This window comes from Phyllobates terribilis, unplaced genomic scaffold (assembly GCF_046119375.1).
Source record: "Phyllobates terribilis strain yellow unplaced genomic scaffold, ASM4611937v1 Scaffold_5__5_contigs__length_657084704, whole genome shotgun sequence".
Lineage (NCBI taxonomy): Eukaryota > Metazoa > Chordata > Amphibia > Anura > Dendrobatidae > Phyllobates > Phyllobates terribilis.
This window is the reverse complement of record NW_027362765.1, coordinates 576,937,542-577,225,899: the sequence shown is the minus strand read 5'-3', so window position 1 is coordinate 577,225,899 and position 288,358 is coordinate 576,937,542. Positions and strand designations below refer to the sequence as shown.

The following is a 288,358-nucleotide window of genomic DNA, read 5'->3' as shown; positions in this document are numbered from 1 at the left end:
GGTGCGGACGGGCGAGTCGCCACCGCACGCCCGAATCCACCTGCGTGGAGGGGTCAGGCCAAAGGGGGAGACCGGTCCCCGAACTAGTGGAGGCAGGAAACGACCCTCAGCTAGAAACCGGAGGCTCTGACATTTTATGTGGCGCAGCCCCTCGCTACACCCGCTAGGAAGGCACCACATAGGGTCAGGGAAACTGGCGCCAAGTTTACCAAGAGGAGGCCCGAGGCAGCCGGACAGAAGTGTTGGTAAGAAAGGCCAGACAAAGGACACACAAAGGGGGTCCTGTGAAGTGCTCCAAAGTTATCTGGGAGTTGTCTGAGCCCCTCACCTGGTGAGCACAGTACGACGTGGGCAGCCGTTACCTGCAGACGTGGTCTGGATAATAAGAACTGTGAGTAAAGGCCCTGAACTGCATCACTGACTCCGTGTCGTTACTGCTGCTGCCCTGCACCATCACCCCCATCCTCCGCATACACTGCCCTGAGGCTATACTCCTCCCGTGGGGAGTTATGCTACGCTCTGCTGCACCCACAACACCAGCCTCAGTGGTCTGCCCTGTAGCGGCGGTTCACTCTGACCGCAATCCACGGGTGGCGTAGTCGGACATTTAAACATGAAAACCACATAAATAGTTCCGCCACTGGTTTGACCGCCCTGAGCCACGGAACTGGGTCGCCGCCACGAAGACTACAACCACCAGCATCCACCAAAAAGGGTCCGGCTCCGGGTGTCCCAAGGCCCAGGGGGTGCGTCAGAACATTTTCATCACCTTTCACAATCACCAATGGGACAAGGCAGTGATGTCCTCTGTCCCCTCTCTTATACATCCTAGTGACGGAGCACCTGCTCTCATCAATTCGCCATAACCCCAATATTAGGTGGATTGAGGTGGGAGGCACCGAGTACAAGTGCTCTCTATTTGCTGATGATGTCCTAGTATATATCACTCAATCACATATATCCATCCATGCTGTTATGGCTGAAATAGATCACTTTGTTACATGGTAAAATTTTAAAATCAATGCAGCGAAGTCTGAGGCCCTCGATGTCTCCCTCCCCAAATCCATATAGGATTCCATCCAGTCCAACTTTCCCTTTGCCTGGCCCTCACAGGGTATCAAATACTTAGGAATTCCTATTCATAGAGACCTCTCCCATCTATGTTATCTTAATTTTGGGCCCTTTATTGAACAACTCCATACAGACCACGGTTGGCAAGTTAGAACTGTAAGATTCACTACGTGAACCACTGGTGTTTTGTGGAAAAGCACATGTACACTGCGTTCCAAATTATTATACAAAAAGTGTTTAGGAGTGATAAGGGAAGAATTTGTTTGTTTGTCAGTTAAACTCATTGATGGTGATGTGTGTCAGGGCTCTTTATATCACTGTAAGCAATTGCAGACACCTGTGCTAATTAGTTTGGCAGGTGTGTCAAATGAAAGGCAAGACTACTTAAGAAGGCTCTCTCACATTATTAAGCAGCCTACATTTTCTGCCAAAATGGGAAAGAAAAAGGATGTGTCGGCTGCTGAGAAGCAACAAATTGTGGAGTGTTTAGGTCAAGGCATGACTACAATCAACATTGTGCGATGATCAGGATGAAGTGTCTTGGCAATCAAGAAGTATGTAGCTGATTCACAGTACACACGTGTGCGTGCTGATAAGGGCAAATTGAGGACTCTTTCCTACAGGCAATTACGTCAGGTTGAAAGAGCAGCGGCAAAAAAGCCTTGTCATAGCAGCAGACAAGTTTTTGAAGCTGCTTGTGCCTCCAACGTCCCCCGAACAACAAGATGCAGGGTCCTTCAGAGGTTTGCAGCTGTGCATGCGCCATCCTGTCGACCTCCTCTATCCACTTCACACAAGCAGAAACGGCTCCAGTGGGCCAAACATTACATGAAGACTGATTTCAAAACTGTTTTGTTCACGGATGAGTGCCATGCAGCGCTCGATGGTCCAGATGGATGGAGTGGAGGATGGCTGGTTGATGGACACCCCACGCAAACATGGCTACAGCGCCAACAAGGAGGAGGTGGAGTAATGTTTTGGGCTGGAATCATGGGGAGAGAGATTGTCGGCCCCTTTAGGATCCCTGAAGGCGCTAAAGATGAACTCCATAATGTATGTGGATTTTCTCAAACAGCACTTCCTGCCATGGTTCAAGAAGAAGAACCGTGTATTTCACAGCAAGATCATTTTTCTGCATGATAATGTACCATCTCATGCTGCACATAAAACATCTGCATCTCTGGCTGATATGGGCATAAAAGGGGACAAACTTATGGTGTGACCCCCATGCTCCCCTGACCTCTACCCCATTCAGAACCTTTGGAGCATCATTAAAAGGAGTGTCTGTGATGGCGGGAGGCAGTTCACATCTAAGCAACAGCTCTGGGAGGGTATTCTGTCCTCATGCAAAACAATTGAAGCAGAAACCATCCAAAACCTGACAAATTCAATGGACGAGAGAGTTCAGAAGCTCCTTTTGAACAAGGGGTCCTATGTGCAAATGTAACATCACCTAGAATAAAGTTTTGAGTTGAAAACTGTTTGATTTCAGTTTCTAACAACCTGCTAATGCTTATAATTTCAAAAATGACCATTTTTTTGGTCTTTATTAAAATGAAAAGGTTGATCGAAAAGTTTGGGGGATCTAAGAGTGTGGCAACCCAGTAGTCATGATTACTTCGAATTCTGACAATATGAGGGTCATGCTGCAAGTAGTGCAGCAAGAAGGCACTTATGTGCCTTGCGCATCTCGGAGCCCCAAAATTATTTTCCGGGCTAGATGCAGCTAAAAATTATTTTTAATTTTAAATCTGCTGAAGCTTTAGTATAGATGGCCTAATAGGATCAGTGCTGCACACTGCTACAAAGCCCAAATTATTTTCCAGTCAAGATACAGATAAACATGATTAGTAATTTGAAAGCTTAAAACGGTTGGTAGGGTGATTTTAACCAATCATCAAGCTTTTACTCTCCCCAGGATGACACAGGGGTAGAAAAGTAGTTTCGCATCCATGATTTGTTCATCTTTATGAACGTGAGTCTGTCTACATTATCAGTGGAGAGCCGCGTGCGCTTATCTGTCAGCACACCACCAGCAGCGCTGAACACACGTTCAGACAGAACGCTGGCTGCGGGGCATGACAAGATCTCCAAGGCGTAAGTGGCTAGTAGTGTTGAGCCACCCCCGTAGTGTTCGAGTTCGGTTCGGTTCGTCGAACACCCGTGTGTTCGCCGAACTGTTCGTCGAACTGTTCGTCGAACACCTTCGAACACCGTTAAAACCAATGGCAGGCAAACAAAAACACATAGAAACACATAGAAAACACCTTCAAAGGTGTCCAAAAGCTGACAAACTGCTCAGAAGACACAACTAACACATGGAAAAGTGACAAGTACATATAGTCATGCGAAAAGAAAAGAGGTGGAGGAGTAAAAGGAGGGGGAGACACAGATATAGGCATGTCATGCCCTTCTAAAATCCAAAAAGTGAGAAGCCGAGACGGCCAGTCCGCTCCTGCCCGTGCCACCTCCGTGTCGCCGGGTTTGTGCCAGAGCCGCGGTGAACCCTGACGGCCAGCCCCCCTCTCCCAATACTGGTGCCTGTCCGCTGGTGGGTCGAGAGAGCCCCCCTGTGGTGGAGGCAGCTCTAAGCTTTTTAATTTAAATTGTCCCTCTAATTTGAATGAATACACTTTAAATCCATTTACAAGGATCTATTGGAGGGCAAGTCTCATGCCAGCAGCCGCGTAATTCCAGCTCCAGTAGCGTCCACTAAAGCTGCTGCAGTTAAAAAGCTTTTATAAGGATCGAGCTCGGCTGTCCACCGCAAGGCATCTTAGTGCCAGTCCCAGCCCCTATGCCTTGGGGTGCCTCCTGATGCTCTTCACTAAGTATCCCGTGGTCCCGAAGCATTTCCTTTGAAAAAATTAAGTGTCCAAACTACAGGTGGTGTAGCTTGCTTAACAGCCGGGATAATCCGCTGACTAGCAGACACTGCTACTAGGCACAAAGTATTTCCTGGGCTAGATGCAGTTAAAAATTTGTAAGTAGATACTCTCGTTGGATGCTGAGAAAGCATTCCATAGAGTCTCCTGGCACGCCATATATGATTCTCTTAAAAAGCTTGGGGTAGGGGTCTAGGGGACCCTTTTATAGCCAAAATCACGGCCCTGTATCACAATACGTCACCTAGGCTGAAGATAAATGGAACTGTAGCACCGAGGGCTCGGTTGCTACAGACGTATTGCACCTCACCCAGAGGTGTGATATCTCACTCTCAGATAAGGATGGAGTGTGGATCAGGACCCGACACCTGCATGCATTACACCACATTGCCGTGGGGCAGGGCGACCAATATGCCCCTGAGATGGGCACGACAGTCCCTGTCCCTGGCTGGAGTGGGGGGAGGGAACACTGAGGAAGGGGAACCCTGCAGTGCAGGAGCAGGGAGGAAGCAGTTCCTGGGTGCATTGAGAAGGGAGTATAAAAGGTGGGCACCATCTTAGTTCAGTGCAGAGAAGTCTGAGCAGAAGTGGCAGGGAGCAGGGGCTCTGCATGAGCTCTGCTCCGGAGGCGGGCCTAGTAACAGAGGCCCAGGCCTGCAAGAGGGAGAAGGAAGGAAGAGGAGCGGAGAAGGCTCCAGGAACGAGGAATGAAGGGATCCCAGGGGTGCGGACGGGCGAGTCGCCACCGCACGCCCGAATCCACCTGCGTGGAGGGGTCAGGCCAAAGGGGGAGACCGGTCCCCGAACTAGTGGAGGCAGGAAACGACCCTCAGCTAGAAACCGGAGGCTCTGACATTTTATGTGGCGCAGCCCCTTGCTCCACCCGCTAGGAAGGCACCACATAGGGTCAGGGAAACTGGCGCCAAGTTTACCAAGAGGAGGCCCGAGGCAGCCGGACAGAAGTGTTGGTAAGAAAGGCCAGACAAAGGACACACAAAGGGGGTCCTGTGAAGCGCTCCAAAGTTATCTGAGAGTTGTCTGAGCCCCTCACCTGGTGAGCACAGTACGACGTGGGCAGCCGTTACCTGCAGACGTGGTCTGGATAATAAGAACTGTGAGTAAAGGCCCTGAACTGCATCACTGACTCCGTGTCGTTACTGCTGCTGCCCTGCACCATCACCCCCATCCTCCGCATACACTGCCCTGAGGCTATACTCCTCCCGTGGGGAGTTATGCTACGCTCTGCTGCACCCACAACACCAGCCTTAGCGGTCTGCCCTGTAGCGGCGGTTCACTCTGACCGCAATCCACGGGTGGCGTAGTCGGACATTTAAACATCAAAACCACATAAATAGTTCCGCCACTGGTTTGACCGCCCTGAGCCACGGAACCGGATCGCCGCCACGAAGACTACAACCACCAGCATCCACCAAAAAGTGTCCGGCTCCGGGTGTCCCAAGGCCCAGGGGGTGCGTCAGAACATTTTCATCACCTTTCACAATCACCAATGGGACAAGGCAGGGATGTCCTCTGTCCCCTCTCTTATACATCCTAGTGACGGAGCACCTGCTCTCATCAATTCGCCATAACCCCAATATTAGGTGGATTGAGGTGGGAGGCACCGAGTACAAGTGCTCTCTATTTGCTGATGATGTCCTAGTATATATCACTCAATCACATATATCCATCCCTGCTGTTATGGCTGAAATAGATCACTTTGTTACATGGTAAAATTTTAAAATCAATGCAGCGAAGTCTGAGGCCCTCGATGTCTCCCTCCCTAAATCCATATAGGATTCCATCCAGTCCAACTTTCCCTTTGCCTGGCCCTCACAGGGTATCAAATACTTAGGAATTTCTATTCATAGAGACCTCTCCCATCTATGTTATCTTAATTTTGGGCCCTTTATTGAACAATTCCATACAGACCACGGTTGGCAAGTTAGAACTGTAAGATTCACTACGTGAACCACTGGTGTTTTGTGGAAAAGCACATGTACACCGCGTTCCAAATTATTATGCAAAAAGTGTTTAGGAGTGATAAGGGAAGAATTTGTTTGTTTGTCAGTTAAACTCATTGATGGTGATGTGTGTCAGGGCTCTTTATATCACTGTAAGCAATTGCAGACACCTGTGCTAATTAGTTTGGCAGGTGTGTCCAATGAAAGGCAAGACTACTTAAGAAGGCTCTCTCACATTATTAAGCAGCCTACATTTTCTGCCAAAATGGGAAAGAAAAAGGATGTGTCGGCTGCTGAGAAGCAACAAATTGTGGAGTGTTTAGGTCAAGGCATGACTACAATCAACATTGTGCGATGATCAGGATGAAGTGTCTTGGCAATCAAGAAGTATGTAGCTGATTCACAATACACACGTGTGCGTGCTGATAAGGGCAAATTGAGGACTCTTTCCTACAGGCAATTACGTCAGGTTGAAACAGCAGCGGCAAAAAAGCCTTGTCATAGCAGCAGACAAGTTTTTGAAGCTGCTTGTGCCTCCAACGTCCCCCGAACAACAAGATGCAGGGTCCTTCAGAGGTTTGCAGCTGTGCATATGCCATCCTGTCGACCTCCTCTATCCACTTCACACAAGCAGAAACGGCTCCAGTGGGTCAAACATTACATGAAGACTGATTTCAAAACTGTTTTGTTCACGGATGAGTGCCGTGCAGCGCTCGATGGTCCAGATGAATGGAGTGGAGGATGGCTGGTTGATGGACACCCCACGCAAACACGGCTACAGCGCCAACAAGGAGGAGGTGGAGTAATGTTTTGGGCTGGAATCATGGGGAGAGAGATTGTCGGCCCCTTTAGGATCCCTGAAGGCGCTAAAGATGAACTCCATAATGTATGTGGATTTTCTCAAACAGCACTTCCTGCCATGGTTCAAGAAGAAGAACCGTGTATTTCACAGCAAGATCATTTTTCTGCATGATAATGCACCATCTCATGCTGCACATAAAACATCTGCATCTCTGGCTGATATGGGCATAAAAGGGGACAAATTATGGTGTGACCCCCATGCTCCCCTGACCTCTACCCCATTCAGAACCTTTGGAGCATCATTAAAAGGAGTGTCTATGATGGCGGGAGGCAGTTCACATCTAAGCAACAGCTCTGGGAGGGTATTCTGTCCTCATGCAAAACAATTGAAGCAGAAACCATCCAAAACCTGACAAATTCAATGGACGAGAGAGTTCAGAAGCTCCTTTCGAACAAGGGGTCCTATGTGAAAATGTAACATCACCTAGAATAAAGTTTTGAGTTGAAAACTGTTTGATTTCAGTTTCTAACAACCTGCTAATGCTTATAATTTCAAAAATGACCATTTTTTTGGTCTTTATTAAAATGAAAAGGTTGATCGAAAAGTTTGGGGGATCTAAGAGTGTGGCAACCCAGTAGTCATGATTACTTCGAATTCTGACAATATGAGGGTCATGCTGCAGGTAGTGCAGCAAGAAGGCACTTATGTGTCTTGCGCATCTCGGAGCCCCAAAATTATTTTCCGGGCTAGATGCAGCTAAAAATTATTTTTAATTTTAAATCTGGTGAAGCTTATTATAGATGGCCTAATAGGATCAGTGCTGCACACTGCTACAAAGCCCAAATTATTTTCCAGTCAAGATACAGATAAACATGATTAGTAATTTGAAAGCTTAAAACGGTTGGTAGGGTGATTTTAACCAATCATCAAGCTTTTACTCTCCCCAGGATGACACAGGGGTAGAAAAGTCGTTTCGGATCCATGATTTGTTCATCTTTATGAACGTGAGTCTGTCTACATTATCAGTGGAGAGCCGCGTGCGCTTATCTGTCAGCACACCACCAGCAGCGCTGAACACACGTTCAGACAGAACGCTGGCTGCGGGGCATGACAAGATCTCCAAGGCGTAAGTGGCTAGCTCCGGCCATTTATCCAGATTGGAAGCCCAAAAAGAGCAAGGGTCCAGTGACACAGTCGTGGCTTCAATGTTTACTTGGAGATACTCCTGTACCATCGTCTCTAGGCGTTGACTATGTGTCAGACTTCTTGTCTCCTGTGGCCTTGCAAAGGATGGGCTAAAAAAGTGGTGAAATGATTCCGCAAAATTGATGTTACCAGCAGATACTGTGGTTCTGTTACGGTTTGAGTGCTGAACACTTGACGGTCCCACGGTTGGCAAGTTGGAACTGTGAGATTCACTACGTGCACCACTGGTATTTTGTGGAAAAGCACATGTAAGATTCTGCAACAGTCTCTGCTGATACTCCTGCATGCGTGCATCCCTTTCTATGGCAGGAATAATTTCTGCAAATTTACTTTTGTACCGGGGATCTAACAGTGTGGCAACCCAGTAGTCAGGATTATTTCTAATTCTCACAATTCGAGGGTCATGTTGCAGGTAGTGCAGCAAGAAGGCACTCATGTGTGTTGCGCATCCAGGAGCACCAAGTCCCTGTTGTGTTGGTGGCGAGGTAACAATCATGCTTCCTTCCTCTGTCCTCTCCCCCCAACCTCGCACAACAGAAATGTGATCAAGGTCTCCCTCATCTGATGAGTCTTCCATCAGTTCGTCCTCCACTTCTTCCTGGGCTCCTGCACCTTCCTCACTAGTTTGGCTGCTACCATGCGCCCTGGTAAAACCATCTCCCCCACCCTCACATGCCTGCCGCCTTGGTGCTGCCGACCGTCTGGACCTTGCAGATGTTAGCCCTTCCGCATACAACTCCTCCTCCTCTACTTCCTCCACCTCCTCTTGTGCCACCACCTGACTCCGAATTCTGTTTAACATGTGCTCCAGCATGTAAATCACCGGAATAGTCATGCTGATAATGGCATCGTCAGCACTAAACATCTTCGTCGCCATTTCAAAACTGTGCAGAAGGGTGCATAGGTTCCTGATCTGAGACCACTCCTCCAGCGTGATTTGCCCCACCTCTGAATCTCGTTGGCCCAGGCTATACGTCAGAACGTATTGCACCAGGGCTTGTCGGTGCTGCCACAGTCGCTGCAACATGTGCAGAGTTGAATTCCACCGGGTAGGCACATCGCATTTTAGCCGGTGAAGTGGCAGGCCCAACGACTTCTGTAGAGATGTAAGTCGCTGAGCTGCGGGATGCGAACGGCGGAAGTGAGCACACAGCGACCGTGCCCTCTGCAGAAGGCCATCTAGTCTGGGATAGTGGGCTAAAAATTGCTGGACAACCAGGTTCAACACGTGAGCCATACAAGGCACGTGTGTGACATTGCCCCGGCGAAGGGCCGCACCCAGGTTTGCAGCATTGTCGCACACGGCCTTCCCTGGTTTCAGGTCCAGTGGAGACAACCATTCATGAAATTGGTTCTCCAGAGCTGACCACAACTCCTCAGCTGTGTGACTCACATTTCCCAGACATTTCAATGTAAAAACCGCCTGATGACGTTGAGCCCTACTGCCAGCATAGTAAGGAGGTGTGCAGGATCCCTTCTGCGCAGTTAGAAAGCTTGTGGCATGACCAGACAGGCTTTGGGTGCAGGTGGAAGACCGAGAGGAGGTTGAGGAGGCAGAAGCAGTGGAGGAACTTTGACATAAAGAGGATTGACGCACAACTCGTGGGGACGGCAAGACTTGGACAGCAGCCCCTTGTCCTGCTGTCACCATAGTTACCCAGTGCCCAGTCAGCGACATGTAACGCCCCTGTCCATGCCTACTCGTCCAAGTGTCTGTGGTGAAATGCACCCTGTCACACACAGAGTTTCTCAAAGAAGCGGTGATGTTGTGTGCGACATGCTGGTGGAGCGCAGGCACACCTTTCTTTGAGAAGTAGTGCCGACTGGGCATCTGGTACTGGGGCACTGCGACGGACATAAGGTCTCGAAAATCCTCTGTGTCCACCAGGCGGAAAGGCAGCATTTCTGTAGCCAAGAGCTTGCAGATGGTGAAATTCAACCTCTTAGCTTTCTCATGGCTAGGAGGAAATGGTCTTTTACTTGTCCACATCTGAGGGACCGAGGGCTGGCTATTGTGCTTAGACGGGGTTGATAAGGGTGTCCCCGGCAAACTGCCGGTCTGTGAGGAAGATGCAGGCGGACATGTTAGGTTGCCTTGATCCAAAGGTGGTGCTATCGATGTCGGACAGCGCTCAACACCAGCTGGTGTTACCACCTCCAAAGAAAATGATGACCTGCCAATCACGCTGGCTGTTGCGGGTAAAGAGGTGGCAGGTCTGCGCCCCAAAACAGGTGTGACTGCTGTCCCCCCAGTCACAGAGGATGAAGAGGCCGCGGATGCACAAGATATGGCAGACGGTGATTGGCCCGGCCGGCTAGGCCGCATTGTAGCACACTGAGCTTCCCACTGCAACTTATGCTTCATGTCCATGTGCCGGTTCATGCATGAAGTACTCAAACTATGTATTTTTTGGCCTCTACTTAGCTTTTGCTGACAAATGTTACAGATAACACGAGTTGGGTCATCTTTATCGATCTGAAAAAATGCCCAGGCTATGCAAGGCTTAGCACCCATGAGACCTGAAGAGCCACCACGACTTGTGGTGAGAGGCAGAGTTGTGTTTGAGGATGCAGTTGTTGACGTGCTTCCAGTACTACGTCTCTGTCCAGGAAGGCGCAACCTGACCTCGTCGTCACTAGCATCTTCCTCCACCTCCTCTGCTGAACTCATCTCTTGGCTGACTGTGGGTTGACAGTAAGTGGGATCTCCGACCTCATCATCATCACCCTGTGCGTTATCACACCCGTCGTCCTGTTCCTGCCCTGACAAAAAACTAAAGTTGTCGCTCCAATCAGGTATTTGAGTCTTATCATCGTCTTCCTCATTGTCTCCACCAACAGGAGTTACAGTTTGGGAATGAGGGTCTACATTATGGTAAGAACCTTCTGCGTCTGGTCCTGGATCCAACTCATAAAGATTCTGGGCATCAGTGCAGATCATTTCCTCGTCTGGATTCACAGAAGCGCTGGAGTCGACCTCTGATTCCCAGGCTATAGTATGAGTAAACAGCTCTGCAGACTCAACCATCTGTTCTACCTCATACTCAGACGGGCAGCTGGAGATTTGGGAGCTGTGAGGAAGCAAGTGCGATTTGGGTGACACCTTTGAGGACTGGAGTATTTGTGATGTTGAAGTTGATGTGGAGGAGAGCCCACTTAAAGGAGCACTTGATATCCGTTGAAGCACCTGCTGTTTTTGTGCCTCATCTGGAATTTGTAGCGATTGGCGTGGCCGTAAGAAAGGGATCTTATCACATTGTCCGCTAAAAGAAGTAGACATTTTAGTTTGGCTGGAAGATGGTCTTTCTTCTGCACCTACCCCACGGACACAACCTTTTTTCCCCTTCCCAACACGCCTATTCCCCTTTCCACCAGCAGCAGGCCTTTTTCCACTCATTTTGGTGGTTAACTAATTCACAACTCTGGAGTTGTTTGCACAAAAAAACAATGGATGGTAACCGAGCAGAGCTGAGTGGCCAAACTGTGGTATTAGGCCAAAACTATTGGCTGGGCTAGATGCAGAAAAAAAATATTTTTAATTTGCAACCTGATGGAGGTCAGTATAGATGGACTAATAGAACAAGTCCCACACGCTGCTAGAAGCCCAAATATTTTTTCAGAGATAAATGAAGAAAAAAATTATTTTTAATTTGCAACCTGATGGAGGTCAGTATAGATGGGCTAATAGACCAAGTCCCACACACTGCTAGAAGCCCAAATATTTTTTCAGAGCTAGATGCAGAAAAAAATTATTTTTAATTTGCAACCTGATGGAGGTCAGTATAGATGGACTAATAGACCAAGTCCCACACACTGCTAGAAGTCCAAATATTTTTTCAGAGCTAGATGCAGAAAAAAATTATTTTTAATTTGCAACCTGATGGAGGTCAGTATAGATGGACTAATAGAACAAGTCCCACACGCTGCTAGAAGCCCAAATATTTTTTCAGAGATAAATGAAGAAAAAAATTATTTTTAATTTGCAACCTGATGGAGGTCAGTATAGATGGACTAATAGAACAAGTCCCACACGCTGCTAGAAGCCCAAATATTTTTTCAGAGATAAATGAAGAAAAAAATTATTTTTAATTTGCAACCTGATGGAGGTCAGTATAGATGGACTAATAGACCAAGTCCCACACACTGCTAGAAGCCCAAATATTTTTTCAGAGCTAGATGCAGAAAAAAATTATTTTTAATTTGCAACCTGATGGAGGTCAGTATAGATGGACTAATAGACCAAGTACCACACACCGCTAGAAGCCCAAATATTTTTTCAGAGCTAGATGCAGAAATTTTTTTTATTCAATTTGCAACCTGATGGAGGTCAGTATAGATGGACTAATAGACCAAGTCCCACACACTGCTAGAAGCCCAAATATTTTTTCAGAGCTAGATGCAGAAATTTTTTTTATTCAATTTGCAACCTGATGGAGGTCAGTATAGATGGACTAATAGACCAAGTCCCACACACTGCTAGAAGCCCAAATATTTTTTCAGAGCTAGATGCAGAAAAAAATTATTTTTAATTTGCAACCTGATGGAGGTCAGTATAGATGGACTAATAGACCAAGTCCCACACGCTGCTAGAAGCCCAAATATTTTTTCAGAGATAAATGAAGAAAAAAATTATTTTTAATTTGCAACCTGATGGAGGTCAGTATAGATGGACTAATAGACCAAGTCCCACACACTGCTAGAAGCCCAAATATTTTTTCAGAGCTAGATGCAGAAAAAAATTATTTTTAATTTGCAACCTGATGGAGGTCAGTATAGATGGACTAATAGACCAAGTCCCACACACTGCTAGAAGCCCAAATATTTTTTCAGAGCTAGATGCAGAAAAAAATTATTTTTAATTTGCAACCTGATGGAGGTCAGTATAGATGGACTAATAGAACAAGTCCCACACGCTGCTAGAAGCCCAAATATTTTTTCAGAGATAAATGAAGAAAAAAATTATTTTTAATTTGCAACCTGATGGAGGTCAGTATAGATGGACTAATAGACCAAGTCCCACACACTGCTAGAAGCCCAAATATTTTTTCAGAGCTAGATGCAGAAAAAAATTATTTTTAATTTGCAACCTGATGGAGGTCAGTATAGATGGACTAATAGACCAAGTCCCACACACTGCTAGAAGCCCAAATATTTTTTCAGAGCTAAATGCAGAAAAAAATTGTTTTTAATTTGCAACCTGATGGAGGTCAGTATAGATGGACTAATAGACCAAGTCCCACACACCGCTAGAAGCCCAAATATTTTTTCAGAGCTAGATGCAGAAAAAAATTATATTCAGTTTGCAACCTGATGGAGGTCAGTATAGATGGACTAATAGAATGATGCTATGCCCAAAAGATTTTACTTCACTAGGTGCAGTAAAAAAATTGGTATTCTATACACAGGTGGTATATCTTGCAACACAGATAGGCTACTCCACTGACTAACACACTCTGCAATAGGCCAAAAAGGATTAGCTTTGCTAGATTCAGCCAAATGCTGTGAAAAAAACTTGCACAGCACTGGCACAGACCTGCCTGGCAAAAACTGATAGGAACTGATGTAACCTAGTCCTGAAAAGGACTCCAATTACAATTAGTCTTTACTCCCACAATCTATCTATTTAAGAGCACAGACCTGCCTGATAAAAGTCGTAGGAAATGCTGTAACCTAGTCCTTAAAAGGACTGCAATCACAACTATTCCCTACTCCCAAGCTATCTGTATATTTGTGCGAAAATTGGCTTGAAATTAACAAGGTATAGCGCACACAGCAACAGCGGTGCCGTCTAACACGCAGCTGCAGCAGTGAGAAAATGGTGGCGACGGGGAAAATGGCTTGGTCTTATAGGGCAAGGACATGTGACATACACTGCCAATCACACATGCCCTTGCTTGTGTGAAAAAAAGCACTTCGCTCCGTGTGTGCGCTGCTGATAGGCTGACAGATTGCACCTCCCCACTGCAAATGCGGGAAAGAGAAAAAAAAATGGAGATCTTCATTGTTCCTGCAGAGATCCATCCCCTGCCCCTCCCCCCGCCCCGCTGTACACTCAAACTGCGTATTAACATTAATTTTCATCATTACTGAGAAAAAATCCAGTTATGATTTTGGTGCACGAACAGTTATCGAACATAACCTCGAACAGCCGAATTTTTCTCAAATTGTTCGTGTTCGCCGACCGGCTCGAACACCGCCCAAAACAGCTCGAATTTGAGATTGGTGAACAGTTCGAGTAGAACAACGCTCATCTCTAGTGGCTAGCTCCGGCCATTTATCCAGATTGGAAGCCCAAAAAGAGCTAGGGTCCAGTGACACAGTCGTGGCTTCAATGTTTACTTGGAGATACTCCTGTACCATCGTCTCTAGGCGTTGACTATGTGTCAGACTTCTTGTCTCCTGTGGCCTTGCAAAGGATGGGCTAAAAAAGTGGTGAAATGATTCCGCAAAATTGATGTTACCAGCAGATACTGTGGTTCTGTTACGGTTTGAGTGCTGAACACTTGACGGTCCCACGGTTGGCAAGTTGGAACTGTGAGATTCACTACGTGCACCACTGGTATTTTGTGGAAAAGCACATGTAAGATTCTGCAACAGTCTCTGCTGATACTCCTGCATGCGTGCATCCCTTTCTATGGCAGGAATAATTTCTGCAAATTTACTTTTGTACCGGGGATCTAACAGTGTGGCAACCCAGTAGTCAGGATTATTTCTAATTCTCACAATTCGAGGGTCATGTTGCAGGTAGTGCAGCAAGAAGGCACTCATGTGTGTTGCGCATCCAGGAGCACCAAGTCCCTGTTGTGTTGGTGGCGAGGTAACAATCATGCTTCCTTCCTCTGTCCTTTCCCCCCAACCTCGCACAACAGAAATGTGATCAAGGTCTCCCTCATCTGATGAGTCTTCCATCAGTTCGTCCTCCACTTCTTCCTGGGCTCCTGCACCTTCCTCACTAGTTTGGCTGCTACCATGCGCCCTGGTAAAACCATCTCCCCCACCCTCACATGCCTGCCGCCTTGGTGCTGCCGACCATCTGGACCTTGCAGATGTTAGCCCTTCCGCATACAACTCCTCCTCCTCTACTTCCTCCACCTCCTCTTGTGCCACCACCTGACTCCGAATTCTGTTTAACATGTGCTCCAGCATGTAAATCACCGGAATAGTCATGCTGATAATGGCATCGTCAGCACTAAACATCTTCGTCGCCATTTCAAAACTGTGCAGAAGGGTGCATAGGTCCCTGATCTGAGACCACTCCTCCAGCGTGATTTGCCCCACCTCTGAATCTCGTTGGCCCAGGCTATACGTCAGAACGTATTGCACCAGGGCTTGTCGGTGCTTCCACAGTCGCTGCAACATGTGCAGAGTTGAATTCCACCGGGTAGGCACATCGCATTTTAGCCGGTGAAGTGGCAGGCCCAACGACTTCTGTAGAGATATAAGTCGCTGAGCTGCGGGATGCGAACGGCGGAAGTGAGCACACAGCGACCGTGCCCTCTGCAGAAGGCCATCTAGTCTGGGATAGTGGGCTAAAAATTGCTGGACAACCAGGTTCAACACGTGAGCCATACAAGGCACGTGTGTGACATTGCCCCGGCGAAGGGCCGCACCCAGGTTTGCAGCATTGTCGCACACGGCCTTCCCTGGTTTCAGGTCCAGTGGAGACAACCATTCATGAAATTGGTTCTCCAGAGCTGACCACAACTCCTCAGCTGTGTGACTCACATTTCCCAGACATTTCAATGTAAAAACCGCCTGATGACGTTGAGCCCTACTGCCAGCATAGTAAGGAGGTGTGCAGGATCCCTTCTGCGCAGTTAGAAAGCTTGTGGCATGACCAGACAGGCTTTGGGTGCAGGTGGAAGACCGAGAGGAGGTTGAGGAGGCAGAAGCAGTGGAGGAACTTTGACATAAAGAGGATTGACGCACAACTCGTGGGGACGGCAAGACTTGGACAGCAGCCCCTTGTCCTGCTGTCACCATAGTTACCCAGTGCCCAGTCAGCGACATGTAACGCCCCTGTCCATGCCTACTCGTCCAAGTGTCTGTGGTGAAATGCACCCTGTCACACACAGAGTTTCTCAAAGAAGCGGTGATGTTGTGTGCGACATGCTGGTGGAGCGCAGGCACACCTTTCTTTGAGAAGTAGTGCCGACTGGGCATCTGGTACTGGGGCACTGCGACGGACATAAGGTCTCGAAAATCCTCTGTGTCCACCAGGCGGAAAGGCAGCATTTCTGTAGCCAAGAGCTTGCAGATGGTGAAATTCAACCTCTTAGCTTTCTCATGGCTAGGAGGAAATGGTCTTTTACTTGTCCACATCTGAGGGACCAAGGGCTGGCTATTGTGCTTAGACGGGGTTGATAAGGGTGTCCCCGGCAAACTGCCGGTCTGTGAGGAAGATGCAGGCGGACATGTTAGGTTGCCTTGATCCAAAGGTGGTGCTATCGATGTCGGACAGCGCTCAACACCAGCTGGTGTTACCACCTCCAAAGAAAATGATGACCTGCCAATCACGCTGGCTGTTGCGGGTAAAGAGGTGGCAGGTCTGCGCCCCAAAACAGGTGTGACTGCTGTCCCCCCAGTCACAGAGGATGAAGAGGCCGCGGATGCACAAGATATGGCAGACGGTGATTGGCCCGGCCGGCTAGGCCGCATTGTAGCACACTGAGCTTCCCACTGCAACTTATGCTTCATGTCCATGTGCCGGTTCATGCATGAAGTACTCAAACTATGTATTTTTTGGCCTCTACTTAGCTTTTGCTGACAAATGTTACAGATAACACGAGTTGGGTCATCTTTATCGATCTGAAAAAATGCCCAGGCTATGCAAGGCTTAGCACCCATGCGACCTGAAGAGCCACCACGACTTGTGGTGAGAGGCAGAGTTGTGTTTGAGGATGCAGTTGTTGACGTGCTTCCAGTACTACGTCTCTGTCCAGGAAGGCGCAACCTGACCTCGTTGTCACTAGCATCTTCCTCCACCTCCTCTGCTGACCTCATCTCTTGGCTGACTGTGGGTTGACAGTAAGTGGGATCTCCGACCTCATCATCATCACCCTGTGCGTTATCACACCCATCGTCCTCAGAGCCAACCTGTTCCTGCCCTGACAAAAAACTAAAGTTGTCGCTCCAATCAGGTATTTGAGTCTTATCATCGTCTTCCTCATTGTCTCCACCAACAGGAGTTACAGTTTGGGAATGAGGGTCTACATTATGGTCAGAACCTTCTGCGTCTGGTCCTGGATCCGACTCATAAAGATTCTGGGCATCAGTGCAGATCATTTCCTCGTCTGGATTCACAGAAGCGCTGGAGTCGACCTCTGATTCCCAGGCTATAGTATGAGTAAACAGCTCTGCAGACTCAACCATCTGTTCTACCTCATACTCAGACGGGCAGCTGGAGATTTGGGAGCTGTGAGGAAGCAAGTGCGATTTGGGTGACACCTTTGAGGACTGGAGTATTTGTGATGTTGAAGTTGATGTGGAGGAGAGCCCACTTAAAGGAGCACTTGATATCCGTTGAAGCACCTGCTGTTTTTGTGCCTCATCTGGAATTTGTAGCGATTGGCGTGGCCGTAAGAAAGGGATCTTATCACATTGTCCGCTAAAAGAAGTAGACATTTTAGTTTGGCTGAAAGATGGTCTTTCTTCTGCAGATGTTACTGTTGCTTTAACACCTACCCCACGGACACAACCTTTTTTCCCCTTCCCAACACGCCTATTCCCCTTTCCACCAGCAGCAGGCCTTTTTCCACTCATTTTGGTGGTTAACTAATTCACAACTCTGGAGTTGTTTGCACAAAAAAACAATGGATGGTAACCGAGCAGAGCTGAGTGGCCAAACTGTGGTATTAGGCCAAAACTATTGGCTGGGTTAGATGCAGAAAAAAATTATTTTGAATTTGCAACCTGATGGAGGTCAGTATAGATGGACTAATACAAATAGTCCCACACACTGCTAGAAGCCCAAATATTTTTTCAGAGGTACTGTAGATGCAGATAAAAATTATTTTTAATTTGCAACCTGATGGAGGTCAGTATAGATGGACTAATAGACCAAGTCCCACACACTGCTAGAAGCCCAAATATTTTTTCAGAGCTAGATGCAGAAAAAAATTATTTTTAATTTGCAACCTTATGGAGGTCAGTATAGATGGACTAATAGACCAAGTCCCACACACCGCTAGAAGCCCAACTATTTTTTCAGAGCTAGATGCAGAAAAAAATTATATTCAATTTGCAACCTGCTGGAGGTCAGTATAGAAGGACTAATTGAACAAGTCCCACACACTGCTAGAAGCCCAAATATTTTTTCAGAGCTAAATGAAGAAAAAAATTATTTTTAATTTGCAACCTGATGGAGGTCAGTATAGATGGACTAATAGACCAAGTCCCACACACTGCTAGAAGCCCAAATATTTTTTCAGAGCTAGATGCAGAAAAAAATTATATTCAGTTTGCAACCTGATGGAGGTCAGTATAGATGGACTAATAGAATGATGCTATGCCCAAAAGATTTTACTTCACTAGGTGCAGTAAAAAAATTGGTATTCTATACACAGGTGTTATATCTTGCAACACAGATAGGCTACTCCACTGACTAACACACTCTGCAATAGGCCAAAAAGGATTAGCTTTGCTAGATTCAGCCAAATGCTGTGAAAAAAACTTGCACAGCACTGGCACAGACCTGCCTGGCAAAAACTGATAGGAACTCATGTAACCTAGTCCTGAAAAGGACTCCAATTACAATTAGTCTTTACTCCCACAACCTATGTATTTAAGAGCACAGACCTCCCTGATAAAAGTCGTAGGAAATGCTGTAACCTAGTCCTTAAAAGGACTGCAATCACAACTATTCCCTACTCCCAAGCTATCTGTATATTTGTGCGAAAATTGGCTTGAAATTAACAAGGTATAGCGCACACAGCAACAGCGGTGCCGTCTAACACGCAGCTGCAGCAGTGAGAAAATGGTGGCGACGGGGAAAATGGCTTGGTCTTATATGGCAAGGACATGTGACATACACTGCCAATGACACATGCCCTTGCTTGTGTGAAAAAAAGCACTTCGCTCCGTGTGTGCGCTGCTGATAGGCTGACAGATTGCACCTCCCCACTGCAAATGCGGGAAAGAGAAAAAAAAATGGAGATCTTCATTGTTCCTGCAGAGATCCATCCCCTGCCCCTCCCCCCACCCCGCTGTACACTCAAACTGCGTATTAACATTAATTTTCATCATTACTGAGAAAAAATCCAGTTATGATTTTGGTGCACGAACAGTTATCGAACATAACCTCGAACAGCCGAATTTTTCTCAAATTGTTCGTGTTCGCCGAACGGCTCGAACACCGCCCAAAACAGCTCGAATTTGAGATTGGCGAACAGTTCGAGTAAAACAACGCTCATCTCTACTCTTTATGTTCAAAGCTGCATACCGGTGGGACCAGATATTTACACTAGACCAGAATTGGTCGATAAGCCTTGATACAAGATCTGCCAAAGGTGAGCAGTTCACTTTTCTTCTTTTTCAATATATATATACACATCTAAACTTAGATCTGCGCATGTTTTTTGCTCCCCCCCCCCCCCAGACCTACAGCCTTGGGGTTGAACACATTCAACCTAGTGGTATAGCGCTTTCTAAAAACAAACCCTGATTTGCCTGAGCTACTTGTCAAAGGACACCGCGTGTGCTCCCATTTCTGCATGTCAGCTACAGGTGCTGCCAGACTGGTAGTGCTGCAGCAGTGCTTGCAACTGCCAAATCACTAACTGGTTAGTGACCTTCCCATGCGCTGGAACTCGACATTGCATATGTTGGCAGGGCTTTGTGAGCAGCAGAGGGCATTAGTTGAATCCCAGCTCCAATATGCCCATAAGTATTCCACTCAGCCTCTGCTAATGACAACCGGAGAGTGGCCATCTGTGCAATAGTCCAAAACTTTGAGGAATCAACCAAGATGGTGAGCGTCAATGACAACATAATTAGCGTGACCATTCCATTTCTGTGTCTACTCAAATGCTCGCTGCTCACAATGAAATATGAAGCTTTGCATGCGGACCAGGTGGCAATGGAGGAAGAAAGACAGAGTGATACTACCCAGCCCTGCCTCACCTCATCTCATCTCCTCAGCATGAATTGGGTGATAATGAGGAGGAGTAGGTGGAGGGGGAGGAACATAAGATGGTTACCTGCGCTACAAAGTGTACTACCAACACCATCTTCTCGTCTGTTAAGCATGGATGGCCTGAAGAGGAGGAGAGGGAGAAAGAGGAAGAGATGGAGAGTCGTTCTCTTGGTGGGGACAGTGAACTCTTGACTGTTGGGAGTCTAGCACACATTGCAGGCTTTATGTCCCGCTGACTTTCACGTGACCCTCACGTTATATGCATTTTGAGCACTACCTATTACTGGTTGTTTACCCTTCTCGACCCACGCTACAAGGAGAACTTTTCATCTCTCCTTCCTAAGGTGGAGAGGGCTAATAAAATGGCACAATACGAAAATGCCTTAGTAGAAGAATGACAACGCTGGCGGCAGAGGTCACAGTTCTTTGGACAACCAAGGAGTAGAAAGGAGGGAGACACGCAAGAGGTCCAACAGTGGCAGGGGAACACTATCAAAGGTCTGAGACAGTTTCATTAGACCCTCCCAGTGCCCAGGCCATGATTTGCGGAGTAATCTGACAAGTAGAGAAAAGTTCATGAAGATGGTGAAGAAGTACCGAGCCAACCGTACCAGGGTCCTTCGTGATTCCTCTGTGCCATACAACTATTGGGTGTCCAAGCTGGACACATAGCATAAACTGTCGTTTTACACCTTGGAGATACTGGCCTACCCTGCTGCTAGCGTTTTGTCAGAACTGAATTTTAGTGCCGCCGAGGGCATAATAACTGATAGGCGCATCTACCTGTCAACTGAAAATGTTAACAGGCTGCCTCTCATCAAAATGAATAAGGACTGGATTGGCCAAGACTTTGCAACCCCACCGGATGAGAGCAGTGGAACATAAAGTCAAATAATATGTTCCTTTTTTAAAGGGTGTATTATCATGCACCCATTCCCACCCAAACAAGGATATACATTTCTTGTTTTGTAATTTTTAATGTCCTCCTCCTCTACAGGGCCACAATCCAACTCTTGCTCCTAATTTTTCAAATGAGGGGCAAATGTTACCGCCCAGGGGCAAATGTTTTGCAGCCCTAGCACATAGTGCATTGGCTTTACCAGTGTAGGAGTCCCGCTCCTTCTAAATGATAAAAATAATTTTTCAGAGTCTCTCCTCTATATTTCTTACAGGGTTTATGTAAGGGTGCCCCTTTCTAATTTTTGTCAGACCTTGCACATACTGCATGGGCTTTACCACTAAAGGAGTCCCACTAATTACCAAAGTTACAACAATGTTTTCTGAGGCCCTCCTTTATGTCTTTTCCAGGGCGTACTGCAATCCCTCCTTTAAATATTTAGTAGGGCTTGCACTAAGTGCAGAGGCTTTAGCAGTGTAGGAGTCCCACTGTTTTTAAAATGCTCACTTCTAATTTTGGGATGTGAAGCTTAACCGCCGGATAGCGCCGCCATTTTGCTCTGACTAGCGTAGGGATAGGATTGAGTGAGGGGCAGTGTCAAGCTCTGTGGATGTCATTGTAAAACAGCCTCTGTGTGGGCATTGTGCATTAGGCCTTGTGGGTGAACTTTTAAAATTGCTTCTTTCAAAAGCAGTAATGGCTTTTTTCAAAATTTTTGATAATTTTGACTTCCGAAATCTTAGTGTTAGCAGCAACTTTACTTATTGTAATACATGTAAATTCTTTGCTTATTTTTCCGTTCGGGTAGTTGTTCTCATTAACTCTATGTGACTTTTTATTTGAACCTTTACATATGAATCTAGTAAGGGTGAGGTTAGTTTCCTGACTTAAGAAAATGTTCTTTTACAGGCAAGTCCTTCCACCTTCATTGTTTTGGATTGTTCCACAGTCCACAGCATGAGGCTTTCTTTCCATACATTTATTGCCCAATTCTGTCTCTTTATGTTCATGAAATTCCCAAAAGAATGCAATCCAGTTGACAATCTTTTTACAATTGTTAAAACATTTATTCTTCATCCCATCCAACTGACAATATTTTTAAACTTGTCCAAAAATGTATTCTTCATCCAATCCAATTGACAAACTTTTTAAAATTGTCCAAAAATGTATTCTTCATCCAATCCAATTGACAAACTTTTTAAAATTGTCCAAAAATGTATTCTTCATCCAATCCAATTGACAAACTTTTTAAAATTGTCCAAAAATGTATTCTTCATCCAATCCAATTGACAACCTTTTTAAAATTGTCAAAAAATATATTCTTCATCCAATCAAATTGACAAACTTTTTAAAATTGTCAAAAAATGTATTCTTTATCCAATCCAATTGACAATCTTTTTAACCCCTTCACGACCTATGACGTGTAGGCATGACTGAGCCCACATGTTTTCCGGCACATGACAGCTGATTTGATCCACCCGCGGATGTTAACTTGTTAAATGCCGCTGTCAATCTCTGGCAGTGGCAATTTAACACGAGCGCACTGGAAGCGCATCACAAACCCTGCCCATTGGTGCCCCTGTCACACATAGCAAGACTGATACCGCCCTGCTAAAAAGTAGAAAAAATGTTTTTAAAAATATTTAAAAGATTTAAAATATATAAAAGTTCAAATTACCCCCCTTTTGACCCATTCAAAATAAAACAATAAAAAAAAAAAAAAATGACACATATTTGATATTGCTGCGTTCAGAATCAATCAAAATATAAAAACAATTAATCCGATCAGTAAACGGCGTAATGAGAAAAAGCATCAAAACGCCAGAATTATGTTTTTTTTAGTTGCTGCTACATTGCAATAAAATGCAATAACAGGCAATCAAAACATCATATCTACCCCAAAATGGTATAAATAAAAATGTCAGCTCGGCACACATAACAAGCCCTCAACTAGCCCCAGATTCCGAAACCCAGATCCTGAAAAATGGAGATGCTACATTTCTCGGAAAATAGCTCCTTTTTTTTCATGCATTTTGGATTTTTTTTCAACACTTAAATAAAAAAAGAACCTAAACATGTTTGGTTTCTGCAAACGTGTACTGAGCTAGAGAATCACAGTTGCAGGTTAGTTTAAGCATTTAGTGAACATGGAAAAATAAAAAGAAAAACAATTGTGGAATTGCACTTTTTTACAATTTCACCGCACTTGAATTTTTTTTCCTGTTCTCCAGTACATGATATGGTAAAACCAATGGTTTTGTTTAAAAGTACAATTGTCCCACAGAAAACTAGCCCTTACACGGCCATATTGATGGAAAAATAAAAAGTTATGGCTCTGGGAAGAATTTAGGAGTGTATTTATGAGTTCTCCTCAGAGCATGGGTTTAGAAGTGTGAACAACCAGGAATCAGTGTTGTAAAAACTACATATAACATGTGGGTTATGGGAAATGCAGCAGTACATAAAGGTAGCCATGTCTGCCAGAGTGCCAGCAGTAACGACCGACTTCTCTGTCCCCACAAGGAGGAGGACTCTCCATCTCCTCTTCCCCCTCCCTTTCCTCCTCCTAACATTTCAGTATTATTGCAGGCCATAAATTATTAAAAGTTGAGCAAAAAGCCTCTGAGGCAGATAATTTATAATGGCAACACTGAGAATCGCTGATCTGCCAGAAAATTATTGTTAGAACCCTCCTGTTTGTTTTTTCCATCTTGTGTTTTGCAGTCACGTGACCATTTGCCTTTATATTCCACTTCTGCCCTTTTGGCTGTGCTGGACTTCAGTGTTTGACTGTTTCTCTAGCCAGGTGCTTCTTTGCCTTTCTCTGTCAGTTCGTTTGGTCCTTCTGGGACCTCTAGTACTTTTTGTCTGTCTTTTTGTGTTCTGCAACAACTTCTCATTTTAGGAGGTGTCCCATTTTTGTCCCAGTCCTTAGTTCTTTTAGGGACCCCTCCCCTTATAGGTCTTCGTTCAGACTAGCCGAGGACAAGGGCGGGTCTGTTCGCTAGGAACAGGCAGCCCGCTACATTGTAGGGATTCAGCTTAGTCTTACTGTAGGATCAGTGATCTCCGGGGGGCATACAATTTGTTACGAGTGAAGGAGGATGATGAATGGAAAACTGCTTTTTACACTCCAGTAGGTCATTTTGAGAATCTGGTGATGCCTTTTGGTCTTACCAATGCACCTGCATTTTTTTAGACCCTTATTAATGACATCATAAGACCTTTGATTGGTAAGAATGTGGTTGTGTATTTGGATGACATTTTGATTTATTTACCAGATCTAGAGTCCCATTGGCAGAGTGTACGTGAAGTTTTGCAGTTATTGAGTGATAATTCACTCTTTGCTAAGCTGGAGAAATGTGAGTTCGTTGTGAAGAAAATTAGTTTTTTGGGCTACATTGTCTCCAGCGAGGGCTTTGAGATGGACCCGGTGAAGGTTCAGGCTGTGCAGGAATGGCCTAGGCCTATTGGTTTGAAATCTATACAGAGATTTTTGGGTTTTGCCAATTATTACAGGAAATTCATTAAGAATTTTTCTGTAATTGTTAAGCCTCTGACTGATCTCACCAGGAAAGGTGCGAATACAGTCCAGTGGACTACTGAGACCATTGAAGCGTTTGAGTATCTCAAAGAGAGGTTCTGTTCTGCCCCTATCCTTATGCAGCCTGATGAGACCAAGCCTTTTTTGGTCGAGGTCGATGCTTCATCGGTGGGGGTCGGAGCAGTTTTGTCTCAGGAGAAAAAGGATGGAGTACATCCTTGTGCCTTCTTTTCGAAAAAATTTTCGAAAACCGAACTGAATTATGATGTTGGAAATCGGGAGTTGCTGGCTATTAAACTCGCGTTTGAACATTGGCGTCATTTTTTGGAAGGCGCTAGATTTCCTATTCAGGTTTTCACAGATCATAAGAATTTGATCTATCTGGATGCTGCCAAGCGCTTGAATGCCCGTCAAGCTAGGTGGGCACTTTTTTTTTCTCTGTTTCATTTTTCTGTTACCTATATCCCTGGTACTAAGAATGTTAAAGCCGGTGCTTTATCTTGCAGCTTCTCTCCTATGGTCGGTGCCGAGGAGGAGGAGAGCATTTTACTGAAAGGAGTTGGGGTGGCGGCATTGAACTCCGTTTTGGAGAATTGGATTCTGAAAGCTGAAGATGATGCTCCATCTACCACTCCCCATGGGAGGTTGTTCGTGCCTAGAGCCTTTAGGAGAGATTTGTTTGTGGAGTGTCATGAGTCTCGGTTGACAGGTCATCCAGGAATTTCTGAGACTAAGAGACTTATCAGTCGCAGTTTTTGGTGGCCTGGATTGGAGAAGGAAGTCATCAAGTGGGTGCGTCAATGTACTGTGTGTGCTAGGTCAAAGCCTTCATATACTCCTGCTGTGGGGTTGCTTTGCCCTCTGGAGGTTCCTAGTGCACCTTGGACGCATCTCACAATGAATTTTATTACTGATCTTCCTGTGTCCGAGGGTTTTACTGTCATCTGGGTGGTCGTGCACCGCTTTAGTAAGATGTGTCATTTGGTTCCATTCATTAAGTTGCCCTGCGCCAAGACACTCGCTAAGGCGTTTGTTAAGGAGATTGTCAAGCTCCATGGCATTCCCACGGATATTGTTTCTGATAGAGGACCTCAGTTTGTGGCTCGCTTTTGGCATGCTTTTTGTGACAGGTTGGGAGTCCATTTGTCATTTTCGTCTGGGTATCATCCTGAGTCTAACAGACAGACTGAAAGAAAGAACCAGGATATTGAACAGTTTTTGCATTGTTTTGTGGCAGACAATCAAGAGGTGTGGTCTGAGTTTCTGCCTCTCGCAGAATTTGCTCTTAACAATCATACATCTGTGACGCCTCTACTCGAAAGCCCTTTTCTTTACCCTGGGAGATGGGGGACTCGGAGTCGGGTCCTATGATGGAGAGATGGGGTGCAGCCGTGGCCTGGACCCGACCCGTGCTCAGGGCCGTCACATTAAAAGGATGGTGTGGGCTTATCCGGGTTGAGTGGCTGATTCCGACTACGCCACCTGTGGCACCTGGTGAAGGCCACCAGCACCGCTGCAGTCCGCTGAGGCATGGTGGTATGGCGACCATAGTTATTACTACTCCCCACAGGCGGAGCAAGGCCTCTGCGCAGAGAGACAGGATGACAGGGGTAGTAGTAGAGGAGTACGGGCGCCGCGTTGTGCGGTGTAACGCAGAATAAACAGTCCGGAGGCCATAGGGGTGAACTTCCAAGGCTTTACTCACATAAGAGATGGCAAAAGGAAGGCGACTCCCTGCTGCCCGCGGAGTCCTGCGGTCACCAGGGACGGGGGTCAGACTACCTCTGAGCAAGTCCAGCATTCGATCAGGACCCCGCACCAGAGTGTTGCTGAACTACAGACCGTATCCTTTCCTGTCTGTGTGTGTAGATACGCCGGGTCTCCCTCTGAACTCCTCTCAGAAAAAGGGCACGGGTGGCAGCTCCGCTCCTTCCGATACCCGGTGGGATCCTCAGGGCCTACCGGGCTTTCCCGACCAGGACATGGAGTAGAAAGGTCATGTGTCGGGGGCCGGTACCCCTCTTGCAGCCGGACTCCCTCTGAATATATCAGGTTGGCGAGGACAGGTGGCGTACACCGCTCCATCTGCATCCTCCCCTGGATCCATTTGCTATGGAGCCACACTCCTAAGCTCCGGGCCTTCTTGGTCCTGGCCCTCGCCTGGGTTGAGACATTCCTGGTCTACAACCTGCCCCTCGACCCAAGGCCGGGGTACGAGGGCTGTGTCCCCATCTGCTGCAGGTCCACACAGGATCCACGTTCAGGGCGGGAGATCACAGTGCTTGACCGCCCATAGACTTGACTAACAAAGACTAGGCTAAAAAGGACCAAGAACCAAGATGGCTTTTTATTAAATATGAAATTTACAGTGTCACTAATTTGTAAGTCCTCCACCCTCACCGACTAACTGGTTTCCCTAACTCTTGGTTCCCCAGTCTCCCTGTAACCAGGAGGGCAGCACCTAGTGCATTCTAGCCTCCTCAGGTGGAGAAATGTGGTGTTGGATGCAAAGGTTGGGTCCTGGCCATCACGCTGTTCTTACCTCAGAGGAGGAACCCTACACTCCATTAGAGAAGTGCAGCATCCCTGTGGCGGTCAAACCCTCAGGGGAGCCACACATCCTCCTCAGCTGGGTGTTCTTCTTTTTTTGTTGTACTGGGAGACATGCGTCTTTTGGTTTGTTCTCCAAATTGGGGATCGGCGGTGCCGGAGGAGGAGAATTTTTCCGGTGATTTGGAGAGAGTTTGGACTAATGTACCTTGCAACCTTCAAGAGGCTAACAAGAAGTCCAAGAAGTATTTTGACAGGAAACGTAAGGAGGTTTTGTTTACTGTGGGTGACATGGTTTGGTTGTCCTCAAAGAACCTGCGGTTGAGGATTCCCTGTAAAAAACTGGGTCCTAAGTTTGTGGGTCCATTTAAAGCTTCAGGTGTTGACCCGTCTGCTGTTAGGTTGGATGTCCCTTCTTCCTGGAAGACTAATCCTGTGTTTCATGTTTCCTTGTTGAAAAAGGCTGATGTATCAGATAGGGATGCCACTGTCTCAGTTCTTCCTGTGGTGGAAGACTGCGAATATGAAATTTCTCGTGTCTTGAATTCTAGATGGCATAGAGGGAGATTACAGTATCTTGTCTCCTGGAAGGGTTTCGGTTCCGAAGACAACTCCTGGGTAAGGACGGATGATGATATCTCTGCTCCTAGGCTTGTTAAAGCTTTCCACAAGAGGTTTCTGGATAGGCCTGGGCCTGGAGGATCCGGAGGATCCTCATAAAAGAGGGGGTACTGTTAGAACCCTCCTGTTTGTTTTTTCCATCTTGTGTTTTGCGGTCACGTGACCATCTGCCTTTATATTCCAGCTCCGCCCTTTTGGCTGTGCTGGACTTCAGTGTTTGACTGTTTCTCTAGCCAGGTGCTTCTGTGCCTTTCTCTGTCAGTTCGTTTGGTCCTTCTGGGACCTCTAGTACTTTTTTGTCTGTTTGTCTTTTTGTGTTCTGCAACAACTTCTCATTTTAGGAGGTGTCCCATTTTTGTCCCAGTCCTTAGTTCTTTTAGGGACCCCTCACCTTATGCTATAGGTCTTCGTTCAGACTAGCCAAGGACTAAGGCGGGTCTGTTCTCTAGGAACCGGCAGCCCGCTATGTCGTAGGGATTCAGCTTAGTTTTACTGTAGGAACAGTTTTCCCTTATCTTTCCTTAGTACATGTTGCAGATCATAACAATTATTCCTGCTGAAATTATAGCTTTTTGTTTTTTAAAAAAAGGCCCTTTCAAAACTGAGTGAGAGCCACCTGAGGGCCCTCCCAAGGTAATGGTAGAGGGCCGCCTGAGGGCCCTTCCAAATTAATGGTAGAGAGCCGCCTGATGGCCCTCCTAAAGTAATAGTAGAGGACTGCCTGAGGGCTCTCCCAAAAATGGAAAATTGCAAGGTCACGAAGGGGTTATAGAAGTGTTGGAACTGAAAAACTGCAATTTTGGAATTTGATTTTTTTCAACATTTAAAGTACCATTTAAATATATATTTTTTCATTTTTTAATTTTCCATTTCTGAGCCCAAACCATGCATCCCACAGTGAACTGTGACAAAAATGTTAAGGGGTTAAAGTAAGTTTATAAGTGCAAAATCAAGCACAAGGCACTCAATGCACTATAAGCGTGGGTGAGCAGTTAAGTTAGTGCACCTTCCTACCTAATGATTTTGCATCTATGTGCGCACTCCTCTAGCTCCGATAAAGCCAGAGATGTAAATCAATGAAGAGGGAGTGAAGGTATATGCAAAACAGGTAGGTGGATAGGTGTGCCAAGCTCCCATGCTTGATTTCAACAGTTATTTTGTGCTCAAAAGAGCCTCTCATCTACTTTGTGCTGCCCAAACCATGAGCATCATGAATCAAAGAGAACTGCTCTATTAAGGCTTGTTTACTCTGAAAAGCTGCTCAATAATGTATGTGGGATGCACCACTACACTTTTTTTAACTAGTATTTATTGAACACATTTGGTGGGCCGACTCCCATGATAAATTGACAGCTATGATTGAAAAATCATCCTCTAAGACCTTGCTTACACATTACTTCACATTGCTCAAAATATTAAGCTGTTAAAGAGAACCTGTCAGCATGATTTTGTAATGTAAAGAAAATATATGACTGTAAGGATGCTGTAATACTGATGACATTGATACCTTTGGTGAAGAAATCCATTTTGTTGCTCTTCTTTAATCACTATTTGAAGTTTTCTGCTAATTAGTTTTCCTGCACAGAGGCTGTAATGGACTACATATATGGTTTGGAATACCTTTCTTGTTTCATGCACCAAACCACTACTCATTTTAAAGTTTGCCTTTTGTGATGTGTGAAACGCAGCCCTTCACTTTACCCTATGTCATCATGGTAAAGTGAATTCATTTCAAACATTTGCTATTGAAAAGGTTGAAAGGTGTTGACTATATGGATCACCTCCTGAATAGAAAGGCAGTTTGATTTTTAGAATGAAAACTGCAGACCCGACTTGTCTAAACAAGAGATGATGAAATCTTTTGAAATATAAATTCACCAACTTAGATCAATCTTTACCAAAAATTTGATTTTAATTGCAAGTGGTCAAATTGCCTCTAAAGATTTATATAACACTCTGAGATCTTCTGGAACTGTATCCAATGCCTTTCTATCTCTTTAAGGCAAACAGAGCCTTAATAATGTCAGTGACCTCACCATATAAACAGATTGTAACCTGGTAGTAAATAATAGACTTAATAACACAGTGCACTGACAGACCTTTCATGTTTTTTTTTTAATTAAAAATGGTCTAGAAATTATCCCTCTCACTCATCATTTTTGATCAGGCAGATCGTTCTGTGCAGAACACTTACTCAAACTGATGGTGTCACTGTTGGAGGTAACATAATCTTGCTGTTACTGAGACAAGCCATACATTCCATAATGCCTTCAAATTCCTTCCCAATAATACAGTATGCTTGCTGGAGAAAAAACAGGCTATTTTTGACCTGTGTTTGGTAATATTACTGTTGGTGCCAGTGATGGTGTTGCTTTTGCTTCTGCTAATGTCACCCACATCCTTTGCTGTGTTAAGAAATGCTAGGTAGGTAGTACATATACAGAAATCAAAATGTGGCAGCAGGCCTCAGAATCGTTGTGGCCTACGTATACGGTTGTCAAATTGGACAAGCTATGGGCCACCAGGTCGCTCCCTCTCCTGTTGCACTGTCACTTTGGCAGTGGTTAGGGACCCACTGAGATGTTCACCATGACGTGGTAGTGAGCTTCATACAGTCTAATCACAACATTAAATTAAGAACCTTATGTTCAGTTTTGTAAATTTTGGCTTAGTGGCATTAGATCCATGTATGATTTTTGAATGTGTAGTCCATATCTTTTTTTTCTACAGTAAAGTCAAATTGGACCAATTTAAATAGGTGCAAAAAAACAGACATTTAGAATTAAATGTATACATTTTTTTTCTATTTTTCAAATAAAATTGGAAGAGACGTAGAGGGCCTCATGAAAAAATGTTCCCATTATTAGGAAGTGGGTCTCCCATAGTGTTGGCCTATGCAGTGAATGCAAGGGATGCCAAAAATTGGGAGGCATTCCAATGTCCCTTGCAATAGACGTAGAGGAGGGCCTCCTGAAATTTTTTTACCATTATTAGGAAGTGGGTCTCCCAAGACCCTTTAAAAAAATTATGTGGGTGTTGCATCATGGACCACAATCACCCTGGTGATATGGTGGTGGAGGATGAGGATGAGGAGAAGGAGGAGGACAAGAGCAAATAGCCAAAATCAGGAAGCGTATACCCATGTGTGGGTGTGAAAAAGTGCATGGGAATACACCTCCCAAAAAAAGACACTGGATTTGAGTTTATGTTATGCTGCTATCGTTCGGTGGTGTTGAGAAGTCTGGCCCAATCCAGCCCTTGTTCATTTTTATAAGAGTCAGCCTGTCAGCATTTTCAGTTGACAGGCGCATGCGCTTATCAGTTATAATTCCACCACCGGCACTAAAAGCCTGCTCTGATAAAACGCTAGCGGCAGGGCAGCCCAGGACCTCCAAGGCATAGAGAGCCAGTTCATTCCACGTATCCAGCTTGGATACCCAATAATTAAAAGGCACAGAAGAATCACGAAGGACGTTGGTACGGTCGGCAAGGTACTCCCTCAGCATCTTCCCAAACTTTGCACTCCTTGTGAGAGTACCCCATGCCTCAGGGCCTGTGCGATTGGAGGGGCTGAGAAAATGCTCCCAGAACTTTGACAGTGTTCCCCTGCCTCTGCTGGATTGGAGTTGTGTCTGTCTCACCTGTACTCCTTGGTTGTCCAATGAACTATGACCTCTGCCGCCAGCGTTTTCAGATGGGAATTTTTTTAATAGTTCTGCAACAAGGGCCTTCTGGTACTGCCCCAATTTTGTAGACTTGTCTGCCTCAGGAATAAGATATAAAAAGTTCTCCTTGTAGCGTTGGTCTAGAAGTGTCACCAACCAGTAATGACTGTCACCCAAAATTTTGAGAACGCGAGGGTCATGGGAAAGGCAGCGTAACATAAACTCAGCCATGCATGCCAGACTGCCAACAGGCAAGACTTCCGTGTCCTCACCAAGAGGATGAGTGACCATGCTCTCCTCCTCCTCTTCTCTGTCCTCAGGCCATACACGCTGAACAGGCGGTATGACAGCTGTGCAGGTAGTACCGTCTATAGCGCATTAAACTAGCTTCTGTTCTTCCTCCTCCTTCTCCTCTTCCTAATTGTCACCCAATCCACGTTGGGATGAGATGAGGCTGGGCTGTGTGTAATTACCCTGTATGGTTCCTTGCTCCATCTCATCGTGATCTGCCTGCAATGCATCCTCTTTCATTTTGAGCAGAGAGCATTTCAGAAGACAGAGAAGCGGGATGGTGACGCTAATTATGGCGTCATCGCCGCTCACCATCTTGGTGGAGTCCTCAAAGTTTTGGAGGATGGTACATATGTCTGACATCCATGTCCACTCCTGAGGTCTTATGTGTGGAGTCTGAACTGAATACCGATGGCCTTGTTGATGCTGGTAGTCAATAACTGCCCTCTTATGCTCACAAATCCTTCCCAACATCTGCAGTGTAGAGTTACAATGTGAGGGGACATCACACACCAGTCTGGGAGCCGGAATCTGCAAACGCTGCTGAAACACGGCAAGGGCGGCAGAAGCTCTAGGTGACTTTCTAAAATTGGCACACAGGCGGCGTACTTTAACAAGCAGATCCGGCAGCTCCAGGTAGGATTTGAGAAACTTCTGAACCACGAGGTTAAGCATATGGGCCAGGCATGGTACGTGTGTGAGCTCGCCTCACCTCAGAGCCGCCACCAGGTTCCGGACATTGTCACACACGTCCATGTCTGGCTGTAGGTTCAGCAGTGTGAGCCACAGATCTGCCTGCTCTTTCAGAGCTGACCACAACTCTTGAGCATTGTGCGGTTTGTCACCTAAGCATATTAGCTTCAACACAGCCTTTTGCCACTTTGCTGAGGCAGTGCTGAAGTGCTTCCAGCTTGTGACTGGTTGTTATTTCGGAGATGGAGGCTGAAGAGGAGTAGAAGACTGTGGAGGATGAGGTGCAGGAGCTGTAGACTGTGAGGGCAACCCTGATTGACTTATGGCCTGCAATCCTTGGTGTCGGGAGGACGTGTTCCATCCCATGTTCTGACTAGGTCCCGGCTTCCATTATGTTAACCCAGTATGCTGTCAGCGAGATGCACCATCCCTGCCCACAAGCACTTGTCCACGTGTCCGTGGTTAGGTGGACTTTCCCGGTAACTGCGTTGTTGAGGGCACGCCTAATGTTTTGGGACACGTGCTTGTGTGATGCGGGGACGGCATACCGGGAGAAATAGCAGAAGCTGGGACTGAGTACTGAGGAACGGCCATTTCCATCAGGTTGCGGAATGCTTCTGTCTCCACGAGCCTAAAAGGCAACATTTCGAGCGCAAACAGTTGCGAAATGTGGGAATTTAGTAGTGTGGCCTGTGGGGCGTTGGCTGCGTATTTGCACTTGCGTTCCAAGGACTGGGGTATGGACAACTGAACGCTGCACTGGGACAAGGACGTGAATGTGCTTCCCAGTGCCACCCGCAGACACTGGTCCTAGACCCTGGGGTTCGGCCCATAAAGTCGAGTGCTTTTCTGCCATGTGCCTGATCATGCTGGTGGTGCTCAGGCTGGTAGTTTTGCCACCCCTGCTGATGCTGGCCTGGCAGGTAGTGCAAATGGCCTTTTTGGGGTTATTGGCAGAGTCTTTAAAAAACAACTAGACTCGGGAAGACCTAACAGTTGTACTGGCTACCCCCCCCCCCCCATCTGGTCTTGCTACATGCTCAATGACTTCGAAACGAAGCTGGGCTACGGTGTGTTTGGCTTTAGTGAAGTGGTCTGGTAGTGGGAGCCAGTTCTTGCCACAGCAGATGGTTAAGTTGACGCGCCCCTGGGCCTGTGTCGCGCTGCGTTGCGCACGCGGGAGCTTACCCGGAGCCGGATCTGTTGAGGGTTGTAGTCTCGTGGCGGTGATCCGGTCCGTGCCCAGGGAGTCAGACTAAGTGGCGCTGTTTTAGCGGTAGATGTTGGACGACTACGCCACCCGTTGAGTGCAGCCAGGGAGCTGCTGCTGCAGGGCAGACCGCTGAGGCTGGTGATAGGATTGTGCAGCGTGATAGTATAACCCCCAACGGGAGGGGTATGGCCTCAGGGCAGCCGACGTGGATGATGGGGGTAGCAGGAACCACTCGGAGATGGTACTGTGTAGTTCAGGGTCTTTACTGGTGACAAAGATAGACCCTCCCGGAGTACTGGCTAGCGATTGGGGCCTGGTCAGTCCTTGAGCAGATGGGATCTCCCCTGGCCAGGCGGAGTTGTAGGCCTCCCAAACTAACGATACTCTTCTGGCTACCTTGCTAGAGGCGGGTATAAGTAGCCCACGTCCCTGAGTGTACCGTGTGGTGCTCACCCGTATGGCCGGTGACTCGGGGCCTTCGGGTTTCTGGGCCAGAGGACCTGCAATCCCCTGCCGGTCGGTTTCTGCTGCTGGATAGGAGTTAGTCCCCACAGCCTCGGACTCCGTGTCCGGTGATAACTTCTCAGTCAGGGCGAGCTCTGCAGCTGCCAGCCCCTGACTCCTTGTAACACTGCTCCCACAGAGCTCCTGTTGTTTCTTCCTATATTTGCTTCTTTTCTCTGCTTCTTCTCTACTCACTCACCCTGCCTCAGCCCTAGGTTTATATAGGGGAAGTTCTTCCCCTCCCAGGACTGGGCAGGAGGTGTGGCATGCATAGGATCCCTGACCAAGAGACCTCCCACCTGCTCTCAGACATAACATTGCTGTTACTGTGGAAAACCAGACCCCTGGGGTGCCACAGACTTATAGCTCGCTATGCGGTCCCTAATGTGTTGTGTGGTCTCGCCTACGTAAAGGAGACCACGGGGCATTTCACAATGTAGATAACAAAATTAGAGTCACATCTGAAGAATCCCCTGATGGGGTAGCTCTTTCCTGTCCTGGGATGTGTGATGGTGACGGACTTAATGATATTGAAGCATGCCGCACAGTTGAGGCATGGAAAGGTGCCATGGCGACGGGTGCTGAGTAGGCGTTGTGAGGCGGTTATGCATGAGGTCCCTATGTCTGCCCTAATAATCTTGTCCTTAATGTTAGGTGCTCTTTTTGTGCACATCAGTGCAGAATTGGAGAATGCAGGGATCTCTGGGTAGGCTTTACATAGTTACATAGTTTATAAGGCCGAAAAAAGACAAGCGTCCATCCAGTTCAGCCTATTTCTTGTGCACTGCAGCTATTCCGCAGCGTTGATCCAGAGGAAGGCAAAAAAAAAACATGCGGTATAGGCCAATTTACATCATTGAGGAAAAATTCACTTCCCGACTCCAATCTGGCAGTCAGATTAAATCCCTGGATTAATTAACTATCACTAAGCATAAGATGTAATTTTATTGTTCTCAAGAAAGGCGTCCAGGCCTCTCTTGAGCTCATTAAGTGAGTTGGACATCACCACTTCCTCTCCCAGAGAGTTCCAGAGTCTCACGGCTCTGACCGTAAAGAATCCTCTTCTGTGCTGGTGCAGGAACCTCCTTTCCTCCAGACACATTGTGTGCCCCCTCGTCTTTGTCACCATCCTTGGTATAAACAGGTCATGGGAGAGATCTCTGTACTGCCCCCTGATGTATTTATACATGTTTATGAGGCCTCCCCTAAGCCTTCTCTTTTCCAACGTAAATAGGCCTAATTTTGACAACCTCTCTGGGTACTCTAGTCCCTCCATTCCCTTTATTACCTTAGTCGCCCTCCTTTGTACCCTCTCTAGCTCCAATATGTCTTTCCTGAGCACCGGAGCCCAGAACTGTGCACAATATTCTAAGTGCGGCCTTACAAGCGCTTTATACAGAGGAAGAACAATGTTCTCATCATATGCCCCTATTCCTCTTCTGATGCATGCCATGACTCTATTTGCCTTCGCAGCTGCTGCCTGACACTGGGCACTCCAATTTAATTTGCTGTTAACCAAGATGCCCAGGTCCTTCTTCATGTCAGATTTCCCCAACGGTTTCCCATTTAATATGTATGGGTGACTGCTGTTTTTCTTTCCCATGTGCATGACCTTACATTTATCGGCATTGAACCCCATTTGCCATTTTTTGGCCCAACTCCCCAATTTATCTAAATCCTCCTGTAGCTGTGCCCTATCCTCATCTGTATTAACTACTTTACGAAGTTTAGTATCATCTGCACATATTGCTATTTTACTATGCAACCCTTCCACTAGATCATTAATAAATATATTAAATAATATAGGGCCCAAGACAGACCCTTGAGGCACCCCGCTAGTAACCCTGACACACCCTGAGCTTACTCCATTGATAACCACCCTCTGCTTTCTATCACTCAGCCAGCTATTTACCCACTTGCACACATTATCCCCCAGACCAAGCATTCTCATTTTATATACCAACCTTTTGTGCGGCACGGTATCAAACGCTTTGGAGAAGTCAAGGTATACAACATCCACTGACTCTCCCCGGTCCAGCTGTGAGCTCACCTCCTCGTAGAAGGCGATCAGGTTTGTTTGGCAGGAGCGATCCCTCATGAATCCATGTTGATATGGAGTTAGACAGTTATTATCATTAAGATATTCTACAATAGCATCTCTAAGAAATCCTTCAAACAATTTACCCACAACAGACGTTAAGCTTACTGGTCTATAGTTCCCAGGGTCACTTTTAGACCCCTTTTTGAATATTGGTACCACATTTGCTTGGCGCCTGTCTAGTGGGACAGTCCCTGTCCATAAAGAGTGCTTGAATATAAGATACAGCGGTCTGTCTATCACATTACTTAATTCTTTTAGTACCCGGGGGTGTATGCCATCTGGGCCTGGTGACTTGTCTATTTTGATATTATTTAGGCGTTTCTGAACTTCCTCCTGGTTTAGGTGGGTGATATTTAGCGGAGGGTTTACGTTATCACTCTGCATTTCCTCTGATAAATTGTTTTCTTTTGTGAAAACAGTGGAGAAGAAGCTATTGAGTAGGTTTGCTTTACCCTCACCGCCCTCTATGATTTTACCCAGGTTATTTTTCAATGGGACAACTCCATCAGTTTTAATCCTTTTACTGTTTATATAGTTAAAGAACAGTTTGGGATTCGTTTTACTTTCCTTGGCAATTTATCTCTCTGTCTCCTCTTTTGCTATTCTTATTTGTTTCTTACAGATTTTGTTTTTTTCCCTATAAGATATAAGCGCTTCCTCGCTGCCTTCTTGTTTAAGTTTACCGAAAGCCCTTTTTTTGCTTTTCATTGCCCTCTTGACTTCCTTATTTAGCCACATTGGCTTCCTCCTATTCCTAGCCCTTTTATTCCCATAAGGTATGTACCTTCTACAGTGACTATGTAGGACTGTTTTGAAAATCTCCCATTTTCTATCCGTGCTCCTATTACTGAAGATTCTATCCCAGTCTATAAGGTGAAGGGCATCTCTTAGCTGATCAAACTTTGCCCTCCTGAAGTTCAGTGTTTTTGTGACTCCCTTGCTGGGCACCCTACTGAAGCACATGTGGAATTGTATAATGTTGTGGTCACTATTTCCCAGGTGCCCCCCGACCTGCACTTCAGTTATTCTGTCTGGCCTGTTAGTTAATATTAAGTCTAAAAGGGCCGTCCCTCTAGTTGGTTCCTGCACAAGTTGTGACAAATAATTGTCTTTGATAATTGACAGAAACCTGTTTCCTTTCTGAGATCTACAGCTTTCGGTTTCCCAGTCTATATCGGGGTAGTTGAAGTCCCCCATAATAATCACCTCGTTATTTTTTTCTACTTCGTCTATTTGTCTCATTAATAGACTTTCCGTGGCTTCTGCTATATTTGGTGGTTTATAACAGATTCCTATGATAATTTTATTATTGTTTTTTGCCCCATGTATCTCCACCCATAAGGACTCGACCTCCTCATTTCCCTCCCATACATCCTCCCGTATTGTAGGCTTTAGACACGTCTTTACATATAGACAGACTCCACCCCCTTCCCAACTTCTTCGATCCCTTCTAAACAGACTGTAACCCTGTAAGTTAACTGCCCAGTCATAGCTTTCATCTAACCATGTCTCGGTTATTCCCACTATTTCATAGTTACCTGTAGATATTTCTGCTTCCAATTCATCCATCTTGTTTGTCAGGCTTCTGGCATTTGCTAGCACGCAGTTTACACGATTTTGTTTTGTTCCAATCTTCTCCCTGTGGATTGTTTTAGAAATTTTCTTACCTCCCTTCCAAGTATCTTGTCTTGGACCTTCTTTGTCGCACTTCATATCTTTCATTAGTATGTTCTCTGGTTTCATGTTCGTGTCCGGCATTTTTCTTCCCATCCCCTCTTCTTCTAGTTTAACGCCCTCCTGATGAGTGTTGCGAGTCTCCTGGCGAATGTGTGTTTCCCTGGTTTGTTGAGGTGTAGTCCGTCTCTGGCAAGGAGTCCGTCATAGAGGTAATTCACACCGTGGTCCAGGAATCCAAATCCTTGTTGTCTGCACCATCGTCTCAGCCAGTTGTTCACATCAAGGATCCTGTTCCATCTCCTGACGCCATGCCCGTCTACTGGAAGGATAGAAGAAAAAAATACCTGCGCATCCAGTTCTTTTACTTTCTTCCCCAATGCTTCAAAGTCCTTGCAGATTGTCGGTAGGTCCTTCCTTGCCGTGTCATTGGTGCCAACATGTATCAGAAGAAGTGGGTGGACATCCTTGGAACTGATGAGCTTCGGTATCCTATCGGTAACATCCTTGATCTTCGCACCTGGGAGGCAGCATACTTCTCTTGCGGTTATGTCCGATCTGCAGATAGCTGCTTCTGTTCCTCTCAGTAGTGAGTCTCCCACCACCACCACTCTTCTTCCCTTCTTGGCTGTCCTTTTTCTTGTCGCTTCTGGGTGTTTCTGGGTGCTCTTTTCTTTTTTGCTTGCTGGTAGTGCCTCATCCTTAGGTGTGCCATCTTCGTCCTCCACAAGTCCTTGGAATCTGTTTCTCAGTTGTGTGGTTGGTGGTGTATCCATGGTCTTCTTGCTTCTTTTGGTCACTTGCCTCCACTTGTCTGCCTCTGGAGGTTTTTTGATGGTGGCATGGACTTTAGGCATCAGCGGGTGGTATGTGTGAACAAATGGTACTGTATCCATTTTTAAAGTGGGAGGATGGGGTGGCCTTGGTTCTAGTGCTCATCTGGCCTCCTGTTGGAGGAGTCGTGCAGGGTAGTGTCGTTCCCCTAATTTAGCGGACATGTCCTGCAGGAGCTGGGGGAGAACAGTGGGGTTGGAGACGATGCGGGTGACTCTATGAAATTGGGATTGTGGGAGACTATTTTTAGTGGTCCTTGCGTGGCACCTAGAGTAGTGCAGTTGGCTGTTACAATCGGTAGGTTTGGAAAATAAGTCTTAAGCTTGTTGTTACCGTCATGGATGACCAAAGTGTCAACGAAGGTGATTTGGTTCGGGTCATGGTTGAGGGTGAATTGTAGCTCTGGTCTGATGGAGTTGAGGTATGTGAAAAAGGTGGTGAGTGTCTCAGGTGAGCCCTGCCAGATAAGGAAGATGTCATCGATGTAGCGATGATAGGTAGTACAGTGTAGTTTGAAAAGCTCATTGGAGTAGACGTATCCCTCCTCAAACTTATGCATATACGCATTGACACAAGCTGGGGCTACTTTTGAACCAATTGCAGTCCCCCGTTCCTGTATATAGAAATCGTCCCCGAATAGAAAGAAATTCTCGTGTAAGACTAGTGAAAGTAGTTCTAGACAGAATTGAACTGATGAAGGGGATAGATCAGATTGTGAGAGGAGGTGTGCAGTGGCGTCCAATCCCTGTTCATGGGTGATTGAGGTATATAGACTGTTGATGTCCATTGAAACCAGTAAACTGTTTGGTGTGAAGCATGGGATGTTCCTGATAACTTCCAAGAATGCACTCTCATCGAGTAAGAAGGCTCGTGTTTTCTTAACAAGCGGTGTTAGAATTTTTTCAAGATAGATTGCTAGTGGGGAAAGGATGGAGTCAGTTGAGGCTACAATGGGACGTCCCGGGGGATTGGTCAATGATTTGTGAATTTTGGGAAGTGTGTAGAACACAGGAGTTATTGGATGGGAGTTGGTTAGAAATGTGGCTGTCTTTGGATCAATTATTTTGAGGTCGAGGTATCTGGTGAGGATTTCTTGGATTTTGGAGCGGATGTTACTAGTAGGGTCATGGGTAATTCGTCTGTATGTCATTGTGTCAGCTAGCTGCTGGTTGATCTCTCCCATATAGGTTTTCTGGTCCATGATAACCGTAGCGCCCCCCTTGTCTGCTGGTTTGATCATTATGTGCTTGTTACTACTTAGGCTCTTAAGGGCACTTTTTTCCTCATGAGAGAGATTTGGTGGTTGGGGAAGAACCCTAGGTGTTGTTGGTGTAAAAGGCTTTTAATATCTCTTTCAATGAGAGCAATTGTTGTTTCTGCCACGTGATGAGTGTGTGGAGGGCTAAACGTACTCATATTGCGTAACCCTAGGGTAACTATGGAAAGCTTCGGGACAGTAACACTCCCTGGTGGAGGTGCTCTGAGCACTGAGCACTCTGAGCATATCCACAAGCCAGAGACGCAGGAGCGCCCGTTTGCATCACATCCCAGGTATTTATGAGAACAGGGGATAAGGCTCTATCATGGGGGCCTGCTGCATCCTGCTAGTGCATTGGTAATCTGAACTGGTGTTGGTAAGGCTTTATCTTTTTCTGTGATGTTTTTTACATAGTTAAATACCCTGCCTAACAGTCCATTTATTACATTACACACATAAACAGATCATTAGAAAAAGTTTTTCTTTAGTCCATTTATGGTATGTAAATGAGGCCTTAGAATAGTCGATGGAACGTTAGTTTCCCCAGACTAGTCGGCCCACTTAGTATGCTATCATGTACCTTGTATGTTATCATGTCCCGTCTTCAGAACGGTGCACTTCGCATGATCGAAAGTCTTCTGTACTTCCGATCATGCGCACTGCGCCTCTCTGAAGACGGGACGCGTACACCCGGCTTCATACGATCAATGCAGTGAGGGAAAGAAGGCGCGCGCATGCACAAGGTTTGTAAAGTGCTGGCGATGACGCTGGGGCTCGCTAGTCATGTTATTACGCCAACAGGGGTGTAATAATGTGCTAAGTGGGCCGACTAGCCTGGGGAAACTAACGCCCCATCGACTAGTCAAAGGCCTCATTTACATTATAAACAGAGTTTAGAAATACTTTTTCTAAATATCTGTTTCTGGTGATACAAGGGACCTGACAGGTTCCTTTAAAAAGAAATGCTAGGTAGTTACTAAAAAAACAGCATCTGCAGCAGGGTGCTGTATTTGTGTGTTGTGTAGATATATGTTTCATTGTAATTCTAATGCAGTAGAATAAATGAAAGTTACACCATATCACTCATCAATCACACATAATGTGCCACTGCTTATACTAGCACCTCCAGTATTTCTCTCTCTGCCCCTTTCAATTGAATCTCTGTAGTAATCACAGATTACTGCTTTCATCTTCTTCAGTGCTGCAGCTGTGCAACACAATACAGTCTGAGGCATCTGTCCAATATTTTAGGACTTTCTCTTTCTGTGAAGCTCTGACAAGCACTTACTATCCTAAATCACTCTAAAATGGTTGCCTCGGATTTTATATATGCTGTGATAGCTCCTCCTGATTGGTTCTGCTATACCATATAATTAGTCACTTTTCCCACCCAATAAATGTATAAATTAATTAAATACTGTACTCTTTCCCCCAATTCATTACAGGTCACTCTCCTGTGTCCTCAATGCCCCACCACTGAGCACCTCCAGCTCCCAACAATTCATTATATTTAAATGACCCTCTTCCCACAATTCATTATATCGAGTCCTTTCTACCAACCCCCACTCTCAATTCATTCTAATATAATTTACTCTCTTACACCCCTCACCCTCAATTCATTACACTTTCCTCTCTTCCACCCCCTTTTCATTTATTTTATTGAAAAAAAAAACAGTTTTCAATACTTACCTCTCCATACTATACCCTGCAGCTCCACTTTTTCCTGTGACCGGTGCGTACATGCTGGCACGATGATGTCATTGTGCTAGCACCAGCAGAGGCTCATCACTAGTGTTGAGCCACCCCCATAGTGTTCGGGTTCGGTTCGTTGAACACCGGGATGTTCGAGGAACTGTTCGTCGAACTGTTCGTCGAACACCTTAGAACACCATCGAACACCGTTAAAACCAATGGCAGGCAAACAAAAACACATAGAAACACATAGAAAACACCTTCAAAGGTGTCCAAAAGCTGACAAACTGCTCAGAAGACGCTCTCTTTAAAAAAGCCGGCCGGCAATTCAGCAGCGGCATACACCGGTTCCCGACAATTTAGAGAAGAAGGAATAGAGCATCACACATAGATTAGATAGATAGAAACATGTCAGTCACATATATATGAAGTACAGTGACAGTGTTTCTTACTGTACTTGTCATTTAGTGTAAAGGATTTATTTAAAAAAATAATAGTGTTTTCATGCACCGTCTCTTTAAAAAAGCCGGCCGGCAATTCAGCAGCGGTTCCCGACAATTTAAAACAGAAAGAATAGAGCTTCACACATAGATTCGATAGATAGAAACATGTCAGTCACATATATATGAAGTACAGTGACAGTGTTGGTGACTGTACTTGTCATTTAGTGTTAAAATAAAGGATTTATTTTAAAAAAATTGGCGTTGGGTTCCCCGTAATTTTAGTCTCTAGCAAAGGCTAGGCAGACAGCTGGGGGCTGATATTAATAGCCCAGGAAGGGTGCCATGAATATTGGCCCCCTCCCAGGCTAGAAACACCAGCCGTCAGCCGCCCCAGAAATGGCGCATCCATAGGATGCGCCAATTCTGGCACTTAGCCTTGCTCTTCCCACTGCCCTGTAGCGGTGGCAGTGGGGTAGTAGGGTTGGGGTTGATGTCAGCTTATAATGCCAGCTGACATCAAGCCCAGGTTAGTAATGGAGAGGCGTCTATAAGACACCCCCATTACTAACCCCATAGTCAAAGTTAAAAAAAACACAAACACCCAGAATAAAGTCCTTTAATTGAAATAAAGACACAATTCTTTATTGTTCTAAATTAAACCCTACTTACCGTATCGCCCATTCCAGCTGAAGCCAACGATCTCCTGCAATAAAAGAAAAATAATAAAGTAACATCATCCTTACCTTTCCATAGTTCCCACAACGGCTTCAGCTCTGCTACATCGAGATGACAGGCTGGACCGCAGCAGAAAGCTGCCATCCAGCCTGTCATCCCGCAGACACTGAGAAGCGCAGGCATGCTTGCGCTTCTCAGTGTCTCGCTGTGACGGCATCCAGATGAGCCGAGGTCATGTCCAATGAACTCGGCTCACCTCATGTACGTCACTGACAGCGTGGGAAAATTCTCCTGCACTCAGCGCTTCAGTGTGAGAATTCTCCCATGCTGTCAGTGACGTGCATGAGGTGAGCTCATGTCTAATGAACTCAGCTCACTTCATGCACGTCACTGACAGCGTGGGAAAATTCTCCTGCACTCAGCGCTTCAGCGTGAGAATTTTCCCACGCTGTCAGTGACGTGCAAGAGGTGAGTTCATGTCCAATGATCTCAGCTCACCTCATGCACGTCACTGACAGCGTGGGAGAATTCTCACGCTGAAGCGCTGAGTGCAGGAGAATTCTCCCACGCTGTGAGTGACGTGCATGAGGTGAGCCGAGTTCATTGGACATGAACTCTGCTCATCTGGATGCCGTCACAGCGAGACACTGAGGAGCGAAAGCATGCAAGCGCTTCTCAGTGTCTGCGGGATGACAGGCTGGATGGCAGCGTTCTGCTGCGGTCCAGCCTGTCATCTCAATGTAGCAGAGCTGAAGCTGCGTGGGAACCATGGAAAGGTAAGGATGATGTTGCTTTATTATTTTTCTTTTATTGCAGGAGATCGTTGGCTTCAGCTGGAATGGGCATGATGGTGAGTATGGTTTAATTTAGAACAATAAAGAATTGTGTGTTTATTTCAATTAAAGGACTTTATTCTGAGTGTTGTGTTTTTTTTTAAATACTTTACTAGAAATTCATGGCGGTCATGTCTAATGTTGGCGTGACCCCATGAATTTCGGGCTTAGGGCCAGCTGATAATACCAAGCTGGCCCTAACCCCTTTATTACCCAGTGAACCACCGCACCAGGGCCCTGGATGAGTTGGGTACAGCGCCAGAAGATGGCGCTTCTATGAACGCGCCATTTTCCGGGGTGGCTGCGGACTGCAATTTGCAGCGGGGGGGGGGGCAGAAAGCTTGGGCCTCCCTGCGCTGCAGATTCCAGCCCCCAGCTGCCTAGTTGTACCTGGCTGGACGCAAAAATAGGGCGAAGCCCCACGTATTTTTTTTTTAATTATTTCTTGAAATTCATGAAATAATTAAGAAAAAAAGGCCTTCCTTATATTTTTGTGTCCGGCCAGGTACAATTAGGCAGCTGGTGGTTGGGGGCTGCCCGTTCCTGCCTGCTGTACCTGGCAAGACACAAATATAGTGCGAAGCCCCACGTCAATTTTTTTAAATTATTTCAGGAAATTCATGAAATAATTAAAAAAAAATTGATGTGGGGCTTCGCACTATATTTGTGTCCAGCCAGATACAGCAAGCAGGAACGGGCTGCCCCCAACCACCAGCTGCCTATTTGTACCTGGCCGGACACAACAATATAGGGAAGCCCTTTTTTTAAAATTATTTCATGAAATAATTTAAAAAAAATTGACGTGGGGCTTTGCACTATATTTGTGTCCAGCCAGGTACAGCAGGCAGGAACTGGCAGCCCCCAACCACCAGCTGCCTATTTGTACCTGGCCGGACACAACAATATAGGGAAGGCCTTTTTTTTTTAAATTTTTCATGAAATAATTAAAAAAAAATTGACGTGGAGCTTCGCACTATATTTGTGTCCAGCCAGGTACAGAAGGCAGGCAAGGGCTGCCCCCAACCACCAGCTGCCTATTTGTACCTGGCCGGACACAACAATATAGGGAAGCCCTTTTTTTTTTAAATTATGTCATGAAATAATTAAAAAAAAATTGACGTGGGGTTTCGCACTATATTTGTGTCCAGCCAGGTACAGCAGGCAGGAACGGGCTGCCCCCAACCACCAGCTGCCTATTTGTACCTGGCCGGACACAACAATATAGGGAAGCCCTTTTTTTTAAATTATTTCATGAAATAATTTAAAAAAAATTGACGTGGGGCTTCGCACTATATTTGTGTCCAGCCAGGTACAGCAGGCAGGAACAGGCAGCCCCCAACCACCAGCTGACTATTTGTACCTGGCCGGACACAACAATATAGGGAAGGCCTTTCTTTCATAATTATTTCATGAATTTCATGAAAGAGCTGGAGCTGTCCTGGGAACCATGGAAAGGTAAGGATGATGTTGCTTTATTATTTTACTTTTATTGCAGGAGATCGTTGGCTTCAGCTGGAATGGGCGTGACGGTAAGTATGGTTTAATTTAGAACAATAAAGGATTGTGTGTTCATTTCAATTAAAGGACTTTATTCTGGGTGTTTGTGTTTTTTTTAACTTTGACTATGGGGTTAGTAATGGGGGTGTCTTATAGACGCCTCTTCATTACTAACCTGGGCTTGATGTCAGCTGGCATTATAAGCTGACATCAACCCCAACCCTATTACCCCACTGCCACCACTACAGGGCAGTGGGAAGAGCGAGGCTAAGTGCCAGAATTGGCGCATCCTATGGATGCCCCATTTCTGGGGCGGCTGACGGCTGGTGTTTCTAGCCTGGGAGGGGGCCAATATTCATGGCACCCTTCCTGGGCTATTATTATCAGCCCCCAGCTGTCTGCCTAGCCTTTGCTAGCTATTAAAATAGGGGGGACCCCACATCATTTTTTTGGGGGTCCCCCATTTTAATAGCTAGTAAAGGCTAGGTATTCAGCTGGGGGCTGATATTAGTAGCCTGGGAAGCTCCGTGGGTATTACCCCCTTCCCAGGCTTCAAACATCTGCCCCAGCCGTCTGCTTAACCTCCGCTAGAGCCTAAAATTATGGGGAACCCCACGCCAATTTTTTTCTTAATAAATCCTTTATTTTAACACTAAATGACAAGTACAGTAATCAACACTATCACTGTACTTATTATATATGTGACTGACATGTTTCTATCTTTCTAATCTATGTGTGATTCTCTATTCCTTCTATTCTAAATTGTCGGGTACCGCTGCTGAAATGCCGGCCGGCTTTTTTAAAGAGACTGTGCATGAAAACACTATTATTTTTTTTTAATAAATCCTTTACACTAAATGACAAGTACAGTAAGCAACACTGTCACTGTACTTCATATATATGTGACTGACATGTTTCTATCTATCTAATCTATGTGTGATTCTCTATTCTTTCTGTTCTAATTTGTCGGGTACCGGTGTATGCCGCTGCTGAATTGCCGGCTTTTCATGTTTCACTGTGAGCACTGTTCCCATCGATTTGGGCAACCACTGTAATGCCACAACCACCATGGCTGTGGCATTACAGTGAGGGGCAGACAATCCCAGCATGATTGGTGCTCTAAATAGCGCCAGACATGGAGGACACGCATTTGGTGCACGAACATAACCTCGAACAGCCGAATTTTTTGCAAATCGTTCGGGTTCGTCGAACAACTCGAACACCGCCCAAAACAGCTCGAATTTGAGATTGGCAAACAGTTCTAGTCGAACACCGCTCATCTCTACTCATCACCGAAAAGGCAACAGGAGTTCCCCTGGAGGATCACTACCATTCTGCATTTCCGGCAGCGGAGCTTCAGGGAAGCTCCCTGCCCGGAAATATGCGCCACCGATGTTGGTGCACACAACATTATAATGAAGGCAATCTGGCCACAGACCCCCTGAACCTTTGGACCCTGGGTAGTAGCCAAGATTGTCCTTATTATATTCCAGGTTTGCCTCTGAGGGGTTAAAGTGCTGAGATCAGAGCTAGCTGCAGCAGGAGGTCAGCTGTGTATTACAGCCAGCTCTTGCTAGGAATTGCACAAGCACAACTCCTCTGCCCAGACAATCTTTGAGAAGTAACTGTATGTCTGATTGTGGGAAATAAATTGTAGCCTGGACATATACTTAAGTTCATTTGTGAGAAGGAATTAATGCCTATGGATTTAGAATGGGATGTTATAAAAGTTTGTGGAGGTGTAATGTGCAGGTGTCCAGTGGCATCCCACTAATAGTTGCAGACCATGTGGCCACTATGGAGACCATGAGTCAGGGTTCAGCAGTGGCATTGGGCACTTGTATCTGCAATCTGGATACAGTGGAATGCAATCATAGAACAGGGAGCCATCAGCTCCCTGTTCCATCATTCTTCCTGTGTGTCTGAGTTTTGAGTCTCAGCGCAGTGGCTGTGATAAAGTCATTACAGCATGCTAACTCTGCAGAACCTCAAACTTCAGACCACACACTGTAGAGAATCATAAAAAGTGAAGAGCATTGGGGTCATCAACTGTATGTGGTGGAACTGTGGGGAATATCATAATGCATGTGAGCCGTGGGTCATTAAATTGTGCAAGGTGAGCATGCTGTTTGGGGTTCAGAATACTGAGTAGGGGGCTCTGAGAATCACCATAATGCATATGAGGACAGTAAGAGCCATCATACTGTTTGTAGGGCTGTGGAAAATATTATCGTGTTGAAGAGTTGTGAGGGTCATCATACTGTGTTGTTGGACTGTGCGGCCATCATGCTGTATATATTGCTGTGGGGGCCATCATGTTGTGTCTGGGCTGTGTGGGAGCCATCCTACTGTGTGTGGGGGCTGAGGAGGTAACGATACAGTGTGGGGGGGCTTTTGGGGCATCATATTGTGTCTCTCCGTAGCTTCATAATGTGTGTGGGGCAGCTGGGGACGTCAAACTGTGTGGGGAGCATTATGGTGGAATCATACTATCCAGGGGATACTGTGGGGTTATCATAATGTGCATGTGGAGAGTACAGTGGAGTACTTTACCTGTCATGATGGCTTGCATTTATAGATCGTGATTTTTCTGTATACAGCAATACTGTGGTATTGCGGTATATAGCACAAACGATTGGATGATCACAAGTTCAAGTTCCCTAAGAGGACTAACATATTCAATAGAAAGTTCATACAAATGCTTTTAAAAAAATATAAAAGTTTGAATCACCTTCTTTTTTTCCTCCATTAAAAATTAACATATAAAAAATGTAAAAAATACACATATTTGGTATCTCCACATCTGTAAAAGTCCTAACTATCAAAACAAAAAACGATTGGAATTTGACATAATGAGAAAAAAATGAAAACGCCAGAATTGCATTATTTTTCTGCCATGGAAAAAGTGAAAAAAAATGTAATAATAGACGATAAAAACATTGTATCTATCCCAAAATGGTATCAATAAAAATGTAATCTCAGGGCTCAGACAACAAGCCCTCACATAGCCCCATTGGCCAAAAGTTTAAAACGTTACGGCTCTCAGAAAATGGCAACACCATTTTTTATTTTATTTCCAATTTTTTTTTCACTACTTAAATAACAAAAAACTCTGCATGTTTGGTATTGCTGAAATTATGATGATCTATAGAATCATATTGGTGGGTTATTTTTACCATATATCGAACGCTATAGTAGAAAACCCCAAAAACTGTTGCAGAATTGCACTTTTTTTTACTATTTCATCGCAACTTTGATTTTTTTCCACTTTCCAGTACATCACTTTATAAAGGGGATGTTGTCACTTAATAGTACAACTTGTCCCACAAAAAGCAAGCCATCACGTGGCTATATCGACAGAAAAACATAAAAGTTATGGCTCTTGGAAGAAGGGGAGGAAAAAAACAAAGTTACTTCAAGGGAATCCACCCTTCAAGAACAGGAAACCTACACATAAAAAGGGCGGTACCTCTCTCTCGCATCAGTTGTTTACAGAGCACGAGAAGACCTCCAGGTTAATAACACAGTATACGACTTTATTATGATGCTTAATAGGAACACCCTTTGACTACGTATAGAACATAAAAGTAAGTGTGCACACCAACGCGTGAAAGGGAGGGAATGTACAGGTGCTGTCATGGGCTCTGAGAAATCCCGTTACCGGTAAGTAACTTCGTTTTTCTCCTTCCCCCATGACTGCACCACGGAGAGAATTGCAGAGAAGTGCATTTTTAGGGAGGGACCACTGCCTCCAAGACCCTTCTACCGAAAGTAAGGTCAGAGGAATAAGCTAGGTCCAGCTGATAGTGGTTAAATAGTGTAGAGGGGGAAGACCATGTGGCGGCTCTACATATTTGTTCTATCAATGTTCTATCAATGCGCCAGCTCTTTCTGCCCAGGAAGATGCTACTACTCTTGTCGATTGAGTCTTCAGACTCTTTGGGATAGTTTCCCCACTTGTGGAGTATGACAGGATGATGGCGTCTCTTATCCACCTTGCTAACCTACTTTTAGAGGCTTTCTGCCCCTTCTGTGACCCCTGAAAGCACACAAAGAGAGCCCTATCCTTCCTATGCTCCTGTGTGGCTGGTAGATACTGAATCAGGCACCTCCTAACGTCTAGAGTGTGCAGGTCCTTTTCACTTTTAGTCTTGGGATTTAGACAGAAGGATGGAAGGGAAATCTCCTGGGTTTTATGAAAGCATGACACTTTTGGAAGGTAACTTGGGTCTATCTTAAGTATAACCCTATCATCCACGATTTGTGTAAAGGTGGGCCCCACTGACAAAACTTGAATATCGCTAACCCTCCGTGCCGACGTAAGGGCAACCAAGAGTGATGTTTTCAGGGAAAGGATTCTCAAGGGTGCCTCTGCCAATGGTTCAAAAGGCGGTTTGGTTAGGGCCTTAAGAACCAAGTTTAAATCCCAGGGAGGAAGATTCTGAGAGGGGTCGGGCCTAGCTCTAGCCGCCGCCTTGATGAATCTGGCTATCCACCTATTTTTGGCCAAATCACAACTGTATAAGGCCCCTAACGCTGCAACTTGGACCTTCAAAGTACTTGTGGCTAGGCCCTGTTCCAACCCTTTCTGAAAAAATTCTAGAAATTCTAGACCTCGGAACTTTACCATCTAATCTAGAGCCAGAAAATGAGAAGAATTTCCTCCATGTTCTCCCATAAAGGTTGGTAGTTACGGCCTTCCTACTTAGTAGTAATGTGGAGATTAAGTTTGGAGAGAACCCCCTACTCCCAGGAGGTTCCTCTCAAATTCCATGCTGTCAAATGTAAATTCTTTACCTGAGGATGAAGGACCGGCCCCTGAGACAGAAGGTTCGAGAGCTCCAGAAACACCTAGGGGTCTGAGATGGACAACATCCTCAGCCAAGAAAACCATGGCCTTTTTGGCCAGAAAGGAGCTATCAGGATTACTCTTGCTTCATCCTCCCTGATTTTCCTCAGAACTGCTGGAATTAGAGCAATCAGGCCAGAGTGTGAGTCCACGGGATCATGAAAGCATCTACTGCCAGTGGGTTCCCCCTGGGGTCTAGAGAGCAAAACTCGGCTACTTTTCTGTTCCGGCTGTTGGCAAACAATTCTACGGTAGGACGCCTTCTGTCACCTGCATCAGAGGACGGGAGCGGGTACCTCCCTGGTGATTGAGATATGCCCCCACTACCCGGTTGTCCGAGAGCACCCTTACATGGTGACATCGCAGAGAGTCCAGAAATTCTGAGAGGGCAAACTTCACCGCCAAGAGCTCCTTCATGTTCGAGGATATGGATTTTAGGGACCCTGTCCAGCGACTCTGGGCTAGCTGGTCATTTAAGTGGGCGCCCCAACCCCTGGGGCTCGCATCTGTGGTCAGTATCTGAGTGACTGGAGTTACCCATGGGACACCACGGCTTAGATTGTCTGACTCTTCCCATCATTTTAAGGAAAGTATGGTTTTTAATGATAAGGTTAGCTGACTTTCTAAGAGCCCTCCTAGAGAATTTCCAGCCTCTAATATTTCCCACTGCTATACTCTTGAATGTATCTGGGTCCACTGGATGGCTGGGAAACAGGCAGTCATGGAACCCAGGCTTTCTGCAGGGTCATGCTTGGGTGATCCTCTATCCGAGACACCTGGCATATAAGTTTGTGGATTTTCCCTGCCAGGAGGCGGCACTCTTGCTTTATTGAATCCAATATAATGCCTAGATATTCCTGCACCTGACCTGGTTTGGTTCTGGACTTTTCCAGATTCAAAAGCCAGCCTAAGCTCCTTAAAGAATCCATGACTTTCTCTAGTTGGGTTCTTCAATGCTGGAATGAGCTGCCTATTATCAAAAAATCGACCAGATATGGGACTACCAGGATGTTCTGCTCTCTCAGGTGCGCCATCACCTCCACAATTATTTTAGTGAACACCCTCGGGGCAATGGCCAGGCCGAATGGGAAGGCCGTGTATTGATAATGCTTGACCACCCCCCCTATTAGGACCGCCACCCTGAGGAACCTCTGGAAACCTTTGTGGATGGGGACATGATAATAGGCATCCCTCAGGTCCAGAGCCGTCATGAAGCAATACTGAAACAGCATTTTCACTGATGACCTTATTGTCTCCATCTTGAAGGTCTGAACCTTGAACAGTTTGCTTAATTTTTTCAGATTGATGATAGTCCTGAAAGTCCCATCCGGTTTCTTCCTCAGAAACAGAGGAGAATAGAAACCCTCCCCCTTCTCCCTGGTAGGCATCTCCTGAAGGACTGCTTTTTCTATCAGAGTCTGAACTTCTTGCTCTAGTGCTAACTGTTCTTCGCATGAGGAACTTTTGGAATTTATCATTAAATTTGGATGAGGGACTGAAAGGAATTGGAATTTTAGGACTGATTTTATTAGGTCCAGGATCCATGGGCTGTTCGATATATTTTCCCAGGCCGGGAGAAACCCAGACAACCTTTCCCCCACCCGGGGCGAACCCTCATTGGGAGGGCTTTTTATTGTCTTTGGGGGGTCTATTGAACAAGAAACCTTTGGTTCTCCTCCTACTGTCTTCACATTTATCTTTGTCCCTTGGGGTTTTCCTATGGATAAAATTCCTGCTCCAAAAGGACTTCCTATAGGTGGTGTTAGAGAGGACAGGAAAGCGCTTTTTGTTATCTCCCACCTTATCTAGGATATCATCAAGGGTAGGCCCAAACAAAAATTTCCCCTCACAGGGGACGGAGCATAACTTTGATTTTGTTTGAAGGTCACCTGGCCAACACTTAAGCCAGAGGGCCCGCCGGGCGGTATTAGAGAAGCCCGCTGCCCTAGCCGCCAACTTGACAGAGTCAGTCGAAGCATCTACTAGGAAGGCGGCAGCCCCCTTCATCAAAGGTATGGAGTCTAAAACTGCTTCTCTAGGTGCTTTTTCTTTGAGCTGAGTCTCTAAATGATCCAGCCAGACTATTAACGATCTGGTGGTACAGGTGGCAGCTACCGCAGGTTTAAGACCCCCTCCCACGGCCTCCCATGAACCTTTAAGAAAGGCATCCACCTTTTTGTCCATAGGATCTTTTAGTACCCCCATGTCTTCGAACGGAAGGGAGAATTTTTTGGATGCCTTAGCGATTGCTACATCCAATTTTGGTGCCTTCTCCCAGAACGAGCAAACCGGGTCATCAAAGGGGTATTTCTTTTTCCGGGATAAAAGGCCTTTCCTCTCTGGTCTTTTACATTCTTTTTTAATTAAAGAATGAACCTCATCATTAAAAGGAAAATACCTTTTCTTTCTTCTCTAGACCCCCAAACATAATATCCTGGACAGACCTTTTGGGACGAGGATCTACCAGCCCCATGGTGGACCTAACAGCTTTGATAAGGCTATCCGTTTCTTCCATGGGAAAACAACTACGTCCCCTTTTCTCCCACGATGAGGATGAGGATGAGCCTGATGAATCCAAGTCCATACTGACCTCGTTTGGGCTACTAGAATCTGACTCCGGGGGCACGTTTTTAGATTTCCCCTGTTTCTTCCCATGAACGGTGTCCTCCACCTGAGTTTTAATTATGGATCTCAGTTCTGCGACAAATTTACTCGCAGATAGTTTTCTCTATGCAAGAGCCGCAGAGTTTTTTCGCCCAAGTAGGGGGTAAATTCTCTGCGCAAAGAGCACAGATTCTGTGCTTGGTTTTGCCTGTACTTTTTCTTCCCTAAGAGAGAAGAGAAAGAGAGGGGACTCCATTTATTAGTCGAACTTTCACCAAGATCACTTACCCAGTTGAATGAAGGAGGGGGTACCATGTTGTCAGGAAGAACCATATCCGTAGGGGGGTTCCCTCTCGAGGTGGATGCTGTGCTGGAGCCTTTACTGCACTGGGATGTTTTGCCCGAATGACTGCTCCCACTGTTCCCTTGCTGACGTGAAGCACCTTCCTTTTGTCTTGCTTGCCGCTGCTGCGGCGGTAGCGGAGACTCAGGTGACAGAAGCTGCAACTCTCCCAGCTCCTGCTCGCTCATGATGCCAGCTGATATGGGCAGCATCTTCTGATGCTAATTGCCCCTTTATAATGCATCCATTTCCTTTTTTTTTCCTCTGTTGTCCCCCCCCCCATATCCGGCCGCTCGCGCCTGTGCACTTCGGGGCTCCCAATAATACACTGCGGCGCAAACCGAAAGTCCCACCTATGCCACGAGGAGACGCTTCCTGCGCTGGGAGGAAGGAGGGAGCTGATTCCACCGGCTCCTCTTCAGACTGAATCGCCCCACTCACCCTAGAGGCCCACTGACCCCAGCAGTGGTGCTTCAGGATGCCGCACCAGCCGAGGCAGGGAACCCCCGCTGCCTGAGTCGGACTGGTCGGGCCTGGGACATTCGGATCTTCTTTCTTCAGGTACTGACTTTAGCTACCACGGATACTGTAGTTCCCCCGTCAAGGACAGGAAACCAACTGATGCGGGAGAGAGGCACCGCCCTTTTTATCTGTAGGTTTCCTGTCCTTTAAGGACGGATCCCCTCTCTCCATGGTGCAGTCATGGGGAAAAGAGAAAAAAGAAAGTGCAAAGACGAAATATTGCCTGCTTGGGAAGGAGTTAAAAATTGGAAGATATTCCTTCTGTGACCTTGCCTATGCGAGTTGACTGTAGGTTGCCCTTGTAGGTGTCCCAATACTTTTGTACACTTAGTACATATCTAATAAAATTTGTTAACATTTGGCTTTCAAATTTTTCCAGTTAGGAGCCAATAATTCCCAGGTATTCTGTTATTTTTGTCTGGATCTGAGCCTCATTACCAAGTTTTGCAAATACTCTAGTTTCACAATACAGCCAGCTGCCACATTACTTTTAAAGCAGTTGTTTGTCATTTCACACTTATGCAGCTATAAATCTCTCGGCCCAAAAGTAGGCAGTCTCATCAATGCGGAAACTTCGGCAATGACTCTCAGCTGTAGTGGCGTCCATATAGGTTGTCATCGTTTCAGCCTAAACCACAGCAGAGAAACACCAGAATATAGTAAAGCAAAAATAGGAAAATTCAGGGACTTCTAGTCCTATAGGATTTTTAGGACCCTGTTGGTAATTCACAATTCTGTACAGTAATTTTTTCTACAAACGCTAAACCGAGTTTCTTTACTTAAATAAAAAGAAAGAATTCCCTCAGCTCCTCGCAAGTTAATTGGTCTAATTAGATAGTAGGCAGGAGAAAAATAAGACGTGTCATCGGATTAGCATCCTGGCATCTGTTACCTCCCCTTGCATAGAGAGTCCTTACATTGTCCTGAATGGCACTAACCACTGCAGATCTTTAAAATAAAATTATAGGAATTCAAGGAAAGAAAGTGACAGTTCTGCCATTGGCGATGAAGTATGTCTGGCACTTTACAACATCTTCTATTCTCTGTCTGCTTCATGTTTGCCTAGCAGGTAAGTGAAATTACCTTATATCCAACATGTAATAGAAAAGCTGAGACGCTCACAGAACAGCGAGGCTAATCCCTCTTATGAACCCGGCACAGGGAGGGGATTTAGCCTGTTAGAACTCAAGGGCCTATTCTGTGAGTCACTTAATTTTTTTGGGGGGGGTTGTGTTATAGGGAATTGTTTCTGAAGTCAGTTTTTAATGCTGTCTTGCAGGCCAGTTATAGGAAATACTTTATGCTCTGTTTCGTCATTACTGATGTCTATACAACGTGCCAACATAGCCAAATAACAATTGTTTTTCAGATATTTTTGTGTGAATTTTCTTCAAGCCTTTTCGCTTAGTACTTGCTTAAATATATATTTTTTTTACAATGGCACAAGAGGGGTTAAATCATTTTCTTCTTCAATGGAATTACATAGACGAAGTGTTAAAAAGCAACGTGTTAATACATAATGGGTATTTAATTCTCTGCTCTGCAATGTGATGTCAGCTTTCAGGTCCAATGTATCTGCTAGACAGGCTCAAAAAGGCTATTACAGTTTTAAGTGACATCGAAATTATTACTTGAAAACAGGAAGATGTTTGTAATGCACAAGGGTTAGATGTAGTGCTGCCTTATCTGTTCGCTGTTCACATTATATACTGTATATATTTATATATTCACGCAGTATATGGGTCTAATTTATGGTAATTATAGACCCATTCAGACTATGGCAGCCGTATCAAGATTATGACCGAGCAGCCAATCCTTCATGGGCTACAAATATCATTTTCTGACCTATCTGTCTTTCTAGTGTCAAAAGTGTTTGCATTTTGTAAACTATACAAGTAGATAATGGACATTTCTGTGTTTCGCAGTGCAAACCAATTATGCCCCCTACTTTTTCGACAACGGACCTGGAAGCACCAATGGCAACATGGCTCTTTTGAGCCTGTCTGAGGACACGCCAATCGGTCAGTGCAGCATTTTACCTATTTTCTTGTTTTGTGTTCATCATCAGCTAAAGTGAATCCACATGACAATGTGTGAGGCTGTGATAGCGGAAGCTTGTCGACACTTACTGTACTCCAAATGTTCTTTAATGTGCCGAATGTGATTCATAAAACATATTGAGCCAACGGTTATATTTTCACTCTTTTTTCTAGCTGTTACTGTTGTCAGAAATGTTTGTCCCCTGTTATGTACTATATGATATGTGTGTGAAAAATGTTGATTTTGGGTTATGAAATGTAATTTTTTAAATGGCCTTTATAAGTATTGTTTTTTTTTTGGGGGGGGGGACTGTGGCTGCAAGAATAGGAAACAGGGGTTATGGGATCCTGGTTAAATACTGGTCCCATTTCAAGGACCTTCACCTATCAGAGATTTACTACATATCATGTGGATAAATGTTTAAGATAAGAATACATTTTTAATATTAAATCTTTCTAAAGAGATGAAATATAAAAATTAAAGGGGTGGCCTGGTCATCTAATATTGTTGACCTGTCCTATTAGCAGTTATTATCTTTGGTGGTGGCAAATAATACAGGGACCCCACCGATTTTATGTTGATGATTTATCTTTAGTATGGGCAAGCAATGTTCGATGCCCGGTAAATGTATTTAAGGCTAATTATTAGTCATGAGCGAGCGTGCTCGGCACTGCTCGTTACTCGATCAAGCATTAGGGGGCTCGGGTATGCTTGTTACTCGGTTGAATATCGGGGGTGCTCGAGCGCAATGCTTGAGTCCCTGTCCCATATGTTTCACGGATGTTAGACAACATGGGGGGATTTCCTGCCAGTTGGCTACTGGAATTACTGTAATTGGCCGGCTGCAGCGCTTCATTGGGTCTATCTAAGACCTGGGGACCTGATGTTTGGCCCACTGACCTCTGAAATCAGAGGATAAAATGAATATTCACTGCTTCCCCTGCCCATCTCTAGGCTTCAAGAGATGGGTGGGGAAGAGCAGTGAATATTCATTAAGCATTTACATCTGCTTAACTGGCAGATGAGTTATTTAAAAACAAATAAACACACACAAAAGTCTTATTTTGTGTGTGTTTATTTAATTTAAAAAAACTCTCCCTGACAATTCCCCTCATTTACCCATTTATTAGAAAGTAAAGGTCCCGAGCAGGTCTGATATGGTCCACTGCACCACGATCACTGCTTCGACATCCGCAGCATAAGCATCATTCACAGAACAAAGCTTGATATTCTGTAGCAGACGCTGCTGGCTCTCATGCTGAGGGTAGCACAAGAGCTGGCCGCTGTGACGAGCGGTGACATCAGGAAGGTCACCACCGGTCACAGACTACGGCAGACCGGCATTCTATTTTTGGGGGGAAATAAATTGGTGGAAGAGGGTGTCTGTTTTTTTTTGTCTTTTTTAGTTAATATTGGGGGTGTCTGACAGACATCTCACCATTACTAACCCCAGTGCTTGGTGCCAGACCCAGCTACTGACATCAACCCCTAATCCTATTACCCCAATTGCCACCGCACCAGGGCAATCGGGAAGAGCTGAGACAGAGCACCAGAAGTGGCGCATGTAATGTGATATGCCGATTCTGGGGCAGCTGAGGGCTGGTAATATCAGCCCGAAGCTGTCTGGTTTGCCTTAGCTGGCTATTAAAAATAGGGGGGACCCCACATCTATCTATCCTTCTATTTATCTCTTTAACTAATCATTTTTTACTATTTTTCAACTAGCCTTAAACAGTATTCATTATTCATCACAGTCGATGGGTCATACAGAGCACAGTCTGGCAGTCCGGCAGTCCGTTTGTTGCTGTAGTACGTCGGACTGCCGGACTGCACTCTGCGTGACATGGACCTTTCCCACGAGGGCTCACATTCTACAAGGGATGGATGAGGATACAGTAGGTGAGGGTAGAGCTTGTCATGCAGTGGTGTAGTGGTGCAAGGGCTACTGCAGGTTGTAGGCTTGTTGGAAGAGGTAGGTCTTCAGGTTCCTTTTGAAGGTTTCCTCGGTAGGCAAGAGTCTGATATGTTGGGGTAGAAAGTTCCAGTGGAGAATTCCTGTATGCGTTTGTGGGAAGAGGAGATAAGAGGGGAGTAGAGAAGGAGATCTTGTGAGGATTGGAGGTTGCGTGCAGGTAAGTACTAGGAAACTAGGTCGCAGATGTATGGAGGAGACAGGTTGCGGATGGCTTTGTATGTCATGGATAAGGTTTTGAACTGGAGTCTCTGGGCAATGGGGAGCCAGTGTAGGCATTGGCAGAGAGGAGAGGCCGGGGAATAGTGGGGGGACAGATGGATTAGTCGGGCAGCAGAGTTTAGGATAGATTGTAGGGGTGCTAGAGTGTTAGAAGGGAGGCCACAGAGCAGGAGGTTGCAGTAGTCAAGGATGGAGGTGTAAAGGGCTTATGTATGTAGTTTGAAGGAGAGCGCAGAGTCAAGGGTTATCCTGAGGCAGCAAGCTTGTGGGACAGGAGAGAGTGAGCAGCCATTGATTTTGATGTATAGGTCTGTTGGGGGGGGTTGAGTGAGATGGGGGACAGATGATGAATTCTGTTTTGTCTATGTTAAGTTTTAGAAATCAAGAAGAGAAAAAGGATGAAATAGCGGACAGACATTGTGGGATTCTGGTTAGTAAGGAAGTGATATCAGGTCCAGAGGGGTAGATCTGTGTGTCATCAGCATAGAGATGATACTGAAAGCCATTGGACTCTTTGAGCTGTCCCAGGCCAAAAGTGTAGATGGAGAAGAGCAGGGGTCCCAGAAATGAACCTTGGGGGACACTGTCAGATAGGGGCTAAGATGAGGTGGAGGTGAGTGAATGGGAGACACTGAATGTCCAGTCTGTTAAGTATGAAGAGATCCAAGATAAGGCCAAGTCTGTAATGCTAAGAGATGAGAAAATCTGTATTAAGAGGGAATGGTCAACTGTGTCAAAGGCAGAACACAGGTGCAGGAGGAGGATGACTTGGCTTTGGTGGTTAGTAGGCCATTGGTGACTTTAGTTAGGGCAGTTTCAGTTGAGTGATGCAGTTGGAAGCCATATTGTAGCAGGTCAAAGTGAGAACAGGAAGAGAGGTGAGAGGACAGTTTAAAATGGAAATGCTGTTCCAGTAGTTTTGAGGCATAGAGGAGAAGTGATATGGGGTGATGACTAGACACAGAGGATGGGTCAAAGGAAGGCTTTTTGAGGATGGGTCTGATCGAGGCATTTTTAAAGCATGATGGAAAGACTTCAGTTGTTAGTGATAGGTTGAAGATATGGGTTAGGGTTGGGATGAAAACTGTGGTGTGGTTTAGGATGAAGGGGGATGGGATCAGATCAAGTTCACAGGTGGTGAGATGTGATAAAGAGAGTAGAGAGGAAAGTTTATCTTTTGTAATGGCGGAGAAGCTGGTTTTGGAAGAAGAGGGCTAGGTAGCTATGAGAAGGGGCTGTGGGGACTGTAGGCCAAAGCTTTCTCTTTGGCAATCTGTTGTCAACCTTCTGCTTGAAGAGTGAGGCAAAGTCTTCAGCTGAGATGAGAGGAGAGGGAGGAGGTGCTGGAGGATGGAGGAGAAAAGTGTTGTATAGCTTTTTAGGGTTGTGAGACAGGGAGGATATGAGAAATGAGAAATATGTTTGTTCTGCAGCAGTGAGTGTGGATTTGAAATTGGTGAAATTGAGGGACTGTTTGTATGTGATGAAGTGCTCGTTGGAATGGGATCTTTTCCATCTTCGCTCAGAAACCCTTGAAGTCCGCCTCAGTTCTTTAGTCAGGCTGGTGTGCCAGGTTTGCCTGTTGATTGTGCGAGCTTTGGTATATGTGAGTGAGCGACCAATATGATGAGGCACAGGACATTTCTGCACATGCACGCACAAGGTCATGCCGAATATCATGAAGTCATGATGGCGAATTAGAATTTTACCTTATATGCTCATTTCTTCTTAACATCTTATTTGCATAATAATGAAAACGCTAATTTTCCTGTAAAGCAGATAGAAGGGTGACTTAGTGTTGAGCGAGTATGTTCTGTTAACCCTTTCGCCGAGTATGCTTGGGCCGAGCTCCGAGTATTTATAGCTGCTGATATGTTTGAATCGCTCCCGTGTGCATGATTTGCGACAGTTTGACAGTTTTAATACATGTGAGGAATGTCTATTTCTTACACATTCCTCACATGTAATAAAGCTGTCAAACAGTTGCAAATAATGCACACGGGAGCGATTCAACCATATCACAGAGCAGCTGTAAATACTCGGAGCTCGGCCAGAGCATACTCGGAACAGAACATACTCGCTCAACACTAGTGACAATCAATTCAGGTGAACTTACACATTAGGCTGAAAACAATAATGGTAGTTCTTTATCTGTTATTCATTCGCTTCTAATGTTTGGTATCAACATATTTAGTTTGCAGTTAATTTTGTAAAGGAGCAACTGATATATCAAATACAGGACCTGAAAGACAATGCATGTGTTTTGTCATTAGTATTCTAGGTGTTCTGTGCTCTGGGCATATCGCAGTAATTTTACAGTGTTTATGGATCTTACTGGAATGTTTTTAAGAAAGATTTAAGTTTATAAATGATTTCAGTATATGCAAAATAGATACATTTTATACAATATGAATATTATAGAAAATAATATGGATGCATAATAATGTGTATATACTTATTATATAAATACTGTTTGACATGGAATGGATTCATCATAAGGTATATATATACAGTACAGACCAAAAGTTTGGACACACCTTCTCATTTAAAGATTTTTCTGTATTTCCATGACTATGAAAATTGCACATTCACACTGAAGGCATCAAAACTATGAATTAACACATGTGGAATTATATAGTTAACAAAAAAGTGTGAAACAACTGAAAATATGTCTTATATTCTAGGTTCTTCAAAGTAGCCACCTTTTGTATGATGACTGCTTTGCACACTCTTGGCATTCTCTTGATGAGCTTCAAGAGGTAGTCACCGGAAATGGTTTTCACTTCACAGGTGTGCCCTGTCAGGTTTAATAAGTGGGATTTCTTGCCTTATAAATGGGATTGGGACCATCAGTTGTGTTGTACAGAAGTCTGGTGGATACACAGCTGATAGTCCTACTGAATAGACTGTTAGAATTTGTATTATGGCAAGAAAAAAGCAGCTAAGTAAAGAAAAACGAGTGGCCATCATTACTTTAAGAAATGAAGGTCAGTCAGTCTGAAAAATTGGGAAAACTTTGAAAGTGTCCCCAAGTGCAGTTGCAAAAGCCATCAAGCGCTACAAAGAAACTGGCTCACATGAGGACCGACCCAGGAAAGGAAGACCAAGAGTCACCTCTGCTTCTGAGGATAAGTTTATCCGAGTCACCAGCCTCAGAAATCACAGGTTAACAGCAGCTCAGATTAGAGACCAGGTCAATGCCACACAGAGTTCTAGCAGCAGACACATCTCTACAACAACTGTTAAGAGGAGACTTTGTGCTGCAGGCCTTCATGGTAAAATAGCTGCTAGGAAACCACTGCTAAGGACAGGCAACAAGCAGAAGAGACTTGTTTGGGCTAAAGAACACAAGGAATGGACATTAGACCAGTGGAAATCTGTGCTTTGGTCTGATGAGTCCAAATTTGAGATCTTTGATTCCAACCACCGTCTCTTTGTGCGACGCAGAAAAGGTGAACGGATGGACTCTACATGCCTGGTTCCCACCGTGAAGCATGGAGGAGGAGGTGTGATGGTGTGGGGGTGCTTTGCTGGTGACACTGTTGGGGATTTATTCAAAATTGAAGGCATACTGAACCAGCATGGCTACCACAGCATATTGCAGCGGCATGCGATTCCATCCGGTTTGCGTTTAGTTGGACCATCATTTATTTTTCAACAAGACTATGACTCCAAACACCTCCAGGCTGTGTAAGGGCTATTTGACCAAGAAAGAGAGTGATGGGGTGCTACGCCAGATGACCTGGCCTCCACAGTCACCAGACCTGAACCCAATCGAGATGATTTGGGGTGAGCTGGACCGCAGAGTGAAGGCAAAAGGGCCAACAAGTGCTAAGCATCTCTGGGAACTCCTTCAAGATTGTTGGAAGACAATTTCCGGTGACTACCTGTTGAAGCTCATCAAGAGAATGCCAAGAGTGTGCAAAGCAGTCATCAAAGCAAAAGGTGGCTACTTTGAAGAACCTAGAATATAAGACATATTTTCAGTTGTTTCACACTTTTTTGTTAAGTATATAATTCCACATATGTTAATTCATAGTTTTGATGCCTTCAGTGTGAATGTACAATTTTCAAAGTCATGAAAATACAGAAAAATCTTTAAATGAGAAGGTGTGTCCAAACTTTTGGTCTGTACTGTATATATAAATATATATCTATATACACTGTTTAAAAAAATAAAGGGAACACTTAAACAACAGAATATAACTCCAAGTAAGTCAAACTTCTGTGAAATCAAACTGTCCACTTAGGAAGCAACAATGATTGACAATCAATTTCACATGCTGTTGTGCAAATGGAATAGACAATAGATGGAAATTATTGGCAATTATCAAGACACCCTCAATAAAGGAGTGGTTCTGCAGGTGGGGACCACAGACCACATCACAGTACCAATGCTTCTTGGCTGATGTTTTGGTCACTTTTGAATGTTGGTTGTGCTTTCACACTCGTGGTAGCATGAGACGAACTCTACAACCCACAGAAGTTGCTCAGGTAGTGCAGCTCATCCAGGATGGCACATCAGTGCGAGCTGTGACAAGAAGGTTTGCTGTGTCTGTCAGCGTAATGTCCAGAGGCTGGAGGTGCTACCAGGAGACAGGCCAGTACACCAGGAGACGTGGAGGGGGCCGTAGGAAAGCAACAACCCAGCAGCAGGACCACTACCTCCGCCTTTGTGCAAGGAGGAACAGGAGGAGCACTGCCAGAGCCCTGCAAAATGACCTCCATGACCTTGTGTGTCTGCACAAACGTGTTAGAAACCGACTCCATGAGGGTGGTATGAGGGCCCGATGTCCACAGATGGGGGTTGTGCTCACAGCCCAACACTGTGCAGGACGCTTGGCATTTGCCACAGAACACCAGGATTGGCAAAGTTGCCACTCGCGCCCTGTGCTCTTCACAGATGAAAGCAGGTTTACAATGAGCACATGTGACAAACGTGACAGAGTCTGGAGACGCCATGGAGAGTGATCTGCTGCCTGCAACATCCTTCAGCATGACCGGTTTGGCAGTGGGTCAGCAATGATGTGGGGTGGCATTTCTTTGGAGGGCCGCACAGCCATCCATGTGCTCGCCAGAGGTAGCCTGACTGCCATTAGGTACCGAGATGAGATACTCAGACCCCTTGTGAGACCATATGCTGGTGTGGTTGGCCCTGGGTTCCTCCTAATGCAGGACAATGCCAGACCTCATGTGGCTGGAGTGTGTCAGCAGTTCCTGCAAGATGAAGGCATTGAAGCTATGGACTTGCCCGCCCGTTCCCCCAGACCTGAATCCGATTGAGCACATCTAGGACATCATGTCTCGCTCCATCCACCAACATCACGTTGCACCACAGACTGTCCAGGAGTTGGCGGATGCTTTAGTCCAGGTCTGGGAGGATATCCCACAGGAGACCATCCGCAACCTCATCAGGAGCATGCCCAGGCGTTGTAGGGAGGTCATACAGGCAGGTGGAGGCCACACACAATACTGAGCCTCATTTTGACTTATTTTAAGGACATTACATCAAAGTTGGATCAGCCTGTAGTGTGTTTTTCCACTTTAATTTTGGGGGTGACTCCAAATCCAGGCCTCCATTGGTTAATAAATTTGATTTCCATTGATGATTTTTGTGTGATTTTGTTGTCAGCACATTCAACTTTGTACAGAACAAAGTATTCAATGAGAATATTTCATTCATTCAGATCTAGAATGTGTTATTTGAGTGTTCCCTTTATTTTTTTGAGGAGTGTATATATATGTAACACCTCTTCAAATGGAATCTGTCAGCATGCATTTGTTATATAATCTAAGAACAGCATGATGTAGGGACAGCGACCCTGATTCCAGCAATATATCATTTAATGAACTGCTTGGTGCCGTCTTTCTAGAATCCTTATTTTCTCCGTTATAGATGAAGCAGTGCTCACAAAGCTGCTCTGTCTATAACCACGGCCATACCACTGACTGACAGCTTCCTGTGTACAGTGTGCATTGTCAACAAGCTGCTAATCAGTGGTGGGGGTGAGGTTACACAAATTAGTCAAATTGCCGTGCATAGGAGGCCCAGTCCTGCGATGATAATCTCCTGTTTATAAAACACTCACTGTATTGAAACTACAAATCACAGCCCAATAAGTGACACATCCCTGGAGTCAAGCTCTATGCCCTACATTATTCTGCTCTCAGATTACATAGAAAAAACTATGGTCAATCTGAAGGTAAATAGCATTAAAATACTGCCCGTCCGCCGCACTAAAAGTGCGGTTACCGTGAGAGAATTATCTCCTCTGAGAAAAAGGAATTGATTGACAGTACATATGCTGTACATCGTGAGCTATCAATCAAAGTGTTGTCAATCAAAGCCGCTGGTCACATTATAGTGATGTCCACCATATGAAAAGAAATAGTAAGGCACCAGTCACACTATGCAGCTTTCAATTGTCGAGCACTAATCGCTGCACTCTGCATATGAAAGAGTGTTAGCCTGGAAACCACGTAGACGGGGCACTAGCCGTGTGCATGCGAGCCAGGTGGTGCAAATTCCATATATAGTGAAACCTGAGCCATAAAAGCTATAGAAATGGACCCGTGGAAGCACAGGACTCGCGTGAAACGACCGTTGTCCTCTTACCCCCCGCACCCCAGAACCTGCACCACCACGCCGCATGTGTAATCCCGAATAAACAGGACTATTATCAAGCAGCACTGTTGGTGAGTGCATTATCTGTTCCATTTCTATAGCTGTTATGGCTCACATTATAGTGAGCAGTGCTATCAGCTCTGACTGTAGCCGCTCCGCGCCCCCATGACCAAAAGCCGTAGACTCCCGGGAGGAAGCAAGTGAATTTTCTCACCGGAACTGCATTTTTACTACGGCGGCTGAGAAGCATTGTATGGCCACGTGCACACATTGAGTATTTGGTGAGTTTTTTACCTCAGTATTTGTAAGCCAAAACCAGGAGTGGGTGAAAAATATAGAAGTGGTGACGTGTTTCTATTATACTTTTCCTCTGACTATTCTACTCCTGCTTTTGGCTTACAAATACTGAGGAAAAAACTCACCAAATACTTAACGTGTGCACGTGGCTTAATATTATTTACTTGCAGATTAACCCTATAGCTGCAGTTAAATAGCATTTTCCAAGGGGAAAACTGGCTGTGGTGGTAAGATAGAATAAACCCCCCAGTACAATAAACTATGTCTGAATGAACAATGGATTGAGCAGCCTGGTTGAGCTGCACAAATGATACAGCTCCAGGATCTTATCCTCTTCTCTCACACTGAGCTGCTGAGCTGTCAGTACTCCTTCTTTGGCTCAACTCTGTACTTTCCAAGGTAAAGCTGTCTGCAGTTTATAATGGAGAATAACTCACACTTACCTGCTATCTCCTGCCTGTGTCTCCTGCCTTCTCAGCCAATCAGTCTTTTCCTTTGCTATCCCTCCCCTTCCATGTTGCATAAAGGGGCGAAGGCCCCTGGGAATTGTAGACTAGGGTACTGCAGTAAAAAAGTAATAATCTCAGTTATTGTCAGCCTCTGGCTGGCATCAACTGCAGCATAATGCTCCTCCTTCAGGACTTGTAGATGTGCTATATGGACAACAGAATTGGGACACACCTTTTAATAAAGAGTTCAGCTTTTTAATTCAGTCCCATTGTTACAAATGTATAAAATTAAGCTCTTAGCTGTACTGTCTTAAGAACATTTTTGAAAGAATGGGTCATTCTTAAAAGCTCACCGAATTTGAGTGTGGTACTGCCACAAGATACTACCATTGTAATAAGTCAGTTCATTAAATGTCTTTCCTTCTAAATATTCTACACTCAACTGTGAGTGGTAGTATAAAAAGTGGAAGTGTTTAGGAACCACAGCATCTAATCCACAATGTGTCAGACCAGAGAAAGATGCAGAGCTGGTCACCAAGTGCTGAGGTGCATAGTATATAATGATCACCAATGCTCCGCTGACTCAGTGATAAGAGAAGATAAAACATTCCAACCCCCCTCTGGCATTAATCTCAGTACAAAAACGGTGCACTGGGAGCTTCATGGCATGGATTTCCATGACCGAGTAGCTGAATGCAAGCCTTGAATCACCAAGCACAACTCAAAGCATTGGATGGAGTGGTGTAAAGTACATCACCATGTGTTCTTTGGAGGGAAAAATCACTTCTCTATCTGGTGTCTTATAGACGAGTCTGAATTTGGCAAATGTCAGGAGAATGTTACCTGCATGTATGCATTGTGACTACTGTTTGGTGGAGAAGGGATAACGCGTTGAGTTTGTTTTTCAGGGGTTGGCCTTTGCCTATGAGTTCCAGTGAAGGGAAACCTTAATGCTTCAGTATAACAAGATGTTTTAGGCTCCCAACTTGTTTTCCAGCATTACTGTGTGTAACGGGTCTGGGAGGCGGAACCTCTGAGCTACTATACAAGGGGGCGGCCCTTGTAAGGGAGCGGGTGGCAGTCTCTGGATGAACGGACAGGGAGATACGGCAAGTGATCAGGGCAGTCTCTGGGTAAAGGGTAGGTACGACCTGTGATGGCAGAGCCTCCGGGTAGGCTAGCAGGCAGATGGTAGATGTGTGCTCCCAGGTGAGCAAGCGAGAGTCTCTGGAATAACAGGTGGTCACGGCACGTGACGGCGGAACCTCCGGGCTGGCAAGCAGGTAGGTAATGGAGAAGCGCTCCCAGGTGAGCGGGCAAGAGTCTCTGGAATAGCTGGTGGTCACCGCACGTGACAACGGGACCTCCGGGCTGGCAAGCAGGCAGGTAACGGAGATGCGCTCCCAGGTGAGCGGGCAAGAGTCTCTGAGATAGCTGGTGGTCACAGCACGTGACAACGGAGCCTCCGGGCTGGCAAGCAGGCAGATAACGGAGAAGCGCTCCCAGGTGAGCGGGCAAGCTGGTCCATAGACAGACTGACCGGAGTAGTAAGGCAGACCGTCGGACCTCAGGCAAGCAGGCAGGTAGCTGATATGCGCTCCCAGGTGAGCGGGCAGGCTGGTCCTTTAGACAGACTGACAGGAGTAGTAAGGCAGACCGTCGGACCTCAGACTGGCAGACAGGTAACAAGTATTCAGGCAGGAATCAGGCAGGTAACTGGCAGGTAACTGGCAGGAAACTGGCAGGAAACTGGCAGGAAACTGGCAACGGGACCTGAGGGCTGAAGCACAGGTGAGACACAGGTGCAAACAACATTGCTCGGGCACCTCCATTTTGGAGGAGGTGCCTTATATATGATGAAGTCCTCCGGCCATTGGCCGGGGACTCCTTAGGACGGCGCGCGCGGCCCCTTTAAGAGGAGGGGAGCGCGCGCGCGCGCGCCCTAAGCACAGGGGCCGGGAAGGAGCGCGCGCTGAGAGCAGAGCGGGAGGAGGACGCCGGGAAGGAGTGTGCGCTGACAGCAGAGCGGGGAGAGGACGCCGGGCACGGAGCAGAGCGGTGAGGGGAGCAGCGTCCCTGCCTAGCAGAGGGCAGGGACGCCAGCGCTACAGTACCCCCCCCTTTAGGCCCCCCCTTTTTTAGGCCAGACAGAAATTTAGCTAGGATGAGAGGGGCATGGATGTTCTCCCGGGGCTCCCACGTTCTCTCCTCAGGACCAAACCCCTTCCAATCTACCAGAAAAAAGGTCTTTCCTCTTACCCTTTTGGTGGCAAGAATGTTCTCTACCTCAAACTCGTCCTCAGCAGAAACCGGAGCAGGAGGCGTACCTGTAGACTTGGAAAAAGAGTTAAGCACCACAGGTTTGAGGAGAGACACATGGAAGGAGTTAGGGATCCGTAAGTTGGCCGGGAGTTTCAATTTATAGGCCACCGGGTTGATCTGACTGATGACCTCCAGTGGGCCGATGAACCGAGGCCCTAACTTATAGGAAGGGATCTTGAGCCGGACATATTTGGACGAGAGCCAGACTTTATCCCCAGGGCGGAATTGAGGAGGGTCCAGACGTTTTTTGTCAGCGTGTCTTTTCATACGCTCGGATGACAGAAGGAGTGCGGACCGGGTACTCTCCCATATGGAGGAAAATTTGTTAACAAGAGATTCCGCAGCCGGATTGTCCGCCGAGGTGGAGACGGGAAACGGGATCCGAGGATGCTGACCGTAGACTACAAAAAACGGGGATTTGGAGGAAGACTCGCTCTCGTGATTGTTGTACGAGAATTCGGCCCATGGCAGGAGATCCACCCAGTCAGAATGGTGGGCATTAACGAAGTGCCGAAGGTAACTGGTCAGGTTCTGATTGATCCGCTCCACTTGACCATTAGACTGTGGGTGGTAAGCGGAGGAGAAGTCCAGGGTGACGTCCAGCAATTTACAAGTGGCTCTCCAGAAACGGGAAGTGAACTGTACCCCACGATCCGACACGATGTGACGGGGCAGGCCATGAAGACGGAAGATGTGGCGGATAAAGTCTTTAGCCAGCTCGGGTGCAGACGGAAGACCTGGCAGTGGAATGAAGTGAGCCATCTTGGAGAAGCGGTCAGCGACCACCCAAATGACCGTACAACCGGCAGAGACGGGCAGATCAGTAATGAAGTCCATCGCTATATGCTGCCAGGGGGCAGCAGGTACTGGCAGAGGTAGGAGGCGGCCGGCCGGCAGGTGTCTCGGAACTTTGTTGCGGGCGCAGGACACACAGGCATAAACAAAGTCTATTACATCCTTGTGCAGGTTAGGCCACCAGTAGTGCCGGGTAATAAGCTGGAGGGTCTTTTTCTGACCGGCGTGGCCAGCTAGTTTAGACGAATGACCCCAGTGTAGGATCTTCTCCCGATCAGGTACTGGTACGAACGTCTTACCAGGAGGAAGACGATTTAGACTCACGGGAGCCACCTGCATTACTCTGGCGGGATCGATGATATGTTTCGGATCCTCCTCGAGATCAGACACCAGAAAGGACCGAGACAAGGCGTCCGCCTTGACGTTTTTGTCAGCCGGGCGAAAATGAAGGACAAAATCAAAACGAGCAAAAAACAAGGACCACCGGGCTTGGCGCGGGTTAAGTCTCTGGGCATGCTGGAGGTAAGCCAAGTTCTTGTGGTCAGTGTAAATTATTACCGGGTGAAGAGCCCCCTCGAGCAGGTAACGCCACTCCTCCAATGCCAGTTTGATGGCCAATAACTCTCGGTCTCCTATGGAATAGTTGCGCTCAGAGGAGGAGAAGAGTTTAGAGAAGAAGCCACAAGTTACCATCCTCCCGGAAGATGATTTTTGAGTAAGTACCGCTCCGGCTCCAGAGGAGGAGGCGTCAACTTCCAGGAAGAACTGCTTGTTGCCATCTGGGCGATGCAGCACCGGGGCGGAAGAGAAGGCCTGTTTAAGGGAAAGAAAGGCCTCCTCTGCTTCGGGTGGCCACTCTTTGGGATTAGTACCTTTACGGGTGAGCGCAGAAATTGGGGCCGTCCGGGAAGAGAAGTGTGGTATGAAGAGGCGGTAGTAGTTGGCGAAGCCCAGGAATCGCTGAATGGCCTTCAACCCCTCCGGTCGGGGCCATTTCTCAATGGCAGACAGTTTCTCAGGATCCATTTGTAGGCCGGTCTGAGAGATAATGTAGCCCAGAAACGGAAGCGAGGTCTGCTCAAAGAGGCACTTCTCAAATTTAGCGTAGAGATGGTTCTGCCTTAGCCTGAGCAGGACCTGACGAACGTCCCTCCGGTGAGTCTGGAGATCCGGAGAGAAGACCAAGATGTCGTCCAGGTACACCACTACGCAGGAGTAGAGAAGGTCCCGGAAGATGTCATTGACCAACTCTTGAAAGACGGCAGGAGCGTTACAGAGACCAAAGGGCATTACCAGGTATTCATAGTGGCCGTCCCGGGTGTTGAATGCCGTCTTCCATTCATCCCCCTGACGAATACTAACCAGGTTGTACGCCCCACGAAGGTCCAGTTTGGTGAAGATCCTAGCCCCCCTCAGACGATCAAATAATTCTGGAATGAGTGGAAGGGGGTACTTATTCTTCACCGTGATCAGGTTTAGGCCTCTATAGTCTATACAGGGACGGAGAGAGCCGTCCTTCTTTTTGACGAAAAAGAAGCCTGCTCCCGCCGGGGAGGTAGATTTCCGGATGAATCCTCTGGCCAGATTCTCCTCAATATATTCGGACATTGACCGGGTCTCAGCAGCGGATAAAGGATAGATACGCCCACGGGGAGGAGTAGTACCGGGTAGCAGATCGATGGGACAGTCGTATGGTCTATGTGGTGGTAATGTCTCTGCCTCCTTTTTATTAAAGACATCTGCATAAGACCAATAAGGAATCGGAAGTCCAGGTAGATTAGCTGGGGTAGGAGAGGGACGGACGGGATGGACGGGAACCAGGCAGGTTTTATGACAGTCTTGTCCCCAGCGAAGGACCTCTCCGGTTTGCCAGTCTAGCACGGGTGCATGTCTCTGGAGCCAGGGCAGACCTAGCAAGAGGGCATGAGAGAGTCCAGGCAGAACATGAAAGGAGATACTTTCAGAATGCAGCATTCCCACCTGCAGGGTAATGGATTCGGTGATGAGTTGAATGGGGCGAGGTAAGAGGCCCCCATCCACGGCAGCGACAGACAAGGGTACAGCCAGAGGTTTGGTGGGGATGCGGTATTTCTCAACCAGGGACTGTGAAATAAGGTTCCCGGCTGCTCCAGAGTCAAGTTGGGCTAGTTCGAAATAACGGTTCTCCCCGTAGATGATCGAAACTGACAACAGCAGGGATGGAGAGGATTTATTCTTGTCTAGGTGGACCTCTCTGAGCGAACCTAGACACAGGCGTTTCCCGACCTCTCCGGGCAGGCACGGATCCGGTGCTCCTTACTGCCACAGTAGAAGCAGCTCCCCTCGGCACGGCGTGAGTCCTGACGGGTTTTGACCATCTTGGTCTGGTCGACCTGCATAGGCTCAGGAGAGTGTACCTGGGGAGAGATGGAGGGAATGACGGGTTTCTGGAAAGTAGGAGCTAAACGTGGAATCCTTCTCTCACGGGTGACCTCTTTGGCACGCTCCTGGAACCGTAGGTCAATCCGGGTGGCAAGGGTTATTAGATCATCGAGAGAGGTAGGAATGTCCCGACCAGCAAGTTCATCTTTAATACGACCGGACAGACCCTCCCAGAAGACGGATACCAGAGCGTCGTTATCCCAGGCCAGCTCCGAGGCAAGGGTGCGGAACCGTATGGCATATTGGCCCACGGTGAGACCCTCCTGACGGAGGCGTAGCAGAGAGGATGCGGATGAGGTCTTCCGTCCGGGTTCGTCGAAGACTTTCCGGAAAGCCGAGAGAAAAGCAGGCAAGTTGGACACCAGGGGGTCTCCTCTCTCCCATAGAGGATTTAGCCAGGCCAGGGCCTCCCCGGTGAGATGGGACATGATAAAGGCAATTTTGGCCCGGTCGGAATTAAACTGATGGGACAAAAGTTCAAAGTGCAGGGTGCACTGATTTATGAAGCCCCGAGCCTGGACGGAGTCGCCTCCGAAGCGAGGAAGTGCAGACAGCCGGGGACCGGGATAGGTTACCATGGTATTAGTGGGTAGCGGAGCTGCCGGGTTGCGAGTCATGGTACTGGCAGTGGCTGCAGGTGGTGCAGTCAGAGTGTCCAGGCGAGTATTGACATTCCGCAGGTGACCCAGGATGGACTCCTGTTGGGACCTTTGACGGGACAGTTCATGACACAGGTCCGTGAGCGAGGGAGCTTGGGTGCCACCGGGTTCCATGGCCCGAGCAAACTGTAACGGGTCTGGGAGGCGGAACCTCTGAGCTACTATACAAGGGGGCGGCCCTTGTAAGGGAGCGGGTGGCAGTCTCTGGATGAACGGACAGGGAGATACGGCAAGTGATCAGGGCAGTCTCTGGGTAAAGGGTAGGTACGACCTGTGATGGCAGAGCCTCCGGGTAGGCTAGCAGGCAGATGGTAGATGTGTGCTCCCAGGTGAGCAAGCGAGAGTCTCTGGAATAACAGGTGGTCACGGCACGTGACGGCGGAACCTCCGGGCTGGCAAGCAGGTAGGTAACGGAGAAGCGCTCCCAGGTGAGCGGGCAAGAGTCTCTGGAATAGCTGGTGGTCACCGCACGTGACAACGGGACCTCCGGGCTGGCAAGCAGGCAGGTAACGGAGATGCGCTCCCAGGTGAGCGGGCAAGAGTCTCTGAGATAGCTGGTGGTCACAGCACGTGACAACGGAGCCTCCGGGCTGGCAAGCAGGCAGATAACGGAGAAGCGCTCCCAGGTGAGCGGGCAAGCTGGTCCATAGACAGACTGACCGGAGTAGTAAGGCAGACCGTCGGACCTCAGGCAAGCAGGCAGGTAGCTGATATGCGCTCCCAGGTGAGCGGGCAGGCTGGTCCTTTAGACAGACTGACAGGAGTAGTAAGGCAGACCGTCGGACCTCAGACTGGCAGACAGGTAACAAGTATTCAGGCAGGAATCAGGCAGGTAACTGGCAGGTAACTGGCAGGAAACTGGCAGGAAACTGGCAGGAAACTGGCAACGGGACCTGAGGGCTGAAGCACAGGTGAGACACAGGTGCAAACAACATTGCTCGGGCACCTCCATTTTGGAGGAGGTGCCTTATATATGATGAAGTCCTCCGGCCATTGGCCGGGGACTCCTTAGGACGGCGCGCGCGGCCCCTTTAAGAGGAGGGGAGCACGCGCGCGCGCGCCCTAAGCACAGGGGCCGGGAAGGAGCGCGCGCTGAGAGCAGAGCGGGAGGAGGACGCCGGGAAGGAGTGCGCGCTGACAGCAGAGCGGGGAGAGGACGCCGGGCACGGAGCAGAGCGGTGAGGGGAGCAGCGTCCCTGCCTAGCAGAGGGCAGGGACGCCAGCGCTACACTGTGCCCCAGTGCAGGAAGCCAAGTCCGTAAATGAATGGTTGGTCGAGTTTTTGGTGTTAAAGAATTTCACTGTTTTGCCGAAAGTCCCGACAGCATCCATATCAAACACCCTTGTGATGAACTAGAAAGCGGATTGCAAGCCCAACCCTCTCCTCCAACATAAGAGTCTGATCTCACAAATGCTCTTCTGGATGAATGGGCAAAAGTTGCTACAGACTCCAAAATTTTGTAGAAATCCTTCGCAGAAGAGCGGAAGTTGTTATGGCTGCAAAAGGGGGAACCAACTCCTTATTAATACGTGTGGATTTAGAATGGGAGGTTATAAAAATGCTGTGTGTGGAATGCATGGTTTCCCCAATACTTTTGTCCAGTGTTCTTATATAACTGCAGACTGTACATGGAACAGATACATCATAACATGTTTGGAAATTGTCAGCTCAGGTTATTTGCGTTGGCAGAATCTCATTCACACAATATGGTGTCATGGCCCTTAGGCAAATCTGTTCAATTATGCACTAGTACATCTTGCTGCCTTCGAGCTTAGAATGAAACTAAATGTGTTGATGCCACATGACTTAAACAGTTTATGCTGACAGATAGGTACATTTTTTAAGTAATCTTAAACCAATTTTGTAGATCAGATATTGAAATATTTGGTCTACAAAAACATATTGCATGTATAAGTGTCTGGGACCGAGAGATGGGAAGGAGAAAGCTGGGGAATGGAGGATAGGAGAAAGCAAAAGAGATGACCCTGAGACACGATGGAAGAAGAGCGGTGTATGGCATCCATGTGCCGCAGGAAAGACGCAGCTTAGTGAGTGCAGCTACTGTGCAGTGTATTGTAGCTGCAGGATGACCCCTGGGTTCTGTGAAGACTTGGCCTCAGCTGCTACTTGTATATGTGATCGTAAGCAACCACATGTAGCAAGTGTTACATACTGACCTCATCTGCTACCTATGTATGCTATATTGTTATATGTTATTCTAAAACTGTTCCTGAATCAGTGACTGGTAAAATACTGTAAGACTATGTGCCCACAATGCAGAAATGCTCCGGATTTTTCCTGAGCGTTTCTGCATCTCCCTGGCAGAAAAAACGCATGCGGATTTTACATGCGGATTGTAAATGCATTTTCCTGCCAGGGACATGCGGATGCGAAGCGTTCTTCACATGCATTTCTGCATGTGGGTTGTCAAGTGCTTTCCAAGTGATTTTAGCAAACGGCAAGGATTTATATAGTGTGACCGAAAGAAAGTTAAAAAATAAAAAATAAATATCATACTTACCTTCTGATGGCTCCCGGTGACTTTATTCGATGCGTCTCGGCTTGCCGGTACACTGAAGGACCTGCCGACGTCAGCAGTCGCGTGACCCATCACATGACTAAATGACGTCATGGCAGGTCCTTGAGTCCACCGCGAGCTGCTGGCAAGCCAAGACATAGACTTGGTACCCGGGTCCGGAGGAGAGTCTCCTCTCCTCCAGACCTGGGTACCATCCGCACACTGAAACACATGTAATCCGCAAGTACAGATGCAGTGATGTAGATTCCATGTGTTCCAATGCAACTCAAACGCGGCGAAAACGCCGCTCTACTGCAAAATAATTGGTAATGCTGCGTATTTTTCTGCTATGATAACCCGCATCAGAAATTTCCGCAGCATGTGCACAGCACATGCGGATTATCATTGGGGAACATGGCAGGCCTTCTACCAAGCGTTTTTTAAGCATTTTTAAGCATTTTTGCAGCGGAATTGTCGCTGTGGAAACGCTTAAAAAATGCATCGTGGGCACACAGCCTAATACAGATCATGAAGTGCTGTCAAAAAACTTTGGCACTTTTACAGGTGTTAAATGTAAGATGTTGAATGCTGAATTGATGTTTCTACTTTTTTCAGAGCTGAGTGAGTTTTAAAGGGACGGCACTTATTTGGACTAGAAACCACTCTAAAAAGTGGCTGTTGTTTATATTTATCTGTAAGGGCTCATGCAGATGTCGGGGCAAATTTATCCGATCTCGGACCACACTGCATGGACTGGCCACGGCTCTCCTGATCCGAACCTGATAGCCTCATACAAATACATGAAGCTGCCATGTTTCTATCAGAAGACCCGCGCATTAGTGGCCTGCGCTTGGACCGGTTTGCACGAAGTTTGCATGAGCCCTAACACTGTATTCTGCCAATAGCTGACTACTCTTGCTAGAAGAATCACCTATGAGTGTGACTGCTACTTATTTATTTGAGATCCCCAGTCTTGGGTAAGAAAGCTTACTTAGGGCTCTTTTACACGTGAGTGTTTCGAGTATGTGTGGTGTCTGTTTCCACACGTACTGGAGACATTGACACATGTAAACCCATTCAAATGAATGGGTCTGTGCACGTCAGTGTGTTTCCACGGACCGTGTGTCATCAGTTTGGCACGTACCGGCTCCTGGGAATCAGCTGTACAGTTAACACTGTTCCCAAGGGACAGGTGCTGAACGCTGCCCTCATCATTGTCCCCTGCTTGCGCTGAGATCAGCATGAGCAAGGGACAATATTGACAGTAGTATTCTGCTCCCACTGTGTCCTGGTGTAAAAATAAGAATAAAATAAAAAAAATCCTTATACTCACCTGTCCAAAGATGTCCCTCGCTGTAATCCACCTGACCGCTCATGCTGAGGAGCTGGGAAGAATGACTGTCTTTCTTGCTAAGGCTATGTTCACACATAGTGGGTTTTTTTCTGAACTCAACAAATGATCTCTTGCCAGTAAAAAAAAAAAGATGTGTTCAATATGCAGGCTTCCTGCTTTTTTGTTGCATTTTTGATGCGTTTTTTTGCAGTACATGTTTAATTAAATTAGTTTTATTCGCCAAAAACAAAGCTGAAAACGCTGCAAAAACGCAGCAAAACTGGTTTCTGCATTTTTTGCAGCATTTTTGCACTCTCACTGCTTTTTGTTAGTGAAAAAACACTGCAAAACTGCAGAAAGAATTGCCATTCTGCAGGTTTAAAAAACGCTACAGTTCTCAAATTCAGTCAGGAAAAGAAAACCAAGCATGTGCTTAAGATTTCTGAAATCTCATAGCTTTTGCTGGTACTGTAAGATGCTGCTTTTTTCTACAGAAATAAACAGCAAACAAAAAAACGCTGCATGTGAACATAGTCTTACTATATAAGCATTTAGGCCACGGCCCCACTATCAGTATTTGGTCAGTATTCGGTCATTATTTTTTCTCAGGAGTGGGAGCCAAAACCAGGAGTGGGTAATAAATGCATAATTGGTGACTTGTTTCTATTATACTTTTTCTCTGATTGTTCCTCACCTGGTTTTGGCTCCCACTACTGAGAAAATATACTGACCGAATACTGACCAAACACTGATAGTGGGGCCGTGGCCTTAAGATGCTAATTTTTTAACATTTTAGCTGTTTCTCAAAAACATGCCCATTGAGTCCTTTTTGAGGCTTGATTTTGTGAAAACATGACCCTTTTGTGGAACTGTCCTCATGAATGTCTTAGCAAAATTTGCATTGTTGGCAAGTTTGGAATATTCTCTTTGCAGCTAGAACTGATGATCTGCTCCAAATGGTCTAGATAGGTGGTAGGTGTAAATCAGGTCTGGATTTACCTACTAGCCCATGAGACCTGTAGCAATATTTGACCTTATGGTGAGGATGCCTGTGTAACACAGGTACTTTAGATGCAGTGACACAGAAACACAGAGCAGCAAGTACAGGGTTAATAAACAAGGGGGATTTACAGTAACAGGGTCAATATCCACACAGGGAGTAACAGGGGAAATATGGGGACAACAAGGGGAGTAGCAGGTAAAGACAATTCACAGTTTGGCTAGATTTAGCAGAGTCGACACGTTTGTAATCAGCAGTTTTACACTTAGCTAACTCTTGTTCCCAACAAGGCAGATGCCGGCTGATGCCGGTGTTGCTTTCTTCTGGCTTCCCCGCCTAAACAATTCTCCGTCTTCTGGCGGCAGCGGGCGGTCTCCGGTTTGACCCGCTGAGCCCCTAGTCCATAACACTGCACCTCACTTGCTCGGCTCCACGTCTTCTGGTGGCAGCGGGCGGTCTCCGGTTTGACACGAAGAGCCACTAGTCCATAACACTGCAACTTACTTGCTCGGCTCCACGGACCCTGTGTCTCTTCTCCCTCTAGTCGGGCTTGACTCCCACTGTCAACTGCCTGCTTTCCCGCACAAAACTCCTTTTTCTCCCTCTTCCTAGACACGCTTCCAGCTCCCCGGTCACCTGACCCCTGAGCTCTGGCTCTGGACATGCCCCCAGCTTCCCGGTCACCTGACTCCTGTGCTCACAGTCTGTCTTCCCCTTGTAACCAGAGGCACAGCCCCGGCAGTTCCGGATCCCTTGTTCTGAAACTACTTACACCCCGGTCTTCCCCCTTACACCTGTTAAAGAGAACATTTAAATCTGAATATACTGAATGGTTAATAAAGGCTTCTATAGATGAGGGAAGAGCTCCACAATGTTCTGATTTATTTTGTCAACAATCTTTAGAGTACCAAAGATGGCCTAACCCATAATCTTTTATACAGTGACTTAATGGAAACTATGCAGTTTCTGCAATCTGACAAAATATTCTTCTCAACATTAAAATTGCAACTCTGAGAAGGAAAAGTCATAGAATTATGGAAAACTCAGGATAGATAGACAGGTTACTGATCTGCAAATGGTAGAAAAGGAAACAAAATTTTAAAACATGTAGATTTATTCAGTATGTGCCCTACGTTCAGAAATCCCTGCACTTAAACACCATGGCATGTTATCAGTGAAGTTATTAATGGTTGTCTGATCTGAACAATGTTCTGCCACGCTAAATGCATTTGGGAAAATCATCAAGATCCGTTGCTGGCAGCTCCTTGTGAAATTTCCAAGCAATGACATCTCAGATGAGCTAATGGGAGACAAGTCTGGCGACGCTGCAGGCCTTGGTAACATGTTTAGGCCACACAAGACCGTTCATAGAAGCACAAGCAACATGCGGCCTGGAGTTGTTTTATTGCAAAACTGCTCCTGGGACACTCTAGAGAAATGGCCACACCACTCATTTCAAGATTGATCCATTCTGTGCCTATATCTGTGCAAGTTTTTCAATAGCTTCTGTATGTATTTGGAGATTTTTGTACATTGCAGTTTCATCACAGTTTTTGCCATAATTTGTGAGACCACCATGTGCATCAAATCCCTATAATTATATTTTTTCATTAAGTCACATTCCACAGTCCATGTTGATAGATGGCACCCTGAGCAGTTGTCTATTTTTCCTACCCCAGGTTCCATGCCAATGCTCAAAGTGGTTGTCTCTTAAAGTCCACACATCTATATACACTATTAGGGCATATCATAGAGTGGGTACCTCTACCAGGGACTTCTCTTTGTGAACTACAATGTCAGAATCAGTGCATTCATGCATTACATAGACTTCTAGTAAGTTACTGTCATGTAAAGCTACATACTTGTAAGTTGAAGAGAAACCAGATCCACAAAGATTAGTGGATTGTCACACCGGCTGTCTTTACGAGATAACTCATTACAAGGTAAGGCCTGCATGATAGGCCAAGTCTAAATGTGCCCATGTACATTAGTCTAAACCTGATGAGAATGGACGGTTTCGACCATAATGAAAGTTTGTTGAGTGAAATGAAACATCAAACTATTGTTTAAGCTGACTTTCTATGATAGAGCATTACTAGAAAGTTTGTCACCTGATATGATACAGTGTAACTGTTATGATCTGCAACAAGTACTAGGGAAAGAAAGGGGAAAGCTATCCCTACAGTAAGACTAAGCTGAATCCCTACGATGTAGTGGGCTGCGTGTTCCTTGCGAACAAACCCGCCATAGTCCTCGGCTAGTCTGAACAAAGATCTAAAGCATAAAGGGGAGGGGTCCCTAAAAGAACTAAGGACCGGAACAAAGATGGGACACCTCCTAAACAGAGAAGTTGTTGCAGAACACAAAAAGATAAACTGACAAAAAGGTACTAGAGGTCCCAGAAGGACCAAGCAAACTGACAGAGATAGGCACCGAAGCACCTGGCTAGCAAAACAGTCAAACAACACTGAAGTCCAGCACAGCCAAAACGGCGGAGCTGGAATATAAAGGCAGGTGGTCACGTGACCGCAAAACACAAGATGGAAAAAACAAACAGGAGGGTTCTGACAGTACCGCCTCTTTTATGAGGATCGTCCGGATCTTCCAGGCCCAGGCCTATCCGGAAACCTCTTGTGGAAAGCTTTAACAAGCCTTGGAGGAGAGACATCATCCGCCCTTACCCAGGAGTTATCTTCGGGACCGAAACCCTTCCAGGAGATGAGATACTGTAATCTTCATCTATGCCATCAAGAATTCAACGAGAAATGTAATATTCGCCGTCTTCCACCACAGGAGGAACTGTGACAGTGGCATCCCTATCAGATACATCAGCCTTTTTCAACAAGGAAACATGAAACGCAGGATTAATCTTCCAGGAAGTAGGGACATCCAACCTAACCGCAGACGGGTTAACAACCTGAAGCACTTTAAATGGACCCACAAACTTAGGACCCAGTTTTTTAGAGGGAATCCTCAAAAGCAAGTTCCTTGAGGACAACCAAACCATGTCACCCACAGTAAACAAAACCTCCTTGCGTTTCCTGTCAAAATACTTCTTGGACTTCTTGTTAGCCTCTTGAAGTTTGCAATGTACATTAGTCCAAACTCTCTCCAAATCACCGGAAAAATTCTCCTCCTCCGGCACCGCCGACCCCAATTTGGAGAACGAACCAAAAGACGGATGTCTCCCAGTACAACAAAAAAAAGGAGAACACCCAGCTGAGGAGGATGTATGATTGTTAAGAGCAAATTCTGCGAGAAACAGAAACTCAGACCACACCTCTTGATTGTCCGCCACAAAACAATGCAAAAACTGTTCAACATCCTGGTTCTTTCTTTCAGTCTGTCCATTAGACTCAGGATGATACCCAGACGAAAATGACAAATGGACTCCCAACCTGTCACAAAAAGCACGCCAAAAGCAAGCCACAAACTGAGGTCCTCTATCAGAAACAATATCCGTGGGAACGCCATGAAGCTTGACAATCTCCTTAACAAACGCCTTAGCGAGAGTAGGGCAACTTAATGAATGGAACCAAATGACATATCTTACTTAAACGGTCCACGACCACGCAGATGACAGTAAAACTCTCGGACACAGGCAGATCAGTAATAAAATCCATTGTGAGATGCGTCCAAGGCGCACTAGGAACCTCCAGAGGGCAAAGCAACCCAGCAGCAGGAGTATGTGAAGCCTTTGACCTAGCACACATAGTACATTGACGCACCCACTTGATGATTTCTTTCTGCCATCCAGGCCACCAAAAACTGCTACTGATAAGTCTCTTAGTCTCAGAAATTCCTGGATGACCTGCCAACCGAGACTCATGACACTCCACAAACAAATCTCTCCTAGAGGTTCAAGACACGAACAACCTCCCATGGGGAGTGTTAGATTGAGCATCATCTTGAGCTTTCAGAATCCCATTCTCCATAATGGAGTCCAATGCCGCCACCACAACTCCTTTCTGTAAAATGCTCTCCTCCTCCTCGGCACCAACCGTAGGAGAGAAGCTTTGACTTTAACATTCTTAGTACCAGGTATATAGGTAACAGAAAAATGAAGCCGAGAAAAAAAAAGTGCCCACCTAGCTTGACGGGCATTCAAGCGCTTGGCAGCATCTAGATAGATCAAATTCTTATGATCTGTGAAAACCTGAAAAGGAAATCTAGGCACTTCCAAAAAATGACGCCAATGTTCAAACGCGAGTTTAATAGCCAGCAACTCCCGATTTCCAACATCATAATTCAGTTCGGTTTCCGAAATTTTTTTCGAAAAGAAGGCTCAAGGATGTACTCCATCCCTGTTCTCCTGAGAAAAAACTGCTCCGACCCCCACCGATGAAGCATCGACCTCGACTAAAAAAGGCTTGGTCTCATCAGGCTGCATAAGGATAGGGGCAGAACTGAACCTCTCTTTGAGATACTTAAATGCTTCAATGGCTTCAATAGTCCACTGGACCGTATTCGCACCTTTCCTGGTGAGATCGGTTAGAGGCTTAACAATTACAGAAAAATTCTTAATCAATTTCCTGTAATAATTGGCAAAACCCAAAAATCTCTGTATAGATTTCAAACCAATAGGCCTAGGCCATTCCTGAACAGCCTGAACCTTCACCAAGTCCATCTCAAAGCCCTCGCTGGAGACAATGTAGCCGAAAAAACTAATTTTCTGCACAGCGAACTCACATTTCTCCAGCTTAGCAAAGAGTGAATTATCACTCAATAACTGCAAAACTTCACGTACACTCTGCCAATGGGACTCCAGATCTGGCGAATAAATCAAAATGTCATCTAAATGCACAACCACATTCTTACCAATTAAAGGTCTCAGGATGTCATTACCAAGGTTCTGAAAAAATGCAGGTGCATTGGTAAGACCAAAAGGCATCACCAGATTCTCAAAATGACCTACCGGAGTGTTAAAAGCAGTTTTCCAGTCATCACCCTCCTTCACTCGTAACAAATTGTATGCTCTCCGGAGATCAATCTTACAGAACCACTTGGCCCCCATTAACGGGTTAAGCAAGTCAGGAATTAATGGCAATGGGTAGGAATTGCGTACAGTAATCTTATTAATTTCACGAAAATACAGACATGGACGTAAACCCCCATCCTTTTTTTTAACAAAGAAAAATCCAACTGCCACATGCGGCTTAGAAGGTCTAATGTGACCAGCAGCCAGGCTAGTCTGTATGTACTCCTCCAAGGCTATTCTTTCAGGGATAGTCAGATTAAACAAGCGACTCTTGGGAAGAGTAGCTCCGGGAACAAACTCAATGGCGAAATCTTAATCCCTATGAGGAGGTAAAACTTGCGACTCCTCCTCCGAAAAAACCCTCCAAAAATCTTGAATAGGTACAGGTAATTCCCCTTTTTCCACAGCCGCAATGCGACCATTACAACATTTATCATAGCACTTCGGACTCCAAGACTTTATCATATTAGTAGACCAGTCCAGCAAAAGATTGTGCAGTTTTAACCAAGGCAATCCTAGGACGACCGGAGAGGGTAAATTATTTAATACAACCAAGTCCAAAATTTCTTGGTGAACTCCATTGATAGTGAGGGGAAATGCAGCAACCTTGTGAGTAATACATTTCAAGGGAGTGTTATCAATTGCAATCACAGAAATAGGTGATGACAAAGGTTTGGATTTCAATTTAAGTTTTTCTAAAAACCCTTTATCAATCACATTAAGTGTTGAACCACAATCCACAAATACCAGAAATTCAATCAAATTTTCCTGCAAAGTAGTACTCCCTGAAAGAAATACTCCTGCAGAGCGTAAACAAGCAATACGGGCGTACCTGATCTTTTTTTTCCTTTACTTAAACGAAGCTCACAATACTTAATCAAATGGTATTTACCACAATAAAGTCACAATCCCTTGGCGAACCTCCGGTCTCTTTCCTGAGAGGAGAACGACTTTGCGCCAACCTCCATCAGTTCTCCGCCGTCTGAGCAGATTTTCTGGGGACTAGGACCTGACATTACAGGAGTCTTTACCTCATTCTGCCTAGATCTCAGCTTCCTATCCACACGAACAGCTAATTGCATGGCATCCTGCAGAGTCTCAGGTGCGGGGAATGCAATTAGCAAATCCTTAACCCTTTCACTCAGACCAGCAAGAAATAGACATTTCAGAGCAGGATCATTCCATTTGACTTCGGAAGCCGACCTTCTAAAGTGTGTGCAATAATTTTCAACATCACTTGACCCCTGATTCAAACACCTGAGTTCTGCCTCAGCAGATGAGATTCAATCAGGATCATCATATAATAGACCCATAGCAGAAAAAAAATTCTTCAACAGACCTTAAGCTTGTATCATTAGATTGGAGAGAAAAAGCCCACCCCTGTGGTTCATTGCACAAAAGTGACATAATAAAACCAATGCGCTGTGATTCATTCCCAGAGGACCTTGGTCTCAAACGAAAATATAACAAACAAGCATTTTTAAAGGAAAAAAAATCTTGCTGTTTACCATAAAAACATCAGGCAGTCCTACCTTGGGTTCCACAAAATGCGCTCCAGAACAGCTACTCACGTGTTGCTGGAGCTCGGCCACCTCCAGAGACAATCCCTGCAAGCGTTGAGCCAAAACTTGGATGGAAGCCATACTGATCCCAGAATTTCTTTCCTTTAGTTTTTTTGGGCTGGACTTACTGTTATGATCTGCAACAAGTACTAAGGAAAGAAAGGGGAAAGCTATCCCTACAGTAAGACTAAGCTGAATCCCTACGATGTAGCGGGGCTGCCTGTTCCTTGCGAACAAACTGCCATAGTCCTCAGCTAGTCTGAACGAAGACCTAAAGCATAAAGGGGAGAGGTCCCTAAAGGAACTAAGGACTAGAACAAAAATGGGACACCTCCTAAGCAGAGAAGTTGTTGCAGAACACAAAAATATAAACTGACAAAAAGGTACTGGAGGTCCCAGAAGGACCAAGCGAACTGACAGAGATAGGCACCGAAGCACCTGGCTAGCAAAACAGTCAAACAACACTGAAGTCCAGCACAGCCAAAAGGGCAGAGCTGGAATATAAAGGCAGGTGGTCACGTGGCCGCAAAACACAAGATGGAAAAAACAAACCGGAGGGTTCTAACAGTAACATGTATTGCCAGTTTGAATGAATTGAAAAGCCATTATGAACTAAAATGTTAATCTGTACAATGATTATTCACCAAATTCATTTCGTGATTGTTCAATTGTCAATTTATGTCTCTCTAATTTGTATGGCCAGTGGCCTCCTTTACCCACCAGACAATCCGTTCCTACAGGCTCTACAGATATTAAGCAAATTGGATAAATTCCATCACTCAATCCAGCGCTTCTTTGAAATGATAACTTTTTTATTTCAAACTGATAGATATCCACATAAACTAATAAAAAACAGAGTTGAAAGCCTACGCGTTTCGGACTTTAATCGTGAGAACTGTTAAAGCTCCAAACACGTAGGTTTTCAACTCTGGCATTTTTCTGTGTATGTGGATATTTATCACTGTGAAATAAAGGAGTTACCATTTTAAAGAAGCGATGGATTATGTGATGGAATTTATCCAATGTCCTGCCGGTCTGCTGGTTTCTTGTGCTCTGTTTGATGAGAATGGACGGCTGTGAACTTTAAATTACTGCCGGGTAAACGCATGTCTCACCTTTTTTGTACCTTCTACAGATTTTAATTAGCTAAAGATGTAAATGTAACCTTATGTCAGTTGTTTGTCTGCTTATTTGGTGACACTACACTTTATTTTTTCTATGCAGGTACATACATCTACACACTGAATGGCACTGATCCTGAAGGCAACCCAGTTATATATGGTCTAACCTTTGAACCTGGATCAAAACGCTACTTTTCCATTGACCCTATCCGTGGAAACGTAACTGTGATTGAGGAACTAGACCGGGAGGTAAATTTCTGAGATTTACTGTATATATGAGTGGATCTTTTCAGTTCTAAAATTGCATAGATTTTAGCCACATTGAGTGTTAAATAGAAGTCAAATATATTTCCTATAGTTTTATTATCATGATTTCCTCTTGTAATTTACAGAAACAAGATGAGATTGAGGCAATTGTCAGCATATCAGATGGAATAAACAAGGTAAGAGTAATGTATTAACAAGACGTATAACAATTGGCGGGATTATGATCATGCGACTTACACCAAGTTTTCTTATTTACATGTATTTACGTATACGTTGCTTAGTGACTAGCCCAGGGGATGGGGATGACTCGGTTACCCGGGCTTTTAGCCTTAAGGAGGTCGCGGTGGTCTGCTCCCGGGCCCGTACTCTGGGGTCTCTCTTTAAAAAGGCGTTGATAGATATCAAGTTTATAAAAGTTCGTGACGCCACCTATGGTTTCTGATGATATTCACCAGCGCTGCGCAGTCCACTGAGGCCGGTGATAAGGCAGCTAGATGGTGTAGCTCCCCACAGGTGGAGCTGGGCCTCAGGGCAGGGTACGGACGGGGTATGCAGGACGGAGAGACTCTGCCGGGTCAGAGCAAGAACAGGGACGGACAAAATAGTCACTTCAGTACCTTTTACTGATGGAAATTCAGGCACTCCCCTCCCCAATGAGCAGGTTTTGGGCCTCCTGGTTCTTGCTGCTGCGTATAAGTTTCTGACCTGCCTGGAGCTAGGCCTAACTTTGTCTCTGTCCTGCGCTGGCTGACCTTGTGGTAGGGCCTTCTGTTGGATTACACGCTCCCGACCTACGGGCCTATGTGTCTCCTGGCTCTGGTATGTATCAGCACTTTAGCGATCCTGGGACTTGTAGTTCTCCAGGGATTCCTGTTTACCTTACTGGGTCATGGAGATCCCGGTAAGCTTCGGACCCGGTGTCCAGTAACTGCTTCTTCGGGGTGAGCTAGTTAAGCTCCTCTGCCCCCCTCTATGAACTAACTCTCTCTACTCGCCTTCGGCCTACTCGGACCCTCATTAGGCTACTCACACTAACGGCAGCTTGCCGCGCTTCACCGATCTTATGGCGCCGGCACACCTGAAGCTCACCTCACTGAGCTACACGGAGTCTTGATCTGGATAAGCTCCACTGCAGGCTAGCAATTGCAGGAGCTGGAACAGGCTTTTGTCCTCTGAGGTAACTCCTCTCAGGCTGTACTGGACTCACTGCTAAACCAGACTGAACTAGACTCTGACTTAGACTAACTGCTGCCTAGCTCCACCTTCCCTTTTTGATCTCCCTAACGGGCTCCCTCTGCTGGTCTGAGGTGGAAGGTGGAGATGTGTGAATGGTTATGGGGGCCTCTTGTGGAGGAATCCATCAATACACCCTTCTAGGATCTGTGATACCAAGCACAGCTGGGCGTCACACTTAGTTGTTCATAAATTTAGCATCTTTTGCCTGACAGATTCGCTATAAATTACAAAAGATGGTGGTGTAACGTAAAGCAGAAATCATACACTGAATAGATAATGAATGGGAAGTGCTACTTAATTAGCAGAAAAATCAATCACAAGTACAATCTTAATCTTCTTTATTCTAAGCTACTAAAATTGCATTTATTGCATCTTGCATTAAAAAACTGTTGTCTCCACTTGTTTGTATTCTTTTTAGTGACTGATACAAATGTCAGCTTGTTTATAAACACAAGTATACATTGAAATGTGCCCACTTGGATACAGTGGAATATACCAAAAGTGGATCGGTCACAAAGACTTCACAACACCAAATGCCTAGATTACTAAATAGATATCGACAACCTACAGAGGCTGGTGTACTTACTTTGAAAATTCATGTCAGAATAATTGTATATTCTTGTTGATTGTTCCACTGTAATGGCTATGGACATCTTTCACAAGATTCAAATGATTTTGCATATTGTATTTATACGTTGAGTTAAACATGTTGCACTAAATTTCACTCTGTAATCTTAATTCCTTCATCCATATTCACCCTGGTATGCAGAATTCAACTTGCTCCTAGTTTCATACTTACACGTATAAGCCTCATTCAGACGTCCCTCTTTCCCCTGTTGGAGGGTGTAGAATAAGCTTAGTGAACTCTTGTAGATGATGAGTATGGTTTCATTAATTATAATTATAATATATAATTATATTCAATTCAATGATACAATATATCCGCTCTCGGACATACTGATTATAGGTATAAACATTCCCACAAATATAACTAAGTGGATACAGTTCTTATTTCATACTAGTGTTGATAAACCAGCTGACAGTAAAACATGGAGGGAATAAATACACTTTTGTTACTATCTTACTTTTCTTATAGTAGCAATTTAGTTTTGATAGGCATATTGTTATATTTATTGCGACATTTTCTTAATTTACTTAGCCTTATTGATGTCAAAGCTGCAGCCCGTAATTGCTGCAGAGCTGCTGAGCTCAGTGATTGGTTGCAGCGGTGATGTGAGCTGTTGACATGACATCATCTCTGCAGCCAAAACACAGGGACTGGAGCAAGAGCGGAGAGCTGGAGGGGGGAGGGTGAGTACTATAGGTGTCCACTATTCTAAAAGTAAAAAAGCCTCATCTATCTTTGTGTTTTATTTTAACCCATATGCACTGATTAGCCTTAAAGAGGGTGTCCACTACTTTTACATTGATTCCCCATCCGTAGGATAGGATATCAATGTCTGATCAGCTGTCATCGGTGCTGGCAGCGGCGGTCACCAACCGGATGTGCTTACTTGCTGAGCTTGGCCGTCTAGTTGTAGTGGCCGCCGTAGGGTACTGCAGATCCGCCTCCCATTGAATTGAATAGGAAGAGGATGTGCACTACCCCGCGGCTGCCACTACAACTAGACGGCCAAGCTCCACAAGTAAGCACTTCGGGCCAGCGGCCGCCACCGGCACCAATAACGGGATGCCGGTAGGGATGCCGATTGTGGGACCTCGGCCAATCATACATTGATGCCCTATCCTATCCTACGGATGGGTCATCAATGTAAAAGTAGTAGACAACCTCTTTAATACTACTGACAAGTTATGTGAATGACATTGATTAGACTCCGTACAATCACACCTGTCATGGGGTGGGATATATTGAAAAGCTAGTGTTCTGTCAGTTCTTGTAGTTGATATTTAGAAACAGGACAAATGGGCAAGTGTAAGGATTTACTATGTACAATTTCAGGAGTGTTTAACCCCTTCACGATATATGACGTAGTCATATGAGGTAGTATGTATGTACTTTATAGCAGTATTTGGATTCTGGGTGGTGGTGTATTTCTACTATATAGTGGAATAGGGAATAATGGCATTTGAGCTCTGTTTGACAGTTTTCTTTAAGCTATTAATTAGAATCTATGGTGTTGAAATCCAGTAAAATTCTCATGCAGTGTTGCCTCCCCTCAGGCTTGATGTAGCGATTCACTCTTGCACCAAACTTTCACATGTAAGACAAAATATGAAGCACTGGAAAGGCTATAAAGCTTAAATGGGTTATCCAGGACATGGTTATTTTTCCTGTGGGGCTAAGAACTTGCAGGCAGGTAGTTGCTAACTACCTCCCTTTTCTACCAGTCGATGATTTATGCGATCGTAGAGCAGTCACACCAATTCTCCTTCTTCCGCTAACGTCACGTTGACAGAGCAGCATCTTCTCTACCACTCCGCTCGGTTGACAGTACGTCACTGATGAGGGGATGCCGATTGACAGCAGCCTAACTGCAGGGAGCCAGCCATCGATCAGCATGACACCAGCAGTGATGCCCAATTGACAGAGCAGAGTGGAAGAGAAGAAGCTGCTCTGATGACTTGAGGTGAAATTTAGCAGGAGAGTCACCACATGAGCCAGGAGAGATTATCACAGGGCAAAACTGGCAGGTAGTTTTCAACTACCTGCTTCTACGTTCTAAGCCCCATAGGAAAAAATAACTTAAAGCACCACTCCAGCTTTTTTTTTTATTGCTTTAAATGTAAGTCCCCTGCCCTCTGTCTGATACTCACCTTCTGCTGCCTTCATCCATTTTAAGCGTCGCTTCAGCCCGTCTCCTGCGAATAGTGACCTTCTCGCAGATCCAGTGTTTCATGGAGCTGCGTGGAGGTCACTTTTCAATACATGTCTATGAGAGCCTCGTTTTGGCCTCATTCTGGCTCTCATAGACTTACAGTGAGAGCTTGTGAACGAAGCTTCTGACTTCCAGCTGTCAGACCTGCACTCACAAGATGGCACCCGGGGACCGGAGCAGTGCTGAAAACCGGGGAAGACGCCAGAGGGTGAGTATATGAACAGGGCCAGGGGGCTTACACTTAAAGCGCCACTCCAGTGCTGAAAAATACAGAACGCTTGTGTGGTGCTTTAAGTCTTGCATAATTCTTTTAACTTTTATTCATTACATGATAAAAGACAACATCATGTTTCGGCCATGCAATGCTTTTCTGCAGCCAGAACAGCTCTATTTCTGCTTATGGATTCAGAAAGCCTTGCACATCCGAAATGTGATGTTGCCATTTATGATAGAATAGAAGAAAAAGATTAGTTTTATGGAATCTGTAGTGTTGTTCTGTATACCTTGTATAGCAATAGTTCTTATGCATTGTATGGTAATATTATTTTTAGCTTGCCATTTAATCACTGCAAAGAGGACATTTGGGTAATGTCCCCACATTAATACTGCAGGCTGATAACTATGAGCCATCTGCATTCTGTGATAGTTCCAATTATCTAAATTGTACATTATTTATGTGCTGTTTGGGCTAAAAGGAAAACACATCTTGGGATATGCTGACAATAAATAGGTCAAGTTACCCTAGTGACAGATCCACCTTAAACCTCTAGGATGTCTACAAAATATTAGTGATCAAAGCTACAAGTACCATAAAATGTAAAAACACTGAAATGATATTATGCTTTATTTTTCTGAACTCATTACAGGTATCTGAGAGAGTCCGAGTTCTGGTGACAGATGCCAATGATGAGAGCCCAGAGTTTCTCAACACACCTTGCATCGTGAATGTTCCTGAGGTAAATAAAGTTAAGCGCCTTTCAGAGATTTGGAGATGGAGTGGTAGAATTAGAATCATATAAATGGCTGCTTACACATGCAAAGTCAAGATTATTTTACATATTCCCGACATTCGACGCACATGTACAGAACATGTTGGGTGTGGGTGTTTGAAGCAGGCTCAGGAGTTGAGCCTGAAACATACCCTGCATAAGTGCAACACAGACGGAAGAGGGAAAGGAAGCCCAGACACTAGGGAAAAGGGGAAGTGAAGACCACCTTGTCTGGTATAGTTTCACCCTGTCTCACCTACCATCCCTATATTGGCTCTTCACGTGTGCCTCGCCTTGACTTGAGGGAGGAGATGAGCACTAGTCGATCTCCACTAAACTCTATAGACAACATGGGTAGACAAACAGGGGGGAATTGCTTAGCTTTAGACGACTCCAGAGAAATGTGCACACGGCCTCAAGCTCCAGAGAGGACGAATTACTGCTCTTGCTAAAGCCTCACAAGTAGTAATGAATATCGCTGGCACCTCCCTCTCAGACACACCAGGTATTTTGTACACGCAATGGAAAGGGAAAAGAAAAAAAAACAGCTCACCTCCATGAACCAGCTGGGTGTCTCCGGGATCCGTGATCAGCGCTGCTACTAGCGCTCAGTAGACAGGTAATAGGAAAGACGATGATCCAGTTCCACTGACTCCAATAGTAAAAACAAATGTCTTTTATTTAGAATTTTTTAAAAATATCCAAATGGCGATAATGTAACTCCAGCTGGTGGAAGAACAATACTAGAAGGGAAACACAGGGGCACCAAGGAGGGGTGCACTACCAGATGTGTTTAGAGCGAAGACCGCTCTTAAACTTGGTATGAATAAGAGTCAGACATAACGGGAGGAACCCTTCTTATGCTGGCACTAATCAAGAAAAGGTGCTGCAGGTGTGGAACAACCCAAGATTGCAAAGAAAAAATAAATAAATACATTTTTGTAAGAGTGGTGAATTAAAAAGCAACGGGAATTTTTAAAAACAAGAATGAGACACCAAGTCAGTAATATAACATGAACTCTTTTCTAGAATTTAAGCCTGAGAGAATTCTAGTATTCAGTACAAAAATCCAAAACACCTCCCTATTTCTGAGAGTATTTTGTCTGTCTCTGCCACGGATGTGGCGGGTAACATGTTCTATAGCATAAGCTAATAGGCCTTTAGTGCATTTATTATGACAATTGATAAAATGTCAAGGAAGCACCACACATACTACGATTAGATTGATGGGAAATATCATATAAATGTTTGCACAGGCATACTTTAAATCTCCTAGTAGTTGATCCGATATACAGGGTGGTCCAAAAGTAGGTGACAGAAACTTTTTTGCACAAATCTCTTTGGGTATTAATTTCTTGAAATGCATCTCTTATGCAATTTTTCAAATCACTGACACTTTTTGGTTTTCAACTATAAACTTTGTCCTTGAGTACTCCCCAAAAGAAAAAACCCATTGGGGTCAAGTCTGGTGAACGTGCCGGCCAATCAAGTGGGCCTCTTCGGCCAATCCATTTATTAGGAAATGTTTCATCAAGATACTTGCGGACTACTCTTGAATAATGTGGATGGGCTCCATCTTGTTGGAAATAAAGGTCATTTGAATTAGGCTGTTGCTGTAACTGGGGAACAACTTGATTCATTAGAATTTTGAGATACTTATCTCCTGTGACTGTTCCATCAAAAAATATTGGTCCTAATGTAGTAGTGGGGAAGGACGTAGCCTTCCTTTGGCACTGAAGTAGTTAAAGAAAGTGTTCCCGTAGTTAAACCTCTCTGGACTATTGGAAGGCCAAGCTAAGGGGTTAGCTTCAGTGCTCCAGTCAGTAGAGTATGGGAACTTAGTGCCCTGATCAAGCCTTGAGTGTTTATAGAGCTTGTTCCTGGCATAATTCCTTGTGGGCTGCAGTGCTTGTAATCAGCCACAAGATGCCACTGTTCTGGGTGCAGATGTCAGGTTGAGTCTGCCAGCAGTGTTACAGACAGTGATGGGGTTAATGTTGTGTGATGACAGCCCACAGAGGGTGGGCACATCAGGAAAATCTCGGTTTAGTTTCCAGAAGCAGAAAGTGATGAGTAGTAAGAGTTAGGACAGTGAACCATACGGGCAGCCTGACTATATGGTGGCTGCTAGGGTAGACGGGAGCTCCATACCCTCAGACAGTGGGATCATTAGTGCAAAAGTCTCCCTACGCAAGAGTCCTGTTGGCCGGCCGGAGAAACTCAACGGAGGTATTGAGGACCCAGGGCACTTCTAGTCTGCAGGTAGCAGAGGAAGATAAATAGGACTCCAGCTAAGACGTGGGGGAGATATCGGATCCGGAACACTGTTGTTATTGCAGAAGAGTCTCTTGGGCTACAGATTAGAGTCACAGAGATGCTTCACTTAAAGAGGGAACGAGGGCTGAAGATGTTGCCAGCGCCTGTGAGGGAGATAATAACCTGTCGGGCCTTATCCATTATATCTGCCTGTAAATATTGTACATATTCCTCTTCCCCAAGTAAAGTCCAAGTTCTGGTTAAGAACCTCGTGTCCTCTGAATTTATTGCTGCCCTGGTCCCAGAAGAGAAATGCCTGGAGACAGCCGCGATCGGATGGTTGGAAGTAAGTGGAGCACACCACATACACAGCCACACATCAGAGGGAGGACACGTATTGTCTGTAGGGTGCCAGAGCGAGCAGGGGCTGCAGCTCGCCCACGACTACCTCGCTGAGGCACTTTACACTAAAACACCAAAACTTGAAATACCACCCCAAACATTGACACCAGGCTCATTTAGTTGTTGCTCTAATGTTAAATGCATGTTCTCATTATACTAGTAAATACAATTATGTCTGTTAATATGGCCGGATAATTTGAAAGAAGCTTCATCACTCCACATAATCACTTTACACCATGTTTGATAAATCTCCCCCTTCATAACCTTATTACACTTTCTGTCCACCTACTTTTGGACTACCCTGTATTTTAGATTACAAATAGTGCACTCAATCATGCAAATAATATAATCAGTGTTACAATTCAGAAACCCTTTTATTGGATATACCTTGGAATTATTTTTATTTGTAAATGTTAATTTTTTTGATGAAACCAGACATGATTTGCAGTTCGTAAAACCGCACTTATGGTAGCCACTAGTTGATAGCCAGTTACCAGTCGTTTTGATGGGCTTTCCTCTGTATAAACTTGGAGAGATTTTGTTGCCTATTGTTGGTGCTCTACGTGGAACTACCCTAATTCCGTCCTTTAATTTTGCATCCGTGACTGAATCCTCTCTCAGAATATATATGTTGTGTGTTACTATATTAGATATTGCAGAAAAATGAGTGTTATAGGTGAGAACTAATGTTGGAATATTAGAGCTGGTGTTGTTGGGGTGGTTCCTTTTAGTAATGAGATTGCTTCTAGATTTACTATCTTCTATTTTTCTTGCTCTATCTAAGGTCCATTTTGGATAATTTCTACATGATAGTCTAGAATTAATGGTGGTACATTCTTTTGAGAAGGAAATGGAATCACTACAATTCCTCCTAGCTCTAGTAATTTCTCCTACTGGAATGGCTTTTAGGACATGGGGTGGGTGAAAACAGTGCGCATGCAAAATTGTATTCCCTGATGTGGGTTTCCTGAATGTTTTAGAAGTGATTAGTTCATTATTTTGGCCATTTAGTTCTAAGTCCAAAAAACTAATAGAGTTATGATTGATGGTGTATGTAAATCGTAAATTAAATTCATTATTATTCAAATACAATATAAATTCTGGAATGTCATCCATGTTGCCCCCCCCCAAACCATTAAAATATCATCAATAAATCTTGAGTAATAAATGAGGGATGTACAAAAGGGGTTATGGGCACTGTACACATAGCATTCCTCCCACCAAGCCATAAAAAGATTAGCAACCGAAGCGGAAAATTTAGCCCCCATAGAAACTCCACCAGTTTGGAGAAAAAATTTCCCATTGAACATAAAATAATTATGTGTTAATAGAAAAGATAAAACTGTTTTAATGAACGATTGAAGTTCATGGGAGTAAGAACTATATTTGAACATATGGTGATCTATGGCAAAGATTGCTATGTGGTGAGGAATGCTAGTGTACAGTGCCGTGACGTCACAGGTAAGCCATGACCATGAATGTGACCAGGTAACATTATCAAATAAATTAAGGATGTCGCATGAGTCCTCAAGATGACCTGGAATACGCATGACAAGTGGCTGTAAAGCAAAGTCCAAACATTGACCTAATCTTTCTCCCAGCGACCCAATTCCTGAAATAATTGGGCGCATGGGTGGTGGTCATTCATTCTTGTGAGTCTTGGGTAAGGCATGTAAGATGGGAATAGTTGGAGAATCCACAATGAGGAATTATGATTCTTTTTTAGTGAGAAAGCCCAAAGAAAAGCCCTCTTGTACTAATTTGATGAGTTTTTCCTGAAAAAATGCCGTTGGGTCATTGGAAAGAATGGTATATATATTGTGATCTTGCAACATGTTATTATTAGAAAGGACATAATCCTCACTATTCAAGACCCCCACTGATCCACCCTTGTCCGACATCTTGATCACGATGTCTGTTCTTTTGGAAAGATTATCTAAGGCAAATTTTTCAATTCTGGACAAATTGTACTTTCCTCTATGAATTTGCATGGGTTCCTGCTGTAATGTTTTCAAGTCACGTTCTATATTTTCTTGGAATCTGTCCATGGTGTCAGTACGTGTTTGTACTGGATAAAACTGTGAATTTTTGGTTCAGAATGAGGAGATGGAAGATAAATCCTGAATAGGAGTTTTCTCTGAGTTGAGATCTGTTAAGCATGAAAGTGCAAGTTGTTCTGAAAATCTTAAACCCCTGTACAGATTGGTATGTTTCTGAGGGAGCGTTTGGTTTTGTGAGTCATCTGAACTGAAATGTTTTTTAATGGTTAAGTCTCTCACAAAACGGTTAATATCTTTGATGATAGAAAAGATATCAAGTTTGCTGTTTGTGACAGCAAAATTTAACCCTTTAGAAAGCAGTCGATGTTCAGCAGTAGTGAGGGGAGTGGATGATAAATTATCCACATCTAGTGTTGAAATCTGCTCCTGTTCCGGAGTCGATGTTTGATTGATTCCACATTTTTTCCAGTGCTTGCGACCTACTCTTCTCCCCCGTTTTTTGAAACTCTCTGTTTTTTAAAGTAATAATATTGGGGTTTTACATTCACTAGATCTCCCTCAGAGGCATCAGTGGAGTTATCTGATTCAAATTCAGATGAGGAAAACGTGACTTGAGATCTAGGTGTGGAACCTGTCCTAAATCCACTGCGTTTTAAAATGGATTTAGGAAGTTTTTTAGGGCGTTCCCATCTGCCCCACTCATATACCTGATCTTTCTCATAATCTATTGTATCACGGCTGAATTTCTTTTGTTTAGTACAAATAATAGAATCTTCCAGATCTTGCACCTTTTTTTTAAGGTTTTTTTGAAAAATGTCAAAATCTTCAGTGGGCATTACTGTTTTAATTTTCTCCGTCAATTTAGTTATTTCACACTGTGTGTGTTTTAATTGTTCAGTCTCGTATTTTAAAATAAGTTCAATAAGTTGAAGGGAGCAAGTGGATAGAATAGCATTCCATTCAGTAACAAATTGTGAACAAGAAACGTTAGTGGGGATTTTTTTGATGCGTAGGCCATGTGGAATCATATTTTTTTCAATATAATTATTCAAAGTTGTTTGGTCCCACCATGTTTTGGCTTCATTCAAAGAGAGTTTTTCGATGTCCATAATTAGATTGTGCACATCTGTGGGTAAATCCGGTTTAGTAGGGTTAATAGTGAAGACTTTAACAGCACGCGCTCTGCGTGAATGTTCATATAAAGAATCCATGTCCAAAAAAAAAACACTCCTTTGGTGCGTTATGTATATTGTAATAAAAAACTTGTAAAAAAGCCACTGTGTTTCCCCAAAAAACTATAAGCAGTCCAATCTTAGGAGATATGGAGGAGCATGGTGGCAGAGTCACGAAATGGGAAGGGAAAAGATAAAAAAAACAATAATAAAAGACATTTGTTTTTACTATTGGAGTCTGTGGAGCTGGATCATCGTCTTTCCTATTTTGTACACCCAGGCCAGGGAGCTAATTAGCCAGAGGGAGGTAGCCGCTGGGTACCAGAGACAGCCAGCCTCTAAGACGATGTCTGTAATGCCAAACGTAAAGATCTCCTGCAACCAACTGCAGGGAGACTGTCTGTCACCTCTGATACACCTGTGACAGCATATGCCAATGATGATAAATAATCAGCATCTGCCTGTAACAACAGCAATCAGAACTGAGTGATCATGAGTGCTGATGGATTGCAATGGCAGCTGAAGGGCTCCATGGCTGCCATGTTGGTACTTCTGTGAAGCCCAGCCAAAGGCAGAGCTTCATAGGAGAATGTCATTTTAGCTATATACTGCAATAAAATTGTTTTGAAGTCTATAGAACAAGTGATCAAAAAATCTCAAATTTAAGTCAGCTAAAAGGACAAAAATAAAGTAAAAAAAGTAAAAAAAAAAGCCAAAATAATAATTTGCCCCACCTTTAAAAATAGTTATGAAAAAATATACATATTCAGCATCACCATGTCAAAGAAAGTCTGATCTATATATAAATATATATATCTATATATCAAATTATCCTACTTGTACAATAAAATCCGTAAAGCACCCACACAGCTCAAAAAACAGAAAAATATTATACGAGTCTCCTAAAATTGCAACATAAACCAATTTTTTTTTTTACTTAGAATAAAAAAAAAAGTCAAATTTTGTGTCACCGTAATTGAGCTAACCTGTGGAATCATATTACCAAGTAAATGTTACCACACAGTACTCAGTGAGGGCCATAAAATTAAAGAAAAGCTATTGCAGAATTGCATTTTTTCACAATTTTACTGCATTTGGATTGTTTTTGTTTTGTAGTACATTGTGTGCAATAAATGAAAGGTTTCATTCAAAGCTATAACTCTTCCCACAAAAAATCAAGCCCTCGTACAGCTAGGTCAATTGATATACATAAAATCTATGGCTCTTTGGAGGGGTGGCGGAAAAAAATAAAAGCACGAAAATAAAAATTCACTGCGGCGGGAAGAGGTTAATAAGCAGTTTGCACCAAAGTTATTATTATGATTCCATGGTATTTAAGAAGAGGCAATGAAGGGCGCACTAAAAATGGCTGGAATTAAAAGGAGCTTGAGAAATTAGGGCAATTAAATAGTATTGTTCCCATTGTGTTTTCTAGGACACTCCTTCTGGCAGCAGCATTTTCCAAGTAGAGGCAGTGGACAAAGACACAGGATCTGGTGGAAGTATTACGTATTTAGTACAGGTACATTACTTATTTTGTATAAAATATGTTTGCTGTACAATATTTCCTGCACAATATATTTGTTTGTATGCATTTTTTTTTTGTTAAGTAACTGTTGTAAAACACATGATTTACCTAAAAAAAAACAAAAAAAAAAATCTTAGACTAGTTTTGGATAGTTTCATTATTTACTGCAAATATTTGTAATTTAATGTTTTTGTGGTCAGTCGTCAATTTGTTCATTATAATATGCAGCAGAGCCAATATTACAATATGATTAGTTACTATCTGAAATATCCCAATGCCTAATTCATTGTAGCTTCATTTTAAAAACAAAAGGAAGATGGTTAAGATGTCACAGTGTGTGTATACATCTATATACACTGTTCAAAAAAAGGAACCCTAAAATACCACATCCTAGATATCACTGAATGAAATATTCCAGTTGCAAATCTTTATTCATTACATAGTGGAATCCGTTGAGAACAACAAAACATAAAAATGATCAAGGTAAATCAAAATTAATATCCCATGGAGGTCTGGATTTGGAATGATACTCAAAATCAAAGTGGAAAATCAAATTACAATTACAGGCTGATCCAACTTCAATGGAAATGCCTCAAAACAAGGAAATGATACTCAGTAGTGTTTGTGGCTTTCACGTGCCTGAATGACCTCCCTACAATGCCTGGGCATGCTCCTGATGAGGCGGCGGATGTTCTCCTGAGGGATCTTATCCCAGACCTGGATTAAAGCATCAGTCAACTCCAAGACAGTCTGTGATGCCACGTGTCATTGGTGGATGGACCGAGACTTGATGTTCCAGATGTTCTCAATTGGATTCAGGTCTGGGGAACAGGCGGGCCAGTCCATAGCTTCAATGCCTTCATCATGCAGGAACTGCTGACACACTTCAGCCACATGAGGTCTGGCATTGTCCTGCATCAGAAGGAACCCAAAGCCCACTTCCCCTGCATATGGTCTCATAATGGGTTTCAGGATCTCATCCGGGTACTTAATGGCAGTCAAGGTACCTCTGGCTTGCACATGGAAGAAAGTGCGACCCTCCAAAGAAATGCCTCCCAACATCATTACTGACCCACTGCAAAACCGATCATGCTGGAGGATGCAGCAGGCAGCAGAACGTTCTCCACGGCGTCTCCAGACTCTGTCATGTCTGTCACATGTGTGAACCTGCTCTCATCCGTGAAGAGCACAGGGCGCCAATGTCGAATCTGCCAATCTTGGTGTTCTCTGGCAAATGCCAATCGTCCTGCACGGTGTTGGGCTGTAAGCCCAACACCCACTTGTGGACGTCTGACCCTCATATCATCCTCATGGAGTCTGTTTCTGACAGATATTAGTGGCCAGCTGGAGGTCATTTTGCTGGGCTCTGGCACTGCTCCTCCTGTTCCTCCTTGCACAAAGGAGGCGGTAGCAGTCCTGCTGCTGGGCTGTTGCCCTCCTACGGCCCACTCCACGTCTCCTGGTGTACTGGCCTGTGTGCTGGTATCTTCTCCATGCTCTGGACACTGTGATGACAGACACAGCTACCTTTCTTGCCACAGATCGAATTGATGTGCCATCCTGGATGAGCTGCACTACCTAAGCAACTTTTGTGGGTTGTAGACACCGCCTCATGCTACTGTACCTCTAGGAGTGAAAGCAATGACCAAAACAATAGCCAAAAAGGATGAGAACAGAGAAATCATCTGTGGTCACCTCCTGCAGTACCACTCCTTTATAGGGGGTATCTTGTTAATTGCCTATCATTTCTACCTGTTGTCTTTACCATTTGCACAACAACAGGAGAAATTGATTCACAATCAGTGTTGCTTCATAACTGGACAGGTTTATTTCACAGAAGTGTGATTGACTTGCAGTTAAATTGTGTTGTTTTAGTGTTACCTTTATTTTTTTGAGCAGTGTATATAATGTGTGTGTGGAAAAAACGCTGCAAAGTAAGGATGTTTTCAGAAATAGAATTGTTGTTCCAGGCAGGGAGGTTGTTCCAAACATCTTGGAGAACTAACTACAGATCTTCTGTGGATGTAGGATTGCACAAATTCTTCTGCCTCATCATATAATCCCAGACAGACTGGATGATGTTGAGATCAGGGCTCATTGGGGGACAAATCACCACTTCCGGGAATTCTTGTTCTTCTTTACACTGCGGATAGTTCTTAATGACATTGAGATGTTTATAAAATTTTGTTTCCATTCTTTTATCATTTGCATATCATTACCATGTCCATCGATTCTATGATTTTCATAATTGCACTAGAAGGAACATTTTTTCTAAAATACTAAAATGACCTGAGGAAAAAATAAAAGAAGCACGGCAACTCCTAGTGCAATAACTTCTTGATGGATTTTGTAACACAATTTTAATATCAACCCACTGCAAAGCTGCTCTCATTGGCGGATTGTGTAGAAAGCAGTACAACAGTGGGATTCAGTAAGTGATGTAAGTAACAAGCTGTCGCAGCCATTCAGGTGTGTGTGTGATGTTGCGCAATATGACATGGTCAGCCTGCAAAGCTTGCAGTGCTAGGAGCCGCGCATGCACTGTGACGATCAGCTCCGGCCACACACAGTGAAGCTGGGACCTACACAGCTTCACTGCGTACGGTCGGGGAACCGATCGTCACAGCGCATGTGCGGCTCCCAGGGCTGCAAGCTTTGCTGGCTGACCATGTCATACTGCACAAGTGCCCCATACTTACTTCAGCGCGAGCCAGGAGCAGAATTCAAATGCGTCGCTGGCGCCAGCCCTGACTGAATGCGAGGATCACACCCCTATGACTAAATGAGCAGGTATGATATAAGTATATAAAGTGCTATATACTCATGATATTAGCACCAATTTTAATTAAAAAAGAGTGTTAGTGATGTACATTGCATCACTAACAACTCAATGAGGGCAGTTTACATAGTAGACAGGACACGACAGGTTCCCTTTAATTATTCTGTCTAAGTAAAGTTTAAAAGTCCTGCACTGAGCTTTCGGTTATGTAACCTGAAAATGTTACACGACCTGGAGGTCTAGGCAGGTTTTCAGACATTATGTAGGCTGGCAGCACAGAAAGCTAGTAACTCAGGAGAAAAGTTGTGTCAGGCAGCAAGTGTTATGCATGTGTGGTGGTAGTAACATATTGTGTTGGGGGGGACTTGGGGTATCATACTGTGTGTGGTGAAATGTACTGTGTAGACATCATACTTGGTGAGGGAGACTGTGGTGGAATTATACTTTTGGGCGGAGAATATATTGTGGAGGGCACCATACTATGTGTGTGGAGGAATGTACTGTGGGGACATCATACTGTATGGAAGGAAAGTACTGTAAGTAGAGAACCATACTTTGCAATAAAGAATGTACTGTGGGGCATCATACTGTGTGTCGGGGAATTAAATATCTGGAGGGCATGAAACTGTGTGGAGGAGTGAGGAATGGACTGTGGCAACATCATAATCTGTGTGGGGTGATGTTGGGTTATCATATTCCGAGTGTGCGAATGTACTGCTGGGAGGCATAATACTGTGTGAGGAGGAATATAATGTGAGGTAATCATACTGTCTGTGGATGAATGTAGTATGTGTAATGCAGCAGCTTGCTAGCATTACTGTAAATGGTCCAGGATGTGTTTTACCTGACCATGTACCTTCCCCTTTAACTGACTGGTCACATGACTGTGACATCACACAGGTCCTGTATGCACAGTAAAGGCCTGTACACATGACTGGGACAGCACACAGGACCTATACACACAGCTGACTGATTACATGACTGTGACATCAGCAAGGTCCTGTCAGTATGGGTGTATGTGTGCACAGGACATATAAACCCCGGTAATTGGAGACAGGTGTGTTCGGTGTGAGGCATGAGGCCTGTGCTGCTCCGTGTGTGTGGGACACCGTTTGTGAGAGGCCTAGTGAGGCCGAGTGAAGCCTGGCAGCCTGAAAGGCAAAGACTGGATCCTGTGTGGATGCTAGTGGCCTTGGAAGGCAGAGGCTTGAGTAAGAGTCCTGAAAGGCAGAGCCTGGATCCTGTGTGGATGTCAGTGGCCTTTGAGGGAACGACGGCTAGAGACCCCTACCTGAGAAGCCACAAAGCCACAGTGGTGGCAAGCCTAATGGACTGCAGCAACTAAACCCGGCAAAGGTAATACACTTTGTTACATGGACTGTGTTATGGTCATTGATAATTTATTACCTTGCCGTAGGCTGTAACCTGGAGCAAGTGGGCCTGTGTGCCACTTGTCTCAGGAATATTGTAGATATGTGCCATGGAGTTGGACCCGGTGAACTCCTGGCTTATGATGTAATAAACTGCAACATTGTGAGAAAAACGTAAAGACATTGCACGTGTGCATTGATTGACGCAGCGAAGCGAGTATCCCCCATTATGATGACTAGCGCTGCCTTACATATGGTTCGAGAATGCAGGCAATGGCAGCCCGGTTGCTAGCGGCAACGACACCCCAGTTGCTAGGGGCAACGGCACAGGACGACGAGTGTGGATAAAGCATCTTGCTGCAACTCAGCGGGGTTGCGAAGATTGGCGTCGCACTCAAACCTGGTTTGCTGTGGTTCGGCGGGGCTCACAAAATTAAAAGCATCTGGCTGCAACTTGGCGGGGTTGCGAAGATTATCGTCGCACTCAAACCTGGTTTGCGGTGGCTCGGCGGGGCCACGAATATTTTTCCGGGAGAGCGGTGAAGTTCTAGTGTGAACAGCGTACCGCGCTGGCTGTGAGCAAAGCAGCAGATCTGTCTGGAGCTATTGAGCGGTTGAAGGGCCGGTTGGGACCGAAGCAGGTATTTGGGAAACTTTTACTGGACATGGTGCAGGAACCGCAGGAGCTGTGGGCACCATATGGAATGGCGGCAGTGGACCATTCTATGGACTCTCCGGGGGCGCCAGTGTTGTCCCAGAGTGCCCGGGGAGGTGGTAAGAGATGTTGTGAACTGAGTGCTAAGACTACTGCTGATTTTTTGTGTAAAAATTACCCTACTGGTGTGGTTGTTAAAAAAGGGGCGGAGTCTAAAAAAGGGGCGGATTTTCACAAGAGTGTGGAGTGTAGAAAACTGAAAATTGTTACTGGTTGTGGCTTGGTACCTCCTAAAAATGACAATGTGACTGTTGATAACGGGGTATCTCCAGTAGAAGGGGGTGACGTCAAAGTGGGAGGTGACCTGTTAGTCCACAACACCATGGGGAGTGACACAGACCCCGTAGCTGACTGTGACACTATGAAAGTAAAAAGTGAGTTCAGTCAGGAGGGGCTAGACGAGGGGAGAGAGTCCCCCTCTCGTTGTCGATGGCGCAAGTGCCACAAAAAGGTTGTTCCTGTAGTCCTCGCTGAAAATGAAAATAAAGAGAATGTAGTACTGTGTGCCTTTGCTTCAAGTGTGGGTCCTCCTTTAGATGTAGAAGAGGAGGTGACGTTGCCAGTAGCAACCTCCGGTACGATACTGAGACTGACGGATCAGGATCTGACAGCCCTGAAAGAGAAGGTGGCCAGTCATGACCAAGAGCTGGAGCCTATCAGGCAACAGTGTCAGATTGACGTGCAGCAGATAAGGGAAAACCTGGGGAACGTGTCCGCAGACCAGCTGAACCTGGAGTCTGAGCAGCATAAAATATACCAGGTTATGAGGAACTGGCAGCGAGACGTGGAGGGAAGCAACGCGGAAATTAACCATTGGAAGGAAATGTTCTACGCAATTAAGGAGGACCGCCGCAAAATCAAGGAAGAGGTTTTGCAGTTGAAGATTGAGAAGGAGGCGCGGCAGGATGGTGTTTCTGGACGTGAACAAATCCTAGAACGACTGCGCAAATAGCTCAACCAGGAGCTGTGTGACTCCAAGAAGGAGTGTGGTGAACGCAGTAGGGAACTGCAACAGAGTAAGAGAGATTATGAGGATCTCCTCAAGGTGAAGGAAAAATTAGAGGAGGATAAGGCGGGTGCAGAGCAAGTGCGCCAAGTGGTTGAGACCACTCTGCAAGACACCCGTGAGGAGAATGATGGTCTCCGGGGAAAGACACTAGATCTGGAAGCTCAGGTGAAGGAGCTACAGATGTCCTGTGATACTCTCCAGAAGGCGGAGACGTACCTTAAGGAAACAGTCAGCAAGATGGAAGCTGAGCGAGAGAGGATGGAGGAGTCCATTGGAAAAGCCACAGACCAGGGCCAGGAGTTGACCGCTGGTGATGGGAGGTATGAAGCAGATACCTCCTCGAGTGATGCGGGCTCGGAGGGTTCGGTGGATGTCAGAGCCGAGATCAGGGAGCTCAAGGAATTGCTTCAGGCCCATTTGAAGCAAGAGAGGTCTGAGAGAACTCTACTGTTAAAAGAGCAGTTGAAGCAGGAAGAGCTTCAGAGACGGGCCGCTGAGAGGCGAGTGACGGAACTAGAGGAAGAGGTTTCCGGGCTCAAAAGTCGCATGACAAAGTATCACTCAGTGAACGAGGCCTCCTTGGAGAAGGAAAAGGGCAAACACCTTGCACTCACTCCCTTATACCATGAGAAGGTGGACCTGAGGAGAGCTAAGAGCATGATAACAGAAGATAAATATGAAGTGGAAGTGGTCAAGACGAAAATTCGTGAATTTGTAGCTGTGAGTCAGCTCAGGGTAAGCATACAGGGGGAAGAAGCTGAAAGTCAGTTGTCCCTGAACCCTGAGCTGGTTGATCGTCTGGAAACCACTGGTGAGACCGAAACGTGTTGGTACAAATGCCTCGTAGATGTACCCGAGGATTTGAGGGAAGAATGCACCCGTGAGTCCGTGCATGAAGAGTTTAAGAAGGCTGTGGGAGCCTGTAAGGTGTACTTGACCTCCGAAGCTAAACAGCTGGTGGTTCTGTCCATGACCGAAGTCACAGTGAAGAGGGTGGCGATCCTAAGTGATATGCATTGGCGATGTATTCGCACGAAGCGGTTTCTCCGGTTGAAGATGGAACAAGCTGTTAGACAACTGGAGCTGATGAGGAAAGCTCACAGTATGCGTGAAGAGGTCATCCGGGTGCCTCATGTTCTGGTGAGAAAGCTCATTGGGAGAAGCGGTCGAGCCATGCAGATGATGGTCAAGAAGTCTGGTGTGGTGAAAGTAAGCAGTCCACGTGATCGTCAAGACTGGATACCAGACGAAGACGGCATGGTATCATTCTCCGCTGTAGGAACAGAAGAAAGCCTATAATATATACGCATGCTGTTGGAGTACCGAGTGACCTACCTGCGAGAGGTAGAACAGTTGAATCTCGCTAGACTGTGAGTGGATAGACAGCATCATCTGAGTAACCGAAGATGGCAGCCATCTAGAAGTTACGAGACCAGACAGAGAAAGGACCCCCTAAATAACAGAACAGCTATAGCTGAAGTTAGGGACCTTTCAAGATGTCCTGAGAGTAGTGGGCGTGGGTTTAGAGGCAGTGAGACCTCCAGTAACTCAGGTTTGAGCAGCCCATACAAACGACCCAATAGAGGACGGGACATTACGGAGTTGAACCGGACCTTAGATACCAGGGCATGTAAGTCACACCACTGTATGACTGACCGCTGGGAGCGGGGAAGACCTGACAAGGTTACGACTGATCGCTGGGAGCGGGGGAGGTCTGACAAGGTTACGACCCGGAAAGGTGACCTGACGGAGTCAGTGACAATGACAAATGGTAGGTCCCTAAGGAATGGGCTAATGTCATTGACTAAGGTTCCAGGGGCTGAGTAGCACAATTGTAAAGTACATGTTCTCTGGGTGAGCTGCGGGTTATAATGTTATTGTGTATATTATGTGTTCAACCCCACAAGTTTGAACAGATGGGGGGGATATGTAATGCAGCAGCTTGCTAGCATTACTGTAAATGGTCCAGGATGTGTTTTACCTGACCATGTACCTTCCCCTTTAACTGACTGGTCACATGACTGTGACATCACACAGGTTCTGTATGCACAGTAAAGGTCTGTACACATGACTGGGACAGCACACAGGACCTATACACACAGCTGACTGATCACATGACTGTGACATCAGCAAGGTCCTGTCAGTATGGGTGTATGTGTGTACAGGATATAAAAAAAACCCCGGTAATTGGAGACAGGTGTGTTCGGTGTGAGGCGTGAGGCCTGTGCTCCGTGTGTGTGGGACACCGTTTGTGAGAGGCCTAGTGAGGCCGAGTGAAGCCTGGCAGCCTGAAAGGCAAAGACTGGATCCTGTGTGGATGCTAGTGGCCTTGGAAGGCAGAGGCTTGAGTAAGAGTCCTGAAAGGCAGAGCCTGGATCCTGTGTGGATGTCAGTGGCCTTTGAGGGAACGACGGCTAGAGACCCCCTACCTGGGAAGCCACAAAGCCACAGTGGTGGCAAGCCTAATGGACTGCAGCAACTAAACCCGGCAAAGGTAATACACTTTGTTACATGGACTGTGTTATGGTCATTGATAATTTATTACCTTGCCGTAGGCTGTAACCTGGAGCCAGTGGGCCTGTGTGCCACTTGTCTCATGAATATTGTAGATATGTGTGTTGGCGTGCCACGGAGTTGGACCCGGTGAACTGTGGCTTATGATGAAATAAACTGCAACATTGTGAGAAAAACGTAAAGACATTGCACGTGTGCATTGATTGACGCAGCGAAGCGAGTATCCCCCATTATGATGACTAGCGCTGCCTTACATATGTCAGCATTAGACTATGTGTGTAAGGGGGCCTGCAGAGGCATCATACTGTGTGTGGGGGGCACTGGTGGGGAACAATAGAAGCAGTATTGTACTGTGTGAGAACATCATTTGGTAGAGAGGAGCAAATCAATGTGCTGCAAATTGAAATCAAATCGAATTTCCTGACATTCTCTTGTTTTAGAAAATTCGAACAATTAACGATTTAACACTAGGACTACTGGACTCGTGACCCCGCCTAGAACTACTGAAAGGAGTCATTTTGACTCCTTGCCTGTTTTCGTTTATTTTTAGAGTTTCATTTGTGGTTATTTATTAATAATTATATTTTTTGTAATGTATTATTATTGTGAGATCCAACAGTAATGCTTTTGATTGTTTTTTTTCTGCTTTTCTTATTTTTCTACAGAAAATAACAATAATTATAATAGACGTTTTTCAAACATTTTTTTTTATTCAAGTGCACACATATAAACAACAACTGAAGAACAAAAAGCAGAGAAAATGTAGGTGGAGGAGCATAAAAATGAAAATATGGCGCAGAATTCACCTTCTAAACATTTGGTGTTTCGCATTTTAGGCATTGCCTTTGATTTATGGCAGTACATTGCCCACACAAAGACTTACCACAAGTCTTACAATTTCCGACAGATCTATTTTTCTTGCACTTTTCTTTGATCTGGCAAAATTTTGTTTGAACCATCACTTCTGAGCATGTAGAAACTTGGGACGTGGAACCCTTTTCCCTATCTGTGACATAAGGACCACTCAACTCTCTCACAAGCGTTTGCAAAAATGCCTTGCGTGACATTTTTTGGTGGGTAATCTCCTTGAATATTATCCATGCATTTATACCCGCAAAGTCTAAAGCATTTTCAAATGCATGAACAGGCCATCTCCTTGTGCATGTTTGTGTGGTATATTTTCGTGCCATCTGATCCACTACATCTACTCCATATTTTGTTTCATTGTAAAACTTTACCGTTTCTGGAGTTTTTTTAGCGGAATCAGACGCAACAACAACATCTGGATGGACGGAACTCAAAATGACAACATTTTTGTTGGGCTTTCCTTGATATACTGTAAGTGTAAAATTGTCTTCATTTCTAAACACTTTAGTGTTGTACAATTCCTCTTTCATGGATTTTATTTCTTTAGGCACTTCTCGTCTTATCTTGTTCAGTGTTCCCACGATGGTTGTTCCTTTGCTTTTTAGCTGTTTAGCTAATTTTACTGAAGTAAAATAATTATCGGTTGTAACATTGCGACCTTTTTTCAAAAACGGGTCCAATAACTTCATTACCACATGGTCAGCTAAACGGTCCTCAGCACGGCGTGTGTCATCTTTGCCTAGATAAGGGAAGCCATTTGCCAGATATTTGCTCCTCTTATCAACAGCTAGCCAATATTTGTGGCCATATTTATCTGGTTTGGAAGGCATGTACTGCGTGAATGGACACCTAGTTTTGCTTGGGAAAAGTTGCTCAACCACCGTTATGTATGGGCCAGGTTTGTAACACGCAATACAATTTTCAATAAACCTGTCCCACACAGTAGAAAATAGAGCAAACTTGTCCGTTTGCAGTCTCTCCGATCGAGTAGATTTCTCATCAAATCTGAGAAACCTCATAATTTCAACAAAGCGGTCCCTAGACATTGTCGCTTTGCAAAACGGTATTCCCCAGTCATTACACCAAATACTGCTAATCGAGTGACGGTTCATGCCAGATATTCCACGAGCATAGAATATCGCAATGAATGCATCTAGCTCCTCATCAGATAGAGTAAACTGTAAATTATTGTTCCTGCATGCTTCTGCAAGCGTACAGTTCTTTATATGTGTCAATATATATGAATCAAAAAATAAACACCATGCGCTCAAAGGACTATCGATAATGATATTTCTTCTGGCGTATCCTGTAGGGCCAGGTGCTTCTCGAAGAATATTTTGGCTGTCACGCCTACCAGGCAAGTGTTCTCCAATTTCAACAGGTTTCCATTGAATACCATCCGCTGAAACTAGTATTCCTTCAGATTCGCCTTCTCTGGTGTTTGTTGTTGCATTACCTTCGCCGCCATCGTTATCTGTTGTTCTTTCATTTCTGGGACGTTTTGCTGATTTTTTCTGTCCACGACCAGGAGGATGGTCATGAGGCAACATAACTGCATGAGCCCGATCCCCAGTTGATGTGCTTGGAATATCTGTAAAAAAGTTGATGAATATTTAGAATTTTTGTTTTGTAAGGGTCCGTGCACACTGGCTGGATTAGCGGCGGAATATCCGACCGGATATTCTCACCACAATCCGGCCCGTACCTGCCCGCTCAGGTACAGAGCGGAGTTTCATACCTGAAGCTCCGCTCCGAACCCCGGGCTGGAGCCGCTGTCTGGGACGGAGCCGTGCTCGCGCGTAAGCAAGCGCTGCTCTGTCCCTGACAGCGGCTCCAGCCCGGGGTTCGGAGCGGAGCTTCAGGCATGAGCGGGCAGGTACGGCCTGTATTGCTGCAAGAATATCCAGATGGCTATTCAGCCAGAATTCTGCTAGTGTGCACAGGCCCTAACTCATGGTGTGGAAGAACAAATAAATACACATATCTACTTACCTTCTGGATTTGTTCCTTCTGAGTCTTCAGATTCACTTGATATGTTCTGAGGAATGAAATCTTCATCACTGTCAGAATCAAATACATGTTCCTGCAATTCGGATTCCGATTCATCCTCCGGTATGGATTGCAAAGTAGCCAAAATATCCTGAGGCTTTATCAAACGTCTTCTCTCCATATTCCTCACAAATTCCATAATTCTATATAGTTCCCTGCTGAAAAATAGAAATGAAATGAAAACTATAAGAAATAATAACTGTTCTGCCACCTTCAAAAGTAGGTGGGCTGAATCAGTTGACAGACAGCTAAACTATTTCATAACAATTCATACCTGTATGAGTCTTCAGAGCTCGTATGTCTGCGTCTGTTCTCTTTGTCTCTTCAGCTGAACTGAAAGTAAAGTTACTATCCAGAATACTGTCTCTTGCTAGGACCTTAGAAAAACACCACCCTTCATTAGCATAAGATAAGAGCCTAGAGTAAACAAGCTATTTTGTTCAGCATTACACAGTAATACAAGCAGGTAAAACACAAGGAAAATGTGAAAAGTTGACATGTAAATTGAACTACATCTATATGAACATCAGGGTAAATAAGACAGAGTGAAAAAATTATGCACAAAACTTTATAGCAACATTTAGTGACAAAAGGACCTCAAAATATAGTAGGGAGTCAAAATTACTCCCTTCAGTAGTTCTTGGTAAATTTTGAAAAAAACGCGCAAATTTTTCACCAAAATTATTTATTCTCACAAAATCTTTTTTCACATCATATTTGAGGAAAAGTCACCGAGTTTCAAGCCGGAATTCTGAAAAATGTAGTCACAGAAGAGAAATAAAAAACGAAAGGAGTCAAAATGACTCCATCAGTAGTTCTAGTGTTAATTAATGAGACTTGCAAAAAAAATGCTTTGTTCCATTTCACACACCACTGAAGATTGCATCAGCCAACAAGTGAGCTCATGATGGCAGACAAGGCCGTACAGGTTCCCCCATAATGCTTTGCAGCTATCCCTTCACAAGGTTTTAGAAAGCCAATCAGGGGGAAATATCGCAGAGACTATAAAAGATAATGACAGGACACCCTATTTTAGAATTTATAGCACATTACACATAGGATAATAAATCTGATGATGGAGAACTACTGCAGTACTGAAACACATTGAAAATGGGAGTGGTAGTATTAGCTTGTGACTAATAATACAAGGATTCAAGTGATATGAAGGTGCTGGACCTGCATAATCAGGGTGACTGTGAATTGATTGAGTTGTGCTATACAGCAGTACAGCACCAAAAAGGGATTCTCTCAGTAGGGTCAACCCTCCTGTCATGCCTTGATTTCGGGACTCGATCCGTTGACCTCTTGCTGTGTGTTCTGTTTCCCTTTCTGCTGCGCCACAGCCAGATTGGTCCCTGTCCAACTGCGGATGGTTTTATTGTCTTGGCTTTCCTTTCTTTGCTTTTCTTCTATTCAGGTGTCCCAGACCCTCACTTCCCAATTTGGTTCTGTCCTATCACTTCTTGGGAGGGGCTATTTATACTCCCCTTGCACCTGCCATCTTTGCTGGCTATATTTCAAGACAGATGGTGCCTGGAGATCCAGCTCCTCAGCTAGGGATTATCTTAACTGGTTAATCTCTGTTGCTTTTCCTTCAATTTGTGTGTCTTCCTCACCTGTGCCCTTTTCTTTCTTTTACGTTTGGGGTCTGGGAGGTTTTCCACGTATTTTGGTTGTTGTGTGGGTTTTCTTATTTTCTTCTGTCTTTCCTGTGTATCTGTGTGAACATGTTCATAGGCCTGTGCCTTTTCCTCAGATTTTTGTGTCTTTCACTTTATAGTTACCATTGTTATAGTCTTGCACATTGTTTATAGAGAGGGCGCAGTTAAGGACATTCAGGGTAAGTCGACGTTAAGTGGGGGCGCCATTGCATACACTTAGGGTGCCAACCTTTGTGGTCAGGCAGGGACAAATCAGGGTCAGATTAGGGACTTTCCTTGTCTGAACAGGAACCTCTCAGGTTCAGGTCCTTGTCTCTCCTGGTTTGTACGTTACCATGTGAGTGTGCTTATACAGTCATAAAACCTCCTAAACCATCTTTATGGGCATGCAAATTGTAGGATCAAACCTCCTAGGCCATCTATTTGGGCATGCAGGTCATACAAAGCAATATAAAATGACATCTTGATATCTGCAATCCGATGTCTCATTCTACAAAAATCCACTTTCTGTTAAGGGCTAGGCGCTGGACACAGATCTACACAAGAATCTCCCTTCAGAGTTTATTTTAATTGAAAGAGAGCATTAACAGTTGTCACATGTAATTGCTTTGATTCTGCTCTACTGATGTCACAGTAGAACTAAGTGTGATTATCAGAAGCACAATACAGCAGAGCTGAACTTTGTCTGATTTCAAACACATCTGCAGTTGCAGCTCTCCTCTCACAGTGCTGTCAGCTCAGCTATACTGTTCTTCCCCAAGCTGGCTTTCTGTGAGATGGAAACTGAAGAAGTGGTAGCTGTAATCAGGCACTGCGCTACAGCAGAGCTGACGGCACTATGTGAGGATAGCTGCAGCTGTAGATGTGTTTGTAATGAGACAAAGTTTAACTCTGCTGTACTGTGTTAATTCTAATCACACTGAGTCCTACAGTGAGATCAGGAGAGCAGGCTGTCAGTCATTACAAGTATTACACTGGTAATGCCCCCTTTCATTAAAAATAAGCTCTGAAGGCAGAATCTCAGGGAGATCTATGTCCGGCCATAGATCTTAACAGCTCATTTACATGTTAAGAAAAAGGTTAACTTCTCTGGAATAAAACATCGAATCACAGATAATAAAATATAATTTTATTCAACTTCCTATGACTTACATGCACATGCAGATGATTTAGGAGGGTTAATCCTACCGACAGATTCCCATTAATAACACATTTTTTTTCCGTCACCCTCAACAAACAAGGAGGGCAATTTAGATAATACCAAATGAGGTTTAAGGTTTTGCAACTTTTTTATTTGTCCAACATAAAAAGTTTTTGTGTTACAACAGTACTACTGTTTGTTTATGCAAATTCTTTTCCACGGGTGTACCTGCCAAGTTCCAAGTAATGTAGCATTGTTTTACAGCTTTTTGCTGGTGTGGGGGAAAAATAATAATGTTTTTTTTTATTTTAATTTGAAAACATTATACAAACATTCTACTAGTTTTATATATTTCACTATGCCAATCTGGCAACTATACACTCCACACCTGTAGTTATTTGAGCAGGTGGAAATAACCTTCTTTAACCAAAAATCGGAAAATAAATTATTACACTAAATTGTAAAAGACATTTAATGGTGCAGGTCTGTTTTGGCACACCTGTTTAAGTTGTCATATTGGAGGTACATACACATCACGCCAAAATAAAAGGCAGGGTTTTATTAGGGTATGTGCACACGATGCAGAAATGAAGCAGAAAATTTCTGCATCATTTCTGCATCTCCCTGGCAGAAAAAACGCATGCAGATTGTGCATGCGTTTTTCCTGCAGAATACATGCGGATCCACATGCAGATTCACATGCGTTTCCGCATGCAGATTGACAAGCGCTTTCCAGGCGATTTTAGCATCACCTGGAAAGTGCTTGATAACTAGGTCACACTATATAAATCCATGCAAACAGCATGGATTTATACAGTGTGAACCGAGAGAGTGTATATACTTACCTCTGATGGCCCGCGCTGTCCTGCTCACTCCGTTCTCCCGGCTGCCGGCAACTTTGAATTGAAAGACCTGCCGACGTCAGCGTCACGTGACCCGTCACATGACTCTGACGTCACCGCAGGTCCTACAACTCACTGCAAGTGCCGGGAACCAAGCGGGAGCGCTGTGCGGGCCGACAGAAGGTAAGAATACATTTATTTTTTATTTTATTCTTCTTTTTACAGCTTTTTTAATGGTACCTGGGTGTGGATGAGACTCTCCTCTCCTCCACACCCGGGTACCATCCGCACATTAGAACGCACCAATTACGCAAGTACAAATGCTGTCTTGCGGAATTGGCGCGTTCTAATGCAAGTCAATGGCGGCGAAATCGCCGCGTTTCCGCAAAATTAATTGACATGCTGCGGATTTTTGACCGCAGCGTTAACGCTGCGGAAAAATCCGCATCATGGGCACAGCACATGCGGATTTCCATTGGGGAACATTGCTGCCCTTCTACCATGCGTTTTTCATGCGTTTCCGCGGCGTTTACGCAACTGCAAAAACGCCGCGGAAACGCATGAAATACGCATCGTGTGAACACAGCCTTACAGTAGCTCTTTTGGCCATCACCTGCACCATGCCTAGCATTTTTGGTTGATTCCATATTTTTCCAACCTTGGATAAGTGTGATAACACATTTTTGTTGACGCAAAATATAGACTTATTATACTTGTATCCAAAATGTACTGTACATTATGCGAAAAAGTGACACTGACAACGGATGTGGTTGCGTGAGAAAAAAATCATAATATGCTAAAAAACATGGAAGACTCTTGCAGCCACACCACCGTTACTGCTGGCAGCACCATCACTAGTAGAACCAAACCCAGGTCACACTAGGCAAAAGTATTAATGTAGAGAAATCAGAGAGCATAATGAAATATACAGCGGGTGAAATAAGTCCTGAACACGTCACCAATTTTCTAAGTAAATATATTTTTAAATGTGCTATTGACATGAAATTCTCATCAGATGTCTGTAACAACCCATCCAATCCACACAGGTTAAGATATTAAATCACAGATGTCTATAAATTAAGTTATGTGTAACAATGAGAAATGATACAGGGAAAAGGTATTGAGCAGGCTTACTTAAAGGGGTTGTCCACTACTTTATATGATGATCCCCCAATGTATTCCTACAGGGCCAATAAGTATTTCTCTAAATACCTCGTGGTGCCTTTTCTGCCTGTGAGCGGTGCTATCACTGGCCGCTCAACAGGCATCACATGACCCCCGGCTGCAGTCGGCTCTGACATCCGCTGACGTCACGATAAGTCCAGGCTGCAGCCGAGGGTCCTTCTTCCACGTTCCACCGGTGGCTGCTGGGTTGTGGGCGGGGTTACCCTGCGCGTCACACCCAGCATCCACCGCGCCCTCTCCTCATTCACTGGGAAAAGGCGCAGTGGATGTTGGGTGTGACGCATGGGGTAACCCTGCCCACAGCCCAGCGTTGACCGCGGGGAGCGCATCACTGATGTCACGCCTCACTTGACGTGACATCAGTGACGGGTCACGTGATGCCTCTGAGCAGCCAGCGATAGCGCCGCTCAGAGGCAGAAAAGGTACCGCAAGGTATTTACAAAAACACTTCTGGGCCCCGGGGGGATACATTGGGGGGTTTATATAAAGTAGTGGACAACTTCTTTAAATTGAATTAATACTTTGCACAAAAGCCTTTGTTGGTGATGACAGCTTCAAGAGTCTCATGCATTGCTGGGGTGTGATTTTGGCCCATTCTTCCACACACTTTTCCAATCCTGAAGGTTCTGCGGGCTCTTTCTGTGAACTCTGATTTTTATTTTCTTCCATAAATTTTCTATTAGTTTCAGGTTATGTGATTGGCTGGGCCATTCTAACAGCTTTATTTACTTTCTCTGAAACCAAATGAGCTTCCTTGGCTGTATGTTTGGGATCATTGTCTTGCTGAAATGTCTACCCTAATTTCATCTTCTGGCAGATGGCAGCAGATTTTTTTCAAGAATGTCTCGATACATTTGTCCATTCATCTTTACAATCATATGAAGTTTGCCAGTGCCATATGCTGAAAAACCCCACACCATGATGTTCCCGCCTCCAAACTTCAATATTGGTATGGTATTTTGGGAGATATATGTAGTGCCTTTTGGCCTCCCAACATGGTGTGTATTATGACATCCAAAAAGTTCAATTTTGGTCTCATCTGACCAGACTACAACCTCCCAGTATTTCACAGGCTTGTCCAAATGTTGTTGAGCAAACTTTAAATGCGCTTCAACATGCTTTTTGTTCAGCAATGGAGTCTTGTGTGGTGAGCGTGCATACAGGCCATGGAGGTTGAGTCATTACTTATTGTTTTCTTTGAAATAATTGTACCTGCTGATTCCAGGTTTTTGTGTAGCTCTCCACATGAGGACCTTGGCTCTTGGACAACTCTACTAATAAATCTTTTCACTCCTCTGTTTGAAATCTAGCAAGAAGAACCTGGTCATGGTCAGTTTATGGTGAAATGATGTTCTTTCCACTTCTGGATTATGGCCCCAACAGTGCTCACTGGAACCTTCAGTAGTTTAGAAGTTTTTGTGTAACCAATGCCATCAGTATGTTTTGCAACAATAAAGTTGCAAAGGTCTTCAGACACCTTACTGGTTTTACCCCACATGAGATGTTTCTTGTGTGGCACCTTGATAATGAGACACCTTTTTATAGGCCATCAGTTGAACCAGCTGATATTATTTTTCAATAAGTGGCATAATTACTTTCTAATTATTCATAGATTTCAGCTGGCGTCATGACTTTCCATGGATTTTTGCATCTCTCTTTCTTCATGTGTTAAATACTTTTTCCCTGTGTCATTTCTCATTAATTATTACACATAGCTTAATTTAAGGACATATATGGTTTGTTTTCTTTGCCTGTGTGGCTTAGATTGGTTATTACCGACATTTGGTGAGAATTGTATGTCAATAGCACCTTTAGAAATATATTTACTTAGAATATTGGTTACGTGTTCAATACTTATTTCACCCACTGTATATCATGTTACTCAAATCAGTTGCTGCAAGATAATTTAGCCTCTAACAGTGACACCATGAATTGAAGTCAGTGTTATGGTCAGCCCACATCCTGTCGAGTAAACAAACTTGTATGTCAATTAAACTCTCACATGGTAATATTACTGATGGTGCAGTTGCATATTACTTGTGGAGTCGGCTGCCTTTTGAGAAATTATGGTATGCACTCAACCTTGCTAGAAGATGCCCAGCCCCCATTATTCTCACAGAAAGGGGTGCTCTCATGTGCAGAAGAACATAAGCTGCTCTCTTGACTTGTCTTTGAGCTCCAATATGTACTGCACCATAGACACTTGGAGCAGCAAACATTGTCAGGCAAAGTTCATGTGTTTTAAGCCCCAATGGGTGAATCTCTTGAGCGGCAGCAATGCACCACTGTAGCCAGTTGGTGATGCCTCAGTGAGCTGGGTCTATTTTCACAACCAAGTGATGGTTATCTGTCTACTCCTACATCTCTGGATCCAACAGATTTGCCACCATCCTCAACAGCCAGAGGGAACAGCTCTGATTCCAGTCACTGCCCTCATTCCTTTTGCTCATGCAATGTAAAGCACATTTAAGCATTTTTTTTAGCTTGAAGGAATGGGGGACTAAAACCACAGAGTGAATAAATTGGTGCTCTTGAACAGGAGGCAAAACTAATGCTGGCTGGCTTCCCATCAACTGTAGTAGGGAATTGTCATGAGTGACAAAGCCTGAAATATTCTGGCTGCCTTACAGTTGAGCTAAATAAGTCATGATCCCTGCCTGCCACGCCTCCTGAATTTAATGGTGTAACACTTCTTTCAGAAATATACCCACTTGTGGAAGGTGGTAGCTATGGCTATTAAAGTTGTGGCTCATTTTTATCATTTCTACGTGGCAAAGCACACCTTCCTGTCTGCTTTGCAATCCAGTGAAATTCAACGGTGTATATGTTGGAGTATCTGTACTAGCAGAATAAAGAAGTGATGGATATATCATGCATCAGGCAGATTACAGAATGGATTACTTTGAGATTCACAATTGGCAGCTGATGAAGGATGCATATCGCCTATCAAAGAAGTTACAAAATTTGTCATTAGGGACATATATCGATTAACGATGTCATCTCCCAATATTTATTCTAGAAAAACACTACAGTGCAAGGGGGAATGGAGGAAGAACAGCAACTTGCACATGTTCATTTTTTCCCTGTGTCTATTGGGGACCATCAAGGTACATGTTACATGCTATAGGATGTGGATTAGGAGGTCAGAAGAGTAGGAGGAAGAGCAGCAGCAGGTTGATGTGGAAGGAGACATTGAGTTGGCAGGGGATAAGGTTAACATAGGGTAAATAATGAAGTTTAACTTGGCTTTAAAAACTAACTGTTGCAATGGGGGTTATGAAAATTAATCAACAGGACCCTTGGTATTGCTGGTGAGCATGAGAAGTTGCATGCTGGAATGCTTGTGGAATATCAGGCATATTGTTACCATCATGCAAATGCATGACTATGGGATAGACATGCTTTTAAACCTTCAGTATAAAAGCACAACAGGGGAATTTTTTCTGGCTTGTGAAAGGGAGTTTAAATTTGCTTATTTCCTAGATAAACTGTACTGTCAGGGGGTTACCGCAACAGAGAGGTTCCAGAGAACTGCAATGTTCGGGGCATAGTTCACACACGCTGGGCCGAAGCTCCTCTCCAGGTTATTAACTTACTGCTTTTTGCCAGCAGTGCGGGAGTTAATCTGGGTTGCTGGGTTTTCCTGAGATTCTGATCTCTCAGCTGATTTGGGTTAAGTACTCTTCCCTACTACATAGACTCAGCTCTGACTTCCTGGACTGTTAGTGATCAGTTCTTCTGCCTGACTTGAAGAGTGAAGGTGGAGCATTGTGTATAGTAGCTTGGAGGTTTACTTAGCTTTGGTGGTTGCTGTTTTGCTGCGTGTTTACCTGCTTTCTCTCCTTTTTGGTTTCCCCTCCTTAACTCCCCTGTGTTTCCACTGTAGCTGAGTGAGCATTTCATGTGATTGCTATTTCTGTTTACCCTGTCTGTATTTACCTGTCTTGTCTCAGTATCATTATTTTGTACTGTCTTCCTCCCTGGGGAGAGAGTGGGTCACTGTCAGGTAGAGATGAGCGGTGTTCGACTCGAACTGTTCGCCAATCTCAAATTCGAGCTGTTTTGGGCGGTGTTCGAGCCGTTCGGCGAACACGAACGATTTGAAAAAAATTCGGCTGTTCGAGGTTATGTTCGATAACTGTTCGTGCACCAAAATCATAACTGGATTTTTTCTCAGTAATGCTGAAAATTAATGTTAATTCGCAGCTTGAGTGTACAGCGGGCCGGGGGAGAGGCAGGGGATGGATCTCTGCAAGAATAATGAAGATCTCCATTTTTTTTTCTCTTTCCCGCATTTACAGTTGGGAGGTGCAATCTGTCAGCCTATCAGCAGCGCACACACGGAGCGAACTGCTTTTTTTCACACAAGCAAGGGTATGTGTCATTGGCTGTGTATGTCACATGTCCTTGCCCTATAAGACCAAGCCATTTTCCCCGTCGCCACCATTTTCTCACCACTGCAGCTGCGTGTTAGACGGCACCGCTGTTGCTGTGTGCGCTATACTTTGTTAATTTCAAGCCAATTTTTGCACAAATCTACAGATAGCTTGGGAGAAGGGAATAGTTGTGATTGCAGTCCTTTTAAGGACTAGGTTACAGCATTTCCTACGACTTTTATAAGGCAGATCTGTGCTCTTAAATAGATAGGTTGTGGGAGTAAAGACTAATTGTAATTGCAGTCCTTTTGAGGGCTAGGTTACATCAGTTCCTATCAGTTTTTGCCAGGCAGGTCTGTGTCAGTGCTGTGCAAGTTTTTTTCACAGCATTTGGCTAAATCTAGCAAAGCAAATCCTTTTTGGCCTCTTGCAGAGTGTGTTAGTCAGTGGAGTAGCCTATCTGTGTTGCAAGCTACACCACCTGTGTATAGAATACAATTTTTTTTACTGCACCTAGTGAAGTAAAACCTTTTGGGCATAGCATCATTCTATTAGTCCATCTATACTAGCCTCCACCAGGTTGCAAATTCAAAATAATTTTTATCTGCATCTAGCTCTGAAAAAATATTTCAGCTTGTAGCAGTGTGTGGAACTTGTTCTATTAGTCCATCTATACTAACCTCCACCAGGTTGCAAATTCAATATAATTTTTTTCTGCATCTAGCTCTGAAAAAATATTTTGGCTTGTAGCAGTGTGTGGGACTTGTTCTATTAGTCCATCTATACTAACCTCCACCAGGTTGCAAATTCAATATAATTTTTCTCTGCATCTAGCTCTGAAAAAATATTTCGGCTTGTAGCAGTGTGTGAGACTTGTTGTATTAGTCCATCTATACTAACCTCCACCAGGTTGCAAATTCAAGATAATTTTTTTCTGCATCTAGCTCTGAAAAAATATTTCGGCTTGTAGCAGTGTGTGGGACTTGTTCTATTAGTCCATCTATACTAACCTCCACCAGGTTGCAAATTCAATATAATTTTTCTCTGCATCTAGCTCTGAAAAAATATTTCAGCTTGTAGCAGTGTGTGGGACTTGTTCTATTAGTCCATCTATACTAACCTCCAACAGGTTGCAAATTCAAAATTATTTTTATCTGCATCTAGCTCTGAAAAAATATTTTGGCTTGTAGCAGTGTGTGGGACTTGGTCTATTAGTGCATCTATACTAACCTCCACCAGGTTGCAAATTTAATATAATTTTTTTTCTGCATCTAGCTCTGAAAAAATATTTCGGCTTGTAGCAGTGTGTGGGACTTGTTCTATTAGTCCATCTATGCTAACCTCCACCAGGTTGCAAATTCAATATAATTTTTATCTGCATCTAACCCAGCCAATACTTTTTTGCTAATACCACAGTTTGGCCACTCAGCTCTGCTTGGTTCCCATCCATTGTTTTTTGTGCAAACAACTCCAGAGTTGTGAATTAGTTAACCACCAAAATGAGTGGAAAAAGGCCTGCTGCTGGTGGAAAGGGGAATAGGCGTGTTGGGAAGGGAAAAAAAGGTTGTGTCCGTGGGGTAGGTGTTAAAGCAACAGTAACATCTGCAGAAGAAAGACCATCTTCCAGCCAAACTAAGATGTCTACTTCTTTTAGCGGACAATGTGATAAGATCCCTTTCTTACGGCCTCGCCAATCGCTACAAATTCCAGATGAGGCACCAAAACAGCAGGTGCTTCAACGGATATCAAGTGCTCCTTTAAGTGGGCTCTCCTCCACCTCAACTTCAACATCACAAATACTCCAGTCCTCAGAGGTGTCACCCCAATCGCACTTGCTTCCTCACAGCTCCCAAGTCTCCAGCTGCCCGTCTGAGTATGGGGTAGAACAGATGGTTGAGTCTGCAGAGCTGTTTACTCATACTATAGCCTGGGAATCAGAGGTCGTCTCCAGAGCTTCTGTGAATCCAGACGAGGAAATGATCTGCACTGATGCCCAGAATCTTTATGAGTCGGATCCAGGGCCAGACGCAGAAGGTTCTGACCATAATGTAGACCCTCGTTCCCAAACTGTAATTCCTGTTGGTGGAGACAATGAGGAAGACGATGATGAGACTCAAATACCTGATTGGAGCGACAACTTTAGTTTTTTGTCAGGGCAGGAAGAGGTTGGCTCTGAGGACGACGGGTGTGATAACACACAGGGTGATTATGGCGAGGTTGGAGATCCCACTTACTGTACACCCACAGTCAGCCAGTCGATCAGGTCAGCAGAGGAGGTTGAGGAGGATGCTAGTGATGACGAGGTCAGGTTGCGCCTTCCTGGACAGAGACATAGTACTGAAAGCACGTCAACAACTGCATCCTCAAACACAACTCTGCCTCTGACCACAAGTCGTGGTGGCTCTTCACGTCGCATGGGTGCTAAGCCTTGCATAGCCTGGGCATTTTTTCAGATCGATAAATATGACCCAACTCGTGTTATCTGTAACATTTGTCAGCAAAAGCTAAGTAGAGGCCAAAAAATACATAGTTTGAGTACTTCATGCATGAACCGGCACATGGATATGAAGCATCAGTTGCAGTGGGAAGCTCACTGTGCTACAATGCGGCCTAGCCGGCCGGGCCAACCACCGTCTGCCACATCTTGTGCATCCACGGCCTCTTCATCCTCTGTGACTGCGGGGACAGCAGTCACACCTGTTTTGGGACGCAGACCTGCCACCTCTTTACCCGCAACAGCCAGCGTGATTGGCAGGTCATCATTTTCTTTGGAGGTGGAAACACCAGCTGGTGTTGAGCGCAGTCCGACATCGATAGCACCACCTTTGGATCAAGGCAACCTAACATGTCCGCCTGCATCTTCCTCACAGACCGGCAGTTTGCCGGGGACACCCTTCTCAACCCCATCTAAGCACAACAGCCAGCCCTCGGTCCCTCAGATGTGGACAAGTAAAAGACCATTTCCTCCTAGCCATGAGAAAGCTAAGAGGTTGAATTTCACCATCTGCAAGCTCTTGGCTACAGAAATGCTGCCTTTCCGCCTGGTGGACACAGAGGATTTTCGAGACCTTATGTCCATCGCAGTGCCCCAGTACCAGATGCCCAGTGGGCACTACTTCTCAAAGAAAGGTGTGCCTGCGCTCCACCAGCATGTCGCACACAACATCATCGCTTCTTTGAGAAACTCTGTGTGTGACAGGGTGCATTTCACCACAGACACTTGGACAAGTAGGCATGGACAGGGGCGTTACATGTCGCTGACTGGGCACTGGGTAACTATGGTGACAGCAGGACAAGGGGCTGCTGTCCAAGTCTTGCCGTCCCCACGAGTTGTGCATCAATCCTCTTTATGTCAAAGTTCCTCCACTGCTTCTGCCTCCTCAACCTCCTCTCGGTCCTCCACCTGCACCCAAAGCCTGTCTGGTCATGCCACAAGCTTTCTAACTGCGCAGAAGGGATCCTGTACACCTCCTTACTATGCTGGCAGTAGGGCTCAACGTCATCAGGCGGTTTTTACTTTGAAATGTCTGGGAAATGTGAGTCACACAGCTGAGGAGTTGTGGTCAGCTCTGGAGAATCAGTTTCATGAATGGTTGTCTCCACTGGACCTGAAACCAGGGAAGGCCGTGTGCGACAATGCTGCAAACCTGGGTGCGGCCCTTCGCCGGGGCAATGTCACACACGTGCCTTGTATGGCTCACGTGTTGAACCTGGTTGTCCATCAATTTTTAGCCCACTATCCCGGACTAGATGGCCTTCTGCAGAGGGCACGTTCGCTGTGTGCTCACTTCCGCCGTTCGCATCCCGCAGCTCAGCGACTTACATCTCGACAGAAGTCGTTGGGCCTGCCACTGCACCAGCTAAAATGCGATGTGCCTACCCGGTGGAATTCAACTCTGCACATGTTGCAGCGACTGTGGCAGCACCTACAAGCCCTGGTGCAATACGTTCTGACGTATAGCCTGGGCCAACGAGATCCAGAGGTGGGGAAAATCACGCTGGAGGAGTGGTCTCAGATCAGGGACCTATGCACCCTTCTGCACAGTTTTGAAAGGCGACGAAGATGTTTAGTGCTGACGATGCCATTATCAGCATGACTATTCCGGTGATTTACATGCTGGAGCACATGTTAAACAGAATTCGGAGTCAGGTGGTGGCACAAGAGGAGGTGGAGGAAGTAGAGGAGGAGGAGTTGTATGCGGAAGGGCTAACATCTGCAAGGTCCAGACGGTCGGCAGCACCAAGGCGGCAGGCATGTGAGGGTGGGGGAGATGGTTTTACCAGGGCGCATGGTAGCAGCCAAACTAGTGAGGAAGGTGCAGGAGCCCAGGAAGAAGTGGAGGACGAACTGATGGAAGACTCATCAGATGAGGGAAACCTTGATCACATTTCTGTTGTGCGAGGTTGGGGGGAGAGGGCAGAGGAAGGAAGCATGATTGTTACCTCGCCACCAACACAACAGGGACTTGGTGCTCCTGGATGCGCAACACACATGAGTGCCTTCTTGCTGCACTACCTGCAACATGACCCTCGAATTGTGAGAATTAGAAATAATCCTGACTACTGGGTTGCCACACTCTTAGATCCCCCACACTCTTCGATCAACCTTTTCATTTTAATAAAGAACAAAAAAATGGTCATTTTTTAAATTATAAGCATTTGCAGGTTATTAGAAACTGAAATCAAACAGTTTTCAGCTCAAAATTTTATTTTAGGTGATGTTACATTTGCACATAGGACCCCTTGTTCGAATGGAGCTTCTGAAGTCTCTCGTCCATTGAATTTGTCAGGTTTTGGATGGTTTCTGCTTCAATTGTTTTGCATGAGGACAGAATACCCTCCCAGAGCTGTTGCTTAGATGTGAACTGCCTCCTGCCATCATAGACACTCCTTTTGATGATGCTCTAGAGGTTCTCAATGGGGTTGAGGTCAGGGGAGCATGGGGGTCACACCATAAGTTTGTCCCCTTTTATGCCCATATCAGCCAGAGATGCAGATGTGTTATGTGCAGCATGCATTATCATGCATGAAAATGATCTTGCTGCGGAATACACGGTTGTTCTTCTTGAACCATGGCAGGAAGTGCTGTTTGAGAAACTCCACATACATTATGGAGTTCATCTTTACCCCTTCAGGGATCCTAAAGGGGCCTACAATCCCTCTCTCCATGATTCCAGCCCAAAACATTACTCCACCTCCTCCTTGTTGGCGCTGTAGCCGTGTTTGCATGGGGTGTCCATCAACCAGCCATCCTCCAATCCATCCATCTGGACCATCGAGCGTCGCACGGCATTCTTCGGTGAACAAAACAGTTTTGAAGTCAGTCTTCATGTATTGTTTGGCTCACTGGAGCCGTTTCTGCTTGTGTACAGTGGATAGAGGAGGTCGACAGTATAGCTTACGCACAGCTACAAACCTCTGAAGGACCCTGCATCTTGTTGTTCGGGGGACGTTGGAGGCACCAGCAGCTTCAAAAACTTGTCTGCTGCTATGACAAGGCTTTTTTGCCGCTGCTCTTTTAACCTGACGTAATTGACTGTAGGAAAGAGTCCTCAATTTTCCCTTATCAGCACGCACACGTGTGTACTGTGAATCAGCTACATACTTCTTGATTCTGCAATGATCAGGATGAAGGGTCTTGGCAATGTTGATTGTAGTCATGCCTTGACCTAAACACTCCACAATTTGTTGCTTCTCAGCAGCCGACACATCCTTTTTCTTTCCCATTTTGGCAGAAAATGTAGGCTGCTTAATAATGTGGGACAGCCTTCTTAAGTAGTCTTGCCTTTCATTGGACACACCTGCCAAACTATTTAGCACAGGTGTCTGCAATTGCTTACAGTGATATAAAGAGCCCTGACACACATCACCATCAAAGAGTTTAACTGACAAAGAAAAAAAATCTTACCTTATCACTCCTAAACACTTTTTGCATAATAATTTGGAACACAGTGTACATGTGCTTTTCCACAAAACACCAGTGGTTCACGTAGTGAATCTTACAGTTCTAACTTGCCAACCGTGGTCTGTATGGAGTTGTTCAATAAAGGGCCCAAAATTAAGATAACATAGATGGGAGAGGTCTCTATGAATAGGAATTCCTAAGTATTTGATACCCTGTGAGGGCCAGGCAAAGGGAAAGTTGGACTGGATGGAATCCTGTATGGATTTGGGGAGGGAGACATCGAGGGCCTCAGACTTCGCTGCATTGATTTTAAAATTTGACCATGTAACAAAAATATCTATTTCAGCCATAACAGCAGGGATGGATATATGTGATTGAGTGATATATACTAGGACATCATCAGCAAATGCAGAGCACTTGTACTCGGTGCCTCCCACCTCAATCCACCTAATATTGGGGTTATGGCGAATTGATGACAGCAGGTGCTCCGTCACTAGGATGTATAAGAGAGGGGATAGAGGACATCCCTGCCTTGTCCCATTGGTGATTATGAAAGGTGATGAAAATGTTCCATTTATCTTCAGCCTAGGTGACGTATTGCGATACAGGGCCGTGATTTTGTCTATAAAAGGGTCCCCTAGACCCCTACCCCAAGGTTTTAATAGAATAATATATGGCATGCCAGGAGACTGGAATGCTTTCTTAGCATCCAACGAGAGTATCTAATTACAAATTTTTAACTGCATCTAGCCCAGGAAATACTTTGTGCCTAGTAGCAGTGTCTGCTAGTCAGCGGATTATCCCAGCTGTTAAGCAAGCAAGACCACCTGTAGTTTGGACACTTAATTTTTTCAAAGGAAATGGTTTGGGCCCCCGGGACACTCAGTGAAGAGCATCGGGGAGGCACCCCAAGGCACAGGGGCTGGGACTGGCGGTAGGACGCCTTGCGGTGGACCGCCAAGCTCGATTCTTATAAAAGCTTTGTAACTGCAGCAGCTTTAGTGGACGCTACTGGAGCTGGAATTACCGCGGCTGCTGGCATGAGACTTGCCCTTCAATAGATCCTTGTAAATGGATTTAAAGTGTACTCATTCAATTTAGAGAGACAATTTAAATTAAAAAGATTAGACCTGCCTCCCCCCTCCACGGGGGCTCGATCGACCCACCAGCGGACAGGCACCAGTATTGGGAGAGGGGGGCTGGCCGTCAGGGTCCACCGTGGCTCTGGCACAAACCCGGCGACTCGGGGGTCGCATGGGCAGGAACGGACTGGCCGTGTCGGCTTCGCACTTTTTTGGTTTTAGAAGGGCATGACATGCCTATATCTGTGTCTCCCCCTCCTTTTACTCCTCCACCTCTTTTCTTTTCGCATGACTATATGTACTTGTCACTTTTCCATGTGTTAGTTGTGTCTTCTGGGCAGTTTGTTAGCTTTTGGACACCTTTGAAGGTGTTTTCTATGTGTTTCTATGTGTTTTTGTTTGTCTGCCATTGGTTTTAACGGTGTTCGACGAACAGTACGACGAACAGTTCGGCGAACATACGGGTGTTCGACGAACCGAACCGAACTCGAACACTACGGGGGTGGTTCAACACTACTGTCAGGGCCTGCACAGGAGTTAAGGAGACGCTGGCGGCTCAGGCCTCCTGACCAACAGAGGCACCCCTGAGATAAGGGAAAGTCAGGCCCCCCCTAGTGTGGCAGCCAACACTCAGGCATTTCCCGGTTTCGTCGTTTACGGCGTGACAACTACTTGCTTAGTGAATCACTGAACAGACATCAGCTTATTACACAACTGACTGGTAGACCCATCTCTGCTGCCACAGACTATATTGTTCCACTGCCTGTACCAGCATTAGGACTGCAATATGTAGCCAAGCTGGCAGCGAGAGCTACAATATATTAGATATAATGAACCATATGTTTTGTCTGCCATTGTGCCAACCTGACATACTTCAGAGCAAGCAGACACACTGGCTGAACAACTAGGTTCAGTCTTACATAGACTTTGTCCTTTCTCAGGAAGATAGCTTGAGCCCAGATCCCATGGACTTTTTAGTCATCATATTGAAACTGTGGCAAGAAATGACCCAGTTTGCTATTTGCGTACTGACTTGTCCAGCCTCTATTGTACAGTCATGGCCAAAAGTATTGAGAATGAGACAAATAGTAATTTTTCCAAAGTTTACTGCTTCATTTTTTGTAATGGCAATTTGCATATACTCCTGAATGTCAAAGAGTGATCAGCTTAACAGCAATTACTGTACTTGCAAAGTCAATATTTGCCCAGAAAATGAACTTTAACCCCCAAAACACATTTCAACATCATTGCAGTCCTGCCTTAAAAGGAGCAGCTAACATCGTTTTAGTGATTGATCCATTAACACAGGTGTGGGTGTTGATGAGGACAAGGTTGGCGATCAGTCATGATTAAGTAAGAATGACATCACTGGACACTTTAAAAGGAGGCTGGTTGTTGGTATCATTGTTTCTCTTCAGTTAACCATGGTTATCTCTAAATAAACACGTGCAGCCATCATTGCACTGCACAAAAATGGCCTAACAGGGAAGAGTATCGCAGCTACAAAGATTGCACCTCAGTCAACAATCTATCGCATCATCAAGAACTTCAAGGAGAGAGCTTCCATTGTTGTCAAAAAGGCTCCAGGGCGCCCAAGAAAGACCAGCAAGCGCCAGGACCGTATCTTAAAACTGTTTCAGCTGCGGGATCGGACTACCAGCAGTGCCGAGCTTGCTCAGGAATGGCAGCAGGCTGGTGTGAGTGCTTCTGCACGCACTGTGAGAAGGAGACTCTTTGAGCAAGGGCTGGTTTCAAGGAGGGCAGCAAAGAAGCCACTTCTCTCCAGAAAAAACATCAGGGACCGACTGATATTCTGCAAAAGGTACAGGGAGTGGACTGCTGAGGACTGGGGCAAAGTCATTTTCTCTGATGAATCCCCTTTTCGATTGTTTGGGACATCTGGAAAACAGCTTATTCGGAGAAGAAGAGGTGAGCGCTACCACCAGTCTTGTCTCATGCCAACTGTAAAGCATCCTGAAACCATTCATGTGTGGGGTTGCTTCTCAGCCAAGGGAATCGGCTCACTCACAGTCTTGCCTAAAAACACAGCCATGAATAAAGAATGGTACCAGAATGTCCTCCAAGAGCAACTTCTCCCAACCGTCCAAGAGCAGTTTGGCGCCCAAAAATGCCTTTTCCAGCATGATGGAGCACCTTGCCATAAAGCAAAAGTGATAACAAAATGGCTCATGGAACAAAACATGGAGATTTTGGGTCCATGGCCTGGAAACTCCCCAGATCTTAATCCCATTGAGAACTTGTGGTCAATCATCAAGAGACGGGTGGACAAACAAAAACCAACAAATTCTGGCAAAATGCAAGCATTGATTATGCAAGAATGGACTGCTATCAGTCAGGATTTGGCCCAAAAGTTGATTGAGAGCATGCCAGGGAGAATTACAGAGGTCTTGAAGAAGAAGGGGCAACACTGCAAATATTGACTTGCTGCATTAACTCATTCTAACTGTCAATATAACCTATTGGTACTCATAATATGATTGCAATTATATTTCTGTATGTGATATAAACATCAGACAAACACTAATAAAAACCAGAGGCCAGCAGATCATGTGAAAATATAATTTTAGTGTCATTCTCGAAACTTTTGGCCATGACTGTACTGCTAGAGAGGGCATTCAGTTCAGCCAGTGCAATTACACACGCAAATGGGCCAAATTATCATCTGCAAAAGTTGAAAACCTTAAATTTGTAAAAATAAATCATGTATGAATTATTACTGACTTTCATTCATCTATGGCTGATGCCAATGATTAGCATGACTGTGACGGCACAGAATTTCTTCTTAATTATGCCAGATGTAAATTCTGTAGGCTCAGAATGATAGACTATTGGCTGAATTATTGAATATTCAATTTATACGGTATGTTTCTTTCTAAGGTTGGTTAAGACGCATGGACTTTTGTCATGATTCTGAATATTGACTCTTCTTGTAGAATGAGTTGATATTTGTTAATTGATGAATGGCTGTCATTTACATCAGCTCCTACAGTTTATTGTGCTGTTATCTTCGCAAGACAGGGACCAAGGGTCATTGAACAATGCTATTTGCTAATATGTTGATGATTACACATTCTACCAGGCCATGCAGTTTGTTGACTTGCATTGTTTGGGTATTTACAGTTTATCCATCAATGTTTGCAGGTCAACATTGGGGGATGAATTGTGGATGCCCAAGCAATGTGAGTTAATATCATTACCCTGTCTGTTGACCTGTGGATGACGGCTTGATAGACAGTTGTGAACTATATAAGGAGAATCTGTCTCTGTTCCAAAGGACTCCACAGGATGTGAGCTTAGGGGACCACGGCCACAGCTGGATGAACACAGATCTGCTCCATTGACCATCGCTGAACCCTCAGAGATGTTTTGAAGAACCAAGGTTGGGACAATGAGGTCACCTGGCCACATACCTCAATGGACTGTCAGTTTCCTAAGCTTGTCATTACCTCCTTTCTGTGGGTGCCTGCCTAAAGCAGGGTGCCACTTGTGGGGGTAGTTGACCCTGGAAGCCCTGGAGTTGCAGCTGCTCTAATCCCGTCGAGTCAGCGGAATGGTGAGACTCTGTAATTTGCACCATTTTATGTATTTGCTGGGACTGTTCTATATGTTATTGTTTATTTGGAGGTTCAATAAAGTATTGACACACTGTTTTACCCTCACCCTGTGTTGTCTGAGTAGTATTCTGCCCACTGGAGACCCCGTGTCTCCACATATCGGTGGTAGCAGTGGGATACTACTCAGCCTGGTGGATCTGGTGGAGCTGCAGGGACTGGTGTTTGTAGACAATGTTCAAGGGCTCCCCAACCAGTGAGGCATATAGAAAGACCCAGCAGACCATAGATGAGGAATACACAGCAGGTTTTGGATGCCACAATGTCCAACCCCGCCAGCTTGGCCTTGGGAGGAGGACCGGCGGGGATATACAGCGACAACAAGAAACGGCGACTATAGGAGCTGTGCCAGCTTTGACAGATCAAAAACCGTCCACCGACACTCGGTCGGATTTGATACAGGAATTGATCCTTTGGGATGCCCAGAATGTCATGGAGGACAATGAAAACTCTGCTAAAGGGGACCCAGAGGAATTAAACTGCTTTCCAAATCCAGGATCCAGTGGTAATCTGGAATCAAGTACCCAGTCACAAGCAGCCCGAATCCAGGAATTGTTGATCACATTGGGACCCGGAGCCTCAAATTCCAGTACCCCTACCGCCCACGCCAGACCCTACCTCCATGATGACCCACCAGCAAGGAAATCATCTCGATTACCGGGCACAGGATGCTATCCGGTCTCTTGTGCCTGAGGACTGCCTGGACTATTGAACTATTAAGGATACCCTGTTGGCCCTTTTTACCATCACCCCCAAGAGATATTGCACAGAGTTCCAGACTTTGTCTCTGCAGGGGACCTCCTATGTAGAATTTGTCAGTTAACTCTGATGGCACTGCAACTGCTGGCTCGATGGTTGGGCTGCCCACTCTGCTGATGCCCTCCGGGACGTGATTGTACTTGAGCAACTTATGGAGAAAATGGCCCCAGAAATACGAGAGTGGGTGGCCGACCGGAAGACTGAAACCCCAGAGCAAGCAGCCCGATTGGCCGACGAATTTACAGCCAATCAACCCCAATGGAGATCTAAAATGCCCACCAATCCCAGGAAACCCCTCAAACAAGGATTTGAGTGACCACCAGCCATTGAAGCAGGACTATCCCACTACCCAGCAGAAACCCCACCAGGATAAAGGTTTACAAACAGGACCCGTGATTTGCAAAACCCACGGTGGGCACCCTGGACACATGGTCAAAGATTGTCTACAGGGCCAGGGCCACATGACTGGAGCCAGTTTTCTGGCCCATCCGGCCAACATTGGCCAAAATGAGCCATCAGGGTCTGAAGGACGCTACCCCCAGGATACACCAGCAGTGGATGAAGTGATATACCCTGTCCACACTATATGGCAAATTGACCACCCTAAACCAGCTAACCTCCATCGCCACATTCAGCCGGACAAGGTCAGTAATGTCCAGACCCAGAGATTTCAGAACCCTGGGTCTCCCATCATCCTGGTCAGCCCAGATATTGTCCCCCCCAGAATGTAATTTACCAGGCCACCAAGTGGTCATCTCCCAGGCTGGGGGTCAGCGCTCGGGGAATGGGCGCATTTACGTGTGAAATTTACCAGCCAGTATACGGGAAAAGGAGCTAGAGAAGTTGTCCCATTGGTATGGGCGGATCCATACCATCAAACTGAAGAATCGCAGGGAAGGTGGTGCCACACCATTTGCCTTCATCAGCTTCCAGGATCTGCGGGATGAGGAGGACCCCGTGTTTGGACGCAATGGATTCGAGTTTGTTTCTCGTTGGTTACGTGTAGAGTTTCCCAGGTCAAACTGGAGACCAGGGTAAGGATATGAAGGTCCTTGCAAGAGGAACACACCCCCTTCCGGGCGAATTGAATACAGAGCTGCATCTCAGATCCCCCATCGAGAAGTTGGCAGGATCTGAAAGACCATATGAAAGGAGCTGGAAGTGTCTGCTATGCTGATGTACACAAGGATGGAATGGGGATTGTGGAGTTTATTCGCAAGGAAGATATGGAATATGCTTTGAGGAAACTGAATGATACCAAGTTTCATTCTCATGAAGGTGAAATCTCTTACATTCGTGTGTGTGCTGAAACAAATGGTGATGAACTGATATCTGTCTACCTGTCTATTCTCTGTCTTCTACACTGTTCTGATGACACCAGTGCTAACAGCCAACACTCAGCTGGGCATCTATTCCCTCCCCATCATGTCATCTATATTATTGTACTGCTGATGGGGCTACCATTCCTTGCCCCACACTGTTAGATATCTCCTCGCTTGCCCTGTCTTAATTTTCTACTGTACATCTTCTGCCACTGCCACTGCACAGTGACACGTCTCCTGGTTACCCACTGTGCCTCAAAGTGCTATATTGTACTGCTGTGTACTGATGTAGTAATTAGGGAATTTGCTCACTTAGCAAAATTATGTGACCATAACACAAAAACATTTGAGTTTGGCTGCTGCAGACTCTCAGGGTAATTAAGGCTGAATTAATAAAGAAGAAAAAATGGGGTTTATTCTGCACTGTCGGGAATACCAGTATTGAGACCTGAAACTGTCGGTGGGTGGAGCTAGGAAAGACTGTGGTTTGTCCTGAGTAAGAAGTTTGTCAACTTTAAAACGCGTTGACAGTAAAACCGCACTAAAATTTCTCTGAGTTGTCTGGCTCCATCCAACTCTGGTGTCTCTGGTCTCAATACTGGTATTCCTGCCAGCGCAGAATAAACCTCATTTCTTCTTTTTTATTAATTAGTCTTAGATGCCCTGACACATCTCTTGCATTTGTCCATTGTGTTGTATAGTTGTTAGTGTACACAAATATTAAACAGCTCTGAAAATAAGGATATTTTTTTGCACAGTTTGTTGACAAATCATTGCTTCTTCCCTTTTTAATTTTGAAAGTAACTAGCTTGTTACTTTTCTCAAACAAAAAGGGGGATTTTGAACAGCTTGATAAAGGGATAACTTTTTTCAATCCTAGTTGAGAAGCCATTACTGCTTCACTTTCAAAACAACACACCTATTTTTGCTCCCCAAATAAAAATTGTTAGATGGCTTTTAGAAAAGCTATTACCTTTTTAATTTAGCTAAGAAAAATGGCTCTTGATACTTTCCAAACATAGATAATTTTTTCACCCCACCTCCCCTATGAAAAAGCTGTGGCTTCTTCTGTTTGCATCACCTGTGTATAAACACCAGTAAGTCATCTGCCCCCAAAAAGGGATAGCTTTAGGCTATGTGCCCACGTTGCGGACCTGAAGCATATTTTTTACGCTTCTCCCTGGCGGGAAAATCGCATGCGGATATTACATGCGGTTTTCCCGCCAGGTAGAAGCGTTTGTGAGGCGTCTTTGCATGCATTTCCGCATGCGGGTTATCAAGCACTTCTCCAAGCATCACTTGGAAAAGTGCTTGACAACTTGTTCAGAATGGTAAAAAATAAAAAAATAAACTTTATACTCACCTTCTGATGCATTCTCTGCCCCGTCCGGAGTCTTGAGCGGCTCACGCTGTTGTGTGCAGGACCTGCGGTGACGTCATTGAGTCATGTGGTGGGTCACATGACTCAATGACGTGGCAGGTCCTTCAGACAACAGCGCGACGGAGGGAAAACATCAGAAGATAAGTATAAACTTTATTTTATTCTTTTTTTTACAGGTTCTTTGGTACCCAGGTCTGGATGAGAGTCTCCTCTCATCCAGACTTGGGTACCATCCGCACATTAATTCCGCTGCGCTTCCGCAAAATTAATGAACATGCTGCGGATTTTTGACCGCAGCATATACGCTGCGGAAAAATCCGCAGCATGGGCATTGACATTGCGGAATGCCATTGGGGACCATGGGGTGCGGATATACATGCGTTTTTCAAGCGTATACGCTGCGGAAATTCCGCAGCATATACGCTTGAAAAACGCTACGTGGGCACACAGCCTTAGACAGTTTTTTTCATCGGTCTGATTCTGCTGTGTATTATTAATTTGGCTGTTGGTTATGATTGGTTACCACCTATTTCCCATGGGCAGATATGTTGAGATCACTTGGAGATTACTAAGCCTGTGTTTGCATTAAAGAGCTCAAAAGGGGTTCTTTACTGTTCTAGTAACCTCAGAGTGTTAATCCAAAATCAAAAATGGAGCTACTGGAAATAGTAGGAAAAGTTGCAAATTCCTAGATCAAGATTGGCATAGATACATGTGCAGTACTTAGACACTTACTATAGATCTAATCTGAGTTCATACCCATGATATTGGCTCACTATTCATAAGCCATAAAACACAAAGTTCAATGTAAAAGGATCAAGGAAAGCACAGTTAATCATGGTCACTACATACATATATACCAGGTACACACCTCAGATGTGACCAGTAACCTGGATCTTCATACAATGTAGTATTTAGACATACTGTATGTGGTTAGTTATATAGTGCAAAACCAACAAAACTCAAGATGTGAAAGTGATTCACTAGCAATTCTCACAAACAAATTTTAATTAATATCTTAAATAAAATCAAACAGTGTCCATAGCTGACGACCTTGTGGCAAACGTTGATCTTTTTGGGCTATGGTGTGACCGCGATTGACTGTTCGGAACTTAGCTCATTTTACATTGAACTTTGTCTTTTTCTGGTCTATGAAGCATTGGTGAGTCAATATCATCCCGGGTTTGATCTCAGACTGTACCTAAAGTCCCAGTCACACTAAGCGAGATCGCTAGCGAGATCGCTGCTGAGTCACAAGTTTTGAGACGCAACAGCGACCTCAGTAGCGATCTTGCTACTTTTGACACTTAGCAGCGACCAGGCCCCTGCTGTGAGATCGCTGGTCGTGTCGGAATGGTCTGGACATTTCTTTGATCGTTGAGGCCCCGCTGGGTAGCATGCATCGGTGTGTTTGACACCTTAGCAACGACCTTGTTGACAACTCAGACACAGAAACACATAGGCGTGCATCGTTATACAGATCGTTACGGGTCGCCGCATCGTTGATGCGTCGTTGGGAAGATCTGACTGTTTGACATCTCACCAGCGACCACATAGCGACGCAGTATCGATCCATGACAGGTCGTATCGTTGTCGGGATCGATGTAGCGTCGCTTAGTGTGATGGGGCCTTAAGTGTTGAAGCGCTGAGTATTTATCTATGCTGTTCTAGAGGCTTTCCAGTATTTAAATTCATGTCAAATTTATTCACTGCATCAAATTTTTGGGGAGAAATCTGCAAAGTTGGTGAATTTGAAATTTCTAAAGAACAGCTTATCTCTACTAATGGGTTCCTCTAGGAATAATATTTCTTTGTTGACTGAATGAGGTTAGGCAAATGACTTGCTGCCACGAGCTGTGTCCCTTTTTCTTGTCTTTCAAAGTTGGGAGATAGGACAGTAGAATTCTTCTGAATAGAACATGCATGCAATTACCAATACATATTAAAAGTATTCAAATAATACAGTTGTCGAAGGGCCAAAAAATATATCCAGACACCTATATCTAGCAAAAAAGATTAAAATGAACAATGTCACCACATAATACCTATATAGTAATTTTATAACAGTAGGGGTTGTTTCCTTGCAGTAAATGAATATCCATAGCTTTAGGTTATTATAAAGAAACAAATTGTGCCATAGTCCCCTGTTCACCCACAAGTCTCTGCCACATTGGCTGCGACTCTGACTTAATGTCAGCGCTACAGCTAATCAGTGAGCTAAGTGGCTCTGCCAGTGTAGATGGAACGCTTCCTTGAGTGCCCCAAGCACATTGATTGGCTGCCGCGCTGTCAATGTGAGCTCTGCAGCCAATGCCAGACACCAGGGACATTCATTTACTGAAAAAGAACAACCCATTCAAATCCAGTAACTCAAATGTGACAATCTCTAATTGTAGACTATTACTTTTCCTTTACTTCTCTATATGTGCTATACCACTATGATGACTTCTTCTGGCCACAATTCCTATCTGCAGAATTTAATGCCCCCCTTAGCGCACATCATTCTAATAGTGCATGTTATCTACTAGGGTCTAATCTTTTTAATTAACCCCTCCCATGAACCTTTTTTCCCCTAAACCTGTGTATATTCAAACCTTTTCCATCTGGTTTGCAGCCGGAACATCCAAGTATAGTTCAGTTCCATAGGCACCTGCACCACCATAGGAATCTCGGATGCTTAATGGTTTTGCCAAAGATTCTGGCTCTGGTCTGTGTTCAACCTCACACAGCCAGGCACATAGACACAACCTCCAGCTCTGCTGCACATGAAACTAACACTGACACACCCAACCCTTACCTGCTGGTTTAAATGAGAATCTTGGCCATGGGCCACTTACAAAGCCTGGACTGGAGGGAAAGATCCGTCCCCCTACCTTCCTACAGATCTTTCCAAAAATAAAAGCCCATATCAGGTTTTCCTAAATCTGACTTGGTCAAATAACCCAGTCTACACTTACTTTTATTTTGTGCTGTAACCACAGCTGTGGCTGTGATTCCAACACTCTAGCAGGTTCAGTATTTTTCCAGATACATCCTGGGGTACACGTAATGATCCTCGTATATGGCTCCCATCACTGCCTCACAGTTGGGTTAGTGTGTTAAAATTCTCACCTGCAACCATCTTCTCCATTATCAAGCACTGTTCCACTCCTCTTCTCAGTGATTTCACCGCTCTTCAGACTCTCCAGGTCACTCTATTCTCTATGTGTGCGCCAGAAGACTCTTTTACAATGTAAGCCTATGGAGCCTCGTTCTGATGCTCCATAGGTTTATATTGTAAAGCCACTGCGCCACTGGGCCACACAGACCAGCATGCTCTGGACAGTCTGAAGAGTGTAACACACACACAATAGCACATACACATATACAAAGACTTAGGGAAAATGTCATGTGAGGGCCTCTTTATTGTCTTTTCCCCTTCTTGTCCCACACCATAATAGTGCACTATACAGTAGAAGAAGCTCCCTAGTGCTCCAATAGTAGTAGTTCTCACTATGTGCTCCCACACAGTGTTGAAGCGCACACTATACGCACCCTGCAGAGGAATGTTGCACACTGTGGACGCAGATGCAGTTGAAAGTGGTGGTAGCTCAGAAATCCATCGGTTGCTCCCCTTATACCATTGCTGGGCTTATTTTCCAGTAGCTCGGATAGAGAAATGTGATCTATCTTCATATTAGTCACTGGACCCACAGTATCAATTAAATTATATTAAGTCTCTTGTGATGTCCCAATAGGTTTCATTTTTTATCATGCAGAAATGTTGACAAGCAGCTTGTAGCAAGGAAGATTAAAAATGATAGTTACTGTAAGTGAAGCAGTGAGATATCTACAGTTATTTTCATCAGTAGTGTCCTACTCCTAAGCATTTATACTCTAAAAAAAGATCACTTATGACACTCATAACACCTTTATTTTCAGAACTCACATAGCGCCAAATTCACAGTGGATCGTCATAGCGGTGTTCTTCGTATCAAAGCCGGGGTGTCATTGGACTTTGAAAAAACAAGAACTCACTTTGTCACAGTCTTAGCCAAGGTAGGTCCTTTGTTTTATTAACCTAATTATGCTGGGTTTATATGGCATTTGGTGTATACACTGAAGGTATTCCCCAACAAATACAACTGTATAGCTATGCACAATGCAAATGGAATGCAAGTGGCTCTCTGTATAGAAAAGGACAATATACAATTCTCGTAACAAGCTTTTGGCCTTCATGGGGAAAATAGGGGTCTTTGGCTAAATATGATATATGCACCAGAAGCATTGCATGTGCATATGTACACTGGAAATACACTGTAAATTCAGTTCAAGAGACAAAAGGGCACAAAGACAGTATAGTCTGGCACATGGTGGGGGGTGTCAGCCATGGCATTTTCAGAACAAATTGGTGAATATAATAGTAGATGTGTTTGCACTTTTGAATGTGTAAACAAGTGTTTATTATAGTGTTCATTATAAGCAGTACCCCACTTTACTTGTTTCTCACTCCTTCCCAATCTTCTGCACCTACAACTAATTTTTCTATGATGTGTTGGTTTGAGAAAACTCACAGACAGGCTGCAGTTCTGTATGTTCCGTTAGTTTAGACCCATGCCCCTTGGGTGAGGCAATTAACCCCTTCACAAACGGCGATGGTAAAAAAACGTCGGAGCTTGCTGGGCTTTGTGCAGCGCTGATGTTTCTCTACGGTCGATGGTCTTGTAGCGCCAGGGTCCCCCAGTGTCCTGCAAGAGCTGGGATTCCGGTGCAGAGCGATAGATGTGACTGGCGACATCTCTGGCATCTGCTTGGCTCAGGTCCTGATGATGTTAACTCTATGTTATCTTCTAGATGCCACAATCAATAGCAATCACGGCATGTAGAAGTTTGTTAGAGAGAGTGGGCTCCTTCTCACCTCTTCGTCACCCCCGCGACATGATCATGGGGGAGCTGAGGGTTGTCAAGGAAGTCGTAGGTCAAATGATGACCTCCGGACTGCCAGCTACAGTGGCCTGTTAGACTCAACAGCAAGGTCTAACAGACATTCTGTCAGTGTAAAACTGACAAGTCTCATGCATTGCAATACATATGTATTGCAATGCATGAGACCAGCAATCAGAGAAATAAAAGTTGAAGTCCCATACAGGGGCTAAGTAAAATAGTGAAAATAAAAGTAAAACATTTTTTTAAAACTATAAAAATTTGAAAAAAAATATTAAACCAATATATATGTATATTTATGTAAAAACAAATATAAAAAAAATGTACACACACTTGGTATCGCCGTGTCTGAAATTACCTTATCTATAAAACTGTCACACTAGTTAACCCTTAATCATACCGCCAAGCAAAAAGTGGAATAAAATACGATCAAAAAGACAAATGTAAATAAAAATTGAACCGCTGAAAAGTCATCTTGTCCTGCAAAAAACATGCTACAATACAGCTCAGTCAGTAGAGAAATAAAAAGTTATAACTCTCAGAATATAGTGATGCAAAAACAATTGTTTTTTTTTTGCTGTAATCGTACTGACCCAAATAATAAAGCTGCCTTATCACTTTCACAGTGAAAGGCATAAAAAAACTCTCAAAAAATAAATTCTGAATTGTTTTGTTCATTCAGCCTCCCAAAAACCTGAATAGAAGCCAATCCAAAATTTTTTTGTGCCTGAAAATGTTACCAATAAAAATGTCAACTCATCCCGCAGAAAACAAGCCCTCACATGACTCTGTCGGCAGAAATATAGAAAAGTTATAGCTCTCAAAATTTGGCGATGCTAAAACTTTTTTTTTAATATAAAAAACATTTTTTAGTGTGTGATAGCAGCCAAACATAAAAAACTATATAAATCTGCTATCTCTGTAATCGTACCGACGTGAAGAATAAAGTCATCTAATCACTTATTCTGCATGAGGAATGATGTAAAAAAGAAATAAAACCAATTCTTGAACTTCTTTTGATGTGTTCATTCTGCCTCCCAAAGATCTCAGTAAGGCTCGGCTCACATTTTTCCTGTGCTGAGCACTTACACCGGGATTTCCATGTAAATCTCTGAAATAATTGGTTCAGATGGAAACCCCGACAGAAGATTCCCTGTAATGAGGCATATGAAGACACTGTGGATAGCGTTTGGCCTATGATCAGGCTGTGTTCGTTTTTTTTTAAGTGTGCATAAAAGCTCGGTCGACTGCAGTTTTGTGCATTTCTAAAAAGGCAAACACCACTCCCAGTGGGGTGAAATTTCCAAAATGGGGTCACTTAAGGGGGGATTATGCTCTTCTGATCCTTATGGGCTCTGTATATGGAGTCTGCAAACTATTCTACGAAAATGTGTTCTCCAAGACTCAAATAGCGCTCCTTCGCTCCCGAGTCTGACCATGTGGCTAAACAGTACTGTTCAGCCACATATGGGGTATTACCATGTTCAGCAGAAATTGTGTGACAAATTTTGTTGCCATTTTTACTCATATCCCTTTGTGAAAATGGGACTAAAGAAATTTTTTTGTGGTAAAAATATAATCATTTTTTTCTTCACTGCCCAATGGTATAAAGTTCTCTGACACACCCGTGGTGTCAATATGATCACTGCACCATTAAATGAATTTAATGAGAGATGTAGTTTATAAAATGTGTTCACTTAAGGGATGGTTCTGCTGTTTTGGCATCTCAGGGGCTCTTCCAGTGGCTCATGGCACCTGCAAACCATAACAGCCAAATCTGCACTACAGCATGGCGCTCCTTCCCTTCTGAGCTTTCCACTGTGCATGAAAAGTATTTCCCGATTACATGTAGGGTATTGGCAAACTCAGGAGAAATTGCACAACAAACTGTGATGTCCATTTTTTCCTATTAGCCCTTAGAAAAAATGAAAACTTAGGGCTAAAACAACATTTTAGTGGTAAAAATGTAATTATTAGTGATGAGCGAGCATACTCGCAAGTACTCAGTACTCGCTCGAGCATCTCAGTACTCGAGATGCTCGGAGCTCGCCGAATACTTGCAAGATGCTCGGGTTTATGCTCGGGTTCCCTTCCCTGCATGTTTGGTACTCTTTACAGAGCCAATGAACATACAGGGAATGCCTGCCACTCACTATAATGCCGCAGCCATGTTGGTTGTGGCACTACAGTGATTAGCTGGCCGCACAGCATCATCAGGTCTATATCAGACCTGGTGCCGCTGTGCTCGTCAGTATACTCCACAATCAGGCAGTGTAGGGAGAGGTGCTGCTGAGCTAGGGAGAGATTTGGTTGTTTATTAGGTAGTGTAGGTACACATATCCATCTCAACAAACAGCCTTCTGAGGACAAATCCATCTGCAGATATATCAGGCAGGCAGTGTATATAGGCAGTTCATATAGCACAAGAGGCTCCATCGCAGTTCTGTATGCTGCTGCTGCTGCTGTTAGATATTTCTAGACATAGGCCCTGGTCTCAGGGGCCAGGAATATATTTTTTTATCTTAATCCTCATTATTTGCTTAAAAAACAATCCAGATAACACCGTTTTTCTTCGCCATTTGCTTGTTGGCAGTGAAGAATACAGCCAGGTCCTTTCCATATTAGAGTGCTAAAAATCCAGCTATTTAAAACTGTGGTTTCTCCGTCACACGGATCACATATATATTTTCAGAAAATACTGCCATTTCTGGCCTCCATTAAAAAAAATAGTTACCTACAGACCAGGTGTTTAAAACTGTGGTTTCTCCGTCACACGGATCACATATAACTTCGCTCCAAATTCAGCTATTTGTAGTGAGCGTAGAAGATATTGACCTCCATTTAAAATGGGCAAGGGGCATGGCAAGGGATGGGGAACTAGACGTGATGGTGATGGTGCATGCAGAGGCCGAGGCTGTGGGCAAGCAAGCACCCACATCTTCTCGCCCGAACTTCCTGTCCAAATACCTAGGGGACCGCAGCACACCACTATTGAACCCGAAGCAGTGTCAAAAGGTTGTTGGTTGGATAGCGGATAATGCTTCCAGTCACTTTGCCACCACCACCACCCTGTCTTCCACACAGTCAAGTCTCAGTAGCCGTGAGCCTGGGCTCCATATTCCCCACCCTGATCCTCATTCCTCCCACCTTGCTGAGTGCCCAGAGACAACTGATCCCACACTTGGACACTCTAAGAGCTGTTCACTTTTCCATTTATAGGTTCGGGCCTCTCGCCTGATCCACTTGAAGCGATGCCCAAATATTTGAGCAGCCACAGTCACACGAAAGCGACAGTAGGAAAGTGTCACAAGAGGTCTACGATGATGAAACACAATTGCCAGAAAGTCAGGAGGAGGACCAGGGTGCGGAAGAGGAAGACGAGGTGGTGGATGAAATATTAACTGACCCAACCTGGCAGAAGGACATGCAGGGCGAGGACAGCAGCACATGGGGGGGGGAGCAGAGCACCCCAACAGGCAGGAAGAAGCAGTGTGGTTGCCTCAGACAGAAGGCAGGCAACCGTTCCCCGTAATACCAACACAAAGGAAGTTGCCAGTACAACTGTTAGGTCTTCCCGAGCCTGGTTGTTTTTCAAAGACTCTGCCGATAACCCCAAAGAGGCCTGTTATGCACACGCCCGGGCTGACTGTCGTGTGCGTGATTTAGTGATTCCACTGTGCCATGAACCGGAGAGTGCCTGGAGGGGCATAACTAAGTATCAACCCGATCCGACCAAGGTCGCACGACGGCTAACGACGCCGTGCACAAGGGAGGAACCGAGCAGAGGGACCAGGTGCTACTCCAGGCCAGACCTCGGACACGGCTGTTGACCCACACCGGGGAATACAGGAACAGGCAGGTTAGGCTGGCACACAGACAGGTGGGTATTGGCAGGCACGACTGGTATGCTGACAGGAGGTTACTGACAAGTACGGCTGGCGTGCAGACGGAGAGGTGCTAGCAGGTTGGAGCACAGGCTGGATAGGGTCCAGTACAGACTGGGATTCAGGAACAGAACTGCAGATGCGGTAGACAAGCAGAGCAGAGAGGAACCGCCGGAGCGGTGAGCAAGCAGAGCAGAGAGAAACCGCCGGAGCGGTGAGCAAGGCAGAGCAGGCAGGAACTGCCGGAGCGGTGAGCAAGGCAGAGCAGGCAGGAACCGCTGGAGCGGTGAGCAAGGCAGAGCAGGCAGGAACTGCCGGAGCAGTGAGCAAGGCGGAGCAGAGAGAAACCGCCAGAGCAGTGAGCAAGTCAGAGCAGAGAGGAAAGGGCTCTGTTCACACGGAACAGAGAGGAAGGGAAAGGCAGAACCAGATACACACAAGATACTTGCAATGAAGTAGCGAGTGAACTCTAAACTCACAAACGGAAGTACAGCGACAACGAGTAGGAGTTAGGTGCAGGTTCAGACTCTGCAGAAAAAGGGAAGGTACGGACATAGAGAAAAACAGTTAACAGACTAGGAGAGTGTTCAGACAGGAACTGAGTGTTCACACAGGAACTGACACTGCAGCGAGATACAGGAGCGGATCTGGGTATGCGGCCCCCAGAAGGCGGGACGAACAGGCTAGGAGCGTGTTCAGACTGGCCTGGAAATACAGCCTCCAGGAAGGCGGACAGACAACAGGCTAGGAGATAGTTCAGACAGGCCTGGGAATACAGCCCCCAGGTTGGCGGACAGGCAAGAACAGAACAGGACCTGGCACATTCAGAGTCAAGGAGCACACTGAATGTTAGAGTTGCTCAGGCACCAGCTTCCAGGTGGAGCTGGTTTAAATATCCAGTGACAGACAGCAATAGGCTGAGGACGCATTAGGGGAGTGCCCACAGCAGCTACACGAAACAGGAAGTAACCGGGCCGCCGCCCTAAGCAGTCAGAACAAAGACAAACAGACAGCATGAATAGAAGCCAGGCTAACAGACTGGACTGAAGATCAAGTTTGCGATCTTGCATAGTGAGAGATGGTGCACCATGCAAGCCCACCACCAGGTATGTTACAAGGCCATTTGCACCACCTGCCAGGCCAGCATCAGCATGGGTGGCAAAACTACCAGCCTGACCACCACCAGCATGATCAGGCACATGGCAATATAGCACCTGACTTTGTGGGCCAAACCCCAGGGTCCAGGAACAGTGTCTGCGGGTGGCACCACTGCTTCTTCCGCTGTTGTGCATGCAAGCCAATCCCCTGTCCATGGTGCATGCAAAGATGCCTCCTGACCTGCACCTGTCGTTGCACACACTCAAGTAGCAGCATCAGGAAGCACGTCCACATCCTTGTCCCAGTGCAGCATTCAGTTGTCCACACCCAAGTCCTTGGAACGCAAGCGCAAATACGCAGCCAACGCCACAGTGATCACACTACTAAATTTCCACATTTTGCAACTGCTTGTGCTCGAAATGTTGCCTTTTAGGCTCAAGGAGACGGAAGCATTCCGCAACCTGATGGCGGCGACCGTCCCTTGGTACTTGGGCCTCGGCCACCACTATTTCTCTCGGTGAGCAGTCCCAGCATTACACAAGCACGTGTCCCAAAACATTAGCCGCACCCTGAACAACGCAGTTACAGAGAAAGTCCACCTAACCATGGACACGTGGACAAGTGCTTGTGGGCAGGGATGATGCATATTTCTGATGGCATACAGGGTTAACATAGTGGAAACCGGGACTCAGTTGGACCTTGGGACAAAACACGTCCTCCCGACGCCAAGGATTATGCCCTGGGTCAATAAGGGTTGCCCCCACAGTCTACAGCTCCTGCACCTCATCCTCCTCAGCCTCCTCCTTCTCTTCAGCCTCAATCTCCGAAATGACCACATCAGTCAGAAGCTGGAAGCACTACAGCACTGCCTCGGCCAAGCGGTAACAGGCTGTGCTGAAGCTAATATGCTTAGGTGACAAACCCCACAATGATGAAGAGTTGTGGACAGCTCTGAAAGAGCAGGCAGATCTGTGGTTCACACCGCTGAACCTACAGCCAGGCATGGTCGTGTGTGACAATGGCCGGAACCTGGTGGTGGCTCTGAGGCGAGGCGAGCTCACACATGTACCATGCCTGGCCCATGAACTTAACCTTGTGGTTCAGGGGTTTTTCAAATCCTACCCACAGCTGCCGGATCTGCTTGTTAAAGTACGTCGCCTGTGTGCCCATTTTAGAAATTCACCTACAGCTTCTGCCGACATTGCCGTGTTTCAGCAGTGTTTGCAGGTTCTGGCTCACAGACTGGTGTGTGATGTTCCCACTCTTTGGAACTCTACACTGCAGATTTTGGGAAGGATTTGTGAACAGAAGAGGACAGTTGTTGATTACCAGCTTCAACAAGGCGATCGGTATTCAGTTCAGACTCCACACATAAGACCTCAGGAGTGGACATGGATGTCAGACATATGTACCATCCTCCAAAACTTTGGGGACTCCACCAAGATGGTGAGCGGCAATGATGCCAAATTAGCGTCACCATCCCGCTTCTCTGTCTTCGGAAACACTCTCTGCTCACAATCAAAGAGGACGCATTGCAGGCGGAGCACAATGAGATGGAGCAAGGAACCATACAGGGTGATTTCACACAGCCCAGCTTCATCTCATCCCAATGTGGATTGGGTGACAATGAGGAAGAGGAGGAGGAACAGGAGCTAGTTTCCTGCGCTATAGACGGTACTACGTACACAACTGTCATACCGTCTGTTCAGCGTGGATGGCCTGAGGATAGAGAAAACGAGGAGGAGGAGGAGAGCATGGTCAGTCGTCCTCTTGGTAAGGACATGGAAGTCTTGCCTGTTAGCAGTCTGGCACGCATGGCTGAGTTTATGTTACGTTGCCTTTCCCATGACCCTCGTCTTCTCAAAATTTTGGGTGACAGTCATTACTGGTTGGTGACACTTCTAGACTCCCGCTACAAGGAGAAATGTATATCTCTTATTCCTGAGGCGGACAGGTCTACAAAAATGGGGCAGTACCAGAGGCACTTGTTGCAGAACTATTTAAAAAATTCCCATCTGAAAACACTGGGGGCAGATGTCACAGTTCGTTGGACAACCAAGGACTACAGGCGAGAGAGACACAACTCCAATCCAGCAGAGGCAGGGGAACACTGTCAAAGTTCTTGGAGAGTTTTCTCAGCTCCTCCCATCGCGCTGGACCTGAGGCGCGGGGTACTCTCACAAGGAGTGCGAAGTTTGGGAAGATGCTGAGGGAGTACCTTGCCGACCGTACTAACATCCTCCGTGATTCCTCTGTCCCTTATAATTATTGGGTATCCAAGCTGGATATGTGGCATTAACTGGCTCTCTATGCCTTGGAGGTCCTGGCCTGCCCTGCGTTTTATCAGAGCTGGATTTTAGTGCCGCTGGTGGAATTATAACTGATAAGCGCATCCGCTTGTCAACTGAAAATGCTGACAGGCTGACTCTTATAAAAATGAACAAGGGCTGGATTGGGCCAGACTTCTCAACACCACTGAATGATAGCAGCGTAACATAAACTCAAATCCAGTGTCTTTTTTTGGGAGGTGTATTCCCATGCACCTTTTCACAGCCACACATGGGTATACGCTTCCTGATTTTGGCTATTTGCTCTTGTCCTCCTCCTTCTCCTCATCCTCATCCACCACCACCATATCACCAGGGTGACCGTGGTCCATGATGCAACACCCACATAATTTTTTTAAAGGGTGTTTATGATGCCGTAAAAATACATTTTTATACAGTATGTACATGTATACCCTGCAGGGGTAAATGTTTGTCAGCCCATACACTTAGTGCATGGGCATTGCAAGTATAGGAGACCCGTTCCTTTCTAATGGGAACATTTTTTTTATGACGCCCTCCTCCACGTCTCTTCCAAGGGGCATTGGAGTGCCTCACAGTTTTTGGCAGCCCTTTGATTCACTGCATAGGCCAACACTATGAGAGGCCCACTTTATAATAATGGGAACATTTTTTCATAAGGCCCTTTACGTCTCTTCCAAGTGGCATTGTGTGCCTCCCAATTTTTGTCAACCTTTGCATTCACTGCATAGGCAAACACAATTGGAGACCCACTTCCTAATAATGGGAACATTGTTTTTAGGAGGCCCTCTGACCTCCACGTCTCTTCCAAGGGGCATTGGAGTGCCTCCAAATTTTTGGTAACCCTTGCATTCAATGCATAGACAAATACAATGGAAGACCAACTTACTAATAATGGGAACATTTTTTTTCAGGAGGCCCTCCTCTGTGTCTCTTCCAAGGGGCATTGGAGTAGGTCCAAATATTTGGCAGTCCTTGCATTCACTGCATAGGCAAACAGTATGAGAGACCCACTTCCTAATAATGGGAACATTGTTTTCAGGAGGCCATCCTCTAAGTTTCCTCAAAGGGGTTATGGGGTGCGTCCAAATTTTCAAAGGGGTATTGGGGTGCATCCAAATTTTCAAAGGGGTATTGGGGTGCGTCTAAATTTTGGGCAGCCCTGCCACTCACTGCATATGCAATAACAGTATAGGAGACCCAATCTTTAGTAATGGGAACAAAAAAGCATAGCCGGCTGATGGCTCTCTAAGAATAGTGAGGGCGGACTGCTGAACCTTTAAGAATAGTAAAGGCCGCCTAATGGCCCTATAAAAATAGGCTTTGTGACTTTCAGAGTTCCTCCTTTATAAATGAAACAGGATGTGTCTGATGATGTGTCACACACCACATGGCCATATAAGGTTGTAAAATGTTAAAATGACATTTCCCGGTGAATATATTTGTCATGGTTGAAAGCAATGCAAAAGTGCAAAAAATTGATTTTATTTTTATTTTCACGACTCGACGTTATAAAATGCTGTGAATCACCTGTAGTTCAAGGTGTGCACCACACCTCGAGATAAATTCCTTGAGAGATGTAGTTTGCAAAATGGGGTCACTTGTGGGAATTTTCACTGTTTGGGCATATCAGGGGCTCTGTAAATGCAATATGCCGTTCACTATCTATTGCAGCTAATTTTATGTTCCAAAAGTCAAATGGTGCCCCTTCCCTTCCGAGTCCTGCCGTATGCCCAAACAGTACTTTTCCTCCATATATAGGCGTACTTAGAAGAAATTGATCAACAAATTAAGCAGCGAAAATGGAAAAACAGGTTTTGGTGAAAAAGGTTTCATGAAAGAACCGTGACTGTTATGCAGGACCGAACCAATAAGCTGAAATTAATTCTGCTCAATTTTAATATTAACATATTAATTTCAATTATTATTTAATATTAATTGTATCACTTAATATTGAGCAGAATTCACTATGCTGACCTCCCCCTATAAAGTGTATGAGCCCCCACATAGCCTCACTGTATACAGTATAAGCCCCATCACAGTTCCCCTATTTACAGCATGAGCCCCCACATAGCATCTCTATATACAATAGGAGCCCCCATATAGCCCCCAATATACAGTATTAACCCTCGCATAGCCCTATATACAATGTGAGCCCTCACATAGCCTCTATATACAATATGAGACTCCACATAGCCCCTATGTACATTATGAGCCCCATGTAGCCCATATATACATTCTGAGCCTTCACTTAGCCCCCTATATACAGTATTTGCCACTATATTCAGTATTAACTTCCACATAGCCCCCTACATACAATACGAGCCCCCCACATAGCCTCTTCATATACAATATAAGACCCCTACATAGCCCTTATATACAGTATGATCCCCCACATAGTCCCTATATAAAGACTGAGCCCCAACATAGCCTCTGTGTACACAATATAAGCCCTCACATAAGCTTCCTATTTACAGCCACACATCCTATACACATATGAAAAAAAAATAAAATCAACATGTACTCACTTCGCTCTTGTTCCCCCCGCGCTCTATTCTGGTCTGGTGCATTGCTATCCAAGCAGCAGAGCAATGTAGGGACGTCATCGTGTCTGCTGTTTAAGTCGATCACGCTGATTGGTGGAAGAAGGAGTCAGTGGCTTCTTCCTCCACCAAAGTATTAATTGCTGTGTGCATCCTGAGGATGTCGGGATGCAAGCGGACTGCGGATGGGCGGCGGGCGAGGGCATGGTCCAACCTGTGAGCCACTGTTTCCGACCTTTTGGAACAGCTAGAGGGCTGGATGTGGTCCGCAGGCCACATTGTGCCCAGGTCTTCCCCATCCCATGTAGCATGTAAATTAACTATGGGAGTTAAGTTAAACGATGGGCAGACATTTCACAGCAGGGAACAAGTAAAAGCAAATGGGCTGATTCATTAAAACTGACGTTATACACACCAATCTTAATGAATGGGTTCCCTGGAGTACAATGGAGCTAAAAAATTTAAGAGAATCTATCAGAAGGTTTTTGAGCGCAGTATAATGTAGGGGTAGACACTCTGATTCCAGTGATATGCCATTAACTGGTCTGCTTATAGTTTCAATAAAATCTGTGCTTTATCAGCAGGAGATTATCACTAGAGGTCTAGTTATCTAGTGCCATGTAGTCCTCCATATTCATGAGCTCTGTATAACCCCATATTCATCACTGATTGGCAGCTTTCTGCCTATGCACAGTGTACACAGAATGCTGCCAATCAGTGGTGTGGACGAGGTTGTACAGAGCTCAGAATTCAGAGAACTAGTAGACCTGCAGCAGATGAAACAGGGATTTCATCAAAACTGCAGCAAGCAGCCCAGTAAGTGACAAATCACTAGTATCAGAGTCTCCGTCCCGAGCTGCACTCGGATTACATAGAAAAAAATCTGTTGACAGATTCCCTGTGAAATTAGTACATTTCTGGAGTAAGTTATGCCAATAAAATAGTGTAACTTTTCAATAATTTGATGGGCTGACCTAGCTATGCATGTCCAGTACATGCTATTCCCTTATTGACGTAGCTGGCATGCAAATGCCAAATGCCGCAATATTTTTGTGCAATTTCCAAGTTGTTTAAAAATATTTTAACGTATTAAGATATTTTATTCCAGAACTCTACCATAAGCAACTTAATGAATTGGGCCCATAGAACAAAACATGTATGTACTGTAAAAAGACAGAATAAAATGACACATAGAGAATTATATCTGAAACACTTCATATTCAACTTCTTAAGGAAATGCTATGTGGATATTGAATGGTACTTATTGTTCTTCCCTTTGCATTCAAAGGTTTTTGATTTGGACCCAAATAGAAAGCATGTGGTGGGTTACACATCAGTGATGGGTTATACTTTAGTGATGGGCTATATTTCAGTGATGGGCTATATTTCAGTGATGGACTATACGGTCAGTGATGGGCTATACGGTCAGTGATGGATTATACTTCAGTGATGGGCTATACTTCAGCGATGGTTTATAGTTCAGCTATGGGCTATACTTTAGTGACGGGCTATACTTCATTGATGGGCTATACGGTCAGTGATGGGTTATGCTTCAGTGATGGGCTATACTTCAGTGATGGGCTATACGGTCAATGATGGGCTTTACTCAGTGATGGGCTATACGGTCAATGATGGGCTTTACTCAGTGATGGGCTATACGGTCAGTGATGGGCTATACTTCATTGATGAGCTATACTTCATTGATGAGCTATACTTCAGTGATGGGCTATACTTCAGTGATGGGCTATACTTCATTGATGAGCTATACTTCAGTGATGAGCTATACTTCAGTGATGGGTTATACTTCCGTGATGGGCTATATTTCAGTGATGGGCTTTACGGTGAGTGATGGGTTATACTTCAGTGATGGGTTATACTTCAGTGATGGGCTATATTTTAGTGATGGATTATACGTCAGAGATGGGATATACTTCAGTGATGGGTTATACTTCAGTGATGGGCTATACTTCAATGATGGGTTATAATTCAGTGATGGGTTATACTTCAGTGATGAGCTATATGGTCTGTGATGAGCTATACGGTCAGTGATGGATTATACTTCAGCGATAGTTTATAATTCAGCTATGGGCTATATTCAGTGATGGGCTATACTTCAGTGATGGGCTATACGGTCAGTGATGGGTTATACTTCTGTGATGGTTTATAATTCAGCTATGGGCTATATACTTCAGTGATGGGCTATACTTCAGTGATGTGCTATACTTCAGCGATGGGTTATACTTCAGTGGTGGGCTATACTTCAGTCATGGGTTATACTTCAGTGATGGGTTATGCTTCAGTGATGTGCTATCCGGTCAGTGATGGGCTATACGGTCAATGATGGGCTATACTTCAGTGACGGGCTATACGGTCAGTGATGGGCTGTACTTCAGTGATGGGCTATATGTCAGTGATGGGTTATAATTCAATGATGGGCTACACGTCCGTGATGAGCTATACAGTCAATGATGGGCTATACTTCAGTGATGGGCTATACGGTCAGTGATGGGATGTACTTCAGTGATGGGCTATACGTCAGTGATGGGTTATATTTCAGCAATGGCTTACTTCAGTAATGGGCTATACGGTCAGTGATGGACTATACGGTCAGTGATGGGTTATACTTCAATGATGGGCTATACTTCAGTGATGAGCTATACGGTCAATGATGGGTTAAACTTCAGTGATGGGTTATATGGTCAGTGATAGGCTGTACTTCAGTGATAGGCTATACGTCAATGATGGGCTATACGTCAGTGATGGGCTATACGTCAGTGATGGGCTATACTTCATTGATGGGCTATACGGTCAGTGATGGGTTATGCTTCAGTGATGGGCTATACTTCAGTGATGGGCTATACGGTCAATGATGGGCTTTACTCAGTGATGGGCTATACGGTCAATGATGGGCTTTACTCAGTGATGGGCTATACGGTCAGTGATGGGCTATACTTCATTGATGAGCTCTACTTCATTGATGAGCTATACTTCAGTGATGGGCTATACTTCAGTGATGGGCTATACTTCAGTGATGAGCTATACTTCAGTGATGAGCTATACTTCAGTGATGGGTTATACTTCCGTGATGGGCTATATTTCAGTGATGGGCTTTACGGTGAGTGATGGGTTATACTTCAGTGATGGGTTATACTTCAGTGATGGGCTATATTTTAGTGATGGATTATACGTCAGTGATGGGATATACTTCAGTGATGGGTTATATTTCAGTGATGGGCTATATGGTCAGTGAAGAGCTATACGGTCAGTGATGGGTTATACTTCAGCGATGGTTTATAATTCAGCTATGTGCTATACTTCAGTGATGGGCTATACTTCAGTGATGGGCTATACTTCAGTGATGGTCTATATGTCAGTGATGGGCTATATGTCAGTGATGGGCTATACTTGAGTGATGAGCTATACTTCAGTAATGGGCTATACTTCAGTGATGGGCTATACTTCAGTGATGTGTTATACTTCAATGATGGGCTATACGGTCAGTGATGCGTTATACTTCAATGATGGGCTATACTTCAGTGATGAGCTATACGGTCAATGTTGGGCTATACTTCAGTGATGGGCTATACGGTCAGTGATGGGCTATACTTCAGTTATGGGCTATACGTCAGTGAAGGGCTATACTTCAGTGATGGGCTATACGGTCAATGATGGGCTTTACTCAGTGATGGGCTATACGGTCAGTGATGGGCTATATTTCAGTGATGAGCTATACTTCAGTGATGGGTTATACTTCCGTGATGGGCTATATTTCAGTGATGGGCTTTCCGGTGAGTGATGGGTTATACTTCAGTGATGGGTTATACTTCAGTGATGGGCTATATTTTAATGATGGATTATACGTCAGAGATGGGATATACTTCAGTGATGGGTTATACTTCAGTGATGGGCTATACTTCAATGATGGGTTATAATTCAGTGATGGGTTATACTTCAGTGATGAGCTATATGGTCTGTGATGAGCTATACGGTCAGTGATGGGTTATACTTCAGCGATAGTTTATAATTCAGCTATGGGCTATATTCAGTGATGGGCTATAATTCAGTGATGGGCTATACGGTTAGTGATGGGTTATACTTCTGTGATGGTTTATAATTCAGCTATGGGCTATATACTTCAGTGATGGGCTATACTTCAGTGATGGGCTATACTTCAGTGATGTGCTATACTTCAGCGATGGGTTATACTTCAGTGGTGGGCTATACTTCAGTCATGGGTTATACTTCAGTGATGGGTTATGCTTCAGTGATGTGCTATCCGGTCAGTGATGGGCTATACGGTCAATGATGGGCTATACTTCAGTTACGGGCTATACGGTCAGTGATGGGCTGTACTTCAGTGATGGGCTATATGTCAGTGATGGGTTATACTTCAATTTTGGGCTACACGTCCGTGATGAGCTATACAGTCAATGATGGGCTATACTTCAGTGATGGGCTATATGGTCAGTGATGGGATGTACTTCAGTTATGGGCTATATGTCAGTGATGGGTTATATTTCAGCAATGGCTTACTTCAGTAATGTACTATACGGTCAGTGATGGACTATACGGTCAGTGATGGGTTATACTTCAATGATGGGCTATACTTCAGTGATGAGCTATACGGTCAATGATGGGTTAAACTTCAGTGATGGGTTATATGGTCAGTGATGGGCTGTACTTCAGTGATAGGCTATACGTCAATGATGGGCTATACGTCAGTGATGGGCTATACGTCAGTGATGGGCTATACTTCAGTGATGGGCTATACTTCAGTGATGTGCTATACTTCAGCGATGGGTTATACTTCAGTGGTGGGCTATACTTCAGTGATGGGCTATACTTCAGTGATGTGCTATACTTCAGCGATGGGTTATACTTCAGTGGTGGGCTATACTTCAGTCATGGGTTATACTTCAGTGATGGGTTATGCTTCAGTGATGTGCTATCCGGTCAGTGATGGGCTATATGGTCAATGATGGGCTATACTTCAGTGACGGGCTATACGGTCAGTGATGGGCTGTACTTCAGTGATGGGCTATATGTCAGTGATGGGTTATACTTCAATGATGGGCTACACGTCCGTGATGAGCTATACAGTCAATGATGGGCTATACTTCAGTGATGGGCTATACGGTCAGTGATGGGATGGATGTACTTCAGTGATGGGCTATACGTCAGTGATGGGTTATATTTCAGCAATGACTTACTTCAGTAATGGGCTACACGGTCAGTGATGGACTATACGGTCAGTGATGGGTTATACTTCAATGATGGGCTATACTTCAGTGATGAGCTATACGGTCAATGATGGGTTAAACTTCAGTGATGGGTTATATGGTCAGTGATGGGCTGTACTTCAGTGATAGGCTATACGTCAATGATGGGCTATACGTCAGTGATGGGCTATACGTCAGTGATGGGCTATACTTCAGTGATGGTCTATACTTCATTGATGGGCTATACGGTCAGTGATGGGCTTTACTCAGTGATGGGCTATACGGTCAATGATGGGCTTTACTCAGTGATGGGCTATACGGTTAGTGATGGGCTATACTTCATTGATGAGCTCTACTTCATTGATGAGCTATACTTCAGTGATGGGCTATACTTCAGTGATGGGCTATACTTCAGTGATGAGCTATACTTCAGTGATGAGCTATACTTCAGTGATGGGTTATACTTCCATGATGGGCTATATTTCAGTGATGGGCTTTACGGTGAGTGATGGGTTATACTTCAGTGATGGGTTATACTTCAGTGATGGGCTATATTTTAGTGATGGATTATACGTCAGTGATGGGATATACTTCAGTGATGGGTTATATTTCAGTGATGGGCTATATGGTCAGTGAAGAGCTATACGGTCAGTGATGGGTTATACTTCAGCGATGGTTTATAATTCAGCTATGTGCTATACTTCAGTGATGGGCTATACTTCAGTGATGGGCTATACTTCAGTGATGGTCTATATGTCAGTGATGGGCTATATGTCAGTGATGGGCTATACTTGAGTGATGAGCTATACTTCAGTAATGGGCTATACTTCAGTGATGGGCTATACTTCAGTGATGTGTTATACTTCAATGATGGGCTATACGGTCAGTGATGGGTTATACTTCAATGATGGCCTATACTTCAGTGATGAGCTATACGGTCAATGTTGGGCTATACTTCAGTGATGGGCTATACGGTCAGTGATGGGCTATACTTCAGTTATTGGCTATACGTCAGTGAAGGGCTATACTTCAGTGATGGGCTATACGGTCAATGATGGGCTTTACTCAGTGATGGGCTATACGGTCAGTGATGGGCTATACTTCATTGATGAGCTATACTTCATTGATGAGCTATACTTCAGTGATGGGCTATACTTCAGTGATGGGCTATACTTCAGTGATGAGCTATACTTCAGTGATGAGCTATACTTCAGTGGTGGGTTATACTTCCGTGATGGGCTATATTTCAGTGATGGGCTTTACGGTTAGTGATGGGTTATACTTCAGTGATGGGTTATACTTTAGTGATGGGCTATATTTTAGTGATGGATTATACGTCAGAGATGGGATATACTTCAGTGATGGGTTATACTTCAGTGATGGGCTATACTTCAATGATGGGTTATAATTCAGAGATGGGTTATACTTCAGTGATGAGCTATATGGTCTGTGATGAGCTATACGGTCAGTGATGGATTATACTTCAGCGATAGTTTATAATTCAGCTATGGGCTATATTCAGTGATGGGCTATACTTCAGTGATGGGCTATACGGTCAGTGATGGGTTATACTTCTGTGATGGTTTATAATTCAGCTATGGGCTATATACTTCAGTGATGGGCTATACTTCAGTGATGTGCTATACTTCAGCGATGGGTTATACTTCAGTGGTGGGCTATACTTCAGTCATGGTTTATACTTCAGTGATGGGTTATGCTTCAGTGATGTGCTATCCGGTCAGTGATGGGCTATACGGTCAATGATGGGCTATACTTCAGTGACGGGCTATACGGTCAGTGATGGGCTGTACTTCAATGATGGGCTATACGTCAGTGATGGGTTATATTTCAGCAATGACTTACTTCAGTAATGGGCTACACGGTCAGTGATGGACTATACGGTCAGTGATGGGTTATACTTCAATGATGGGCTATACTTCAGTGATGAGCTATACGGTCAATGATGGGTTAAACTTCAGTGATGGGTTATATGGTCAGTGATGGGCTGTACTTCAGTGATAGGCTATACGTCAATGATGGGCTATACGTCAGTGATGGGCTATACGTCAGTGATGGGCTATACTTCAGTGATGGGCTATACTTCATTGATGGGCTATACGGTCAGTGATGGGTTATGCTTCAGTGATGGGCTATACTTCAGTGATGGGCTATACGGTCAATGATGGGCTTTACTCAGTGATGGGCTATACGGACAATGATGGGCTTTACTCAGTGATGGGCTATACGGTCAGTGATGGGCTATACTTCATTGATGAGCTCTACTTCATTGATGAGCTATACTTCAGTGATGGGCTATACTTCATTGATGGGCTATACTTCAGTGATGAGCTATACTTCAGTGATGAGCTATACTTCAGTGATGGGTTATACTTCCATGATGGGCTATATTTCAGTGATGGGCTTTACGGTGAGTGATGGGTTATACTTCAGTGATGGGTCATACTTCAGTGATGGGCTATATTTTAGTGATGGATTATACGTCAGTGATGGGATATACTTCAGTGATGGGTTATATTTCAGTGATGGGCTATATGGTCAGTGAAGAGCTATACGGTCAGTGATGGGTTATACTTCAGCGATGGTTTATAATTCAGCTATGTGCTATACTTCAGTGATGGGCTATACTTCAGTGATGGGCTATACTTCAGTGATGGTCTATATGTCAGTGATGGGCTATATGTCAGTGATGGGCTATACTTGAGTGATGAGCTATACTTCAGTAATGGGCTATACTTCAGTGATGGGCTATACTTCAGTGATGTGTTATACTTCAATGATGGGCTATACGGTCAGTGATGGGTTATACTTCAATGATGGGCTATACTTCAGTGATGAGCTATACGGTCAATGTTGGGCTATACTTCAGTGATGGGCTATACGGTCAGTGATGGGCTATACTTCAGTTATTGGCTATACGTCAGTGAAGGGCTATACTTCAGTGATGGGCTATACGGTCAATTATGGGCTTTACTCAGTGATGGGCTATACGGTCAGTGATGGGCTATACTTCATTGATGAGCTATACTTCATTGATGAGCTATACTTCAGTGATGGGCTATACTTCAGTGATGGGCTATACTTCAGTGATGAGCTATACTTCAGTGATGAGCTATACTTCAGTGGTGGGTTATACTTCCGTGATGGGCTATATTTCAGTGATGGGCTTTACGGTGAGTGATGGGTTATACTTCAGTGATGGGTTATACTTTAGTGATGGGCTATATTTTAGTGATGGATTATACGTCAGAGATGGGATATACTTCAGTGATGGGATATACTTCAGTGATGGGTTATACTTAAGTGATGGGCTATACTTCAATGATGGGTTATAATTCAGTGATGGGTTATACTTCAGTGATGAGCTATATGGTCTGTGATGAGCTATACGGTCAGTGATGGGTTATACTTCAGCGATAGTTTATAATTCAGCTATGGGCTATATTCAGTGATGGGCTATACTTCAGTGATGGGCTATACGGTCAGTGATGGGTTATACTTCTGTGATGGTTTATAATTCAGCTATGGGCTATATACTTCAGTGATGGGCTATACTTCAGTGATGGGCTATACTTCAGTGATGTGCTATACTTCAGCGATGGGTTATACTTCAGTGGTGGGCTATACTTCAGTCATGGGTTATACTTCAGTGATGGGTTATGCTTCAGTGATGTGCTATCCGGTCAGTGATGGGCTATACGGTCAATGATGGGCTATACTTCAGTGACGGGCTATACGGTCAGTGATGGGCTGTACTTCAGTGATGGGCTATATGTCAGTGATGGTTTATACTTCAATGATGGGCTACACATCCGTGATGAGCTATACAGTCAATGATGGGCTATACTTCAGTGATGGGCTATACGGTCAGTGATGGGATGTACTTCAGTGATGGGCTATACGTCAGTGATGGGTTATATTTCAGCAATGGCTTACTTCAGTAATGGGCTATACGGTCAGTGATGGACTATACGGTCAGTGATGGGTTATACTTCAATGATGGGCTATACTTCAGTGATGAGCTATACGGTCAATGATGGGTTAAACTTCAGTGATGGGTTATATGGTCAGTGATGGGCTGTACTTCAGTGATAGGCTATACGTCAATGATGGGCTATACGTCAGTGATGGGCTATACGTCAGTGATGGGCTATACTTCAGTGATGGGCTATACTTCATTGATGGGCTATACGGTCAGTGATGGGTTATGCTTCAGTGATGGGCTATACTTCAGTGATGGGCTATACGGTCAGTGATGGGCTTTACTCAGTGATGGGCTATACGGTCAATGATGGGCTTTACTCAGTGATGGGCTATACGGTCAGTGATGGGCTATACTTCATTGATGAGCTCTACTTCATTGATGAGCTATACTTCAGTGATGGGCTATACTTCAGTGATGGGCTATACTTCAGTGATGAGCTATACTTCAGTGATGAGCTATACTTCAGTGATGGGTTATACTTCCCTGATGGGCTATATTTCAGTGATGGGCTTTACGGTGAGTGATGGGTTATACTTCAGTGATGGGTTATACTTCAGTGATGGGCTATATTTTAGTGATGGATTATACGTCAGTGATGGGATATACTTCAGTGATGGGTTATATTTCAGTGATGGGCTATATGGTCAGTGAAGAGCTATACGGTCAGTGATGGGTTATACTTCAGCGATGGTTTATAATTCAGCTATGTGCTATACTTCAGTGATGGGCTATACTTCAGTGATGGGCTATACTTCAGTGATGGTCTATATGTCAGTGATGGGCTATATGTCAGTGATGGACTATACTTGAGTGATGAGCTATACTTCAGTAATGGGCTATACTTCAGTGATGGGCTATACTTCAGTGATGTGTTATACTTCAATGATGGGCTATACGGTCAGTGATGGGTTATACTTCAATGATGGGCTATACTTCATTGATGAGCTATACGGTCAATGTTGGGCTATACTTCAGTGATGGGCTATACGGTCAGTGATGGGCTATACTTCAGTTATGGGCTATACGTCAGTGAAGGGCTATACTTCAGTGATGGGCTATACGTCAGGGATGTGTTAAACTTCACTGATTGGCTGTACTTCAGTGATGGGCTATACCTCAGTGATGGGCTATACGTCAGGGATGTGTTAAACTTCACTGATGGGCTGTACTTCAATGATGGGCTATACGTCAGTGATGGGCTATACTCCAGTGATGGGCTATACTCCAGTGATGGGTTATACTCCAGTGATGGGTTATACTCCAGTGATGGGCTATACTTCAGTGATGGGCTATATGTCAGTGATGGGCTATATGTCAGTGATGGACTATACTTCAGTGATGAGCTATACCTCAGTGATGGGTTATACATCAGTGATTGGCTATACTTCAGCGATAGGTTATGCTTCAGTGATGGGTTATGCTTCAGTTATGGGCTATACTACACTGATGGGCTATATTTCAGTGATGCGTTATACTTCAGTGATGGGTTATACTTCAGTGATGGGCTATACTTCAGTGATGGTTTATACTTCAGCTATGGCCTATACTTCAGTGATGTGCTATTCTTCAATGATGGGTTACACTTCAGTAGTGGGCTATACTTCAGTAATGGGCTATGCTTCAGTGATGGGTTATACTTAAGTGATGGGTTATGCTTCAGTGATGGGCTATATTTTAGTGATGGGTTATACGTCAGTGAAGGGCTCTACTTCAGTGATGGGCTATACTTCAGTGATGATTTATATGATTTATACTTCAGCTATGGGCTATACTTCAGTGTTGGGCTATACTTCAGCGATAGGTTATGCTTCAGTGATGGGTTATACTTCAGTTATGGGTTGTACTTCAGTGATGGGTTATACTTCATTGATGGGCTATATTTTAGTGTCGGGTTATACGTCAGTGATGGGCTATACTTCAGTGATGGGTTGTACTTCAGTGATGGGCTATACTTCAATGATGGGTTATAATTCAGTGATGGGTTATACTTCAGTGATGAGCTATATGGTCTGTGATGAGCTATACGGTCAGTGATGGGTTATACTTCAGCGATAGTTTATAATTCAGCTATGGGCTATATTCAGTGATGGGCTATACTTCAGTGATGGGCTATACGGTCAGTGATGGGTTATACTTCTGCGATGGTTTATAATTCAGCTATGGGCTATATAATTCAGTGATGGGCTATACTTCAATGATGGGCTATACTTCAGTGACGGGCTATACGGTCAGTGATGGGCTGTACTTCAGTGATGGGCTATATGTCAGTGATGGGTTATACTTCAATGATGGGCTACACTTCTGTGATGAGCTATACAGTCAATGATGGGCTATACTTCAGTGATGGGCTATACGGTCAGTGATGGGATGTACTTCAGTGATGGGCTATACGTCAGTGATGGGTTATATTTCAGCAATGGCTTATAGTTCAGCTATGGGCTATTCTTCAGTGATGGGCTATACTTCAGTGATGGGCTATACGGTCAGTGATGGACTATACGGTCAGTGATGGGCTATACTTCAATGATGGGCTATACTTCAGGGATGAGCTATACGGTCAATGATGGGTTAAACTTCAGTGATGGGTTATATGGTCAGTGATGGGCTGTACTTCAGTGATAGGCTATACGTCAATGATGGGCTATACGTCAGTGATGGGCTATACGTCAGTGATGGGCTATACTTCAGTGATGGGCTTTATGTCAGTGATGGGCTATACTTCAGTGATTAGCTATACTTCAGTGGTGGGCTATACTTCAGTGATGGGCTATACTTCAGCGATAGGTTATGCTTCAGTGATGTGTTATACTTCAATTATGGGCTATACTTCAGTGCTGGGCTATACTTCAGTGATGGGCTATACTTCAGTGATGGGCTATACTTCAGTGATGGGCTATACTTCAGTGATGGGCTATACTTCATTGATGGGCTATAGTTCAGTGATGGGTTATACTTCAGTGATGGGTTATACTTCAGTGATGGGCTATACGGTCAGTGATGGGCTATACGGTCAGTAACATAGTAACATAGTTTTTAAGGTTGAAGGAAGACTAAGTCCATCTAGTTCAACCCATAGCCTAACATGTTGATCCAGAGGAAGGCAAAAAAAAAACATGTGGCAAACACTAAGCTCCACATTGGAGAAAAAAATTCCTTCCCGACTCCATACGACAATCAGACTAGTTCCCTGGTGAATCACTCATTACAACATCATGCGGCAACATCATGCGGCAGAGAGTTTCATAGTCTCACTGCTCTTACAGTAAAGAATCCCCATCTGTGATTATGATTAAACCTTCTTTCCTCCATACGTAGAAGATGCCCCCTTGTCCCCGTCTCTGGCCTCAGAGTAAAAAGATCAGTAGAAAGGTCTTTGTACTGTCCCCTCATATACTTGTACATAGTAATAAGATCACCCCTAAGCCTTCGTTTTTCCACAGTAAATAACCCCAAGTATAATAACCTGTCTTGGTATTGCAGACCCCCCAGTTCTCTAATAACCTTGGTCGCTCTTCTCTGCACCCTCTCTAGTTCAGCTATGTCTTTCTTATACACCGGAGACCCGAACTGTACACAGTATTCTAAGTGTGGTCGCACTAGTGACTTGCAAGTGATGGGTTATACTTCAGCAATGGTTTATAGTTCAGCTATGGGCTATACTTCAGTGATGGGCTATACTTCAGTGATGGGCTATACTGTCAGTGATGGGTTATACTTCAATGAGGGGCTATACTTCAGTGATGAGCTATACTGTCAATGATAGGCTATACTTCAGTGATGGGCTATACGGTCAGTGATGGGTGGTACTTCAGTGATGGGCTATACATCAGTGATGGGCTGTACTTCAGTGATGGGCTGTACTTCAGTGATGGGCTATATGTCAGTGATGGGCTATACTTCAGTGATGGGTTATACATCAGTGATGGGCTATTCGTCAGTGATGGGCTATACGTCAGTGATGGGCCATGCTTCAGTGATGGGCCATACGTCAGTGATGGGCTATACGTCAGTGATGCGTTATACTTCAGTGATGCGTTATACTTCAGTGATGGGCTATACGGTCAGTGATGGGCTATACGTCAGTGATGGGCTGTACTTCAGTGATGGGCTGTACTTCAGTGATGGGCTATACGTCAGTGATGGGCTATATATCAGTGATGGGCTATATGTCAGTGGTGAGCTATGCTTCAGTGATGGGCCATACGTCAGTGATGGGCTATACGTCAGTGATGGGCTATACGTCAGTGATGCGTTATACTTCAGTGATGAGCTATACTGTCAATGATAGGCTATACTTCAGTGATGGGCTATACGGTCAGTGATGGGTGGTACTTCAGTGATGGGCTATACATCAGTGATGGGCTGTACTTCAGTGATGGGCTGTACTTCAGTGATGGGCTATATGTCAGTGATGGGCTATACTTCAGTGATGGGTTATACATCAGTGATGGGCTATTCGTCAGTGATGGGCTATACGTCAGTGATGGGCCATGCTTCAGTGATGGGCCATACGTCAGTGATGGGCTATACGTCAGTGATGCGTTATACTTCAGTGATGCGTTATACTTCAGTGATGGGCTATACGGTCAGTGATGGGCTATACGTCAGTGATGGGCTGTACTTCAGTGATGGGCTGTACTTCAGTGATGGGCTATACGTCAGTGATGGGCTATATATCAGTGATGGGCTATATGTCAGTGGTGAGCTATGCTTCAGTGATGGGCCATACGTCAGTGATGGGCTATACGTCAGTGATGGGCTATACTTCAGTGATGCGTTATACTTCAGTGATGGGCTATACGGTCAGAGATGGGCTGTACTTCACTGATGGGCTATATGTTAGTGATGGGCTATACTTCAGTGATGCGTTATACTTCAGTGATGGGCTATACGGTCAGAGATGGGCTGTACTTCACTGATGGGCTATATGTTAGTGATGGGCTATACTTCAGTGATGCATTATACTTCAGTGATGGCTATAATTCAGTGATGGGCTATACTTCAGTGATGGGCTATACTTCAGTGATGCGTTATACTTCAGTGATGGGCTATACTTCATTGATGGGCTACACTTCAGCAATAGGTTATGCTTCAGTGATGAGCTATACTACAGTGATGCGTTATACTTCAGTGATGGGTTGTACGTCAGTATTGGGTTATATGACAGTGACGCGTTATGCATCAGTGATGGGCTCTACTTCAGTGATGGGCTATACTTCATTGATGGGCTATACTTCAGTGATGCGTTATACTTCAGTGATGGGTTATACTTTAGTGATGGGCTATAGTTCAGTGATGGGCTATACTTCAGCAATGGGTTATGCTTCAGTGATGGGTTATACTTCAGTTATGGGCTTTACTTCAGTGATGGGCTATACTTTAGTGATCCGTTATACTTCAGTGATGGGATATACTTCAGAGATGGGTTATACGTCAGAATTGGGTTATACGACAGTGATGCATTATATTTCAGTGATGGGCTATACCACAGTGATGGGCTATACTCCAGTGATGGGCTATACTCCAGTGATGGGCTATACGGCAGTGATAGGCTATACGACAGTGATGGGTTATACTTTAGTGATGGGATATACTTCAGTGATGGGTTATACTTCAGTGATGGGCTATACGTCAGTGATGGACTATATGTCAGTGATGGACTATACGGCAGTGATGGGTTATACTTCAGTGATGGGCTATACTTCAGTGATGGGCTATACGGTCAGTGATGGGTTATACTTCAATGATGGGCTACACTTCAGTGATGAGCTATACAGTCAATGATGGGCTATACTTCAGTGATGGGCTATACGGTCAGTGATGGGCTGTACTTCAGTGATGGGCTATACGTCAGTGATGGGTTATATTTCAGCAATGGTTTATAGTTCAGCTATGGGCTATACTTCAGTGATGGGCTATACGGTCAGTGATGGACTATACGGTCAGTGATGGGTTGTACTTCAAGGATGGGCTATACTTCAGTGATGAGCTATATGGTCAATGATGGGCTATACGTCAGGGATGGGTTATACTTTAGTGATGGGCTGTACTTCAGTGATCGGCTATACCTCAAATATGGGCTATACGTCAGTGATGGGCTATACGTCAGTGATGGGCTATATGTCAGTGATGGACTATACTTTAGTGATGAGCTGTACTTCTGTTATGGGCTATACTTCAGTGATGGGTTATACATCAGTGATGGGCTATACTTCCGTGATAGGTTATGCTTCATTGATGGGTTATACTTCTGTTATGGGTAATACCTCAGTGATGGGATATACTTCAGTGATGGGCTATATGGTGAGTGATGGGCTATACGGTGAGTGATGGGCTATACATCCGTGATGGGCTATACTTCAGTGATGGGCTTTATTTCAGTGATGGGCTATAATTCAGTGATGAGCTATACTTCAGTGGTGGGCTATACTTCAGTGATGGGCTATACTTTAATGATGGGCTATACTTCAGCGATAGGTTATGCTTCAGTGATGTGTTATACTTCAATTATGGGCTATACTTCAGTGATGGGCTATACTTCAGTGATGGGCTATACTTCAGTGGTGGGCTATACGGTCAGTGATGGGCTATACGGTCAGTGATGGGCTGTACTTCAGTGATGGGCTGTACTTCAGTGATGGGCTATACATCAGTGATGGGCTATACGTCAGTGGTGGGCTATGCTTCAATGATGGGCCATACGTCAGTGATGGGCTATAAGTCAGTGATGGGCTATACTTCAATGATGTGTTATACTTCAGTGATGGGCTATACGGTCAGTGATGGGCTGTACTTCACTGATGGGCTATACGTTAGTGATGGGCTATACTTCAGTGATGCATTATACTTCAGTGATGGGCTATACTTCAGTGATGGGCTATACTTCAGTGATGGGCTATATTTCAGTGATGCGTTATACTTCAGTGATGGGCTATACTTCATTGATGGGCTATACTTCAGCAATAGGTTATGCTTCAGTGATGAGCTATACTACAGTGATGCGTTATACTTCAGTGATGGGTTATACGTCAGTATTGGGTTATATGACAGTGATGCGTTATACATCAGTGATGGGCTATACTTCAGTGATTGGCTATACTTCAGTGATGGGCTATACTTCATTGATGCGTTATTCTTCAGTGATGGGTTATACTTTAGTGATGGGCTATACTTCAGTGATGGGTTATTCTTTAGTGATGGGCTATACTTCAGTGATGGGCTATACTTCAGCAATGGGTTATGCTTCAGTGATGGGTTATACTTCAGTTATGGGCTTTACTTCAGTGATGGGCTATACTTCAGTTATCCGTTATACTTCAGTGATGGGATATGCTTCAGAGATGGGTTATACGTCAGTATTGATTATACGACAGTGATGCGTTATATTTCAGTGATGGGCTATACCACAGTGATGGGCTATACGCCAGTGATGGGCTATACGGCAGTGATGGGCTATACGCAGTGATGGGTTATACTTTAGTGATGGGATATACTTCAGTGATGGGATATACTTCAGTGATCGGCTTTACTTCAGTGATGGGTTATACTTCAGTGATGGGCTATACGTCAGTGATGGACTATATGTCAGTGATGGACTATACGGCAGTGATGGGCTATACTTCAGTGATATGCTATACTTAAGTGATGGGTTATACTTCAGTGATTGGCTATACTTCATTGATGGGCTATGCGGTCAGTGATGGGCTACACTGTCAGTGATGAGTTATACGACATTTATGGGTTATACTTTAGTGATGGGATATACTTCAGTGATGTGTTATACTTCAGTGATGGGCTATACGTCAGTGATGGGCTATATGTCAGTGGTTGGCTATACGTCACTGATGTGCTATACTTCAGTGATTGGCTATACTTCAGTGATGGGCTTTGCGGTCAGTGATGAGCTATACTGTCAGTGATGAGCTATGCTTCAGTGATGGGCTATACTTCAGTGATGGGTTATTCGTAAGTTATGGGTTATACTTCAGTTTAACCGGTTCAGGACCGCCCACTGTACATAAACGTCGGCGCTGCCCGGGCTCTGTGCAGCGCCGACGTTTAAAAACGGTGGGTGGTCCCGCAGCGCTCAGGACCCCCAGGGTCCTGCTAGCGCTGCGGTACCGGTTCAGAGCGATAGCTCTGACATGTGGCATCATGGGGACCTGAATGGATCAGGTCCCCATGATGTTAACCTGTTCCTATCTTCTAGATGCCGCGATCCATAGCGATCGCGGCATTTAAAAGATAGCAACAGCTGGTGGTCGGCGATCGGGACCCCCCACATACCTCAGGAGCGGCGGGGATCCCGGTGCTGTGACCTCTGACATCATTGAGACCTGATTGGCTCAGGTCTCGATGATTTCAGCGTCACACCAGCCAATCAGAGAGATCACCAGGGAAGTTTGTTTTAGCAACAAACTTTCCCGGGCGATCTGCCTGATAAATACACTGTTTCTCCTCCGATCTCAGTGAGAGAGCAGAGGAGAAACAGTGTGACAAGAGCTGTGTCAGCCTTGCCACTGTGAAAGTAAAAAAAATAAAATAAAAAAGAAAGTAAGAGTTAGGGTTAGTGAGTCTGTCAGATCAGTCAGTCCTGTCAGATCAGTCCTGTCAGATCTGTCAGTCAGTCAGTCCTGTCAGATCTATCAGTCAGTCCTGTCAGATCAGTCAGTCAGTCCTGTCAGATCAGTCAGTCAGTCCTGTCAGATCTATCAGTCAGTCCTGTCAGATCAGTCAGTCAGTCCTGTCAGATCAGTCAGTCAGTCCTGTCAGATCTATCAGTCAGTCAGTCCTGTCAGATCAGTCAGTCAGTCCTGTCAGATCAGTCAGTCCTGTCAGATCTGTCAGTCAGTCTGTCCTGTCAGATCTGTCAGTCAGTCAGTCCTGTCAGATCTGTCAGTCAGTCAGTCCTGTCAGTCAGTCAGTCCTGTCAGATCTGTCAGTCAGTCAGTCCTGTCAGTCAGTCCTGTCAGATCTGTCAGTCAGTCAGTCCTGTCAGTCAGTCCTGTCAGATCAGTCCAGTCAGTCAGTCCTGTCAGATCTGTCAGTCAGTCAGTCCTGTCAGATCTGTCAGTCAGTCAGTCCTGTCAGATCAGTCAGTCAGTCCTGTCAGATCAGTCAGTCCTGTCAGGTCAGTCAGTCCTGTCAGATCAGTCCCGTCCGTTCAGTCCGGTCCGTTCAGTCCAGTCAAAAAATCTAAAAATAAAATGGCCCATCAGACTTATACCGCAGAGGAGGTGTATGCCCTGCTGTGTTCTGACACTGATGACAGCGCAATCTCAGATGGCGATGTGGATTTTGAGGGCTTTAGTAGCGGCGACACTGAGAGCTCAGAAATGAGCAGTGATTCTGGTCCATCCTCAAGCCCAAGGACCAGTACAGCAATAGGGGCAAATAGCGCTACTGGAGAAACGTCTCCAAATCAGGGAACACTGCCCAGTACAAGCGCTGTCCCTGCTACTAGTGAATTGGCGCACGCCAGTGTACAAGGGGCTTTGCCACATGATCTAGCATTTCCCAGATGGGAGGCTTCGGATTCGGCTGCTCCATTCAGCCCTGATTTCAACGCCACTCCTGGTATAAATGTGGAGGTGGAAGATTTTGGACCAATTCATTTTTTTAATTTGTTTTTTACAGACAGCTTGCTAGAGCATATTGTCGTGCAAACAAATTTATATGCATCCCAATTCATAAGCCAGAATCCCCGATCTTACTATGCTAGGGCATATTTATGGACACCAACTAATGTCCCGGAAATAAAAAAATTTTTAGGACTTACATTTGCCATGGGGCTTGTTAAAAAACCGAGCATTCGATCCTACTGGTCCAACCACCCTGTTCAAGCCACCCCTATGTTTTCAGTCATTCTGCCTAGGACCCGTTATGAAATGCTCATGCGGTTTTGGCATTTTAAAGACAATAGTCAATGCCTGCCCAGAAATGCCCCAGAACATGACAGGTTATATAAAATTAGACCCATCATTGAAAATTTGTCAGAAAAATTCTTAAGCCTCTACACCCCAACACAAAATATTTCTATAGATGAGTCCCTTGTAAAATTCAAAGGAAGACTGCACCTCAAGCAATTTATCCCATCTAAAAGGGCAAGGTTTGGAATAAAGATCTATAAAATGTGCGAAAGTTCAACCGGATACACATCCGCTTTCCGCATATATGAGGGGAAAGACAGCCAACTAAACCCACCAGGATGCCCTACTTATCTGGGGACATCTGGAAAAATTGTTTGGGAGCTGATAAGTCCATTTTTTCAAAAAGGCTACAATCTATATGTGGACAATTATTACACCAGCATACCCCTATTTAAAAGTCTGGTTGAACACAACATCGGGGCTTGTGGGACCATCCGTAAAAACCGTCAGGGGTTTCCACAACCATTGGTCAACCAAAAGTTCCAAAAGGGGCAGTCAGGGGCTGTACGCAACGGAGAGCTGCTTGCCCTGAAATATAGGGATAAGAGGGATATTTTTGTCCTCAGCTCGATCCACACAGATGCCACAAGGGCCACTGTAGAACTAGGATCCACCACTCCGAAGCAAAAACCTGTGTCAGTCATTGACTACAACAAACACATGGGGGGTGTGGACCTTGCAGACCAGGTTCTACAGCCATACCAGGTATCAAGAAAGTCCTATACCTGGTATAAAAAGTTGGTTATCTATTTGTTTCAGGTGGCCACATACAATTCTTTTGTGTTGTACAAAAAAGCAGGAAATTCAGATCCTTTTCTTGATTATCAAGAAAAGGTCATTGAAAATCTTGTCTTTCAAAGTGTTAGCCCCGCTCATCCATTAGAATCTGAGGATGTGAAAAGACTCACTGAGCGACATTTTATTGCACTTATTCCAGCAACGGAAACAAGAAGGAACCCCCAGAAAAGATGTCGTGTATGTACTAAGAGAGGAATGAGGCCTGATACCCGCTACTATTGCCCACAATGCCCATCATTGCCAGCCTTATGCGTCACTGACTGCTTTAAAATCTACCACACAGAACCACGTTTTTAAACTGTAAAAATGTATCCCAATTTGTCATTCAAACATTTGGTTCATTTAGTGAATGACATATTCGAGTAGAGCTCACTTAATTTCCAGGGGGGGTTCTCCAGAATCTAAACCTTCCATTGCGTGCTTGTTTCTGGAAATCATCCATCGAGTTAAAATGGTCACTAAACCCATAGATGAATTCCCAGAGGGGTGTCATTTCCAAAATGGGGTCACTTCAGGGGCGATTCTTTAGCTCTGGTACTCTGAAAAGTGCCAGAACAGCATAATCCCCCCTGAAGTGACCCCATTATGGAAATGACACCTCTGTGGGAATTTATCTATGGGTTTAGTGACCATTTACCTACTTATTTTCCCACCACTAGATTAATTTATACAGAGGAGTAGATTGTAAAATTCGGTCACTTGTTGTGGGTTTCCTCTGTTTAGGCACCTCAGGGGCTCTCCAAATGCAACATGGCGTCCGCTATCCATTCCAGTCAAATTTCCATTCCAAAAGTCAAATGGCGCTCCTTACCTTCCGAGCCATGCCGTGCACCCAAACAGTGGCTTTGCACCACATATGGGGTATCAGCGTGCTCAGGAGAAATTGCACAACACATTTTGGGGTCCATTTTTTCTGGCTGCCCTTGTGAAAATTAAAAATTTGAGGCTAAAGTAGCAGTTTTGTGTTAAAAATGTGTTTTTTTATTTTCACCCTTCAACATTATAAAATTGTGTGAAGCCCCTGGGGGTTCAAGGTGCTCACCACACATCTAGATAAGTTCCTTGAGGGGTCTAGTTTCCAAAATGGGGTGACTTGTTGGGGGTTTCCTCTGTTTAGGCACCTCAGGGGCTCTCCAAATGCAACATGGCGTCCGCTATCGATTCCAGTCAAATTTCCATTCCAAAAGTCAAATGGCGCTCCTTACCTTCCGAGCCATGCCGTGCGCCCAAACAGTGGCTTTGCACCACATATGGGGTATCAGCGTGCTCAGGAGAAATTGCACAACACATTTTGGGGTCCATTTTTTCTGGCTGCCCTTGTGAAAATTAAAAATTTGAGGCTAAAGTAGCAGTTTTGTGATAAAAATGTGTTTTTTTATTTTCACCCTTCAACATTATAAAATTGTGTGAAGCCCCTGGGGGTTCAAGGTGCTCACCACACATCTAGATAAGTTCCTTGAGGGGTCTAGTTTCCAAAATGGGGTGACTTGTTGGGGGTTTCCTCTGTTTAGGCACCTCAGGGGCTCTCCAAATGCAACATGGCGTCCGCTATCGATTCCAGTCAAATTTCCATTCCAAAAGTCTAATGGCGCTCCTTACCTTCCGAGCCATGCCGTGCGCCCAAACAGTGGCTTTGCACCACATATGGGGTATCAGCGTGCTCAGGAGAAATTGCACAACACATTTTGGGGTCCATTTTTTCTGGCTGCCCTTGTGAAAATTAAAAATTTGAGGCTAAAGTAGCAGTTTTGTGATAAAAATGTGTTTTTTTATTTTCACCCTTCAACATTATAAAATTGTGTGAAGCCCCTGGGGGTTCAAGGTGCTCACCACACATCTAGATAAGTTCCTTGAGGGGTCTAGTTTCCAAAATGGGGTGACTTGTTGGGGGTTTCCTCTGTTTAGGCACCTCAGGGGCTCTCCAAATGCAACATGGCGTCCGCTATCGATTCCAGTCAAATTTCCATTCCAAAAGTCAAATGGCGCTCCTTACCTTCCGAGCCATGCCGTGCGCCCAAACAGTGGCTTTGCACCACATATGGGGTATCAGCGTGCTCAGGAGAAATTGCACAACACATTTTGGGGTCCATTTTTTCTGGCTGCCCTTGTGAAAATTAAAAATTTGAGGCTAAAGTAGCAGTTTTGTGAAAAAAAGTTAAATGTTCATTGTTTTCTTCCACATTCCAAAAATTCCTGTGAAGCACCTGAAGGGTTAATAAACTTCTTGAATGTGGTTTGAAGCACCTTGAGGGGTGCAGTTTTTAGAATGGTATCACTTTTGGGTATTTTCTGTCATAAAGGCTCCTCAAAGTCACTTCAAATAAGATGTGGTCCCTAAAAAAATGTTTTTGTAAATTTTGTTGTAAAAATGAGAAATCGCTGGTCAACTTTTAACCCTTATAGCTCCCTAACAGAAAAAAATTTTGGTTCCAAAATTGTGCTGATGTGAAGTAGACATGTGGGAAATGTTATTCATTAACTCTTTTGTGTGACATATCGCTCTGATTTCAGGGCTTAAAAATTCAAAGTTTGAAAATTGCAAAATTTTCAAAATTTTCGCCAAATTTCCGATTTTTTCACAAATAAACGCAAGTGATATCGAAGAAATTTTACCACAATCATGAAGTACAATATGTCACGAAAAAACAATCTCAGAATCAGGGGGATCCATTGAAGCGTTCCAGAGTAATTACCTCATAAAGTGACAGTGGTCAGAATTGAAAAAATTGGCCCGGTCACGAAGGCAAAAACAGGCTCTGGCGCGAAGTGGTTAAATTGCTGCCTTACAGCTTGCTCTGACTTTATGTAAATGTGTATTTTGGGTTTCATTTCCATTGATAGTGTTGTTGCCTCAAGAGTTCAGCTAAGTGTTCCAGCTTCTTTTTCCCTTAGTGAAAATTACATTTGTAGGTTAATTGGCTTCCTATGCAATTACACATGTTCCTGGGGTAGGTAAATTAGAGGTGAATTTGGGTTCAATGAACAAGCCAATTTCAGCACAGCGTTATTGCCCAGCACTATGTTTTACAGTGAGATAGTTAGGGGATGCCACTTTCTATGCTATATAAGGTTATATTATAATGATCTTTTCTTTGAACAACAATAACATATTGCCTATTGAAGGATGGTGGTGGGAAACTACGTGGCAAGTACCAAGCATTTACATCAAGTACTACAGTGACCATTAATGTGGAAGATGTACAAGACTCACCACCAGTGTTTGTAGGAACGCCATACTATGGTTATGTCTATGAGGACACTATACTGGTAAAGTATCTCCTTCTCCCAGACTTAAGTAATATTCATTTTAGCAAAATGTTTCTTTTGCTCTGCTTGTGTTTCGGAGCAACGTAAACTTTTATTAACCTAAATAATCCCAATGTAAATAATCTCAATGTAAATAATCCCAATGTAACCTAAATAATCCCAATGTAAATAATCTCAATGTAAATAATCCCAATGTAACCTAAATAACCCCAATGTGTAAATAATCCCAATGTAAATAATCCCAATGTAACCTAAATAATCCCAATGTAAATAATCCCAATGTAAATAATCCCAATGTAAAAGTTCTATTTTTTATTTTAAAAAGTAAATTAAGCAAGTATTCATCTCCAGTCGTCAGGTACATGTATGTCAGTGAGTAAATATAAATCTCATTTTAATACCTAAAAGAATATTTATTATTTTCTTAGGGATCAGAAATTATTACTGTGATTGCTTTTGATGGAGACAGAGGAAATCCCAACAGTATTCAGTATTCTCTTCTGGATGGTAAGTAATAGTTGTGGCCATTTTCATACAGCAATAAAAGAACACCTTTAGGAAAGCATCATGGAGCACATATGTGGTTCCTCAAAATACTTTCCAAGGAAATCATGCTCCAGTTCTCAAAACTGGCTAAGAGATGGCACAAGCCACTGGGGCCAGTGACTGTGGTGGTAATGTAGTCATGACATTACAGCTGTAGCTAGTTAACAAAGCTTGGAGCAGCGGCAGGGAGGCAGCGCTGGAGAAGGAGTAAAGTGGGTGTAGCCGAGATTTTTTCATCATCTACACCCTATGAATAAAATCAATTATGCCGGATAACCCCTTTACACTACGTTGCATGCCGTGAGAGTCAGGGGTCCAATGTTTTCATTATATTGTATGTATGCTCCACAGACCTCTGCTACAGATTGGCAGGATTTTCCCTATGAGCAATAATAGAGATTTGCTAACCACTACAACAATACTCAAAAACAGTTTAATCTTTGTAACTAAAGAATATTATAATGACCCAACACATTTTTGCCATTTTTAACAGGATCTGATGGAGCTTTTGACATCAACAATGTTACTGGTGCTGTCACTGTCATTAAAAATCCCAATGAACTGAAGAAAGAGGTATATGAGTTGAAGATCCAGGTACAGAGACTGCATTATATTTTAATTAAAATGAACTCCTAATTTTGGTGTTCTTACCACAATAGGTTATAATGCCAAGCGGATGGCATGGGCACAAAAGCTGCACCCATACCATCAGCAGATGGTGTAATATACAGCCAACCTTCCAATACAATGCCCAGGATCAGATTTCCCATCAATCTTACATGTCAAATTTGCGATTGAGCACAGCATTTACTAAGGGATTTCATAAATGGAGAGTATTATTGTGGGGTACCAATAATGAGATTTGCATGGCCCTTGGGGACCTGACAAAGGTCCCTCCTATTAGGCGTGATATGGCTTAAAGGTGTCATTATGTTTTTTTCTACTGAGAGCAGAATGAAGTAGGGGCAGAGACCCTGATTCCAGAAATATATCACTTACTTTATTGAGTCCAGCAGTTTTGGTTAAGAACTGTTTTTTTCTGCTGCAGATCTACCAGTTCTCTGAATGCTGAGCCCTGTATAACCCTGCCCAAACCACTGATTGACAGATTTTTGTATACACTGTGCATAGACAGAAAGCTACTAATCAGTAGTAAGGGCAGGGTTATACAGAGCAGGGGGACTGCATGGAACAAGACAACAAGTCTCCTAGTAATTATCTCCTGCTGATAATACACTGATTTTATTAAAACTACCACAAGCAGCCAAGTAAGTGACACATCCCTGGAATCAGGTTCTCTCCCCATGCGTCATGCGGCTCTCAGATTAAATAGCAAACGCCTCCTGACAAATTCCCATTAAGATTAAATCCATCATTATAGAGCAATTTTTAAATGTTACAAAATCCTTCTAAAATAAACTGGAGTCACAACACAACAGCATTAGTCTAAGGCCATGTTCACACATTCAGTATTTGGTCAGTAGTTTTCATCAGTATTTGTAAGTCAAAATACTGAACATGTGAACATAGCCTAAGGCTCAATTTAGAAGCTGCTAGTTCCTTCTACCATAAATCGCATGTCGCGTTGGACAATATGGGACCCAATCTATAATCTGTAAGAATTTTTCAAAAATAGAAATGTTCATAGTTTATTTTTATCAATTAACAAAATGCAAAGTAAATGAACAAAATCTAAATCAAAACACTATTTGATGTAAACTAATCACAGATCCTTGCACAAATGATTTTGTCACTTGATGTAACCAATCAAACGCGTCCCTGATGGTATTGTATGATGGATAAAGTATCTGTCTATATTTCTGATCATTGAGGACACCAAGAAATGGGCAATGTTCAGAACCGTAGACACAATGGTCAGCTAAGGAGACAAAGCAGGTGAATGACACATCACTTACTTGCCTTTGAAATTGGAAAATGTCCAGCAGTGCCATCAGCTGACAACTGGCAGCAACCATTGTGACTCACCTACACCCACCTACTGCTTAGAGAAGTCTGGTTAAAAGTGGTTTACATTGAAGAATTTGGATCAAAAAACATAAAATTTGTATGCAAAAAAAGCAAATTACTCTGGACTGATGAGTTATTATATGTGAATTATCTGGCTGTAACAAAAGTCAGTTTTTCTGCCAAAGAGCTGGAGACTGGTAAAATTCATGTCTGCAGGCAAAAGAGGAGCATAGTGGACAGGCTTGGAAAGTCCCACAGGCGAAAAGGTGAATTTCCTGATGGGCCCCCCTATATGAGCAGTTGCTGGCACAATTTACTTGTTTTACTATGTATAAACAATGGAAGATTCTCATCATGCTATGAATCGTGATTGTGTGCTCCCACTTGGTGATGGAACTGGTCCAGCATGGCGCTACTCCGGTCGCAAGCGCCAGCAGTGGGATTTTGTTCAGCTTGCTGTTGAAGATAGCAGGGAGTGGCAGTCTGGGGATGATTGGAAGGTAGTCAGCACCTGATCTTTAGGCAGGCTATATAATCCTGCTCCCTGCTCAGTCCTTTGCTGTTTATTGCAGTTTCCCATGTGCTTGGTGGTATGTGGTGTTAGCATTAGGTTTTGCTATTAGAGCATGGTTTTCTCATTTTCTCTTTCAGCTATGATTTCTGGGGTTTCTGCAGAGGTACTCACCTGGTCCTAGACTGGGCACCAGCCGCGTCACCAGACACTGATGGACAGTCAATCTCTGCATGTGTCACAGCTGTCTAACAGCTGTGGCACTTGCAGCTGCGGTGACAATAAAAGAAATACCAAGCATGCCGAAATACTTGGCGAGCACCCGAGCGTGCTCACCGGAAAGGGTTAATGAAACATACTCGATCATCACTAATAACCTTCTAAATATGGTGTGGCTGCCGCTGGCTCTGTGTATTTGTATAAGTAGACTCACATTAACCCGTTTAGAAGCAGGGATCTCCTACTACTGCAAATCATCCCTTTACAAGCATTTACAGTTAGGTCCATATATATTTGGACAGAGACAAAATTTTTCTAATTTTGGTTCTAGACATTACCACAATGAATTTTAAACAAAACAATTCAGATGCAGTTGAAGTTCAGACTTTCAGCTTTCATTTGAGGGTATCCATATTAAAATTGGATGAAGGGTTTAGGAGTTTCAGCTCCTTAACATGTGCCACCCTGTTTTTAAAGGGACCAAAAGTAATTGGACAGATTAAATAATTGTAAATATAATGTTCATTTCTAGTACTTGTTGAAAACCCTTTGTTGGCAATGACTGCCTGAAGTCTTGAACTCATGGACATCACCAGACGCTGTGTTTCCTCCTTTTTGATGCTCTGCCAGGCCTTCACTGCGGTGGTTTTCAGTTGCTGTTTGTTTGTGGGCCTTTCTGTCTGAGGTTTAGTCTTTAACAAGTGAAATGTATGCTCAATTTGGTTGAGATCAGGTGACTGACTTGGCCATTCAAGAATATTCCACTTCTTTGCTTTAATAAACTCCTGGGTTGCTTTGGCTTTATGTTTTGGGTCATTGTCCATCTGTAGTATGAAACGACGACCAATCAGTTTGGCTGCATTTTGCTGGATCGGAGCACACAGTATGGCTCTGAATACATCAGAATTCATTCGGCTCCTTCTGTCCTGTGTCACATCATCAATAAACACTAGTGACCCAGTGCCACTGGCAGCCATGCATGCCCAAGCCATCACACTGCCTCCGTCGTGTTTTACAGATGATGTGGTATGATTTGGATCATGAGCTGTACCACGCCTTTGCCATCCTTTTCTCTTTCCATCATTCTGGTAGAGGTTGATCTTGGTTTCATCTGTCCAAAGAATGTTCTTCCAGAACTGTGCTGGCATTTTTAGATGTTTTTTAGCAAAGTCCAGTCTAGCCTTTTTATTCTTGATGCTTATGAGTGGCTTGCACCGTGCAGGGAACCCTCTGTATTTACTTTCATGCAGTCTTCTCTTTATGGTAGATTTGGATATTGATATGCCTACCTCCTGGAGAGTGTTGTTCACTTGGTTGGCTGTTGTGAAGGGGTTTCTCTTCACCATGGAGATTATTCTGCGATCATCCATCACTGTTGTCTTTCGTGGGTGCCCAGGTCTTTTTGCATTGATGAGTTCACCAGTGCTTTCTTTCTTTCTCAGGATGTACCAAACTGTAGATTTTGCCACTCCTAAAATTGCAGCAATTTCTCGGATGGGTTTTTTCTGTTTTTGCAGCTTAAGGATGGCTTGTTTCACCTGCATGGAGAGCTCCTTTGACCGCATGTTTACTTCACAGCAATACCTTCCAAATGCAAGCACCATACCTCAAATTAACTCCAGGCCTTTTATCTGCTTAATTGAGAATGACATAACGAAGGGATTGCCCACACCTGTCCATGAAATAGCCTTGGAGTCAATTGTCCAATTACTTTTGGTCCTTTTAAAAACAGGGTGACACATGTTAAGGAGCTGAAACTCCTAAACCCTTCATCCAATTTTAATGTGGATACCCTCAAATGAAAGCTGAAAGTCTGATCTTCAACTGCATCTGAATTGTTTTGTTTAAAATTCATTGTGGTAATATCTAGAACCAAAATTAGAAAAATGTTGTCTCTGTCCAAATATATATGGACCTAACTGGATATCCTCCTCTTACAGATTAGATTAACCCTTTACAAACAACTAGGTCCTCTAGCAGAATAGCTCCTCCTGTTGCAGAATAACCCATTAGAAGCAGCTATCATTGAATTTTTGATCACATAGTTGGTAATGTGTTACACAGTGGATTTTCCTTGTGGAAAATCAGCAGTGAAAACGCAATGTGTAAACATACATTTACACTTTCCATGCTACTGCCGCGCCCCCTGGGCCGCGTGGGGAACCTGGAACCGGGCCCTTTTGTGGGATGCTGGGGGTTGAAGTCACCGTGGCGGCGACCCGGTCCCGTGGCTCAGGGTGGTCAAACCAGTGGCAGTCTTTATAGGGTTTTTGTGGTTTAATGTCCGACTACGCCACCCCTGGATTGCGGTCAGTGCGAACCGCCGCTGCAAGGCCGACCGCTGGGGCTGATGGTGTATGCAGCTGAGGTAGTGTGACTCCCCACGGGAAGAGTGCAGACCCAGGGCAGTGTAGTAGATGGTGGGGGTGATGGTGCGGGCGTCCCAGCACTAGTAGTGCTGTATGCGGTGAGAAAGCACAGAGACAAGGTGTTGCAGTTCAAGTTCTTTACTCACAGTTCTCATCCAGGTCACTTGTGCACAGATAGGACCGCCCGAGCCGTGCTGCGTCCACCAGGCAGGGGGCTCGATCAACCCCCAGGTAATTCCGGAGTGTGGCACAGGACTCCCTTCTATCCTTTCATCGGCCGTGCCCCACCAGTGACACTACTTCTGTGCAGCTGCCTCGGGTCTTCTCTTGGGAGGCTGGGTGTCCACTTCCCTGACCCTATGTGGTGTGCCTTTCTAGTAGGTGTAGTGAGGGGTCGCGCCAGTAAATGGTCACGACCGCCGGTCCTTGGCTGAGGATTAGTCGCCTCCACCAACTTGGGATCCGGTACCCTGTTCTGCCAACCCGTCACCCGCAATCTCCTGGGTCCTTAGGGTTCCTTCTGCCCTCGTGTCTCTGGGCCTCTCTTGGTGTTCTGTTCCTTCTTACTTTCCTTTCTGTTCCTTTCTGTTTCTGTTCCTCTCCTCTGGCTCTGGCCTCCACTCCAGGCCTGCCTCGTGGAGCTGGGCCCAGACTGAGCCACAGCTCCCTGTCAGCCCTCTCTCTGGCTAAACTCCTTCTCTTCTCCATCTCTCTGCACTGACTTCTTCTCTTTCAGTGCTGGCTGGGCCTCACAGGCTAGGCCCGCCTCCGGAGCAGAGCTCCACAGAGGCCCTGCTCTGTCACTTCCTCTCTCAGACTGAACACTGAACTAAGATGGTGCCCACCTTATATACCTCCCTCTCTGTGTATGAGCCCAGGTGACTTGCAACCAATGGGCTCCTACCTATGCCCAGAATCCGTCCCCTCCTGCTCCTACATCACTGGGTTTTCCTCCCCCCTCCCCACTCCAGCCAGGGACATGTTCTGTCGTGTCTGCATTACTGTACTAATGGGAGCACCGTTGAGCTGTCCCCCGGAAATGGGGTGTGTGTGTGTATGCAGCTAACTGAGTCCCGGTCCACACACCATCTTTACCCGGGAGTGGGATATCACACCTCTGGTTGAGGTGCAATACCCCTGTAGCGACCGAACCCTTGAGGCACTACACTACAGTCTCACTTCATGCTAAATGTAGTTACAGTAGATAAAAAGCAATATAAAGCCTCCTTTACTCGTCCGTGTTTCCAGTACGTGGGGCATTTTTTTCACGGATACTACACAGCATTTATAACCTATGGTGCTATACAAAAGAAGGACCATGTGTCCGTGCAAAACAGCATGGATGACAAGGACCAATACAAGTCTATGGGTCCGTGAAAAACATGTGCAACACATAGAACACATCCATGTGCCATCTTGTGCTGTCCGTGTTTAACATTGCAAAGCATAGGAGAAGCTTTGTAATTTCTTTCTTTATCCATACTGGAAAAATACTGATGACACACTGATGGAAAACACTGATAACACTGGTATTGGGTTTTCACGTACGTGTTTAAACAACTGAAGGAAGAATAAGATGGATTTCTGTGTATTATGGAACATTAGGGATAGAAACAAAGAAGATGCAGCAACTGAGAAAAACTCCGTCATGGCCTTCTTCTCAGTGTGGCTGATGAGAGTTTAATGTTTTTGTAGTAAGAGACTCAAATTAACCATTTAAAGTAGCCATGTCCTTCTCCTTTAGCAGGGCTATGTTATGAACAAGAAGCATCTTATAACCTGGTTGTTAAATAGCAAAATTCTATATGTAGCTCTGTATGAAGTTCAAGCTCCAAGCAGTAGATCCCCAAGAAAAATGTCCTCTTAACTTGCCTTTCTATTACTCTTTGTATTATATGGCCTAGTGAATTGACAAAAAGACACATCAGGTGAATAATCTGTTAACACCAAATCATGACAGATCTGAATACACAGATCTACTTACCATTTAGATGCTACAAAGAAACATCTAATCCCTCGCTGTCCGTGCCTCATGGAAGAATATAATCTCAACAAGTTTTGAGATCACTCTGCTAAATTAAAAGTAAAATTTACAACATGCAATACTGAGGGCAAAACATTTAATTTGCTTTGTTTGACTTGTTGCATAATTTTGCATTTTTATATTAGCATCTACATTTGACCTTGTGCTTTGATTGTCAGGTCACCACTGTCTATTCCACTCATTCACAAACTGTGTGCCCCAAGGTTGTATTGTATTTGCATTGCAACCTATCAATTTGCCTTTCGGTAATCTAAAGTCAATTAAATGTTGTATATATACTGATCTACTTTGTTCTTATTTTTTTAGGTGTCAGAACTCAATACTGTTGGTGATGTTGTGGGTCAAGCCTATTCAGTTGTTACCATAAGAGTTGTTGACCTAAATAATCACCCTCCAACATTTTATGGGGAAAATGGACCCCAGAATCGATTTGAACTTACTATGTATGAACATCCCCCAGAGGGAGAGATATTGAGGGGCCTTAAAATCACCGTCAATGATTCAGATCAGGTTTATATATTTTTTTTTATAATTTCTTTATACAAATGGGTGCACTCCTAACTTTTGTTGAATTTGGTTAAGAACTATATATGCACACAACACAAATTCAGTACAGTATCCTCTACATGCTAACAAAACCCTTGAAAGGCTGAAATCATTTCACATCCGTTAGGAGCCAAAACATAACCATAGACATTCTCAGACAGTTTTATTAACTGGTACCGCAATATCATGCCACACATCTCTGAGCCACGAGATAAAGAAAGAAGGACCCAATGATACATGTATATGTGATTTTATATATATATATACGTATATATATATATTTTTATAAATTACAGATTATATATATATAATTTTTTTACAAATTACAGGGTGCAAATGCTAAGTTCAACTTGCGTTTGGTTGGACATGGAGGAATGTTTCGAGTAGTGCCACAAACTGTATTAAATGAAGCTCAAGTGACAATAATTGTGGAAAACTCAGCCGGAATAGACTATGAAAAGTTTCATTTGTTAACTTTTAAGGTAATTTTTTTAATATATTTTTGGAATCATGCAAAAATTATTAAGATTATTATTTATTTACAAGTGCTGTTTATTCCAGGGTGCCGTACAGATGAAAATGGTGATCACAAAGTCTACTGTACATAATACCATACAGTGGGGAAAAAAAGTATTTAGTCAGCCACCAATTGTGCAAGTTCTCCCACTTAAAAAGAGATGAGGGAGGCCTGTAATTGACATCATAGGTAAACCTCAACTATGAAAGACAAAATGAGAAAACAAATCCTGAAAATCACATTGTCTGATTTGGAAATAATTTTTTTTCAAATTTTGGTGGAAAATAAATATTTGGTCACCTACAAACAAGCAAGATTTCTGGCTCTCACAGACTTGTAACTTCTAAGAGGCTCATTTGTCCTCCACTCATTATCTGTAGTACTGGTACCTGTTTGAACTTGTTATCAGTATAAAAGACACCTGTCAGCAACCTCAAACAGTCACACTCCAAACTCCACTATGGTGAAGACCAAAGAACTGTCGAAGGACACCAGAAACAAAATTGTAGCCCTGCACCAGTCTGGGAAGACTGAATCTGAAATAGAAAAGCAGCTTTGTGTGAAGAAATCAACTGTGGGAGCAATAATTAGAAAATGGAAGACCACTGATAATCTCCCTCGATCTTGGGCTCCACACAAGATTTCATCCCGTGGGGTCAAAATGATCTCAAGAACAGTGAGCAAAAATCCCAGAACCACATGGGGGACCTAGTGAATGACCTGCAGAGAGCTGGGACCAACGTTACACAGGCTGCCATCAGTAACACACAACGCCGCCAGGACTCAGATCCTGCAGTGCCAGACGTGTCCCCCTGCTTAAGCCATTACATGTCCGGGCCCGTCTGAAGTTTGCTAGAGAGCATTTGGATGATCCAGAAGAGTATTAGGAGAATGTCATATGGTCAGATGAAACCAAAGTAGAACTGTTTGGTAGAAACACAACTCGTTTTGTTTGGAGGAGAAAGAATGCTGAGTTGCATCCAAAAGAACACCATTCCTACTGTGAAGCATGGGGGTGGCAACATCATGTTTTGGGGCTGTTTCTCTGCCAAGGGACCAGGACGACTTATCCGTGTACATGAAAGAATGAATGGGGCCATGTATCGTGAGATTTTGAGTGCAAACCTCCTTCCATCAGCAAGGGCATTGAAGATGAAACGTGGCTGGGTCTTTCAGCATGACAATGATCCCAAGCACACCGGCAACGAAGGAGTGGCTTTGTAAGAAGCATTTCAAGGTCCTGGAGTGGCCTAGCCAGTCTCCAGATCTAAACCCTATAGAAAACCTTTGGAGGGAGTTGAAAGTCCGTGTTGCCCAGCGACAACCCCAAAACATCACTGCTCTAGAGGAGATCTGCATGGAGGAATGGACCAACATACCAGCAACAGTGTGTGCCAACCTTGTGAAGACTTACAGAAAACGTTTGACCTCTGTCATTGCCAACAAAGGATATATAACAAAGTATTGAGATGAACTTTTGTAATTGACCAAATACTTATTTTCCACCAAAATTTTAAAAAAATGTCTTTCCAAATCAGACAATGTGATTTTCAGGATTTGTTTTCTCATTTTGTCTCTCATAGTTGAGATTTACCTATGATGCCAATTACAGGTCTCTCTCTTCTTTTTAAGTGGGAGAACTTGCACAATTGGTGGCTGACTAAATACTTTTTTTCCCCGCTGTACAGTATATCAGTGCATAACCAGTGTATAACATAAATGCAATAAACCTGAGTAAATGAGTAACAAACTGTTATATAAGGATAGAGCATCCTGACCACAAAAGGTTCTAGTCTACAAGGGAACTAGGCACTAGGTGAAGGTAGAAGTTCAGTGCAGTAGCCACAAGTTTCATGTAACTTTTAGACTTTTCTGAATAGATGGGTTTCATTTAAAAGCTTAGAAGTTGGGGAAATGTCTGACTTGTCAAGGAAGCAAATTCCAGAATGTGGAGGATGCACGGGAGAAATTGTGTGAGGTGCAGGAAAGAGGAAAGCAAAAAAGGATGTCTTCTCAGTACTGCTGATTATGTACGGAGCTAGGTCAGACGGCATAGGTTGTGAACAGGAGTGCAAGTATTGTTGTATTTTCAACTATATTCTCTGGACAATGAGTAGACAGTGAAGGGATTGGCAGGAGCAGGTTGAAGAGCAACGGAGAGTCTAGGAAGCCGAATTGATGGGCACAAGAATATTAGATGCGAGACCACAAATATGGATGGTGCAATAGTCTATGTTGGTCGATGATGAAGGCAAGCACTCAAATATTTCTACAAAAAATAAGCAGCTTCTCTTTTCTTTCCCCCTCTAAAATGTAAAGTGCTGCAGAATAGGTTGGCGCTATAGAAATAAAAATGTATTATTATTATTATTTTCTTTAAGTGGTTTTCCAGTAGTATTTGTAATTATGTTTTTTTTTCTCCTTATGTCTAGTTGATGGATGTTGAATTTATACAAGAAAGTAAATAACAGAATTATAACTTATGCTGGCTTTGGAAACACGCTTGTAGTTGTTAGCAGCACATCTAAAAGTGTTCAGTGCAAGTCTCATAGGGCTATCTGTCATGTCAGCCATACAGTAATCTTGATGTAAATGGCACACAAGTTTTATTATTTATCCAAATGCTTTGTGGTCTATTTTAGCAGCCACCAATACATTTCGGCTTTTACAGATTATGTTACAAAATTGGAGCACATCTGCTGTATAGTGCCCTTCATTATTGTTTTTTTTTTATTGTATAGTATAGTGAGTGGAAGAAATGCAACGAGTGTCATAAAACGCTTCCTTTCTTTTGCTCATACTGCTTTTGGTCAGAATTATCAAACATTTCAGTCCTCCTTATATGGTCCTTAATCATACAAATGATTTGCTTGACTTTACCATGACAAATAAAAGGAGATTTTGTCTAAACTATTTCTAATAAGGATTTTATATTTAGAAATTTTTAGACACCGGTGAACTGCTCAAAGCATTGTTCATGATTATCGATATTTTCCACTATATCATATTATTTCTTCTTATTCTTTCAACTAAGCTTACTTTACATACTCCTTTGTCTTTTAGCTTCTTGCCATTGAGGTCAACACACCAGAAAAATTCAGTTCAACAGCTGATATAACCATCAATCTTCTTGATATCAATGACAATGTCCCGAGGTTCTCCTCGGAGTATTATGTCGCCAGAATACCAGAAAACTCCCCTGGGGGCTCAAATGTTGTGGCTGCAACAGTAAGTGCTCTTATTAATTCTATAACAATGCAGTCCAAACTGCTTTCTGTCTACATCTGTATTGATCTCAATAGCTGCAATGGTTGTTTGTGCAGTTGTAAGGTGCCCAGGGTGGTAGCCATGGGTGAGCTGCTGGTTCTCCACGCCCTGGCATCCCACAACAAACAGTGCCCCAGGCTAAATGTTATGTGTGGTAAAATTGCCTTTACACTCACTTATAGGCCATATAACAGTACAAGTACATATAACACTCATTTACCACTGAGAGAACTATGTGGTTGTTGAAATACAGCTGCACAGTTCTCTCTTTCACCCCTCTGCACCGATCATTATGATCAGCACACAAAAAGAATAAGAAGTTGAACTATCATTGTTTAGACTCCTGTTACAGCTGAGATAGAACTGAAGCCTGGAGAAGTAAGTAACCTGCTCACCACATGGTATATGAGATAAATCCTTTTACTTCCCTAGACCACTAGGGATACTATCTCCAGGGATATACTATAAGCTGGTCTATCTAATTATTTGGTTCTACGAAGCAATATTTATTTGCTACTGTTTTGTATTGCCTGGTTTAGAAGAAACAGTACCCAAGACCCTAACTGCCTTTCACAATTGAAAAAGTTTAGAGATAACATTGTCTCTTTAAAGACTCACTCCCATCAAAGTTTTTATCCTCTTAATATATTTCAGTCATATTATAAGCACTGTGTACTTAAAATTACTCTTTTTGCCTTTCTACCCAATTAATTGTTCTCTTTTTCTCTGCTGTATGTAGAAACAGGAAGTCTCTTGTCCGTACATGAGTCATCCCTCTCTTCAATTTCTGACCCCTCCTCCCATCTGCCATAGACTTTTGCAGTGATTCATGACTTGTGTAAAGAAAATTGACCTCATGTTTCTACATAGAACTTAGAAGAATTCATCTAGTCAGTTTTTAATCATGTGATTTCCTAGATCTAATCAAAAACAGAAGAACTAACTGGGCAGAAAGGCAAAATTAGCAATTGTAGGTACACAGTGCTATACTGTATAATATGATAACTGCAAATTATTAAGAGGATAAAAACTTTGATCTTTGAACTTTGAGTGCTTCTTTAAAGCAGATCTGTCATCAAATTTCACAATACAAATTGCATACATTTTGGAATATATATCTTAGACCTGATGAGGCTGATAAACTTACTTTGATAATGAAAAGTCATGGCCAAAAATGTTGGCACCCTTGAAATTGTTCCAGAAAATGAAGTATTTCAATTACAAATGTTTTGTAGTGTTGAGCGAGTATGTTCTGTTCCGAGTATGCTCGGGCCGAGCTCCGAGTATTTACAGCTGCTCTGTGATATGGTTGAATTGCTCCCGTGTGCATGATTTGCAACTGTTTGACAGCTTTATTACATGTAAGGAATGTGTAAGAAATAGACATTCCTCTCATGTAATAAAGCTGTCAAACAGTTGCAAATCTTGCACACGGGAGCGATTCAGCCATATCACCGAGCAGCTATAAATACTCGGAGCTCGGCCCAAGCATACTCGGCGAAAGGGTTAATAGAACATACTCGCTCAACACTAATGTTTTGTTATACATATGTTTATTTCCTTTGAATATATTGGAACAACACAAAAAAACTGAGAAAAAAAGGCAAATTGGACACAATTTCACACAAAACTACAAAAATGGGCTAGAAAAAATTGTTGGTACCCTCAACTTAATATTTGGTTGCTCACCGTTGGAATAAATAACTGCAAACAATCGCTTCCTATAATCATCAACAATCTTCTTACACTTCTCAACTGGAATTTTGGACCACTATTCTTTTGCAAACTGCTCCAGGTCTCTCATATGTGTAGGTGCCTTCTCCCAACAGCAATTTTAAGATCTCTCCAAAGGTGTTCAATGGGATTTAGATCTGGACTCATTGCTGGCCACTTCAGAACTCTCTAGTGCTTTGTTTCCATCCATTTCTGGTAGCTTCTTGAAGTATGTTTGGGGTCATTGTCCTGCTGGAAGACCCATGCTGTAGGACGCAAACCCGGCTTTCTGACACTGTGCACTACATTGTGACCCAAAATCCTTTGTTAAACTTCAGATTTCAAGACAAACAGTCAATGCACCCAGTGCTAGAGGCAGCAAAACAACCCCCAAACATCTTTGAGCTTCCACCATATTTGACTGTAGGTACTGTGTTCTTTTCTTTGTATACCTCATTCTATTTTTTGCAAAAAGTAGAATGATGTGCTCTGTCAAGAAGATGCTTTCCCATAAGGATTTTGGCTTACTCATATACATTTTGGCAAACTGCAGTCTAACTTTTTTATGCCTCTGTGTTAGCACTGAGTTCCTCCTTGGTTTCCTGCCATAGCGTTCATTTCATTTAAATGTTGACGGATAGTTCTCACTGACACTGATGCAGCCTGAGCCTGCAGGACAGCTTGAATTTCTTTGGAACTTGATTGGGGCTGCTTATCCACCATCCGGACTATCCTGTATTGCAACCTTTCATCAATTTTTCTCTGCCGTCCATGACCAGGCACTAAAGATGTGTAGCTCATGATGCCACATAGTTTTAAAATCCTAAATTTAAGAAGAAAGATGGATTTCATGTATTTGTCCTTACAGAGTTAAATGTTATGGCCACTAATATAGATCATCAATATCCTGTTTGGGGGTGTGAATATTTGAGTAGGTGGTCGATCTGCAGTACCCAGCCATGGCCACTATACAAATGCCAGACAGTATAGATCCACCCCCATATACCAAATGCAAATTGTAATCTGTGTTTGATACTACTGCTGCCTGTATGGCTGGTGTCGGTGGTGGTGCTGCTTCTGCCGCTTGCACCTCCAACATTCTTGGCTATGGTATGAGTTTCTTTTTCTTTTACACTGCCCCATCCAAATAGCTAGATTTTTTTATATTTTTTAAACAATATGAAAATTTTCTCCCCAAAAAGGTTGTAGCAATAAACACAAGATAGGTAGATACTTGCACAGAAAGTAAAATGCGTTAACAGGCTGCAGCATTCAGTAATTAAGTGAATGGTTGTCAAATGGGACTAAATTGGGCTTTTAAAACAAGTGTGCAAAAACAGACATGAATATTGAAGTGACAAGTATTTTATTTTTTTTTTTATTTTTTTTTTTATTTATTTTTAACAAAAATAAACATGCTTCCGAAAAAGGACATAACAAGAAATGCTAGGTACAGTAGGTATATATCCAAAAAGTTAGGACTTGCAGCAGATGTGGCATATACAGATACAAAATTTGACTGGTTAAACAGGTGTGAAAAGAAAAAGCTGTTTGTAAAATGCAAACTTTACAAGATAGACAGCCACAGAAGGATTTTGGCTTACTCACATACATTTTGGCAAACTACAGTCTAGCTTTTTCATGTTTCTATGTCACCAGTGGGGTCCTCCTCGGTCTCCTGCCATAGTGTTTCATTTCATTCAAGTGTCGACCGATAGTTCACCCTGATGCTGATGCTTCCTAAGCCTGCAGGACAGCTTGAATTTCTTTGGAACCTGATTGGGTGCCAACAATTTTGTCTAGCCCACTTTTTGGGATTTTGTGTGAATTTTGTCCAATTTGCCTTCTTTCTCAATTTTATTGTGTTTTTTCAGTACACACAAAGGAAATAAACTTATGTATAACATGTGTATGACAATCATTTTCTGGGAGAAATACTTCATTTTCTGGAACAATTTCAAGGGTGCCAACACTTTTGTCCATGACTGTATATGCTTCAGTATGGATCTTTTGTCTTCCATAAGGTATTCCCCAGATGTACTGTACATACTATAGGTATTAGTGATGAGCGAGCATGTTCGCTACTGCTCGGTGCTCTCCCGAGCATCTCACTGCTCGACATGCTCGGCGCTCTCCGAGTATTTCCGGGGTTGCTTATCAGGAGCTCGGGTCTCCTCCCTGCATGTTTGGCGCTCTTTAGAGCGCCAATGAACATGCAGGGATTGCCTGCCACTCACTGTAATGCCGTAGCCATGTTGGTTGTGGCATTACAGTGATTGGCTGGCCGCACAGCGTCATCAGATCTATATCAGACCTGGCGCATCCATGCTCGTCACAGTCATCCGGAAACAGTGTAGTGAGAGGTGCGGCTGAGCTAGGGAGAGATTTGCTTGTTTCTAGTTAGTGTAGGTATACCAAACTGTATTAGAGACACATATCCATCTCAACAAACAGTCCTTCTGAGGACTAATGCATCTGCAGAGATATCAGGCAGGCAGTGTATATAGGCAGGCAGGCAGGGTATATTTCAGACTGCAGTGCACATAGCACAAGAGGCTCCATTCCATATTTGTCTGCTGCTGCTGTTAGATATTTCTAGACATAGGCCCAGGTCTCAGGGGCCAGGAATAATTTTTTTTTGGATCTTAATCCTCATTATTTGCTTAAAAAGCAATCCAAAGAACACAGTTTTTCTGTGCCATTTTCTTGTTGGCACTGCAGAATACAGCCAGGTCCTTTCCATATTACAGCGCTAAAAATCCAGCTATTTAAAACTGTGGTTTGTCCGTCACACGGATCACATATAAATGCGCTGAAAATACTGACATTTCTTGTATCCATTAACTGTGTTTTCTCGGTCACACGGATCACATATATGTTTTCATAAAGTACTGCCATTTCTGACCTCCATTAAAAATTTGTTTCAGTGTGTCAGTGAAGCAATTACCACCAGTTTGCTGTTTAAAATATTTACCCACCGGCCAGGTATTTCAAACTGTGTTTTCTCGGTCACATGGATCACATATACGTTTTCATAAAGTACTGCCATTTCTGACCTCCATTAAAAATTTGTTTCAGTGTGTCAGTGAAGCAATTGACACCAGTTTGCTGTTCAAAATAGTTACCTACAGGCCAGGTATTTAAAACTGTGTTTTCTCCGTCACACGGATCACATATACGTTTTCATAAAGTACTGCCATTTCTGACCTCCATTAAAAATTTGTTTCAGTGTGTCAGTGAAGCAATTGACACCAGATTGCTGTTCAAAATAATTACCTACAGGCCAGATATTTAAAACTGTGTTTTCTCCATCACAAGGATCACATATACATTTCCAGAAAATACTGCCATTTCTGACCTCCATTAAAAATTTGTTTCAGTGTATCAGTGAAGCAATTGACACCAGTTTGCTGTTCAAAATAGTTACCTACAGGCCAGGTATTTAAAACTGTGGATTGTCCGTCACACGGATCACCTTTAAGTTCACTCCAAATTCAGTCATTTGTTGGGAGCGAGGAAAATATTGTCCTCCATTTAAAATGGGCAAGGCATGTGACAAGGGACGGGGAATTGAACGTGATGGTGATGATGGTGCATGCAGAGGCCGAGGCCATGGGCAAGCTGAAATTGTGCCACAACAAACACCCACATCTTCTCGCTCGACCTTCCTGTCACAATTAATAGGAGACAGCAGAACACCACTATTGAACACAGAGCAGTGTGAAAAGGTTATTGGTTGGATAGCAGATAATGCTTCCAGTCACTTAGCCACCACCACCACCACCTTGTCTTCTACACAGTCAAGTCTCAGTAGCTGTGAGTCTGGACCGCATATTCCTCACCCTGAACCTTCTTCCTCCCACCATGCCGAGTGCCCAGAGACAACTGATCCTACACTTGGACACTCCGAAGAGCTGTTCACTTTTCCATTTAGAGATTCGAGCCTCTCGCCCGGTCCACTTGAAGCGGGGCAAGAGGAGATCACATGTAGCAATGCCCAAATATTTGAGTAGCCACAGTCACACGAAGGCGACAGTGGGAAAGTGTCACAAGAGGTGGATGATGATGAGACACAATTGCCAGAAAGTCAGGAGGAGGACCAGAGTGGGGAAGTGGAAGACAAGGTTGTGGATGATATAGTAACTGACCCAACCTAACAGGAGGACATGCAGAGCGAAGACAGCAGCACACAGGGGGAGGGAGGCAGAGCACCCCAGCAGGCAAGAAGAAGCAGTGTGGTGGCCGCAGAAAGAAGGCAGGCAACCGTTCCCCGTAACACCAACACGAAGGAAGTTGCCAGTACAACTGTTAGGTCTTCCCGGTTGTTTTTTAAAAACTCTGCTGATGACCCCAAAAAGGCCATTTGCACCACCTGCCAGGCCAGCATCAGCAGGGGTGGCAAAACGACCAGCCTGACCACCACCAGCATGATCATGCACATGGCAGCAAAGCACCCAACTTTGTGGGCCGAACCCCAGGGTCCAGGAACAGTGTCTGCGGGTGGCACCATTGCTTCTTCCGCTGTTGTGCATGCAAGCCAATCCCCCATCCTTGGTGCATGCGAAGATGCCTCCTGCCCTGCACCTGTCGTTGCACACTCTCAAGCAGCAGCATCAGGAAGCACATCCACGTCCTTGTCCCAGCGCAGCGTTCAGTTGTCCATACCCCAGTCCTTGGAACGCAAGCACAAATACGCAGCCAACGCCCCACAGGCCACAGTACTAAATTCCCACATTTCACGACGGCTTGCGCTCGAAATGTTGCCTTTTAGGCTCATGGAGACGGATGCATTCCGCAACCTGATGGCAGTGGCCGTACCTCGGTACTCGGTCCCCAGCCAGCACTATTTCTCCCGGGGTGCCGTCCCCGCATTACGCAAGCATGTGTCCCAAAACATTAGCCGTGCCCTCAACAACGCAATTACCGGAAAAGTCCACCTAACCACGGACATATGGACAAGTGCTTGTGGGCAGGGACGGTACATCTCGCTGGTGGCACACTGGGTTAAAATAGTGGAAGCTGGGACCCAGTCGGACCTTGGGACAGAACATGTCCTCCCGACGCCAAGGATTGCGGGCCCTAGGTGAATCAGGGTTGCCCTCACAGTCTATAGCTCCTGCACTTCATCCTCCTCAGCCTTCTCCTCCTCTTCAGCCTCCATCTCCGAAATAACCCTATCAGTCACAAGCTGGAAGCACTGCAGCACTGCCTCGGCCAAGCAGCAACAGGCTGTGCTGAAGCTCATATGCTTAGATGACAAACTGCACAATGTTGAAGAGTTGTGGACAGCTCTGAAAGAGCAGGCAGATCTGTGGCTCACACCGCTGAACCTACAGCCAGGCATGGTCGTGTGTGACAATGACTGGAACCTGGTGGCGGCTCTGAGGCTAGGCGAGCTCACACACGTACCATGCCTGGCCCATGCCTCAAATCCTACCCAGAGCTCCCAGATCTGCTTGTTAAAGTACGCTGCCTGTGTGCCCATTTTAGAAAGTCACCTACAGCTACCGCCGCCCTTGCCATGTTTCAGCAGCGTTTGGAGCTTCCAGCTCATAGACTGGTATGTGATGTCCCCACGCGTTGGAACTCTACACTTCAGATGTTGGGAAGGATTTGTGAGCAGAAGAGGGCAGTTGTTGAGTAGCAGCATCAACAAGGCCATCGGAATTCAGTTCAGACTCCACACATAAGATCTCAGGAGTGGACATGGATGTCAGACATATGTACTTTGAGGACTCCACCAAGATTGTGAGCGGTGATGATGCCATAATTAGCATCACCATCCCGCTTCTTTGTCTTCTGAAAAGCTCTCTGATCGCAATAAAAGAGGATACATTGCAGGCAGAGCACGATGAGATGGAGCAAGGATCCATACAGGGTGATTACACACAGCCCAGCCTCATCTCATCCCAGTGTGGATTGCGTGACAATGAGGAAGAGGAGGAAGGACAGGAGCTAGATTCATGCGATATAGATGGTACTACCTGCACAACTGTCATACCGTCTGTTCAGCGTGGATGGCCAAAGGACAGAGAGGAGGAGGAGGAGGAGAAGAGCATGTGTAGCACCCTGAGGATTCGGCTGCTACAGGGGTATTGCACCTCAACCCAGAGGTGTGATATTCCACTCCCGGGTAAGGATGGAGTGTGGGACTGAGTCCAGAAAGCTGCATGCACTACACACATCCCATTTCCGAGGAACAGACCAACGGTACTCCCACTTAGAAATGTGCAGGTACGACTGAGTCTGTTCCTGGCTGGAGTGGGAGGGGGGTGGTACATCCCAAGTAGTGTAGGGGCAGATAGGGGGAGCAGCCTGGGTAAAGATAGGAGCTCATTGGGTGCTGGTCACCTGAGCTCACACATAGAGGGAGTATTTAAGGTGGGCACCATCTAAGATCAGGGTCAGTCTGTCAGAGTGGAGGCACTCAGCGAGTCTTTGCAGAGGAGTCAGAGGAAGAGGAGCAGAGCAGCCCCAGGCCCAGAGAGAGTGAGAGAGGAGAGTCAGAAGGACCCAGAGGAAACAAGCAGGAACTCTGAGAACCCATATACAAACCGAGGGTGAAGAGTTGGCAAAAGGGTACCGGATCCCAAACTGGTGGGGGCTCAAGCACACCTCAGCCAGAGACCGGAGGCCGTGGGCAGGATCTGCCACGGCCACCCACCACATCCACCCTGAAGGCAAACCACGTGTAGGGTCAGGGAACCCAAGGCCAAGGGTTTCCCAACAGAAGGCCCGAGGGAGCTGGACTTAGGTGGATCCCTGGTGGGGACGGCCAGAAGACAGGACAGGAAGGAGGGCTCAAGGTCATGCTCCGGACTTGCTTGGGGGTTGGCTGAATCCAGGACCTGGTGGACGCAGCACGGCTCGGGTGGTCACTTGAAGCTGGAGTGACCGGAACATCAGCAGTAAGTAAATACCCTAAACTGCACAACCCGACTCTGTCTTTAATTACCATCTATGCTGCACCACCACAACCCCCATCCTCTGCACCTGACCCCCTGAGGCTATACCCCACCCGTTGGGGGTTATACTATCAAAAGCTGCACCAACACCATCAGCCTCAGCGGACCCTGCTGCAGCGGCGGCCGTAGTGACCGCAATACAACGGGTGGCGTAGTCGACATAAAGAACTTTATAACATCTGTAGGACTGCCACATACTCTGAGCTTGACACCCTGGGCACGGACCGGGTCACAGCCACTCGGAAGACTACAACCCCCATCTGATCCGGCTCCGGGTATTCCCCTAAAGAATATGGCCCAGGGGGTGCGTCACATGGTCAGTCATCTTCTTGGTGAGGACACGGAAATCTTCCCTGTTAGCAATCTGGCACGCATGGCTGAGTTTATGTTACGCTGCCTTTCCCATGACCCTCGCGTTCTCAAAATTTTGGGTGACAGTCATTACTGGTTGGTGACACTTCTAGACGCACACTACAAGGAGAACTTTATATCTCTTATTCCTGAGGTGGACAGGTCTACAAAAATGGGGCATTACCAGAAGGCCCTTGTTGCGGAACTATTAAAAAAATTCCCATCTGAAAAAGCTGGCGGCAGAGGTCACAGTTCGTTGGACAACCAAGGAGTACAGGCGAGAGAGACACAAATGCAATCCAGCAGAGGCAGGGGAACACTGTCAAAGTTCTGGGGCAGTTTTCTCAGACCTTCCCATCACACAGGCGCTGAGGTGCGGGGTACTCTCACAAGGAGTGCAAAGATTGGGAAGATGCTGAGAGAGTACCATGCCGACCGTACCAACGTCCTCCGTGATTCCTCCATACCTTATAATTATTGGGTATCCAAGCTGGATACGTGGAATGAACTGGCTCTCTACGCCTTGGAGGTCCTGGGCTGCCCTGCCGCTAGCGTTTTATCAGAGCGGGTTTTTAGTGCCACTGGTGGAATTATAACTGATAAGCGCATCCTCCTGTCAACTGAAAATGCTGACAGGCTGACTCTTATAAAAATGAACACCCACATAATTTTTTTAAAGGGTGTTTATGATGCCCGTAAAAAAAAGTATACTTTATGTTCATGTATACCCCCCCAGGGGTAAATGTTTGTCAGCCCATACACTTAGTGCATGGGAATTACAAGTATAGGAGACCCGCTCCTTTCTAATGGGAACATTTTTTTATGAAGCCCTCTAAGTCTCTTCCAAGGGGCATTGGAGTGCCTCCCAATTTTTGGCAGCCCTTGCATTCACTGCATAGACCAACACTATGGGAGACCCTCTCCTTTCTAATGGGAATTTGTTGTTACTGTGGCCCTGCTCTATGTGTCTTTAAATTGTTAGTGGGGTTTTTCCTTAATTTGGTCAGCCTTTGGACTCACTGCATTACCCTATAACTGTGTAGCAGACCCTCTCCTTTCTAATGGGAACATGTCGTACTTGTTACTGTGGCCCTGCTCTATGTGTCTTTAAACTGTTAGTGAGGTTTTTCCTAAATTTGGTGAGCCGTTGAACTCACTGCATACCCTATAACTGTATAGCAAACTCTCCTTTCTAATGGGAACATGTCGTACTTGTTACTGTGGCCCTGCTCTATGTGTCTTTAAATTCTTAGTGGGGTTTTTCCTAAATTTGGACAGCCGTTGGACTCACTGCATACCCTATGACTGTATAGCAGACCCTCTCCTTTCTAATGGGAACATGTTGTACTTGTTACTGTGGCCCTGCTCTATATGTCTTTAAATTGTTAGTGGCATTTTTCCCAAATTTTGGCCACCCTTGCAGTCACAGCATGGGCATTACCACTATAAGAGACCCGCTCCTTTATAATGGGAACATTTTTTTTTACTGAGACCCTCCTTTATGTCTCTTCAAAGGGGTATTGGGTTGCGTCCGAATTTTTGGCAGCCCTTGCTGTCATTGCATACGCAATAACAGTATAGGAGACCCACTTGTTAATAATTGGAAAAACAAAGCATAGCCGGCTGATGGCTCTTAACAATAGCGAGGGCCAACTGCTGGCCTTTTAAAAATAGTAAGGGCTGCCTGATGGCCCTATGAAAATAGGCTTTATGACTTTCAGAGTCCGTCCATCATAAATAAAACAGAATGTGTCTGAAGATGTGTCACACACCACATTGCCAGATAAGATTGGAAAATGTTAAAATGACATTTCCCGGAGAATGCTTTTGTCTTAAAAAATAACGTAAAAAAAAACAAAACAATATTATCTTTCTTTAGTATAAAAAACAGCATCGCCAATGTAACCTCAATGTAATCACATTGTTCATCAGTCACAAGCTGACAGCACTGCAGCAATGTCTTGGCCAAGCGGCAACAGGCTGTGCTGAAGATAACATGCTTAATGCTTAGGTGACAAACCGCCCAGTGCTGCAGAGTTGTTGAAAGCTGTAACACAGCAGCCTGATCTGTGTCTCTCACCACTGAACATACAGCCAGGCATTGTCGTGTGTGACAATGGGTGGAACCTGGTGACGGAGAAATTACAGCCAGAGTAGATACGGTTTCCCTCTATGCCAGTCCTTTCACCGAGCTAAAAAATATGGCTGTGGTGAAATACAACTCCAACTGAGAAACTGTTTCAGATTGAAAACCACTGTGCCCACCAGATGATTTGATTCTGAGGGCTCACCTTTCTCCCCCGCTCAAAAGCCCCATTGCAGCTGCAAAGTTAGCGCCATCATGAACTCTCCTGAGGTAGAAGCCAGGGCACACCAGAGGATTCTCTGGTGGGACCATCCAACACTGTCGAGAAGCAGTCCTGGCTAAGAAAAATGTGTGGGAAGGTTACCGGACACTCTATGGCTGCTTTTTTACTCAGGTGGAAACACACGCAAACACGGGGAGAACATATAAAGTCCTTGCAGATGTTGTCCTTGCTGGGATTTGAACCCAGGATGCCAGCTCTGCCAGGCTTCAGTGCTAACCACTGATCCAATGTGATGCCGTTCACCATCTAATATCTTACAGGCTGGAGAAAATTGCACCTACTGCCACTCTGTCTTCAGCTCCTTTGTGAGAAACTAATGTATTTGGGCAGCCATTCAGTTTACCAAATAAAATTCCTGAGAAGGAAATTGGGGATGGCTTCGCTACTGGTACTGGGGGCAGTGCTAATACCATGAAGTCGTACCATAGTTTACTGGAAATATTCCAGGCTGGAAGGAGGCAAGCAAATTCCCACAGAAAAGTACCAGCAGTAATATTCAGGGACCCGCGCTTGTAGAAGGTGGAGACAACACCGGGAGAAATAGTGATGGCTGGGGACCGAGTATGGACACGAGGAATGAGGCATGAGGTTGTGAAAAGCTTCTGCCTCCACGAGCATAAAAGGCCACATTTCAAGTGCAAGCAGCTGCCCAGAAATCTGGCAGTTTAGTATTGCGGCCTGTTTTTGGCTGGCTGCATACTTGCGCTTGCATTTCAAGCAACAGAAATCTAAGCAGATGGTGGTCTCTATCATCATCATGGCCTCACCTCAGCACTATGAACTCTCCTGAAGGAGAAGCCAGGAGTCTCCGGTTTTCTGGTGGGTCCGTCAATCCTTGCCGAGAGGCAGCCCTGGCTAAAAAAAAGTGTGGGGGAAGGTTCCTGGACCCTCTATGGCTGCTTTTCTTAATGTGGATCGGACATGCTTATGCATGTTATTTCTCAAACCGCATTGCAGATCAGGCCATTGCCCAACTATGTAGTCATGAAATTAAATGCGCAAAGAAAGATGTTTGTGTGTCAAAGCACCACTGATAAGTGCGACTTGATGTTGGACAGGCTGCCATAGCTTCTGCAACAAGCTGCATTAGAGGACTTCCTGGGAGAAATGACACCAAGAGTAGATACAGTTTCCCTCTATGCCAGTCCTTTCACCGAGCTAAAGAATATGGCTGTGGTGAAATACAACTCTCAGCAAAAAAAGCTGTGGACTGGCTCTGTACCGTCCCTGGCCACATTCACCTGTCCACGTGTTTGTGGTTAGGCGGTCCTTCCCAGTAAGTGCACTGGGGAGGGCACGGGTAATGTTGTGGGACCCATGCTTGTGGAAGGCGGAGATGACACCGGGACTAATAGTGGCGGCTGGGGACCAAGTATGGATACCCGGTCGCCGCCGCCATAAGATTGTGGACAGCTTCCACCTCCACGAGCCTAAAAGGCCACATTTCAAGTGAACGCAGCTGTCAAAAATTTGGCAGTATAGTATTGCAGCCTGTGGGTGGCTGGCTGCGTACTTGCGCTTGCATTCCAAGGAATGGAGTAGGGACAACTAAACGCTGCACTGGGACAAGGACGTGGACGGTGATTTTTACAAGTCTGAAATGACAGGTGCATGGTGGGAGGCATCTTCGCATGCGCCAAGGATCACTTATGATGGGCACTCTTTTAGGCAGTGACCTGGGAGTCAGAGATGCTTCCAGAGGTCTTCACCTTGCTGTTCCCATGTCTTTTCAGTACTGTATGCATGTGTCTGATGATGTGTCACACACCACATTTCCAGATAAGGTTGTAAAATGTTAAAATGATATTTCCCAGTGAATGCATTTGTCTTGATTGAAAATAATGCAAAAGTGCAAAAACGCATCAAAAGCGCTACGTGTGAACATAGCCCAAGGTGTGGCGGAGTATTTTTGTTTTTGGTTATTTATTTTGCCTTATATACAAGTCATTAACCTGGAAAGGATGTTCCTTAACATATTTCCTAGGAAAATCCATTTTGGTTTCGATTTTGTATGTTTTATGGTCCGTAAAAGTGGTGTAATACTCTAACAACATTGTTGACAGCAGTGACTTTGGAGTCAGAGATGCTTCCAGGGGTCTTCCCCATGCTTTTCCCATGTCATTTGAGCACTGTTCCTGTCGATTTGGGCAATTTTTAAGGCCCTCTGCAGAACCCCGGGGGGAGCCGCCTGACAAATGCTCGAGTTTCCCACAGACTTACATTGGGCTCATTGCTCGGGTCGAGCACCCGAGTATTCCAATTTGCTTGACCTGAGCAACAAGTACCGGAGCATTTTAGTGCTCGCTCATCACTAATAGTTATCAAATGTAATTCATCATACAGTATGTGCATGTGTTCGTTTCCTTCAAAAAATCTTTCCTTTGGAAGGAGGCTTTAAAGTTCAAACATTCTATGTAGTTATGAATCTTACCTCTGAACGGGAAATGCTTGGGGTCTGTCGTTTACATGGTGTTTCGTGCCTGCTGAAAAAAATCTTATTAGTATTCTAATTAAAGACCTTTACTTTTAGTCTTTATATCATATACTTTAACAATAACTTAAACTCAAACAAGATGAGGATGGGATTGGCAAAGTTGAAAGGATATTATAATTATTAATAACTTCTGCCTTACAAATTTTCCTTAACCCCTTTATGACCGGGTGTTTTTCCTTTTTTTTCATTTTCGTCTTTTCCTCTACTTTTTCCAAGAGCCTATATAATTTTTTCCTCTATATAACCGTGTGAGGGCTTGTTTGTTGCCAGACAAGTTGTACTTTTGAATGACACCATTTATATCATCATGTGAAGCACTGGAAAGTGGGAAAAAAATTCCAAGTGCGCTGAAATTGCAAAAAAACTGCAATTCCACAATTGTGGTTTTTACTTACCATGTTCACTATGTGGTAAAACTGACCTGGACATATGATCAGCCAGGTCAGTACAGTTATGAAGATACTAAACTTGTATAGCTTTTTTAAAGTGGTGAAAAAAAAATCTGAAATTTTTAAATACATTTTTTTGCTTGTCTTTCCATAATCCGACATTCGGAACGTTTTCAATTTTCGGGATATGGGGCTGTGTGTGGGCTTATTTTTTGCGCCCTGAGCAGATGTTTTTGCACTAATAACATTTTTGGGGTAGATATGATTATTGCATTTTATTGCAATGTTGCGGCGGCCAAAAAAAATCATAATTTTGGCGTTTTGATCTTTCTTCTCATTACGCTGCTTAATCAAATTAATGTCACTTATATTTTGATAGATCAGATTTTTACAAACATAGTGATACCAAATGTCTATTCTTTATTCCTTTTAATTATTTTGTTTTAATTGGGAAAAAAGGTCGGTGATTTGAACTTTTGATTGTTTTCATCTTTTTCATATTTTTAAAAACCTTTTTTTTTTACTTTTCATTGTATTTGTTAGTCCCCTTACAGACAGTGGAGGGCACAGAAGACAATATTGTTGTGATTTTGCAAAAAAAAATACCTTGAAATTCTGGTAACACAATATTCTTTACCGAATGTTACATTTTTGTCCAAGTTGATATTGATGATAACATGTGGCCATGCTATTTTATCAGCTGCAGGGCTAGTGCTCTGATTTTCGGCTCAGGCACATGACCTACTTTCCCTTTTCTACCTTCTAAACATTTTTATAGAATGTTATTTAAACAGGTTACACACCATCAGAAGCACCTTTGTGGGGGTCTTTGTGGAGGTCTTTGCGGAGGTCTGTAGGCATATGTTTTCCTTAGCTATTTCTGGTTTTCAATGTGGCTTATTTGGGAATAATAAAATGAGTGTGTCTTTACATAGAGCAATAATGATTTAATCTTGAGCTCCAGGCAATGTTGTTATCGCAGATTAGAGGATATAATTCTTAATCCTTGAGGCATTAGACATAAATCCTTTTAGTGTTCCTGTCTGGACAATGTCACTTCATATACCTAGCTACTATTAAGGTAGATGTCTATTTTCCATTAAATTACTATGCTAAACCGAAACTTGAAACATTGAACAACCTTTAGTGTTAAATTGGCTTTTAAAATCAGACACTTGCAAAGGTAAAACTAAAGTCCTATGGGCATCAGGACAGAATTTGGACCTCGGACTCCCCCAACAGCAGCATGTTGCTCAGACGTGTGAGCCCAGTGGCATAGATAGAGTCTGTGTTAGCCCCCCATATAAAATAATACAAATACAATATATAAATCTGACAGAAAAACATGGCAATAAGATAATAATGCTAAATACAGTAATATAGCTACCAAATAACAAATGTTATTAAATATGAGTGAACAAAGTCCTCTATACCAGGACCAATAATACCACATACTAGAGCAAAATAATATCGCCACTCCATTTATTATTTATGTATTATGCTTTGTCTACATAACACCATCATATTTTCCAGCGCTTTACAGACATTATCATCACTGTCCCCATTGGAGCTCACAATCTAAATTACCTATCAGTATGTCTTTTGAGCGAGGGAGGAAACCAGAAAACCCGGAAGAAACTGATGCAGTCAAGGGAAGAACATACAATTTATGGCGGTATATTACCAACACATGATATCTGAATATATCCATCATCCTGTAACGTAACTTAACAAAACCAGCTACACCAATATACCGATAATATCACGTACAAGAGACAAATATCACCACACTATGACCAGAACAAATATTACTACCACAAAATGGCTGAATAAAGCCACCATGCTTATTATTAATATAAATCACAGTACTAACACTAATATTACCCCCATACAGTGACCATATAGTGACAGGTATCAGTATAAACAGTACAAATAAGTCCAGATACTCTCCTGTGACATCTCCAATTAAAGTAAGTCATTTTCTCTTTTCTTCTCCATCTGGCTAATACCACGCTGACTTCTTCTAGCCAAGACTCGTCTCTGCAACATGTCACACATAGATACCTATGGCTGATGGCATCTAGAGCTCGCTCCCCACACTTTCCCCCAATTCTCCAGTAGCAGCATCTCCTTTGTGTCGCACAGTAGCAGTGTCCCCAAAATAAGATACAATATAGTAATGATATTGCCCTCTCTACCTCTCTAATCTGTCAAATCGCTTTATTTTTTTTAAAATCTACTTCCGGTTTGATGTTTTATTTGAGAAACCCCAGTGCATGCTGGGATACTCAAACGGAACGTCATGAGGGGGGCAGAGTCTCTGCCGCAGCCTCTGCACCCACCCTGAAACTAAGCGTTTTCAGTGATGTCCGGACTATGTGATGGCTGGACTAGTTCCTGCTGTACTGGACATGGTTGGTTGTCATTTCTTACATATGCTCAGTCGGATTGTTACATGTGAATTTAAAAAAAAAAATTTTTTCGTGAAATTTTTCTATAAGCTGCAACTGTTAACTGAAATAGGTTTCTGTTGTGAAAAAAACCTTAAAATACAGCAGGAAGACATGATACAAGAAACAGGAGCAGGGAGAAGCATGTGTCAGGTGTGAAATGGCTGTTGTCCATGTACTCTGAGTAATCCACACTCCTCCTCGCTTTTGGAATAAAATAATTTTTATCTACTAGTGAGTGCCGCAATTCATCTCTTTCTGTGTGATAGCACTTATGTTCTGGACTCTCTCCATTTACTATTGCTGAATTGTAATGGAATTGTTTCCTGTTGAAGTTGAAGTTGCTGTTGGAGTATAGAACTTTTCTGAACTACTAGAGCATATACCCATACATGTACTGTACATACATACTGCTTTGCATCAGTTGTAACACATCTGAAACAGTCCTCTGAAATTAAAGGGATTTAGCAGGATTTACCCTTATACTATAGTGAAAGTGGAGCTGTTATGTCAGGTACCTTTGCAGAACAAGCTGTCATGTGTGTAATTAAAGAATAATACCATTATTAGACAATATATGATCAGTATCCCACATTTTACCAGTTTTCTCCTATGCAGACTTGATTTTTAGCTTTCTCTGACATAGTGGATAGAGACCAGCTGTTATGATGTCTCCTATACAAAGTGCACATACCCCGATAGATGGCGACAGCAGCAGCATGGAGGATATTATACAGCAGTGCTGAGCAGTGTGGCTGTGATTCCAGCCTCAAAGTAAAATAAATTTGATAGAAGCTGCAGCTTAATCTGCCTGTGCGTATCTAATCTCTCACTGTTCTGAGTGCTCATCACTCCTTCTCCCCTCACTCCCTCCATCAGGATAAATGGGAGCTATAACCTGGTACTTCAGTAAGGGGGCAGTCTGCCTTTCTTTAATTTGACCTGGTTTTCAGAGTGAATGATGACTTCAGGAGGAAGAGGGTGGGAGAGAAGTGACTCATAAGTAGAGAAAGAAGTTTACTCTTAGAAGATGTATTACAAAGTCTCCTATAATCGACTGCACTGTTTATTAGGGCAGCACGGTGGCTCAGTGGTTAGCATTGAAGCGCTGGGGTCCTGGGTTCAAATCCTACCAAGGACAACATCTGCAAGGAGTTTGTATGTTCTCCCCGTGTTTGCGTCGGTTTCACCCCACACTCCAAAGAAATACTGATAGGGAATGTAGATTGTGAGCCCCAGTGGAGACAGTGCCAATAATTTCTGTAAATTGTCTGAATTGTAAAGCGCTGTGGAATATGTTGGTGCTACATAAATAAAAAGATTATTATTATTATTTATTCATGGAAAACTTGTTGAAATGCAGTAAACATTGAATGTTAATACACTGGTTAATACGTCACTGGGTAAATAGCCAGTATTAGGACAATGAAGAGCAAATTACTTATTATCAAAGTTCCCCTTTGACATCCAGGCAGTACTGCATGAGGGACAATTTGATGTCTTCTCACTGTTAGTTCACCCATTCTGCTTTGACTGATGTTCTTCCTAGCAAATGAAGCTGTGTTGGATGTCAAAGCAGAGTGGCGCTGAGAGTGTGACTTGTCCCTGCTGCAGCACCACTCCGATGACTGGAAAGAGCGTCACACAGGTCTTTTTCTTATTCCTATTAATGCGTACAGTTCTAAGCATGCCCCTTTAAATTATAATGTCATACTGTATAGCAGCATGCCCTGATTTAGTCACATAAATCATCCTGACAGCTTCTCTTTAAAGAATGAAGGTTCTCCATTCATAAGCTACGATGCAAAGAAATACACGGAATTCTACAATAGGTTGAAACTCAAACAATGCATTAAAGGGTAAATGGAGTGTAAAATATACTCACCTATTCTGCTTGTGCAGATCAGGCACAACTCTAATGTAGAGCTCAATATGTTAAAAGCCCCAGCTTATGTCTGACAAAAAGAAGCCATGTTTTTAAAAAAACAAAAGTGTGGGGGAGACCAGAAATGTAGTTCATAATTTTTAATGACAATGTGTTTCAAAAGTGGATTATATTTTTCTTATGGTAGACCAGAGAAAGAAAGAAAGAAATGCAGTTTCTGTATGCAAATGCATTGTGTTTTTTGTGCATAAAAGCCTGATTTCATGAACTGACTCTATATGTAGGGAGTGAAGAGATCAGTATTTTATTAAAAAAGCACTCCTCCTCCCATCAAAGTTTTTATCTTCTTACTATATTGAAATCCTCATATTATATGGTACAGAGTACTAACAATTGCTCATTTTCCCAGTTAATTAATCTCTTTTCCATTAGGTCTATGACATCACATGAATAAAAACTGACTAGTTGAATCCCTCTAAGCTCTGTGTATTATCAGGAAGTCTCTTTTCCCTGCATAAGTCATCCCCCTCTTCAACTCCTGACCCAGCTGCTCCTCTCCTCCTCCTCCTGCCAGGTACTGTCACAGGTGTATCAGAGGTGACAGACAGTCACCCTGCAGTTGGTTGCAGGAGATCTCTACATTTAGCATTACAGACATCTTCTTAGATGAGAGGCTGTCTCTAGGACCTAGAGGCTACGTCCCTCTGACTAATTAGCTCTCTGGCCTGGGTGTTTAAATACCTGGTGTGTCAGAGAGGGAGGTGCCAGCTATATTCTTTACTACTTGTGAAGGCTTAGCAAGAGCAGTATTTCGTCCTCTCTGGAGCTTGAGGCTGAGTGTGCATTTGTCTGGAGTTCGTCTAAAGCTAAGCAATCTCCCCCTGTTTGACTATGTGACGCCCTGCTGTGCATGGAGTCACAAACCAAAGGGTGGTGCATTTCAGGTTTTCTCCACAAGAGGCCCTCAGAGCATACACACACCTCCACCCTACCTCAGAACCACCAGAGGGAGCCCTTTAGTGAATATATAAAGGAGGGTGGAGGCAGGAAGAGAGGGAGTTCAGTCAGTTGTCTAAGGAGTGAGTCCAGTCAGGAGTCTCTGCTGAGACACAGAAGGTTAGTGACTCAGCAGGTTTCTGCTGAGAGGAGTTGTTTGGAGTCTGCTGCAAGCAGCTCAGAGAGAGACAGCCAGGAGCGTTGCCGACGCTCTAAAGAGCAGAAGAAGAGGCAGCCAGCTTACTGCCAGTGTGTATAGCCTAGTGAGGGCCCAGAGTAGGCCGAAGGCTAGTGGAACAGTAGCATCGGGGACCGAGGAGCTTCATAAGCTCACCCCAGAAATATACCGGACACCGGCTCCGAGTCTGCAGAGCAGTATACCCTCTGTGGAAATCAACCGGATCTTTCCTGGAAGACTTCAGGTCTCCGGATAGCCCAGGAGCTGACACGTAACAGGACCAGGAGGCACGGAGGCTCCGCCATACCAGGAGCGTGCTCTTCAGCAAAAGGCCCTAACACCAGGTCAGCCGGCGCAACACAAGGACTAAGTTAGGCCAAGTTTCAGACAGGCCATAAACTACACAAGCGGCAAGGATACAGGAGGCCCTATCACTGCTCACTGGGGAGAGACCTGCTGTGCAGCCCTCACCCTACAGTGCTCCGGGTGGTACCGCAACTCCACCAGTAAAAAGGTACTGAAGCCAAACGTGAGTGTGTCTCCCATGTTTCCTTGGACCCGGCTGGGTCACCGCCATATAGTGCACCTTACCGAACACCGCTGCCCTGAGGCCTAGCCCCACCTGTGGGGAGCTACCCCATCATAGCTGCCGTAACACCGGCCTCAGTGGACTGCCGCAGTGCTGGTGGTCCTCACCAGACATCACAGGTGGCGTCACGAACTTTCATTTTCCATTTAACCCCTTTTTTTTAAGAGAGACCCCAGGGTACGGGCCCGGGAGCCAACCACTGCGACATCCCCCAAGGCCAGGCATTAAGGCCCGGGCGCCGAGTAGTCCCCATCCCCTGGGTGCCACATCTCTCTAACTGGCGTCACGAACAGGGTTGCGTGCCCGCGGCAACAGAAGGAGTTGTGCCCGTTGCCACCGGGTACTGTGCGCCTTAAGAAACTGTAAAAAAAAAAAACTCACAGTGGTGAAGCTTTTCCCGCCATTTTCTGGAGTTTTCCGCCATTGGCCGCCATCTTTCCGGTCGCCATGCGAGAAGAAGGGCGTAACCGCGGGAAAACTAGAGGGCGTAACCGCTGAAAGCGCGCGAAGTCGAGGACACGCCCCACGCACTGACGCAGCGTCAGGTTCTGGCAGGAAGCCCAAGCGAACGCTCTGACGTGGAACGTAAGCGACGCAAGGTCCTATCAGAAGACCTCCGCCTGCGGAGCTGCGGCCTACAGAAGGAAGGTAGGCCACGGTTCACTAGGGGGGCGCCAAGATGTTGCAGCAACAGCCCGACGTCGCTGACTAGGCTGACAGCCCCGATGATGCGCCCGCAGCCGCCGCCGCGCAAGACGGAGCAGCCGCCGCATTAACAGGGCCTGTAGCCCCTATTGTACCATTGACTTTACCGTACATGCCTGGAGCAAAGTGGCTCCCCCAGTACAACGGCAAGCCGGACACCCTGTCCGGATTCAAGCACAAAATATGCAGCATCCTGGACATGTATTCTATGACCGGCAAACAAAGAGCTGCAGTAGTTGTGGGAAAATTGACTGGTGCTGCGGAGAGAGAAGTAGAGACTTGGTCGGCCAGGAATCAGTGTCCACAATTTTCAAAAAGTTACAGACTGCCTTTGAGGACCGCACTGAGGCAGACCTCCGGATGAAGTTCTGCCAATGCTCTCAGAAGCCGGAGGACAGCGTTCGGGACTATGCCTGCCGTTTACAGGTGGCCCTGCGAGCTCTAAAACAGGTTAGTCCAATTAGCATAACCAATGAGAGTAAAATGCTAAAAGAACAATTTGTCCGGGGGCTGAGGTCCCAAGCGGAGAGCAGGACTGTGCGTTGGTGGTCCTTGGACCATCCAGATGCTACCTTCGACACCCTTAAGGACATGGCTATCAAGGGACTGCAACCCCTGGAGACAGCAGATACGTCTATCCAGCGTTACCAGGGTGGGGCCACTCCAACGCCAGCAGCACCCACCTTTTCCCCGCTGGCTGCTGAAGCCAAAGTGCAGGCAGCGCCCCCTACTGAGCTGGACTGTCTGCGCTCAGAAGTGCGCCAGCTGACCAAAAACCTGGCCACTGTGATGAGTGCCCTGCAACTACGGACTGAGCCAGAGACGGAAGGAAAGATCCTGCTAGCCGACTGCCCTGAGGATGTCCCCTGGATGAACCGGAGGAGAAGGAGGACGTCGCCACCCCAGAGGAGGACATCGCCTCCCCGGAGGAGGACAACGCCACCCCCCAGGAATAACCAACAACCAGCGCCATCCTCACCAAGAGTTCGTCTGCCACCGCTGCCAGAAGGCCGGTCACACAGTGCACCAGTGTCCTTTAAACGAGCAAACCCTGGGTCCGAGGGCCAGCACCCAGGAATAGACTCAGCAGGCCCCTCAGACTGGCACCGCAGGTTCGTGGGAGGAATACCTTTCCTATCCATCATACTTGACGGCATTGCGATACCTGCCCTGCAGGACACCGGATCCCAGGTAACAATCATACCTGATATCCTCTATAGCAAATACTGGTCCATGGACAGTCTCCAACCCCCAAACCCAGATTTTCAGGATATGCCTCTAACAGCCTCCCTCTTGACCTACTCGGGGTTAATAATGTAGCAGTAAAAGTGGGGAGAGTGGAGTTAATGGACCAGGGACTCATTGTAGTGAAGACTGCCAATGAGGAAAATGGACTGAATATGGTACTAGGCACTAACATTGTTGGTAACTGTTTGGAGGAGGTTGTGTTCTTACTCCAACAGCTCGCTGACGTTGCCAGACCAGGGCAGAGGAGAGCGATCCAGAAGGAGATCCGAGCCCTGACGTACCAGCAGCAAGTGCAGCTGACCGGCGGTGAGATTGGTAACGTGCGGGTAACTGACCCGATACCCATTGTAATTCCCCCAATGAGTGAAATGCTTATCTGGTGTAGAGCAGCAATAGGTCTTAAAGGACAGAGCTACCAGGCGGTAGTAGAACACCTTAGCTCAGAGCACAGACCTACACTCTTAACTAGTGTTGAGCCACCCCCATAGTGTTCGGGTTCGGTTCGGTTCGTCGAACACCGGGATGTTCGAGGAACTGTTCGTCGAACTGTTCGTCGAACACCTTAGAACACCGTCGAACACCGTTAAAACCAATGGCAGGCAAACAAAAACACATAGAAACACATAGAAAACACCTGCAAAGGTGTCCAAAAGCTGACAAACTGCTCAGAAGACACTCTCTTTAAAAAAGCCGGCCGGCAAATTCAGCAGCGGCATACACCGGTACCCGACAATTTAGACAAGAAGGAATAGAGCATCACACATAGATTAGATAGATAGAAACATGTCAGTCACACATATAAGAAGCACAGTGACAGTGTTGGTTACTGCACTTGTCATTTAGTGTAAAGGATTTATTAAAAAAAATATTAGTGTTTTCATGCACCATCTCTTTAAAAAAGCCGGCCGGCAATTCAGCATCTGTACCCGACAATTTAGAACAGAAAGAATAGAGCTTCACACATAGATTAGATAGATAGAAACATGTCAGTCACATATATAATAAGTACAGTGATAGTGTTGCTTACTGTACTTGTCATTTAGTGTAAAGGATTTATTTAAAAAAATAATAGTGTTTTCATGCACTGTCTCTTTAAAAAAGCCGGCCGGCAATTCAGCAGCGGTACCCGACAATTTAGAACAGAAAGATAGAGCATCACACATAGATTAGATAGATAGAAACATGTCAGTCACATATATATGAAGTACAGTGATAGTGTTGGTTACTGTACTTGTCATTTAGTATTAAAATAAAGGATTTATTATTAAAAAAATTGGCGTGGGGTTCCCCTTAATTTTAGGCTCTAGCGGAGGTTAAGCAGACGACTGGGGCAGATGTTTGAAGCCTGGGAAGGGGGTAATACCCACGGAGCTTCCCAGGCTACTAATATCAGCCCCCAGCTGAATGCCTAGCCTTTACTAGCTATTAAAATGGGGGACCCCCCAAAAAAAATGACGTGGGGTCCCCCCTAATTTAATAGCTAGCAAAGGCTAGGCAGACAACTGGGGGCTGATATTAATAGCCCAGGAAGGGAGCCATGAATATTGGCCCCCTCCCAGGCTAGAAACACCAGCCGTCAGCCGCCCCAGAAATGGCGCATTCATAGGATGCGCCAATTCTGGCACTTAGCCTCGCTCTTCCACGCTGCCCTGGTGCGTTGGCAGGGGGTAATAGGGTTGGGGTTGATGTCAGCTTATAATGCCAGCTGACATCAAGCCCAGGTTAGTAATGGAGAGGCGTCTATAAGACACCCCCATTACTAACCCCATAGTCAAAGTTAAAAAAAACACAAACACCCAGAATAAAGTCCTTTAATTGAAATAAAGACACAATCCTTTATTGTTCTAAATTAAACCATACTTACCATCACGCCCATTCCAGCTGAAGCCAACGATCTCCTGCAATAATAGAAAAATAATAAAGCAACCTCATCCTTACCTTTCCATGGTTCCCACGACAGCTTCAGCTCTGCTACATCGAGATGACAGGCTGGACCGCAGCAGAACGCTGCCATCCAGCCTGTCATCCCGCAGACACTGAGAAGCGCAGGCTTGCTTGCGCTGCTCAGCGTCTCTCTGTGACGACATCCAGATGAGCCGAGTTCATGTCCAATGAACTCGGCTCACCTCATGCACGTCACTGACAGCGTGGGAAAATTCTCACGCTGAAGCGCTGATTGCAGGAGAATTTTCCCACGCTGTCAGTGACATGCAGGAGGTGAGCTGAGTTCATTGGACATGAGCTCACCTCATGCACATCACTGACAGCGTGGGAGAATTCTCCTGCACTCAGCACTTCAGCGTGAGAATTTTCCCACGCTGTCAGTGACGTGCATGAGGTGAGCCGAGTTCATTGGACATGACCTCGGCTCATCTGGATGCCGTCACAGCGAGACAGTGAGGAGCGCAAGCATGCCTGCGCTTCTCAGTGTCTGCGGGATGACAGACTGGATGGCAGCGTTCTGCTGCGGTCCAGCCAGTCATCTCGATGTAGCAGAGCTGAAGCTGTCGTGGGAACCATGGAAAGGTAAGGATGAGGTTGGTTTATTATTTTTCTTTTATTGCAGGAGATCGTTGGCTTCAGCTGGAATGGGTGTGATGGTAAGTATGGTTTAATTTAGAACAATAAAGAATTGTGTCTTTATTTCAATTAAAGGACTTTATTCTGGGTGTTGTGTTTTTTTTAAATACTTTACTAGAAATTCATGGCGGTCATGTCTAATACTGGCGTGACCCCATGAATTTTGGGCTTGGGGCCAGCTGATAATACCAAGCTGGCCCTAACGCCTTTATTACCCAGTGAGCCACCGCACCAGGGCCCTGGATGAGTTGGGTACAGCGCCAGAAGATGGCGCTTCTATGAACGCGCCATTTTCCGGGGTGGCTGCGGACTGCAATTTGTAGCGGGGGGGGGCCCAGAAAGCTTGGGCCTCCCTGCGCTGCAGAGTCCAGCCCCCAGCTGCCTAGTTGTACCTGGCTGGACACAAAAATAGGGCGAAGCCCCACGTATTTTTTTTTTAATTATTTCATGAAATTCATGAAATAATTAAGAAAAAAAGGCCTTCCCTATATTGTTGTGTCCGGCCAGGTACAAATAGGCAGCTGGTGGTTGGGGGCAGCCCGTTCCTGCCTGCTGTGCCTGGCTGGACACAAATATAGTGCGAAGCCCCACTTCAATTTTTTTTAATTATTTCATGAAATTCATGAAATAATTAAGAAAAAAAGGGCTTCCCTATATTGTTGTGTCCGGCCAGGTACAAATAGGCAGCTGGTGGATGGGGGCAGCCCGTTCCTGCCTGCTGTACCTGGCTGGACACAAATATAGTGCGAAGCCCCACTTCAATTTTTTTTAATTATTTCATGAAATTCATGAAATAATTAAGAAAAAAAGGGCTTCCCTATATTGTTGTGTCCGGCCAGGTACAAATAGGCAGCTGGTGGATGGGGGCAGCCCGTTCCTGCCTGCTGTACCTGGCTGGACACAAATATAGTGCGAAGCCCCACTTCAATTTTTTTAAATTATTTCAGGAAATTCATGAAATAATTAAAAAAAAATTGACGTGGGGCTTCGCACTATATTTGTGTCCAGCCAGGTACAGCAGGCAGGAACGGGCTGCCCCCAACCACCAGCTGCCTATTTGTACCTGGCCGGACACAACAATATAGGGAAGCCCTTTTTTTCTTAATTATTTCATGAAATAATTTAAAGAAAATTGACGTGGGGCTTCGCCCTGTTTTTGTGTCCAGCCAGGTACAACTAGGCAGCTGGGGGCTGGAATCCGCAGCGCAGGGAGGCCCAAGCTTTCTGGGCCACCCCCGCTGCAAATTGCAGTCCGCAGCCACCCCGGAAAATGGCGCGTTCATAGAAGCGCCATCTTCTGGCGCTGTACCCAACTCATCCAGGGCCCTGATGCGGTGGCTCACTGGGTAATAAAGGGGTTAGGGCCAGCTTGGCATTATCAGCTGGCCCTAAGCCCGAAATTCATGGGGTCACGCCAATATTAGACATGACCACCATGAATTTCTAGTAAAGTATTTAAAAAAAACACAACACCCAGAAAAAAGTCCTTTAATTGAAATAAACACACAATTCTTTATTGTTCTAAATTAAACCATACTTACCATCACGCCCATTCCAGCTGAAGCCAACGATCTCCTGAAATAAAAGAAAAATAATAAAGCAACATCATCCTTACCTTTCCATGGTTCCCATGACAGCTTCAGCTCTGCTACATCGAGATGACAGGCTGGACCGCAGCAGAACGCTGCCATCCAGCCTGTCATCCCGCAGACACTGAGAAGCGCAGGCTTGCTTGCGCTCCACAGTGTCTCTCTGTGAGGGCATCCAGATGAGCCGAGTTAATGTCCAATGAACTCGGCTCACCTCATGCACGTCACTGACAGCGTGGGAAAATTCTCCTGCACTCAGCGCTTCAGCGTGGGAGAATTCTCACACTGAAGCGCTGAGTGCAGGAGAATTCTCCCACGCTGTCAGTGACGTGCAGGAGGTGAGCTGAGTTCATTGGACATGAGCTCACCTTATGCACGTCACTGACAGCGTGGGAAAATTCTCCTGCACTCAGCGCTTCAGCGTGGGAGAATTCTCACGCTGAAGCGCTGAGTGCAGGAGAATTCTCCCACGCTGTCAGTGACGTGCAGGAGGTGAGTTGAGTTCATTGGACATGAGCTCACCTTATGCACGTCACTGACAGCGTGGGAGAATTCTCCTGCACTCACCGCTTCAGCGTGAGAATTTTCCCACGCTGTCAGTGACGTGCATGAGGTGAGCCGAGTTCATTGGACATGAACTCGGCTCATCTGGATGTCGTCACAGAGAGACGCTGAGCAGCGCAAGCAAGCCTGCGCTTCTCAGTGTCTGCGGGATGAGAGGCTGGATGGCAGCGTTCTGCTGCGGTCCAGCCTGTCATCTCGATGTAGCAGAGCTGAAGCTGTCGTGGGAACCATGGAAAGGTAAGGATGAGGTTGCTTTATTATTTTTCTTTTATTGCAGGAGATCGTTGGCTTCAGCTGGAATGGGCGTGACGGTAAGTATGGTTTAATTTAGAACAATAAAGGATTGTGTCTTTATTTCAATTAAAGGACTTTATTCTGGGTGTTTGTGTTTTTTTTAACTTTGACTATGGGGTTAGTAATGGGGGTGTCTTATAGACGCCTCTCCATTACTAACCTGGGCTTGATGTCAGCTGGCATTATAAGCTGACATCAACCCCAACCCTATTACCCCCTGCCACCGCACCAGGGCAGCGTGGAAGAGCGAGGCTAAGTGCCAGAATTGGCGCATCCTATGAATGCGCCATTTCTGGGGCGGCTGACGGCTGGTGTTTCTAGCCTGGGAGGGGGCCAATATTCATGGCTCCCTTCCTGGGCTATTAATATCAGCCCCCAGCTGTCTGCCTAGCCTTTGCTAGCTATTAAATTAGAGGGGACCCCACGTCATTTTTTTTGGGGGGTCCCCCATTTTAATAGCTAGTAAAGGCTATGTATTCAGCTGGGGGCTGATATTAGTAGCCTGGGAAGCTCCGTGGGTATTACCCCCTTCCCAGGCTTCAAACATCTGCCCCAGCCGTCTGCTTAACCTCCGCTAGAGCCTAAAATTAAGGGGAACCCCACGCCAATTTTTTTAATAATAAATCCTTTATTTTAATACTAAATGACAAGTACAGTAACCAACACTATCACTGTACTTCATATATATGTGACTGACATGTTTCTATCTATCTAATCTATGTGTGAAGCTCTATTCTGTCTGTTATAAATTGTCGGGTACCGCTGCTGAATTGCCGGCCGGCTTTTTTAAAGAGACGGTGCATGAAAACACTATTATTTTTTTTGATAAATCCTTTACGCTAAATGACAAGTACAGTAAGCAACACTGTCACTGTACTTCGTATATATGTGGCTGACATGTTTCTATCTATCTAATCTATGTGTGAAGCTCTATTCTGTCTGTTATAAATTGTCGGGTACCGCTGCTGAATTGCCGGCCGGCTTTTTTAAAGAGACGGTGCATGAAAACACTATTATTTTTTTTGATAAATCCTTTACGCTAAATGACAAGTACAGTAAGCAGCACTTTCACTGTACTTCGTATATATGTGGCTGACATGTTTATATCTATCTAATCTATGTGTGAAGCTCTATTCTTTCGGTTCTAAATTGTCGGGTACAGGTGTATGCCGCTGCTGAATTGCCGGCTTTTCATGTTTCACTGTTGTCACTGTTCCCATCGATTTGGGCAATCACTGTAATGCCACAACCACCATGGCTGTGGCATTACAGTGAGTGGCAGACAATCCCTGCATGATTGGTGCTCTAAATAGCGCCAGACATGCAGGACACGCTTTTGGTGCACGAACAGTTATCGAACATAACGACGAACAGCCGAATTTTTTGCAAATCGTTCGGGTTCGTCGAACAACTCGAACACCGCCCAAAACAGCTCGAATTTGAGATTGGCGAACAGTTCTAGTCGAACACCGCTCATCTCTACTCTTAACCGCCAAGGGGGTAGTAGATGTACGCAATGGGAGGGTGCCCGTCCGTCTTCTTAACTATGGGGAAGACGAGGTTAAATTACCACGTTATGCCACTATTGCCAAACTATACACTGTAAATAATAACTCTATTCACACGGCGGAGTCCTTAACCTCCCCAGACCAAGTGGAGGATAATGACACTACAACACAGGAGGGGGATTGGTGTCAACAGCTCCACGTTGGGACAGACACCACTCCTGCCCACCAGAAACAGGGAGTACACCAGGTGGTTCAGGAATACGAGCAGGTATTCAGCAAACACCCGCTTGACTTTGGGAGGATTAAGGGGGTACAACATCACATCCCCACAGGCAACCATCCCCCCATCAAGGAACGGTACAGGCCTATACCTCCAGCACACTACCAGAAAGCCAAGGAGATGTTGCATGACATGAAGAAGGCAGGGGTAGTAAGGGATAGTTGTAGTCCCTGGGCTGCTCCCCTAGTTCTAGTTAGGAAGAAGGATGGAAGCATGAGAATGTGCGTAGATTACCGTCAAGTAAATCGCATTACACATAAAGATGCATACCCTTTACCACGTATTGAGGAATCCCTGGCTGCCTTGAAGTCTGCAAATTACTTTTCCACCCTTGACCTCACTAGTGGGTACTGGCAAGTAGCTGTGGCTGAGGAGGATCGGGAGAAGATGGCCTTCACCACCCCGATGGGACTCTGCAATGCCCCCGGAACGTTCCAGAGATTGATGGAGTGCTGCCTGGGACACCGCAACTTCGAGACTGTGTTATTATACCTGGATGACGTGATTGTGTACTCCAAGACGTATGAGGACCACTTGAAGCACCTGGCGGAGGTATTTGAGTCACTGTCCCAGTATGGGATGAAGTTGAAGCCCTCCAAGTGCCACCTGCTCAAGAAGAAGGTACAGTACCTGGGACACATTGTCAGTCCAGAAGGGGTAGCACCAGACCCGGAGAAGGTCACCGCCATCCAGAAATGGCCGGAGCCAAAGAACCTCAAGGAGGTGCGTCAGTTCCTGGGACTGATAGGATACTACTGGAGGTTTGTAAAAGATTACACCAAGAGAGCAGCACCTCTGCAAGACCTCCTGGTAGGACAGTCCCCCAAGGGCAGAAATCCCCCGTTCCACTGGGTTAAAGACCAGGCTGAATCATTTCAAGAAATGAAGGAGATCCTGACAGGTGATGAGATCCTAGCCTACCCTGACTACAGCCAACCGTTCCTGCTGTATACTGATGCCAGCAATGAAGGATTGGGAGCTGTCCTAAGTCAGAAGCAGAATGGCCAGGAGAAAGTCATCGCGTATGCAAGCAGGAAGCTCCGCCCGACCGAGAGGAACCCAGAGAACTATAGCAGCTTCAAGTTGGAGTTTCTGGCCTTGGTCTGGGCCATTACAGAAAGGTTCAAGCACTACCTAGCCTCCAGCAAGTTCACTGCCTACACTGACAATAACCCCTTAACTCATCTTGAAACAGCCAAGCTGGGAGCCATGGAACAACGATGGATGGCTCGGCTGTCAAACTACCAATTCACCATAAAGTACCGGGCTGGCCGCAAGAACGCCAACGCCGATGCCCTATACAGAATGCCTCACCAGTCAGACACAGAAGAAGAAGTGGATGACCTGGAAGAGGTTGAACTACCTGCCTTACACCGGAATGGGATGACCCACGAGCTACGAGCCTCCTGGAGGCAACTCTGTAAGACGTTAAACCCCTTGCCTCACCACAGCTGGAAAGAGATCCAGGACAGCGACCCGGTTGTCAGCCGTATCAAGGAACTGATAACCCAAGAAGGTTCCTCCCTGGAGAAGGATGCGTCTCTCCAAGCAAAGCAGCTGTGGAATGAGAGAAGCCGGCTGTTTATCTACCATGAGAAGTTGTGCCGGAGGTACGTCAATCCCAAAACCCACGAGATGGTGTGGCAGATAGTGGTCCCCAAGACGGACGTCCAGATGGTGTTGGAGGCCTACCACGATCAAGCGGGGCACTTTGGCTGGAAAAAGCTAGAGACCCTGTTGAAGTGCCGATTCTACTGGGTGGGGATGCGCAGCTCCATTGAGAGGTGGTGCAGAGACTGTGGACCCTGTGGCCTCAGAAGAAGAGACTACAGCAGCCAGAAGGCACCTCTGCAACCCATCAAGACGACTCGCCATTTGGAGATCGTGGCCCTGGACCATGTCAAGTTGTTACCTAGTCGGTCAGGATACTCCTATGCCCTGACCATGGTGGATCACTACTTCAGGTTCCTGGTGGTCACCCCTGTCAAAGACCTGACAGCAGAGACAGCAGCCAAGACGTTTCAAGCGTACTTCTGCAGACCCCATGGATACCCTGAGCAGATACTGACTGACCATGGCCCGGCCTTTGAGGCTGAATTGTTCAAAGAGTTCTGCCATCTGTACGGGTGTAAAAAGATGAGGACTACACCGTACCACCCCCAAACTAACGGTCTCTGTGAAAAGATGAACAACATCATCATCGATCTACTGAAGACCATACCACTAGAAGAGAGAAACCAGTGGCCAGACCTACTACCTGACTTAGTGGATCTGTATAATCACATACCAGTAAGCTCCACCAATTGCACTCCGGCATATCTAATGCGGGCAAGAATTGGGAAGTTGCCCATGGACCTGGAGCTTGGTGTGGTAGAACCTGAAGCTGATGCGACCACTGAGGACTGGGACACAGCCAGACAGGAGCAGTACAGAAGAGTACAAGCCTGTGTCGAAGACAGTCTCACTCGGGTGAGGGATAAAAAAGAGGCGCAATACAACAGAAGTGCACCAGCAGAACCCTTCACACCAGGACAAGTGGTATTGAAAAGGAAGCGGAGGAACCACAAGCTTGATGACCAGTGGGAGAGAGAACCCTACACTGTGTTGAATTCAAGGTTTGACAACAGGAAGATGTGTTTGATCAGCAAAGATGGAGGGAGAACCACTGCAACAGTATCTTGGGACCATCTAAAGTTGTGTCCGGATCTGCTTAAACCCCAAGAAGAAGTGCCCCTCATCATCCAGGAGGAACCTGAAGAAGCAGTAATCCATACTGACTTAGGTGACTTCCCGGCAGATTGGCCTCAAATAGGAGGAGCGGTGATCGTCCCAGTACTCCACTTCTTCCAGCAACCAGAAAACTCTCTACAGCAAGTTGGACCTGTAAGTGCTGCTGAAGAGCCAGCTCAAGAAGGATCTCTGGCTGGAGCTAAGCAAGAAGGCCCAGCCAATGGTACACTTGCCAGTCCCATAGAGAGGTTAAGGCAATTTTACAACTTACCCACACGAAGGGCAGACTGGGTAACTGATGATACAGACATTGATACCCCACAGACCACTGCATTACGCAGATCAGTACGCAGCACGAGAGGTAAACCCCCTGCTAGGTACATTGAATAAAATAGTACAATTTCTGAGTAGATAGTTACCCCTGAGGTATTATGTATTATACTACGTATTGTATTAATGTGCGTAACTTATATTTCTTCCCTTTGAATGGACAATTCAAGTGATATGGACACTTTAACCCTAACCTGTTTATTCCTTATATATGAACTCTGAGGCTGAGGACTTTGTGCAGCCCAAAGATTTTCTTTGTAAATATTTGCGCTCCCTGGAGTGCCCCTTTGAGCAACCTCTCCGGAAGAGACTTGGACTTTCTGGTTGCTCACTGCCTACTGCTTTTGCAATGTATATATATATTTTTATTCATGTTTTGTTATGCAACGTTCAAGTGTTCTAACCTGCCATAAAGGGAAGCTTGTTATTTCTATTGTTTACAAAATGTGCTTCAGCCCGGGAGTGCTGACTTTAACTAGGGGGGAATGTGACGCCCTGCTGTGCATGGAGTCACAAACCAAAGGGGGGTGCATTTCAGGTTTTCTCCACAAGAGGCCCTCAGAGCATATTCACACCTCCACCCTACCTCAGAACCACCAGAGGGAGCCCTTTAGTGAATATATAAAGGAGGGTGGAGGCAGGAAGAGAGGGAGTTCAGTCAGTTGTCTAAGGAGTGAGTCCAGTCAGGAGTCTCTGCTGAGACGCAGAAGGTTAGTGACTCAGCAGGTTTCTGCTGAGAGGAGTTGTTTGGTGTCTGCTGCAAGCAGCTCAGAGAGAGACAGCTAGGAGCATTGCCGACACTCTAAAGAGCGGTAGAAGAGGCAGCCAGCTTACTGCCAGTGTGTATAGCCTAGTGAGGGCCCAGAGTAGGCAAAAGGCTAGTGGAACAGTAGCATCGGGGACCAAGGAGCTTCATAAGCTCACCCCAGAAATATACCGGACACCGGCTCCGAGTCTGCAGAGCAGTATACCCTCTGTGGAAAACAACCGGATCTTTCCTGGAAGACTTCAGGTCTCAGCATAGCCCAGGAGCTGACACGTAACAGGACCAGGAGGCACGGAGGCTCCGCCATACCAGGAGCGTGCTCTTCAGCAAAAGGCCCTAACACCAGGTCAGCCGGCACAACACAAGGACTAAGTTAGGCCTAGTTTCAGACAGGCCATAAACTACACAAGCGGCAAGGATACAGGAGGCCCTATACCTGCTCACTGGGGAGAGACCTGCAGTGCACCCCTCACCCTACAGTGCTCCGGGCGGTACCGCAACTCCACCAGTAAAAAGGTACTGAAGCCAAACGTGAGTGTGTCTCCCATGTTTCCTTGGACCCGGCTGGGTCACCGCCATATAGTGCACCTTACCGAACACCGCTGCCCTGAGGCCTAGCTCCACCTGTGGGGAGCTACCCCATCATAGCTACCTTAACACCGGCCTCAGTGGACTGCCGCAGCGCTGGTGGTCCTCACCAGACACCACAGGTGGCGTCACGAACTTTCATTTTCCATTTAACCCCTTTTTTTTAAGAGAGACCCCAGGGTACGGGCCCGGGAGCCGACCACCGCGACATCCCCCAAGGCCAGGCATTAAGGCCTGGGCGCCGAGTAGTCCCCATCCCCTGGGTGCCACATCTCCCCTTGTTCTCTATAGAGTTTAGTGAGATTGACTAGTGCTCATCTCCTCCCTTCCCTAGCCTTTGCCTTACGCCGGGGAAAGTCAGGGCGAGGCACACGTGTTGCGATTGGCAAGGAGCCAATATAGGGACGGTAGTTGAGACAGGGTGACACTAGACCAGACAAGAAGGTCTCCACTCACCCCTTTTCCCAAGTGTCTGGGCTCACTTTCACTGTACCTTTCACACAGCTGGTGTGAAAGGTACTTTGCAGTGAGGTAGAATTGTAGTTCTAGTGACTCATACAGGGAAAATTGACCTTCGGTTTCTACATAGAGCGTAGATGAATTCAGCTAGTCGGTTTATTATCATGTGATGATAGACCTACTGGAAAACAAAAGAATTAGCTGTGTAGAAAGGAAAAATGAGCAATTGTAAGTACACAGTGCTATATAATATGATGATTGTAATATATTAAGAGAATAACAATTTTAATGGGAGTGTGTCTTTAAGGAAATGGAGTGTGGTAAGTATATTATGTTTGCTGGGAAAAGGCTTTAAAACTTTTATGATGCAGTATTTTTGGTATGATATGGATGTTTGTACGTTCGTACATTATTGTTGTAAATCCTATGTCGGACTGTTGGTGACTCGCCCCCTGGGCCGTGGGGCACGCGGATCCGGGCGATAGGGGAACAATGGGGGTGGTCAGACCAATGATAGTCTGGGTGGTCAGACCAATGATAGTCTGCTACGTGCTTCAGATAATGTCCGACTACGCCACCCGTGGATTGCGGTTATTAGGAACCGCTGCTGCAAGGCAGTCCGCTTGGGCTGATGATGAATGCAGCTGGAATGGTGTGACTCCCCACGGGAAGAGTGCGGCCCCAGGGCAGTGTAGTGGATGGTGGGAGTGATGGTGGTGAGAGTCCCCGTGCTGATAGTGCTGGAGGAGCGAAAGAGCACACAGACAACGTACTGCAGTCCAATGTCTTTTACTCACAGTTCAGGTACTCCAGGTCACTTCTGTACAGGTAGTGACCGCCCGAGCCGTGCTGCGTCCACCAGGTGTGGGGCTCGGTCAACTCCCAGGCAGTTCAGGAGCATGGCACAGGACCCCCTTTAATCCTTTCTCTGGCCTGCCTCACCAGTGACCCACTTTTGTCCAGCTGCCGCGGACTTGTGCGGTTAAACGTGGGCCCCGTCCTCCGTTGTCCTATATGGTGCCTTCCTAGCAGGTTTGATGAGGTGTCGCACCAATAAATGATCACGACGACCGGTCTTTGGCTGAGGGTAGTTTCTCCTCCACCAACTTGGGATCCGGTACCCTTAATCTGCCTGACCCTTCACCCTGGATTCTCGTGGGTTCTTAGGGTCCCTTCCACCTTCTTGTTCCTGAGCCCTTCTGTTTCTCTGTCTCTCCTTCTCTTTCTCTGTTCCTTTCTGTTCCTTTCTGGTGGAGCTGGGATGAGACTTAATCACAGCTCCCTTTCACCTCCTCTCTCTCTATTCTCCGGCCTCTCTCTTGGCCCGCTCCTGAGTGGAACTCCTACAGAGCCTCCACTCCCGGTCTTCTCCTCTGACTGAACGAACCTAGATCTAAGATGGTGCCCACCTTTTATACCTCCCTCTGACCATGAGCCCAGGTGACCAGCAACCAATGAGCTCCTTCCTACGCTCAGGAACCAACCCCTATCTGCCCCTACAGCACTGGGTGTTCCACCCCCCTCCCCACTCCAGGCAGGGACATAGTCGGTCGTGCCTGCACTTCTGTCTAGTGGGAGCACCGTTGAGCTGTCCCTCGGAAATGGGGTGTGTGTGCTGTATGCAGCTAACTGAGCCCTGGTCCATACTCCATCCTTACCCGGGAGTGGAATATCACACCTCTGGACTGAGGTGCAATACCCCTGTAGCGGCCGAACCCTCGGGGCGCTACATTGGCACCTGTAGTATATGTAATAAATTAGTTCCCTTTTCTTTTGTCTTACTGCTTTTTTCATATGCAAATACAGATTTACGAATTAGGATTTATGTCTAGAAGCAATAATCATAAAGTCATAATATCAAAGCACAAAAGGGAGTAGGTACATTAGCTGCAATTAAAACACATTCTTTTGCCTTTTAGTCTCCAAATATATGCATAATTGTAGTAATTTATTTGTTTTAGACTAAAAGGTTGCCTAATTTAGAAAACTAATTTTCTCATACCCTGCTAGGGAATTCTAAATTAATAGAAGTGCTCATCCAAAAAGTCAGCCAGAGCTGAGCTGAAGTGCCGTACCTTGCACATCTGTGCATTACATGTATAGCCCTCAAATTTCAAAAGACATCCTGGAGTGTTTTATATCCCCATCCTTCAGTGACGCTGCAGGGAATCCCTACAGGCGCCTGCAGATCACAAAGAGCCCCAGGAAGAAGAACCTTGTGATCAGTTTATTTTTGGAGGGTCCTTCTAACAAAAATTTCTGGACTTTTATACTACATTTATGCAAGAGAAATTGTAACATTTGAGTAAAACCAGACTTTAAACTTGAAAAGATTTTTTTCTCATGCTTTGACAATGACAGCTGGATATTCAAAGCTGTGGTTACTTAATCCTCCTGCAGTCATTGTTACTAATGACATTTTTGCCTTGCCCTCCAAAAGTGAGATCTACAACTTGTTGCTGCACCCCTGCCTGAGTACTAAAAGAAAGAACCCAGCCAATTAACTCACAATGACCCAGTTGGGCTTTTGAACTGAGTAGTCTAGACCAGAAAATTAATGTTTATTGAAATTTGATATTTACGTGATCTGAATATTAATTGCAATGACCAACAGTTTTTATGTGTTTGTTATAGGCTACTGACCTGGACTCAGGACTTTGGGGTGAAATCAAGTATTCAATTTATGGTCCTGGATCTGATCCGTAAGTAAAATCACCTTTACAGATATGATTAATGAAATGGTAAAGGGGCTTCTCAGGGAAATAAAAAAAAAATATTGAAACAATACATGACAAATGCAAGAATAATTAATAAATTCCTTTTATATTTGTATACACCTACTGCATCTTTGTATAAAGGCGATTATTAGCTTGATAATGACCAAGTACTGTAAATCTATGGCACTTGGTTGTGGGCTTTTATCTCATTGTAAATTAATGGCACAAACCTGGTTTACATAATAACATCACTAGATTAGAGAAAAAGCTTTGGAAGATCTTAAGGGAATTTAGCCCAATAATATATTAGGAGCATTTTATCAGGCTTCTATTAACGTTTTTAATCATTCCTTTATTGCAAGTAATTGTTACTGCAGTCTGTGAAAAACCAATGTTTAATTCCGATGCTTTGTATACATGTACTAGTCCAGGAGCACTGACCCCTCATTCATCCCTGCATTTTACTTGTATCACTGCTGTGAGACAGCGCTCCAGGACTACTCCAAGTAACCAAGTGCCTGGATTCAACGTTGGTTTTTCATTGACTGTACTAACAGTTACTTGTAATAAAGACATGACTAAAACATTATTAAAAGCTCAATAAAGTGCTTCTATTACTTTATAAAGCGGAAATCCCCTTTAAAGATTTTAGGTATCTCACAGTTGGAGGGGCTGACAAGGGAGACTTGATAGTAGTCCTAAACTAAGGACAGTACAAAAATATGAATGAGCACTTGTGTGAATAGTTTTGAACAGCACACAACTGGCAGACTTTAAATGGAGTATAATATTTGTCACGCTCCCAAAAATATCAGGATTATTACCGCAGTAATATCAGATCATGTCTGATGACCACGGTTTTTGGCAGTGGCCTAATCATATGGTATTTGACAGTGACCAAGTGTGAATAGGTTTGAACAACACACAACTGGTAGACTTTAAATGGAGTATAATATTTGGCATGCTCTCAAAAATGTCATGATTATTACCGCAGTAATACCGGATTACCTGAGATGATGGACAAGTTTCTCTGCTTCCACAAAAAAGCAGTGTTATTAAAATCAAACAAATTTGGCTGTATGCTGCTAACAAGCAAAGGGAGCAGTAAAAATGGCGTATGATATTGCTTCTCAAGCAAATAATCAGGATTAAGAGCAAAAAGAATATTATCCGTGATATCTAGGGCTATGGATATTAGTAACAGCAGCAGACAGAACGTGCAATGGACTGTATTCTGCTCTATACACTCTCCACAAACTATGCCTGTCTAACTCCTACTATCACCAGGATTGATATACATCTAGATTAGTGCTTAGAAGGACTGTTAGTTGAGATGTACAGTACAGACCAAAAGTTTGGACACACCTTCTCATTTAAAGATTTTTCTGTATTTTCATGACTTTGAAAATTGTACATTCACACTGAAGGCATCAAAACTATGAATTAACACATGTGGAATTATATAGTTAACAAAAAAGTGTGAAACAACTGAAAATGTCTTATATTCTAGGTTCTTCAAAGTAGCCACCTTTTGCTTTGATGACTGCTTTGCACACTCTTGGCATTCTCTTGATGAGCTTCAAGAGGTAGTCACCGGAAATGGTTTTCACTTCACAGGTGTGCCCTGTCAGGTTTAATAAGTGGGATTTCTTGCCTTATAAATGGGGTTGGGACCATCAGTTGTGTTGTACAGAAGTCTGGTGGATACACAGCTGATAGTCCTACTGAATAGACTGTTAGAATTTGTATTATGGCAAGAAAAAAGCAGCTAAGTAAAGAAAAACGAGTGGCCATCATTACTTTAAGAAATGAAGGTCAGTCAGAGTGAAAAATTGGGCAAACTTTGAAAGTGTCCCCAAGTGCAGTTGCAAAAACCATCAAGCGCTACAAAGAAACTGGCTCACATGAGGACCGCCCCAGGAAAGGAAGACCAAGAGTCTCCTCTGCTTCTGAGGATAAGTTTATCCGAGTCACCAGCCTCAGAAATCGCAGGTTAACAGCAGCTCAGATTAGAAACCAGGTCAATGCCACACAGAGTTCTAGCAGCAGACACATCTCTACAATAACTGTTAAGAGGAGACTTTGTGCAGCCGGCCTTCATGGTAAAATAGCTGCTAGGAAACCACTGCTAAGGACAGGCAACAAGCAGAAGAGACTTGTTTGGGCTAAAGAACACAAGGAATGGACATTAGATCAGTGGAAATCTGTGCTTTGGTCTGATGAGTCCAAATTTGAGATCTTTGGTTCCAACCACCGTGTCTTTGTGCGACGCAGAAAAGGTGAACGGATGGACTCTACATGCCTGGTTCCCGCCGTGAAGCATGGAGGAGGAGGTGTGATGGTGTGGGGGTGCTTTGCTGGTGACACTGTTGGGGAGTTATTCAAAATTGAAGGCATACTGAACCAGCATGACTACCACAGCATCTTGCAGCGGCATGCTATTCCATCCGGTTTGCGTTTAGTTGGACCATCATTTATTTTTCAACAGGACAATGATCCCAAACACACATCCAGGCTGTGTTAGGGCTATTTGACCAAGAAAGAGAGTGATGGGGTTCTACGCCAGATGACCTGGCCTCCACAGTCACAAAACCTGAACCCAATCGAGATGGTTTGGGGTGAGCTGGACCACAGAGTGAAGGCAAAAGAGCCAACAAGTGCTAAGCATCTCTGGGAACTCCTTCAAGATTGTTGGAAGACCATTTCCGGTGACTACCTCTTGAAGCTCATCAAGAGAATGCCAAGAGTTTGCAAAGCAGTCATCAAAGCAAAAGGTGGCTACTTTGAAGAACCTAGAATATATTTTCAGTTGTTTCACACTTTTTTGTTAAGTATGTAATTCCACATGTGTTAATTCATAGTTTTGATGCCTTCAGTGTGAATTTACAATTTTCACAGTCATGAAAATACAGAAAAATCTTTAAATGAGAAGGTGTGTTCAAACTTTTGGTCTGTACTGTATATTGCTCTAGAATACCTAACTAAATAAACTGCAAATTCTCTCCCTAGCTGAGCAGCACCTCTCCCTACTCTGCCTGTCTGAAGGGTAGACTGTGATAAGCATAGGGTGACCGGGTCTAATATAGACCCGATGATGCTCTGCGGCCAGCCAATCACTGTAATGCCACAACCATGGCTGCGGCATTTCAGTGACAGGCAGGCAATCCCTGGATGTTTACTCTCTGTCTATACAGCGCGAAACATGCGGGGCAGGGACTGGAGCTCTCGCCCCAGCATTCAGGAAGTACTCGCCGAGCGCTGAGCATCTCGAACAGTGAGATGCTCGGGCGAGTACCGAGCAGTTGCGAGCACGCTCGCTCATCACTATCCCAATATATAGTAGGAAATACAAAAAAGTACAGTAAACAGATCACTAATATTTGCCTATCCTTTCCACCTGACATTGATCTTAAAAATATGTTAGTTACATGAGTTAGAGTGGTGTGTAGATGTCCACCAACTCTGGGTTCTGTCTTATCCCCAAGCCTTTTCATTGAATTGAATTAGAGAAAGAAACAATCTTGGCTTACATGTGTCAGCTTCCATAAGTGTGGTCACAGCAGATTGTGCACTTACTATGGTGAGTAAGACATTTACCTTCATATTAGGGCTCATCCAGACATCAGTTTTTTATACAGTGGTGGTCAAAAGTATTGGCACCCCTGCAATTCTGTCAGATAATACTCAATTGCTTCCTGAAAATGATTGCAATCATAAATTCTTTGGTATTATTATCTTCATTTAATTTGTCTTCAATGAAAAAACACAAAAAGAATTGTCCTAAAGCCAAATTGGATACAATTCCACACCAAACCTAAAAAAGGGGGTGGACAAAAGTATTGGCACTGTTAGAAAAATCATGTGATGCTTCTCTAATTCGTGTAATTAACAGCACCTGTAACTTACCTGTGGCACCTAACAGGTGTTGGCAATAACTAAATCACACTTGCAGCCAGTTAACATGGATTAAAGTTGACTCAACCTCTGTCCTGCGTCCTTGTGTGTACCACATTGAGCATGGAGAAAAGAAAGAAGACCAAAGAACTGTCTGAGGACTTGAGAAACCCAATTGTGAGGAAGCATGAGCAATCTCAAGGCTGCAAGTCCATCTCCAAAGACCTGAATGTTCCTGTGTCTTCCGTGCGCAGTGTCATCAAGAAGTTTAAAGCCCATGGCACTGTGGCTAACCTCCCTACATGTGGACGGAAAAGAAAAATTGATGAGAGATTTCAACGCAAGATTGTGCGGATGGTGGATAAAGAACCTCGACTAACATCCAAACAAGTTCAAGCTGCTGTGGAGTCCGAGGGTAAGACAGTGTCAACCCGTACTATCCGTCGGCGTCTGAATGAAAAGGGACTGTATGGTAGGATACCCAGGAAGACCCCACTTCTTACCCCGAGACATAAAAAAGCCAGGCTGGAATTTGCCAAAACTTACCTGAGAAAGCCTAAAACGTTTTGGAAGAATGTTCTCTGGTCAGATGAGACAAAAGTAGAGTTTTTTGGCAAAAAGCATCAACATAGAGTGTACAGGAAAAAAAAGAGGCATTCAAAGAAAAGAACACAGTCCCTACAGTCAAACATGGCGGAGGTTCCCTGATGTTTTGGGGTTGCTTTGCTGCCTCTGGCACTGGACTGCTTGACCGTGTGCATGGCATTATGAAGTCTGAAGACTACCAACAAGTTTTGCAGCATAATGTAGGGCCCAGTGTGAGAAAGCTGGGTCTCCCGCAGAGGTCATGGGTCTTCCAGCAGGACAATGACCCAAAACACACTTCCAAAAGCACTATAAAATGGTTTGAGAGAAAGCACTGGAGACTTCTAAGGTGGCCAGCAATGAGTCCAGACCTGAATCCCATAGAACACCTGTGGAGAGATCTCAAAATGGCGGTTTGGAGAAGGCACCCTTAAAATATCAGGGACCTGGAGCAGTTTGCCAAAGAAGAATGGTCTACAATTCCAGCAGAGCATTGTAAGAAACTCATTGATGGTTACCGGAAGCGGTTGTTCGCAGTTATTTTGGCTAAAGGTTGTGCAACCAAGTATTAGGCTGAGGGTGCCAATACTTTTGTCTGGCCCATTTTTGGAGTTTTGTGTGAAATGATCAATGATTTGATTTTTGCTTCATTCTCTTTTGTGTTTTTTCCTTGCAAGCAAATTAAATGAAGAAAATAATACCAAAGAATTTGTGATTGCAATCATTTTCAGGAAGAAACTGAGTATTATCTGACAGAATTGCAGGGGTGCCAATACTTTTGGCCACCACTGTATGTGAGTTCTACCCATGTTTAACAATGATTGAACTTGTACCTATTATAGTCTATGGAGCTGTTCATATGTCCATATATTTTTTCAGAATGAAAGGTCCTCACAAAATCATGGAGATATGTCCGATTTTGATATGAGTCTAAAATGAAACTCGCCAATGCAAGTTTATAGGTCAATGAATGAAAAATGGACAGGATTCGCATCCCAACCCTATACTCTCTGTTTTTCACTGACTGATTGGAGAAGCTTGAAAAGGTCCCATCACGCTTTTTTCATCCCCACCCCTTGAGTGAACAATGTGAAAAAAAAAAATTGGCAAAAAAAGCTTTTAAATGATACCGCCGAACAAAAAGTAGAATAAGACGCAATCAAAAAGATTAATGTAAATAAAAATGGTGTGGCTGAAAACGTCATCTTGTCCTGCAAAAAACAAGCGGCCATACAGCTCTATGAGTGAAAAAATGAAAAAGTTATATAAATGTGGCATTGCTGTAAATGTACTGACCCGAAGAATAAAGTTGCCTTATCAATTTTACCACACGCGCAACGGCATGAAAAAAAAAAAAAACAATTACTGAATTGCTGTTTTTTGTTCATTCTGCCTACCAAAAATTGGAATAGAAAGCGTTCTAAAAACTTTATGTGCCTGAAAATGGTAGCAATAATAAAAACATCAACTCGTCCCACAAAAATTAAGACCTCACATGATTGTCAGCCAAAGTATGGAAAAATTATAGCTCTCTAAATATAGTAATGCGCAATAAAAAGCATTTTTTAGTGTGTGACAGCTGTCAAACAGAAAAAAACTGTATAAATCTGGTATTGCTGTAATTGCACAGTTCTGAAGAAAAAAGTCATCTAATTATTTACACCGCACGAGGAACAGCGTAAAAAATAAATAAAATAAATAAAACCAATTTTTCACCTGTTGTTTTTATTCTGCCTCCCAAAGATCGCACTAAGGCCCAGCGCCCATGTATCCTGCCCTCTGTGCTGAGCGCTTACATCGGGGTTTCCGTGTAGATCTCTGAAATATGTGATTCAGATGGAATCCCCGATGGAAGATTCCCTATAATGAGGCAGATGGAGGCACTATGGACGCCATCTGGCCTATGATCCATCTTTTTAGGAGTGCATAAAAGCGCGGTCTGCCACAGTTTTGTGCACTTCTGAAAAGAAGGACAATGCTGAACAGAGGCCAGATGGAGTCCAGAGTAACTCTGCTGCCTCATTATAGTGAATAAATCCCTCGGGGGTTTCATCTGAATCATGACACTTGGAGATTTATATGGAAACCTCAAAGTAAGTGCTCAGCAAAGTGCGCAGGATAAATATAATACAAAATGTTATGTAAAATGTTCCCTACAAAAGCTTCAAATCAATCCACAAAAAAACAAATCCCCACTAAGGTTCGTCATTTGTCAATGGAAATACAAGGGGCTTTATATTATTGGTAGCACAAAGGCTCTGGAAAAGCAAAATGGCTTCTCGTCCCCCAAAAGAAATTCAGCAAATTCTGTGCTCCCAAATCCAAATGCCCCCCTCCCTTTTGAGCCCCAGTGTGCCTTAATCACATTTAGCATCCACATGTTTGGCATTTCTGTAGCGATGAGAGCCCGCCTAATTTACATGTGTGTGTCTCCAGAAGCAGGAGCTAGGCATTACAACGTACTGGGCACTACAATGTACTGTGCACTAAAATGGCAGTTTGCAATTTTCACTCAGCAACATCCACTGCTGTTTGTTGCTGAAAAACACCCATGGAGTCAAAATCGTCACTACACCTGCAGATAAATTCCCAAAGGGGTATAATTACCAAAATAGGGTCACTTGAGGGGGGGGTTCTTCTGTTCTAGAACTTAGGGACTCTGTATAGGGAGGCCGCAAACTATTCTTGGAAAATCTGTGCTCCAGGAGGCCAACAGTGCTCCTTCCCCCCTGAGTCTCGTCATATGACTAAGCAGTACTGTACAGCCACATATGGGATATTTCTACATTCAGCAGAAATCATGTGACCAATTTTATTGCAATTTTTCCCCATTTCTCCATGTGAAAATGTAAAATCTGGTGCTAAAACAAAATTTTGGTGGTGAAAATGTAATTATTTTTTCTTCACTGCCCAATTGTATAAAATTCTGTGAGGCACAAGTGGTGTCAACATGATCACTGCACCCCTAGATGAATTAATTGAGAGGTGTAGTTTGTAAAATGGGGTCACTTATGGGGGGTTCCGCTGTTGTGACACCTCTGGGACTCTCCCAGTGGGTCATGGCACCGACAAACCATAACAGTAAAATCTGCACTGTAATATGGCGCTCCTTCCCTTCTGAGCTTTCACTTCCTTAGAAAAATTAAAAACTTGTAGCTAAAACAACATTTTAATGGTAAAAATGTAATTATTCTTTCTTCACTGCCCAATGGTATAAAATTCTGTGAGACACGTGTGGTGTCAATATGATCACTGTACTGCTAGATGAATTCATTAGGAGGTGTATTTTGTAAAATAAGGTCACTTGTGGGGGATTTCTGCTGTTATGGCACCTCAGGGTCTATGCCAATGTGGCATGGCGCCCTCAAACCACTCCAGCAAATCTGAACTTCAATATTGCGCTTCTTCCCTTCTGAGCTTTGCACTGTGCCTCAAAAGTAGTTTTTGACCACCTATGGGTTATCAGTGTACTCAGGAGCAATTGCCAACAAATTTCGGGGTCCATTTTCTCCTGCTATCTTTGTGAAAATTAAAACATTTGGGGCTAAAAGAACATTTTTGTGATCTTTTTTTCTCACAGCTCTACATTATAAACTTATGTGAAGTACCTGGAGGTTCAAGGTTTTCACCACACATCTAGATACATTACTTGATGGATCTAGTTTTCAAAACGGAGTCACTTGTGGGGGGTTTCCACTGTTTAGGCACATCAGGGGCTCTCCAAATGCGACACTGCGTCCGCTAATGATTCCAGTAAATTTTGCTCTCCAAAGGTCAAATGGCGCTCCTTCCCTTATGAGCCCTGCTATGCGCTCAAACAGTAGTTTTCTCCTGTTACCCTTGTGAAAATAAAAAAATTTGAGCTAAAATAATATTTTTGTGGGAAAAACGTAAAATGTTAATTTTTCCTTCCACATTGCTTTAATTCCTATGAAGCACCCAAAGGGTTAATAAACTTCTTGGATGTATATTTGAGTACATAGAGGTGTGCAGTTTTTAGAATCATGTCAAATTTGGGTATTTTCAGTCATATAGCCCCCTCAAAGTCACTTCAAATGTGATGTGGTCACTAAAAAAATGGTTTTGTAAATTTTTTTGGAAAAATAAGAAATGGCTGATCAACTTTTAACCCTTCTAACTTCCTAACAAAAAAAATATGTTTAAAAAATTGTGGTGATGTAAAATAGACATGTGGAAAATTTATTAACTATTTTGTGTGACATAACTCTATGGTTTAAGGGCATAAAATTGAAAATTTGAAAATGGCAAAATTTTCAAACTTTTTGCCAAACTTCTGTTTTTTTTTGCAAATAAAGGCATCATATCAAACAAATTTTACCACTTTCATGAAGTACAATACAGTGGCGACCAAAGTTTAGCATTTTTTTTAAAGTGTGATTACTTCTGTCTGGTGGTTGTGATGCCTTTTCCCTGGTGATGAATTGAAAGTGCATGAAGTTGTCATCATGCACAACCTTAATTTTAACCAAAATGCTTTTGAATATAGGTATGGTCATTTAATTAAAGAAAACTGACTGCCAAAGGTTTTGCATATACTATTTATTGGTCACAACATAGAGAGCAATTCATTGATGATAATGCCATAACTTAGTATTTTGCAGCATAACCTCTTGCTTTAAACTGAATCTGTCACTCTCTGGGACTTATCAGACCTCTAATATTGGTGATATACTGGTGATAGAAATGTAAATCCATACATACCTGTATGCATCATATTAGAGGTTTGGTTGCTTTGAAATGTCTTTTTATTAAATCTGTTTTCTCATGCTTGCCAGCCGTGGGATGGGAAGAAATCACTGCCTATTTAGTGAATTTCAATCTCCCCCCCTCCCCTGCACGTCACAGGGCCCTGTGACGTGCAGTCTTGTTTTCCAGATCCTGCGCATGTGCAAATCAACTATAACGCAATGTGTGATTTTTTTTCTCCCGGCTATATTTTTTCCAGCAATGATCTTGTGCGCCGGCTCCAGGGAGTCACTTGCGTTATAGTTGATTTGTGCATGCACAGGATCTGGAAAACGAGACTGCACGTCACAGGGCCCTGAAACATCTGAAATGGTGAGGAATAGGAGGGACAAGGGCAGGCTGAGGGAAACATTATTTTCTAGAAATATGGAGCACTTATATGCGCTTTTAGAAAGTGAAATTTACATGAATCATTTTAAGTGAAAAAGCAATATGGAACTACTGGTGCATTTCTACGGTGAGTGGTAAAGTGAGTACAAGGATTTTTTTTTTCAATACCCATTTTTTTCCATATTTTTAAAAACATTTTTTTCTGTAATTTTTAGTCTGATCACTTATACTGTATAGTGCAATACCACAGGCTAAGTTTAAATGGAGCCCCATTATGACAGGCACGGGTGCCTTTTCGAAGACCACTGGCTGTCATGGCAACTCATCAGTGCACCACAGTCTCTTATTTGGGGTCAAGTTGACTCTTAGAATGGCGCGTCACCTGGCCTGTGTACTGTAAATGCCACTTACAGATATTGACAGCAATATTTAACATGTTAATGGAGCTCACCTACACGTATGCCTGTTAGAGGCTGATGTTGGCTGCACAACTCAGCCATCATCTGGTGATGCTATGTAGATCTAAATGTGGTGAACAGATCACACAATAGGGTGATAACCTATGGAGGGAGAGTAAGAGAGTGCTGGTTACACTCATCTGATGGAGTTGTGACAGGCACAACTCCTATGAAGGCATGAAGAAAAAAAACAGCTGCTGCTGCCCCGTGGCTGGAGGATAAATCCTCCAGGAGATATTGTATCCAGTTGGATGAACACATGAACAAATAAGTGGGCCACGCTGCTGAGGTAAATCAGTTCTTCAGAGATGATGATGAAGAAAAGGCTTTTTATTACCAACGCGTTTCAACACCATACCGGCGTCTTTTTCAAGTAAAAAAAAACAAATGTCTGGTTGGTGTTTTTATTTACAGGAAAAAGACGCCGGTATGGTGTTGCAATGCGTTGTTAATAAAAAGCCTTTTCTTCATCATCATCTCTGAAGAATTGATTTACTTCATCAGTGCAGCCCACTTACGTCTTCATCCAACTGGATCCATCATCTGGTGATGATCTCAGTTTCCGAACCGTATCAAATGGGGGACCCAACATATAACGTTGCAGTATGTCATATTACAGGAAGGGTTTATCTTAAAATGCATATAACATCAGTAGTATTCAAAACATCTATTTTGAAGACAATATAAACACTGATTAACTGCAATGATTACAGTAGAAAGAAGTTGCAAGACAGATTGAAAAGGAAGAGGATCAGTGAATATTATCCAAGTATACTAGATTAAATGTCCATTATAGGTGACATAATTTCAATAGTGTATATACTCACATAAATATATAATCTACATAATACAATAGTATAAAAAACCAAGCAATGTGAACTGAGGTCTAAGATGGTGCACATGCAAGAAATAGGAGCATGTTCACACTAGCAAAAAGATGCAAAACCTACAAAAGACAAAAAATATATCTCATACCCTACCATCATTATATATAAATGTAAAGCTAAGTTGCATATGAAATATTGGGTACTTAGTGAACTATTTTTGATCAAAAAAAGTATACAAGCCGTCCCACCAGCGACAAGGTGACCCTAAATTGGGACGGTCCTACACTGTCTAAATTAAAAACCTTACTGTATATCAAAGTCGAAGAAATGCATATAAAAGGATAGACAAATAGAAATGGGTCCCAATATCAGACCACCTAAGCCCGTGGTAAGCTACATATATACTAACCAGCTCAACAAGTGGGATGCCACACCCCTAATTTGCACAGAATGCAAACAAGACAAAAAACCAAGCAATGTGAACTGAGGTCTAAGATGGTACACATGCAAGAAATAAGAGCATGTTCACACTAGCAAAAAGAAGCAAAACCTACAAAAGACAAAAAATATATCTCATACCCTACCATCATTATATATAAATGTAAAGCAAAGTTGCATATGGAATATCGGGTACTTAGTGAACTATTTTTGATCAAAAAAAGTATACAAGCCGTCCTACCAGCGACAAGGTGACTCTAAATTGGGACGGTCCTACACTGTCTATATTAAAATCCTTACTGTATATCAAAGTCAAAGTAATGCAACCGGGTCCCAATATCAGACCACCTAAGCCCGTGGTAAGCTACATATATACTAACCAGCTCAACAAGGGGGATGCCACACCCCTAATTTGCACAGAATGCAAACAAGACAAAAAACCAAGCAATGTGAACTGAGGTCTAAGATGGTACACATGCAAGAAATAAGAGCATGTTCACACTAGCAAAAAGAAGCAAAACCTACAAAAGACAAAAAATATATCTCATACCCTACCATCATTATATATAAATGTAAAGCAAAGTTGCATATGAAATATAGGGTACTTAGTGAAATATTTTTGATCAAAAAAAGTATACAAGCCGTCCCACCAGCGACAAGGTGACCCTAAATTGGGACGGTCCTACACTGTCTATATTAAAATCCTTACTGTATATCAAAGTCGAAGTAATGCAACCGGGTCCCGATATCAGACCACCTAAGCCCGTGGTAAGCTACATATATACTAACCAGCTCAACAAGGGGGATGCTACACCCTTAATTTGCACAGAATGCAAACAAGACAAAAAAACATGCAATGTGAACTGAGGTCTAAGATGGTGCACATGCAAGAAATAGGAGCATGTTCACACTAGCAAAAAGATGCAAAACCTACAAAAGACAAAAAATATATCTCATACCCTACCATCATTATATATAAATGTAAAGCAAAGTTGCATATGAAATATAGGGTACTTAGTGAACTATTTTTGTTCAAAAAAAGTATACAAGCCGTCCCACCAGCGACAAGGTGACCCTAAATGGGGACGGTCCTACACTGTCTAAATTAAAAACCTTACTGTATATCAAAGTCGAAGTAATGCATATAAAAGGGTAGACAAATAGAACTGGGTCCCAATATCAGACCACCTAAGCCCGTGGTAAGCTACATATATACTAACCAGCTCAACAAGGGGGATGCCACACCCCTAATTTGCACAGAATGCAAACAAGACAAAAAACCAAGCAATGTGAACTGAGGTCTAAGATGGTACACATGCAAGAAATAAGAGCATGTTCACACTAGCAAAAAGAAGCAAAACCTACAAAAGACAAAAAATCTATCTCATACCCTACCATCATTATATATAAATGTAAAGCAAAGTTGCATATGAAATATAGGGTACTTAGTGAACTATTTTTTTTAAAAAAAAGTATACAAGCCGTCCCACCAGCGACAAGGTGACCCTAAATTGGGACGATCCTACACTGTCTATATTAAAATCCTTACTGTATATCAAAGTCGAAGTAATGCAACCAGGTCCCAATATCAGACCACCTAAGCCCGTGGTAAGCTACATATATACTAACCAGCTCAACAAGGGGGATGCCACACCCTTAATTTGCACAGAATGCAAACAAGACAAAAAAACAAGCAATGTGAACTGAGGTCTAAGATGGTGCACATGCAAGAAATAGGAGCATGTTCACACTAGCAAAAAGATGCAAAACCTACAAAAGACAAAAAATATATCTCATACCCTACCATCATTATATATAAATGTAAAGCAAAGTTGCATATGAAATATAGGGTACTTAGTGAACTATTTTTGTTCAAAAAAAGTATACAAGCCGTCCCACCAGCGACAAGGTGACCCTAAATTGGGACGGTCCTACACTGTCTAAATTAAAAACCTTACTGTATATCAAAGTCGAAGTAATGCATATAAAAGGGTAGACAAATAGAACTGGGTCCCAATATCAGACCACCTAAGCCCGTGGTAAGCTACATATATACTAACCAGCTCAACAAGGGGGATGCCACACCCCTAATTTGCACAGAATGCAAACAAGACAAAAAACCAAGCAATGTGAACTGAGGTCTAAGATGGTACACATGCAAGAAATAAGAGCATGTTCACACTAGCAAAAAGAAGCAAAACCTACAAAAGACAAAAAATCTATCTCATACCCTACCATCATTATATATAAATGTAAAGCAAAGTTGCATATGAAATATAGGGTACATAGTGAACTATTTTTTTTTAAAAAAAAGTATACAAGCCGTCCCACCAGCGACAAGGTGACCCTAAATTGGGACGATCCTACACTGTCTATATTAAAATCCTTACTGTATATCAAAGTCGAAGTAATGCAACCAGGTCCCAATATCAGACCACCTAAGCCCGTGGTAACCTACATATATACTAACCAGCTCAACAAGGGGGATGCCACACCCCTAATTTGCACAGAATGCAAACAAGACAAAAAACCAAGCAATGTGAACTGAGGTCTAAGATGGTGCACATGCAAGAAATAGGAGCATGTTCACACTAGCAAAAGGATGCAAAACCTACAAAAGGCAAAAAATATATCTCATACCCTACCATCATTATATATCAATGTAAAGCAAAGTTGCATATGAAATATAGGGTACTTAGTGAACTATTTTTGATCAAAAAAAGTATACAAGCCGTCCCACCAGCGACAAGGTGACCCTAAATTGGGACGGTCCTACACTGTCTATATTAAAATCCTTACTGTATATCAAAGTCGAAGTAATGCAACCAGGTCCTAATATCAGACCACCTAAGCCCGTGGTAACCTACATATATACTAACCAGCTCAACAAGGGGGATGCCACACCCCTAATTTGCACAGAATGCAAACAAGACAAAAAACCAAGCAATGTGAACTGAAGTCTAAGATGGTACACATGCAAGAAATAGGAGCATGTTCACACTAGCAAAAAGATGCAAAACCTACAAAAAATATATCTCATACGCTACCATCATTACATATAAATGTAAAGCAAAGTTGCATATGAAATATAGGGTACTTAGTGAACTATTTTTGTTCAAAAAAAGTATACAAGCCGTCCCACCAGCGACAAGGTGACCCTAAATTGGGACGGTCCTACACTGTCTAAATTAAAAACCTTACTGTATATCAAAGTCGAAGTAATGCATATAAAAGGGTAGACAAAAAGAACTGGGTCCCAATATCAGACCACCTAAGCCCGTGGTAAGCTACATATATACTAACCAGCTCAACAAGGGGGATGCTACACCCCTAATTTGCACAGAATGCAAACAAGACAAAAAACCAAGCAATGTGAACTGAGGTCTAAGATGGTACACATGCAAGAAATAAGAGCATGTTCACACTAGCAAAAAGACGCAAAACCTACAAAAGACAAAAAATATATCTCATACCCTACCATCATTATATATAAATGTAAAGCAAAGTTGCATATGAAATATAGGGTACTTAGTGAACTATTTTTGATCAAAAAAAGTATACAAGCCGTCCCACCAGCGACAAGGTGACCCTAAATTGGGACGGTCCTACACTGTCTATATTAAAATCCTTACTGTATATCAAAGTCGAAGTAATGCAACCAGGTCCCAATATCAGACCACCTAAGCCCGTGGTAACCTACATATATACTAACCAGCTCAACAAGGAGGATGCCACACCCCTAATTTGCACAGAATGCAAACAAAACAAAAAACCAAGCAATGTGAACTGAAGTCTAAGATGGTGCACATGCAAGAAATAGGAGCATGTTCACACTAGCAAAAAGATGCAAAACCTACAAAAGACAAAAAATAGATCTCATACCCTACCATCATTATATATAAATGTAAAGCAAAGTTGCATATGAAATATAGGGTACTTAGTGAACTATTTTTGTTCAAAAAAAGTATACAAGCCGTCCCACCAGCGACAAGGTGACCCTAAATTGCGACGGTCCTACACTGTCTAAATTAAAAACCTTACTGTATATCAAAGTCGAAGAAATGCATATAAAAGGATAGACAAATAGAACTGGGTCCCAATATCAGACCACCTAAGCCCGTGGTAAACTACATATATACTAACCAGCTCAACAAGTGGGATGCCACACCCCTAATTTGCACAGAATGCAAACAAGACAAAAAACCAAGCAATGTGAACTGAGGTCTAAGATGGTACACATGCAAGAAATAAGAGCATGTTCACACTAGCAAAAAGAAGCAAAACCTACAAAAGACAAAAAATATATCTCATACCCTACCATCATTATATATAAATGTAAAGCAAAGTTGCATATGAAATAACGGGTACTTAGTGAACTATTTTTGATCAAAAAATGTATACAAGCTGTCCTACCAGCGACAAGGTGACCCTAAATTGGGACGGTCCTACACTGTCTATATTAAAATATTTACTGTATATCAAAGTCAAAGTAATGCAACCGGGTCCCAATATCAGACCACCTAAGCCCGTGGTAAGCTACATATATACAAACCAGCTCAACAAGGGGGATGCCACACCCCTAATTTGCACAGAATGCAAACAAGACAAAAAACCAAGCAATGTGAACTGAGGTCTAAGATGGTACACATGCAAGAAATAAGAGCATGTTCACACTAGCAAAAAGAAGCAAAACCTACAAAAGACAAAAAATATATCTCATACCCTACCATCATTATATATAAATGTAAAGCAAAGTTGCATATGAAATATAGGGTACTTAGTGAAATATTTTTGATCAAAAAAAGTATACAAGCCGTCCCACCAGCGACAAGGTGACCCTAAATTGGGACGGTCCTACACTGTCTATATTAAAATCCTTACTGTATATCAAAGTCGAAGTAATGCAACCGGGTCCCGATATCAGACCACCTAAGCCCGTGGTAAGCTACATATATACTAACCAGCTCAACAAGGGGGATGCCACACCCTTAATTTGCACAGAATGCAAACAAGACAAAAAAACAAGCAATGTGAACTGAGGTCTAAGATGGTGCACATGCAAGAAATAGGAGCATGTTCACACTAGCAAAAAGATGCAAAACCTACAAAAGACAAAAAATAGATCTCATACCCTACCATCATTATATATAAATGTAAAGCAAAGTTGCATATGAAATATAGGGTACTTAGTGAACTATTTTTGTTCAAAAAAAGTATACAAGCCGTCCCACCAGCGACAAGGTGACCCTAAATTTTGACGGTCCTACACTGTCTAAATTAAAAACCTTACTGTATATCAAAGTCGAAGTAATGCATATAAAAGGGTAGACAAATAGAACTGGGTCCCAATATCAGACCACCTAAGCCCGTGGTAAGCTACATATATACTAACCAGCTCAACAAGGGGGATGCCACACCCCTAATTTGCACAGAATGCAAACAAGACAAAAAACCAAGCAATGTGAACTGAGGTCTAAGATGGTACACATGCAAGAAATAAGAGCATGTTCACACTAGCAAAAAGAAGCAAAACCTACAAAAGACAAAAAATCTATCTCATACCCTACCATCATTATATATAAATGTAAAGCAAAGTTGCATATGAAATATAGGGTACTTAGTGAACTATTTTTTTTAAAAAAAAGTATACAAGCCGTCCCACCAGCGACAAGGTGACCCTAAATTGGGACGATCCTACACTGTCTATATTAAAATCCTTACTGTATATCAAAGTCGAAGTAATGCAACCAGGTCCCAATATCAGACCACCTAAGCCCGTGGTAACCTACATATATACTAACCAGCTCAACAAGGGGGATGCCACACCCCTAATTTGCACAGAATGCAAACAAGACAAAAAACCAAGCAATGTGAACTGAGGTCTAAGATGGTGCACATGCAAGAAATAGGAGCATGTTCACACTAGCAAAAGGATGGAAAACCTACAAAAGACAAAAAATATATCTCATACCCTACCATCATTATATATCAATGTAAAGCAAAGTTGCATATGAAATATAGGGTACTTAGTGAACTATTTTTGATCAAAAAAAGTATACAAGCCGTCCCACCAGCGACAAGGTGACCCTAAATTGGGACGGTCCTACACTGTCTATATTAAAATCCTTACTGTATATCAAAGTCGAAGTAATGCAACCAGGTCCCAATATCAGACCACCTAAGCCTGTGGTAACCTACATATATACTAACCAGCTCAACAAGGGGGATGCCACACCCCTAATTTGCACAGAATGCAAACAAGACAAAAAACCAAGCAATGTGAACTGAAGTCTAAGATGGTGCACATGCAAGAAATAGGAGCATGTTCACACTAGCAAAAAGATGCAAAACCTACAAAAGACAAAAAATATATCTCATACCCTACCATCATTATATATAAATGTAAAGCAAAGTTGCATATGAAATATAGGGTACTTAGTGAACTATTTTTGTTCAAAAAAAGTATACAAGCCGTCCCACCAGCGACAAGGTGACCCTAAATTGGGACGGTCCTACACTGTCTAAATTAAAAACTTTACTGTATATCAAAGTCGAAGTAATGCATATAAAAGGGTAGACAAAAAGAACTGGGTCCCAATATCAGACCACCTAAGCCCGTGGTAAGCTACATATATACTAACCAGCTCAACAAGGGGGATGCTACACCCCTAATTTGCACAGAATGCAAACAAGACAAAAAACCAAGCAATGTGAACTGAGGTCTTAGATGGTACACATGCAAGAAATAAGAGCATGTTCACACTAGCAAAAAGATGCAAAACCTACAAAAGACAAAAAATATATCTCATACCCTACCATCATTATATATAAATGTAAAGCAAAGTTGCATATGAAATATAGGGTACTTAGTGAACTATTTTTGATCAAAAAAAGTATACAAGCCGTCCCACCAGCGACAAGGTGACCCTAAATTGGGACGGTCCTACACTGTCTATATTAAAATCCTTACTGTATATCAAAGTCGAAGTAATGCAACCAGGTCCCAATATCAGACCACCTAAGCCCGTGGTAACCTACATATATACTAACCAGCTCAACAAGGGGGATGCCACACCCCTAATTTGCACAGAATGCAAACAAGACAAAAAACCAAGCAATGTGAACTGAAGTCTAAGATTGTGCACATGCAAGAAATAGGAGCATGTTCACACTAGCAAAAAGATGCAAAACCTACAAAAGACAAAAAATATATCTCATACCCTACCATCATTATATATAAATGTAAAGCAAAGTTGCATATGAAATATAGGGTACTTAGTGAACTATTTTTGTTCAAAATAAGTATACAAGCCGTCCCACCAGCGACAAGGTGACCCTAAATTGGGATGGTCCTACACTGTCTAAATTAAAAACCTTACTGTATATCAAAGTCGAAGTAATGCATATAAAAGGGTAGACAAAAAGAACTGGGTCCCAATATCAGACCACCTAAGCCCGTGGTAAGCTACATATATACTAACCAGCTCAACAAGGGGGATGCTACACCCCTAATTTGCACAGAATGCAAACAAGACAAAAAACCAAGCAATGTGAACTGAGGTCTAAGATGGTACACATGCAAGAAATAAGAGCATGTTCACACTAGCAAAAAGATGCAAAACCTACAAAAGACAAAAAATATATATCATACCCTACCATCATTATATATAAATGTAAAGCAAAGTTGCATATGAAATATAGGGTACTTAGTGAACTATTTTTGATCAAAAAAAGTATACAAGCCGTCCCACCAGCGACAAGGTGACCCTAAATTGGAACGGTCCTACACTGTCTATATTAAAATCCTTACTGTATATCAAAGTCGAAGTAATGCAACCAGGTCCCAATATCAGACCACCTAAGCCCGTGGTAACCTACATATATACTAACCAGCTCAACAAGGGGGATGCCACACCCGTAATTTGCACAGAATGCAAACAAGACAAAAAACCAAGCTATGTGAACTGAAGTCTAAGATTGTGCACATGCAAGAAATAGGAGCATGTTCACACTAGCAAAAAGATGCAAAACCTACAAAAGACAAAAAATATATCTCATACCCTACCATCATTATATATAAATGTAAAGCAAAGTTGCATATGAAATATAGGGTACTTAGTGAACTATTTTTGTTCAAAAAAAGTATACAAGCCGTCCCACCAGCGACAAGGTGACCCTAAATTGGGATGGTCCTACACTGTCTAAATTAAAAACCTTACTGTATATCAAAGTCGAAGTAATGCATATAAAAGGGTAGACAAAAAGAACTGGGTCCCAATATCAGACCACCTAAGCCCGTGGTAAGCTACATATATACTAACCAGCTCAACAAGGGGGATGCTACACCCCTAATTTGCACAGAATGCAAACAAGACAAAAAACCAAGCAATGTGAACTGAGGTCTAAGATGGTACACATGCAAGAAATAAGAGCATGTTCACACTAGCAAAAAGATGCAAAACCTACAAAAGACAAAAAATATATCTCATACCCTACCATCATTATATATAAATGTAAAGCAAAGTTGCATATGAAATATAGGGTACTAAGTGAACTATTTTTGATCAAAAAAAGTATACAAGCCGTCCCACCAGGGACGCTTTTTATTAACAACACGTTTCAACACCATACCGGCGTCTTTTTCAAGTAAAAAAAAAGCAAATGTCTGGTTGGTGTTTTTATTTACATGAAAAAGACGCCGGTATGGTGTTGCAATGCGTTGTTAATAAAAAGCCTTTTCTTCATCATCATCTCTGAAGAATTGATTTAGTTCATCAGTGCAGCCCACTTACGTCTTCATCCAACTGGATCCATCATCTGGTGATGATCTCAGTTTCCGAACCGTATCAAATGGGGGACCCAACATATAACGTTGCAGTATGTCATATTACTGGAAGGGTTTATCTTAAAAAGCATATAACATCAGTAGTATTCAAAACATCTATTTTGAAGACAATATAAACACTGATTAACTGCAATGATTACAGTAGAAAGAAGTTACAAGACAGATTGAAAAGGAAGAGGATCAGTGAATATTATCCAAGTATACTAGATTAAATGTCCATTATAGGTGACATAATTTCAATAGTGTATATACTCACATAAATATATAAGCTATATAATACAATAGTATGAAAAGCTATAAACCTAAAATTACTGTAATATTATCCATATATAACGTGAACACCGGAGATGAGTGGAATCTTATGAGATTCTAATTTAATAAATCATGCATATTTTACTGGTAAATTCAATTTGCAGCAATTTTACTGGCGTGTGCACACCAATTGCCAACACGTGCTCATCAATTGCCGGCGTTTTCACACCAATTCCTATCAGTTCCCCACAATATTATTGCGGGAAGACGATGGGTTATCGCACCAGTTGCCATCTCAGCCTTAGGCCATGGCCCTACTATCAGTATTCGGTCAGTATTTTTTCTCAGGAGTGGGAGACAAAACCAGGTGAGGAACAATTAGAGAAAAGGAATAATAGAAACAAGTCACCAATTCTGCATTTATCACCCACTCCTGGTTTTGGCTCCCACTCCTGAGAAAAAATACTGAACGAATACTGACCAAATACTGATGGTGGGGCCAGGCCTTCGGCTGAGCTTCAGAGGAGAGCTGCGATTTCATTATATGGTGTAATATCATGTTACTGTAGTATATAGTATAAGTGATTAAAAGATCGCTGGTTCAAGTTCCCTAGGAGGACTAAAAAATAAAGTAATAATAAAAAAACTTTTTAAAAATATTAAAATTATACATTTAAATCGCACATCTTTTTCCCTTTACAAAAATAAGGAAATAAAAAAATGTTTTAAAATAAACTGCCTGATCTATCAAAATATCAAAATTATTTAAAACTTACATTCAAAAGGAAAAGGATCAATTTGCTAGGTGTGCCAATTTTGCCCTCAGATGGCTATGTCAACAGACAAATAAAAAAGTAAAAGAAATAATGGAAGGTATGAACTAAAAATGTCTGGGTTGTTAAAGAGTACCTATCTCCAATCTGGGGCTGTCTTTTTTTATTTAATAATAGAGCAGACGGCCCCGACCACACATATACTGCATGCCCCTAATATCCCCTGAGAGGATCTGACTTTCTAGCAAAAATTGGGCAAGAACTTCAGGTTGTTGGATGCCAATCACCAATCTGGGGCTGTGTACTCTTTTATTAAATAAAAAGTGTGACCCCAGATAGGTGATAGGGACTTTTTAAGAGATTAAATAAAATGAACACCATTTGCACTTCTGCTGTGATAAAGAGGTCATGTAGTTTAGAAGGTGTCACAAATTAGGGTATTTTATAACATTCAATATGAAAAAAAGCCAGCTCATCACTGCAGCGTAGAAGATCCAGTGTGGCCAGAACCAGACGTGAAGTAGTAGAAAGAAAAAAGAAAGAAATGTTCCAGCTCCTGGTAAGAAGCTAAAACTTTTCTTAAAACCCTAAAAAACGGACTCTGATGCCGATAGTTTCCGTTCACATGAGTCTAATAAACACAGTAATACATAAAAACCATCAAAAAATGTACAAGACGAGGTGGATTAAACGCAAAAACTGCCACGCATTAAAACTCGTCGAAAAAAAATTACATTTACTAGATATGAGCAATGTTTTCAACCTTTAGTCTCGGACTTTAACACCTGATCAGGTTAAACTCTTAACCTATGGACTTAATTTTGTGCCTGCGAAGGATTTTGACCGTTTTTCCACTATTTTGGACATTAATCGTTTTATACGTAATATTACCTCTAAGAAGCATTTTTGGACTGAATCGGATGATGTTAATAATGTGTGTCAAACTGATCTGTATAATACCACAATTTTGTGTCTGTGATCTCGTCTGGTTCCAATCCCACTCCACCATTGAGAAATGCTTTGCATGAACTAGCACATATGCTGGATGTTATTATTAAAATGTCAGAAAAAGGTGGAATGGTGTTTATTATGGATAATGACATTTGTAGGGCACAAATTGTACATATGCTTGGTGATTCTATCACCTATACTAAACTTTCTTACAATCCAACTGAAGGTTTTACAAAAACTAGCTGTTCAATTAATTCATGATGGTTTTATATCGGTCATATTTTCTAAAAAAAAACAGGTTGATTATTTGATTGCTACGGACCTGGTTATTCCAACATTGCACGCCTGTTTCCCCATTTTCCAGTACACTATATGGTAAAATCAATGGTTTCATTCAAATGGACAACTCATCCCGCAAAAAGCAAGCCCTCATATGGCTATAGTGATAGAAAACTAAAAACGTTATGGCTCTTAGGAAAAGTAGAGGAAAAAACGAAAGGGCAAAAATGGAAAATTACAAGGTTTTTAAGGGGCCGAAGTGGTTACCGCACATGTTAAATTATTTTATATTTTGATAGATAGGACTTTTATGGATGTGGCAGTGCCGAAAATGTTTGTTTATTTTCTTAATGTCTATTTCTTAATGGAAGAAAAGGATTTGACATTCTTAGGTGTTTTTAGTTGTTTTTTTACTTTTATTGGGGTTTTTTAGTCAACTTATGTTACTTGAAAATGCGATAATCTGCTCGATTGTTCTATATACTGCAATACAGTATTGCAGTATTTGACTAAAATGGTCTCCTATGAAGTCCTTCAAAGGATTAGCAACATGGAAGCCATGGGGGACATCAGCAGGCCCATGGCTGCAATGACAACCCATCGGCGCCCCATGATTACGTTGAACGGGGAGGGAATGGACACCCAGAATAGTATGAGCTGGGAACCTTGCCTTTTAAATTCAGCTGTCATAAATTAACTACTGTATATATGAGGTTATCTTCTTACCTCTGGTCGCTACTGTTAGAGGCAGATGATGACTGTGTAACACAGATGACATTGGCCAAATATGGAGCAGGTCCTGAGCCCGCTAATAAAAATACACATTCATACTGTATATATGGCGGATGCCAAAAAGGGTTTAATGAAGTACTTTACAATTAAGTCTGGATTTTATGTGCAGAATTGATGTTCTATGTGCATATAATTTATAACTGGACTTTGCAGGGGTTTTCCTGTTGTCTTTTAAGTGCAGAATACTTGCGCTATTTTCAGTCTCAGGTCCGAAGACCATATTGGACTTTGTGTAGAGAGAATATAAAATTAGCATTAAGCTACAGCTAGAGTTATGTGCTTGACAGGTGGAGAATATGAATATTTATCCATCAGCTCGCTATGAATGGCCTGTCTTTCCATATTTATGTATAGAGACCTGTCAATTATAGATGGACTTTTCCCTTAAATCTATGTTTTCTTTAAAACATGCCAGTGATTCAAAGTTAAACATAGCTGATCAGTTTCTTTGGATGTCGGTAAAGGGTTTGTACCCCAATAGGAGATATCTTAAAGGTCTTTATCATAGGATAGGAGATAACTTGCCGATTGTTGGAGTCCCATTGATGGGAACCTCACTGTTCTCAATAATGGGGCTCTGCTGTGCCCATCTACTGTACGTGGAGCAGCAGTTATAAAAGCACAGCACTGCTTCAATCATTATCTATGGAATTGTCAGATATAGCATAGGACTCAGCAAACAGCAAGTTACGACCTATCATTTGCATATGGATAATTCAACATCTTGGTTCAAACAATTTAACCCATACTCTCTGCAGTTAATGCGGCATAAACTTTGTGATGGGCTTAAAGAAACAGTGGAAATCTGCAATCGCACAGTCCAACAGGAAACGTGGACCACATTGATAATGCCCACATACCAGTGCTCTTCAGTAGCAAAAAAGTAAAAAGAGAAAATAATTTTCATTAAAACAAGGTTTGGTTTTCTTACTAGCACATGTACCACACTGCTATTCGCTGGTGACTGAAATTTATTTTCTCACTAAAACCTTTCTAACAAGCTGTTAATTGGATCAGAGTGGAGGGAGGCTGTCTACGCAGCTGGAATGCCAATAACCGAATATGACAGCTGCTCCAACGACATACATGGAAGGGAAGAGCAAATAATTGTGGCAATTTATTCTGATTTTCTCACTTTTTAAAGGTGGGAAAACTAAATATAGTCATGCTGTTTTTTTTTCTTTCGACATTAAACATTGTGTTAATGTAATTTAGCGTGCACAGGAAGTCAGTAGGGCGACGAAGCATCTGAAAATGTCAGCGTTTCCAAAAAGTAATATTCAACTAATTCTTTAAATAATGTTTTGCATAAATCTCCAAAATAATAATACTCACTCATGTAGTTATGTTGGCACGGTTGGCAATACAAAATTTGCAAGCAGGGGTCTTATCACTTCACACCTTGTCCATGGTACAAAAAAAAAATCATTAGTATTAATTAAAAATGTAATTAAAAATCATTATATGAGAATAAAAGATTTTGAAAAAAACAGAAAAATAGTCAGCAGGCACATGTGCCTTTTTCTATTAGACATTTTAATCCAGACATGTTTCTTAGTGACATGGCCTACATGTAGCACTGCTAACTAAGTAATATAACATGTAGCTAGAGCTGACTACAGCACACAAGGTGTGTACTTTCCAAAATAGAGTCACTTATAAGGGTATGTGCACACTTACAGGAGCCGCCTGCAGCCCTGACACAGCGGAATAGCCGCCGGCGGCTTCTGCTCATTTTATGCAAATGAGCGGCGCCATTTTTTTCCCTGCAAAGTGGGACATGAACCTATGTGTCGAGGATGGGTGTGTTTCTTGTGCTTTAACAACAGGTATAGTGACACTAGCCCCCGTCCTCGGCATGCATCATCATCAGCACTTCCAATTCTGTCCCTTACCACAGCCTTATGCATATTCTAATTGGATGACTAATTCAATCCAGAAAAAAAAATTTGAACCATTTTTTGGAGTTTTATGTACCACCATAATGTAACACTAAGCACGTTAAACTCTATGGATGACTAATTGAATCCCCAAAAAATTTTTAATGTTTTTTTTGGAGTTTTATATACAATTGTAATGTTACATTAATCACATTAAACTTTATATATGACCAATTCAATCCAGAAAAAACATTTTGAACATTTTTTGGGAGTTTTATATACCACTGTAATGTGACACTAAGCACAGTAAACCGTACGGATGCAAAATATAGTCAATTTTTTCACCCCCCCCAAAAACAAATTTGGTCACCTGCAGCAGCTATATATTTAGCAATGGACTGAAAAGCCATATGCCCTGCCTAGAGGCTATATTCAGCAACTCTCCCTGCTCCTGCAGCTCTCCCAAGGCTAAATGCAGAATGTATCTGATACAAACAGCAAAGCACAGAATTAGCCCTTAGAAGGACTGTTAGTATGATGGTTCAGTATCAGCACCAGTATTACCATTAGAGGACTCTGATTCGCGAAACTGTGCACGCACAGACCTGGACAACTACTCTCTCCCTCAAATCACAACTAACCCTGAGTCGTGCAAGGGTGTCACTGTGCTGAGCATGGCGGTGCCTTTCCTTTTATAACATCTGATGAGGTAATGCGGCCAGCCAATCACAGTAATGCCACTATCAAGATAGCTACGGCATTACAATGACTGGTAGGCAATCTCTGGATGTTTATTGGCTAAGTAACAGGCGCCAAACATGTGGGGCAGGGATTCGAGCTTAATATCTGAGCATCAGTGAAGGCTCATCGAGTGCCGAGCACATCCGAGTACCCAGATACTCGAGTAATATCCGAGTATCTCCGAGTACATTCGCTCATCCCTAATCATAATTTCTCTCAGCAGACGAAAATTTCCTAGCAAAAAATGCACATGGTCACAAGTTGGTCAGAAATTTGGAACCTTGAAACACAACAGCCCCTACCTTAACCTCTGAGGCATCCACCTCTATGATTTCTGGAGATCAGGATGGATCAAAACTGGAGCGCACATTAAGCACTCCTTTAATTTATCAAAGAAGCCAATAACATCCAATGACCAAACTTAAGATCCGCCCCATTATGTGTAAGGTCAGTAAGAGGTTTAAAATCTGAGAAAAACCCTGATAAATTTTCTACAGTAATTGGCGAATCCTAAAAATCACTGCATTGCTTTCAAGTCAAGAGGTTGAACCCAATCAATAAAAGCTTACACCTTCCCTGGGTCCATCTTAAACTCTTCAGATGATACAATGAACCCCAGGAATGATATTTCTTGAACAGAAAAAATACATTTTTCTAATTTAGCAAACAAAGAATTTTCCCTGAGTTTCTGCACAACAAACCAAACGTGCTCATAGTGTGAATCCAGATCAGGTGAAAAAAATAGAATGTCATTAGGGTATACCACAATAACACTTCCAATAATATCAGAAAAAATGTCATTTTGCAGGTGCATTGGTTAACCCAAAAGAAATGACAAGTTTCATTATTATTTTAGGCACCTTCACCTTATTGGAGGTGCCTGTGCAACATTGTAAGTTTGTTTCTAACACGCTTGTTAGTTCTCCGGTCCCATTGCTTTTATTCCTGTATACCTGCCTGTCTATCAGTCGTGCCTGCCTGCATCTGCCTACCAGGATACCAGTCGTGTCCGGCAGTACCTGCTTGTGTGTTTGTCGTGCCAGTCACTGTACCAGCCACACCAGCCAGTGCTTGCCAAATTTACCAGTCCTGGCCATTCCTGCCTCTTGTCCCTTGGGATTCAGCTGCCATCCACACAAGGTCAGTTCTGGTGAAGCACCTGGTCCTGCCTCCCTCATCTCTTCTCAGATCGCGGTATTGTCAGCCGCCGTGCATCCGGGTTGGACTTGATGAGGCACTAGTCACACGCCTCCAGAGGCTCTCCTCGAATCATTGCACAGTGGTTCCACCACCCAGTCCGTTACAACCTGCATCTTTGTTTTTCACAAAATAGTGACCCACAGCTACAGGCGAGGAGGGAGGACGAATATGACCCTTCCCTAAACTTTCTTTTTCATATGTATTCATGGCGGCACGTTCAATTCCTGACAAATTTTACAGGCAATCTTTAGGCAATTTGGCATTAGGAAAAAGATCTATGGCACAATCTTAAGGACGATGGGAGGTATTATCTCTGCCTCTTTTTTCGAGAACACATCTCCAAAGTCTTTCAGTTACGCTGGCAGACCCTCCAGACTAGTGGAGCAAATTTTTACAGAACTGAGACAATTCTTTTGACAGTGGGGACTCCATTTAAAAACATCCTTCTGACCCCAATCAATAACAGGATAATGAATACGCAGCCATGGAAATCCCAACATCAACCCAGCAGGTAAATTATCCAACACATAGCAAGAGATGGACTCAGTGAAGAGTTCCCATTTTAAGTGTGAATACCAGCTGTTCAAAGTTCTGAAGTAATGGTGTCCTGTCAATGGTGACAATTTGAATGGGTTTATCCAATCTAACTGTCCCTAATCCTAATTTAAGAGCCAGTCCAGAATCAATGAAATTGGCGGCAGACCCACAATCAATGAAAGCAAGAGCAGATAAACACAGGTTCTGAAAACAAAGTTTCACGTTCAGCAGTAGGAGTAAAAGGGTGCCTGGAAGTATTGGTGACCTTCTCGCCAATCACCCATGTTTAGACTTTTCCCAATGGCTTGCTGGCTTGAGCGTGTATCGAACAGTCCTTGAGAAAATGTCCAGCACAACCACAATAAAATCAGAGTCCGAGATAAAGGCGACGCCTCCTCTCCACAACCCGAGAGTGGGCTGCGCCAACCTCCATTGGTTCCATGTCTGGTGGGTGGACAGACTCGGGCAGGATGACCAAAACCTCCCATCGTTCATCATGTCTCTCCTGAATTCTGCAATCCATTTGAATGGCCTGAGTCATGGATGGCCTCCTCAAAAGAACAGGTTGGAATATGCAGAGCCAGAGCATTCTTAAGAGTATCCAAAAGGTCATGGTGAAACTGACACCTGAGAGCTGCATCATTCCACAGAACATCAGAGGACCATTGCCAGCACTCAGAACTATAGTCCTCCCCTGCGTCAGGTTCATGATCTGTGACTCTGTGACCTGGACCCTGTCAGATTCATCATAGATCATCCCTAAGGCGTCAAAAAAGGCATCAACGAAAGACCGCTTCGGGGCTAGTGGGGGCAAAGAGAATGCCCAAATCTGAGGACCCCCTCACGATAGGGACATGATTATTCCCATCTGCTGGGACTCAAACAATCAAGGATGACAATAATATTCAACACAACTGTGCTATATACAGTTCCTTAAAAAAGTATTCGTGCCCCATGAACTTTAATACATATTTTCATGTTATACCCACAAACTTAAATATGTTTTATTGGGATTTTATCTGATATACCAACACTAAGTAGCAAGTATTTGTGAAATCTAAAGGAAATGATACATGGTTTTCTAAATATTTAAAAAATATAAATCTTAAAATTGTGATGTGCTATTCAATTCAGCCCCCCCCCCCCAAGACAATACTTTGCAGGACCACCTTTTACTGCAATTACTGCTGCAAGTCTTTGGGGGTATGTTTCTACCAGCTTTGCACATCTAGAGGCTGAAATTTTTGCTCATTCTTCTTTGCAAACTAGCTCTAGTTCAATGAGATTGGATGGAGAGTGTCTGTAAACAGTAATTTTCAAGTTTTGCCACAGATTCTCAATGTGATTTAGTTCTGGACTGTGACTGGGCCATTAAAACACATGAATATGCTTTGATGTAAACCATTGCATTGTAGCTCTGGCAGTATGTTCTGCTGGAAGGTGAGCCTATGGCCCAGTCTCAAGTTTTTTGCAGTCTCCAACAGGTTTTCCTCCAGGATTGCCCTGTATTTAGCTCCATCCTTCTTCCCATCAACCCTGATCAGCTTCTTTGTCCCTGCTGAAGAAAATCATTCCCACAGCATGATGCTGTCACCACCATGTTTGACAGTGGAGATGGTATTTTTAGGGTTATGTGCAGTGTTAGTTTTCTGCCATACAATACATTTATTTAGCCCATAAGGTCTACTTTGGTCTCCTCTGACCAAAGCACCTTCTTCCACATGCCATGTAGGGGACACTGCTAGCATGTGGAAGAAGGTGTACCAATAGCTTTCTCTTCTGCTTCTCTTATTGTTTCATTCATTCTTAGGATTTGTGCACACGTCAAGTATTTGGTTGCAGATATACCTGCAAGGTTTCTGCATCTCTTGGCAGCAAAAACGCTGCGAAAAAAAGCGCGTCTTGCCACAATTTTGATGTGGTTTTGGTGCGTTTTTGCATGTTTTTTTTTATTCGTTTTTGTGCAGCAATGAATGCTTTTTGGAGCTAAATAAAGATATTTGAAAAATGAAATGTGGGACATTGTTTTAACCCTTGGATTACCGTTGGACCTGGGGTGAGTATATTGGTTAATTTAAATGATTAAAGAATCTGTCTGTTGAGGGTGCTTGGTTTACACCTCTTCATCACTATACCTTGAGCTTGGTCAAGGAATCAACGAATATGAAGTGTCATTTCTGGGACAGCTGAGGGCTGCCATTTTTAGCCTAGGAAGGGGCCAATAGGCCAACATGTTCCCTGGCTATTATTAGTTAATTATATTATTATTGGTTAGCCCCTACGTCCCCACGATCAGGAACCAGCAGCACTTTGGACGCAGCATATTTTCACTGCATCCAAAAAACTGTGTTCTAATGCCGCACTTGTTTTGTCAGTACATGCGGATCTATTACTTGTAATGACATTTCAATTGGTCAAAATTTGCAGAGGAGAAATTGACATGCTGCGGGTGAGTTTACAATTACAGTGGCCATGGGATTTCTTATAAATGAAAGAAAATGAAGAATTTAATTAAAAAAATGGTGCTGGCTCCAGTGTCATTTTCATAACCAGCAGAGGGAAAGCAAACCACTGAGGGCTGATTTTTCTAGCCAGGGAAGGTGCCATTAGCCAAAAATGTTCACTGGCTATTAATAACATCTCACAGCTGTTTGATTATCCTTTACTGACTAGATTACAGGGGGACCCCAAAAAATATTGATGTAGGGTCACCCTATAAAATCTAACCAGAAAAGACATGGATACTGGCCCCCTCCCAGGCTTATAATATCAGCCCTCAGCGGCCCCATAAATGGCACATCAATAAGATGATTAGCCATGCTCTTCCCACTTTCCCTGGTGCGGTGGTAAGTGGGGTAATAGGGTTGGGGTTCATGTCAGCCTTTTATTTGCAGCTGACATGAAGACTAGGTTAATAAAGGAGGACGTAAATAAGACACCTCCATTGCTAACCCCATAGTCAAGGTTTTGAAATAAACACGGCCTGAAAAAATCATTTATTTGAAATAAAAGTCCCCATGATTTTAATAATTTATTTAAAAATAAAAAACACCATATACTCACATATCACGTCATCTGCTGAAGCCATTGTCCCCTGTAAAAAAAAACCCTGAAAATAATAAATAACAAAAATACTCACCTAATGCCTAATCTGCTGAAGCATTGTGACCTGAAAAAAAACAAAAAGAAAAACACCCATAATCCCTCACTTGTCCAACGTGATGACATAATCCAGAGTGTCCCACGAAGATCAATGTCACTTCTAGAGCAGTCACAACAGCAATCACTCCTGATGTGTAATCACTCCTGTCAGTGTACAGCGCTGAGCTGCCAGGACAGAGGTCACATGAGTTCATCAGCTGGTGATCAGCTGATGAGGTCCAGTGACCTCATTTACTGCACTGCTACTTGAGAACTTTCTTACGCAGCATCGGTGCAGTAAGTGAGGTCACTGGAGCTAATCAGCTGATAATCAGCTGATGAACTCATGTGACCTTTGTCCCCGCAGCTCAGCGCTATACACTGCCAGGAGAGATCGTGCTCCTGTCAGTGTATAGCATGCTGCCAGGTGATCAGATCTCCGTGAGACACGGGATTATGGTGGATAGGTGAGTATAATGTGTTTTTAATTTTAACGCTCATTTATTTTAACTTTTCTTTCTTCACTGCGAGCATGGACGCAGGCTGATGACTGGTCCCGTCTGCAATTGCTATTGTCAGTGGCAGCAGCCGAAGGGTGATGGGAGGAGCAGTGTCTCATCAGCCAACGCCTGTCACCCACGGTCAATTCTTTGTTTTTGCCGCGTTTTTGACCCATTGACTTTAATTGACTCAGTCAATTACACAGTAAAAATCCACAGCAAATCCGCAAATATTTTTATATCTGCGTGTTTGCTGCAGATTTGACTGTCTCAATTGAAGTCAATGGGTGAAAAACGAGTCAAAAACACACAAAGAATTGGCATGCTGCAGATTTAAATGCAATGACAATCCTGAAAGGAAAATTCATGAACATGTGCACAGCACTTCAGAATTGTCATTGCATTAGTTGGCACAAGGATTCCCTAGCGGTTTTGGCCCATTTCTGTGCAGAAAAACGCCACAAAAATGCACCAAAAATGCACCGTGTGCACATAGTCTTAGGATTCCCAATGTTATACTCCATCACTATTATGTTATATGGCCCGGAAACCCACTTCAGCAATCATCAAATCAGCCACAAATAAAAGCCTGGTGTAAAAGAACGACCTTACCAAATAATTTTTTCTTTAAAATAATTTCCAAGTCCATTTTAGAGAAAAAATTACTGAAATGTGCTGATGAGATGAAAGTAATCCATATGCTAGTAATATGAGATAATTCTTAGTTATGCTTGAACCTAGGCAGACATCACCACTACATACTTCTAAAATAAGAGGCGTCTGCCTGAGCAAAATAATGCTGATAAATTGCTATATTAGATGAACATTACTCCTAGAAATCACAATTGGCAGGTTAAATAAATTGTCTATTTTTTCTCTGCAGCTTTCTTATTCATCCTTCAACTGGAATTATTTACACCCAACCTTGGGCCATCCTGGATGCTGAGGAAAACTCAAAGTATAACTTTTATGTCAAAGCTGAAGACACAGAAGGAAAATATAGCTTAGCTGAAGTCTTTGTTACTGTTTTAGACATTAACGACCATTGCCCAGAGTTTAATGAGAATATTCAGGAAAGGACTATGGTTATTGGCAGCCCTGTAAAAATAGAGGTAAGTATTTATTTATAAAACTGCACTCGTTTTGGTGGTTGTCTTACTCTTATTCATAAAGAATGCTACTGCATGGCATTGCACTGTCTCTTATGTGAATATGTCTTTTCCATTCTATCTGTGCAATGCATAGGACACTTTATAGAGGAGGAGGCTCTGAGCTGGGGAATATAGCGTTTTTATTCAGGATTTTCATTGAAAAAAATCTTGAAAAACTACAGAGATATCTCTGCTTCCTCTACACATACATTGCCAATTCACATCTTTTTCTGTATGGGAGGAGAAAGTAGAATTGTGCTAGCATCACATTTGTATTTCGGCAGTAATGTGATGTAATATGACATAGGGGTCAAAAATGTATGCAAGCGTATGCCAAATGACGAACTATGTCTGAATTTTGACATATACGTCCATCTACAGTACAGACCAAAAGTTTGGACACACCTTCTCATTTAAAGATTTTTCTGTATTTTCATGACTATGAAAATTGTACATTCACACTGAAGGCATCAAAACTATGAATTAACACATGTGGAATTATATACTTAACAAAAAAGTGTGAAACAACTGAAAATATGTCTTATATTCTAGGTTCTTCAAAGTAGCCACCTTTTGCTTTGATGACTGCTTTGCACAATCTTGGCATTCTCTTGATGAGCTTCAAGAGGTAGTTACTAGAGATGAGCGGTGTTCGACTAGAACTGTTCGCCAATCTCAAATTCGAGCTGTTTTGGGCGGTGTTCGAGTTGTTCGACGAACCCGAACGATTTGCAAAAAATTCGGCTGTTCGAGGTTATGTTCGATAACTGTTCGTGCACCAAAAGCGTGTCCTGCATGTCTGGCGCTATTTAGAGCACCAATCATACAGGGATTGTCTGCCACTCACTGTAATGCCACAGCCATGGTGGTTGTGGCATTACAGTGATTGCCCAAATCGATGGGAACAGTGCCAACAGTGAAACATGAAAAGCCGGCAATTCATCAGCGGCATACACCGGTACCCGACAATTTAGAACCGAAAGAATAGAGCTTCACACATAGATTAGATAGATAGAAACATGTCAGTCACACATATAAGAAGCACAGTGACAGTGTTGCTTACTGTACTTGTCATTTAGTGTAAAGGATTTATCAAAAAAAATAATAGTGTTTTCATGCACCGTCTCTTTAAAAAAGCCGGCCGGCAATTCAGCAGCGGTACCCGACAGTTTAGAACAGAAAGAATAGAGCATCACACATAGATTAGATAGATAGAAACAGGTCAGTCACATATATATGAAGTACAGTGACAGTGTTGCTTACAGTACTTGTCATTTAGTGTAAAGGATTTATTAAAAAAAAATAATAGTGTTTTCATGCACCGTCTCTTTAAAAAAGCCGGCCGGCAATTCAGCATCTGTACCCGACAATTTAGAATAGAAGGAATAGAGAATCACACATAGATTAGATAGATAGAAACATGTCAGTCACATATATATGAAGTACAGTGACAGTGTTGATTACTGTACTTGTCATTTAGTGTTAAAATAAAGGATTTATTTAAAAAAAAATTGGCGTGGGGATCCCCATAATTTTAGGCTCTAGCGGAGGTTAACCAGACGGCTGGGGCAGATGTTTGAAGCCTGGGAAGGGGGTAATACCCACGGAGCTTCCCAGGCTACTAATATCAGCCCCCAGCGGAATACCTAGCCTTTACTAGCTATTAAAATGGGGGACCCCCCAAAAAAATGACGTGGGGTCCCCCCTATTTTAATAGCTAGCAAAGGCTAGGCAGACAGCTGGGGGCTGATATTAATAGCCCAGGAAGGGTTCCATGAATATTGGCCCCCTCCCAGGCTAGAAACACCAGCCGTCAGCCGCCCAAGAAATGGCGCATCCTTAGGATGCGCCAATTCTGGCACTTAGCCTCGCTCTTCCCACTGCCCTGTAGCGGTGGCAGTGGGGTAATAGGGTTGGGGTTGATGTCAGCTTATAATGCCAGCTGACATCAAGCCCAGGTTAGTAATGGAGAGGCGTCTATAAGACACCCCCATTACTAACCCCATAGTCAAAGTTAAAAGAAAACACAAACACCCAGAATAAAGTCCTTTAATTGAAATAAAGACACATTCCTTTATTGTTCTAAATTAAACCATACTTACCGTCACGCCCATTCCAGCTGAAGCCAACGATCTCCTGCAATAAAAGAAAAATAATAAAGCAACCTCATCCTTACCTTTCCATGGTTCCCACGACAGCTTCAGCTCTGCTACATCGAGATAACAGGCTGGACCGCAGCAGAACGCTGCCATCCAGCCTGTCATCCCGCAGACACTGAGAAGCGCAGGCATGCTTGCGCTCTGCAGTGTCTGGCTGTGACGGCATCCAGATGAGCCGAGGTCATGTCCAATGAACTCGGCGCACCTCATGCACGTCACTGACAGCGTGGGAGAATTCTCCTGCACTCAGCACTTCAGCGTGAGAATTCTCCCACGCTGTCAGTGACGTACATGAGGTCAGCTGAGTTCATTGGACATGAATGAGCTCACCTCATGCACGTCACTGACAGCGTGGGAGAATTCTCACACTGTAGCGCTGAGTGCAGGAGAATTTTCCCACGCTGTCAGTGACGTGCATGAGGTGAGCTGAGATCATTGGACATGAATGAGCTCACCTCATGCACGTCACTGACAGCGTGGGAAAATTCTCCTGCACTCAGCGCTTCAGCGTGAGAATTTTCCCACGCTGTCAGTGACGTGCATGAGGTGAGCTCATTCATGTCCAATGAACTCAGCTGACCTCATGTACATCACTGACAGCGTGGGAGAATTTTCACGCTGAAGTGCTGAGTGCAGGAGAATTCTCCCACGCTGTCAGTGACGTGCATGAGGTGCGCCGAGTTCATTGGACATGAACTTGTCTCATCTTTATGCCGTCACAGCGAGACACTGAGGAGCGCAAGCATGCCTACGCTTCTCAGTGTCTTCGGGATGACAGGCTGGATGGCAGCTTTCTGCTGCGGTCCAGCCTGTCATCTCGATGTAGCAGAGCTGAAGCTGTCGTGGGAACCATGGAAAGGTAAGGATGATGTTGCTTAATTATTTTACTTTTATTGCAGAAGACATTGGCTTCAGCTGGAATGGGCTTGACGGTAAGTATGGTTTAATTTAGAACAATAAAGAATTGTGTGTTTATTTCAATTAAAGGACTTTATTCTGGGTGTTGTGTTTTTTTAAATACTTTACTAGAAATTCATGGTGGTCATGTCTAATATTGGCGTGACCCCATGAATTTCGGGCTTAGGGCCAGCTGATAATGCCAAGCTGGCCTTAACCCCTTTATTACCCAGTGAGCCACCGCACCAGGGCCTTGGATGAGTTGGGTACAGCGCCAGAAGATGGCGCTTCTATGAACGCGCCATTTTCTGGGGCGGCGGCGGACTGCAATTTGCAGCGGGTGGGGCCCAGAAAGCTTGGGCCTCCCTGCGCTGCGGATTCCAGCTCCCAGCTGCCTAGTTGTACCTAGCTGGGCACAAAAATAGGGCGAAGCCCCACGCATTTTTTTTTTAAATTATTTCATGAAATTCATGGAATAATTAAGAAAAAAAGGACTTCCCTATATTGTTGTGTCCAACCAGGTACAAATAGGCAGCTGGTGGTTGGGGGCAGCCCGTCCCTGCCTGCTGTACCTGGCTGGACACAAATATAGGGCGAAGCCCCACGTCAATTTTTTTTTAATTATTTCATGAAATAATTTTTTTAAAAAAGGGCTTCCCTATATTGTTGTGTCTGGCCAGGTACAAATAGGCAGCTGGTGGTTGGGGGGCAGCCCGTTCCTGCCTGCTGTACCTGACTGGACACAAATATAGGGTGAAGCCCCACGTCAATTTTTTTTTAATTATTTCAGGAAATTCATGAAATAATGAAAAAAAAAATTGATGTGGGGCTTCGCCCTATATTTGTGTCCAGTCAGGTACAGCAGGCAGGAACGGGCTGCTCCCAACCACCAGCTGCCTATTTGTACCTAGCCGGACACAACAATATAGGGAAGCCCTTTTTTTCTTAATTATTCCATGAATTTCATGAATTAAAAAAAAAAAAAAAATGGAGCTTCGCCCTATTTTTGTGTCCAGCCAGGTACAACTAGGCAGCTGGGGGCTGGAATCTGCAGCGCAGGGAGGCCCAAGCTTTCTGGGCCCCACCCGCTGCAAATTGCAGTCCGCAGCCGCCCCGGAAAATGGCGCGTTCATAGAAGCGCCATCTTCTGGCGCTGTACCCAACTCATCCAGGGCCCTGGTGCGGTGGCTCACTGGGTAATAAAGGGGTTAAGGCCAGCTTGGCATTATCAGCTGGCCCTAAGCCCGAAATTCATGGGGTCACGCCAATATTAGACATGACCACCATGAATTTCTAGTAAAGTATTTAAAAAAAACACAACACCCAGAAAAAAGTCCTTTAATTGAAATAAACACACAATTCTTTATTGTTCTAAATTAAACCATACTTACCACCACGCCCATTCCAGCTGAAGCCAATGATCTCCTGCAATAAAAGTAAAATAATAAAGCAACATCATCCTTACCTTTCCATGGCTCCCACGACAGCTTCAGCTCTGCTACATCGAGATGACAGGCTGGACCGCAGCAGAACGCTGCCATCCAGCCTGTCATCCCGCAGACACTGAGAAGCGCAGGCTTGCTTGCGCTACTCAGTGTCTGGCTGTGACGGCATCCAGATGAGCCGAGGTCATGTCCAATGAACTCGGCGCACCTCATGCACGTCACTGACAGCGTGGAAAAATTCTCACGCTGAAGCGCTGAGTGCAGGAGAATTTTCCCACGCTGTCAGTGACGTACATGAGGTGAGCCGAGTTCATTGTCGGCTCATCTGGATGCCGTCACAGTCAGACACTGAGGAGCGCAAGCATGCCTGCGCTTCTCAGTGTCTGCGGGATGACAGGCTGGATGGCAGCGTTCTGCAGGTCCAGCCTGTCATCTCGATGTAGCAGAGCTGAAGCTGTCGTGGGAGCCATGGAAAGGTAAGGATGAGGTTGCTTTATTATTTTTCTTTTATTGCAGGAGATCGTTGGCTTCAGCTGGAATGGGCGTGATGGTAAGTATGGTTTAATTTAGAACAATAAAGAATTGTGTCTTTATTTCAATTAAAGGACTTTATTCTGGGTGTTTGTGTTTTTTTTTTTAACTTTGACTATGCGGTTAGTAATGGGGGTGTCTTATAGACGCCTCTCCATTACTAACCTGGGCTTGATGTCAGCTGGCATTATAAGCTGACATCAACCCCAACCCTATTACCCCCTGCCACCGCACCAGGGCAGCGTGGAAGAGCGAGGCTAAGTGCCAGAATTGGCGCATCCCATGGATGCGCCATTTCTGGGGCGGCTGACGGCTGGTGTTTCTAGCCTGGGAGGGGGCCAATATTCATGGCTCCCTTCCTGGGCTATTAATATCAGCCCCCAGCTGTCTGCCTAGCCTTTGCTAGCTATTAAATTAGGGGGGACCCCACGTCATTTTTTTGGGGGTCCTCCATTTTAATAGCTAGTAAAGGCTAGGTATTCAGCTGGGGGCTGATATTAGTAGCCTGGGAAGCTCCGTGGGTATTACCCCCTTCCCAGGCTTCAAACATCTGCCCCAGCTGTCTGCTTAACCTCCGCTAGAGACTAAAATTACGGGGAACCCCACGCCAATTTTTTTTAATAATAAATCCTTTATTTTAATACTAAATGACAAGTACAGTAACCAACACTATCACTGTACTTATTATATATGTGACTGACATGTTTCTATCTATCTAATCTATGTGTGAAGCTCTATTCTGTCTGTTATAAATTGTCGGGTACAGATGCTGAATTGCCGGCCGGCTTTTTTAAAGAGACGGTGCATGAAAACACTATTATTTTTTTTGATAAATCCTTTACACTAAATGACAATTACAGTAAGCAACAATGTCACTGTACTTCATATATATGTGGCTGACATGTTTCTATCTATCTAATCTATGTGTGATTCTCTATTCCTTCTATTCTAAATTGTCGGGTACAGATGCTGAATTGCCTGCCGGCTTTTTTAAAGAGACGGTGCATGAAAACACTATTATTTTTTTTAATAAATCCTTTGCAGTAAATGACAAGTACAGTAAGCAACACTGTCACAGTACTTCATATATATGTGACTGACATGTTTCTATCTATCTAATCTATGTGTGAAGCTCTATTCTGTCTGTTATAAATTGTCGGGTACCGCTGCTGAATTGCCGGCCGGCTTTTTTAAAGAGACGGTGCACGAAAACACTACTATATTTTTTAATAAATCCTTTACACTAAATGACAAGTACAGTAAGCAACACTGTCACTGTACTTCATATATATGTGACTGACATGTTTCTATCTATCTAATCTATGTGTGATGCTCTATTCCTTCATGTCTAAATTGTCGGGTACCGCTGCTGAATTGCCGGCTGGCTTTTTTAAAGAAAGCGTCTTCTGAGCAGTTTGTGAGCTTTTGGACACCTTTGAAGGTGTTTTCTATGTGTTCCTATGTGTTTTTGTTTGCCTGCCATTGGTTTTAACGGTGTTCGACGGTGTTCTAAGGTGTTCGACGAACAGTTCGACGAACAGTTCCTCGAACATCCCGGTGTTCGACGAACCGAACCGAACCCGAACACTACGGGGGTGGCTCAACACTAGTAGTTACCGGAAATCGTCTTCCAACAATCTTGAAGGAGTTCCCAGAGATGCCTAGCTCTTGTTGGCCCTTTTGCCTTCACTCTGCTGTCCAGCTCACTACAAACCTTCTCGATTGGGTTCAGGTCTGGTGACTGTGGAGGCCAGGTCATCTGACGTAGCACCCCATCACTCTCCTTCTTGGTCAAATAGCCCTTACACAGCCTGGAGGTGTGTTTGGGGTCATTGTCCTGTTGAAAAAGAAATGATGGTCCAACTAAACGCAAACCGGATCGAATAGCATGCTGCTGCAAGATGCTGTGGCAGCCATGCTGGTTCAGTATGCCTTCAATTTGGAATAAATCCAAAACAGTGTCACCAGCAAAGCACCCCCACACCATCACACTTCCTCCTCCATGCTTCACGGTGAGAACCAGGCATATAGAGTCCATGCGTCGCACAAAGAAACGGTGGTTGGAACCAAAGATCTCAAATTTGGACTCATCAGACCAAAGCACAGATTTCCACTGGTCTAATGTCCATTCCTTGTGTTCTTTAGCCCAAACAAGTCTCTTCTGCTTGTTGCCTGTCCTTAACAGTGGTTTCCTAGCAGCTATTTTACCATGAAGGCCTGCTGCACAAAGTCTCCTCTTAACAGTTGTTGAAGAGATGTGTCTGCTGCTAGAACTCTGTGTGGCATTGACCTGGTCTCTAATCTGAGCTGCTGTTAACCTGCGATTTCTGAGGCTGGTGACTCGGATAAACATCCTCAGAAGCAGAGGTGACTCTTGGTCTTCCTTTCTTGGGGCGGTCCTCATGTGAGCCAGTTTCTTTGTAGCACTTGATGGTTTTTGCTACTGCACATGGGGACACTTTCAAAGTTTTCCCAATTTTTCAGACTGACTGACCTTCATTTCTTAAAGTAATGATGGCCACTCATTTTCCTTTACTTAGCTTCTTCTTTCTTGCTGTAATACAAATTCTAACAGTCTATTCAGTAGGACTATCAGCTGTGTATCCACCAGACTTCTGCACAACACAACTGATGGTCCCAATCCCATTTATAAGGCAAGAAATCCCACTTATTAAACCTGTGAAGTGAAAACCATTTCCGGTGACTACCTCTTGGAGCTCATCAAGAGAATGCCTAGAGTGCAAAGCAGTCATCAAAGCAAAAGGTGGCTACTTTGAAGAACCTAGAATATAAGACATATTTTCAGTTGTTTCACACTTTTTTGTTAAGTATATAATTCCACATGTGTTAATTCATAGTTTTGATGCCTTCAGTGTGAATGTACAATTTTCATAGTCATGAAAATGCAGAAAAATCTTTAAATGAGAAGGTGTGTCCAAACTTTTGGTCTGTACTGTATGACTATGTACGTTTTTGTGGGTTTTTTACATGGAACCTTTTTTATTGTTTTATCAACTTGCTTTAATGGTAAATACAGGAAAACCTATATATTAAGACAAATTGAAATGTGAACCTATATGTTTCAATTCAGGTATATATGTCCAGTGAAATGCACTGTACAAATGTGAACCTAGCCTTAACAGGATTTCTACGAGCCCTGACAATATATGGACATGTTAGTTTTTTCTTATGTGTTAGTATATACAGTGGATATAAAAGTCACACATCCCAGTTTAAATGCCAGGATTTGCATGTAAAAAAATCATACCAAAAAATCTATTCAGAACCTTTTCACCTTTAACCCTTAATGACTAATGACGAGCATAGCACGTCATGGTAAGGTGTCAGTTCCCGCATCATGACGACCTATACCCATCATGTTAAAACACACAGTGACCGCTCCATGCCTGCAGCGGTCACCCCAACCGCTGACCGACACGGCTACACATGTGGAGACCAATTGCTCTCTGATCGCTTTGATCGGTTAGTCAATCTAACTAACCGATCACAGCATGTGAATGACGGGAGGTGCTGATTTTTCTGCACGATCACCACCAGGAGTTCTGCTTAGCTGACATGCGGTAACAGCTAGGGCCTGTGCCCACACTGACCCTGGCTGATTAACCCTCCAGATGCCACGTTTGATAGCGATCGCGGCATTTAAAAGGTTATGAGAGGGAGGGGGCTCATTCTCTCACCGCCATAGGCACAAAATCACGAGGAGCTGATGGTCGTCATGGCACCCGGAGGTCAAATAATGACCTCCTGATGTGCCAGATATGGTGGCCTGTTAGACCCGCCATAGGCAGGGTCTAACAGGCATTCTGCCTATGTAATCTCATAGGCATCATGCATTGCAGTACATCTGTACTGCAATGCACGAGACTTGTGATCAGAGTAATAAGTTAAAGTCCCATAGACGGACTAAGTAAAAAGTAAAAACAGTTAAGAAAAAGATTAAAAAAATATTAATAAAACAAAAAAACACCAAATAAAGAACAAAAAATATTATACCAATAATCACACATTTTTATGTAAAAATGAATAAAGTGCAAATATTTGATATCGCTGAATCCAGAACGACCCAATCTATACAACTGTCACACTAGTTAACCCTTACAGTGAACACCGTAAAAAAAAAGTGACAAAAAACTATGATCTTTCATCATACCACTGGAAAAAAAAGTGGATAGAACACGATCTTAAGTCAATGTAAATAAAAATTATATTGGTGAAAACGTCCTCTTGTCACTAACAACAAGTCACCATACAGCTCCATCAGTGGAAAAATAAAATATAGCAATGCAAAACAATATTTTTCTATAAAATAGTTTTTATTACAAGTGACAAAACATAAAAAACATGATATAAATGTGGTATTGCGGTAAATGTACTCACCTGAAAAATAAAGCTGTCTTATCACTTTTATGACACGGCGAACAGCATTACCAAAAACCCCAAAAACTATCTCTGAGTTGCTGACTTTTGTTAATTTTTTATCCTTCCAAAAATTGGAATACAAAGCAATCAAAACATATTATGTGCCCAAAAATGGTACCAATAAAGAAAAATTATAGTTGTCAAAATATGGCTATGCAAAACCTTTCTTTGTTAAAAAAAAAAAAAAAAAAAAGTGAGTTTTTAGTGTGTGATAATAGCCAAACATAAAAAAATGATATGAATTTGGTATCGCTGTAATCACACCGACCTGAAGAATAAAGCCTTTTTATCACGAGAAATGACATAAAAAATAAGTAAAACCTATTCTTCACCTGCTGTTGATTTGCTTATTCTGCTTCCTAAAGATCGCAGCAAGACTCGGCTCACATTTATCCTGAGCTCTACGCTGGGTGCTTACACTAGGGTTTCCATGTAAATCTATGAAATACGTGATTCAGAAGTAACCCCTGATGGAACATTTCCTATAATTAGGCAGATGAAGACACCTTGGACTATGGCTCACCTATGATCCGTCCGTGACCGTCTTTTTAGGTGTGCATAAAAGAGCGGTCAACTACAGTTTTGTGCACCTTTTAATTGCCGGATACTGACAAACAGAAGCCACACAAAGTCCAGAGTATCTCTGCTACTTCATTCGTGAATGGATACCTCAGGTGTTTCATCTGAATCAAGTATTTTGTAGATTTAGATGGAAATCCCAATGTGCTTAGCGTAGCGCACAGTTTAAATTTGAACTGATCCAAAATGTTCTGTACCTCAAAATTCCACCAATTAAAGCTTCTGCTCAGCGCACAAAAAAACGTTCCCTCTCAGGTCCATCATCTGTTAACAGAAATATAGAGGGTGTCCATGTTACTGATAGCACAAAGGCTCTGGAAAAGTGACATGGCTCCCACCAAAATAAATCCAGCAAAATCTGCGCTCCCAAATCCAAATGCCCCCCTCCTCCTGGGCCCCTGGCTAAACCACAGTTAGCCTCCACATGTTTGGCAATACTGTAACGAGGAGAGCTCATTTAATTTACAGGGTGTGTGTCTCCAGTAGCACGAGCTGGGCACAATGTACAATCACTACAATGTATTGGGCACTGCAATGTACTGGGCACTACAGTGGCATATTTGCAATTTCACTCTGCAACGTCCATTACTGCTTGTTTCTGTAAAATACATATGAGGTATTTCTGTACGCAGGAAAAATGGTGTAGCTAATTTTGTAGTCCATTTTCCCCTATTGGCCCTTTTGAAAATTAAAAACTTGGGGCTAAAACAACATTTTAGTGAAAAAAATGTAATTTTTCATTTTCACAGACCAATGTTATACAATTCTGGGAAATACCTCATTATACCCTTAGATTAATTCTTCAGGAGGTGTAGTTTCCATAATGGGGTTACTTGTGGGGGGATTATGCTGTTTTGGAACCTTGGTGGCTCTCCAAATGCGACATTGTGTCCACAATCTATTCCAGACAATTTTGCACTCCAAAAATCAAATAATGCTCCTTCTCTTCCAAACCCTGCTGTGTGCACAAACAAGAGTTTCTCACTACATATGGGGGGTACCCTTGTACTCAGGATAACTTGCACAACAAATTCTATGGTCCATTTTCTCTGTTACCCTTGTGAAAATGAAAAATTTGGGGCTAAAGCAACATTTTTATGGGAGAATTGTGATTTTCAGAGCTCAATGTTAGTTATAAAATTCTGTGAAGCACCTATGGGTTCAAGGTGCTTACCACACATCTAGATAAATTCCTTGAGGGGCGTAGTTTCCAAAATGGGGTCACTTGTGGGGGTTCCTGTGTTTAGGCAAATCAGGGGCTTTGCAAAACGCAACATGGCGCCCGCTATCTATTCCAGCCAATTTTGCAATCCAAAAGTAAACTGGTGCTCCTTCAATTCTGTGCTCTGCCATGCACCCAAATAGGAGTTTTACACCACATATCATGTATCAGTGTACTGAAAAGAAATTGCACAACAATTTGTTCATTTTCTTCTGTTACCTTTGTGAAAATCAAAAAATTGGGGTAAAGCAACATTTTTGTGGGAAAAATTAAAATGTTAATTTTTTTCCTTCCGCATTGCTTTAATTCCTGTGTTGCACTTAAAGGATTAATAAACATCTTGAATATGGTTTTGAGCACTTTGAGGGGTGCTGTTTTTTACCCCTCAATGACTGCTGTAACGCATTTTCACGGCGGCAGTGAAAATGCGTCGCTGAGGAATAAAACTGTAGCGTCCCCCAGAGTCGGAAATTCTCCAGTCATCAAAAGAAAAAAATGAATCAAAACCCTCTTTGCCCCCCCTTTAGGTAGATAAAAATTATAAAATAAAATTATTCTTTTTTCCCATTCTTTGCAGTTAGGGTTAGGGTTAGGATTAGGTTTGTGTTAGGGTTCGGGTTGTGTTAGGGTTAGGGCTAGGGTTGTGTTAGGGTTAGGGTTGTGTTAGGGTTAGGGTATGTGATCACAATAAAGAGCCGTTGCGGGATTGATGCTATGTGCTTATGCAGCGTCAAACCCACAGTGGCCAGCTTTTACAGCATAGTGGATGGGATTTTTAGAAATGTCCACTATGCATCTTCGTGCACCTGTGGATCACCCACGGAAACTGACATGCGTCGCGTCCTTCCAGACCGCAGCATGTCAATTTCTCTTGCTGGTCCGCATGCTGGCTTTCCTCATAGACCTAAACTCTATGAGGAAATTTCGCAGGTGAAAAAAAAAAAAAATGGCGCTGCTCATTTGCATATTGAGCGGAAGCCGCCAGTGGCTATCCCGCAGTGTCGGGGCCGCAGGCGACTCCGGACAGTGTGCACATACCCTTAGGGTTAGCATTTTATTAGGGTTGTGTTAGGGTTAGGATTAGGATTAGGGTTGTGTTAGGGTTAGGGTTAGAATTAGGTTTAGGGTTGTGTTAGGGTTAGGATTAGGGTTAGGGTTGTGTTAGGGTTAGGATTAGGATTAGGGTTAGGGCTGTGTTAGGGTTAGGATTAGGGTTAGGGTTGTGTTAGGGTTAGGATTAGGATTAGGGTTAGGGCTGTGTTAGGGTTAGGATTAGGGTTAGGGTTGTGTTAGGGTTAGAATTAGGGTTAGGGTTGTGTTAGGGTTAGGATTAGGGTTAGGGTTGTGTTAGGGTTAGGATTAGGATTAGGGTTGTGTTAGGGTTAGGATTAGATTAGGGTTGGGGTTAGGGTTCTGTTAGGGTTAGGATTGTGTTAGGGTTAGGATTAAGATTGGGGTTAGGGTTAGGGTTGTGTTAGGGTTAGGGTTGTGTTCAAGACTAATGACACCATATTCAATATGATGACCTAATGTTATCAAATTCTGTGTCGTACCTCTGGGTTCAAAATGTTCACTATACCCCTTGATAAAATCCTTGAGGGGCCTAGTTTCCAAAATGGGGTCACATGTGGGGGGTTTCCACTGTTTAGGCGCCTCAGGGGCTGTCCAAACGCAACATGGCGTCTGCTGTCGATTCCAGCCAATTTTGCGTTTAAAAAGTCACACAGTGCTCCTTCCCTTCTAAACTCTGCCGTGCGCCCAAACAGTGTTTTTTCCCCACATATAGGGTGTCGGCTTACTCAGGAGAAATTGCACAACAAATAGTATTATGCAATTTCTCCTGTTACTCTTATGAAAATGCAAAATTGGAGGCTGAAAAATATTTCTGTGGGAAAAATGTGAAAATTATTTACGGCTCAATGTTACAAACTTTTGTGAAGCACCTGGAGGTTTAAGGTGCCCACCACACATCTAGAGAAGTTCCCTTAGGGGTCTAGTTTCCAAAATGGTGTTACTTGTGGGGGGGGGTTTTCACTATTTAGGCACATCAGGGGCTCCCCAAACGCAACATGGCGTCCAATAATTTTTCAAACAAATTTTACATTCAAAAAGTCAAATGGTGATATTTCCCTTCCGAGCCCTACCGTGAGCCCAAACAGTAGGCGCAGCTGTTCTGGTAGGATTTTCCTGACTTTTTCTCAGTTGCATTTTACAGCAAAATCCATGGTCCATAAAAAGCTTACAACATAGCAAAGGGATCTCATTGGTGAAAGTTATCATGCAGGAGAAGGGTACAAAACAATTAATTTAATTTAATTCTAAGGCATTAGTTATATCATGGAACACTGTGAAGATGGTCATCAAGATATATATATCAGAATTTTTTTTTATATATAAACAATATTCTTTTTAGGCAACAGACCAGGATGCGGAAGAACCAAACAATGTTGTAAATTATTCCATTATGCAAGCTGATCCAGATAACGTATTTGATATAGACCAAAACACCGGCGAGATAAAGCTGAAGTCCTATATTAGGTCTTTGGATGTTATACAGAACATAACCCGTAACAAAAACTGCAAGTGGTCTGTGGTAGTGCAGGCAAAAGACAAAGGCTCTCCATCATTTAGTACCACTGCAGTAGTCAAGATCGATGTTACTGAAGAGGTAAGTCCCGGATAGTAATATATGTTTGAAATTGATGCTGTATGAATATGAATATATATATACCTATATGTATATATATTTATATATACACACTATATATACTGTACATACATACATCATATATGTACAAAGTGGTGCTTGAAGATTTATAAACCTTTCTGAATTTTCCATATCTGAATAACTGGTCTAAAACTGCATCAGATTTTGTGACAAGTCCTAAAAGTGGATAAAGAGAATCAAATCAAATAAATGAGTCAAAATATTAGGCTTTGTCTTTTTTTATTGAGGAAAATTATCAAATGTCAGTGAGAGGCAATGGTATGTAAACTGTTGTTTTTAGTATCTGGTGTGCGCCCCTGTGCAGGAATAATTAGATCTAAAAGTTTTCGGTAACTGTTGATTAGTCCTGCACATCTGCTTGAAGGAATTTGAGCCAATTTCTCACTGCAAAACTGCTTCAAATCTATTGCGTAGGTGGTTTTTGTTCCCATAGCTTGCTTACTTCATGGGCTTCCATAACATTTCTATAGGATTAATGTCAAGATTTTAACTTGGCCATTCCAAAACATTAACTCTACTCTTCTTTCAAGAGTAACTGTTGTTTTAATTTTTATTTCATAAATCAGTAATAAGCATGAAAATAAGCAACTTTGTATTACATCTCAATAGAGAAATCAGATTTTTTTTCCGTCAGAACTAATTATTCATTCTCAAAATTCTCAATCCACATGTAAAATCTGTATTCATTGAAGACAGACTTTCCCATTGCTGACATAGGAGATGACAGCTGCTGCTGATGAGACTCTCTGGAAATAGGAGGAGGAAGGAGCTACAGGCAGAGTGCCTCCTCCTCCCCTCCAACCATCTACATTGGAGATGGCAGTTGCTACTGATTAGATTCTATCTCAGAAATTTAAAAATATGTCTTCACTGAATACAATTTTTACCTGTGATTTGGGAATTTTTTTGAGAAAAATTGATCAGTGCGAGAGGAGAAAGACGATTACAAAATTGCTTATTTTCATGTGTACTATTTATTTATAAAATGAAAATGACAGTTACTCTTTAACCATTTTGTTTTGTAGAATGATTTGTGTACTTCGGTAAATATTACCCCTGTTCTCTTGAGATTCAGCTCATGGACAGATATCCCCAAATTTTACTTTTGAATTTGCTAATAAATTTAAGAATTCATTGTTCCATCAATGATGACCAGTTGTCCTAGACAAGTTCCAGCAACACGGGCCCAAACCATGATACTACCATCACCGTATTTGATAGATGGTATGGGGTTTTTATGTTGTAATGCAGTGGTTTTCTTACTCTAAACAAATGTTCCTCCCCATTTAAACCAAAAACCTCTATTTTGGTCTCATCCTTAAAACATTGTTACAATAGCCTTCTGGCTTGTCCAGGTGATAAAGCAAACTGCAGACAGGCAGCAATGTTCTTGTTATAGTGTAATGCAGGTGCCGGAATGCAATGCACAGAGACACAAGGCGAGAACGGTCAGAGATGTTTGTAAACAGTTTTATACAACAGGTATACTGAAACAAGGGATTAGCAACAAGGGTAATGAACAGTGGTTTGAAATATCAGAAAAATACGAAATTTCTCAAAGTAAGGCGCAGTCTCTTAAAATAAGGCGCAGTCTCTTAAAATAAGGCGCAGTCTCTTAAAGTAAGGTGATGCCCTCAAGCATGAGAGACACCACACAAGTTCTTTAACCGTGAATTTGGCCCTAGCGGGGGTCACCGGTTATTCCCCCTAGGCCGTGAGTCTCTTTCCGGATAAATTCAATTAAATCACGTTGTGCTACTTTAGCCCCAACCGTTCCCCTCCCAACCTGAGTACTTAAACCCAATTGTCCCCGGTACCGTGGGTGAGCAGTGGAAGTGACGGCCCTGCTCATGTATGCAGCTCCTCTCTGCTTGGCCATTGGAGGCAGTCTCTCGAGCCTTGGATAGGGGGGTCCAGGCCTCGTCTGTCGGCGGCCGATGTCGGGTTCCGCGAACTCACTCAGTACCACGATCAGGTTCCTGGTATCCTCAGCAGGCACAGCACTCGGGTCACAACTGTGAGGGATCCGGAGCTCTTTTACCGGTGGCCGGCTGGAGCACCTCTCAGGCCTCTGGATTTGGCCTGTCACGCGGGGTTTCAAAGGACGCAGGGAGTACGTCTGCTCCTCTCTGCTGCTTGGCGCCAAAGACCCCTCAGGTTTGGTGCGCTGGCCTCTTATCTCTCTGAACTCCTTCCTGGAAGTCACCTGATCGGGTCCAGCGTCTGAATCTGCCCTCCCTGCAACTTCCCTTGTATATTTTGGTTCCGCTTGACTGTCTCTGGCCAGTAGATGGCAGTCTCGCTCCATCCTTGAAAGGTCATGTTAAAGTTCTTTTACAAGCTTTCTTGCTCGTTCTACATTAGGACAGTAGCTTTCTCCTTGCATACCTGCGATTCACACCATTGTTTTTCAGTGTCCTCTCAAAGTTGGACTAAAGAACATTAACATTAGCTAAAATTAGAGATGCCTTTAGTTGCTTAGAAATACTTTGCATTTCTTTGTGACCTTAATGACTACAAAGCCTTGCTCTTGGAGTGTTTTTGGTGGTCGACCACTCCTGGTCTTAAATTTCCTCCATTTGTACACAATCTGTCTGACTTTAGACAAGGTTTTGTAATCTTTTCCAGTCTGATGAGCATCAACAATTTTACTTCCGAGGTCTTCAGAAATCTCCTCTCTTCATACCATGATTCACTTATATAAACATGTGTTGTGAAGATCAGACTTTGATAGATCCCCATTCTTTAAATAAAACAGGTGGCCCACTAGCACCTGATTGTCATCCAATTGATTAAAAACACCAGACTCTAATTTCACCAATTTATTTGCTAATCCTAAAAGTTCACATACTTATGCCACTATCATACATGTGTTATTGAATAATTTTCTTAATACAAAAATGTCATAGGCTAACATTTTTTACTTATTTGTTTGATTTGGTTTTCTTCATCTACTTTTAGGACTTGTGTGAAAATATGATATAGTTTTATGTCAAATTTATGTAGAAATATGGAAAATTTGTAAGGGTTCAGAACTGTTCAAGCACCATTCTGTGTACAATACAGTTGTAAGGCTATTGAACAGTTTAATAGTTATTTTATGTTATCCGTTAAAGGGGATTTCCTACAACTGACATTTATCTAACTTGAGAACAGTCCCAAAGCCCCACTTTCCTCACACAGCACAACTGCAGTGAGGAGAAGCATGAATGCAGCAGTAACCAAATAAGTGTCTTGGCCCACCATTTAATGTCCTTGGGGCTAGCAGAAAACAGTAAAGCCCTTTACTCGTCTCTCTTCGTCAGTCTCATGTACTCCAAATGAAAGAAGATTGTACAAGCATCACTGCTGCTCCAGTCAAACTCCCCCACGGTATGGTATCATGAGTCTCAGTACCCCCATTCCCAGTGATCATGTGGGTCCCAGTGGTAAGGGTCCTTACAATCAAACATCTATTACCACATCTGATGTCACCTGGAAAAATAGTCAATTTTTTACAGGATGTATTCTTTTGCTTCACCATTTTCATAGGTGTTAAGTATACTGAAAGTGGTTTCATGAGAAAACTAGAATACATATTGGACTGGCACTTTTTTGATTGCTACAGGCAGGCTGCTCTAACTCCTGTGCTCAGCTATTATTGTCAGCCAAGCTTCTGTACGTCTGGGAGCGCTCGTTGCAGGGTTAGCGATAAATTCTAGCCATTTAAAATTTTTGTCAACCATATAATGTTTAGACAAGCCAAGCCTGTCAAATGTCAGAGCAAAATCCACTGTGTTCTATCTCATAAATGTGGTTTCATACATAAACAGAGGTTCTTCTCTTCATATTCTATATCCATAATAATCTAAATTCCTATTCAAACAACATAGTTTGTGTTCGCTGTTCAAGTATTTATCTGTTTAATTTATTCTACTTTAAGACTACAAAAGACAATTAGTTTAATGAGTAATCTTAGTAGGGTAAAAGATCTCAAGCTTTCAAGGCCAAGATTTAGGATAAATGTTTTTAGTGGTGTACATTTTGGATGATTTGGATCTGGGATTTCCTGTAAACTGTATCATTTAATTTACGCTGCCTATGGTAGATGCACCTTTTACAAGCCCTGAAGTGTTTCCAGTATAAAAATGTTGCTTCTTTTTTGCAGACACTTTATCTTCCGACAAACTACTAGCCAGGCTATTTTACAATATGTGACTACTTTTCTCGAGCTGTGTGACTCTCTAATAGAAATCTCTCACATATGCCAGGACTTCAGTAAAACTAATTATTGTGATTTATTACCAATAATATCATTATAAACATTTATGTAACCAAAATGTTTCAATAGTTCAGTAACTAAATATCCATGCCTTTAAGGGCAAATAAGAAAAAGTAGAGAAGCTTATTCTATCAGAAGTTATTATTTTTTTACCTGCTCCAGCTTTTTTCAGCTCTGTTTTCAATTTCATTTATTCCACTTGTTTCTGAGGGTGTTGCCCACTTCAGAAAAAAAATATTTGTTTTAATGTCTGATATAAATTCATACAACTTATATGCTTGTGATAGCATTTCACTGATTTCCTGGTTTTAACCCGTTCTTTTAAGCAGGCTCAGAAGCTGAGCCTGCATTATTGCCGGCAGATTATGTCTGTATTTTTCAGCCATTATCTGCCTCTACCAGCAGCGGGTTGTACTTTTAACCGTTTAAATACCACTATCAATCTTGGGTGCCAATGGCTTGCTATGGCAGCTGGAGGTCTTTATATCCAGTGCCTACCATTATGGTGTTTCTATGAAGAACAGCCAGTGGCTGGCATTCATAGGAGAATGTGATTTAGCACAAGTTTGCAGATGATCGCAGGCTCAAGTTCACTAAGGCTATATTCCCACGATGAGCTTTTGGTGACTTTTTCATGTTGCAGATTTTCTGCACCTATTAGGTAAATTATAGGTTTTCGCTTTTGAATGCGTTTTTTTTACATGAGTTTTTATCTAGTTTTAACACGTTTTAAACAAAGCTACTTTGTTTTTGATACTTTCTGGTATTGGGCTTTGACAAAAACTTTATTGGTCAAGTCGTGTGCAAATTAGATGCGTTTTTCATACATTTTCGCTGTGGAAATGCACTAAAAATGCATGTGCGATATTTTGCTGCAGATTTTGCACATCTAATGCAAGTTTATAGGTAAGATTCGGCACATAAAACTAAGCGTACCCGCAAGAGAAATTGTCATTTTGTGGATTTAAAACAATCACCGCAGGTTTATGCTGAGTAGAAAAAGAAACACAATTGGCATGAGATTTCTATAAATCACATCCACTTTGTTGGCATTGTAACATGCTGCGTTTTCAACACAGCGAAAATACCCAGTGTCAAAAACTCACCAAAAACTCTTCGTGGGCACTCTTCGCTACTAACAAAACAAAGTAAAAAAAAACAGGTTTTTAAAAAATTTAAATCACTCACTTTTTCCCCCATTAAAAATAAAGAATTAAAAAAGTCTATAAAAGTAAAGTCTATAAAAATATAAAATTAAATAAGTAAATGGGTAAATGCTGTAATTAGGAAAAAAAAATCGACACACCAGAACTGTGGGTTTTTTGGTTGCCTCAGCACTGCTGAAGAGATCAAACCATGAAATCTATCCCAAAATGGCATCACTAAAAATATCAGTTTAGGGCAGAAAAAGCAAATTCTCACACAGCTCCATTGACCAAAACTTGGAAATTTTACATGGCGTCACAAGCTATTTTTTTTTGTAAGAATTTACATTTTTTTTCATCAATTAAGTAAAAAATTCTATACAAGTTTGGTATCTCTCTAAGTGTAATGCACTGAAGAATCATATTGCCAGGTTATTTTTTACCACAAAATGAATGCAGGAAATAAACAAACAGCTGCACAATTGCGTTTTTTGTTCTGTTTGCCAGTATATTGATTGGGACAATGAATGGAGTTCTTTAAAACCTCAACTCATCCCACAAAAAATAAGCCTTCATACAGCTGAATGGACAGAAAAATAAAAACTTTATGGCTCTTGGAAGAAGTGAAAAAGCAAAATCTCTTGCTTATAAAACAGTGATTTTACCAAAACAGCATCAGGGTCTCGATATTATGCTACTCTCAGATTAAGCAGCAAAAACCTGGTGACAGATTTTCTTTAAGTGTAACATTTTAGGTGTCATTACTTAAAGTTTAGGGTTTTAATGACATCATATTTATTATTTTAAATAGGCTGTACGCAGTTAGACCAACCTAGTGGTGACAGCAAGCAGCTGAAATTTTCTAATTTTAAAAAGAAATTGTAAGTAAATATTTAAATTCCATATAAAATAGCATTTTTGGAAAACATATTTTTACACTTACGCTGTTATTCCTCAAAATGCTGAGATATTTATGAATTATCCCCTTAGCGTCATAGCCAGTTTTTGGCCTTTATGCCATTGTCATATGTGAGCTTGTTTTTATCCGTAGCATCATTTTCGAGTGCATATAACTTATTAACAAACTTTTATTTACTCTTGGGAAGGAATATATATACAAAAAACAATTTAGTCACTATTTTATTGCTTTTTAAAATTGTCATTATTCACCGTCCTGCATAAATATAGTGTTATTTTTATTCCGTGGATATAAATATGGCGATTGTAAAATTATATAGTTTTATATAATTAATTTAGTCTTTGAAAAATAATTTTTGATTTGAGGTCGCCATATTGTAAAAGCCATACGTTTCACAATTTTCTATCAGTTGAGATGCATGAGGGACTATTTTTGTGGGATAAGATGTAGTTTTCATTGGTGCCAATTTCTGGTAGATGTAACTTTTTGATCACTTTTCATCAACTCTCTAGGAGTTAAAAACAAACAAAAAAACAGCAATTCTATATTTTTTTCTTAATTTTTATTTTTATTTGATCATGTTTTTATTTTTATTTTTAGCCAATATTAACAAATTGAGCAATTATTGCATAGTTTTTATTTTTTTACAGCATTCTCCATATAGGAGAATGCTGTAAAAAAATTGTTTTATTGTTCCCAATGCAGCAAATTTAAATATATAATGTTTTCATGGGGGTTTGTTATTTTTTATTATTAAAACTGTAATTTTCAGATTTTTATTTTATTATAATACCTAAAACATTTTTTTCCTTTTATTATAATACCTAAAACATTTTTTTTCCTTTTATTATTACTTTTATTATTATTATTTATTATTACTATAGCGCCATATATTCCATGGTGCTTTACATGTGAAAAAAAGTATATATAACCAAAACACTTACAATAATATTGAACAAAAACGTGACGGCGACTGGTACAGGAGGACAGAGGACCCTGCCCGTGAGGGTTCACAGTCTACAAGGGATGAGTAGTAGTAGTAGGTGAGGGTAGAGCTGGTCATGCAGCAGTATGGTAGAGCGAGGGTTACTGCAGGTTGTAGGCTTGTCGGAAGAGGTAGGTCTTCAGGTTCCTTTTGAAGGTTTCCACGGTAGGTGAGAGCCTGATATATTGGGGTATAGAGTTCCAGAGTAGGGGGGATGCACAGGAGAAATCTTGTATGCGATTGTGGGAAGAAGAGATAAGAGGGGAGTAGAGAAGGAGATCTTGTGAGGATCAGAGGTTGCGTGCAGGTAAGTACCAGGAGATTAGGTCAGAGATATAAGGAGGAGACAGGTTGTGGATGGCTTTCTATGCCAAGGTTAAGGTTTTAAACTGGATTTCCTGGGCAATGGTGAGCCAGTGAAGGGATTGACAGAGAGAAGAGGCCGGGGAATAGGGTGGGACAGGTGTATTAGTCGGGCAGCAGACTTTAGGATTGATTGGAGGGGTGTGAGGATGTTAGAAGGGAGGTCACAGAGCAGGAGGTTGCATTAGTCGAGGAGGGAGATGATGAGGGCATGCACTAATGTTTTTGCACATTCTTGGTTGAGGAATGTGTGGATCTGGGAGATGTTTTTGAGTTGGAGTCGGCAGGAAGTGGAAAGGGCTTGGATATGTGATTTTAAAGGAGAGATTAGAGTCCAGGGTTACCACAAGGCAGTGAGCTTGCGGGACTGGGGAGAGTGGGCAGCCATTGACTTTGATAGATAGGTCAGAGAAGTGAGATGGTGGGTAGATGATGAATTCTGTTTTATTCATGTTAAGTTTTAGAAATCTAGCATAGAAGAAGGATGAAATAGCGGACAGATATTGTGGCATTCTGGTTAGTAGGGAGGTCATATCCGTTCCAGAGAGGTAGATCTTTGTGTTATCAGCATAGAGGTGATACTGAAAGCCATGGGACTCTATGAGCTGTTCCAGGCCGAAGGTGTAAGTGGAGAAGAGCAGGAGCCCTAGAACTGAACCTTGGGGGACTCCGACATATAGGGGGTGAGATGAGGAGGTGGTGGGAGACACTGAATGTCCGGTCTGTTAGGTATGAGGAGATCCAAGATAGAGCCTAGTCTGTGATGCCGAAAGATGAGAGAGCCTGTAGTAAGAGCGAAGGCAGATAACAAGTCGAGAAGGAGGAGGACAGAGTAGTGCCGCTTCGATTTGGCGGTTAGTAGGGCGTTGATGACTTTAGTCAGGGCAGTTTCAGTAGACTGGTGCGGTCGGAAACCAGATTGTAAGCGATCAAAGAGGAAGCTGGAGGAGAGGTGGGAAGACAGTTCAAAATAGACATGTTGTTCCAGTTGTTTTGAGGCATAGGGGAGAAGTGATATGGGGCCATAGCTAGACACAGAGGATGGTAATAGGAGGGCTTCTTGAGGATGGGTGTGATTGAGGTATGTTTGAAGCATGAGGGGAAAACACCAGTTGTTAATGACAGGTTGAAAAGGTGGGTTAGGGTTGCTATTAAGACTGTGGTAAGGTTGGTGATGAAGTGGGACAGAATTGGGTTAAGTTCACAGGGGTGAGGTGTGACTTGGAGAGTAAAGAGGAAAGTTGATCTTCCGTAATGGTTGAGAAGCTGGTTTTGAAGGAGGAAGATTGAGTAGCTATGAGGAGGGGCTGTGGGGACTTTAGGTGAAAGCTTTGTCTGATGATGTCAGTCTTCTGTTTGAAGAATGAGGCAAGGTCTTCGGCTAAGATAAGAAGAGAGGGAGAGTTTGTGAGACAGGGAGGATGTGAGAGATGAGAAGTATGTTTGTTTTGCTGCAGTGAGTGTGGACTTGAAGGTAGTGAGGGACTTTTTGAATGCGATGAAGTGCTTATTGGAGTGGGACCTTTTCCATCTCCGCTCAGCAACCCTGGAGGCCCACTCCAGTTCTTTAGTTAGGCTGGTGTGCTAGGGTTGCCTGTTGATTCAGTGAGCTTTGGTATGTGTGAGGGGGCGACCGAATTAAGAGCTGCAGCTGTTGTGGCATTGTATAAAGTGGCAGAAACATCTGCATCATGTAAAGAACTAATGTATGTAAGAGGGAGAAGGGATTCAGAGAGTGAGTGTAAGTCAAGGTGTTTGATATTTCTGCAAGGGTGTATAAGTTTGTGGAGTGGGGATTGTGGCCCTGGAGAGGAGAGGGTAGAGAATGTAAGTAGGTTGTGGTCAGAAAGAAGGAGAGGTGAGTTAGAGAGGTTAGATAGGGAACAGAGGCAGGTGAAGATGAGGTCCAGAGTGTGGCCATCTTTGTGAGTGGCTGTGGAAGACCACTGAGCAAGGCTGAAGGAGGAAGTGAGGGATAGAAGCTTAGAGACAGCTGAGACGGAAGTGTCAATGGGGATGTTGAAGTCATCCATGATGATAGTGGGGATGTCAGCGGAAATAAAGTGAAGTAGCCAGGTGCTGAAATCCTCAAAGAAGGTGGTGGCTGGTCCTAGGGGGCGATAGATGACAGCTAGTTAGAGAGGGAGTAGATGCGCAAACAGTGCACCTCAAAAGAGGGGAGAGTAATGGAGGATGGCAGTGGGATTTGGGTGAAGGAGCAGTTATCTGACAGGAAGAAACCTACTCCTCCACCATGCTTGCCAATGGGTTGGAGGGTGTGAGAAAGATGGAATCTACTGTGTGAAAGTGCAGCTGGAGAGCCTGTGTCAGAGGGGGTGAGCCAGGTTTCGGTGATGCCGAGGAAGGAAATTTTGTTAGTAATGAAAAGATCATGGATGTTGGAAAGTTTGTTGCAGACGGAGTGAGCGTTCCTTAGAGCTCCTGTTAGTAGGACTAGGGATGCATTGGCTGGGCGGATGTGTATAAGTTTAGAAGGGTTGAGAGAGTTTGTGATAGATCGTGAATAGGAGGTGAAAGTGACTATGGGGATGTGGTGAGGAGAACCAGGATTTGGAGAGATATCACTGGCGGTGAGGAGGAGCAAGGAAAGTGTTAGTAGGTGGGAGCAGTAGTTACAGTAGTTATAGTACTTACTATTCCCACAAAGGGACTTGGATTTGCAATTCTTTGATCACATTGATAATACACTGTAGTGCTTACATACTACAGTTCGTTAACTTCACCGTCTTCACTGTCTTCAGTCTTTGACTGGTAGTTAGCCAATCAGGCTACACCCCTGGCGGGACCTGATGGGCTGAAGGATATGGCAGACAGGAGGGACATTGTCAAGCCTTCATATTGCCATAGAAACCATTGTCACTTCGCGATCGCGTTACAGGGGTACTGATGGACTAACAAATGGAACAATCTTGCTTTGTCAGATTTCTCACATGCTGTCTCTATGGACAGTGAAATATGGGGGGTTAAAGTCCTGGGATTGGTGCTATATCTGGTCTCAGCACTGGCAGCAGGAGCCTGGATGTGTGTAACAACAATTCGTGAGCTTGTGCCAATCATCAGACAAAACTGAACATTCAACTAAAGTAAATCATCTGTAATCTGGACGTACAGTTGCATCCATTTGTGGGAAGGAGTTAATTGAAAACAGAGTGTTACCCTTCCCCTTGACAGAGTATTTTGTCCTTACACAGTCCTGACTGGTTATAAAATATCATACATTTTTATGAGAAATACAGTTTCTTGAAACAAGTATTCATACTTGGTGAACTTTTCCTCATTTTTTCACGTTACACCCACAAACTTAAATGTATTTTATTTGGATTTTATGTGATATACCAACACTAAGTAGCACATATTTGTGAAGTGTAAAGGAAATGATACATGGTTTTCTGAATATTTCAAAAATATAAATCTGAAAATTTTGAAGTGCATTTGTATTCAGCCACCCTGAATCAATACTCCATAGTGATCATGGGCCTCTTGGCTGCTTCTCTATTAGTGCTCTCCTTACTTGGGATGTCAGTTTAGGTGAACGACCATGTCTTGGTAAGTTTGCAGTTGTTCCAAACTCCTTTCATTTTTGGATCATGGATTGTACAGTGCTCCGGGGGATGTTCAGAGCTTCAGCTATTTTAATAATCTAACCCTGCTTTACTCTTTTCCAAAACTTTATTCCTGACCTGTCTGGTGTGTTCCTTGGTTTTTGTCATGCTGTTTGATCCCTAATGTTCTCAAACAAACCTCTGAGGCCTTCACAGAACAGCTGTAGTTTTTCTGAGAAAAAATTACATACGGCTGGGTTTAATTTTCTAATTATGTGACTACAGGAGTTTAATTGGTCACTCAGAACTTTATTTAGGGGTATCCGATTACAGGGGTCTGAATACAAATGAACATCACCGGTGTGCGGTTTGTCATGTAAGCATATTAGCTTCAGCACAGCCTGTTGCCGCTTGGCCGAGGTAGTGCAGCAGTGCTTCCAGCTTCTGACTGATGTGATCATTTCGGAGATGGAGGCTGAAGAGGAGGAGGTGCATGATCTGTAGAATAGGGGAGCAACCCTGATTGACACAGGGCCCTCAATCCTATGATTGGGTCCTGCCTTCCACTATATTAACCTAGTGTGCCATCAGCAAGATGTATCGTTCCTGCCCACAAGTACTTGTCCACATGCCCGTGGTTAGGTGGACTTTCCCAGTATCTGCATTGTTGAGGGCACAGCTAATGTTGTGGGACACATGCTTGTGTAATGCGGGGACGGCACACCGGGAGAAATAGTGATGGCTGGACACCGAGTACCAAAGGGACGGCCGCTGCTTCAGGTTGCTGAAAGCTTCCGTCTCCATGAGCCTAAAAGGCAACATTTTGAGCACAAGCAATCACGAAATGTGTGAATTTAATAGTGTGGCCTGTGGGGCGTTGGTCGCGTATGTGCGCTTGCGCTCCGAGGACTGGGGTAGGGACAACTGAACGCTGTGCTGGGACAAGGACATGGACGTGCTTGCTGATGGTGCTAGCTGAGAGTGTGCAATGACACGTGCAGGACGGGAGGCATCTTCGCATGCACCATGGACATGGGATTGACGTGCATGCACAACAGCGGAAAAAGCAGTGGTGTCACCGGCAGACACTGTTTCTGGACCCTGGGGTTCGGTCCACTTAGTAGGGTGCTTTGCTGCCATGTGCCTGATCATGCAGGTTGTGGTCATGCTGCTAGTTTTGCTACCCCTGCTGATTCTGACCTGGCAGTTGGTGCAAATGGCCTTTTTGGGGTTATCTGCAGAGACTCTGGAAGACCTAACAGTTGTCCCTGTAACTTCCGTTGTGTTGGTGTTACCGAGAACTCTTTCCCACCTTGTGTCTGCGGCCACCACAGTGCTTCTTCCCGCCTGTTGTGGTGCTACACCTCCCTCCTCCTGTGTCCTGCTGTCCTCGCTCTGCCTGTCCCCCTGCCAGGTTGGGTCAGTTTCTATATCATCCACCACCTCGTCTTCCACTTCTGCTCCCTGTCCTCCTCCTGACTGTCTGGCAATTGTGTCTCATCATCATCATCATCCACCTCATGCAACAGTAATTGCGCTTTCTCACCATTGCCTTCGTGTGACCATGGCTGCCCAAATATTTGGGCATCGCTACACTTGTTCTCCTCTTGACTCGCTTGAAGCTGGCCGGGCGAGAGGCCCGAATCTACAAATGGAAAGTGAACAGATTTTTTGAGTGTCCAAGTGTGGGATCGGTTGTTTCCAGGCACTCGGCATGGTGGGAGGAAGGAGGGTCAGGGTGAGGAATATGCAGTCCATACTCATGGCTACTGAGACTTGACCGTGTGGAAGACAGGGTGGCAGTGGTTGTGGCAAAGTGACTGGAAGCATTATCTGCTATCCAACCAACAACCTTTTGACATTGCTCTGGGTTCAATAGTGGTGTGCTGTGGTCCCCTAGTAATTGGGACAGGAAGGTCGGGCGACAAGTTGTGGGTGTTTGTTGTGGCACAGTTTCAGCTTTCCCACCGCCTCGGCCTCCGCATGCACCATCACCATCACGTCCACTTCTCCGTCCCTTGCCACGTACCTTGCCCATTTTAAAAGAAGGAGAATATTTTCCACGTTCACTAGAAATGGCTGATTTTGGAACGCTGTTATATGTGAGGTACGTCTGACAGAGAACCACGGTTTTAAATAGCAGGCATGTAATTTACTAATACTAGTCTTGGCAGAGACCTAGTGTGAATAGCTTGACCGACACACTGCAACGAAATGGAAGGCAGAAATGGCTGATTTTGGAACACTGTTATGTATGTAATACGTCTGACATAGAGCCACGGTTTTCAAAAGCAGGCCTGTAATTTACTAATATTATTCTTCACAGAGACCTAGTGTGAATAGCTTGACTAACACACTGCAATGAAATGGAAGTCAGAAATGTCTGATTTTGGACCACAGTGATATGTGAGATACGTCTGAAAGAGAACCACGATTTTAAATAGTGGCCTGTAGTTTTGTAATACTATTAGTAGTGTGAATAGCTTGACTGACACACTGCAGCGAAATGAAAATGTAAGCCAATATACTCCACGTTCAGTTCAAATTTCTGGATTTTTATCGCTGTAATACGGAAAAGATCTAGCTGTATTCTGCTGTGCTAATAAGCAAATGGAGCAGAAAAAATGTGTACTCTGGATTGCTTTTTAAGCAAATAATCAGGATTAAGATAAAAAAAATTGGCCCTGACCCCTGATATACTGTGACGAGCATAGTGACGCCAGGTCTTATATAGACCTGATGACGCTGTGCAGCCAGCCAATCCCTGTACTGCCCACAACCAACATGGCTACGGCATTACAGTGCGTGGCAAGCAATTCCTGCATGTTCATTTGCTCTCTAAAGAGCACCAAACATGCAGGGAGGTGACCCGAATTCCCTCCTGAGCAACCGGGAAATACTTGCCGAGCTTGTCAAGCACCTTGATGCGAGTACTGAGCAGTAGCGAGCACGTTCGCTCAGCACTAATTGTTACATCACATAAAATCCCAATAAAACACATTTAAGTTTGTGGATTTAACGTGAAAAAATGTGAAAATGAGGTATGCATACTTTTTCAAGGCACTGTAACACAGGAAAGACACACTGCAGAGTTCTAGCTAGAGATGATCTAGAATTGTGTTTCTTGGGGAAATACAAGTGTTTACTATAACATCCATGTCAGGATCGCTGACAGATCCTATTTAATTCTTTGACTTTTTAGGGGATTTGGAGCTGTGATCGATACACTGAAAATTAATCATTTTAATTAGCAAATAATTGTGAAGTAAATAAATAATATGGAGCTGTAGATAGAGATCAGCAAGTCGATCCTCAGTAATCTGTGGTCACTGGACAGGAGCCCTGCAAACCACTTCTTACATGCTGAGATCCCTGGTTCCGCTTCTGATTAGTAGGCCTGGTGTGACGTCATGTTTGCCTCATGTCACATCAATGATGTTGCACCGGACCTACAAAACAGAAGAGGCGCTAGGAATTTTGGCCGGTAGGAGATGGTTTGCAGGGCTTAATCTGGGGGCAACAAATTACTGACTCAAGGTTCCTGTAAATCAATTAGCTCACCTCTAGCTGTAGTTGCCCTTTATTAAAATTCAGCAGGTTCAAGAGGGGAATTTTGATATTGCAAAACATTGTGCAATTTAACAAATTAATTCAATTTTGCTGAATTAATAAACTGTGCTACATTTATATCCTCCTTCCATTCCCTCATACCACAAGAATGTGCTTAGTTTTTCTATAACGTTATTATTGTTATTATTATTATTATTGTCATTCGTGCATATTTAAAGGCATTTATATATGAGGTAAATTTAAAGTACTGTTCATATATAGATTGAAACCTAGACAACAGAAAGAAACAATGTGACAAATGATGGTCCTATTTTTAGATATCTGAAACATTCATAACTAGTCAGTTGTTTCACGGAAAGCCAAGCTACAGATATCTAACTAGTACTAGGCCAACATGGTCAGAGCTACTCATCCATTTACGCAGTTTGCTCATCACCTATTTCCATTTCAAGCAGTCAGTGTGCTAACAGCTAAAGTTTATTTTAGCTGCTGGACTTTTTTAATCTCATTCTATGTTCCTTGCAAATCATTGTTACTTTGTTTCCTTTTTTCCAACAAGTTTTCCATTCCCCACATTACGTCTTCTCATGTTTGCCATTTCCAGATCAAATCAAGGGTAAAGTCCTATGTTTTGGGTCTCAGAAAACGGCCGTGGATGATATTTGGAATTTGCTTGAGTACAGTCCTCTCCAGCATTTCTATAACTATAGTGATTTCCACCATCATGTACTGGAAAAGTGTGAAAAGATCAAAAATCCATCCTAGAGGCAGGGTCAAAAAAATTACGAGGGGACCACCAAAGCAGGCCTTTAATTAACTGAACCAGTTTTTATGTGCCTCCAAGATGCCAAATGACCTCAACTAAGCTCGGTCCACATTCACATATGTTAGTGATATTTCATTACAGCATTTTCTTGTCTGTAAAAGAGTACAAGAAAGCAAAGTTATTCTCGTAGTAACATACTAAATGCCTTGTCAGCATGTGTGAGCTGTCGTGTTAGATCCAGGAATTGTTTGCTTCTTACTTTATGAAGATAATTGTTTTAGAGTTAAAAGAATGTTGTCCGTTTACCCTTCATAAGTGTTATGATCATTAACAGTCCAGAATGCCGAAAGATAAGCACATAACTATGAAAAGGAAGTTTACTGTACGGTCAAGTGGCAGACATACAGATAGGGCAGTATGTATGTCACATGTTATCTTTGTACTCTTTTACAGACTCTTCTTCACAAGGGGCCTGTGGCTGCCTTTTTGATGCAAAGTAAAGATAACCCCATGAAAGCCTTAGGGGTGCTAGCTGGTGTCATGGCAGTTATGGTGGTCATTACATTGTTAATATCTACAGCCATGTTCTTGCGCAACAAAAAGTCTAATAAAGTTATGCCCATGAGGAGGGTAATTAGAAGGAGAAGACCAGACCATGCTCCAAGAACAATTAGGACTGAATGGTTGAAGTTTAAAAAGTCCACGGGTTCTGCTGAGAAGTTCACTGTGCAAGATGAGGAAGCAGATATTGAAAATGAGAATGGAAACAACAACAGTCAGTTTATAAATTTTCCACCAAATGCTCCCTTACCTCCTCCACCCCCTCGCCTAGTACCAAAAGCCAGTAGGACAGAATGGAGACTGTCTACTGTGTCTGGGTCCCTTACACCCAGGATTATTGATCAGCAAATGAAAGAGAAAAATCCAATTGTTAGCACTGCTCTTGTGTCTGAACTGAAACTGATGCTGGAGAAGAAAAATGCTGGAAACGCAAAATGTTTTTATTAGTTTCTCCCACTGTAGCCCAGAAATGTGAATGAAATCCATCATTAAGTTACATTTTGGATCTATGTGCAGTGTGTAATGTCTAAAATCCATGCAGTAATCTGACATGACATGTAAAGATGTATAAAATGCAAATATTGAGGGGTATACATGCATATAGATATGATTTTATGCACAATATACTAAAGGTTTCCATATTTAACATGTCCATTTAATAGCTACCAAACTTTCAACAGTATAAACTTTAAATGTTTAGCAACATTTTACATCCAAACTATTTATTTGTGCATGTAACTCTTTCAAAGTCAAGTCCAGTAATACTTTTACATGGCCAGTCCTTTGGTGAGCAAATGAAACTGAAGGCTTATTGTAGATCTAAAGCCTCTGTCACTCCAGCTCTTTTTCTCGTCGAGCGCCACACCCTCCTGCTTACTTAATTTTACTCTATTTTTAATGTCTAGGTTTCTTTACAAATACTTATCTCTCATGTATATTTTTTCATCACAATCTAGTTTTTCTTTTAACTTTGCAAGATCTATTTTTCTGCCCTTTTTTTTAATTTGAAGCTCAACCCCTAAGTGGATGTAACCCTAGAATATTTGCTGATTATTTTGATCTTTAAATGTCTCAGTATATCTGTATGTGTCACGTGTTGTTTCTTTCACTTCATAAAGGTGCTGGTACTGCACTGAAATTCATAGCGCAATAAACAACCTTCACAATTACCACAGCAAGAGATTTTTTCCCTTTCCATTTGCACAGCCACTTTTAAAACATATTTTTATTCCAGTTTGGTTAAATTACCTGATGGAATCCTTCTACCAGCAATGTGGCAGCTGGAACCAAAAATCTCTATAGAAGTTGTGTCTTACACAACTATCCCAGGTGAGCACAACTGATTATTATTTTGCTGTCCTCCTCCATTAGGAATTTATCCTATTTGTGCACTTATTTTCCTCTACAGCACCCTTCTGCCTCCCCCTGCTGGACGGACAGCTTCTATGCTGTGCAACTTCAAGCAAAGGAGTCATTGGTCAAGTAGAAGGGGACAGCACTGGGCAGGGTGTAGAGCTGGAGTGACAGATGCTTCAGACATAGAAATAGTTCTTCAGTCTCATTTGCATATCCATTCACATGCTGATATCTCAGTAACAGACTAGCCATGTATAGGTATTCCAGGACGCTCTGAACGCGCTACATGTGCATATAAGTCATTTGGGTTGTGAAAAAATGCCGCCAGATTACCTTTAAGGCTCTGTGCGCATGACCATTTTATGACACTATGCATCAGTTATATATCTCTGGCCCAAATGGAAGAATCAGATCTGGTCTTGTGAGATCAAGCTTTGGGAAGGACTTTCTTGGTCCCACTTGGCGCTAAGTATGCAACTCATGCATTAAACTATGGTACTGCTATGTCTTTGAGCCCTAAAGAGCCTTTGTGACTTATGGTCATTTTATTTTATTTAATTTTTGTCAGGCTTTTCATTGCTACATTGTCTTAGTTATTACATTTCTGGCAAACCACCTTCTACTATTTTTCTGCTGTGTTTATTATTTTAACGTGGTTTTGCCAGAAAGTCACATAAAGGGTTCCATACTTTACTGTAAATTATGGGTTCTGTAAAATATGTTCAGAAGCATAAATGAAGACTTTAAAGATACACATTTAATATAGGAGAATGTAAATAATGGAAAATATGGTTATACATTTCAAATATTCAATAAGAGCATATTATAGCTTTATACTATAACAATGTGTTTTAATTTCTCTAAACTTTTGCAAAAAATAGCTGATGTTTGTTTTTACCGAATTCAAAACTTCAATCAAGAAAAACGAATGCATATACTGTGAAGTAATATTAATTTAGCAGCCACCTAAAACTTATTAAACCAACAGAAACAAAAGTGTAAATATATGAAAACCCCATGTAAAATAACTGCTTCCTTCCGCTTAACAATTTCTTCTAGTATTGCTGTAAATACAGTTGAACCAAGCAGCTGTTAAACTCTAGATATAGAGGTAGATTGGTGTAATAAAATCTGATTTTTTGAAAGGTTCTGCTTATTGTGAATACTTAAAGAGGTTTACAGGAAATATGCAAGTTTTTAAATTCAATAATTTAAACATAAAGAATGCATTTGAAGGGGTTCTAATGGCTCCCATCTCTACTTTTCTTCCATATCCCATTAACAATGCTTTTGCTTCCAAGAGTCACATAACCTAAGTAAGGAGTCACTGGATGAAGCGATTACATGGCCACTGTATGTAGTTTCACTGTCAATAACCACATTGTTTACATGCTTCTCCATGGTTTTGTTAACAGAGTGAACAGATAAAAATGTAAATCATTACTAAGTGTCTTTTTTTAGTGTCTATTATTTTACCATATCCCCAAAATTCTAAATCTCATGCACACACTCCAGGGAGAATCTACATGGGATCTGCTCAGAAACTGACGTGCTGTCCAGATTCTTCGCGATCTCTCCAGCACTTCTTCAGCTAACGTGATGAATCTGCATGTAACTCATTGTCGATTTATTTTTCTGCTATTGTTAATTCCCCTGTAGACATGCCCTAATAGCCATGTTTTTCTTTTGAGAATGACTTTATAATTTAAATAAATTTACATATATGTTGAGTTGACTTAATAAAAATGTTGAATAACGTTTCATTACTTGTATTGTTCATAATCTACAACTTGTATTATCATACAGAACTCTGTTCAACTCTAGGACATTTCTCGGAAATTTCTTCCTTGTTTGCATCGTAGATAGTTTTTCCATTAGCCATTGTGCATTCTTGTGAATGTTCCAACATTATCATGACAGAGAATATTAATTTTGGGCCACGTTTATATTGACTTTTGCCACTTTAAGGTGTTATATGATATGGCTAGAATATGCCATAACATTATAAGCACTAATCCAGACAGCAAATAGAAAGAAGTCCTCCTGGACTGTAAAATTCCCTGTACAGGGAAAATAAGAATAATGAGGAATCCCATCAGTCTGACCCTGACTGACAAGCTAATGATGGCTCATCCTAGCTATTAAATGTTAAAATGATATTAAAGCTACTTTAAGTATTTCTTTTACACCAGACACTGATTTAATTGGGTTTTTAGAACAGATTGCATTCTTTCTAGAAATCTAAAAATGTTTGCAAGTGTTCAATTTTGAGTAAATTTTTAACATGCATTTTAAAAACTACTGCAGGAAAAGAAACACATTTCCAAACATGCCGCTTCATGCACAGGCAAAACGGTAAGATCTACAAGATAACGTATACAGTAGATCTCAGTATAGTGAAAATAGATTGGGTTTTCTAAAACTCTACTCACACCTTCTTAGGAAATAGCTCTATGGATTTTAGAAAGTGCTGCAGATTTGAAAATTGCAGATTTCAAGGCAAAAATTGTTTTCTATGTGTGATCATAGCCGAAGAGACAACATGGGACTGCTCTTCTGGAACTGAAAATTTTCTTATAGTCTATCGCTGAACAATATGAGACAGAAGTTAGGGTTTTTGGACAATGAGATTATGGTTTTGGGTTGGTGTAAAAGCACCTGAGATTACAAAATATATAATAAAATGAAGCTTCAGCACTTTATTATTTTTGTTCTTCACAATATGCACTTCTCATTTACTAACCACATTTCTAGCTGTGACTTTAGCTGTATTTTTCCATCGGTAATTATGTGAAATGCATTCCAGAATTACCCACATTTTTACTGTTAAATCTATTTTTTCCATGTACATGACTGCAATTTTTAATTCAGTAGTATAACTGGTATGGATGTACTGTGAAATTTCATCCTTATGTATTATTTTTACCAATTCAACGTAATAAACTTTCTGAAAACATTTCAAATGTGTCTCCTTACTTTTTTGACCCATCAACTTCATAATAGTGTTGGCCAAACTGAGAGGCAGATTTCTAAGAGTACCTATCACCAATCTGGGGCTGCAGTTGTTATTTAATAAAACAATGGGCATTGCCAGAATGGTGACTTGTGTAAATGTAATGTAATAACAAAACTGCTCGGAAGGAAAGGGTCTTTACTGTCCTCCAATTGGTCATAACTTTATAACAAATGTTGGGCCCAAACTTACGTTTTGTGGGATTCCATAATCCTCCGTAGCTGCTCTTGCAGTGAAAGACCAAAATCTTACTCTTTGGATTACCAGAGTGCTGCCACGTATGCTACTTCTACTATAACCTCTGTAATGACATTATTATTTGATAACGGTTTAATAAAGTGTGTGGCAGTTCTCGGTAAATGCAAAGAGCAAGTTCTTGCTCTTTATTTGTAAGAGCGATAGTGCACGGTTGTGGGATCCAACTCTGTATGCTGGGCTTCCACAACATGGAATTTCTAGCCCAATTCTTGCTAGATAGAAAAGGCCGGAGCACAACCACCCCTCCCCCCCGCAGGTGTGGGCAGAGGCCATCATGACAGTGGTTTGGAGGGAGTGGGTAGTGCCAAAAATTAAAATTAGAATGGGGTGTGCATATTAAAATGGGATTAAAGGGCCAGTTATAGGAGGGGTTTTCAATTTCCCGCTCACAGGGGTGGCGAACAGTACCGCCCACCCGCCCTTGAGGATTGTATTTCGGTAAAGTGGGATTAGGTGTGGTGTCGAGTCATTGTGGCTTTTTGCGGTTGGGGGTCCTTGAAGTTAGATTTAAATTGGTATGGGGGGTTTGTTAGGGTATGGATTCCTCAACTGGAAAGCGTTGGTTGCTGACCTGGTGTTTGGGGGTCTCACAGCAGGTAATGTCGGAGCCCGGGAAGTGGAAGTAAATAATGGAACCCTTTGGGTTATGGTGCTCTTGAGCAGTGGGGTATCGGCTGGGAGCAATTTTTGGTTATAATTGTTGTTTTATGTTAATCACCAGATCTTGGGAGCTTCAAGAATCCTACTATCTTTCAGTGTTAATTGGAATTTACAATGTAAGTTTGTTTAAATAAAGGGTGCTGTGGCCATAATTTTCCAAAAGAATTTGATGTCTTAGTCTTATTTATAAGTTAGAGGGGGGAGGTTTAGTGGGAGAGAGTACATGTTTCCTGGTTGGTTCGGATAACGGATCATCGACAATACTGGTGTCAAGTCCAGCCCTGTTAGTGGAAATTAGGAACCTTTATGAGTGGCTTTGTTACTAGAAAAATCACCCCCAGATTGGCGATAGGTGCTGCTGAAGTTTCGGGAAGGCAAGCTATTGAACAATGGCAGAGGCAATGCTTGCTGATAACTGAGGGAAAAGAAGACTTATAGTGCTGACAAAGAGGCATGGAGCACAAGCTACAGAGAATAAAATTTGGATCAGTTCCTGGATAAGGAGATGAAGGAAACAAATCCACACTTTTACTTTTGATTTTGGATGAAATGACAGATATGCTTTAATCCTCAGGTAATATAAAACTTATTGTAACTAAACTTTCAAGTATTTTTTTGACACAGAGTTGCCCCTGTCAAGTACTGTTGCTCAGTGGTAGTCTGGGCTCAGAGAATGCTCAAACCAGGAGGCAGAAGTGCTCAGCATATGTTCTATCTTTATGCTTTTTGATGTATGGACCAGAAACTTTCTTTTGAGCCTGTACACTGCTCTGCATGTGTTTGAGCAAACGCTGAGCTCTTCTGTTCCTTGGTTCAAGCAGTTGTAGCTGGTCTTGGGATCATGACCTCCACCAATCAAGTTTACTTGAAAGCAGGTACAGTATATGAAAAAATGTTTAAAAGTTTAGTTAAACTTTAAATATTTTGATCCATTGATATTCTAATATACTAATTGAGTTTACTAACACTAGTGAATTAATGTACATTTCTTAGGGAATGACAGTCCAGTATTAATATACATATCAAAGATCTTGAAATATTTTTTTTTCTTTACTTCACATAATTATTAGTGTTGAGCGAGCACTAAAATGCTCGAGTGCTCGAAGCTCGGGCCGAGCTCACTGTGATACTCGGGTGCTCGACCCGAGCAACGAGCCCAATGTTAGTCTATGGGAGACCCGAACATTTTTGCGGCGGCTCCCCCGGCAGTCTGTAGAAAGCCTAAAAAGTGCCCAAAACGATAGTGACAGTGCTCAAATGACATGGGGACAGCATGGGGATCGCCCCTGGAAGCATTTCTGCCCCCCAGGTCACTGCTGTCAACAACGTGGTCAGAGGTATTAAGCCACTTTTACAGGCTCACAATAAAACGTTCAAAAACGAAAGTGAAAGTGCTTTCCTGTGAAATATGTTAACCCCTTAACGACCATGGGTCTTTCTGTTTTTGTGTTTTCCTTTTTTGCTCCCCTTCTTCCCAGAGCCAGAACTTTTTTATTTTTTGGTCAATATGGCCATGTGAGGGCTTATTTTTTGCGGGACGAGTTGTACTTTTAAACACCATCACTGGTTTTACCATATCGTGTGCTGGAAAATGGGAAAAAAATTCCAAGTGCAGTGAAACTGCAAAAAAAATGCAATTCCACAGTTGTTTTTTGGGTCCTTTTTTTACCACGTTCACAGATTGCTAAAACTGACCTGCCATCATTATTTTCCAGGTCGTTACAAGTTCATAGACACCAAACATGTATAGGTTCTTTTTTATTTAAGTGGTGAAAAAAAAATCCAAAGCTTGCTAAAAAAACCAAAAAAAATGACGCCATTTTCCGAGACCCTTAGCTTCTCCATTTTTCGGGATCTGGGGCTAGGTGAGGGCTTATTTTTTGCGTGCCGGGCTGACGTTTTTATTGATACCATTTTGGGGTAGATCCGATGTTTTGATCGCCCGTTATTGCATTTTATTGCAAAGTTGTAGCGACCAAAAAATCTTAATTCTGGCGTTTAAAATTTTTTTCTCGTTACGTCGTTTACTGATTGTATTAATTCTTCTTTTATATTGATAGATCGGGCGATTCTGAATGCGGCGATACCAAATATGTGTATGTGTTTTTTTTTTTATATATATATATTTTATTTTGAATGGGGCGAAAGGGGGGTGACTTAAACTTTTAAATATTTTTTATTTTTTTTAATTTTTTAAAAACTTTTTTTTTACACTTTCTGCTTGCTTCTATAGTCTCCAGAGGAGACTAGAAGCAGCAGTTGTCTGATTGCTTCTACTGCATACAAGCGATGAGCAGATCGCTTGTATGCAGGAGAAATGCTCACTTGCTATGAGCGCTGACCACTAGGTGGCGCTCATAGCAATTGAGACATGACAACCACATGCGTCTGCTGCAGACCCTGAGTTGTTATGCCCACCCATTGGTGACCCGCGATCACGTGACGGGGTCACTGATGGGCGGGGCTTAGGACTCCCGGAAGCGCGAGTTAAATGCCACTGTCAGAGATTTAACATGTTAACAGCCGCGGGTGGATTGCGATTCCAATAATCAGCTGACATGTGCTCGCTTCAGTGCGGGATCACCGCCGGAGCTCCCGCTGAACCGGCATTCCCGACCTGGTGCGTACTATTACTGACCAGGTCGGAAAGGGGTTAAGGAACATCCTTTCCAGGGTAAAGACTTGTGTATAAGGTAAAATAAATAACCAAAAACAAAAATACTCCTCCACACCTTGGGCTATGTTCACAAGTAGCATTTTTTATGCGTTTTTGCACGTTTGTATTGCTTTCAACCGTGACAAATGCATTCACCGGGAAATGTCATTTTAACATTTTACAACCTTATCTGGCCATGTGCTGTGTGACACATGCATACAGTGCTTAAAAGACATGGGAACAGCATGGGGAAGACCCCTGGAAGCATCTCTGACACCCAGGTCACTGCCTAA

At 43.7% G+C, this 288,358-nt stretch overlaps 1 protein-coding gene and 1 pseudogene across 2 annotated transcripts; both read left to right on the top strand.

Annotated features, from left to right (window-relative positions):
- The first annotated feature begins 53,917 nt into the window (after positions 1 to 53,917).
- CDHR1 (cadherin related family member 1) lies at positions 53,918 to 284,383 on the top strand. 2 transcript variants are annotated; one of them, XM_073685968.1, is made up of 17 exons: positions 53,918 to 54,431; positions 55,288 to 55,383; positions 83,781 to 83,926; positions 84,070 to 84,120; positions 88,884 to 88,973; positions 96,272 to 96,358; positions 134,875 to 134,991; positions 168,780 to 168,923; positions 169,352 to 169,430; positions 169,963 to 170,063; positions 176,887 to 177,090; positions 177,456 to 177,608; positions 180,707 to 180,871; positions 217,565 to 217,632; positions 249,721 to 249,949; positions 263,675 to 263,929; positions 279,400 to 279,986. In XM_073685968.1, the coding sequence occupies exons 1-17, from the start codon at positions 54,368 to 54,370 to the stop codon at positions 279,610 to 279,612; spliced, it is 2,262 nt and encodes a 753-aa protein (XP_073542069.1). In that variant the 5' UTR covers positions 53,918 to 54,367; the 3' UTR covers positions 279,613 to 279,986. The 2 variants fall into 2 exon arrangements, with proteins under 2 accessions (XP_073542069.1, XP_073542068.1); XM_073685967.1 differs by lacking the exon at positions 279,400 to 279,986 and adding an exon at positions 280,015 to 284,383 and having other exon boundaries at positions 53,920 to 54,431.
- Positions 128,902 to 134,720, top strand: LOC141270808 (serine/arginine-rich splicing factor 9 pseudogene; annotated as a pseudogene).
- Positions 284,384 to 288,358: the final 3,975 nt, after the last annotated feature.

Coding starts and splice junctions, on each gene's coding strand:
- CDHR1 (XM_073685967.1), top strand. CDS start 54,368: ATGAAGTATGTCTGGCACTTTACAACATCTTCTATTCTCTGTCTGCTT. Junction 55,384..83,780: donor GTCTGAGGACACGCCAATCG/GTCAGTGCAGCA, acceptor TTTTCTATGCAG/GTACATACATCTACACACTG. Junction 134,992..168,779: donor TTGTCACAGTCTTAGCCAAG/GTAGGTCCTTTG, acceptor TGCCTATTGAAG/GATGGTGGTGGGAAACTACG.